The sequence below is a fragment of the Poecilia reticulata genome, chromosome 7 (genome assembly GCF_904066995.2).
Source record: "Poecilia reticulata chromosome 7, P_reticulata-male-v2, whole genome shotgun sequence".
Taxonomy (NCBI): Eukaryota; Metazoa; Chordata; class Actinopteri; order Cyprinodontiformes; family Poeciliidae; genus Poecilia; species Poecilia reticulata.
In genome coordinates this window covers 19,336,790-19,625,147 of record NC_088836.1, presented here as the reverse complement: position 1 = coordinate 19,625,147, position 288,358 = coordinate 19,336,790, and the positions used below count along the sequence as shown (strand labels likewise).

Here is a 288,358-nt window from a genome sequence, read left to right as displayed (position 1 = left end):
GGAAAACAGAATTCTCACCCTGGGCCTCTTTCTGGTTCAGAAACTGAGTGAAGCGTGTTATCACCACCCTCTGTTGGGCTCAAGCAGGCAGTTATGCTGCTCCATGCTGATTCCTATCTGTCCCTTCTGCATGGCAGCAGGTTTCAAAATCAAGCCGTTTCTTCTAAGAAACCCAAATGAACCAGCAATCCATATCCAACGTTGTTGCCTCTTTCCATGACTTAAAAAAAAGGCACCTATCTCACGATAACTGCACTAGTTTCACTTACATAAATAAACAGACGTATCTGTGGTCATGGTCACTTTAGCACAAGATCAGGCAGCCACACTGGAGCACAGCCAAGAGCTCAGGTACACATTTAGCACTGCCAGCTCGAAAACAAAGGAACGCATGTGCAAAATGTATTTAGCACATGTTTAGGGCAATATGTTACTGTTGTGGGCTGATGCTGTTGTTATTTTACACTTAGATAATTGAGGCTACAAAAGGCAAGGTTAGGTGAAAAGGTTCGCATAAACAGCTGTCACTGTGTGCCAAAAACAAAAGCCCTTCACCAAGTTGTAGAAATGTTTTTACATCTGATCTTGAATTAATTATACCTCTTTAACAGTCACAATCCGCATGTATTTGTACAGCTTTCGTATAAATATTGTACATATGTGTGAGCAAACAAATCCTCACGCAAACAAAAACATGAAGGAATGTGGAACATTTTTCCTGATGATGGGAAGGCGGTCGACATTCTCTCAGCTTTTAAAGGATGGCGACTGTCAAAGTCCAGCCCTGATTTTAATTAAGAGTCTTTTGTGAGATTTGAGAATTGATCTTTGTGTTCTTCCAATCTGACTGAGCAAAGAACTGACAGTTTTTGTTTGCAGATGTGCAGAACTGCTAGAGGTATTTCTTTAAGGACTTTCAGCTGTAATTCAAGGGACTGGGAAAAATTGCAGATGCTTTTCTGATTTTTATTCATGATAAAAAAAAACAATGAAATCTCATTTTGCTCCCTCTTCACAATTATGTACTTTTTGAAGTTGTCGATCATTTTCCATCCCACTACATGGAGTGAAACCTGTGCTTGTAATGTGAGAAAATGTGACAAGTGTTTTGGTAAGAAAATCATTGAAAAGTACTGGAACAGCTGTTATTGTTATAGCATCAAAAGTTTACTATTACATTTTTTGATCACAAACTAAATCCTGACATGTCTGCTTCATGTCAAGTAGTACGAGTATTTTTTTTTTCTACTTTAGCCACGGATGTAGTAGCTATGTGCTTCTACAGGATGACAGATACAGTATTCAATGGTTAATATCAGCCTCCTGTCTAGTTTAAAAACAGCAATCATCCCTCCCTACCACCCAACCAAACCAATCAATACCTCTACATTATTTAAATTCCTCCTTACTGAATTAGATATTTAATTGACTACCTGTAGACAGATGACTGACCCGCCTGCTGGCATAAATTAATGCAAATGGCATCCTGCATGACCTCCCCGCGAGGTAGATTTAATGGTCCGGTCTGCTCAGGACAGAGTTCAACGAGGGGCTACGGGGGTCAAGCCGAGTCTCCGATCCCTGTGCGCTGTGGATCAGTGCAGAACATGTTTTCGTTCTCCATTAATTTAAATTCTAGCTTTCAAGATAATAACTGAATAAGAGAAAATTAACCTTTTAAATACTTTGAATGAGAGCAGCATGTGAAGAGAAAGACAAAAGCCACCGGTTGACTCCAGTCAGAGAATCTTGAATGGAACGACTTCCAGCTCTGCTCCGCGGATGAAAGCAGGCAACAGAAATCCCATTGCAGGTGTCTGGGCCCACTGTATGCTAATGGAGAGGATCAGATGCTCTTCTCACATAATGGGGTTTGACAAAGTGAAAATTAACACAACCCCACTCCTGCTGTTACTGTTGGAAGAGGCGGCTGATACGGCTTTGTCTCAGACTCCACGACACACACGCCCATACACACCTTCCGACAGATCCCACACCAGCCGTCGTTCTCATTCTCACCCAGACAGTTATGTTGTAGGCCCCCTCCCACTCACCCCTCCTCCTCCACCATCTCCATACCTCCACATCCCTTCCTCTCACTCCCCCCTCCTCCTGCACCGTTACCCCTATCTAGGTGTTTGTGTCCTCGGCATAAACATCCCTCCATCCCTCCACCTTCTCTCTTCCCTCTTCTTCTCCAGCGACTGTTTGCTTCAATGGACTTTCATGACAACTCATTCCGTAAGGGTCCTTTTTTCTCTCCCTCTCGCTCTCTTTCTCCTTCACTCTCCCCAGGTGAAATATTGATGGATTTTTTATGAATAGCTATGAAAAATTCATTCAAATTCCAAAATGAAAAAGCGTAAACATTCCACATCTGCCTATGCCTCCCGCATTCATTATCCTTCACAACATCCTCGGTCTCTCACTCTCCCGCTTTTTCCCTATTTGTATCCCCCCACCCCATCCCCGCCTTCGCCCACCACCTCACCCCTTGTCTACCTGAAAAAGACATGCTCTTTCTCTTTTTCCACCACTTGGCCTAATTGCTTAATTTGACCTGCTCTCCCATCAATTAAAAGTCTGTCAGTGGTAGACAGATGGAGGATGGATCAGAGGGCTAGTCGATGGACGGATCAATGACAGAACGGCTCAATAGGTAAATGGAGATGGCCACTGATGGAAAAAGGAAATGAGGGAGGGGAAGAAGCAGAAGAAGAAGAGACGGCAAATTGAACGAGCTGTCGTGACATAAAGGTGCAGCGCCTCAGTTTGAATTTTCTGAATCCTTTTTTTTTTCTTTAGCTCTCACTCTCTGGTTCTCATTTTGTTCCTATCTGCAGTCAATTTAGCAACTTGAAACTTTTCTCTATCCAAAAAGCATTCATGGAGAACTAAACCCGATTAATGTAAAAGCAAATAATAATGATATATGAATCATGACTTTTATGCTGAATGCTTGTTTGTCTCTAGAAATAAGAATTCAACTTAATTCTCTTTTGTCATCCAGGTCCATAAACAACTCTAGCAAAAACATGAGCAATTCTTGGACATTTTAGGGAAGATGTTTCAGTGGACATTGTGCAGAGCTCATCTCCATGGATGTTGGCCAAGAGGGACTAAATCACTATGACAGCCACACAAAAGCTTGTTTGTCTTGGTTAAAAATCTCCCTGGACAGATTTTTTCAGTAAAATGAGTTCAAACAAAGTTGCCTGGACACAAGGTTTTGGCGTTCAGTATTAAAAGAAATAACATACCGTATTTTCCGCACTATAAGGCGCACCTAAAAACCTTCAATTTCCTCAAAAGCCTACAGTGCGCCTTATAATCCGGTGCGCCTTATATATGGACCAATATTGAGTCACAACAGGTCTAGCAACTACGGTAAGCGGCCGCCGACTTCATTTTCGCCCGTAAAGGAAGAAGCGCGCGGTGCATGCTGGGATAGTTGTCAGAATGCTGGTTTGTTAATAAAGTTTGACTTACCTATCTACCTACCGACCATCTATAATCAGGTCGTTTGCAGGTCATTTAGCACCACTTTCTCCACAAACATGCTGTGCGCAAACAGAGAAGGGTGACCAGGGGGTGGCGGGGGCGGGGGAAGAGAGACAGAGACTGTCGGTTGGTCTGTGTTACCTAGAAAGCAGTTGGGCACAATATCGCAACACCAACACCGTGAGTGAAACAATGACTGGGGCAGCCTACTATGTAAAGTACTGAGGGACCACTTCTTTATTATTACACATCCACATTTGTAGAGTACGGAACAAATCGCGTCCCCTTCAGGTTCAATACGGGACGGGTGGCAACCCTAACTGTAGCGTCTATTCTATGCCCTTATAGTGCGGTGCACTTTATATATGAAAAAAGTTTTAAAATAGGCCATTCATTGAAGGTGCGCCTTATAGTGCGGAAAATACGGTACCTTAGTGAGTGTGATTATAATTTAAGACTACAGTTTCTTTAGCATGTAAGAGTTACTTTTAGTTTGAGAGAATGGTTGTCAAGACAGGAGTTAAAAGCTGTTCAGGCAAAGAAGTTGAAGCACATTGGTGTTTTTTTTTCATGAGTGATGACATAATATGATGGAGCAAGAGATGGACAGAAAGATCGGGGTCTCATCTTCAGTAATGTGTGTGCGTGTGCGCGTGTGTGTGTGTGCGTGTGCGTGTGTGTGTGTGTGCGTGGTACTAAAAGACCCATTCTGACCCTCACCTCCATACCTATTCAATAAATTAGATTAATAGATTAAATACAAATGGATGTTTGCCTTCATTTATTCTTATGATTTTCTACTTACAGTTAATGAAAACATAGCATTAAAAACCAGAATATTACAGCAGAATAATAAAAAAAAAAAACATTTTGAACAGGAAGTATGTTTGGCGACTGCTTAAAGATTGTTAAAAATTTTTTTTCAAAAAATACTTTTAATCTGACAATGAGCCTCATCTGAATGCATAGTCTGATTTTTTTAATATGGCTGCATAGACATTCACTTGCAAGTTTGCAGCGCTGAGTAAGTCTCTAATTCAGTGGTGAACGTAACAAGACAATTAATAATTTTTCATTTTTTGAATAAAAATGTGTCCCTTTGCATTTTTACAAACTCAAACAATGTTTTGAGGAATTTGGGATCTTTTATTCATCTGTTAAGCAGGGTGTGTATGTCCCTGACAGTTTCCTACTTTAGAAACTGTGAGCATTGTACATTAATTGAGTTTTGGATTGAGCTGCCCATATATTGCAGTTTTCATACTTGCCCAGCTGTAAGCTTATCTTTATCCCAAAAAAGCAGAAAATATTTTACAGTCTGTTTTGACAAAAATGCTTTATGGGTGTTTTAACTGTTGATGTTAAAATTCAGTCCAGAGTCTTTAACAACAATGAAACTGCATTATAACATAATTTAATTCACAATTTTAATTTCATTTGGAAACTTGAATCAGATACCAAGTTCATCACCATTAGCCATGTGGTGTGCCTTCAGAGTTTTTTTTGTTTTGTTGCACACATACACTGTGTACCCATTACACTGTAACTGACTGAAAATACCAATAAGCCATAACAAGCTTTTTTTGGGGTGCATTTTTTTTATCTCCTGTGGTGTTCCCTAATGTTTTGATCCATAGGCAAATAACTATTTCCCCCATATCAGAAACTACTACTGCCTATGTTTATGAAGTACAAATATATAGACTTGTGGACAGAGTACGAAGATCTGTTATTCATGGAAAACTCAAAATACAACCGTTTCTCCCCCACATCGAAATGAGCCAGTTGAGGTGGTTCAAGTATCTGATCCAGATGCTTCAAGGGTGCCTCCCTTTAAATATATACAAGAGACTCTGGGCCAGACCCAGAACTCACTGGCAGGATTATACACCATTTCTGGCATATGAATGAATTGGGGTACATTGTGGAGTGGTAGGCCTAGTTCTGACATGTGGGGTGTGGTTGGTGGTGGTGAGAATGACGCTGAGACTCAGGAAAGATGATGAATATGATGGATTTAATGATAATAAGGCTCGGTAACAGTCCAGGACAGGCAGCACGGCAGGAAACAAGCACACACGCTAAATGTCGGTAGCAACTGACAAAACGAGCTAATGCTGACACAGGACTTCACAGTTCTATTGCGCCGGCAGACAACAACGAAGACGTACGTTTGACAGCAATCGACAAACTTGGACAAGGACCCGACGAGGAACACAGACAACAGGTGAGACTAAATACACATGGGGTAATCAAGGGAATAAGACACACCTGGAAGACAATCAACGGGGAAGACGCGGAGACAGGACTCACAGGGAACAGGATCACACAGAAAAACTCAAAAATAAACACACAGAAACACGGATCATGACAAGTTTATCCTCACAACCCAATCAAATCAGCAGAAAATATTGGGTGGATGGGTGGAACACAAAATAAATATCTCTGCAAAGGAAACACCCGTGTTCACTTTCTTTCAAGACTCTCGTACAGTTTTACAGGGGAAATGTTTCTCAAACAGAGAGACTGTAGATATTGCAAAAAAATAGTGGCAATAGCAACAATCACGGTACAGAAAACTTTTTGTTTTATTTGTGATCAAATCTACATGGAAATCTCTAAAAGCCTTTCATCAGACCTACAAAAAGAGGAACAGAGAACAGAAAGACTGCACTTAATGTAAAATGGAGGAAATGAGATTCAAGGTGTAAATTTGAACAAAACTACATGCTGAGTCACAGAAAATCAGCCAGTCATACTTTTACAACCACAGGGAAAGACATTCATTTAAACAGTAACTATCATGAGTACATACACATAAAATTATACAAGCGCAACCACAATTATTTTGTTGTTTTGCCCTTCAATACTTTGTTTTAATTAGCTTTCTCAGGAGACTGTGCCTCAGACCAATTAAAGAAGATTATCAAAGAGGGTTTGGAGCAAGTTGCATGCCCACTATGACTTCTATCTCCAGGGATGGGAGAGGATGAAAGAGACCTTACAGCGCAAACACACAAACCTAAAGACATGCAGGCACCCCTTTCTGAGACAAAACGAAGAACCCTGGGTAGCATGCGAGATGATGGGGTTTTGCTGTACTTTTTAATACATGCCAAAACAGAGGTACACCACATAAACACTTATGTACACACAGGGATTGTCAATCATTCTGTATTGACCAGTAGTAGATGGATCGCTGAGGGGAAACAAAATGGAGTCCTTCCTCTCTGTCCCTCAAGGGGAACTAAAACCAGTTCAGTGAATGCAATCACTAATGGAGACACCTCCAGAACATCAGAAGAGATTACTGACCCAGAATTAGGCAATAAAAACACACATTAGGTGTTTAGGATCAACACTAGAATGAAGGGAAGAATGTCTGTGGGGGCAACACTTACGCTTGCTTGATCCTAAGACAAATCAATGAAAGCCTTTTTAGATTCAGGTGGAAGAGCTTGATGTACAGTACAGTCAGGAGTTTTCTTCTAAGAAAAGCTTTGTAAGTATAACTCTCTCTCTCATCATCATCTTAATCCAAAACCTGAAAAAAACAACATCTACCCAACTGCAGCAGTAAAAATGTATTCGTAATTTGCTAATACAAGACTGCGTATGAACACAACAAACAAGCGATACTCTGATGGTAAGTTAATAGCACTCAGTGGTATTATGTGTAACCATGATTAGATTGAGAGAGGCTGATGACACAGTTTGGTTTGGTCCCTTGGGGGGACAGCTGGAAGAGTCAGAGATCAGGGGTCAATTGCCACGGGATCAATGTCACTCAAAGAAGTGTGCTGCATTCAAAGACATGCTTTATGGCATGCATTAAACTTATGTTCTGTACAATATATGAGCTTGTATGAAGCTACCGTTCAAGTCCCAATCACCTTTCAGCCCCTCTGATTGGTGGTGGAGCACCCAGGATGTGCTTGGAAAAGAAGGAGAGTTGAGGTGTGGAGCGGAGAGACATGGAAAGGGAAAGTGACTTCCCTGGGACTTCATTAAGCTAATCTGGCTACCGATACTAACAAAGTTTAAAGGAGGAGGTGAGGAGAAAGCTCAAAAATGGAATGAACATTTATTAGATCAGACCGATGCAATTGTCTTTGGTTCCCATAACACAATTCATGCTCAGACACACACCCTCGTCCATCTACGAGAAGCAGAGACAAAGACACACACTGTGGGACCAGCAAAAACTCTATGAACATGCACAATATACATATAATCTACAAATGAAAGGCATTGATAAACACCGAGAAACAGAACCGACAAGTCTCTGAGTAATGGTAACATGTTTTCCTCCGAGACGCGTCCCAACAAAGACGTAGTGCCAAAACTAGAAGACACATTTGAGCTTACTTTACAATGATATCTCATATTTGCTTGGCGGTCACCAGGTATCGTTTTGTCACCACAATCACAGGTTACTGGACTGGATCAGAATCAAGAATATTAAGTGATTGCCTGGGTTTTGTGAAATGTATTCCTCGACAAGTTTTGTTGTGAGACTGGCATAGACTGCGGTGAAATAAAATCCCAGTGAATGTCAAGATGCAAATTTTCTGAGGCGATTGTTTTCTAAAATCTTTCCAAGGTTTCTGAGAACACCACTTCTGGGAAATTTCTCCAAGGTTTCTGAGAAAACCATTTGGTTGTTAGAAAAAAAATAAAAAGAATCTTTATTTTATTATGTAAAATGCAAAAGACTGTAAACATAACATAAAGACATACAGTATGGTGTTATACTGTGAGGTTGGTCCCTGACTGTCTGGCCAAGATATAGATTTACATATATCCTGTATCACACACTATAGGGGAGGATAGAGAAGCAATATGTTATTACCCATAATGCATTTTTTATTATATGGAAGGGAAAATATGACACAACAGCAATTTTCTGTTTGTTATCCTTGGATTTCACCCATCAGCAACCACCAACAGGTGGTACTTCCAGTATCCCAACACAAATGCTGAGCGTGACACACATCCACATATCATACATGCATCATTTTTTCAAAGAAAAGCAGCAAAAAGAGGACGTGTTTTTGAGATGACTGTCTGAACTGTATAATACCTTGCAAAAGTATATATGCCATAAACTTATTTTATGAGTATTTTATGTGATATACCAATACAAAGCAGAGCATAATTGTAATCAAAAAGAAAAAGGTCAAATGGTTTTAGAATCTAACACAGATGAAAATCTGAAAAATGAGGCACAGATTTAAACTCAGGCTCAGAATCAATGCTTTGTAGAAACATGTTTCTCTGCAAGTGCAGCTGCAATTCCTTTGAGTCATTTCGCTACCAGCTTTGCACATCTATAGAGGGAAGTTTTTACCCACTCTTTGCAAAATCGCTGAAGTCTAAGAGTGTGGATTGTCTGTGTACCATCACTTCTGACAAGCTTCATTGTTCCTGTATGGTGTGCTGCAATCTTTCAGGGTGTGGATGGTCTGTTCAGAGTAATGTGCAATTGTCATTGGTTTTGCCACTTGGCACATGTACTAAAAGGTTAAAAATTTTCTGTGGCTCCTACTTGGCTTGTGGCAAACTGCAAATTAGATTTCTTTCAACAGTGGTTTAATTCTCACCATTCATGGAGTTCAAACTGCAGCTCCTCCAGAATTACCATGGGCCTCTTAGCTGCTTTTCTGATCAATAATCTTCCCTGGTCTGTCAGTTTAGGTCGACAAACTAGTCTTGGTAATTTTACAGTTGTGCCATTCATTTTTTTCCATTTTGGGAAGATATATTGAACAGTCCACAATGAGACAATGAGCTTAAGATACCTTCAAACATCTGCTCAAATTTATCTTTGACTACTGTGTTGTGGCTTGGTTGCATTGAATTTTATTTAGGGGTATCATAACAAAAAGGGAGCTGAATGGAAATGCAACTACAAAAACAAAATGTTTCAGATTTTGTATGATTTAGATGTTAGGTGTAACATCTAAAACATACAATGCAGCAATTCCAGAGGATAGAGACAGAGTTGATTTGAGGCCCATTTGTCTTCATGGATGAATTTGAGAGAAAGTTCTACATCTGCTGTCTAGACAACATAATGATGAGTAGAGCATTTGGCTGCAACACTATATTGTCCGAACAAGGGGCGACATTTAAGAAGGCTGCTTCCTGAGAAAATGCTGGTGGTGGCCAGAACTCTCTTTTTAGCTCTAGCTGTGCTTTTATTATATCAACTACCCCAAACAAATACTAGAAATCTGACAGTCTTTCTATTTAAGTCTTTTTATCATGTCATCACTGGGAAAAAAAGTAATGTAATAGTGGCAGTAAAACAAAAGAGAAACACCTGAGCAAGAGACGAGCCACAGATTGTCATAAGAGGGCAAAGTCTTTGAGAAAACTAAGGCAGTACACAAGGGGCATCAGTGGCCAAGAAGAATGAAAAAGGGGGAATAAGGTAGACGCATAGGAGGAGAAGGTAGACGAAGGAAGGCTGGGAGTGCCACGTCGTTCTTAATCTAGTTTGTCTGTCGTAATCGTGTCAATGTCACTCTCAATCAGGCAGCCACAACTAGGGCTATACAACTTCAGCTTGATTGGCCCAAACCTTGTCTTTAAAATGACCTCTAAGGGAAGGATGTGCATGCATCGCAAGAGGCACAAAGAGACTGGGGGGGTGGAGGGGAAGAAAGGAAGAGAGACGGGTGTGTGTTATTAAAGGGAGGACAGTCTTCTAGAGACAATATGAGAAAGAGGGAGAGAGAGGGAGCTCAAATTAACTTTAAACCTGTTACTCCCCCACCAGTCTGTCAATTTCACTTTGGTCGCTTTCTTTGTTCTGAGTTTTCAGTGTGACAGTATTGATTGCCCTCTCTTATTACACAAGAGAATACAGATATATCTGTGTGACTGACTGCTGTACAGGTGCTTTTATAAAGTTCAGCCATATTCCTGCCAACATTCAAGGCAGGCTTTGTCCTCAAGGCACTATGACAGAGACTATTATTTTGCAAAGTTATGAATGTGCTTGGTTGTTTTTAGTGTTATATTAACTTCTACTATGGCTGCAAACACTGTGGTCATAAACAGGATGCAGTAAGCAAAATTTCAACATGTCATCAAATTATGTTCCCTAAAAACATGTAACTGTGCAAACAAACCTCAGAAATCACCAGTTCTGAAATACAATCGTATACCTAATATTATCTTATTCATGTTGCAAATATTGAAGACCACTGATCATTTCTTTTTATTTATAGTGAAAAAAAACTTTTGGTTCAGATAAGATTTTCATTATAAAGCCATTGCTGAGTGACTAATGTGTCTTTCATTGTGTGGGTGCATGTCAATGAATTAGGATATAAATGAAACGGTTTTGAAATTTGGAACTCATTGTGTGGATTCATAACACAATCCCACACAAAGGGATGCATTTCAAGCATTTCTTTCTGTTAGTTTAGACTATTATGGTTGAGGGCTAATTAAAACCAATATTCTTTTTTAATTATTATTTTTTTCCAAATACATTCTCTAACTTTTAGATGATGTTCTGGTTAACTAAGATACACCAGTCTTATTTCTGAATTTGAACAAAACATTCTTTGAAAAAGGTAAATCAGTCATAATATTTGGTCCATTCTTCTTTTTAACGTTCACAGATTTTACGTCTAACACAAGGAATGGAAATAACCGTTCTGGTTTTGAGTATATTTGTTTTATAGGGCTGAAATCAGTATTAAAGCACTTCAGCTCGTTTTATGGCTGTGGACCGACTTTCAAAGAATCTTTAAAATTAAAGGCTGCATTCATGTTTTTTATTGTTTGTGGAGAAACTGGGTTATAATTTGCATTGGTCTGTGAGTGGAAAGATTTAGTATCAGTGCTCGTATACCCTATTATCAGCATGATTCATCCTTATGAAGTTGATCTGCAACTGATGCTCCAGAAAATAAAACCCAAGAAGGTAGTTTAAATTCTCAGCTAGACATTCAATTGTATTTTACTACATTCATGCATGTGGCTTGGTTTTTTTGTCACACGGTGACAAAGGAAAAGGACTTGTGTGAAGCCATCATTGTTTTAGCACATTGGCAGTCAAACATTACTACACTGTCATAAAGGCTATAAGCTATTTGCTGTGCAATAAATAGAAACAACTCACTTGGAAACAAATAAACTTTTACTTCTTGTTTTCTGCTGACATTTTTTTTTTTTTACAAATACTTAACTTCTAATCATCTTAGAGTAAATCTAATCTATCTAGATCAAAATTATTTGATTATTTCCTTTGTAATATCGACTGGAAACATACCTCTGAAAGCAAATTAAAGACAAGTGCTAGAATTAAATTGATTAGCGCGTGCAGAACATTTTACAAAAAAGGCCAAAATTCCATGAATGAATAAATTTTGCACAAATGTTGATAACAATGGATACATTTACTAGCAAAGAGCAGGAGAAAACTGGAGATCCCATTTGTCACACCACTTTTTCTGCCATGCCCAAGAGGTGACTGAGCTTGCTGAGAAATTGTCAGATTTTCTAATTACAAGGCCAGCATTTCCAGTGTTTGTTTTTTAACATTTGTGAAGAAAATTGTTTTTCCTTATATGTTATTTGCCATCAGTAAGAAGCGGGATTTGCTCTTCTAATTGTCCGAAATAAATTCAAACTGGAAAAGATGAAAATAAAACAAATGGGTCGAATTAATGCTAGATTATAAGAATTCAAGCCAATTTATTGCAATACAGACGTGCATTTAAAGTTTGAGTCAATCAAATATCAATATGTGAATAATAAATGATTTGAAGAATGACATTAACACTGTCATTTTAAGGCACACGTATATATAATTTTATTTGCTTACAATGAACTCTTACTAGCAGAAGCACTAATTAAATTAATACATTTATTGGACTCTCTGACAGAGAAGAATGATGTGATGCTGCAGAAATAACACCACCTCTGCCCTGGAGTCCAGTGAAGATATTTAGACCACTGCATTCCATGCAAGTCGCATCATACATTGTGATGTCAGTTTTGTATGCAGCTGCAGCCATAAAAAAAAATCATTTCATTAAGTTCTCTACTGCTCTTTAGCTAGTCTGAAGGCGACAGAAATTTAGGAGGCCTCTGGCTGTTCACTCTCTAGACAGCTACCAACTTGCACATCTCATCTACTGTCTTCCCTCTACTATTTTCCATGGTTTATCACTGCATGACTGTTGTTCCAACCTGTTTTAATTTAACCTGTTTTAACCTCACTTTGTTTTAATACCATTTACAAATGTTTAATACATTAATAAGGATTTCTTACAAACTGAATAATTGCTCCAGAGGGATCCTATGATGGCACTAAGATGTGATTCACTGCTATCTTGACATAACCAATTTGTTTTTCACAAATGGAGAAACAGCCTGGATGACTGAAATTCTTTGGAGATGAAAATGGTGAAATTGTTGAAATCAATGATTTTGGAGGGCAATCCCAAGCTTTCTGTCAATGAAGTGTTTTTATCTACAGTGGTCCAAATCCATGCATGAGCACTTTCAAAAGGAAAATTTTCAAAGGCTACAGCATGATAAGTAGCTATTTTTAACTGGTGGTCAAATGACATTGTGAAATGTTTTGATTGTTTTTGTTTTGTTTTTTTTTCTAGGAGTTTAAAAACAGAACATTTAATAAATGGAATGCCTGTTTCTTAACATTCTGGAAAACCAATACGTGTAATATAGTAGGCTACACAAGGGTACACACTGTGAACATCCCCGTCTTCAAAGAAAAAGCTCTTGATGGATTTAAGCAGATCGCAGGACTGTGTAGGCCAACATACAGTCCTTAGATACTACATAGGCAAAAATAAAAAGCTTAAGGCTTGTGAGAATCAGAAAGGCAAAAAACTTTTCAGGCATGCAGCCAGGCTGGCAAATCACTAATCAGGCAACTGGTCCAAGTAAACCTCCAACTGGCCCTCAGCCACCAGGCAATCCTTATTGTTGAACTCTGCAACTGTTGTCTGTTGTGGCCTACTGCTGCATAACATATGGTCCTTGGCTTTTCATCTCTCCAGGGAGGAAACACCCACACAAACACATGCAAAAAGTCGTTTGCACACTACAGAGAGAGAGAGAGAGAGAGAGAGACATGAAAATGCAGAAAGAGACACCAAAATAGTAACTAAACACACAAAACTCACATGCTAGTTTTCAGAAGAAACATTACAGAGTGACTAAAACAAGTAAACCCCAAGTGGCAGGTCGAATGAATAAAACATGAAAACAGGGCAACCCCTCTTTGTTGAGCACCATCGCTCAGAGAAATTATGCACCAGGATATAATCCCAGGAGGCAGCTGCAGCAAGGTGGAGTTGAACGATGACCAGCTTCGGATTTGGTCAAGCTTTGTGTCTGACGTGAGGCTGTACGGTCTTGACCAGGGTTGAAGGAGAAAGAACAAGAGTGGTTGTGATCTTCCATTCCCCTCTGCTGGTTAAGTTCATCTTCAGATATTTCATGCACTGAATTAATCAGAATGAACATATTTAGATATGGATGCACATTTTAAATATCCCGACAACAAAATTGCATGCAACTTTAAAACAGATCACCAGGACACATGCAGAGAAGCACTAACACGAACAAAATCCTCGCATACGGGCACAGGCAGAGTCATAGCCACGCTCAATTCCACTTTGCCTTAAATCAAGGCTCAGCCAGGCCAATGCACCAATCTATACTGCTCTGGGTGAATTAACGTTAGTAATAAGATATCATGGCTCTGATTGATCCTCTATTTCCATGTCCACACCATAAAATGACCCAAGCACAGCCACAGCACACCATCACTCTAATGCTGCATTGATTCCACTCTGAAGTTGGGCCGCAGATGAGGGTATGTATGAAAGTGGGCATGCAGGTACAGATGAGTGCAGAAAAGGTTCAGATATGGAGCTGTGCTGTCATCATATAGGCATACTTTAGATGGATGTTAATATTAAAAAGAGAATTTCCATGTTTTGTTGGCTTCATTGTGTCTAAATCAGAGCCAGAAAGCTATTTAATTATTTATCAAATTGAAGCACTTTAGCTGTGTTTCACTGAGTTCAGTTTATGATAAGATATTGCATAGCATCATTCATCAATGCTGCTAATATGTATAGCTTTTTCCTGCCACAAAGAGGCTAAACAGAAAAAAGCTAAATAATAATAATAATAATAATAATAATAATAATAATAATTACTTGGAAAAGTATCCATAATCCTTGAAGGTCTTCATGGTATTTTAAGACATTACTATAAACCTAAGTATTTTGGATTGGGATTTTATGTGGAAAAAAAACACACATGTGAAACTGAATAAAAATAGTAGATGGTGTTCACTCTTAAGAATGCTCTTGTTCCATGTGGCTGTTGAAAAACGATTGCATCCTAGAAGCATGCTGTTGAGGTTTTAAGTCTTACCCAATTGCTAACGTATGTAATACTCTAGTGTGACGCCAAGAAGCCTACCAGAAATTGCCTGCACTGTAAACAACCGTTCTACACTGCGAAGAAAGAAGTCCCAAGTGGAACGAGGCGGCTGTTGACGTTAATTCAGTACTTGAAAGAGTGGCCGACATGGACTTTAAGGCTTCGTTCAGTTCCTGCTAAAACTATAGGCAGAATACAATTCTAAAACAATGCAGAAAGTCCATGTCATCGTTCACAACTTCTACTTCCAACCACTGACCGGCCTGGCCAAAAATCAACTCAGCTCCATGTACAGTGCCACATTCCTGCCAAAAACCCAAAATAACTTATTAAGCATTGCATTTATTAACAGAAAGCACATAGCTCTGATCAAAACCTCATTTCTATTTATTCAAAGGGTCAATGAACACAGCAAGGCAGCAAGAGCAAATTGCCCTGACTCTCTGTTTAGTGTGTGCACTTACCAGTCGGAGGCAGTAACTCTTCTGATTTATACAATTTCAGCCAAAAACTGGTGACAGCTTCCTTCTCCTCTTCTACTCTTTGGATCTACATCATGTTTTTCTTCTATTAGACCAAATCCAATGCTGACTGTCATTGGAATTTTGTATATCTTTATTATCACAACTTTCTGATTGGGAAAACATGCACAAAACAAACAACTGGAATAATTTAATGTTTTTATTTTTATACCCTCTGACCATTAATGGGACTTATAATCTTATTGGAAAACAAAACAAGTAGCTCAAAGGAAAAATGAAGACCTTCAAATGACCCATTTTATTTTGTCCAAGCTTTGTTGTGCTGGCAGATTCACCGGATACATTCACACGCCAGCTTAGATGACAAACAAGAATTCATTGAAAACATGTGGGGGTTTCTACAGAGAATCTTATTATTCCAGGAAACTAGAAGTCATAGTCAGAACTTTGGTCAAAATTTGAAATTTAAATTGATTACCTAACCCACCAGAGGGACAGTCAGAGTCGCATGAGTCTCCATGGAACAACGATGCTGTCAAGCTTGTCTGGATACAGCGAAGCTTTAATAATAAAAAAAAAACCCTCTCACACACAGATGTACATGGGGACTCATCCAAACTCAAGCTTGCCTGTCTGAATTAAAAGCTGGACAACATCCCACGGTCATTAAAACCAGATTGCTTTGAAGACACAGACACCACGCAAACACATGGGATCTAACGCGCACACACACACGCACGCACGCAGACAGACACATGTGCGAAACGCACCTACTGCATCAGGGCAAACAGTTTGTTTCCACTGTATAGTCTCGCTGTCTGTTCACAAAGGAACACAGATTATCATACGCCGAACTGGCTGCTGTAAGCGTTCAGGAAAAAACAAACCAATTGGCAGATGTGACAGACAGAGATACATAAAGACAGACACAAACACAGACACAAACACTCGCATGGCAGCAAACATGAAGTGACTAATGTGATATAATATCAAACAGGTGAAAAACTGAATCATGAGTGGTGGGAACAGTGCTGTATAAGCAACTCCATTGGCCAGACAAAGCCTAAGAGAAACTCACAAAAAAAATTCTGCCTATAGCTACAGACAATAGCAGGCAGAACAAAAGCCATCACCATGTTCACATTAGTGAGCCAACAGGACTATTTTTACATTTTACTGAGTCACAAAGAGTCTTCTCACAGCAGCGTGTCACTTTTCTCATATCAAAGCTGCATTTATAGCAGACAAAGCTTTGAAAGTGGGCCATGGCTCATAAAATGCCTTTATGTTCCTCCCCGGTACACTAAAAAAAAACCCAGAAACAATGCATTTTAAGTCTGCAAATGGGCAAGTGTGTGTTTGCGTGTGCATGTGTTGCGTGTGTTGGCGATCAAATTATAATTGTGTAGTGAGTGTGAGCATCATGTGTATTTGTTTACTCTGCGTCTGTGCATCTGTGCATGTGCGGATACACCCCACTTCCCCCCACAGTGTTTAGATTTGAGTAGGTGTTGTTGATTTAATTCTCTCGACTGACATTGTTCTTTTCCGATCTTTTTAATGGCTGACAGAATGTGCAGCCTTAACACTCGGCTAACAACCCTGGCTTCCTGAATCGCGTGTAACCTAATCACCAACACCATCTGTTAATTATGTTAATACAAAAATGCTTTGGCTGTTGTTCACATCCATTCTCTGAATTAGCACCCCACCTCCCCAGTGAGCACCCTTCTCTTTCTCATGTCCAATTCTTTCTGTAATTTTTTTGGGCTTCTGTTTTCCTTTATTTCAAATCTTGTTGTCATTATCCTTTCTAATTTTATATCCCCACTTTCCCGATTTGCGTTTTTTTTTTTTTCCATTCCTGCTAATCCTTAACATCCTTGCTTTGTTCCTTATTCTAGTTACCAACCTCTTTCTGAATGGTTTTGTCTTTTTTCCAACTCTCACATGTACAGAAACTGTCAAAAACCTCAAACTCTTTATTCCTCCTCCTCACAATCCCTTTGCTTACACCCCTCAGCTTGCTATCCCCCGTGGAACTGAGTCAGAGGCTAAGCTGCTTGGAAATCCCTTGAGGGATTGTCTGAATCCAACTTATTTTGAGTGATATCGATCCACTCTTCTTCTTAATTGTTATTCGCAATGCTAATCTGTATTTATAAATCTAAGTTTCTATTGATCTGTTGCAAACATAATAAACTTTGTCTTGCATTCATGCATAAAATAAGCATTATTGTAATGCAGAGAAAACATCATTTAATAGTCATATATAGCACTGGTCATTATATTAACCCAATCGAACAGCAATCCCAGCAAAGCACTTTCCCCAGGGAGGACATGTTCGAGCCGAGGGATGAAGTGGGCACTATGCCCAGAAGAAACAATGCTCACAGAGGCAAAAAGATCAGAGTAAAGAAGAAATGGAAACTACGGAATACAAAGTAAAATAAAGTGGTAGAGGAATGTTTATCACATCCTTATGAGTGGCATGGCTCAAAGGATTTCAAGTGATAGAAATATATATGGGTGTAAACGTTTTTATGCGATTTTTATATGAAAAAGACAAAAGTTTACAGAATTATAAGTTTGTCTGAATGAAGTGCATTGCCTTAAGCTCTTAAAGACATAGAACATTGTTTTTTAAATTAACCTTTTATCAGATGCATTTGACAATATGTCAATAATATATTGACATTGTTGCAATATTAAAGTCATAAATCATTTGACAATTTCCAAAAGTAAAATATCAAACTTGTCACTCCATCTATTCTCTTCAGATTACCCCAGATCACATCAGGAGGCGATGTAATTTTATTTTTGTCCTTTTTGGCTCCGTCTGAGGGATCCCAACACTTGTTGAGGACAAAAACCATATACAGCCCCTGTCCTATAAAAAGGCCTCTTCAGTTGGCTTCTTAGAATCGTCATTTCCTTGATCACAAAGAATTTACACCAGAATACTTGAGGACAAAATACCATAAATACTGGAACGCCTTTGCTTGAAGCAAAGACTGATCCCCAAATCAAAAGAAGCCATTTATCTTCTTTTCACGGTTGACAACCACGACCTCAGCCAACTCTCATCCAGTCTGCTTCTGGAAACCGCTGCAGTCATGGTCTGAAGGTGCCAACAGAAACACATCTTCAGCAAAAGAGCATGCTATCAAAAAAGATTAGGTCTTAATGTTCCCAAATCCAACACCATTCTCTCCCCATACGAGGAAATCCCGTTAATGAACACGATAAGCAGCGTTGGTGACAAGGAGCAGGCATGGCAGGCTCTGTTCGTACAAGCAACAGCAATGACCAGGTCTCCAAAACACACATAGATAATTCTTTTGAATTCCCATGAGACCCTCAGCAATTCTGCAAGGGTGAAGATTTGATCCACAGTTCCACAGCCAGCATGAAATCTACATAACTCCTGAACCTCAGAACTGGTAAGAACTTCTCTTCTATATTCCCTTTGTAATCTTCCTCAGGGAAGGGGAGAATGATTACAAGGCCTTCATTGGGTTATTTTCATCCATTCTTAGTGCACCGCATTTGGGAGCTCTGCCTCTTCCAAGACGACAAGGTGGAAGATTAAGATCCTTCCTGTTCCCATTGCCTAAAACATCCTCAGTCCAAGTCTGAAATCTTTTCCTGCAAACCAACAATAGTCTGAGATGATCCTTGATTCAATTTCCTAAGTTAGCCAGTGCTTTTCCATGGCTTTCTTCAAATTCCTCCCTTACCAGATGTTTTACTTGCGAAACCAAATAGTCCAAAGGCTAATAAACATATTTCATTCAGCATATTCAAAGCCAGAAATAAGTTAGAAAATGTATTGCCAATGTATTCTTAATTGAAGGACAAAGTGATACATGTTCAATACAGTTTTTCCATAAAATATTTAATGATATTTAAGTTATAAATTACTCTGTGACTCTGACAAAGACTCTTTTTTTTTACTTAGTCTAATCATTCAAAAAAAGGACTTTCCACTCTATGAAAAGTTTTCTAAAGGTTTGTACAACAATCTTGGAGTTAAACCTGTTCCTCTCCACCTGCTGTACTTATTCTTAATCAGAATCATAATTTTCAGACCTTGTGAACACCAACAAGGCATTTAACTTTGGTGTCACATGCTCAGTGTACACAAGTTAAACATACTTTAGATGGAAAGGAAAGATAAAATAAACAGAATGTACACATATGTCTATCCAACGTTTCTTTCTAAAAGGACAGATTAGTATAGTGCAAACATAGTCAAGATGGTGCAGGACGAAGCGTAGCCCCAAGCAAAGTGCACCATCTCTTGACCTGTTCAGGAGTGGGACTGTGATGTCCCTCAAATGTTTCAACACCAGTCACTTAAAGGATTTTTTTGACCACAGAGGTCAGGGCAACAGGACCAATCCTTTACTTACACAATTGGGGAAAGGTTTGCCTGTGAAGTGCTGGAAACAGGGGGAACCTTACACAGTTCCAAAGATTTTAAAATCTCATTGAATATAGGGGAAAACTGCCCAACACAAGTTCTCAGGCAGAAGTGATGGCATCAGGTCCATAGAGCTTCCTTGATCTTCTGTCACTGAAAGAGCCTATTTAGATCTCCGTCTGAGAGCTCCAGTGCAGGCAAGGAGTCAGAAAGGAGAGAGTAAGGAGTTCTAAAGCTGCTGGTTGGGGTTCCAGGTAGTCCTTTAGTGTAGGAGGGAAGTGTGAATGGCTGTTTTTCAAGCCTGCAGAAGCAGCTGTTGAGACCATCAGTCAGTCATGGGTCAGCACAGTGTGAGAGGATATTGTCACCTGGCTAAACCAGGGGAAGGAGTATATAGTTCCTATGTTTCTCAGGTCTGGAAGCAAAGCCTAAAATGCCTGAAATCTGCTGAAACTGGTGACCATTTTAAATCAGTAATGAAAATATTCCAGTTTGCTGCAATTTATTCATAAATTGTTCTACAATTTTAACTGTTTTTTTAAGTTTAAGTTTTTTTGCTTAAACTTTAACAGTTATTTTATGTAATTATGTCTCATGTTTTTATGTGATTGTTGTGAGGGATTTGCCCCCTCCCTAACAGGTGCTGTTTTTGTGTTTTTATAAATTCTAATTTATTTGTGTAAATGTATTGTTTTGGGAAGTACTTTGATTTATTTACTTGTTTTAATCCTCTTCTCTCTTTGAGGTCACCTGGTCATGTGTTGCCATGGAAGCGCGCCCATGAGCAGTGCTGACAAGGACCTGGTGATACCAATCAGCCTCATTGGGAAAATCCATTTTCTGAGAGGGAGGAGAGATGCATTTTGAATTTTGTTTGGGCCCAGATGGTTTTTGTTTGAGTTAATTGTAACTGTAGACATTGTTTAGGAATAGTTTAGTGCAAATGTTTGTTTCTGTCTGAAAATGTGAATGTCTCCACCCCTCCAATTAGTCCTGGTGGGAGCCAATCATTTAAAAGCCAGATGGTTCAGGTGAAAAAGAGATTCTTGCTCTTCTTGTTTGTGACTGGAAATGCCACGCTGTATACTGAACTGAACTGAACTGAAGAAAAAAAGAAAAGTATTGAGTACTCTACAACTGCTGGCTCCGGTCTGTTTTTCTCTTGGGTCGCAAACCAACAATTGTTCATCCTGATTTAAAATGGTTCAGAGAACAGCTGTCGTCGCTTGAGACCAAACTTGAGTTATTTGGCAAAACATCAAGTCGTGTTTGCATCATGTTGGCCCAATCTTGGAGGATTGCTAGGTATCTTTTGTCAAAAACCCAGCATTTCTTAAGTGTTTTAATGCAGAACTAATTTGCCAAGGGACATACGCCATTTGTTAAATGGCTCAATTCAGATCAGCTAACACTAGAAACCAAAGGAAGTAACAGTCACAACAAGCCAGTAAAAAAAATATCTCACACCGGTATTCCAGCTGTAATGAAACATTGATACCCCTACTGTCAATATTTGGTTTGAAGTCGCAGATCCAGTCTTGCTAAAAAAAACACACACACACACACCATGAATCATTTCTATTGTTTTCACACACCCACATATACAATCAGTCACCACTCAAATGCACTTGCAAACCGCACATGCAAACACTTACCATGCTGCCCTGTCCTCCCTTAGCTGTGAAGAGAGGCCACAGTTTGGGTGCAGCCCAGAGTTTGTGACACTGAAAAGTGAATGGTATTTATTTAGAGGGCTGTGCAGCGAGAGATTCACAGTGGGGGGTCAGACTATTGATACCGACATGGGAGAAAGTTAAATCTGCATCTTGACTCCGCTTTTGCAGCTCTAGCATTCTCTATGTCCTTTATTATTAACAATAAAGTGCTTCCTCTGCACGGCACAAGCATGTCCTTGTTGCATCACCGTTTAATATGTCCTGGAGGCAATGAAAAGCAGCTCAACACAGGAGTTTGATCCTTGTGCTCCTCTCTCGGGAGCGAGGTGAGAAAGGGTTGGGTTAAGAAAGGGACGGCTCCCAAAAACAGCTGCTGGCCTGCTGGATGCCGCAGTTGGTCCTCTGGGCGTCAAAAGGCAGGTAGGAGATTGGCTGAGAGGGGACCGAGGTTGTGCCCAGACGAAGAGACTCTCGAGGAGGCAGAGTCACCTTCACAACTGGTTCTCCATCTGTCTTCCACTCTTGTCCTGACTTTCTTTACTTACAGGTGAATTTATATGAACTGTGTATAGTAATTATAAGTTGTTACTAGTAGTATTTAACATATAAATATACATTTTAGAGATGATTCCACTAGCGGTAGAGTCTTCATGGTATGGTCTTGAAACCATGGTGTAAAAGTGACCTCTGGCAAGTGCAAACACAGTAGGGTCATGGCTGTTTTCAAAGTGAAGGAAAATTGTATAAGTTATGAAGATCCAAGACCCATAGAGAAGGTTCTGTTTAAAAAATATACATTTAAGCACTAAGATATTCTCATGTATGTATTGTTTTTTTGTTTGTTTGTTTGTTTTTGATTCTGCAAATCCATGTGACAGACACAACTGACAACACTTGGAGATTAGAGACCAACTCATCATACCTGTTGTTGGTGTAAGTGTCTGATTTCATGCAAGCCCACCCTCATTGTGTCTGCTTTATTTATTTATTTATTTATTTATTTATTTATTTATTTATTTATTTATTTATTTATTTATTTATTCCGTTATTTTTGTATGTACAGTTTACTTAAACATGGGTCTTACGTAAAAAATGCCACAAAAGTTAGATTCGAAATCACACAATTCCTTCAGTGTTTGACAAGCTGTTGATGTACAAGAAGATGTTGCTGGAACACTTCTTTTTTCCACTGAGCGGAAATACTGTAGACAGTATGGAGACTTTTATAACAGAAGGATATATGATAACTTGTGGCTCATGCGGCTTTGGAAACAGTAGTTACCCTTGTTAGAGGTGAACATATGTTACAGGTAGTCTGGAAAGCTGAAGAGAGTTGGCAGGAATAGTGTGTGAAATCTGCTGCCAGGGTGAGAGCACTAGTGCCAAGGTGAAACCTGAGTGGGCCATACAGCTGAGCTTTGCAGCTCAACATGTTCAATGTTAGTAAAATTACTATAAAGTGATGGAAAACATCTGCAAATAAATTGAAAAAAAAAAAATCCCTAAGTATGAATGAGACTGATCTGAGTAACTCAACAGCAGAGTTGCTGGAAAAAAAAGGACAAAATAAATAAAAATCAGATTCACTTAAGAGTTTCACAGTAATTCTCTGTTCTGCAACAAAATATCTATTAAGCTATAAATATCCATCAAGCTGTGTTCACAGAGGGGTCTAATGTGGACCATGATGAGTGCGAGTGTGTGTGATGTGGCTAGATGGCAGCTGTAGTTCCTATTTGGGTGTGGGTGGTTGCATGTGGATGTGTGTAGGTTTTCATGTCTGTATGATAAATGGTGGCTAGATATTGGGTTAAGAGGCAGGGCAGCCCAGATGGACTTGTGTTCTGTGCCCATTTAGAAACACATTGCCTTACAGATAAACAGGCCATCTTACTTGGGATTACACCAACAGGACATTCTAAGTGTCACAGTATTCAGTCTCATTTCCACTCACAGCATACCCAGTAAATCCGAGACAAAAATGCTTTTTTTTTTTTTGAAAAACAAACTAACCAATGGAAATTACCTGTCACTGCCTACTTTTCAAATACTTTCTATGTCCTCACCTGCTTCCCCCTCCCCTTAATTTCATTCCATTTCCCCTTTGCGTGTTGCCCTGAATGAGTGGCTTTACTGGAAGGGTAATTTTCTCCATCTTTTTACCTCTTTTGGCTGATTGTGGGGTGAGGTAGTGCGTGGATGTGGGTGGTTGGGGGTGATGGAGATTTTTTTTTAAAAGGCAGAGCTGAGGGGTGTCTTCTGACTACCACATCCTCCTTCCTGATCCAGGAAAACATGCACAATTCCAGGACTCCAACACCCCCACATCCCACCCCATCCCCCAAACTCCCCACACCCACCCAGCCTGCCAGCCTCATCCTCAGCCAGGGACTTTCCAGAACTGCCCAGCCCGTCTACAGAGAGCAATAGTCAGCCCTGGTCAGACCTCTGAGTTGTGTGGCTCAAAGCATCATACTGTGAAACAGTGGGGCTAAAAGTCAGGTGGCCATTTGATCAAATAATTTTACTCTTTAATCATGTTTATCAAAGAAATTCAACTTTACCCACAATTGTGAGTCAACAAATAATCACACAATGCACCACCTAGATAGATCAAAAGTGCTTTTTGAATCTGTTCTCTCATAAAACTCCTTCAAACATTGGATGCAGTTCAGCAGGTATAATCACAGATTTCCAGCGCAGCAGCATGTGAAACCTATTATTCTTGATCATCTTTTTAATAAACATTGTAAATCAAAATAACACGTACGACTTTCTTCACCCTGTATTTTGGGAGGTCTGCTCACACAGCTGAAAAAAAGCAACTTCAGTGGCAAAATACAGAAAGGAGCAAATGAGGTGTGTATTTTTTCAGCATGCAGTGCGACCGGTCAAGTCGAAACGAGTCGATGTAGTTCCCTTGAACTGCAGGAAGGCGAGGATTCTAGGTGGGTTTGCTGGCAAAAGCAACTTTGATAAGCGAACAATGTTAATAAAGTACAAATTTCTAACTCGGAATTTCAAGAGACTGAAACAGGAAAATATGTAAATGAGATCAAGATTTCAGAGAAGTAGGTCCAATCTAAAGTACTGTCCACGCCTTTCTCCTGCTGCAAATTGATGCTGCGCTGAACACGTCAACTTTATTTAATTCATTTGTAAAATGTTAAACAATTGAACTTGCATATCAAAAGTTACAAACTAAAAAACAAAGAAATTGTTTTTTAGTTTTATTCAATTGTATATTCAAATATACAATTGAATATATTTCATATATTTTAAGAGTGAACTCACTGATACAATAAGATACATTTGCTGTTTCTCTGAAAACGTAAAAAAAATTCTGTCAAAAATATAACAAAATAGAAAAAATAAGTTAAAAAAATTGTAAAGAACAAGTAGCCTGGGGATATTTTTTTACAGGAATAAACTGCACCAAAATTTTTTTTTAAAAATCAACAAAAACATCACATTTAAGACTAGCAGTAACTTTTTTAACCTTTAAATTATAACACTTCATTGGACCCACCACACATAAACCACCCTGTTATATATCATCGGACGCTGAAAAAAGCTTCATGGGAAAGTACCTATTTCTTAAGAGAGCTGTGACTAAAATGAAGTTGGCCACAATGTAAACAATTGTCAAAACGATGACTGACCATTTCCTTTTATAACTCTTTGTCCACTCATCCTGGTAGTGCTAATTCTCATTCCTTACATCTCCCTAAAATAAGCGAAATCAGTTCGTCTGAAAATAGCAACGCTTAGCCCAAACAAAACTCCTCTGACCATGGGCTTTCCGCTCAGGAGCAGGTGAAGGGGGTTGGCCTGCATTTCCCAGCCCTGAAAAGGGGGCCTGAGGCTTGGGGAGGATGTGGAGGCAGCCTCCCCTGCAATGCTCCAACCGAACAAGGACATTAGGGAGGACTTGTTTAGAGTAAAAAGTTGAGAACACTCAGCCTCCAGGGAGCAAAAACACATCAAACTTATCTATGAAGTTCCCAACACAGACAGAAAAACACCTGACAACCAGACAAACTAGATGAACATCCAAAACCTGCTGGAGCACAGCAACAACACTGAGTATTTATTAAAGACCAGAGCGATTTCACCACTGTGTGAGGAGATAATGTAGGAGAAAACCGCACACACTGTGTGATCCCAGGACTTCCAGTAGTGTGTGACAGGACAGAGAGGAGGTCAGCATGATAGCAGCATCCAGGAAGAACCCGACCAGAGAAACCACAAAGAAGGACACGATCTGCAAACAACACACACCCAATACTGAATATGAGCTTCGAGTGAGTCAGTAATCTGCACACACACAGACACCTTGCCTCTTTCCCCCACTGTCTCACACACATACACACAAGCCACATTATACAATTGACTATGAAAGGACATCAGGCTCATAACTCTGTTCCCTTGGGGCAGAAGAGACCCAGTCACTGTCAGCCGAAAAACAAAACAAAGAGATGGAAAAATAGAGCAAAATAAAGGCAGAAAAGGAGACAGGCTCTGTGTGATTAGAATAAACGGCAGAGAGATGAGGGGAAGCTGGGACAGAGGCTGCTGCCTCCGCTTTAATATAGTGGGGAAATCTTCCGATTTTCTTGCATGACTGAGAGGTCAACAGGTTTGGGTGATTTTCTAATATTCACCCGCCTGCGGTTATTGTGTTGTGGCGGCTTGTGTATGCGCTTATATGTGCTTTATGTGAGTATGAGCCTTTGTGCTGTCTGGACATGAAGTCTACAGTGCAGGGTGACGGCAAGGGGGTATTGTAACAGGGAGACAGAAGAAGATACAGACTCGGAGGCACTCGTTTGTGTTGAAAAGATGGAAAGAGAAGACAGATAACAGAGAAAGAGAACAAGACTTTGTCTGCTCATGTAACTACAACAACTGCCCCTCTGGAGAGCAAGCTGGCCAGCCACATACTTTCTATAACAAGCCTACATAAATCACTACTAATTTTAGGATTCAATACCTCATCCAATGATTGTTTTGCTCCATGGTTGACCTATAATATATTCAATTAACATATTCAGACAGGCAGGGCTTTCAGAGTTGGAACTGTACTTTTAGTTCCTCTTTTGAACTAAAAGTACAAAAAAGGAATATTTGTCTCACATCCATTCTTATGATCACCATATAAAATATTAAATGCAGTCAAATGAGCATCACAGCCAATGATATTGACCTCTGTCATGTATTGCAGCCACTACCATTCAACTTATGCAGCAGTAAGACAAAGATTTAAAGCCTTCAACTAGATATTATCCCATTTTAAATCAATGTAACAGGTTATGGACAATGGTCCTCTGTGTTGACCCTCTGGGTTTTTGAAAGTTACTTATCAACCACAAAACGCAGAGAGAGTCAGACAGAAAAGAATGGCTTCTACTTACTGGAGATTTTACACCATCACTTAGCGTAAAATTAGACAGAGCAAAAGCCTTAACCAAAGCACTGGTACATTTCAAATTTAAGGATTTTATGACATTATGTGTCATTATGGAGGATGTGGGATTTTAAAATGTTTAAAATAAACCACCTCAACATAAAATATGTTTCTTACCAACAACACTTCAGCAACTCACTCATTTACAGAACCTTACAAATAGACACAAACTGCCCTTGTACCAAACTATGAATAAATAATACAAATTATTTATACTGTGAGATAGTTTTTCTTTTTTTGTTGTTGTTAAAGACAGGTTTGAGGGATGTAGGGAGGGGGGTTAGGTTATTTTGCTAAGTGAATAAAAATATTTTATCATCAACAATTATTCCCCACATCACTACATTATCCTCTGACATGCTATAGGACAGTAAATATGGATTATCTTATGCTCACTGTGGTCTTTATGGATTGGTGAACATTTTTGAAAAGCCAAACTGAAAACCAAGACCTCAAAACTGTAGACCACACCTAGATTATGGATCTTGGGTACTGTTTCACCTCCAGTGCTAATATCAATTAAACTAAACTATAAAACTAAAGAGTCCCAAGGGCTCATTCTTAATTTACAACAGCTCTGATTAAACATTTCAAGTAGACTCTGAAATAGTAGTATTGATTTCTTTCTGCCATAAAAGGATTGGATATAAAGGTGCTATTAAAAGAGTTTATAGTAATTAATATTACTTACAGAACCAACAAAAGATCCTACTTTGGTTAAGCTATATATTAAGTACTTTGGCTAATATATAGCTGGAGTTATTCTTAATATCACATCTCAGCCTTGGCTGGAGGCATCAGGTGCGTCAGAAGCAGGTCTGGATTGCTTACATTTGCAGATGTTCACACAAACATTCAGGTTTCTGGTTTGCAGAAGGCTTCGAGTGTTGAGGTCAAGTCAGTGCATTTACATTTTAAACACATACACATGAAACACAATGTATGTGTGTACTTGTGGGCTGATGAAGACACCACAACAAAAAGAGCAAAGTCTTAGATCTCGGAAAATGAAATGGCTTAACTAGAGTGCGTGATTCAGCGACTTATGTCTGCATGTGTGCATCTGTGTGCCCTTAATGTACTTTTAGGACAGATACACAAACAGTGGGCAGCCATATGTTCCCATTATGAGGATAATGAGAAACATGTCCAAGGGGTTGTGATGGTGGGATCAACAAACCAGAGAGGGAGCATATTACCAAGTTATGCGTAAGTACTGAGGAGGGGGGGAGTTGTTATTACTCAAACACCAAACCAGAACAAACTGAACATATACCTCATAACCCCAGAGAGCATCCAGTTTCACTTACTTCAGCTTGGATTCACATAAAAAAAAGACCTAGAGCTTCTTGTCAGCCTGTGACTTATCTCGGTGTTAGAGACCAAAAAATGATATCAGGATTTAGCATTATTGAACAAAAGACTCATCACAGAATAGTATTTTTAAGGGGAAAAAAAAACAAATGAAAGAAAGCGGTTATAGATCATCTATGAAGTAAATCAAATCTTGCATTGCATTACGTCATCTTTCCTCTGAATAACTTACTCTAAAGTTACGAAAAAGTTCTGCCAAGATGATTAACAAGCTGCAAGAACTCCAAAAGCAACAGTGCAACATCAGATTGAAGTCAATGTTCTTGAAGTTCTGAGACAAAGCACAGACAACTCTGTTCTTGAGGAGAATGTTTAGGCCTTCAGACTTATTACTAGACATTGACTGTGCTATTCTGACAAATGAAACATCTGGAGTCATTACAATGCGGTCGTTGTCCTGCTGGAAGGTAAACTAACATCTCAGTCTTTAACAACTTTTTTTCTTTAGGATTGTCCTGTATCCACCTTCAAAAAACTTCTCATCAACTCTGATGCAGCTTCACTGCCCCTCAACAAGAAAAGCATCAATACAGCTGAACTCACCGTGCTTCACAGTAGACATGGGGCGTTCAGACAGATGTGTAGCTTTAGTTTTCAATTATACATAGAACTTTGCGTATATGCCTAAAATTTAAAGTTGAATGTCAGATTGTTTAACTAATGACTATCCCATCAAGGAATGCTCTATAAATCATGGTGGATGTTTTGTCTACACACTGAAAAATAAAGTTTGTTTATGGAAATGGCCACAGGCAAGGGGAAATTTGGAGTGACGTAATGTGTCCCTACCCACATGTAGTGGTAAATTTAAAAAAAAATCCCATCAATATACACACTCCTCCCCATTTCTCCACCTTTACCAGCTTTGTGCCTGTTTCTTGTCTCTCAATATGTGTCAACACAAACACTCTAACAGCAGTGTTTATGAGAGAGGATTACAACATTACTACCACAGCTCTTGCACTTGTTTACTGGTATGTGCACTCGGAAAGACCCCACAAAAGAGAATAACAAAAGCAACATTTATCTTAGGTTATGTCACTTGGATATAATTAGCTATACACCAGCAGCATGCAAAGCTACAAATGTCTTTTAGGGACAGTGAAAGTAAAATTAAAATGTGCTCGATGAGAGCAGCAAGCGCAGATGTGAAGGTTTCAGCTGCGGTCACATGAAACGGCTCCAGAACTTGTCATGAACCAAGAACGTCAGCTCAGCTACACACTGCAACACTCACCTGTTGACTCACGCCAATGATATCATTGTGTCGTTTTTAGTAGCATTGAACGGGACACTGGTGTTCAAAAGAGTAAAAACAGGAGACAGAGGGACAGGGAGTCATATGAACATTAGGTCATCGCCTGCAGGTCCATGGGGACACGGCACATAGCTGGGTCAGCAGAACTCACACCTGCATGAGGCATAGCGCTGAGTAGGACTGATGATTCCATCACGGTCCCTGAGAAAGAAACTCACTGGCATGGAGAGCCGAGGCTTCGAGGAGTAGGAGCAACATCAAAGACCAGAGAAAAGAGAGGAGAAGAGCGGTGGAGAGTGTGTAACAGTGCGCATGAACGGAGAATACATCTGCATATGAGTAAGCCAGTACAGTATGCTGTGCAACCAAGACAGAATGGAGTGTACGCATGTGTGCAAAGATCATAAGCAGAACTAAGTGCTGCTGAGTCAGATATATCTGTTCATTTCCTCAGCAAACCCTGTGAGCAGCACTGATGTGGTCACACCAAGCTGGTATGGCCCAAACCAAGCCAAACCATACAAAATGAGAGGAGAAAAAAAAAACAACATGCAGCTCACCAGCTGCCTCCCGCCAACTCACACGAGCTTGCATGAGTCTGTCGCTCCAATCAAAGCTCCCACTTAGGGGAAGGCGGCCGTTTTCCAGGCAGAGCCACGGCCCAGTCCAGGAAGCCGCTCTCTGCACCTGGATTAAAATACAAGGGTCAACAAGAATTTATGGTTACAATTACAACTAAATGCTGGCAAGCAGACAGACAGTCTGTATCTACCTTCCCCATCGTGTGCATTCAAATTGAAAAAACACTGCTTTTCAAAAGACAAGGATGAGTCCAAGAGGGATACTGTAAACACAACATGAGTAAATACTTAGTGGTCCCACAAGTGCATGTGACTGTTGTTAATGAATCACCTTTTAGGATTGGATCCTTGTCTTAAACTGATGATTCACATTTGTTTTTGAATCGGGAAGGAGCTGCAAGTTTTGCAATTTAAAGCAAAAACAGCCACATGTTTCTAATTTCAACCAAAGAGTTTCATCCAGCTGCTGTCTTTAAGCTACACCCCCATATTCTCATTTTGCCCAAATAATTAACTCCCACACAGACACTCACACAGGACTTATAAAGCACCTAACACTGCATTATCTAGCACTCTGCACAAAAATGTTTATATTTGTTGTGTTTTCCTATTGCTTTAAAGCATCAGGTGTTTGTCACTGCGTTATACATGAATAGCCAGATATATTCTCACACACAAGTGTTTGACTTTGCATAATTTTGCTTCCAGTCAAAAAGTCACAACCTAATGCAAAAGTCTTGCTACTTGTTAGTTTCCCTGGCAAGCCACAGAAACTCCATAGCAACCAAACAAAACAAAGGGAAAGAGAAGTGGTTCTGCGAGCTGGTTTGTGTTAAAGTGTGTTTAGCTGGATAGGTCTTTCCATGAAAATACACTAAACAAAAAAAAAAACAAAAAAAAGAGAAAAAAACACACTACATTGCCAAAAGTTTTGAAATGCTTGCCTTTACACACATGGACACACTTTAATGACATCTCATTTCTAATACAAAAGCTATAATATGGAGTTGGCACATCCATTGCGGCTATAACAGCTTCAGCTGCACTGGGAAGGCTGCCCACTGGGTTTAGCAGTGTGTTTATGGGGATATTTTACAAATTTTACAGGACTGGTCCAATATTTTTTGTTGGTACTCTAGCAAATAATGTTTGAACAGTGACACTAGTATTCCAACAGGTTCTAGTAGCACAATAGGTGTGTACACTGAAGTGCCAAAGTTGTTTCTACTTATTCTGACCAATTTTCTTTTGTCCATGATGACCATTTGAGTCAAATGTGTGAAACATGGACAAGACTGGGTCTTTAAGCGGTACAATTAACCCAAACTCATTTTAAAATTAGTTTTCTCTCCTCACAGTGGAGGACGGTTGTTTACAGTGCAGGCAATTTTGGGTAAGCGTCATAGCTTCGAACTGGCACTTTACATTAAAGATTGGGTAATATTTAAAACTTCAATAGAGTCCGCGCCTCCAGCAAGCAATCGATTCTAAATAGCCAAGAGCCCAGAGTGTCTGTGTGAAGCTTCTCCAAATTCTTGAACTGATTGTGCTTTGTAATCCTTTCAAGGTTGTGGCTATCCCCATTGTTACTGCAGCTTTTACCTTCCACTTACCTTTCTATGAATTTGCTTATAGACGGCAATTTGGACAAGGATCTTCTTTACCAATGGCCTTTTATGGCTTTCCATCCTTGGGTGGAGAGTCAATTACTGCCTTCTTGACATCTGACAAGTCAACAGTCTTCCCCAAGATTGTGTCTTACTTATCCAGACTGAGAGACCATGTAGAGGCTCAGGAAACCTTTGTCCGTGTTTTGAGTTAATAAGCTAATTAGCATGTGGAATGTAAATAAGCACAGATTCTCTATACTGTCCTCAATTTTGTCTCATCATATTTTCTTTTCCCATCTACTTGTTCGTGATTAAAGACTAAATCCCTACAATTCTCCTCACTATTGTCCCACTCTTCTTTCTCCCCTTCTGTCTCGCTTTCTCTAATTGCCTCTTTTACCCTCAAGGTTTCCCCTGTCCTACACCATTCTGGATCCCACAGCTCTGTACAGATCACTGAAAATTTACGGGCGGAGGATAAGCATCAGATTCTGCACCCATCTACTACGCTTTAAAGCCAGGGGGCCACTTTTCCTTGATGGCAGAGTCCCTGTGGAACAACAGAAACCTCTGAATTGAGTATATTAATCCTAGTGGAAAAGAAAGCTTGAACTAAGACACTCACAGATTTTTATGAAATTCTTTAGGGACCAATGTGACTTACACTGCGACTGAATTTTCAGTTGTGCGTTGAAAACAGTATAGAAGACCAGTAGAAATAATTATCCTAATACAGTTTGCAATATTTAAGACACAAAAGGCTAAAAAAAATGGTGCTGTTTGCCCATTACTGTAAAAAAAAAAAAAAAACTTCAAAAAGTTTGTTTTTTTTGAAAAAACAAACCTTCATCATTTCATCTTATACAAGAAGATGAAATGATGAAGTTTTGCACTATTTACTAATTTGATGATTTCTGAAGAGTCCGTTGGTTGGATCAACGGGCACACTGGACTTTTCAGACGTTTCACTTTGTAAAGATTAAAATTTCCTCAGCACAAACAAAATATTTGAGGATGTGTTTATGGACACAAAAAATTAGGCCATACATTCCCAACTAGAGGGTCTTTAAATGTGCACAGCCACTGACACACCCTCTTTCCATACCTCTCATTTTAGAGGCAACTTATTCCAGCATCAAGCAAAACATCAGTGCTCTGTTTGGTTTAATTACATATGTGCCACTGATGTGAGTTCCTGGGTTTTTATTTTGTCTTTGTGCGTGTTAGAGCGATGGAGCACACCTCAGTGTGATCCTTAATAAGTGCCCTCAGTGTACGATACAAATTCCTACAAGGTGGAGATAAATACACAGCGGTCCCCGCCCTCCCTCCACATCCCGCGTTCGTTCTTTCTTTCTCCTGTCCTCCTACACATACTGGCTCTTTCATGTGCAAAGCAGATGGAGTCAATTGACATGCTAATGAGACAACGGCTGCTTCACAGCAGTTCTGCAGCCACAACACCGTACATACAGATGCATACAGTGGCTTGAATATCCTATGCTCTTTTGACTAGGTCCTCCTCACAAATACACATGCACACACCCTTACTTGCCCTTTATTAAACAAAAAGCACATGGCATGTTTCTTAAAAGCCATATATAGGTCTTTAAAAAATTATGCGATAGCATCCATATATATAGAAAAGTACATAGTGATAAGAGTTTCCCCTATGTGCATGATGTATAAATGCCATTTCTGAATTTTACCTTTCATATTTTCATAAGATATAGCCAGAGTGCTTTCTAAAATGTGGATAGCTGAATTTGATTATTCATTCAAGAATATTATGAAATGGGTTTTATTGTTTGGTTTCCCCCATTTATATGGGTCACGTTCAAAAGCAATAGTCCAAGATTTTAACATCTCATGGAGAACTGTCCAATCCTTCGTTTAGCCTAAGGTCATGCGTGGCTTTTATTTTACCGAGGTAAAAATTTCAGAAAAATCTCAGGCTTCCAGAAATTATTAGAATTTCTCTAAAATTATTTCTAAAAGTAACTTCTGGTTTTAGGATTTTTTTGAAAATAGCGGTCACGCCTTTAACAGAAATGTCCTGTGGGGATGCATTTCTTCAACAGGGATAGAGAAGCTGTTCAGGGTTGATGGAGGGTGAATGGACCTGAGTACTGGGAAACCCTGATATTTCTGTTTTTTGACACTTACAGTACAATCTGAATGAGCTTCAGTCAGGAATGGGCCTAGCTTTACAAAACCTGACAACAATGTTCAGATTTCTAAAAACCTTTGAAAACCAATAACCCCAAAAATAAATTCAAGTTTATAGGTATAATGTGACAAACTAAAGTAAGTTCAAGGGATGTGACTACTTTGCAGAAGATCTGAGAGTTTTAGACAGTGCTGTTTTAATTTCATTTATTCATTCACAAAAATAAATCTGAGATAAACTCATTCCTAACTGTCTGCCTATTTGCTAAAGTGACTGCAGCAGATCAGCGTTTTCTGCATCTCAGCTTTTTATGGAAAAGCACTAAGGTGCTCGTTCAGGCCAACATGTTCAGCTGCCATCAAATTAATGGAAAGAAGTGAACGTCTGAAAGAGGCTTTACAGTTATAGAGCAAGCTGCATCGGTTTGGCAACAGCCAGAGATGCAGCCCTCCGTGATTCTATGTGGCCCTCATATATTTCATCTGTCTTCTCCCACTGCTGCATTCAGTTTAGTCTCACTGTTCCATATTTGTTCTTTTCCTTTATTAATGTTCAGAGCTTTATCTTTTCAGAACAAGTTCAAATGTTTAAACTCGTAACTATGTCAAAGTTTTTTTTTTGTTTTGTCTTTTCATAGCAATGGGTCTGTTATACTAGATCCTTCTGGGAAATGCTTATCACCTCCATGGTGTTCCCTTCATTTTCTGTGGACAGAACTGTGTTATCAGCCAAAAGATGAAGGGAGGATTCCTGATAGTTGAGCTAACCGTGGCTAAGAGCATATGGAATACATATAACTCCTTACCTTCACATAGCGTTTTGGTCTTGTTACTGATAAAAGTCTGGATGGTTCTTTTTATCTTTGCTCTGAAGAAAGAACACAGTGTCCATTTCTTTGAAAAGCATTGTGGGAATGTCCATTCCAAATATCTTTGAACTAATCCATTTAATGCCTCCTTAAACCATGTTTACAAAACACTTCTATTTTTTTTTTAAAGGCATCACTTTAAGAGCCATTTATGAATAAAAGTAAATGTCATAGGGCTTGACACACATTTTAAAACTAATCCTTTGTCAATGTGGTTGTGTCTCCATGAATGTTCAATAGCTAATGACAGTGTAGGCTAGGCTAGCAAGATCCCTAAAATGTTCAGTTTTAGTAATATAATGTACCGTGGATAAAAAAAATACAATACATTCCATTGTTTATGTGAAGACATTTCCGTTTTTCTATATGCATTTTATTCTTCCAAATAAACATCTTGATAAACTCTAGATCTCTTGATTGCTTATATCTGCCACTATTCCACACGTTTTATCGAAAAAAAAAAAAAAGATTCTCAAGTAAATTCCTCATTCAAAACCCAAAATATGGGTTTGACCATAAGAGTGGTGCCATTGTGAAGTTTTTGCAGATTATGTCGTATTTTTCTAGAATGTTGCAAAAATATTGCAAATATACATTTGGAATTCAAAACCTGTTTGCCAATATATTCACGTGTTCACACTTTGCATTCCAGAAGTATTCAACCTTTTGGACAATTTCTTTCTGCAGTGGATATCTTTGCAGAAATGTAGCCCAACATGCAAATGGTCTCATAAAAACATAGAAATGAAGATTGATTAAAATTTTTGTTTTTTTGCAAATGACTTCTCCTTGGCAGTGTAGACCAGCAATATCACCATCATATGATTTTTGAAATATTTAGACCTACCATAGCTAATCTTAATCCTTGATCTTTACAATACTGCCTATATTTATGACATGCCTATATGACAATATACACCACCCTGCCTAACAGGAGTTGTTTCATAGTTTCTTCTGCACCATATAGATCATGAAGTCTACAGCATTGTAAAATAATTGCCCCATGAGATTTTTTGTTCTTTCTTTACTGAAATTACTATTTCAATCAAGTGTTCAAGACTTTATATTACATATATTTCTTTTGCAAACAGACATCATACATTTAAGCACTAAATTATTTATATTGCAGAAATATTTTCTTTAACAGTTTTTTTTCATTCTAGAAGAAATATTTTTAAAATGTCATGCAATTTTATGCAATTTTTTTAAGAATGTCAAAATTATGCAATTTCTTAATAATCTGTAAATACTGCATGACAGCAATTATTGCAGCTGGCAGGATTTTTTTAATGTTTCATTGATATTTTGACAATTTATGTCAGATTATGAGCTTCTTTAAAGTTGGAAGGCTTCATTCTCATTACTCTAATAATTAGCTCCTTCCATAGATTCTCGAATAAATTCACTTCGGGACTTTTACCTCCAGTCGGAAGAAATATTATGGTAAAATTAACGATTACTGTAAACCTAAATCTGCCAGGAGAATGGATAATTTTTGGATCAACTATATTTGAGAAAACTAAATGCAGAGTACAATCAGCATGTTTACATCTTTGTGAGGAGGATGCCGCCGACTAGAGTAAAGATTTCAGAAAAGAAACCCACAGCAGAGTCTGTGTCTTGAGCAGGACATGTTATGGCTACGTTACCGAGTGAGTGAACTGAGGAGCACTTGGGGCCAGATTAACAGGTGACATTTACGAGGGTCTGAGTGTGTGTGTGTGTGATGCTGGCAGGGTGGGGACCTGAGTGATTTAGAGTTCCTATCAGCAGACAGGAGTCAACTACTCCCACTACTCCCCACACGAAAAGGGCAGGCTTTATGGCCTGATCCTGATATATGCCCTTCCACGTAGCAACTTTTATTTAGGAGGCCCCTGTTGAACTGCCATCTTCTCTGGCTCACTATTTATGAACTTATTAAAAGACTGATTTGGTGTTATTCACTGGTTGGGTAAATTTTACTGACAATGTAATGAACCGACTAAACCTGACTTGTTCTTCCTTGGGCTTTTAGTTCAATTTGTTTTGTTGATTTGAAATTTTAACTGCATTCAGAATAACAGGTTTTAATGACTGTTATACATACTGCATCATAGTATACAGAAAACTATCTACAGTTTCTGCTCTGAACCAAATCAGATTAAATAATAAGGGTTATTTGACTAGTTACTCAAAAGTTCTACCAACTGTGCCAGCAGGGGATTGGTAGAATTAAGAAGGTCTAGTTGGTAGCAAGGTCTGAAGCTTGCCTGAGTTCAAACCTTGAATCCAGGCAATGTTGAACATGCAAACTTTCCGCATAAAGTTTGCATGTTCTTCCCATGCAATCTAAAGGTACTCCAGCTTCCACTCACAGTTAGTTGTTAGGGGTTATTCTAAATGATCCTTCAGTATGAATATATGGTTGGTTGTCATACTGGCGACCTGACCTGAGTGTACCCCGTCTCCTGTCTAATGATCAATGAAGATGTTCACCCTCACAAGGATAGGATGGCATCGACAATGAACAGATCTTTACTTATATTTAAAAGCTATTAGATATTTAAGTTTCTGTTTCTCTCACAAAAATTAACCAATCATGAAAACTGTGTCTAAATATAATGTAAAATGCTTTGGAGTCATCTGGACCTAAACACGCAGTTCTTCGGTGATTGTTATTATATGTAACTCTCAAGAATAATAGTTATATATCCTGGCCTCCTCATACCCTATGGCATATAGATATTTACCTTAGGCTGAACATTGTTTTTATATGCTGCACCCAACCCAAAGCAACTGTAAAACCGGATCACAGCACTGTTGTTTTTGCTGAATTTTAAAGTCAGAATGATCTTCCCCAGCCTTAGTCTGATTTTTTTATTTTTTGGATGCATAGAAATTATATGATGGTCACCAGAGATGAGTAGCAACTAGTTGCCTTGACTCAGTTACATTTACTTGAGCAACTTCTTTTTGGAAAAAATACACTTTTAGTAGTTTTACAGCACTGTACTTTTAATATTGCTTGAGTAATATTATGATGAATTATTGCTACTCTTATTTGAGTAACATTTCTGGATATGTACATTATCCAACACAAGTAACTTTTGATGAAGAAAGAGCAAAATATTTAACCAGAAATGTATTGTAAACAGAGACAGACCTACAGTCCATGTTAAAAGTTCATACCAGCTTTGTTGTTTTAATGTTATTTTCTGTTTGCTGAGCTTGTTGGTCCTGTTGGAGACACAGTAAACACTATATATTGTCACTGGAAGTACATTTCCCTGTTCTAGCATTTACACACTACCTACAGTAAGTATTAATTATAGTTTTTTAATATTACAAAATTATTCCAAAATTTACTTTTTCTGCATTTATAGTTTTTTTTTTTTCATTTTAGCCTTTAAAATGCTAGAATTTGCTAATAGCATCTGTTTGATTACATCATTTTAAAATATTGCATCAGACTGTGACTAATTACTAAGAAGCCTTTTTTCCTAAATACTTTTTATTCTTACTGGACGGATTTCTTGGAAAGCTTCTTTTTACTTTTACTTGAGTAAAATATTTTGAGGTAGTGCTCTTTTTGTTTGAGTAAAATTTTTCGGTACTCTAATCACATCTGATGGCCACAACCCCAAAGCTGTGGCTTTGTTTAGCAGCTCTCTCGACGTCATAATCATGACTACCAACATCATCAGTCAGCAAAGTTTTACTGCCAATGCAACAACATCACAGATTAACTACAGGTCATAAACTTTGCGAGAGTACAGCTGAGTGTCTAGATGAGTTTGATGATTCAAACAAGGAAAACATCAGACATAAATTTGCTGAAATTCTTTAAAACTACCTTTAAACTACCTTTAAAAAAAGGCTACTGTGGAAAAATATATGCAAATTGTGCAAACTACTAACACTCTACAAAGCAGACGTGGTTTTAACAAGACAAGCAGAAATTTGGTTTTCCTATCCTTTATAGTGCTAATCAATGTGTGAACACAGTGAGCTCAACATATTGTGCTGGTCAAAAGTCAACAAAGAGCACTTTGAAACTTTCATGTCCAAATTGATCTTATAATGAATTTAATTCATGCCTGTAGCACTTTTTATTAGTATCTGGAGTACAAATGAACACAAATACATATTGAGTGGATAAACAATAAAATGGGCCTGTTGTGTTTCAGCATGCTGTGTTCCTTAACTGCAGGCACTCGTCATGTCTAAATAAAGACATACACCCCTAGTAAAAAAGTTTATTCCACCTCTCCTTCTGTTACACACAGAAGAGCACTACCACATACACACAAAAATACTTAATTATGGTACTTTCAGAAATTGCAGCAGTGTACGGCAATCACATTACAGGTACTCAGAGTTATGGAATATGGTGATAATATTCTAATAGTCCCAGTAAGAATAGTCTTGGGGCTGCCAAAGTGGTTCAGATCATATAAAAGACAGTGTACAGCTGCATGTTTGTTTGTTTTTTCAATTCTATTTATGTGTATAGTATCATTTCACAGCCAAAGTTCTTGGAGAACAGCACAAAAAAAAAAAATCCCACATCCACGCAATCCAATCAGGTTTAATATAATACATCTAAAAGTCTATGTAATTCAATAGAGTCACACCAATTTCTATTAAGTGATTTTATTGCAATGTTACATTATTTTGTGAAATAATATTTGTCCATACTTCAAACTGCCTAGTCTCAGTTTCAGGTGCATGGGAGTTGAGTGGGGAGATAAGTAGTCTTCCAGAATATCTCGGTGTCAACTTCAGGGCGTGTGGCTGTAGCTGACGATGCCTATTACATCACTAAGGATGGCATCCAATGATTCCTAACTGGGCTAAACCACAATTAGTTCATCTAGAAGCAGAATGATTTTATTTGGGAGCATAATTTCAGATCCCACGAAGTTAACTTTTTTTATACAGTCACATTGCATCCAATTTTCAGCTCGTTTTAACTTTAATTTAAAAAAAAACTTTCACCAAAAACGTGCCCTTTTAGGTGACAGGTACAGAGTACAATAGTTTAAACATAGAAATCCAAACAAGCACACAGCAACACTCCAAGTCACATCTCTACACTCCCTTTCACAAAACCTTTTCAAAAAGTGCATTGTACACTTTTTGCCACCTAGATGTGATTTATGTAATGACCAAAGAAGCATGGGGGAGGTCAATGTTGACACACCGCTGTTAGACCTCTGAGCTGCCAACCAAGGGGGTCGTAGAGCCAAAATGGTTCCAGTGTCTAAAGGTAAGCTGGCATGGTGAGACCAGTGAGCCATAAGACTTAAAATTGTAGAAAAAACAGCAAAAAGTGCAGTTTCTAACAGCAAAAGAAGTAACTGTAGATTGTTTTCCAAACTGCAAAAAACTGCCTGTCTTTGAATCATTCAGTGTTTTTGGATGACTAACAAGAATATTGTGACACTAAGTCCTTCCTTTACCAAGGAGGATATGGAGTAAAGGTCAGATAAGCATTTTGTTTAGTGTTGCAGATTAACAGTACAAAGTTACATCTTACTCCTAAGGTGAACAAAATACTGAAAAAAAGAGAGTTCATCTCATGCCATAAAATAGAACAACAAATTCAATAAGCCAACTAACTCGATAGGAATCCATTTTAAAGTTACTGCAAATTATTATAATTGTTTTTGTCTGTAATAGTTTTGGATTCTTTATAACCAAAGAAAACTTGTATCCGCATGATCATCATCAAGTCAAACTTGGTCTTGGTTTGGGCTGGACTCTGTCAGCGTGGCCTCATCACCAGTCCTGTTCTAAAGTGCAGTCCTGCAGAGGATGGTGCCTGGTTTGGGAACCTTAAGTGAATCAGCTTTGCTTTTTGGAGATGAGGTGGTTCTGATTGCATTTTCTGCACCACAATGCAAGAGTGAATATCTTTAAGTCTGAGGCCAAGGATTTTTTAAAATCCTTGGCCTCCTCTTGAATGGCTCAGCCTCTTGAATGGCAGAGCCATTCAAGAGGAGCTTGAAGGATAACTGCTGCTCCTCCATATCAAAAGGAGGCAGCTGAGATATTTGGGGGATCTGCTCAAGATGCCTCTTGGGCAGCTCCTTTTGGAATATTTCCGAACACCTCATTATGAAGAGATGCCAGGGCAGACCCAACACATGATTGAGTGACTGTCTTGGATTGGGATTCTCTAGGGACATAGATGTCAATGGATGGAGGTAGAAGCACAGCTCTTTTCTCCAGTGATAAATATATATTACTGTGATATCACAGTGATACTATAAATATACTATAAAAAATTGTTTTGCAAGTGTAAAAAAAAACAAAAAAAACTCTTCCTACACTACAGTAGCAAAACTTCTCCAGTCTGAGCTGATAAGTTTAGCATTTGCCTGGGAAAATGCCGTTTTCATCTCCCCGGGGCCCTGTGAGAACTCAGAGCCACTCCAAACCATACAAACTGGAGACTGTAAACGCTGGCAGTCATGGTCATGGGTGTGTGTATGGAGGTATTTCTGAATGTTCATGTGATTCTTTGAAGGGTGGAGGTCAGTGTTTTTACAGTATTAGGTGTGCAGACTTTAATCTTGCCTCACTTAAACTCTCAGACTTTTGCCTTCAAATGAAAACAGAAAATAAGAAAGGTAACCTGTGGATTCAATTGAGGCCCATTCCTTAAATCTTTCTCCAGTATGTTATTTCCTAATGTAAACATCAATGTGTACAATTGTACAGTGAGCAGCAAGAGACTCAAGAGACTTACAGTAGAGTACTTGGCAGTAGGGCCACAGGAGAGTAAAAAAAGCCAGAACAAACAGAAAATCTTTTTTGCTGGTGAGAAATGTAAGATTTTGAGATTTGTGCTCATTTGTGCACAGGTTGTGTCTGGTACTGTAAGGCTTGATAAAGATTGGGCTGAGAAGACCAACATTATCTAGCCACCCACACATGGGAGATGGAGTTGATTTTGCAGACTGAGAAACAAAACTTAAAAATGGTAAAATGCCAAATTGTCATGTTAAAATGTTGCTGGGGACCTAAATGCAGATATGAGGAAGGGGAACTCATGATGAACACCGTTTTAATGATGACCACAACTAAAGAAATGCAAATATGATTCCAGTGAGTAAATGAAAAGATGAAGAACAGCTGTGGGATGGTATCAAACAAAAACACAGAGGAAAAGTGCTGAGTAAACCTAGGGACGCAGAAAACCAGAACTCTAGAATGTCAAAGGATGGAACAAATTCACAAAAAAACAAACATTAAAATAAACTCAAAATCCAAAAGACTGGCAAAAGTGTACCTTCTTGACTATCAGAGTTCATAGATAACCATCCATTACTTTCCATCTATTTAAAAATTAGGTGCAACTTTGTGTTGGTTTATTACACAGATTTCAAGTAAAATATATGAATATTTGTGATGTAAAATTATTAAACTTTCTCATCCGTCAAAAAAATTTAAGTGAGTGATGAACATTTATAACTTTGTCACCTGTTTATACATCGTACTACCATTAAGTTAATTCTCAGACATGTTTGCATAGGTACGACTCTCCTAAGTGGAAAACATAAAATCCATCTTAAATCATTAACTTGTGTAACTAGAGTATGATTCACCAGTGGAGGTAAGGGGAAAAACATTGTGACATTTTAAAAAGAAAACAGACTCTGGATCAAACCGGAAAAAATTTACAAAAAACAAACTGAAAAAGACAATTTCCTTATACTTTTTTCTCAGAGTAAATTTGCATTATTTAAAATTTGAAAACATTGAATTTAAAAACATTTTAAATATTTATGGCAGATTAGAATTAAGCAGTCAGTCTTGCTCAGTGGCCACCTCTGACCTGGGGTAAATAATCTCAGTAGATACTTCTACTTTTCTGCAGAATTTTGACTTGTTCTTCCCTTCCAGGTTGCCATTCCCAAGCCTCACCTCCCTTCCTCCTTCCACTACGCAGCCCACCAATAATCCTCGGCAATCAATAGTAACTGTTCTCTCGATAATTCATAACATTAACATACACTCAATGGCCTAGCGGATGGATGGGCAAGACATAGGAGGGCCATCATTCCAGTATCGATCCCCCTTGGAGGGAGTCAATAGGCGGAAAGGTGATGGAGTTATAGCCTCCTGCCTCTGGGAGGCAGAGCCACAGCTGAAGCACGGGCCTCAAATAAACAGACGGCACACATCAAGTGTTACTCTCACATGCCCACAGACATACATACCAACACAAGCTTCCAGAGGATTGGATATATGTCCTTTATACACGGAGTGCTGTGCCAGTATGTCACTAGCAGAGATAAGAAGCAACCCGTTTAATTACCCCCCTGAGCCCGGACCTGCTTTTATCACCACCATGGCTCTGTCGGTGCATTTATCTGACTCCCTTCTTCAGCGGTCTGAACATGTTTCCATCTTTTTTGCCCGTATTCCCTTTACTCCTGTTTGCTGCTCCTCTGGGGTCCTTATCCCCTCAGATTATGTGTCCCCATTGGGTCGTCAGCTCTCTCACGCCACATATGGTCCTGTTTTTAGCTTTGCTACACACCAATCTACAGCTGGCAGCGAGTCTTAAAATCATTTTCTTCAAGATGCAACAAAGTCATTTTAAATTAATTAAAAACGCCACTAAGGGATCAACTTTTTTCCCCTCCCCTCTCCTCTTTGAATCAGTGAACATCACAGATATTGATGTTCACTGTCTGTCTTGGTTTCTGGGTCATAGTTTGGCATGGGGACAGTATGACACCAAACAAACAAAAATAATAATAATAATAATAATAATAATAATAATACCAACTGGTGGACGCCTTCAATAGAAAATGTTTAAATAGAAACAAAAATTTAGTGCGACCTCTTAGGCAGCAGGCCTTGTATGGCTAGACAGGATTGGTCTACTGGTAAATACAACTTTAAAAAAACATAACAGTCCAAATATGAACAAATAACCATTTGTCCCTGCAATGTCCGGCTTCAGATGAAGAATATGGCAGCTTCTACACACAAGAGCTAATTAGTCATTTTCTGAGATGGTCAACAAGAAACACAAAATTGCACGAATAGGTCCTTTTTGATGGAGAATTTGACTTGACTTATTCTTCGTCTTATTCCATATGTAGCAGTAAGGCTGGCACAAACACATGTATCTTTACACTGCTTTTAATTACACAGACTCCTATTAAAAGCATCTTTTCATCTGCTTATTGGTTTCATTAGCGACAACCAGGACATGGAGAAATCCCCATCTGAATGCTGAGCAGTTGAAGCGGACAAGATAAAACACCAGAAGACTACATCAGGACTCACTCCCGTCAGCTCTGAACAAAATTGAGGTTTAAGTTCACACAGGCTCAACAGAATGGGACAACAACAGATTGGAAGAATGGGTGTGCTTTTTAGCCGACATATTCAGATGGAACGGTGAGAATTTTGCAAAAACAACTTGAACTTGAATGTTTGTGGACGGATGGATTTTCATTGCACACTTTTAGCCCCTTAGTACAAAATTAACATTATGTAAATGCCACAATGCAATTCCTAATTTTATAAAAGCTGCAAAGGCGCAATTAGCTGTTTCACAGTTTTCCCTGAAAATTGTTTTCTTTCTTCTGCAAGCTGAGTTCTGCAGACAGGAACATAGTTCACAGTCTCCTACCACACTGACAATGACTACCATAAAGGCTGGAAAAGTGATGCACTTTAAAATTCATTATTATAAATATTAAAAGAAATCTGTACAAGTATTTTAAGGGTGGCCACGTCTCCCTCCAGCGACACTATTGCACAAGTGATATAATTTAGATTTTTATAGATTAAATACATCCCACAATGCCTATTTGTAGTTACTGATTTGAAAATTGCTACAAGTGAAAGAAAACTATCAACAATACTCTTTGTCTGACTGAACGTTTAAGCGCAAAAGTGTGATACAAGCTTGCCCAGAAGACTTGCCACGTCCACCTTTTATTCTTTCTGCCATAAAGGACTCTTCACCCATTTCCTCTGACTCTTCATCCTTGCCTACACAGCTTCAAAAAAGTCCCACAAGGATTTTTCACACAGCTCCCTGAAATATAGACCAGAGTAATGGCGCACTAAATTAACTCCTTGTAAGCATAGTTTAAGAATGGCTGTAATTAGCATATAATAGGTGTCGGAGAGGAGGTAAAGGGCCCAACCTGCCCTGGGGGCCCAAAGGTTGAGCTGAGGCCCTCGCTTCTCTTTTTCTCTAATGGCAGCGGAAAGTTCAGCCTTATAAACATGTCAGTGAGCCACATGATTAAACGGCATTAGATAATAGATACTAGCACTGTAGGCTACCTGTCACTCTTCTGCCAGTCCTGCTCATTGCTACCTTGGTGTAGTCTGTCACACACACACACACACACGCACACACACATCATTTCAAGCTACTCTGTTTTATTGTGCTATCAACTCGCCAAAATACCACTTGCAGGATAGAATAAGTAAGAGTGAGATGAAGGGGGAGAGATAGAGAAAGAGAGCGGCCCCAGTGCAGAGCAGCCTGACTGATGTAGTTCCAATAATTGCAAGGCCCTGCTTCCTCGTCCAAGTGCCTTTTACTTATTTAAACTGTTTGCTTTAAGCGCCACTGAAGCCAATTAGGAAAGGCATAATTCAATAAGGCAGGGAATGAGGTGAGTAGGAGGGCTGGGAGAAAGAGAGGGGGGAGAAGTGGGAGGACACAACACGGCTTTTCAGCAGACCCTTCATCATTTTCCTGCCCTTTTATATCGCCTACTTTTTCACAATGACAACAAGGTTAATAAGAAGGTTTGAATCTCAGCCCTGATCATTCTCTAGATAACTCTGCGCTTCTTTTTTTTTTTTTTCACAAGGTGGAAACCTCAAGTTTTTGTTGTAGAAGTCTTTTATGTAAGTAATAGTGGGTGTCACTCAGTTAATTCAAGAACAGATATAATGTATGTACACATGGAATACAGAGAAAAGTGTTAAATGTGAGATCCTATCTATTTTATGTGAACTTAACAAAATCTTTGAGATTTGTAAGTCAATTAGAGTTGGCATGGGGCATCTAACTACATAGGTATTTTTATTACAAGATATTTGCTATCAGGCCAGAGCGACTCCCTCCTTCAGCTGCCCAGCAAACAGTTAAAATGAGTAAGAGAGAGATTCTAGGGCTAGATAAAATCCTTCAACTTGTAAACTAGTTTCACTATTGCCAGCAGCCAGAAGAGGAATGCCTCCTCAACACGTGGGGAATGCTTCTTACCACTGACATAACTAACAAAAACCAAAACTGTTGCTATTAGAAACGGGTTCGGGTCATTTCACAGTCTCATACATGTGTGTTTGCTTGTATCCAAATGTTTCAGGCACAAAGGAAATCAAGTAAATTCATACCAGACTTGGGAACACATTTTTTTACCCTGTATGATAGAGATTTCAAGTAGTTTTCTATTTTAACTTATAGTTTGCTGTAAGGAAAAGAAGATAAATGACTCCAATAAGTATTATCTGTCAGCAGGAAGGCACTCATTTATTTTTGGCTTGATCAGGAGTCAGTTTGAATAACTTACAATTAAATTATGCTAAAGATTTCAGCATATATTTTAGTATATCCTGATTTGTCAAAATAATAAATAGATAAACATTCCGATGGAATGAACAAAACGTAAGCAGTGGTTTTGTTTACGGGTACAAAATATAAGTAGCAGGGGAGGAAATGGCACAGCATGAAAAAGGTGTAGAAAACTGGGTAAGGGGCGAGTTAACCCATAGCCAAAAAAATAGATGGGCTTTAACCTATTTAGTAAAAAGCCAGTCCTCAATACTGAGCAGAAAGGGAGAGTGAGAAATAACAAATCATTCCACCCTATACATCTTTATGCCTATGCACTTGAGAAATTCACTTATTTTCAAGAGGTTTTAAGCTTAATAACTACTGAAACTGGTAGTGGGACGCGTCCTGGCCCAGACCTTTACTCATTTTAACAGCTGTTTAATAAATGTGATTGCAAATGGAACTTGTCACTTGCACTGGGGAGAGCCGGCCAGTCGATACCTTAGCTGGCAGGTGCCTGGGGTCACATATAAGTCAGGGAGTGATGGATATGTATCCAATAATTGATGTAGGGCAGCAGTTATTGTCAGTTTGGCTCCTGCCTCTATTGCTTATTAAAAGCTGTTGGCCTTAAGTACCAGCCAGCCAATTACTGAGGAAGCACAGTGACTGTTTAGGAGCCTGAACCCTCAGGCTTTCAGCAGGAAAAAAAAAGAAAAAAGAACAGACTTATTCTATTGTTTTAGTGCATGAATGCCTCTTTTTTTTTTATTATGTTAACACGCATGTGTGTGCCTGAAATCCTCGTGTTTATTTTCTTTCGGTGGATTTCCGCTCTGGCTCATTGTTCTTCTCAAGTGTTTTCCTCAAATGTGAAGTTATTGTAATACAGTGAGCATTAATCTGATGTATGAACTACTGCCTAGCATCAGGTCAGAGTAGAGCCAATGTTCCTCTTCTATTGTTGTTGTTGACCTTGCAGGTTATGAGAGAACCTGAGAAAAGTAGAATGAAGCAAACAGATCTGCTCCGTGCCGACCCGCTGGCCTTGCCTTGCACTGTTTAGTTATTAATGAACTGGCAAAATTCGCCACTTCCTCCACCCTTAGTTCAAGGTTAGCTCATCCAAAGAATTTTTTTGTGCTGTTGGCAATATCTCAAAGCGGGGCAGGAATTTCCACTATTATGCGCTGGGGGAGGCGTGAATAGGGAACTACGTCCCGACTACAGCGGCATCAGTGATTCTGGAGCCATTTTACTACAGCAGCCCAATCTCCTTAACAGAATCTCCCCAGTTAAATGCACAGAAGGGAGAAAGCTGAATGAGCTGTAATAACGCTCCCTGCCAAAGGCTATATCCCTAAGACTGTGGGGAGAGAGGAAAGGAGGAAACTTTGGATGTGACCATGGTGTGTAGTAATTGTAAAACTCAGAAAGAGCTGCTGAAGCAGAATTCTGACATGTAGCGCAGCTTTTCAGTTCTGATCAAAGGGTCCACCAGAGCAGCGGCTGATAACCCAATCAATTCACTTCTTTTGTTTTTCGCTGAATGATGCACGTTTAGCGCTAACCTCCAGGCAAAGAATGAAAAAAAAGAGAGAGAGAAAGGTTTGGGGGGAGGGAATAAGAAAAGCAAAAGAAAAAACGGGGGGAGAAGTAAAATCTGGGTTTAAAGCCCAGAAGAAATATCTAAAATTCAAAGACGAAGAGGTTAAGATTAAATAATTTTAGTTTGTTGGTGAATTTCATGGCTCTCTGGGACAATATGACGCGGTGCTACAGGGGATATGACGTATACCCAAGCCGATTTGAATATGAAATGTTTTCGAAAAGAATAGAGAAGAAAAACGAAGCTGGAGATGGAGGGGAGATTAACAGATAACCTGTCTGCTGCTCCTTTCGCTTAGCGCTGTGAATGAGAGCCCAGTCTCTTTAGAGGACAATGAGAGAGAGAAGAGAGCAAAAGTATGTGCCGTGTAGGAAATAAGATGTTTTCTTGTTTAATCTTTTACCAAATGAAAGGTTTTTTTTTAATTATAATTGACTTAAGCAGTAAAAAAAAAAAAAAAAAACATCAGCAAAGTTTCACAATTAAGAGAGGCTTTTACACACCAATCAGTGAACTGGTTAATGAGTCCCTTGTTAGTACTCACCATGACAGAGGGGAGAGTTATACATGTGGTCATTTATGTGTAAGTGTATAACCAGCTTCTCAGAAACTGATCTACTAAGTGGTGGCAGATAAAGAGCACAACGCCTCAAATATAAGCCTGGATGCATGGAGGTGTTAAAAACTATTATAGAAGTATCTCAATCAGGACAAGCTGATTAGTTTCTAAAAGTAATTTTTCAGAACTTTCCCATAGAAAGACATTTTGGGAGGTAGTAAATGTTATCAATTACAATTTTTAAATAATAAAGCAAAGTTTATAATTGTCATTTTTACTATTGGTTAAATTCTAACTAGTTTTTTTTGGTGATAAATCTTTCCAAAAACATGTTGATTAGAATTTAACTGAAGACGTATCAGCTATTGTTAATCTATTTCAGTGGTAAAAGTATAAACGGTAAAATAGATAAAAGTTGTAAAAGGTTTTATGCTTAGAACAAAGATGTGCAGCCTTTGTGTATTAATTTATACTGTATCCCACAATGCAATGCATACCTGAAGACAACCAGGCATTAGTATTAAGCTTACCACAGCTGTTTTAAGAAATCATTGTGATTTGTAATAATTGGCCCATCAAAACCAAGACCTTATCTCTGACTTGTGGGTAGGATTGCATAATGTTGAACATGTTAACCTAAACTTCCAAAGGCTTTAAAGGTCATTAGAAGAATAGAAGTATCTTCCAAAATCTTAAAATTAATCACATTTGGAACTGCTAAACAGATTGCTATGATCTATTGGCTGTCCAGAAATATTGAGTAATTAGAGACAGGAGGTTTTTGTTAATCAAGGGGCCATGAAAAAAAGTGGTCATTATAACTGAGGTTTTAAGTTCATTTGAGGAGAAAGAAAAAGCCCAGAGAAAGAGAACTTATCTGAACAGTCCTCCAGCAATCGGGCCTTCAGGGGAGCAGACAGAACATTCCCCGCTTTGAGACTCGTGACAAGATGCTGGAAATTTTCCAAAAGGCATCTGAGGCAACGCTCAGACTACAGAGCGCAAATTCTACTGATCTGATTACACTGTTTTTTACAAAAACATGTCAGCTTCTGATGCCATTGACATAGTCTGTGCCATCAAACATGACCATACTCATATTGTTTTATGCCATTTATGGGGGAGACACTGGAAAAGATGGATACTATCATGCTGGGGGAAAAAAAACTATTGTTGTAAAGTAGGTTGCTATTAGAGAAACCTACTTTACAAGATTAGAGAAAAGTGAATTTTACATTTGCTCAAAAATATAAAATATGTAAAATTGTAGAAAGCAAAAAATTTATTAAATCACACCCTTACGTGCAACAGGATGCCTTGTAATATCTGCAAAATGTACACAAAAGTAAAAAGATTCAAATTATTTATTACGAATCGCAAAAGTGTGAAGTATTTGTTCAACCTTCTTTCTTCTGATGTCCCAATAATTGTCCTCTATAATCACTTAGAGGGGATGGTATAATGTATTTGACAGGAACATGCTGATATTTTATTGCACAATGAAGTAACATTGTCACTCTCAGCCATTCAAAAATACCGTATATGTCAAACATGACTTTTTGACTTCACAGTTTGGAGCCTTGAAATTGGACCTCTGTCTTTTTAAGAAGCACCTGCTCTTTTTGACACGCTGCAGGTGATACAATGTATTTGACAGGAACATGTGACCAGGAACATGTCATCACAACAATGCTCCTGTATTATGCCATTTATAACCGTTTTTAGGAGCTCAACTGGAGACTCCAGCTCCAAGAAGGAGCTTTGGGGACAAAGGCAGCCCTTAATGTTTAAGCACCCTCAAATGGCTGCCAGGAAAAATTCAAGGATTTCTCAAACATGCATGAAGGAATCCAAGTAAAACTCTGAGTATGTTTTTGATGAGGGAATAAGATTTCAACGTGTTATAAAGCTCAAAATGTCAATATTAGTACATCCCTTTTACCCCTTTTTAAATAAGAACAAGAGGCCACCTGTGTGTGATTTATTGCAAGTATTCACAAAGCTGTTCTTAAAGTCCCCAGATGTTTGTTATGAGCAAACAGCATCATGAAGATCCAGGAAAACAGCAGAAAAGTCAATAATTAATTGTGGAGAAATCTGAAACAGAGTAATATTCTGCAACTTATAAGTAGTTCCTTTCCAGTTTCTACAAGTCATGTAGGGGTCAAAGCAAACAAATGGAAGCTGATGCTGATATTCAACTTCTTGGCTTGTGAAATTGTGAATAATAAATATGGATTCTGATGACCACTACAGATTTGTAATGCAATGGTCCATCCCAGATGCTTCTGAACTCAAACACATCATCACTACCATGCAAAAGGTCAACATAACATTTTTTAAAAGCCTGCAAAAGGTTTAACCGGAACTTCAGGGCGTAACAAAGTGGGAGACATATACTGTTTATGAAATAAAACTGATCCAGATTCCTCAAGTTGGTATGAAAAAAATAATAATAATTCATAGGGATAAATCTTTAACTTTCTTCTGATTTTAAATTGAGAAAAATGCTGGAACTTTGACAGAAAAAGATAGTTAACTTCTATATTTTTTTTCAGTGTGACTACTTCATCACTTCTAATACTTGGGACTTTTAAATTGCAACAAAGCAATATTAAGCATGAGTCCAACAATGACTTCAGGAACACTCTGCAATACCTCCAGCAGCCCATCCTGGAATAAAAATATAGTAAAAGCATAGTATTTACAATCTCAGAAACAGAGGTCCTTTCATCATTACCCACAATTCAGTTTTGAATTTCAAAGGGTGGGATTTGTCCAGTGACTTCTGGGTCAAAACAGTGTCCAGTTGTAAGAAAGAGAAAAAATATATTTTCATCTACTAAAAATAATGAGTAGATTAGCTGTCTCTGGCAGCCATGCCTGTTTAGGGAAGGGGGAACATCTGTGATAAATTTCACCTCAAATCAAATGATGAAATTATGATTTAAATTACTTTAAATTAATCTTTTGGCTTTTGGACAAGATCTTTGTGTGAACAACTGTACAACTGCTGATCAACACTGGAGGTGACATAAACAAGTAAACAAAGACGAAGTGTTGGTACCAACGTCACTTTTCTTGGCAGAACAATGTCACCCATGAACTCCAGTTGCAGCCTACGTGGGGCTGGTCTGCCCTGACGGATGGGGATTAAAGACGCTAATGTGGGAGTGGGGGTGAGTGACCTTCTATGCAGATTGACTTTACACCAGTGGAAATAGAGGCCGGTAAATCAGCAGACTGCCGTGAAGCTCATCGGAAAGCATCACTCCCTCTGACACCGTCAGCCCAGAACATTAATCACAGGTACGGATACTATGCTTTAGGTATAGAAGTGTCTCATCCATTTAACCATTTAGCACCAACTTTATCACAAAGCAAATAAATGAGCTGGACCGCAACTTCACATGTGGAAGTAAATCAAGAGAACGCAATTAACAACATTTTCTGCAATGAAAAGCTTTATTAGATCCTAATTGCATTCCTGAAATTGAGCTTTTCTTTGCAAATTTGTACGGATCAGCTTTTTTATTTTTTTTTTTGGGATCTTGCTCTAACATTTGTTCAGAGACAAGTCTTTTGTTAGCTGTCTCTGGCAGCCAGGTCTGTTTAGGGAAGGGGGAACATCTGTGATAAATTTCACCTCAAATCAAATGAGCTCTGGCACAGCAGTGGGTCCATGACAAACTTCCTGCATGTGCTAATATGAGGATGGATATTGGAGCAAGTCAGTCGCACGCTGGCACACATCTATGCACATGCAGACACCTGACAGACACGCAGCAAAACACCAACACACTCACTGTTATCTTGAGAGAAGTGCGGAGCACTTAATGAAGGTTGTGGAGGAAATTGTAATTAATATAATTCGAGTGAAGTTTATAGAGTTTTGCAGCAGTATTCATATTCTTTTTAATATGCTACAACCATAATTTCAACAAATTGTGTTGGATTTTTACAACGTAAAAAAGCAAGGCACTGTGACATTAACAAAAAGGTACAGGGCTTCAAAATAATCTTATAAGAGCCACTTAATTCCTCCAATCTACGAATCAACTTGTCCACCTCACTGTTTCACCCTGGGGGATGATGAGATCAGACCACAGTGTTGGTTTTCTGTCACAAATACTGTTTTGCATGAAAGCCAAAACATTAAATTAAGGTCTCACCTGAACAGGGGATGTCTTGTGGTGAACTTTAAATCGGACTTCTTAAAACTTTCTTCAATAATGTTTTTTTTTTCTCACCACACTTCCATAAGAAAAGATTTGAGGAGTGTAAGAATCATTTTCATGTCGCCATATTGTCCTACCTAAGCTGCGGATGTCGACATCTCATTTAGAGTAACCAGGGGTGTCTTTGGGTCAGATTTGAAGTTGTACCATAATTTAAATTGGATAGACAGGATGACCTCTGAGCTCTGATGTGCTAAAAAAAACACTGATTATTGTTTTGACTATGAAACTAAATGTGGCTTAAACGAGGTAAGTCACAGCTAGAATGATCAAAGTTTGGGATACTAACTCTAACAAATTTATGGCCTTTCAGGCCTGCGCCTTGATGTTCATGAGGTCCCACAGCAAAGAAAGGCTAATAATAGGATTAAATTATACACCTTATCGCTTTGGAAGTCGACTGGTTCTGATAGCTGCAACGTTTTCTGAAAACCGTGAATCGGTTATTTTTGCTAAATCATTACGCACTACTTTGTGTTGGTCTATCATAAAATTCCAGTAAAATGCATTGAAGTTTGTGGTTGTCCAAGTCCAAGAGGTATGAATATTGTTAAGGTACTTTAAAAAGACGGGGAGAGAAAGGCTATGAAAGCAGTGTTTATCTTTAAAATAAAAATGTCTCTTATAAATACCTACAGGAGAAGTAAAATGTATTTTTTATGATTCTTCAGAGCACAGTGGAGTAATATCAGCACCGAAGCGGTTTCAGTGTGGTATCTGGTAGAGGTCACTCAGTCTTATTGACCAGTAAAAGGCCCCAAAGAGACTTAAATCCCTTTATAGAGTGGCCCCCAGCATTTCAGGAAACACTGACCAGGGGCTGGAGAGGGCCAGGGGGGCATTAACCCTCCCATAGGTCAGGGCTTTAACCCACTGTCTTTCCAAGACCAAGTGTGGCCCACTCCACTCAATACCCTTTTAATTGCACTAGGATGGTTTGCGACCTATCGATTAATACGTGTATTTATGTCACCCAAAGTCTGGGGGCTACGTTGTATTTCTGTGTGGCATATTCATTTATTTACCTATCTGTCCCGCCCCTCATGCATCATCCATATATCTGTCCATCTCTCCTCGGAGAGCACTTCAATTCAAGGGCTCCCATAATTACTGCAGCCCTATAATTGAGTGCTTTGATTTAGGATTTTTCTGTTCCCTCTTCCCCCACCCACCCCCCAACGACCGCAGCCATCATTCGCTTCACGCCTCTTCCAATGAAAAAGACAGAAGGATGAGATATGGAAATAGAAAAATGGGTGATAGAGAGTAGAATATACACCCGCCCTTACAGACACACGCATTCTCTTACTGTCTTATCAGAATCTACTGTTTCAGTCATCTGGGAGGGGGGTAGGGGGCGAGTTGATAATTACTGAGGGAGATTCATGCAAATCGATGCCAAATTAAAGCATTATAAAAGCTTTTATCAGCTTTTCTTTTCCAAATTGAAGGCGATAAAACCCCATTTGAGAGACGGGAGAAATGGCCCTAGTTCCTTAGTTAAAAAAAAAGAGAGAGAGAATGGTAATTATGTTAACACCAATAGAATCCAGAATCCCCTTTTCTTAACTCTCTTACTCATTCATAATTAATTAATTTTTCCAAAAAGTGGGCAAGAAGAACAATGTAGTCCTGTGTCTCCTCTCCCCTTTTGGGGCTTTCAGGAGAATAAGATGGAGCGCAGGAGATATTGTTGGGTTTTGTGACAGAGGGCTCATTTACATACCTACCCCTTACACTAGGATTCAGTTACCGTAGCTTAGCTCTGTGTGCCTCGGGGTGGCAATAAAAGTGGCTCTGCTTTTGAAACAAAGGTGGGCGGACCAAAATAGGACAGCAACTCTGAGGCTAAAAATGATCAAGCCTGAAAGAAAGATGGCAAAGCACAGGCCCTTAAACACAGATATTTCTATTAAAGTAGGTTTAATTTACCACTTGATGGCAACAGACCTAAACTTTAACTCACAGCTAAAGTAAGGAGTTCCCTGCACGTATGTCATGGTTGGTTTATTCTTATAGGGTTTTCTTGTCTGATCCATTAGAAACTCATCGCTGCAGTTACAGTGCGCTTAACGACAAATCCTTGACTCACCCGCGGTGGATCTGAACGCGGCAACAGGAAAGACCAAACACACGTCTGAAGGTGTTAAAGGGGAGAGAGGTGGAGTGTTTCACAGAGAGATAACCTGTCACTCTAACATAACACATGGCTGGCACATTCACAGAAATCAGCCTAATGCCCGTAGTTTGAGACGTTTTATTGTCAAACCCTGTAACACATGCTAAACAGAAAATTTTTATCCTACTGACAGATGAACATTGTTATATTTTAACAATAATCACATATCAATGTCTAGTGTCTCCAGTAGTGGCCTGAAATTATGAAAAAAAGGTTCATGCCAAAAAAGGCAGAATCAGAGATGCCTCCACAGAATTCAGACCTGAACCTGGTTGAGGGTCTTTGGGATGTGGAGAAGTCCACAGTGGTCAGACTCTATGTAATGTTTTTACCTTGCTATGGTAAAAACATTACCATAGCAAATGTGTGCTATAATCAAAGTTAAAATGGTCTATCAAAATATTAGTTTGTGACTGTTTTATTGGAGACAACATTTTTCTGGCCCGACCGTGTAGTTTGGCACAACTACAAACCAGACATGGCCGTCTCCAAAAAATTTAACAAAACTAGAGTTTGGTGAATTTTCTTTCCACCAAAGCCCTAGTTATCCATCAGTGTGCTTCACAAACATACATATTGCCAAATTTAAGTAATCATTTTATATGTTTTACATTGAAATACATTGACTTGGAAACATATTTATTTTGCTTAAGACTTAATTTACAATTATATTATTTGTATTTTTTTGTATTTTATTTAAGTAATTAAAATTACAAGATTTGCAGATAAACTTATGTTCTTTGCTTGTCTGATACCATCATTTCTAAATGTTAAATCAGTTACCATGATCAGTTACTCAGTATTTAAGAATTTGTGTACAATGTCCACCTCTTAAAATAAGCGTCTTTTCACTGTCACAAGCCTTTTTCCTTTATGTATTAAAAATGTACTATATACATACTGTCCCATTTTTCTTTTACTGTCTGTATGTTGTGTTTAAAAACCAAAGTAAAATTGTTTGTTTGTGCCCACAGTCTGTGCCAGCAAAACTGACTGTGATTCTGACTGCAGCAAAATTTGGCGATACAAACTGACTATTGGAATATATACTCATTTAAGCCACACTTTTTCATATTTTTTTTAATGTAAAACACATTATTCCTACTCTTATAAGTCTGCAATGTGTCAAAAAGTAAGAAAAGTAAAGGGGACTGAATACTTTTGCGTGACGCTGTATTTGATGTATATTTGGAGAGGTCAGCACCAGCAGCCAGAAGTCACTTTGCCGCTAATCCAGGCTAATGTGCTGTTGACAACAGCCCAATTACACAGAGCTCCAGCTGAGTGGAGAGAAGTGGAAAAAGGAGGGGTTCACTGCAAGGAGAAGTGAGCAGAAATAGTACACTGGGAAAAAAAACAAAAAACGCAGCAGATGCCTGCAGTGCACGTGAGACCAGGGGTGGACATGAGAAATAAAAAATAAACAACATTTAAGAAGGTTGTTACCAAAGATCACATATGTGTGTGTGCGTGTGTGTGTGTTTGTGTCTGCGTTGCGGCAGCAGAGCACAGTGCTTTGCAAACACAGGCGTGCTGGGTGGAAAGGCCGAGGAAGCCGGGGTGAGACAGTGTGGAGAAGCTGTGGGGAGCCTCATTACACCCAGCGGGAGCCTTACACTGCCTCATCACTTCCGGCTGAATTGGGAACAACCACTGCTTACTACCATACCCTTGCAAACCACGGCACCAGATGCTGCAAGCACAGGCAAGCTGACCTTCCCACGGTTCAGTATCAGTCATCCAAACTGCTTCAGTGACATAAGATGCTCTCTGCAGGAATTATCTCCATCGATTCATTTATTAAATGAAAGCTTTTCATTCATGTCCAGTCCTCGAGGGTTACTAACCTGCAACTTTCAGATGCAAGTATGAATGTGTTTAGCTACACCATACTGTTAATTTACTCTGTCAAACATGAAAGTACAGGTTTCTGTTACTTACATGAACGCAACAACGCAAAAATGGCTCATTCGCTTCCCTCTAATCGTAACACCATAAACCCACCATCATCATTATTTCTTTCAACAACTGATGCATTTTAATAATACTTAGTTTTTATTATGAACCCCGTTGAGGAATCAAGTTGTACAATGCTGGACTGATTTTTCATTTTGAATCAGTTTTACCTGCTCAAAAATGAGAAAGATTAAATTCTTCTTCAGATTTGGGTTTGAACCTTGGTACAGAGGAGGATTTGTCTCTATTTTCTTTTTTTACAAAGTGACTACGGGTTGGAGCTAAACATGGTTGATCATTAGGGAGCTGCACCAATATGTTGCGTTTGAGAAAGGAGGAGAGCCATAAAGGAGAAGCTTCAGGTTCTCTGGTCCATCTGTGTTCAAGCCCTCCCACGATCATGACAAATGGATTGTGGCTGGAAGAGTGAGACCATAAAGAATGATTTTTAATGAGAAGGTAATTGGATCCAATTCTCTAAGGAGAAAGTAAGGAGTTCGGCCTTATAAAAGGCCGCAAAACAAAAAGAGTTGCTGATCCTCTGCCATGAAAGGAATCAGCAGAGGAGGTTTTTCATCGTCTTCTTTGGAGGTTTTTTGTGCAAGACCTGCTATGAGTAGGCTGGTGTAGAAATTAGTGGGGTTACGGCTAGTTAGCAATTTATTTCCTTCTTTGACCTCACAATCCCTTTAAAACCACCTAATTAGGTTATGTTTGCAGTGCAGCCTTTATTTACGTACATCTGGCACAGAAAAGTAAAAATGAACAACTGAGTATAAAATCCAAATCACATATAGTCTCTTGACCGAAACATATCTTCTCAAGATTTTTTTTCCAAGGCAGTTTTATGGTACCCATTACTGAAATTTGAAGAAATCCCACTGCCATATTCAGGCAGTTGAGGGAAACAATGTCTCAGCCAAACACTTTTGTTTGCCTTACCTTGCCCCTGTGTTGGTAAGATGCGAGAGTCTTTCAGTCACACGTGATCTAAAACTCACTGAAACACAAAGTTCAACCCTAAACGACTCTTCCTAAAACCACAAACTCAGAAAGTTAAATCCAAATAGCTTTTAAAAGCTTTTGCAAAATTGGCCGGATAAAAGGGAGAGCAGAGAGAATAGGAAGGCAATACAAAGGAGAGATAACACACAGGAACTCCAAAGAGGAAGTAGGAAAAACATCAGGAAGGAAAAAAAGAAGTGAAAGGATGGAGCAGTGAAACCAGAGTAAGGGCAAGGAGGAGCAAGTGAGCTTCTGAAAGAGAGAAAGAATTAAATAAAAATGCAATAAAGCAGCCAGTGTGAAATCAATCTGCTTAGAGTTTTGTTTAATAAAAATTCATGAAGGGCTGGTGGCCGAGAGCTCATGAGAAATATTGGTGGCAATGCTGGGGGACGCCGTTCTTCCGAGGGGAGGGGAGGAGAGGGTGGTGCATGTCTCTGTTGATAGTGTGTGTGAGTGTGTTTGCTTTTGGCTGTTTATCAGTGTGTTTGTTTTGACATCAGTGTGAGTTACAGGGCTGCAGTGAGTCCATGAGAGAAGGGACAAAGAAGAAAATATTGAAGGTCTTCATAACACAACTGCATTCCTACAGCGCAGAGAAAGAATGGAAGCAAGCTGTAAGTCATGGTGTCTGCCTCCATGTTTGTGTGCGTTTGTTTATCTGCACACATCTTAGTCTTGCTGGCTGTCATAGTCACCCCTCTTCCGTTTTCTCATCAAGGCCTCGGAGTTTGAGCTATAGCAGGGCTTTACCAACTTTGTGTAAATCTCTTTCTTTAACTGCAAACGGGACGGATGGGGCGGGGGGGATCGGTAGTTTCTGTTCTGTCCTGAAGGCTGAGGATGAAACTCAAGCAGCATGCGTTTGGCTGAAGATTGAAAAGACGGCTGACTACCATTTCAATTTCAGTGGCCCGAACTTTAAGTTAAAAATAACATTTTTATAATTTAACTCCTAATTTGGCTAATAAATGTGAATAAACGTTCTCTGTAAATGCCAAAAAAATAACTAGTCATCCGAAATGGCCAGCTTTGATCTACAAAGCAAATACTGTTAATATTGTTTAAGTTATATCTCCATTAAATTTAAAATTTTAGCTAACAGATGTTCCAATTAATCTTTCAAATGCCTTTCTCTGATTTATTTTTGGTTTATTTGTAAAACATTATTGTGTTGTATGAGTTCATTTAAAAACTACTTGAGTGTATTATTCAATTAGTATGTTTTTAATTCCTATTGACTCAATACAATGAGACCTTTATGTCATTGTTCTGACAGTGATATAGCCACTAATGGTCTGCTGAGCTTTAGCCAAATATTACTTAGTCAAAAGTTTTGAAATGTAATCCTTAGCTTCTTAATGCACTTATAAATATTGCCTTTATTTGCCATACATGTTGACAAAATAAATACAATTTATGTTGGCAATGTGAAAAACTTTTTATTTGGATCCAAATGTGAAGAGAGAAAGCCAAAGTTGCAAAACATCCAGTCCTGCTGATATATGGAGTATGTGTATGAATCACCATTTAACTACTGTGTTTGTATTGAGATGAATGATGTAAAATGGAACCACATCAGGCCACAGAATGTTACTTTCTGCCATTATGGTATTACGTTGGTTTTTGGGGGAGGCATCCAGGTTTTGACCATCTTGCGTTGAAAGTTCAATGCTGTATGTATTCAGGCTATAAGTGCACCAAGTCTGCCAGTCATCCATTGTGCTGATGTTTATGTAAAATGATTTTCAAGCACCGTCTTTTCTAAACATCTTCCTAAAGTTCCAGAAACTTGTGCAAATGAAATTATGTAAAAAAAAACTACAATGTAAATATGTTGATAAAACTACTACACTAAAGTTACAAGATGATTAACATAATAGGCATCATTATCAAAGTCAATAAATCTCCATAGCATGCCCTTTAAAATGTTGAGCAAGTTCATTGTTCAGCTATCAAATGGGCAACGTATAGAAAATAATTTAGAAGGAGGACAGAATACTATTTCTGTAAAACTCTTCTGAGATATTGCTGCCACTTTTATCCCTCCATGAAGAGATTTGGGTTTTAATTATGGCTCAAAGGGTGTTTAAATCAGTGCAGAGGAAACTGCAAGACTACAGAACACCCACCCAGCATGACGATATGTTAGATAAGCTCAGCAATTTCAGGACTGCAAACCTCGACATCAGCCAGAAATAATGCATAACTACAAAAAAAATTAACTCACTCATAAATATGTCCTGACGCGATATATTTGTGATCGCCCACCAGTCAAAGTTTTGGCCTCTCTTTAATGGTGGCCCTATTCTGCAACGTAGATGACCCATGCATCGAGTGTTACCTGCAAATGATCAGTTTTTAATTGCACAGACTTGATAAAAAAAAAAAAAAAGAATTATAATGAAAACTCTCACTTCAATGAAGATCCATAAAAAAAAAGAATTAATGTTTGTCTGTTCTTTTCATTTGGAGGATCTGAACTCTGCAGTTCTATTATGAAATACCTCAATATCCCAGCTATCTGTGCCAAAGGTCAGAAGAGAGGATTCTTCTGCAAAGTTAGACAGGATCCAGCTGCAGCGAAGCCCTTGATGGCCTCATCCTTTAAAGGTCGAAAATACAGGCACACAAATATGCAGAGGTTAGGCAATGCTGCACATTCACTCAAATCATTTTTTTTTTAACTAGATGCAACTTTAATGACACCATTTTGAGTAATCGCTTAAAAAATAAGCCCCATACCTGTCAAAGTTTAGACTAATGTGCTCATTTGTCAGAATGCCACGCTTTTTATAAGCAGAGGTTCAGGAGCTTCCAGGTCAGAGGTCATGACGTTGTTTTTGATTTATCATCTGAAGTCGTAGGACATGTAGGTCAGGGCCAAGACAATTTAGATAAGAACTCTATCTGGAGTCCCCTCCTTCCTTTCTTTTCTTTTGCTTTCTCTTTTCAAAGCCAAAGGTTACGGAGTGAAATCTGTTTCCTGAACTTTCCGTTTATAACTATTCCTCCAGGGGCAGGACTTTCAAGAACAGAGCCTTGAAGAACAGCAATAAAATAAACATGTTTGTAAATTGTGATTTTCTTTTAATTTATATGAACATAGAGATGGTGCTCTGTTGCCTTCGGAAGCACAAGCTGTTTGTCCTCAAGGCCAGAACGTGCTGTTGACGCCACCTCTGTGCAGTGAGTCATATTACGGTAAGACATGATGGATCTCAGACACTCAAGATAGCGTCCGCCAGCCTCCAACTTAAGAAAGTAAAAGCATTCGAGTTCATAATGACATCAAGCTGAAGGTTAAAGGAGCTGACTATCCAGAGTCTGCTCTGGAAAAGTGTGCATTCCCGTAGTAGTCTAAAGCAGGAAAGCAGATCAACTTAAAATGAAGAAGAAAAACATCAAAGCACACATCGTCTTTTTACAGTATGCCAAATTTAAAAATAGCTTTGGCAAAAAAAAAGGAAAAAAATAACTTTATGGTACTTTAAAAGGACAGTATCATATAAAATAGATTTTTTTTAGCTTTACACAATGTCATTCCCCCATTAAAAACATACCTAGAGTATTGCTTTGATTCTTTCATGCATGCTATGCTTGAGAAATCCTTTTAATGTACCCTCTCAACTATCTACATTCAGACGCTTGGTTTCACCAGGCGCCACCTTTTCCAATCAATCAATCAATCAATCAAATTTTATTTGTATAGCACATTTCAGCAGCAAGGCATTTCAAAGTGCTTTACATAATTAAAATAAAAACAGAAATAATCAGTGAGAGAGAGATTTTAAAAAAAACAAAATAAAAATAAAAATAAAAACAAAAACAAAAAAAACAAAAAACATTACATCATCAGCAGTTCCTCCTCAGAGCTGCAGCCTCACAGAGCACCCTCCCCCAGCTTTTCCCCACACAACTCCTTCAGACTAGCAGCGGCACCAATTAGCAAACAACTGATGGAACTGTGTATCTACCTAGTTTATAATACAAGCTACTTCTCAGTCGAACACACCTAAGAAAAGTTGTAAACGCCATCGTTGTGATGACGTACTAAAGGTGGAGTATCGGAAAGAGCAGGAGCTTCTTAAAGAGACAGAGGCCCAATTTCAAGACATTACATTGCAAAGTCAATTTCCTTTTAAGTCAGGTTTCATATATACAAAATTAACATTTAAGGGGTAAATTTAACTTCACCAGCATGTACAACTAAGAGAACCTTTTGTGTCTCTATATGTGTGGAATAGTTTAAAGGTTGCAATGAAGCAGTGTGCAAACTTAAGACAGTTTAAAATAAAGTATAAAGGGATGGTTTTTGATCAATATAGGAATGAGGACAATGACTGAATCTTAAATAGAAATATTGAAATATTGTATACAGTTATTTCATTTGAAATATAATTTGTTGGTCGTTTGTTTTAACTCAAATTTTGTATCAATAAAGAAGTAAGTGTTTACTTCTATCCACTCCCGTCAGACAAGAAACTGATGAATAACGGGTAGAGGAGATGTCTTGAAGATTTTTTAATTCATGTTATTTATTTTTGCTGATTCTGCTTCATTGTCTTTCCATCTGATTGTTTTGTTCTTGTGAGGGTCTGAAATAATCTTAGGCCTACTTACTAGCTATACAGAATAGGTAGTACTTACTAGGTAGTATACAGAATACTACCCCTTTAAGAATAACTGGTACATTTTGGTATCATCTGCTTTTCAGGAATAATCTAGCTTTTCCACAGCTCCATGAGAAAGCTTTTCTTGGAGGTGCAGTAAAGTGTCTGTTTTGCTGTGAAGATAGCAAAATTTGCCCCAGAGAACATTTTAAAGTCTGATGATGTTCCTTCCTTCATTTACATCGCCACGCTCTTAAAAAGTGTCCCACACGTAGCTCTGTCCTGTCTTTTTCTACCACCTGGTCATGCAGCCAGCACGCTCTTTCCTTCCTCTCCCATTGTCAAAGACGGGGGGGGAATTCCCTGCACTCGGATGCGAGTGCTTTCAAATCCCTGTGATCTCAATTGTCCTCATCCCTGCTCCTCGCTCTGCCTAACATTTATGTGGTTAAAGAGAAACAGGTGAAGGATAGGACGTGCTTTCTGCACTTTGTGCCATGCAAGAAATAAAAATCAAAAATTAGGAATCCATAACCTTGAGCTTTTAGAGATTTCTAAAAACATTGTATTTTATTGGGATTATTTGTGAAATAATATGAAGAGTTAAATAATAATGACATGGGTGGGAGTGACGCATGGTTTTCAAATTTTTGCAAATGTGCATTTGTACTCATCCCCTTTATCCTGATACACCCCCAAAGTGAAATCCAGAAAAGGCAACTGCTTTAAGGAATCATTTTAATACCTACAGTAAAACATAGTGGTGGCAGCATCGTGCTGTGGGCATTCTTTAGCAAGTTCAGTGAAGACAGTCAGAGTTGATAGGAAAGGTTGCAATGAAGCAGTGTGCATAACTGCACCTGTAGGATGATGCAAAAGACTCTGCAGAATTTGGCCTTCAATCACAACGATGACCTTAGACATGCAGCCAGAGGACAAAGAACTCTGATCAAATGACATTCATTTGACACGATGTAATACAATGGCCCAATCAAAGTCAAAATCTAAAACCATCCAATCTGGTGATGAATGTAGCAAACAAATAAAGGGTTTATCAGATGTTAAAAAAAAACTAAAGCCATAAAGAGAGTAAAATGTGGAAATTGAGATACATAAAGGTCCCTTCACAGCTCTAATAAAAAACAGTCAATACTATCAATTTATACAATTGCTGTTCACTTAAGAACACCACTTTTAGGGCAACATAAGGGCAGAGCTTGGATTTTTACATTTAACTGTGTGCTTTGCTGCACTTTACCGTCCCTCTTTTACCCTTCCTCCCACGGCGTTCCCTAATTTCCCCTCCCTCACCCACTTTAATTCCTGTAAATACGCTTTATCTCCATGTCCCTCTTGTTTCAACCAACCCAAAACTCACACTTTCCCTATCATTAACCAACTTACTGTCCCATCTCCATCTCCATTTCTGAATCCCCACCAGCTGTTCAGGACAAAGTGTCAGCTATTGGCAGCAACACACCAATAACAGGAGGGTAATTGTCTCCAACCGTAACATGTGGTGGTTTTACTCTGAGCTGGACTGCCGGTCTCCCAGCTCCACCTGACACACTATCATTGGTTGTTTTTAAAATCATTCCAGAAAAACGCAACTTGCTTCTCTGCCTGAAATTCATTTTGGCAGGCCCAACTTTAAAAGTGAAGGGGAAAGAAGAAATAACCCCCTCCTTCCACCTGTGCAATTAAAAGGGGAGCCAATTAAAATTAATGTAATAGTCCCTGCCGGGTGAGTTGTTAAACAAGATGGGGGTTATTGTCCTTGGAGGAAATGGGCCAGAACTCAAGACATCTTCTTTTCTTGGTTCAATGCACCTGCCCCTCCCACTTGGTACACCCTGTGTGCAGACTTGCTGGTGTATTAAGGTAGAGTTCCTTAAAGAAAAGTCAAGTGCAAATTAACCTGAGGTGGACACAGAACCATAAAATGTTCCCATTCAGAGAGTTATTTAAACATATCAAAGCAGCCTGGATCTGTACAAGTCCAAGGATGAAATAGCCTGCAAGTACAGACACCCATCTGCAGATTCACATCCTGCCCAGCTACAGTCCTCCAGCAGGATTCTTCTTAATGAACCTTATGTAAGCAGGAATTGAGTGAAACACATGTGCACCGTGAGGCCTGCGTGGCTGCAGAGTGATGAAAGTGACAGAACAGAAGGAGGACATCACGGAGACAAGCAACCAAATGACAGGAACCGCTTTATCTTATGAAGTCAGTGTGTTCTGGCATTCCTGTGGCAGATGACTCTTCCCTTGGTTCAGTGTGACACTGTGCCAACGCGCGCGAGTACATCACTCCCATGCTTTAATGTCTCAATCTCAGGAGATTAAGGGCCTAATCAAGCCAGCGTCTGCAATAATGGGGGAAATGGGAAGACAGATATGGTACTTTACACAGATGATTAACCAGCAGATTGTGTGTATGCGTACATCATTGCAAGAATCTCACACTCTGAGCTCATTAGGTTAAGCAGGTTTGTTCGGCTGTCACACACAAAGCAAAATAACATTGTATTTGTTTGTGCACATTAATCCAGAGATTTACACATATTTGACTTGCAAGCTCATGTGTAGACTTTGAATGTGGGACTTTTAAAAGCATATTTCCTAACATTTTTAAACCTGGAGCCAACTCACTTTGCTGTTATACATTTACTATTAGGAATTTCAATGCTAATCAATTGCCTTCATGTTCAACATAGAGTTCATCTTTTGTGATAAGACTAACACAAAGTAGTGAATAATAGTGAAGTGGAAGGAAAATGATGCATGTGTGAATTTGTAAACAGTCTTCGTCCATACTTTGTGGAATCACATTTTGCTGAAATTACAAGTAGCTTTTACAACCTTTTTTTTTTTCAGGTTTACTCTACAGTTGGCTCCGGTCATCTTTCCGTTATTCACTTTATTCACGTTTTATGTTCTTAGAGCCTTAATTGTATTAATCTCTTTCCTCCAACACACACAAATACTGCATTATGACAATGTAGATGAAAGCTTTAGAGAGTTTTGATCAACTGTTTTCTTTTACTTTGTTGATCTACCTTTGACAGTGATCATAGCCTGAAGTCTTTTTGAATATAATGCCACAAGCATCACCTATCTTTAAGCAGTTTAGCCCATTCCTCTTCACAGTACTTCTCAAGCTCCATCAGGTTGGATGGGAGAAGTCTGTGCAGGCGTTTTCTGATCTCTGCAGAGATGTTCAGTCAGATTGTGGACTCTAGTTTGGCAACACCAACCAGAACATTCCAAAGGGGTTCTGAAGCCAATCCGTTGAGCTCTTGGCCATGTGTTTTGGGTCACTATCCTGATGAAAAATTAACCTTCGCCCCAGTCTGAAATGAAAGAGATTGATACAATTTGAAATAAGACTGTAACTTAACGAAATGTGTAAAAGGTGAAGTTCTGCGAATGCCTTCCAGCTGCACTGTACAACTTTTTCCAACTATTCCTCCATAATGGCTTGTCAAAGTCTTCCAACAATTGGTTGCGTTGGTTTTTACTTGCAGTCGTCAGAGTAAAGAGAGCTGAATACAAATGCATGCCTTAGATTTTTAATTTCTCTTTACCATCATGGGCAACTTCATGTCTGTTGCATGAATTCCCAATGAAATACGCAGAAATTTATAGCAGTAAAGTGGGGAAATATAAAAAGATTAAAGTGGTCTGAGTTGGAAGGCACTGCGTGTGCCTTCTTGTGAAATAGTTAATTTCCACTTCAAAAAACAAAATTCACGGAAGGCTAACTTAGTCGTCACACCCTTCAAAGCCATTGTCCTACTTTGTTGAACTTTTTAGTTTTTGTGTAAAACCAACATTGAGAAGTTGGTTTTTTCACCAACATAACACTAACTTGTTATGTTCATCCAAACTTCATAGGTTCACAGGAATAACAGCTAAAGATAGCATCTACACTAGTTTACACTTCTTGGTAAACTACTGTGGCCTGTAGTGAGACAGCTGCTACGATTTATGTCTGCAGTTCTGAAAGATTTTCTAAAATAAGTGTCTTTATTAATCTGTTCCACATCCTTTGCTTATACCGCTACTTTAGGATCTCAAAACATATCAGCATCTACAGTTTATTCTTCAGACAATTAGTCTCATCCTGCTTAACGCATTTCTTCGAATAAAGCCTTCTCCACCGTGTGTTTCTTTAACTGTGTGAAAATTCTTCTGAGACCAGTTTAGCCTGATCTTCTACTATAACCCAATGTCCTCTCCGTGCCATAAACCTCACATTTACTAAGAGTCCTAAATGTCTGCCAGGTTCTATTGGTGCATTTTGTTCCTAAAACGACACAAAAAAAGACATTAACTCTTAAATCTTTATAGCTCTAATTTATGCACTCGGTGTTTGATTGATGGAAGTGTGCGCTAAGATTATATCTTAATTGATGCAGTAATTGCTGTGTCAATAACAAGTGTTTAATAAATTGCTAATAAGTGCTACTGAGCCTCTAACAAGTGCGTCAGCTGTGTGTGCGAGCGTTTCTCTCTGAGGGGCCCTGTCAACCCATCAACCTTATCAGCTGGGGGAGAGGTCTACACACTGAATATCTCTTCACCTTGCACGTAAACAGTGTTGTCACCATATATCTCCTCACTGCGGAGCTGTGGAGGGTCTCCAGAGGGGGATGCGTACCTCATGAGGCAAAAGAAAAGGAGCATATGGGAAGAGGACAGGTGAGAAAAGCGTGCAAGTGTGCGTGTGTGATGATGTTAGCACGGGGTAATGAGTGCCAGAGTTGCAGATTATACTTATAGGTGTAAGAGGGTGCAAAAAGCAAGTATGTCAATAGGTGCTGAAAAGGTGGTAAACGCAGCGGGACAGCAAGAGGACAAGTGAAAGAAATAAAAAGCAGCTGCATGTGTGTGTGATTGTGTTTGTGTGTGGAAGAGAGAGAGCGGGCAGCGGCCTATGCAGTGTGGTGGAACTTCTCTCATCTCAGCGCATTTGGTTTGCTCCCATTCTTCATTAACTCCATTAACAGATGAGCCGCGGCGATTAGCGGAGCTACCCGCTGATTCAGCTCTCACACCCCCACCCCCAGCTCCCCACAAACTCCTCTATCCTCTCCCCCCGCTGTCGTTCTGTTGCATCCAAGACTGCTCTTCCTCATCTCAAAGCAGTTTCCCTACTAAACAAATTTGGGAACAATTGGGTTAAAATACTGATCACGTTTGATAATTTGCTGCAATAAGTTAAACAACCTGCTGTGCATGGAGGACCATAAAGTCAATCTACCTCTCCGCAGTGGCTCTTTTATTCAGCTAACAATTTTTACTGCTCTGTGCCATCTTAAAGCCCTCTGCTCCTCCAGCAGGCATTGCCAAGGGGGCAGTCTGCCTGCCGCACACTGTGCCATTAGCCACAATTGGCTCTTTAGCTAAGAAAGAGGAGGGAAAACACATATCGACTGCCAAAAGTTCCTTTGCACAAGCAAGAAAGGGACATTAGAAATAAAGAAACAAGCGAAGGAGGTTTTCCTTTAAATCTCCAGCATCTGTTCCATAATAGGCGCGATTAACAGATTAATTAGACTTGCATTCCTTCCTGGCTCATTCGCTTCCTTATTGTTCATTTACTCAAAAACAGATACTGAAGTTTCCAGCATGCAGAATCTTAAGGTTTCCCTTACTTACCTTTCTTGGCCCTCAGGTAGTATGAATCTTCTTAATGACACTCTCGTGTGTCTTGACATACTGAAGCATCACAGTTCAGATCACAAACCCATCTGACAGCAGAAGGACAGAATTTGTCCATCTGTCAAGACCTCAGTTTTGACTTCTGCTAGGTGATGAATCATACAACAAAGCAGCCGCCACTCAGAAACTCTTTTCCAACAACATGTGAGATCTAAGAGGTTGTTATAATGGCTTTGACGCTTTGGGACAACCACAACAACAAAAAGACTTTCAAATGCATAAACACAGGTTTCTTCAGGGGCTTGGTGTATGATTGTTAGGTGCCCATTTTTGTGTTTTGTTTTGTGCATGTGTGACTCCGTCTTCTCCAGCTTTCTGGTTTTGCATCGTGAAATTAATGACCTGCCAGGTGAGTGAAGAGGGGCTCCTTTTTTTCTGCATATTTGTATCAGTTGTGCACAATGGTGAGTATTGTGTGTGTGTGTGTGTGTGTGTGTGCATGTGTGTGTGTGTGCGTGTGTGTGTGTGTGTGCGTGTGCGTGTGTGTGTGTGTGTGTGCGTGTGTGTGCGTGTGTGTGTGTGTGTCTGCAAATGCTCATTTACATATGTCTTCAGTTGTTTACATGCATTCGTAGCTTGAATGTGCAAAGGCTGTGCTCCGAAGATGGCGGAAGCCTCGGGAACCATGTGTAGCGCTCTTTTTGCCCTTCTGACACAAGGCGCTGCCTATAAATTATTGACACTTCCCTATCGTCTCTTTTCCCTCCCATCTATCTCTCTCTCTGCCTCCGACACTCATCTCCACACTTAAAAAGGGGATTTCAACCTGTGTTCTCTTTCACAGAGTCACACACTCAACTGATAAACAGCAGGGAAGAGGCCTTCTGATTGAAGCTTTGCACATTGCTCCAATTTGACTGAGCATCCCAACAGAGAAATTTTACGACATATATGCCACCTGCAAATGAGCCTACCTCCCACTACGATTCCATCTTCATCAACTTATCCCCTTTTCAATCACTCCTCCCATCTTTCCTCATACTGAAGACAGAAACAGTTTTGCCATCTGGCTGCAAGTCAAAATAATATCATTAGACTTCTTTCTATAATTAAATGATTTACAGCACCTTGGGAAAAGTATTCAAATCCACTGAAATTTTTCTAGTTTTGTCACTTTGTAAACATAAGCTTTAGTGTATTTCAATGGGATTCTACTAGTACAAAATAGTGGAGATAAAGGAAAATTATAACTGAATAGCACTGTTATATCATATTGCCAAATATCCTAAGTGGGGTCTAGGGGTGGATGTTGATGGTGTTATTCTAACATATAAAAATGCTTCAATCTAAGTTATTCTGTTGTAGCTCTGGATGTATGTTTAGGGCAGATTGTCTCTTGTCTTTTACAGATTTTCTTCCAGCATCTCTCTGTGTTTAGTTTTATTCTTCTTCTCTGCACTGCTGGCAATATTCCCTATCCCTGCTAAAGAAAGAGCATGGTGCTACCACCATTAAATTTCACAGTGAGGACGGTGTGTTCATCATAATGTGCAACTTTTCAACCAATTAGCGTTTCTTATGCTAAAATGTCCAGTTTTGGTTTTATCTACCCGGATCTACTCCTTCCACATTTTTACTGTGTTCTTTACATGGCGTGTGCAAACTGCAAAGAGGACTTGTAGTGGCTTTCTTCCAACAATAGCTTTCCTCTCCTAACTCTTCAACTAAAATTGACTTGATCTGACAACTAATAGTTGTCTTGTTGCGGCATTCTCCAACATGATCTGTGGATCCATGCAGCTCTTCCAATGTTACCGCGGGTTTCCTGGCTGCTCCTTTAAATTATGCCATCGCTCAAAACGCACAATTCAATTTTCAGATCAAATAATGCTCAGTGAGTAGTTTGAAGCTTGAGATGTTTTAAATGCTGACCCTGCTTTAAAACGTCTCCACAGCTTTACTTGTCTGCTGTGTTCCTCGGTTTTCATGAGGCTGTTTGTTCACTAATGTTCTTGATCAACTCTCATAACTTCAAAGAACAGATGGATTTTTATTAAAACTACACAGGACTTCTGAATGCAGGGGGTTATTATTTAGAAGTATCAAAGGAAGGGGGATGAATAAATGCTGATCACACATTCAGGAGTTTAATTTGTGAAAAATAAAAAGTTCCTTTTACTTTCTCACTACTCAACACATTGTCTTTGAATCACTCAAAATCCCGATAAGATACAATAAAAGCTGTAATTGTAGCCTGGAAAAATGTGAAAAGGTTTAAGAGCCATGAATAATTTCATAATGCACTGTATAATCACAGAGAGCTCTACTAAAATGTGCTCTGTATCATCTACTTGTTTAACATTTAGGCCTGTCTTTTTTTTTTTTACACTGTGCTATGGGTTCCCTTTTGTCTGAAGTGCATGACAATGCAAAAGCGCCGTCTCATCCTCGTCTTCATCTCATTCAGGCCATCTTGTCTCAGGCCAATTCCAGACGCAGGCAGGCTAACCTATTTTATAACAACTTCATACTATTAGGATCCTAAATACAACAAAAGGTTCCAACAATAGAGGAAGAGATGCTCTGGATTGAGGAAGAGAATGGAGCAGGCTTCCATTCTTCCAGCGACTCTTGCCTGTCTCCGACATGAATAAGAGGCATGGCTAAACGTGCTGCATAATTTGTACTTTTAATGGCAGAGCCTTCCATTCCTGTGACATGACTTAATCAATAACCAGGGCCTGTCGGAGTCTCAGCCCAGACTCGGCTGGCGTTTTATTAATTTTGAACAGGCACACTAACTAGGCGTCTGCTAGCAAGAGGCATTTCACACAGGATAATAGGCACGCTGGATTGATAGGTTCATTCCATGTATGCTCAAACTCTCATCCCTCTATTTTTCCCCTCCCTGTCCCTGTACCCCTTTTATCTCTCTCACTCTATCTCCCCTTTCTTTGCCTCCGTCTGTCAAAGAGTGATTTAGGAAGGACTGCTTTTGTGTCATCTGAGGAAGAAGCAGAAGATGAATAAAAAGAATGAAAAGAAGAAATAAATAAAGTGGAATAAAAGAAAGAACAGGAAGAGGTTGTGACAGGTGGAAAAAAGTCAGGTAAAAGAGTGTCATGACCTATGGTTGTCCAATATAAAGCTGCATCTGTCTTTTCCCTTTAAGAAAAGATGGTCATGCAGACATTGTTGGGTTCAAACCTTCTGGTAACGACAAAAATGTTTTAAGAAGTGAAGAGACAGAATACAAAACACAAAAATGCATCTGATAAAAACAAACAAACAGATGAAGCACCTAGTCAGTTTCATAACTTAGTCTTTACATTAGCAGGGCTCCAACTATATAATAGATTTCCCCCATTTTAAAAATATATTTATTTTTCACTGGGTGGCATAATTGCCTATTTTGCCAACACAGAAATAAAAAGGAAAATCATTTTAAGAACAACTTCTTAATTGGACAGGAATTACTATAACTCCTTCAAATATTCAACATCATGGTGATGAAAAACCTCTCAAGATATAAAAAATAATTCTAATTGTGCCTTTTTCTGGTTTCTAGTATCCATACAGTGGCAATTATTGGATGTGTGGTCCCCTTTTACAAAAGATGTGGAAATAAAAATATTTCTGACATAACCGTGTTGGAGTGGTGACAACCGTCAATTTTTGGAGCATTCTTGCCTCTATTTTGTACCTACAAAGTCGGGTATGAAATGATGAAAACTGCAAAAAGAGCAGCCTCTGGACCAGACTTATGAGTTTGAAAAATAAAGTCGAATGACGTTTTGGTCTTTGGATGATCTCGTAGGTGCAGATATGTCTGAAAATCCTAAAAATCAGAGGCAAGTATCCTTACAACTCAATCACAAAATGTGATGATAAAAATCTGAAAATTTGCCAGGTTTCTTTTCAGTCTTTTTACTGACTAGTCTTACATCTGTGACAGCTGATTTTAAAACTAGAGAGCAATTATTTACTCAGTTAGCAGAGGAATTATTTCAGTAATCACTTTATTTGGCAATGTTTTTCCCAACAAGATGATGTAACACCTAAGCTGTTGTCCACCATATTTGACTGGCTTGTCAAATACTTCATCTGAAATTTGATACCAGGCAGGGATTGTCAGGTAGGCCAGAAGCAGCTGCATACGGACAAGTGTGAGGTTAGTTGACTCTTGTGTTTGGGGCTTTTGTTAAAAAATAATCTGGTAACAGCATCTTAAGGCCACTTGCATATTATAACTGCATGTATTTTCTTTGGAAGGAAGAGAGGGGGGAGTACGGCCTGCACGGAAAACAGAAATTTGATCTTTTAAATCATCACGTCGATGGTTACCAGATATCTCCACTCCTCTTTTCTGCAAAACACCGCTTAATTTCTCTTATCTCTTTGTGTGACCTTGAAGATCACCACATTCACAGCAAGCACAAAATGTCTCAGCTGTGTTGTTGACATTATATTTATCTCTGACCAAATATAGCACGAGCTTGCTCGCAATGAGGGTGGAAAGTTTCAGCATCATCACATTTGGCCAGTTTGAGTCCAATATGGTTGTTCAGTTGTGCTTCGAGGGCTAAAAGGAGAGGACCAAACGTTTAGCCCCTGACACAGGCAGTCCTGTGACTCATCTTGTTGATAGGACAAGGGACAGAGGGGGAGGCAGATGGATGGAAAACAACACGGCAGTGGGGGAGTGAGGGAGGCGCAACAGATACAGTAGGTTTTGGTGGGTGGGAGTGGGAGAAAACAAGGATTGTGTGTTTACCAGAGACAACCGAGGAGAGAAGGAATGCATCTCTAAAGATGAGTCACTATTGTCGACAACCTACTCGTTCCTTTTTCAGTCATGACCAAACACGAGGACAAAGAAAGGCGTATTATGATGGCACTTTTCAATGATCACATATAATCCAAACAGTCAATAATTCTGCATTCAGTCGTACGCCTCCTGCCTTGACACAAGCACAGTGGCACACAATGTTCCGAAGCTTTCTGCATAAGACAGGTTGTACTCTAACACTCTGTTTGGGTACTTTAGATTTGAGGAGAAGTTGTTCAAAGCACAACATTACAAAAGAGGATTGGTTCACTTTGAAAGAATTCCTATCATCCCTCAGGCCATGTTAGATGTTTCTGACCTTTGTATCTTGGTATGTACTACTCAAACACCCAAAGGTTTGCAAAAGCATAAGAGTGCATACACAATGATCATTCTGATGAATGTTTTGAGCCTGTTTGCATCACACTTAGTTTGTTCTTAACAGTCTGAACCCTGTTTGAAATAAAATATCTTGGTTTTGACCATCCCCTGCTTGATTTTGGCACTTTTAATAAGGATAAAGTTACAAAATGTGCTGCTCATACAGAACATCCTTATCTGACACAAGTTGTGTTATACAGCTTAATTAAAGAGTTGAATCATCTCAAGTAAAAATACTTCCGCCAGTAGATCTAAACACTTTCAGACAACAGAATACACTTTTACTATAATAAAAAAAATAGGCTTACTTTTTTTAAAGTATGTTAACAATGGGAAATAAAGGCTTGATAAAGTCAAATATGCATAAAGCAGATGAGGTAAAAAATTTTAAAAAAAAACACCTTGGCCATCTTATCCTGACGCACAGCAAATGTTATGAAGTCTTTAGACATCACTGACATAACTTGACACTCTTCTCTCTTTCCTAATATGCTGAGTTTGTGTCTTTAATAAGTCCATACCTTAACTTGTGCTCATACTTGGTGATTCCTACCCTAATTTGCTCAATCTTTTGATCTTTCCTGAACCCAAAGTTTCCTTCTAGCCTCTGCGTCCATCAATCTTTCATGAACATGCAGCGACAAATTTATTTGGATGTGATCCCCGGCAGTAACTTAGAACCGGATGGACAGATTGGGGTGGCGGTAGGCTTGTGAGCGGCAGGGTAGCGAGAAGCTTTAGCGCATACATTAGTCACACGTGCACCGACTGCCAGTGGCAGAGTGTGGGGCCTATGAGAGGTAGTATATTGGGTTTTGTTGGAGATGGGAAGTACTGTGTGTGAAATGCATGCATGTCTATCACAATGTGTTAGTGAGGGAGAGGAAAGAGAGGAGGGGGCACTCTGAGAATTGAAGGAGTAAATTTATCATAGTTATGGCTTTCTCAGGAATCCATTTTCCTACGGTCTGCTGACAGCAAGTCGTATCTGCATACACCCCCCTTCTTCGTCCACACCAAGGGTGATTGACAGCACAGAGCTTCAGCCTAATAGGCCTGGTTACACACTTCAGCACTGGATACACAATCAAACACACCACATTCTTCTCATACTCCTAATATTCTTTCATCAAATCAGCGATGATGGTTCTTACTCAAATTGTCTTCTGATAAATATTCACAGTAACCCATAGCAAAACAATAACTTTCCTGAAAATGTCTCTCTCAGTTTAATGGGCTTGTAATTAAACTCAAATCTCAGAATAATTTGGAAAACAAAACCGTAAAACCTGGTGCTACCAGCATACGGTGAAGTTATTGTGTTTCCGAATACATTTTTAAGTAAGCAGTGTTTACTCTTAAATTCCACTGTGAGTCATTGTATGTTGACAACATTTCACGTCAATACCAGATATATTTAAATAACCAACACCAACTTACGAGTATGACCTTAACATTGTTGGTGAGGGCAGATGGGAATGTTTTTTAAGTTGTTTCAAAGTAGACATGCACAGAGCAATTGTCTGGTCATTGTTATTGTTCTGCATTTCAGCTTGATTGGCCCTGGCTGGGGACTAATCAGCAAGAAATTAAAAAAATTAATAGTTTTCTGATCAGCAAAGGCACCATGGTGCTAGCAGGTGATGCACACTGCACCACTCTTTGGGGAAAAAGTTGTTTCTTCCAACATAAATAGGACTCAAGAATTGGCTATTTCCAGTAGGCCTATGAACCGTTAAGTGTGTTTCCTATGAAATGTCGAGATATGTCTGCTTTGATTTATGTTGTGAGAGAGATTATGATTTTCAGGAGATAACATGAAGGCTAAAGAGAGTGATGTTTCTCTGTGTTACCCTTTATAGCTTTTAAACTCGGTCATAGAACATGTTGAATTTGGAAATCTTGGCAAAATTTAGGAAATCTAGCTTAAGACAATCTACATTTTGTTAGCACACAGAGAGACTGCTGTTTAATAACAAAGATCTCTGCAAATATTTTGAAGTTACTCTAGAATGTGTATTGGAACGACAGGAAACAGCCTGTCACAGACATTTTCAAAGTCTTAAAAGTTTTCTCTCTTTCAAGCTGCTTGTAACCAAGTACAACTTGTGCTTAGTGGTAGAAGATTAAAAACACTGTACCATCTTGTTACACAGATGTACTGATTAGAATTTTGGCAGCCGATTTTCATTATCCATTAAGGTGCAGTTGTACATTGCGAGCCAATTCAATTCAAATTCAAAAATACTTTATTGATCCCAAAAGGACATTAAATGTTGTTGTAATTCATGTTATCCAAGCTTCTCCAGTGTTGTTGTAGATGCTGACGGGCGTGGGCAGAAAGGATCTCCTGTTGTAGTTTGTACAGAGTCTCTGAAGAAACCTTCAACCGAAGACGCTAAAGACGAAATGATTTTGGGGCAAACACTTCAAAACATCTTGACCATTATGTTTTCTATTAGTGCAGTTCGCCTTGTTTAAAACTCTAACTCTTGCCCTCAAAACACTTGCATGTAGGTAAATGTGTCCATGAGAACACTGGTCTCATCATTACAGTTAAGGGGTTAAAATAGCTAAATCTCTGTGAACCCCTAACAATTCCTCAGACCCCTTCAACTAAGTTCATCAGTATTTTAAAAACTGCTGGGGTATCTTTAAGAAGAAAAATGGGCAAAATACATTTTAATGAAGTCATTAAATGAAGTTTAGTGATATGTCTGCATTACTAACCTAAAGCCAGTATTCCATTTCTTTTCAATCGCTTCATATTCTCCCACCTATACTTTCTCAAAAGCTCTAATAAAGTACACATTGTACATAGATATCTAGATATTTAACATTGCAAAGTTAGTAACGCAATGACTTTACGAAACTTTTCTCTTTTAAATACACTTCATTGTTCTGAAGGGTGGAAATATTGTATTTGTTTTTACCTTGTTTTTTTGTTTTCCTAATTATTATCTCCTTATTTCTAAAGTGTAACAGCTTGATTTGTTATTTTAAAAAAGGGAAATGTAGGTTAGTAAGAAGCTCTATGTCGAGCAACTCTGTGTGAATCATGCAATGGGAGAGAAACACCTGGCTGAGAGGATGGATGGGACCTGCACTATTCAGACACGGTGCAGTACGGGTTTCTGTGGGACACTTCATCGCAGCAGACAGAAAATGAAAGCTAATTGTTATAATAATTATCATGACTGCAGGGAGAAGAGAGGAAAGAAACTGATTATACCCACAGAGAGAAGGAAAGAGAAAGAGGGAGACGGATTACCTGTCTGTGAGTAGCCCGTCATTAACCTCACTTTCTCCCACACCCTCTCTCTCTCTCTCTTACACACACGCACGCAATCACACACACTCCACCTTGTGCAGTCTCCAGTCCAGTGGAGTCCCAATCTATATACCATTGTTCCCCTTGTCTCTGCTGGACTGCACTAATTGAAGGCAATCTGAGCACGCTCCTGCCAGACTCTTATCTCACCTCTCTCTCATCCTGAACACGTAACTATTCAGACACACCGGTGCACCTCTGCACACACACACACACGCAGCTTCCGCTAACGCAGCAAATAATCCAAGAAGCTAAGAATTTAACATTTAGATACTTGATTGTTAAACATAATCCAGCTGCCCAATCAGAAATTCATAAATTAAAACAGTACCATTTTAAGATTTAAAAGTATTTACTCATCTTGTATCAGTACTGAGTCAACTTATCAGTTTGATGTATATAATATACAAACACTGATGTCTTCTGTCCCATAAGGGTAGGTTAATACATTACAATACAGGCATAATAAAGGTCCAGCATGGTCAAAATATGGGTTTTTTTTATGAAAGAAACACTGCTTTGCATGCACAATTAAATTCCCAACAGTGGGTAAAGCAGAGATGAAGGAAGGCTGGATAAACCGTCAGAGAGAACGACTACTGCGATGTCACACAAACTCTAGACTGTCACAACACAACATCATGTTGGAGTTCTGGCAACATAAACTCTATAAATATAGCATGTGACACAGAAATATCCACAAACAAAACCTTCCGTTTATGATCAAAGTAAATTTTTCCATTGTCTGCTACATGCAAGAAAGTTTTCGACTATTGATGCAGGAAAGTAAAAATACATAATAACATTTAGTTTGTGTTGGCAAACTAATACATCATAACTCCAAATGATTTACAAAAAAGCAACCACACAATAGAGGTTTTTATTAAGTTATAGGAGTAAGGTAAGGTAAGGTAATTTTATTTATGTAGCACATTTTCAGCAACAAGGCAATTGAAAGTTCTTAGTGCAGTACCAATTACTGTACTTCTGGTACTTTTTGGTTGAATAGGAAAGCATGTAAAATCTCCTTTAAGTTAGTTATTTCAGTTGACGATAACAGATGTAACTATTAAAATAATTCTCAAGTTATTGCACCCGCAACAATTTTTAATATATATAGAAGACAGCATTTCTATCTATACTTGACTACCTTTGATCATATGAGCAAAGTGCCAACAAACTTGAGTAGCCCTGCAGTAGAACTGTGTCAAAAAAGGCTGGAGGTGGACCCACATTTATCTAATCAACTCCCACATTAAAGCATTTCTTTTTTTAAAATGTATATTTTGATCATCATAAGTTCATATGGGTAAAAAGAATATGACTGCTAGCTTAAATATCTTCATATTTATTGTCAGACCAATAAATTCAAGTCTAACAGGATCATAAGGGAGTTAGAAAAAAGTTTTGAAGACTCGCTGTTATTGAAGAATGGTGTAAAATTCTAAATCCTCTTTCTAATCAGATTGTGATTTTAGCGAGTCATTTAACCTGGTTATAAAAGGGGAAAATAATGAAGTAACAGAAAATAACACCGTTTAACATGAAAGTTAAATGCAACTTTCTAAATTAGAAAGTGTAATTAATGAAACAAAACCCTGATTGAAGCAGCAGCGATATTTTGTTGCAAAAGAAAGCCTCTGAAAACTACTTTTGGTTTTGCAATAATAAAGAGTCCTATAGATTCATCTTCCATGCATCTCATACATTCCCAGAGCAAATCAAAAGAAGCAGTTAAATCTAAATGAAAACTACAGCAGATCCAATATGTGTTTATTGTAAGCAAGCCAATAGTGATGTTATAACTAAAGACTGGTATATTTATGAAATATTGTAATTTTATCACCAGTTCAGAAACTAAATCAATTTGAACCATGCACTTCCCCTACATGTTCCTGGTACAGAACAGTATAGGCCAAATACTCCTTTTTAATCTTCAGTACAGATGCAATCTCAGGCAAATTCTTTTAAATTAGTTTTATTGTGACTGCGTAAATTTCAGAGAAGTGGAAGAAGGAGATACAAATTATACAAACACTATAATCAAGTCATCATTCTGGGCTTTTCAGTAAATATATTTTTTTAAAGATACTCAAAGATACGGGGCACTCAGAAGAAAAAGAAGGAATAAATAGGCTGTGCTTTTAATGTAATTAGAGCACATGAAAACCAGCACTGTGCTGAGAAATTAAGTAAACACGTTGGGAAAATGAACACACACACATACATATGCGCACACACACACAATGCACTGCTGAGTATAGATCGCCCTCTACTGACAAACCAGAAAAACTCAGCGGCATTAAATACAAAATGTGAAGCACATTAAATACAGGCATTATTTTGAGTATATGAAAATATATTGGATGCTTCTTTCAAATATAATCAAGTTTTTTTTCCCCCATATTAAAGTAGGCATAATTTCAAAAGCAAAGCCCTTTTTGCTCAAAACACTTTACACAATTATCTCAACTTAACACCCAATTAGCAGAACACAAAAGAGCTTTTGCCAAGTAAAACAAGTTTGTAAAAAATTTACACCAATTTCAAAACAAATTTATTTCAACATTCAATAAAGTTGCATAACAGAGAGATCTACAAGCATTAGATTGTGTGTGTCTGTTTACAAGATGGGCTTAAATTTTTGTTCTGTTTGTGTTAGAACTTGCTTTGTCCTGTTCCTAAATAAAATCTCTTTCAGCTTCCTGGACTCTCAAACCTATGAAGATACAAGTGTGTACAAGTGTTGATATAATAAGCTGCTGATTGTTGTACCAATCAGCAGCTTGGTTCTTGAATAAGTGTTCAGTGTAGTACGGTGTATGTGTATGTGAAATCTCAGTCCAGCTGCCCTCAGTACCGCTCCATGGATTAGGAAACATTGGAAGGTTTTGTACAAAGTGGATCCAATCAAGTTGTTCATCTACCTATTTGTGATCTTTAAATACTATTCCTTCCTAGTGACACCTTCTACAGTATTTTGTGAAAGTCCCTCTTAAAGCAAAAACAACATGACATGATGCTGCCACCCCCATACAATTGAGATGGTTTTCAGACTGGCAAGCTTCTGTATGCAATGATAGTAGTCGTGTCTGAAAATGTGAAACTTGGCTCCATCAGATAATTGCACGTGTCCAAACATGAAGGTCTTTGTCCTGAGTGCGCCTGCGATCTGTAATCTCTCTTTCGATGTTGTTTCATAGCAATGGCTTCTTCCTATCGGAGTGGCTTTCATTCCTATATTGGCACAAGACCCATTTCTCAGTAGAGGAAACTGTCTTACCAGCTTCAATCAACATCTCTAAAAGATCTTTAGCTTTTGTTCTAAACAGGTGGATGTGGCACCTTCAGACAAATGGAAATATTCCTAAGGTATTAAGTTTGTGGAGGTCCACAATTTTCCTCATCTTTCCTGATTTCTTTCAATTTTCCCAAGATGCCACACAAGGTTTGAGGTGCACCTTAAAATTGATCCACAGGTGGATCTCCTTTTTAACTCTGATGAAATAAAAAAAAACATTCCCCTGAAAAATTCTCCCATCATTCTGGCTGCTACCAAGCAGAAATAATTTAGGCATTATAACTGACCTGAAAAAGGAAAGATGTAGTCTGATTCATTGCCAGACAGTCAGAGGAGAAGTGGGGAAAGGGGAAGGGTTGTATCCGTTTATACAGAGCTTGTAAATTTTTGGTTTCAGCTGTAGCGTGGCATCTTCTCAGACTGTAATGTGCAGAAACTGTTTAACAGCTGGAGAACCAGAACATTCAGAAATGACCAGGACTCTAATGTGGCGCAAGACCACTTTGCTTTAAAGTCAGTTTTGTAAAACCTCACATAAAGGACTGAAAGAGAAACATCTGTCTTTAGTGTTGGGCTTTATGCAAGTGTGTAGAGCAAAGAAAACTGCATTTATATATATATATATATATATATATATATATATATATATATATATATATATATGAAATCTTTCCAGCCAAATGGGTATGATGCCGTGACGGGTGAAGTCGCAGATACAATGAGGGTCCCTATGATCCTCATTGCGTGGAAAATGTGTGTGTGAGGACATGCGTGTGTCGTGCGTTTTGCATACACACATCGATAAGAGGCGTCATCGCAGGTTCTCTGCTCATCTGAGAAAGTCACACTTCGTGCTCGTTTCCAACCCCCTGCCAGGGACAAGACCCGCTGACAGCACCCGCATTGTTATTTTTTTCATGTTTGTCAAACGCGGCGTCTCAATGCACATGCTCAACACACAGATGTTGTCAGCATGTTACCATCTTTTCAGACACCTCTCACTCCCGAGTGAGACGGAGTTTGTCAACTCGTTGCCGACAACATCCATGGAAACTGCACACTTAGTTTCACAGTCCCATCTCAAACCCATCGACTTGCTTTCCAATTAAATTCCTAAAACTCTTTCTTCTGTCTGCTGCAGAGCAAGGCCCTGGATCAGCAGCAGCACAGGAGCTATTTTATCACCATATGAGATCATGACGCATATGAAAGAGTTTTATCAGTCCACCTGCTTACAGGAGGAGCACCTCCTGCTTCTTCCGCCCGCAGCAGACTGGCCTGCTGCTTATGTCTCCGTCTGCAAGCAGACCCCCTTTTCCAGCTCAGCAGCTGAGAAAGTGCCAATCCTACAGTTTAAAGGCCCCACTGGCCCTGCCAGCATGATAGATAGTTTAGAAATGAGGACGCGTGTTTAAAAGAGAGGAGGAGAGGGGGGAAGAAGTGGGAGGAAAGGAGAAAAGAGGCACGCAGCAGCAGCTGTCAGACAACACACAATCCAAGCTTCACTGACCAGGCTCCTGACCGACAAGGAAACAGAGAAAAAAATAAATAAAAGCAAAAAAAAAAAGCTTTTCTTTGAAATAAAGATATGGGAAAAAAAACTGAAAGGACTGAGACAAAAGATAAAATATGACATGTTTCATAAATAACCAGTTCTGATAGAAGGAAGTTTTAGTGGTATAAAGTGGGAACTAAATGTTTGCATGAATCCAGCGCAAAGACACCTGAATGCAACAGTTTGAAACTAACTGCGATTCAGTTGTATTTTTTTTTAAAATGCCTTCAGGGAACTACAAAACTTGACTTCAAACACAACAAAACGACTGACATTTTTCTTGAAGATCCCAATGTACCCATCCACATACACAGAACCAAACAAACTTTGATTTCTTAGGTTTTGTTCAGGAAATCTGAAACCAGACGTCACATTAATCTGGTCTGAATGAAACCCAAGTGCTCTGATGAAGGTGTAATTTTCATGTGTGCAGTATGAGAAAATTAGCAGGTTTTTTGAAATGTCACCCCCCCGCCCCAGTTGAGTTATCTGAATTGGCTGTCGAGTTGACTCTTAGTGTTCGCAGCTCTGACACCTTCCGCTCTTTTCAGCTCCACCATGCAAACAACACGTGCATCAATTCAACAGGTGGGACCTCGCTTAAGACTTCAAACATTACAGTTCATGGTGTTGCAGATACTTTTTCCTTGATTACCAATTTATAATTTAGATCGGTTTTAGTGTATGGAATTTAAAAAAATGCAAGAATCTAATGGGTTTTATTTTAATGTTGCATCACTCACAGATGAAACAATTAAAAACTGTAAATTAAAGAGCATAAATTACATTAGAAAGAAAACGATTGTATTTCAGTGTTTAAGCTTTTACACTTTAACCATTTTTATTACTTTAATTTAGACCCTATTCACTCAGAGTCTATCTTTTTCTTGTAAGCATAGAATGTATATTTATATGTGTATGTTTAAACATTGCTTTGTACAAATCTGTTTGCTCTGAATGTTTGCTGAAAATACTGTGTTGGTCTAACAATTACATAAATCAGATTATGTTGACTATTTTATGTCTTTCCAGTTCAGTTGTTTTTATCCCAGAGCTATTCCAAAGCTTTTCATTTGTTCCACATTTTTTGACTATACAACCACAAACTATTAATTTTACTGCCATTTTAAGTGATTAAAAAGTAGTGCATAACTGTGAAATGGAAGAAAAACAAGAAACATTTTTATATATTTTTTTTTACAAACGGTCTAAATACTGCGGAATGCATTTAGATTCAGGTCATTTTATCCTGATAATCCTGAATAAAATACAGTGTAAGTGCAATCATAGATTGGAAAATGGAGAAACTGGTAGGAAAACATGACCAGTCATTCACATAAGCCCAAACAGATTATATCCACCGTTATAAGAGGTGGTGGCAGCATTAAACTGTGGGAATGTTTCCTATTAGAGGGCTGGAAACAGGGAAGTTGGATGGAGATCCACACACTGCACTCCCTGAATAAAACCTGTCAGATTCTGCAAAAGATCATGCGGGTTGGCAGCAAGACAACAATTCTAAATATTCAGTCAGAGCGTCAATGAAATAGATTAGATCAAGGGATATTCATGAGTTATAAAGGCCCAGTCAAACTAAATACCAACATCCAAATAAGAATTTGAGAAAAGACTCTGAGCTTTAATGTTCAAGACACTCTCCACAAACAAAAACACAGGTTACTCTAGAAGTGAAAGCATGGTAGAAACATATCCCAACTTTCTTTAAGTTCACTATCATGCACAACTCTGAGTTGGTTTTTCCGCACGCACAAAAAGAAATAATTCAATGCATTGAACCTTGTGGTTTCAACATGCCAAAATATGAAAAACCAGAAGGGTTGTCAACACTTTTGGCTCAACTTTTTAATCAATTCTTTTTGTGTAGTCTTTGGATTCTCTTTACGCTGTCAGTGCAGTCAAACAGGAAAACCCCACAGAGTTTGCAGATGTATATCCTCAGTCTCCTTTCCCTTTGCTCTCACAGGGACCCTGCCTAAAACTTATTAAACAGATCTTAAGAGCATCTTCATTCATCATTGCCACCTCTCTTATGCATCAGTGCCTCTGTGTGTGCGTGTATTTATGTGTTGCAGGGCTGTGAATCTATGTGTGTTGCCCCAAGAGGCTTACTGTCGGTTCAGAGAAGGGATGATGTAGGAAGATTAATACTGGTGTGACGGCAGAACCATGCCAGGGAGGAAGGGTCACTCATTACCCATCTGACCAGCCATTTTCAACCCCAAAGACGAGGAATAAAAAAACGCTCACACAAACACAAGCACAGATGGCAGCTGTAGAGAGAAAGCTTCTCTAAAACTGTCTTCATCCGCCGTCCCGTTTCCGTGCATTTGTTAACGCTTTCCACAGTCGCCTGTCCCATTTCTTTTTCTTCCCAGTTTTGTCTTTCTTTCATCTGCCTCTCAAATTTTTGTCAGTCCTGCTGAAATACATCACATTAGTCTGGCTCACTTCAACAGGGGGGAAAAAAAACCCTGACGTATAAAATGAATCGACTGCCTCAGACTCATCTTTATGGCTGGACCAGGGAGGATGTATGGACGGAGAGGAGATGGGATGAGCTGCAGACAGGAGGGGTCAAAGACTGCAATTACCACCCAATTGATTTCCATTGGTGTGATGGAGAAAATAAGTGTTACTCCGTCAATGTTCACTCAACCTGGCAGTGAATCCTCCTCTGAGAAACAGGGAGAAAGACAGAATTCTCTCAGTCCATTCATTCAGTCTGTCATTAATTAGTGTGCTCATTTAATTTCTTGCAAATGTTTATTTGTTCACTGAAGCAGCTGATGATCTGCAGCAGTACACTTCCAGACAGACATAAATTTAATTACATAGTGTTTAGAAGTGTTTGTTGTCGAAGCGTTTCTGGAAGTTTCACCAAGTTAAATTTAAGACCTTTTTGGGTTTTTTATTATTTAAAATAATATAAGAGTTAACTTTGTGGCATTATAAATTATATTTAACTTTGTGACATAAGCATGTTAAATATAACCGTCAGCCTACAGGCCATGTAACTCTGGCCTATAGTGTGATGGACAATGTCACAGGATGTTTTCATTGTAATTGTCAAAATATGTAACAAACCAGTTTCAACAGAAAAAGTCAAGACAAGGCCAAATGTAATCTAAGACCCACTCTGGAAAATCTGGACATATTCAGAACTTCTTAAAGGATAAAAATTTATTGAAGATGATTGAATTTGGGAGCGTTTATAACTTTAAAACCCTGCCAGAAATCCAGGTCATATCATCCAGAAATTTCTCTGAGCTACTAACTAAAAGATATTTTGGCAGATAGTTTTATTTCTTTAATAGTGTTTGGCTGGAGAGAGGTAGTCACAAACATTACATCTGCCATTACCAATACTTACTTTTTGTGTGTAAAACTGTACAAATAGACCCTTTTTGTCATAAAAGAGTTTCTGCAGGTTCCACCGAGTTAAATTTAGGAACTTTTAAAGGTCTCTTGTCCAAAGTCATTTTTAGGTGATCCCAAAGATTTTCCTTTAGATTTAGGTTTGGACCTTGCCTGGGCTGCTTGTAAAATCTCATCGTCCTGAAGTCGTTCTTTGTGGATTTGAATGAATGCTTAAACTCAGTGTGATGCTACAGCTTACTGAGAGATCCCTGAAGGTTCTGGGTCAAAACTAACTTTTATCTAGAACTGTTCAAAACTTCTCCCACCTTTACAACACGTTTCATCTCAAGAAAACTAGCCCAAGAACATAATGCTGCCACTACCATGTTTCAATGTGTACGTGGATTTATTTTAATGAAGTTATTTTTCTGAGAGGCACACCAATTCAACAGACTAAAGGAGACCCTATTTTTTTTTTTTTTCTTTAATTACTAGTCTCTGTCTTGTTTGTGTGGCTTGTTATGTACAATGCTGCTGATTTGAAACCTCTCTGCAAACACTGGTATTAACTGGAGGATGAGAATGAGGACAGCACTTTTTTCCAAAGTATTTCAAATACACTGTAATTGATAGCAGATGTAAACCGAAGAACGCTGGACGTTGAAACTAAATTAAAAGCTGTTTCAATAAAGCAATAGTTTGAGGGTCTGCTCAGTGATGGAATTAGATTATGAGAGATTGTTTCTGACATTTTCATATAAACTGTTGTTTTCTACTAGAAGAAGATATATTTCATGTCATATGAAATAGCTTAAGCTATTTTCTCCATCACACAAACCTGGAATCAAGTGTTTTTTTCCAGAGACTCTGGAGATTGATCACAAATAAATGTACTTAATACCATCATAAATTGCATTGAACTTACATAAATAATACAGTGAAGGGTAACTTGAGTTGAAAACCAACATTTTTAAGTCAAAACTTAATAAGCGTATGCCTTCTTAAGTTAATAGTGGATAACCTAACATGAAAGTTCTCGATGTAATTCCCAAACGTCTGATAAACCAATAAATGTGCACATTTCAGATTTATGCAGTTTGGAAATCTGGGCACGTTTAAGACTTTTTAAGCCCTGAATTTGCGATTATTAAATTTAAGGCTTTTTAAAACTGAGCAAAAATCTTGGTCAAACCACCCAGGATATGATCACTAAAATAAATTTTGGAGTGGAATTCTGTCTCGTTATGGTTTCCTTAAAACATTTTTTTATAAGTTGTAAATATAAAGATCTGATAAAGTCATATGCTGGAAATTTAGCAACATGAGCCGATCAAAGGGACAATTAGAGGATTAGATGGAACCTGGTGTGGTTTTGTAGAAACCTCTCTGCAAACACTGCAGATTGGTGTAGATGCTTTAACGTAAACAGAATTAGTATCAGCAGGTTTAACATACTCTACCATTGCCAGGCCTTCCTGTAGAAAAACAAGACAAGAATAACCACAAACTCTTTGGGCTCCGATATTTTCTCTCTTTTTTTTTTATTTGTTTCCCATTTTGTCTTCTTTTTTTATTCCCCTCTTCGTCTCTCTCTGTCCCTCCCACAGCCTCCCCTCCCCTCTCTGAGCCTCCAGGCTTTAGGGCCAGACTGTGGTCTGTCGATAGAATCAGTGGAAAACAGTTTGGAAACCCAAACCTCAGTGAAATTATTTGATTACAACCTCCCATTACTTCTTGGTTTGGAGGCATTAAAAACTCGCTGAAAAGTAATGATTTCCATTTTGCTTTTGAGTTGTTATACAATATTTGCTGTGGGGTTTCTGCTTTTTCATCTAAGGATAGTTTGTAAGAGAGGATTTGCTTATTTTTTTCTGTTTAAATTAGATAATTGATTCTGTGTTTAAAGGGGGGAAAAAGACAAGAAGAGGCACTATTAAACAAAAATGGAAAACTTGTGCAATTTACCACACTCCATAAACTCTCCCACTTACCAAGCCAAGCCGTTTTCTCATCCTGTGGGGAAGGTTTGAGTTAGTCTGCAGTAGTTGACTAATTAGCCAAAAGTCACAGAACAATGACCTTGCAGTACAACAGAAGATAGACAAGGACTAATTAAGGCTACTTTGTCTCTCACTGGCAATTAAAAAACAACAAAGCTCTGCAAATTTTCACCCCAAATCTCTTTGTCTCTTAGTCTCTTCTTAGACTCTCGACCCATTTATCCTTTCCATTTATCTCCTTAAAAACAACAATGTTCCTTTAAAATGACAGCGCCGTGACAGAAGAGTCTGGGACATGAAAGAGTCGTACTAAAAGGACGACAGAGAGGGAGGTTAAAGAGGAGAGGAAGAGGAGTTTGATGACGTAGTTTATCTGTTAGGTGTTTTTATTACACACACACGTTTACAGTAGCTTTAGTGTAGTTGCATGATCGCAAGTGTGTGTGCGAGCATGCGAGCGCACATATAAGTGTGTGTGTGTGATTGGGCTGTTTGGCAGGTAGAAGGCTGTGAGTGCAGCCTGTCACAGCCCAGCCCTGATTACTCTGCACCATTCATCAAAGTGTCACCTCTCTGACAGCTGCTAATAAATATACTGCCACAGACCCCCACTCGCACCTGGCAGCGCACCACATTTACACACCATGGCATACACACCACAGCCCCCTCGAACACACACACGCAGACACGTAAACGCTTTCCCTCTGCCACCCCCAGCAGCCCGACGCAGCACCAAGCAGCTCAAACAGCAACACATCCTGGAGCTCATTTGCTAATTGCTGCATTTCCCATCAATTCTGCTTCTGTCTTGTTCAAATGTCAACAAGAGAAAGAACACTGGAATAGATTAATAATATATAGAAGATGATACATTAACTCATCCATATTAACAAGCTGTGCCATGATCTGTCCGACTGCTAGCTGCGATGGCATAGCCCAAACTTTGTCAAGTTCCAGAACCTTGAAAATGCATCTTTGTGACAACAAACCTCAAGGTATTAAGTGACCTTGCTTATGGTCCATTTCCTGCTTGAAGGAGAACCTCGGTCCCAGTCTTTGATGAGTCGCCTACACGGTTTAGTTGCAAACTAAACAGAAGGTCTTATTGCCTTATTTGAAGATAGGCTTTTTTTTCCCCTGTCACTTTTCCATATGCATCAGATTTGTGAAGGGTAAGAATAATAGATATACTGCAAACAAATTCTCAAACATGAACTGTGAATCACTGCAGTTTCCACAAAGTTACAATGGGCCACCTGGCTGCTTCTCTGATTAATGACCTACTGATCTACAAGTCACTTTTGAGAAATGGCTGTGTCTTGCTATGTCTGAAGAAGCTGAACTAAAATTTTAAGTTTTTTAGTCTTTAGGATATTGTTTTTAACTCTTCTACAACGTTCTTCATAACCAGCCTACTGTCATGATGCTGTTTATTTACTAATATTTTCTGACAAACCTGAGGTCTTGGTGAGTTGGATTTTGTTTCAGATATTTTTTCTGTGAAAAAATGTTTTTGTTTTTTTTAAAACCATGCATAATTCTCCAACTTTGTGTTGGTCTACCACACAGTTTTTTTGTTTGTTTGTTTGTTTGTTTTAAAGGGATAAATGATCAAGAAGTAAGACTGCTTTTGCATGACAATTTCAATGCATCTGAACGCTTCTTACATTTATCCTATAATGAACATACATTAGTTTCTATTTACAGTAAAACTTGTTCAGGCAACTGAAACAACCCTGCAGCATGTGGTAATGTACTGCTGCACTGGGTCACAAAAATACCAAAGACTGCTGCCTCAAAAATGTGCATTTGCATGTAATTGCTGGTTTGCTTTACTTTATTTCAATTCATTTGTAGTCAGTGTGGAACACACACCCATGTGGTGATCTTCCTGTCCGTCTACGATCGGGAACTGTAGGATTGCTGCAGGAATTTGCTCTCTAACTGTAAGTGGAGCCTGCACGACTCCCGTCTCGGTTATGGCAGATGCTCCCCGGCTCCCCCTGTTGGGAGACGGATGAAGCATGTGACTCAACAGGGCTGTGTAAGTGGCTGTGCCTTGTGTAACACAATGAGTGGGACTTCGGTGATCTAGTGGCGGAAGCGTGGATATCGGTGTATCCTGCGCTGGACGGTGTCCTTGCCAAGCTGAGCGTGTGTTCAAGAGAGTCTGTGGGCGAGTGTGTGTGGACACAAGGCTGTGGGCATGCTGCGCTGGCAGATGGTATTGCTGCATTGCCGGGGCCACCCTGGCTAACAGGGGGGAGGACAGGGAGAAGGTGGAAATGGGGGAGGCAATAGGATGTGAGTCAAAGGCGGCAGCGTGGGTGAGGATAGTAGTAAAAATTCAAACAAAGCGGGAGAAAGCAGATGGGAGTAAAGTTTGCATTATTACAAGAAAGGTACGGTTGATGAAGGGACGAAATAATGCGTTAAAAAGGAATGACGGAAGTAAGGAGAACATTGACACTTCCAAACAAGACAAAGTTTGAAAGCAGGGAATTTTCCAGTCCAAGTGCAATTTCTTTTTGTGGTCAGTTGCCAGCTGCAACTCGAGTTCTAACTGTAAGCGTGTACACGTGTGTTGCCATGCATTGCAAGCCTGCTGGACAGCAAGGCTGGGCCAGGTGTAGAGTGGGAGTGCTGGGAAGTCTGGGAACAGTGGGCCTGTTAATTAGAGAGGGGTGATTAATGGGACAGCAGAGGAGGAGCACTGAGTTAGGGAGATGAGATGAGCGATGGTGGAAAGAGTTGAGAGGAGGAGATAATAGGTTTGGGAAAAGGAAATAATTAAAAATAACAATTTTTAATAACCGAAATTAAGTTTCAGCCCGTGTTCGAACTGCGTCCAAAATGTCATTCCTGCACATGATGTGATTGGTGATGACGCCTGAATTGGTAGTATGTGCGTTATTAAGATGTAAGAAGTGCCGTTGTGACAAACGCTCCTCGGGGGATGTGCCGTGTAAACACCAATCATTTGGCAGATGCGCCGTGAGCAAATTGGCAGCCTATTCCCAACGGACAAGACACACACCATTATCAAGAACGAGAATAATCGAGTGCCGTCTCCCATATGAGGAGCAATTAATCCACACCGAATCAAACTTCCAGAGAACAGAGCGTGGGGTCAGAAAAGTGGAGAAAATAAAGGATTGTGAAGAAAAGAGTGGAGGGGAGTGAAGGAGGAAAGAAGAGACGTTATCAGACAGTTTGGCACGTTTCTGTTAGGATCAATTTCTGCTTTTTGATTTATATGCTAAAAAGCATCAAGGAATTTAAACCCTTTTTTTTGCAAAAACTTTGAGAAGAATACATGACAAATGAAGGATATGTGAGAGGAGAGCTAGATCTGTTAGGCAGCTCAAAATTTAAACGTGTTTCATTCTTTGCTAAATTCAAACTCTTCATTTTCCCACTTTTACATCACCATAAACTTCAGTGCATTTTGTGGGGATTTTATAAGACCAACACAAATTTTCACATAATCTTGAAGTGATAGGAAAATGATAAGAGGTTGTTGTTTTTTGGGGGGTTTTATAAGTAAAAATCTGAAAAGTGCAGCGTGCATTTATGTTCAGCCTTCTTTGCTCTCATATCCCTAACAAAAAGGAAAGAAACAAACTCCCTTCAAAACTTACTGCATTCCTAAATAAGTTATATTCCTGTCCATATATTAGTCTCTGTTTTGGAGGAGTGGGTGGGGGGCGCTTTGAAAGGGAGCGCTCATTCTGCCCTGGTTAAGTTGCCCAGATCACACATATCAGAAACTGCCACTGGACCCAGGCCCATTTTTAGCCCTTTGAATGTTTGTGTGTGGCCCCCCAGTAAAGTGACAAAATTTCAGAATTTTGTCTCCAACCAATCTTACTGAGCTTGAACTATTTTGTAGAGAACAGAGAATATTTTCAGTTTCCAAATGTGTAAAGCCAATAGAGACATAAAACCGAAATGACTTGCAAGCTATAAATGAAGTGAATGTTGCTATGGAGTAATAAAACTTTAATTTTATCCAGATGCCCACAATGCTTATTCCATATATGTATTTTTAGGAAGTTTACACAAGTAACCCTTAATGGCTCCATCCTTCAGGTGTCCCACCTCAGTCCAGTCTTAAGTTCTCGAATTACAAAGCTTTCAACAAGTAGAAGCCAAGTCATTTTTTCTGTCCAATTGGACTGTGCCAACACAATTAAGGAGAAGACTAAAAGGAAATGTTTCACTAGGAAGAAAAGTAGAGCTGCTCATGTTTTAATCTTCTGCAGATGAGGGAGTCAGAGAGAAAAAGCAAAAAGAGGCGGGAGGACAATGTGTTTTGGGACATAACACATAATTTACTCATCCAATGTGATGGACATTTTGCAAAAAGCTGTTTTAACAATACATTGGAAACATTTTTACTCAATTGCAGACTAGTTGGCTTCCTGCCGCGAGACTGACAGCAGAGCCAGAGTAAAAGAGATGTTTTCTGAGCCCATGTAATTCATCACTCTGTCATAGGAAAGCCCAGTTTTACACATAATTTTAAGATGTAATCACAGCTTTCAGAGGAGGTGCAGAAGGAGGTAGCACTTCGAACTTCCCGAGAATAGGGAGTTTGTTGAATTCACAAAAAAATTCGTAGTAATTTCATATGTAATAAAAAAAAATCCAACTCAAGTCGTAAATTAAACGTCAGAAACGGCAGAAACAGAAAACTCTGCAGCAGTATAAAATTAAGACAGTCATTTTAATTTAGATTGTAATATGGCTTTAAGTATGGAACTGAAAAAACTACAGATGGATGGATGAACGTAGGGACAAATTGTCGGATGGACAGATGGATGAGTTTTGGGACAGATGGAAGGACAGACGGATGGATACAACTTTATCCTCTTGGTACTGAAAATAAAGTCTGGATAACATGTTTTTCCGTACTCTGTTTTCTTTTTCCAAGGAAGCACTTTCCTACTTTCCCCATCATCGTTCTCATAATCAAAACCTAAAAATTAAAAAAAACAAAACCCTTTATGTAATAAAAGGCCTGACAACGGTCCCCTGTAAATGAGTAAAGACCAATCAGATGAGCTTTTACCGAAAGATACTGTGACTGAGCACGAGGCTTAGCATCGGGATGTGCTCTGCTCAGCATTCTCATTGCTAAATGTGCTTGATATCAACTCTGTTTTGCTAGTACATTAATATTTTCCATCACTAACACCTTTCCTCTCAGTGCTGTCCTGGCAAATTAGCTGGAGAAAGCGGTTTATCAGCTTGTTATGTCAATCTCTCAACCCCCTGCCTTGACATTTTTTACCCTCCATGTGTTCGTGTGTATGCGCGCGTTAGATCAGCAGACTCTTGAATAGAGAGCGTCGGCTCGCCGGCAGCCCCTGCTTCGCTCCCACAGAGTAACTGTGAGTGCGTGTTTCCTGCAGAGCAAACATGTTAGTTCATCTGCTTTCACAGTGGGCAAACAGTGAAGGGGGCTCATGAGCGGTGCTAATGGAGAGAAGAGAGAGGAGCGGCAAAAAAAGCGGGCGGATTGTGGAAGCAGAGCAGGAAGTAAAAGAGCAGACAGGTTTGTAATTTAATGTGCAGCAAGACTTACGTCAGTGCTTTAAGCAAGTGGCAACTGATTTTTATGTGCCTCATATAGAGAAAGTAGCGTGCGTGTGTGCATGCGTGTGTGTGTGTTAGGGGCTGCAGGGGAAACTCAGAAACTCCACTAATTGCAACTTTTGGGTTTTGCATGAGGGTCTTCTCAGGCTAATATCATTAGCTAATCTGCTGTGTGTTGTCCTCCTCACCCTCACCGTCAGCATGCCCATTTCTGGCAGCACAACAAGCACGTCCCCGCCCCCACCCCATCTCCAAACACCCCCACTTACACTCACACCCGGTGCCTTGCTTCCCAGAGACCAGATTGCTGAGTCCAGGCTTGTACTTCTGGAAAGGCCCTACATCTGGGCTACACTGACAAAGAAGATTAATACCTCAGACACTCGCAGGCACACAAGCATGGGCATACTCGCACACATCTCTCGCCCACGCACCAAGGTACCATCGTGGATCATCCTCAAAATACTCATAAACATGCACGATTCAGCCTCAATCAAAACTAGAAAACAGAGGGCATTCCACCTTCCCACCACTCCCTTTCATCCTGTCTGTGTTTCTTTGGGCGGTGGACCAACCTACCTCCCAGTTTTCCCCCTTCTCACCCCCAAACCACCTAAGTCCCCCACCCACACATTCCACTTTACACAGAATCTGCAGGCCACAGAAAAAACAACTTTCTGCTGATGCGACTACTCCTTCATCCTTCCGTCTTCCTCTCGATCGCATCACACACACACACATGCACACGCCAGTTTTTGGGGCTGAATGTGAGCCCTGAGCACTGCTTCAAACGTTACATCTGAGTGGGTTACAGCACGCTCCAGGTGGCCTCCCTCCTAGAGAGCAGAAGTCCACAAGGCAAACATCCTTTTAAAAGTCCGTTTTCAATTAAGACCAGCAGAACTCTCAATGCAGTGCCTTGCAGAATTACCAATAGCACTTGTTATAATTTGGTACATTACGATCACAAACTATGATGTATTTTATTGAGATTGTATGTACAAGAGCAACAAAGTAACTTCAGTAAAATATGTGGCTTTAAAACTTTTTACAAACACAAATTTGAAAAGTTTAACATGTGCATGCTATGTGCTAACCCTAAATAAAATCCAAGGCACAGGATTGGTTTATGGCTCATGACAATCCATGCTGACAATACAGTCATGTGGAAAACGGTGCTCTGTTTGGATGAGACATGCATACAACATATGCAGAGAAACTAAATCTTCTCATTTGTCCCTCATTGAAACACAGTAGTGGCACCATGATGATATGGGATGCTTTTTTTTTTAGTTGGAACAGTAAAGGTGGTCAGATTTGACTACTGGAGCTAAATGCAGGGTTAAAGGGGAAGAAAATCTTAGAGAGGCTGCAGAAGACCTGAGACCCTCCAGTATTACAACGACCCGAGACTTGCGCAGCTCTACAAAGAAATTGTTTTGATCAAGGCATATTTCTCTGTTCTAATGACCTAGTCAAAGTTCAGACAAAAATCCAAATATGAACTTGTGGCAAAACAAGATATTAATGTCCACAGATGTTTTGCATTCAATCACACTGAGCGTTTTTGTAGAGAAAAAAACAGTTAAATTTTCAGGGTTTGTGCGTATAAAGCTTGCTCCTAGACTGACAATACTAGACACAAAGAGATGACTAAAAATAAAAAGCTTTACATTGTGTCTCTTAAAAAAAATTAATAATATCTGGTAAAATGCGATAAAATCTAAGGTTGTGATCTGATTTTTACATGGCACTGTATCAACAAGAGCACAAAAAAACAATTTTCTGAAGTTTACAGATGGTTTTACACATTGCTAAAAATAGCTGAAGGTGAAAACTTAGTAAAAGGAGCCAAAGGAGATGAGCCCTGGACAAAAAAAAAACAGGATTCAAAGGGTTATTTCCAGATGAGGATCATTTCTATCCTCAATCTATGAGTTCAGAGTGGAAACTCCCCGGCATTCCCCATGCGGGCTGCCAAATGTGTAGCTTGGCCCACAAGAGAGTGGAGAGAGTGGTGTCAAAGGAGCAAGAGGTGCTGACATAACCTCCTTCTCCCACATTCACCTGCAACGGCCCACATGACTCAAGCACCACACCTGTCACTGGAGGCTGAATATGTACAGTTGAGCTGAACAGAAACAACATAGAGCAGAATGGAGAGGTGGCTGAGAGAAAGAAAAAAGAAAAAAAAAACATTTAACTGCAATGGGATCAGATAAAGGAGTAATTACTTAGACAGGGACGACTCTGACACACTTCCCCTCATGTCAGCACATTGCTCATCTGAGAAAAGAAAGACAGCAACAGAGGGAGCGAGACAAAAAGGCTGATCGACGGAGGAGTCCATGTCAGGATGGAAACCAAAAGGAGAGGAAGCGAAGGAGGTTCAGCAAGCTGCTGGCTTGGTTAGGTTACAACTCAACCAGAGATTACTGCATGTACAAAACATACTGGAAATCAGTGATTATAAAACACAGATGATCAATGGCAAGCAGCAACACTAGATTTTTGGTTTAATCAACTAAAAATTAAAACTGTACCTAAGCTTTAAGATCAAACAGAAGAAAAACTGTTGGTGATGAATACCTAAACACTGAATGTACAAGAGATTTTACAAAACCTATTTTTATGTTGTTTTGATTTTTCAGAAGGCTTTTTTCCCGCATAAAAAACTTTTTTCTTTATGTCTTTTCACATGCTTTCATGCTTCAATAGGAACAGATAATATCCTCTAATTGAGATAAAAAGTTAATTATGACAATAAGAGTTGGCAATGTGAACCTTATCATTATCATTATGCTTTGCCATTTATTTAGAAAACAAGTCACACTAAAATGTATTTTAAAATTTTACTAAACATTGTTTCTAAAAAAAAAGTAGCTAAAAATGTATTCAAAAAAATTATCAAATGAGATACTCCATGTTAATTGCATTTAACCATTTTTGTTTGACAAACAAAAAACAGCTCACACTAATAATTTTTTTTCCAAGTATAGTTTATCATTATCAAAATAAATGATAGTTTTTTTTCCACAATAACGATACATTTTGCAATAACTTCTCATCTCTACGTGACATTTAAAAAGTTACAGTTCGAGTTCCATTATCTTTCCTCTAAAATATAACTGATGACTCCAAATTGAGGAAAAAGAGAAACAGATTTGTAGCTGGCTTTTACAGCTTCTGTGAAAAATAAATCAAGCCGTCTTCCCAACACTGTGTGTGAGGTGAGAAAAGAGCAGAGAAAATATAAGTTATTTAAACAAAAATAATAAAACACTTTTACCATGTAATTTTGCCAAGAGTCATATTTCAATATCAGAATATAAAGGGGAGCATCCGTGAAGATGATAAAAATGAATAACTACAGTGGAAAGTGTCATGATCCAAGTTGTAATGTTGTTTGGGGTATATTGTAGGTGTATTCTTCCACTCTCTGCACCCTATCGGACCAGCCTTCCGTGTCCTTATAAATAATTCATTTTTTAATCTGATTTCCCAGAGCGGCTCTCAATGCGTTAGTCACATATTCAATAACGGTGCGCCGTGAATAATCTGGTTCTGTGTTTCTGTGATTTCCCCCCACCGCCCCCGTCTTCCACGGAGGAGGTGGGGAGGTCTGTCAGAGTCACCGTGACAGTAAGAGCGGAGGAGAGGAGAGGAGAAAAGAAAAGAGACGAAGAGAGAGGAAAGTGGAGTAGGAAAGTCAGGTGCATCATCTGTCAACTTCCCTACGAGATGACAATGAACAGATGCATGCAGTTCTGCTGCATATCCATGTTTCGGATTACTTGTCTCCCTCATTTGGTGCTGGAGCATCAGCGCTGCCTCTCCTGGCGCGTTCTCACAGCCACGCATCTGGAGAGCTGGGGATGACTTGTTCAATGATTAAACAATTTCTCAACTGACAGGAACAAATAGGAAACTATAAAGATGTAGGGAGGGGGAAAAAATACAACACAGGGTATTCTTTAAGCACTTCTAATTTAAGTATCATGTAGAACAGAACACATGGCAATATTGTGTTTTTGTATTTTGTCTTTTCTGTCCAAGATCAGTGGAACCACAAGAATATGTGGGAAAAACAAAAAAAACAACAACAAAAAACACACTGACATAAAAGGTCTAAATTAGAAACACACATCACGTCTTATTTTCCATAGTTCATTTTTTCTGGTTCTGGGATCAGTTCCAGTATTTTCATACAAAAACCCAAAATGTGAAAAACAAGACAAATGATTTATAGTGGAATACGGCTTATGGAATAATTTGTTTTTAATAAGAATAAGTAAATCTATTTAACAAAAAAAAAATATATATATATATTGCATTTTTTTCCCTCAAAAGCACAAAAAATATGAAAATGTGGCAATACTTCTTTGCAGTATAATGACAATGTCCTTCATCCTATTGTGCCTTGAGTGCTTTTTTTTCCCCAGCCACGCTGTCTGGCCGCAAACAACTGAATGCACTGATTTTATTATGCTGCTTTTTTGCGGCTCGCTTAAAAAATTGTTTCCTTGCACAAGAACCAGTTAGATTTTTTTTTCTTACGTTTGCCAATTACAAATACACTCCAGGATAAAAAGCCATGGGTCCGTGTAAGGATTCATATCACGTCAGTATGAAAGACTGTATATAACTCCACAATATACACTTTAGATACAGTGTAATGCTAAAGAGATATCCACGTATCAAAAGTATTCCACAGCAATAAAATAGTGAATTTCTGCGTGATCTGCATGATTTGACGTGTAAAGTGAGCTCCGTAATCATATCGGCAAATTAGGGTTGTTGTATCCTACATATCCCTTCTTGAATTTTGCGAATGATATATTTGTGTAAAAGTGTCAGTTCAGAAAGTGCCTGCAAAAGGCAAAATTACATGTCGCAAACATCCAATTAGTCACTCTATTTTGTCCTCTCAGCAGGTCTGTTCATATTCAACCACGTTAAGTTACTAAATATGAAGCAATGGACCAAACTCTATGAAAACCTTCATCTATTAACTATTATCCTGCAATACTTTGTTACTAGGAAACTTAACCTCTGACCATTCTGCTAGATAAGCAAGCAGAGAGTTAATCATAAAGATATTTTGTGGGGGAAAAAAGAAGAAATACTAACTCCTAGCTCGAACACTAGACAAAAAGTGGAGATGATGTGCAGCACTTGCCTATCTAGATGTACAGAAATCCACACGAACACCTGGAGAAGAATAAGACTCAGTCCTTGGCTGGACAAACCTGGAGCACCCCCTAGTGTTGCTTTTCTATAATCCACCAGCTTTCACCGCTGTGAGAAGAACTCGCATCCTAAATAAAGAGTGCAAAAACAGTGCATTAGTTCCAGACTGCATTCATCAAAGGGCATGTTATTCTGGGAAGAAAAAAAAAAAAAGGTCTAGAAAGGGACATTTTTTTACAAGATGACTGAAGTAAAGATGTAAAACTAATAATAATAACATTGATAATTATAATAATAATAATAATAATAATACTAAAAAGCAAAGGACAGGATTTTGGGTATCTCATCCAACCTCAATAATTTTAGCTCTATTTTTTTACCTTCCATTTAAGCACTACAAGAGTTTAAGCAGTTACTGGTCTCTAGATTGGAAAGTCTAAAACTACCCAGAAGTCTTTCACTAAGGCCCAAATCTCCCTTCTGAAAGTGATCCAAGGTCCTGCCCTGCATCCAAATCCTCAGTGAAATCCTAATGCACGTTTCCATCCAGGTTCGTGTAAACGTTTGTGTGTTTGTGATTAAAAAAAAAAAAAGAAAGAAAGAAAGGAAAAAAAAAAGAAAAGGGGAGAGATATGAGAGCCGAGGCGTTTCTGCAATCTTTGCACATCCTAATTTGGTACTCGGGGAGTTAACACACCTGCCAGCTTCCTGCTGACGAGGGTGATTTCTTAACTGTTGTTGTTTGTGCGTCAGTTTAAGGAGAGGTGAGGACAGTGAGAAAAGGGAGCGAAGTCTGCGGCGGGCAAGACAGAGCATGCATGCACACACACACACACACACACTCAGATCCCCGGCTGCTGCCAATAAGAGGCAATTTGAACATGTAAAAATGTTGACTGCTTGATGATTGATGGTAGTTATTTGTGGCTTTCTAACCCCCTTCTGTTACCACCACTTCCCCTTCTTCCACTTATTTTCTTACCTCTAATTTCATTCCCATTTTTGGTGCCCGCCTGCACCCCATCGTAGAATGATTAACATTGTGTAATGTTGTGTAAGGGGTCCAATTTCCATCAGTTCCACTTTGTCTGACGTGCGGAGCCTGAATTTGGACTACATATCCATGACCCTTTCTATACTGGAATCAAGTAAAAAAAAAAAAATTTTAATTATAAAATTCACCAATTTTTTAGAGGGGAAATTAAACCTCAGACACAATTTCAGTTTGAAAAATAACCAAGATTTCTTGTGACAAATTTTTGCTCTTATTTAAGGCTGCAATTAGGTAATATAAATTAAGATCTCCAAGTATTGAAATCTGGGTGACTGCCATCGCTGCCACCTCACCATCCATCACCTCCAAACTCTGTTCATCGAAGTCTGTAAAGAAGGAAGAGAAAGATAAGGAGATAGGAAGAGGAGAGGACGCAGGAGGCCTTAGAGCAACTTTCCCATCCATCATTTCTTCAGCCCAAACTTTAGAGGAAAAGGAGAAGCCAAAGGCACACACGAACTGTTTTCACAGAGTGATCCTTTGCTTCCTCCCACGTTTCCTCAAGCAATCAACAGAGCACAAGCGTATCCTTAACTGTACGGCCGCACGGCCAGGAATTCCTCCAATTCTCTTCCTGACCCTTTATGGCCAGAAATCATTTTCCTTTCTGCCAGTTTCTCCGTTTCTTCCTCTGGCCTGGTCCGCAGACAGAGGTGGGGGAGGGTCGGAGAGAAAGCGGGAGGCAGAAGGAGGGGGTACAAGACAGGACAGGGCCTTTAGTCTAGAGATCATTACCTTTACATTATTAATGTATGGCCAAACCACAAAGGACATTCACAGACAATGAGAAAGAGAGTGACTCTGTGTTCTAAACAGGAACTTCTAGAGAGAAGGTAGATTCCTAGATGAAACTATGTTGAATGTTTCCAACCACTAGGCAGGAAATTCAAGAGAAATGATTAAAGGCAATTTAATACATAGATATTATATGCATACAATTTAAAATTCACATTCCGCAACTGATCTTTTTTCCCCACTTTTAAGCATGACAACCTCCAGCTCCAGTGCATTTTACTGGGATTTTACATGACAGTTTAACAGGATTTTTTCTGAATGGGAAAGAAAATCATATGTGACTTTCATTCTTTTATGATTTGAAATCTTATAGCCATGGTAAACACTAAGCACCCCCTTTTATTTCAAGATCACTAAATAAAATGCAGTGCAACCTATTGGCTTCCGACATCAAGTAATTAAAACTCAACGACTCAGCAGTCAATTTATTTTTTTTAAGAATCTTTGGCTCTTTGTCCATGTTTTCATCTAAAACAGCTCTTCCTGAATCCGACCATAGAGAATAAGTTTATCACGCAGACTGTTAAAGGGATTTAGGTCATCCTCATATCTGAGGACCTTCCATAAACAAAACACGAGCCATCTTCAGAGCAGTGCAGAGCAGAGCAGATTGCACTTCTTGAGAGCTCTGATGAAGACCAATCTGCCAATACATGTGCTTCATTCCATCACGCCGTTTCTGTTTCATTGAAAGCATCCTGACCTTGTCTACAGGTGACATAAAGACTTTGCAGACAGTAAAGAAAAAGGGAGAAATGTGCCTAGAAAGGTGCCTGTACCCCCCTGCCCTGTCTCAAGAAAGCCTCAACCACCTTGAATGACTCATTCCACCCTTCAATGCTATCTCTGCAACGTGAATTACAACCAGTAAACAGCTTTTACACAAGGGTTATTACCATGCTGAATGCTGCTATCAGTTCTCGGAAACAGTAATTGTGAATGACAGTTTTAGACACTTCACGACAAATGTGATAGCACTTCAAAATTACTTTGTCTTGTTAGCAAAATTATATCCATTTCAGAGTCTGGTTTATTGGGAATTGTCACACTGTCGAGGAGTTTACTTATTTTATCTACTAATAAAAGGTGCTTTGAACCTGTTGCGATACAATTTTGTTGTAAATTTGTACAATTACAGTAACCCCAGTTCTCAAAACGGCATGCATCTTCCCTCACATGATTAACACTGCAACTCCACAATGTCACTTAGGAGTGTGACACTTTTTTTTTTCAGTTTTCGTTCTGCAAAGCAGCACCAACTTTAATAAAAAACTGTCTTAACGTTGATATCGTACACTTATGTTTTGTTTACCGTTTTGTTTGTTAAAAAAGAAAAACTGCAGCACAGCAGTTTACTCAGAAGTTTAATAATTTTTTTATATACTTAAAAAAAATTTCTCCAAGCAAAAGTGCAAAATAAAATTTGGATTTTGCTTTATGGATGCATCTTGACCTAACGAATAACACAGAGGTTCTTTTTCTGTTCACATTAGAGATTTAGTGATGTGCCAAGCATATGCATGGCTTTGATTTTAATGGAGTGTATTTTGCAACCGTGTCCTGTATAAAAATGCAATCAGATTAAGTGTCTGTATCAGCAAATATTAAACCTTTAGTATGTCTGAACAATCAAAAACAAAATGTCCTGATTGGGACATACTTGTATTGAAAACCTCTAAACATGATTTTTTTTTTTTTTTTGTGAGCATATGTGTGTACAGCATATTTAAAGCATAAAAAAGATTTAACACACACTTTGGGGAAGCCGTAAGCATAATTAAGGAGTGTGCTGTGTGTTTCATTAAATGCTCAATATATCTTGTGTTTTCTGGATCATTTAAGCCCCATTACAGAACAGTAGCACCGCTTTAATTTCTAAAGTGCCTTTCAAAGGCATCACCTCGGGCACTTGTTTCTGCTTCCATATTCACACCTATGCATGCGAATACATTTGAATGTGTGCATCGTATGAGTCAAGCACACTGTCACACACATTTCTGCATAAAAATAAAAGTGGCTCCTACACCTGAGCTTTTTTAACCATGAAATAAAACGTTATATATAAAAACAAAAAAGAGGAAGGTGCATTTTTATTAGATTTCAAAGCTTTTATTTTCTGTGTTTTCATGTCTCCATATCTCCTTTTGTTCATATGTAATTTTCTGTGTAATAGATGAGAGCAGCCTTGCTGTAGCTGCAGCCGCTGTCTTGGCTCCCTGAACCATTTGACTTGCCAGGTTGGCCGGAAGATAAACCCCAGCACTAAGTGGTGCCAAGGTCAGATTCCCTCTTCGGGTGTGTTTGCGTACGCACATTCTTGGACTTGTTCGTTTAGTTTAAGGTGTTTGCACGGATGGCGTGTGTTTGGTTACCATTGTGCAAAATCTAACGGGAACAGTCTCATTTTTATTTTTATTTTTTTTATTTTTTTTACATTTCCAAGTTTGAACTTGAAAGCTCGCATGAGAAAGTACGAGCCGTGTGTCTGCTGAGCCAGCTGCAGGCTGAGGGGAGGTGAAGGTAAACGGAGTGTTGTTCAGAGCAATTGATACATCGCGAAAAGTCTGGGCTTCCTGTCCGGGTTTTGTGGCCAAGATGCTAAACGCTTCAGGAAACCAGATACACTTGCACATGCTCTAAAGAGATGGAGAGACAAGAAAAAGTGGGGGAACAAGAGGGATGAGAGAACAAGTCACTTTGAGGTTCTAGTAACACCTCTAAATAATCTGAGGTAATTCAAGCTGTTTAGAGTCAAATCAGTATTCATTTTTCAGAGAACGCCTTCATCGTTTGTTCTCCTCCTCCTCTGTAATGAGGTGGAATGTGGCTAAATTAGCAGCTGAGAGGCATTTACAAGACAATCAAATGATCCTTTACAAAACACACTCAATATGCATTAGATGTAGGCTTTGTGTATACAGGCTGGACTCCCTATGCACTCAAATGAGGAGGCTGGGTGAAAGGGGCTGGGTTGCGCAGTGGCAAAAACAAAAAAATGCCAAACTGAAATCATCCATCACCGGCGATAAAAAAGGCCTGCAGCAGTCCGAGCGGATGAGAGGAGTGAGATGTTTGCGGTGGCCCACTGGGTTCCCTCCCTCCCCCTTCGAACGATCCCCACGAAGGACGAAACGTGTAAATGAATGCGTAAATGTTAAGAAATGTTCTCTTCTATTAGAGGACTTGCATCATTAAATCACATTATAAAAACAAAAAATGCACCATTAATTTTCTTCCCCAAACAGCCGTAAGTACGCAGTGCTCCTCTGTCCGTGCGCCCATCTCCACCAAGCCCCACGGGGCGTCTATCTCAGAGCCATTTCATTCCATTATACACAGATCATGAGACTGATCTCAGGGGAGAAAAGAGTCAGTCACTAAATAAATAAAATAAATAAATAAAACTAAATAAATTTTCTCTGCTTGTCTCAGACGTGTCAGCAAACAGGTAGTGTCTCCTTTCCCCCTCTTGCCCTCCCTCCATTAGGGCATGAAAGGTAACATGAATAATAGATAACGGAGGTGATGAGATCAATCAGAGGCTATCAGTCTGGGAGATAGGAGTGGACAGCATAGGGTGTATATCTGCAGTGGACTGGACTAGAACAGCAGGCCGGCTGTCAGAGATAGCAGGAAGAGGTGGAGATAAGCCGTGATCTATGGAACATGGGGACGGCTCGACTAGAGCGTCGGCGTATGAATGCAGCGCTTTGCAAAGGTATTTGAGCCCTCGAACCATTTCCACATTTTGTCTCATCACTTTAAAATGATCATCTCAATGTCAAAAACATAATGAAAAGTAATGCATAATTGTGCAATATTTTTGTTCCAAAGAAAAAAAGAATCATCAGAAAACAATCTAATAAAATTCACTTTTTTGTCTTGTGTAGTGCGATTTCCTTTGAAGTTGTGTTTTTTTGGGGGGCCAGGGGGGTTCGCAAGAGGACAATTTGTAAACTTCTTTTTATGACCAAAGCCATTCTGTTTTTTGGTAACACTTTATTTGACGGGGTGTGAATAAGACTGATATAACACTGTCATAAACATGACATAACACCTGTCATGAACATGAATGAGTCTTTATGAACATTGTCACGAAGTGTCATTCGGTAAATAATGACACTTTTAATGCAAAGTTGCTCTAAAAGTTGCATTGAAAGTCCATTAAAAATCCCAGTTAAAAATTAAATTGTCATTATTTGCAAAATCATGCAAAGTTGGCATTTTTAATGGACTTTCAATGCAACTTTTAGAGCAACTTTGCATTAAAAGTGTCATTATTTACCGAATGACACTTCGTGACAACAGTCATAGACATTCATAAGGACTCGTTCATGTTCATGACAGATGTTATGTCATGTTTATGAGAGTGTCAGTCTTATGCACACCACTTCAAATAAAGTGTTACCCGTTTTTCTGCCTCAAAATACAGGAAACTATGAGATACTGGACACACTGACTCAGTGACTGTAGTTAATTATGAGGTGATACACAGACATAAAAGAAATAAAGGACCCAAGAATGTAGCTTTGAGGATCCCCATACGTGCCTTTTGTTGGCTCAGATTTATAATTACCAAATGAAGCAAAGTACTCCCAATTTCCCCAGTAAAATCAACTGACAACTGATTACACAGCAATTAATGATAAATCCTGTTAGAGCCTGCAAAACACTTGAAATGAGAGCATTCCAATTACAGCAGAAAAACTACCTTAGTATTTAACTGCACATTAGACATCAATGTGCTGCAACGGCCCAGTCAAAGTTCAGACCTAAATCCAACTGAAAATATATAGTAAGTTTAGAAACCTGATGCTTAGATGCTCTGAATTTAGTCCGCCTGCGCTTGAGTTGCTTTGCAGCGAAGAATGGGGAGAAGTCGATATCTGCATGTGCAACGTTTTAAAAGGCAGGCACCAAAATACAAGGAGTTGCAACTCCAAGAAAAATGGATTTTATCTCTTCTCAACTTTGGTTTTCTAAACTCTGCTTAAATACAATTGAGAATTAACTGCAAGACTTAAATTAATGTTCACAGATGCTCCAAATCCAACTGGACTAAGCCATTTTATAAAGCTGGAAGAGACATCCACTAAAAGACCTGCACCTGTAATGGCAGCAAACTATTCCACAAAACCCAGAAATACTCATGGGGTCTGAATAGACATGTAATGTGAAAAAATGTAGGAAAGTTCAGGTAGCATGAATACTTTAGCAAGGCACTTTAAAGCGTCGAGCTGAGAGGAACTTCACGCCTACGTGTAACCGACCTCCAGTACTCCTGTGTTCTCACATCTGTGACAATGCCACTGCAGTATGACAAATGCAAACAAAAGGTTCCTCTATTCATCACTGTGCACACACACAAGGGTGAGGGCTAATTATACAACTGAGAAAATCATGACATTTTGTTGTTTTGTTTGTCCTCTAAGAGATTACAATGCTGAGCGTGAGGAAGGAAGGGGGGAAAAAATAGCCTTACAGCCTCTCACTGAAGAGACGCATAAAGGTGGAGAAAAGACCAGAAACACAAAAACAAACAACAAACATAAATGTGTGTACACCACCTATTCCTTGTCTCTGCTTGTGGGCATTATTAATCCAGTGCACAGTGAGAAGATTTTGACCCTAAACAGAAAAGTACTGTTGAGGCTACAGGAGGCATTGATTTATGTGAGTGCAACTCCATCCACATTAATTATCCTCATGCAGGTGCAGGCCCAAATTCCTCTTCCACCAGCTGTAGCCGCATGCTGTATACACCCCGACACACGCATACACACGCACACACACGCACGCACACACACACACACACACACGCACACACACACACACACACACACACACACACACAGAGAGGCTTGGAAATAAATAAATAAGGCAAACACATCCAGCTCGCCCCCATTGTCTTGCCAGGCTGTACCTCTGGTATCTGGGTGGCACAGAGAACAGTGGCCATCAGAGCAGTGAAGGATTGCGCACCCAGATTTAGCAAACACACAAATAACACACAAACAGAAGATGCATGAAAGCTGAACCGATTCTGGGACGTCCTCTTGCAGCCCAGATTTTAAATGCATCCAAGTGTTTTTTTTTTGTTGTTGTTGTTTTTCTTTGTTGTTCTTCTTCTTCTGGAAAACACGTCAGTAAATCTTTTATTGTAGAAAAAGGGAAAAGTGCTGTTCATTGTGTTCATTACCTTTTCCACATTTTGCCATCACACAACCACAAACTTCAGTGTATTTTATACACATTTTGTGTGATACATCAACACAAAGTTGAAGTGTTGTGAAGCAAAAGGAAAAATTGGGAGACATGAGCTTGCTACATTTGCGAGCACAAAATTCCTTCATCAGATTGAAATATATTTGGAAAAAAAAAAAAGAAAAAGCTGAACTTCCATCTGTTAAACATAAAAAGCAAACGCAGTAGTGTGTTCTCACTGTGTCTTCTGAGTGCCCAGAATGAATCCGTTCCAGGTTCCAATAACGGCTGAGGCGTTGCTGCACTCACTAATTGAGCTACAGGCTAAGCAGCACACACTGTCTGTCTTTTACATTACAGGGTGAGAGATCAGGACAAAATAAACGCCCTTCAGAGTTTTGACCATAACCAAGCAGCGTTAGAACAGTTTCTGCTTCCTTGAAAAACCGTCTAGCCACTGAATGCAGACATATCTTGCTAACTTAACATAGGCCACACATGCGCAGTCAGTTTGTCACAATAAAAATAATATGGACTGATGGCGAGAAATTGTGTATGGTAGAGACCAGAATTCATGTTTCCGCCACTATCTGAACTCATCCAGATCCAAAAGAGCAAAGAAGGCCAAGACCATCACACTATCACCACAATGTTAAACTGTTCTCTAAAACTGCTGTTAGTCTTGCAAACCTCCAAAAAGTTCCACTTTCGTCTCATCAGCCTGTAGATTATTCTTCTAAAGGATTTGCGGATCATCAAGTTGCTTTTTGATGTGAAATAAGCCATTCATTAACTTAGATCAGCAGTGGTTTTGGCCTTTGACCTTTAATTGATGCCATTTAACCTTCTTCAATCAAACACTGACCACAATTGATGCAAAGTGCTTAGATGTTCTGGGTTGTTCTGTGACCTCCTGGGTGAGTCATCAATGTGCTCTTGGAGTAATTTGGGTAGAGTGGCCACTCTGGGCTACAGCACTCATTCTCTAATCTTTTTCAGACTTAAAGACTTAACTTTGTCTTCTGTTCTTTAATTTCTTTGGATCATGGACTGATGTGTAGCTTTTTTGAGATGTTTAATCTGACTTCATGCTGCTACATTGTTCCACTTGAGTGATTTCTTAATTCTACAGATCTGGGAGTAATCAAGCATTGGAGATGAAAATGAAATAATATGGTTATACATTGCTGATTCATGATTTAACAATGGAGTAAATGTATATTTTACATACAGTCAGAAGTTGAAAACACGTAGGCTTACAGTAGAATCCCTCAGTGGGCAAGAGTCTCTTAAAGGAGTTTCACCAGCAATCGGTTATGTCTTATTTAAATTCCCAAATTAAAAGGTGAGCCACGGGGTGTGCTGTGGTGGCGCAAGGGTTAAGCACAACCCACATATTGAGGCCCTAGTCCTCGACGCAGCTGTCGCAGGTTCGATTCCCAGCCTTGGCGACCCCTGCTGCATGTCTTCCCCCTCTTTCATTACCCACTTTCCTGTCGGTTAACTAACAAATAAAGGCCACTAGAGCCAATAAAACTTTTAAAAAATAAAAGTGAGCCACAATTATAGTGGTAACCAGACTTGGCGGCCACACTGGAAACCTGGCATCTTCTAAGTCATATTTGTAATCATGGTCTCCTACATTTCCTTCCTCTCTTTTGGTATCTTCATGTTGATATTGTTCCCAGACGCCACCAGGCTGGGACTTACACCTGTGATTGAGTGTCTGTGTGGTACCAGCGGCTCTACCATTGCACTTTCCCTAACAGACCAAGCGGTATGTGATATGTCACTGAGGGCTGCTCTCATTATGGCCTATATTAGCACCCTACCTCGCCCTGATTACTCCCCCACTGAGCCGAAATCTACAGCGCGAGTGTGTTTCTTTGCGTGTGTGTGAAGTGGAGAGAAAAACGGAGACAGAAGTGAAAGCGTAAGGGGGAAAGAGAGGCCTTTTCTACCCTAGGACGAACACCATCTTCATTCCAGTGACAGCCTCCTCATTTCTATGAAACAAATGGCTGCCAGTATCGGTCGGCATGCATCAGAAGCCTCAGAGTGGGCCCCATCACTGCTCCTCTGTCGCTCTCATTTATTACCCAGTTTGTTTGCACTCTTATCCTCGGCCTTGCCCTGCCAGCCCATCCATCAACAGACACACACAGATCCCTACACACACGCACGCACACGCACACATACACACACACATCAGTCTGCCGACTGTCAGCACCTTGCGGTCCTGGACATAAGACACAAATATACTGTTTTGAAATTTGCATCAGTCCTCAATGTACTTATGGTGACACCCCTATACTGTATGTCATAAAAACACAAATTTACACATGCGGATCAAATGATGAGTTTTATTTTCCCTCCATTTTCTGCAACATCAATTCATCACTGTCACCTGTTTTCTGCCTAATGCTGCCTCTAGTTTCAGTTTCATGCCATTGCAACAAATCACATCATTACAAATCTACAAGAGTTTAGCACTGGTCAAATACTCACTCATCAGCTTTATCCAATGTGCACAATCCTTTATTACACAAACCAAAGAAAAACAACATACTCTTATTGAAACCTTAGAACAATTAAAGAACAAGTAGCTGATTTTATGGCAAATTGGAAAAGTGAAACATCATGTAAAGAGGAAGACATGCTTAAAAATGTACAAAGCCTAAAAATGTATCATTCAAAATTTGTATGCAAATAAATTCACTGCTTCAGCAACAAGCCCATGCAAGGCTGTTGTAATCTTTTGGGCTCTTATCATGCGGAATATTGCTATAAACATAGTATGCATCAACATATTTATCAAAATGTCTTGTTTATTGACACAATTAACTACAGTCGCATTGCGTAGCCAATGTTTTTGCTCAGTTTTTAACCCCTGAAATGATCGTTTACTTTTTGTAACAAAAATCCAATTGCATTCGGGGGTGCATGGGAGTGTTAGCGATTGGCAGCAGCACCAATTGTGATCAAGGTCCATAAATTTTTTATCATCCTTTAAGAGTTGTCAAAGTTATCTTCTACTGAATTCCGTACTGCATAACTGCAAACTGGTACATTTGGAGCATGCAATAAAATATCCTCACCTAATGAACAACAGCAAAACATGACATTATATTTATGTGGCTGATGGCAACTGTGGCAGCATATGGAGCTGAAGTTTTCACACTGTTTATATTACAATGACAAGACAAACTGATTTGATTGATCAACAGTATTTACATAGTCAATAAGGTCAGTGTGTGTTGGGTTAAGCTGGTATCTTGGCTTAGGAGTGAAATGTAGTGATGATGTACAGTCTGTGAACGCCAGAAAGGACTTGGCCTCAATTTCAATTGAAAAAATAAGTAAATGTTTAAATTTGTTCACAATGCAATTAATAGTAGTAATTGCAGTAGTAGTAATCTCACTCCAACTCCTGTTAAAACACACTTAATGAAAACTGTCAATTATATGGAGGATCTGTGATGCTGTGGACCTCTTTCTGTTCCAAATGTCCAGTAAACTTTGTTACGAGTGCATGAAATCATGAACTCTGAGTTACCAATAAACCTGTTGCCTTTGGCAGAACAATGAAAACCCAGTTCTGTTTGATCTCTCTGCAAAACTAACATATTCCTAAATAAACATTGAAAATGTTCAACAGACACAAAATCAGCCATCTTCTCCGAATCTAATTCACAGGGAGGAGGCACTGAGCCTCATCCTGGCCGCTTCACACTCGGCCACGAACCGCTCCAGTGAGAGCTGCAGATCACGATCTGATGAAGCCAACAGGACCACATCATCCACAAAAAGCAGAGATGCGATCCTAAGGCCACCAAAACGGATCCCCTCAACACCTCGGCTGCGGCTTGAAATTCTGTCCATGAAGGTAATGAACAGAATCGGTGACAAAGGGCAGCCTTGGCGAAGTCCAACTCTCACCGGAAACGAGCCCGATTTACTGCCGGCAATGCGGACCAGACTGACACCGGTCATACAGGGACCTGACAGCCCGTATGAAAGGGCCCGGTACCTCATACTCCCGGAGAACCCCTCACAAGCCCCCCCTGGGGACACGGTCGAACGCCTTCTCCAAGTCCACAAAACACATGTAGACTGGTTGGGTGAACTCCCATGCACCCTCCTGGACCCTGCTGAGGGTTTAGAGCTGGTCCAGTGTTCCACGACCAGAATGAAAACCACACGGCTCTTCCTGAATCCGAGGTTCGACTATCCGACGGACCCTCCTCTCCAGGACCCCTGAATAGACCTTACCAGGGAGGCTTAAGAGTGTGACCCCCCTGTAATTGGAGCACACCCTCCGGTCCCCCTCTTTAAACAGGGGGACCACCACCCCAGTCTGCCAATCCAGGGGAACTGCCCTCGATGTCCATGCGATATTGCAGAGTCGTGTGAGCCAACACAACCCTACAACATCCAGAGCCTTAAGGAACTCCGGGCGGATCTCATCCACCCCCGGGACCCTGCCACCGAGGAGCTTTTTGACCACCTCGGCGACCTCGTCCCCAGAGACTGGAGAGCCTAACCCAGAGCCCAACCTCGGCTGGCCTGGGAACGCCTTGGGATTCCCCCGGAGGAGCTGGAAGTAGTGGTTGGGGAGAGGGAAGTCTGGGCCTCCCTTCTGAAGCTGCTGCCCCCACGACCCGACCCCGGATAAGCGGCAGAAAATGGATGGATGAAATTAAAAGATTAAACTCACAGCATCAGATTGTTGCTATGGTAACAAAACAATCTAACTATGAATATTGTTATTTGAAGTTTTACAAAGTAAACTTGAAAGTTCCTTAAAATCTTGTATTTAAATGTTAAACAATTTAAAATCATTCAATTTATGTATGCCTAAAGAATTGAATAAAATTTAACAGCATTGATAATCTCAATAAACAAGTGTTACATTGATGTATCTGTGGTCTGTTTTAAAATATTAGTGTTTATGGGGCCCCTGAAGCCCTGGGGGCCTGATGGAGCCGCTGACTTAATTTGGATTAAAGAGAAGAGCAAATGTGTTGTTTTTAGACTAGTTGTGGGTTTAAATAGCATTTCACTGGAGATCTTTTCCTGTAACATATAATTACACAGTAATACTTTTACATTTCCTGTCACCTTAACATCTTTTAATACAAAAACAGTATTTTTTGTACACTGGACCACCGGGCTTAGCAAGTTTTCTGGGGGAAACCCTGAATTCATATAAAAGCTGTGAGGTGAATTGAGGAGAACAGAGCATAAGGGAGGACCCAGGACTCGGATAATCCAGAAAGATTAAAATTAAAGCATTAAACTCTTTTCTTTAGGAGAAAACCAAGTGCAGTTCTGTGGGTTAAAAAAACACTCAAGTTTTATTTTTATATATCTTTTATGATGAAATTTGTAAGACTTTTAAAAATATTTTTTAAGTACCTTTACCAGATATGCTCATAGTTGTGAAGGTGTCTGTAATATTAGATGGCGGCTCCAGATAAATATTTGTTTAATCTTAGAATATAATAAATCTCTTGATAAACTCTTGGTACATTATTGTTAATTTCTACAAATCAAAGACCAATCAGGTTTTTGTACCTGGGTAATTAAACTGAAACCTTCTCAAACAAAATGTACTCCAAAGTCAACATAACTACTTTTAAGAGTAGACCCACTGATAATAACAGCATGTTATTGACAGGTGTTCAGTGCCAACCAGGCACCATGAAGACTGTAATATAGATTTATATGCATGTCCTAAGGACACCTTAAGGAACAAAACCCTTCACCTTTAGGTAAAATATTCCCTCTCGGAAGATATGGCTTTTTCCAGGAACAGGTCAGACTGCCATAATCAATAATGTTAATTACGTTTACCGGAGCTTTGACTTTTAACTACTAGATCAAGTGGGAAATGCTTTAAAAATAAACAATTAAGGTGTGGAGAGGAACAATTCCCTGAGTCAATACTGATGGAAGACAGCAGTACAAGTCCCCCAAGTATGATAATGTTCCATCAGATGCATCAACATGAAAATAAAATTACTGGCACTGTGCAATGAGATATTTTTAAGCCCACACAAAGCACAGTGTGGCCACACACATACACAGGCACACGCAGTGCATATTTTGGGGGCCAGCTGCCAGCAAATGAAGGATCTCCTTCCCAATTCACTTGTTATTGTGCTGTCTGGGTGACAAGTATACCTATAGAGTGAGTATTTATTTCCGGAATGTTTTGTTCCGTTTTCCTGCAATGATGAATGTTTCTTTTATAAATCCATCGCCAGGCCTTTTAAACCATAAACAATATTTCTCAAGCCCAGATTCCTTGTGCAGCAGTCTTGGGGAACCTTGAGATTTCCAGGCTCTGATTTAATGGCTCATAATTCTTGAAAGGCAATCCTTCTTCACCCTCCAACGCTCAGATGCACCCTCGTTCAGGGCAGCCCACCCCACACTCGGCCCCTGCGCCCCCTCCGGATCCCCAGGCCGGTCCAGCGCCAGTTAAAACCGCTCAGCTGGAAACGGCACTGTGGCCCCTTGTGTCAGTAGATTACTGACTGTAAGCTGACAGAACAGGGCTTCCTGGAAAAGTTTTTTCTTTTTGTTTCCTCCCCCATTTTTAGAGGTTATCCTTTTATTCTAGAAGATGCCCCTAAAGACTCATAATATGTTGTGATCTGTTGTAGACTAGAACAATTGAAGTTTTAGATTGCCTAATCCAAACTAAGAAACAAACCAGACTGAAAAAAATAACTGGGCATCACCTGACCAAAACTGACAGCTTAAAAAATGCCTGTAAAGTCATTTTTTGGCACACTACAATAATGGCACACTACATGCCATTATTTCAATAAAGTTATTAAGATGTACTATAAAGGCTAATGGTATTGGTCTACAAAACAATCAGCTCTACAATAACTCCACAATTATAGAAATATTGTTCCACAATCTATTTTTTTTTTTACTTTCAAGATTCCACACCATGTCACAAAGCGGTCTCTGTGCTAGGCTTCTTCCACATTTCAGAAGAATCAAATGACTGCCGTGTCATCCAAGGTGACAGAGTTAAATCATTTTCTGCATATGATACAATTCTGTGTTGTGCTTAAAGTCTAAGGTTCACAAAGTGAAAAGGAATGGTAACAGTACGGTGCCTGGTGGTGCTCTTATGATGCTGACCATCTGGTCAGACACACCACAGATATCATAGTGGCTGACTGAGCTTAACTCCTGATCTGTCATTTTAAAACGCCTTCAATGGGAGCTCCTAGTCAATTCTGTGTCATTCCCTAGCTCCTAAAAGACTAAATCTGTCAGGTTGTTGTAATTTCAAATGTGAAGTTCTGCTTCAGCTTAATGTTAACTTTGTTCTCCATTTGTCTTTCATTGTGGTGGCACATAGAAGAGGTGGAGGTAGTTTCAAGAACCTCCAATAAATGCACATCGGCAAGTCAACAAAGCACCAGGGAAAAACAACAGCAAGTTTAAAAAGCAATCATTAAGCTGGTATCTCTAATTGTGTTCTTTCCTCTCCTCATGTATAATCCCTGGTTCCTCGCTTTGCCTTCATTAACAATGGATGAATTAATTAGAAACCTTTATAGGATTTCTGCACAGTGAACCCCGGAGATAAAACACATCCTATTCCTCAGACCTGTTCCTTTCCTTCTGTTCTTTTTTTTTTTCCCCCTCACCGCTCTCTCCTGCCTCTGCTCTTAATTGTATTGTTTGCTTGTAGTGTCGATAGCAGGATTAATTTCACTATAGATCAGGATTATTGACCTTCTCATCAATGTTATTTCATTTCTATAAAGTGCTAATTATAGGGGACAGGGGAAAGCAAATTGCACTGTAACTTGCCTCACTTGATTTCCAATTAAAACAGAAAGAAAACAACATGAATTTCTTCTTGGTTGTCTTCTATGTAAAGTATTTCATAGACCAGTTAGAAAAATGTTTTGACATCTAGTCAGTACGTCGTAAGTGACTGCTGCACTGGTCTGGTCTGGTTTAAAGCTATGCTCTGACCCACCAAATACCCTTCCTGTCACACTTGCTGCACTCACCGCTCCTTTCTTGGTCGTCTCGCTTCGTTTCAAGGAAGGAGTTGGGCACAGTTCATAAACAATTAACCGGCTGGATAAGTGATACACTCAAGCTCTAACAGACCTGAAAAACATCATGTTATAAATTCTGGTAATTGACTGCAGAGAGGTGAGCATCAGGCCACTGAGACTAAGCAAGCACCTTCTCTGTAGCGCCTGGCCCTTTTTGTATCATTATCATCTCATGTGAGCTGACAAGAGGTGTGTAAGATAATTGCATGACAATGTTTAAGGAAGCAGTTACAACATGTGAATCAAACAATGAATTGAGATCCTTCCAAAGGTCTACCCATGAAAGTAAGCCCCGAAGACCCTTTTCGCCACCTTTTCTCCGCCCCTCCCCTCTCCAGCAGTTCTCTAATGAAATGAAAGGTCAGAGCACTAATAAAACTATTAGCAAAAATGAATCTCTCAGATGTGTTAATGCACTTTTAATTCCTGTTAGCAAATTTCATCCCCCAGCAGTTTGTGGCCCGCTAATGAGAAATAAAACGCCCCGCTCCAGGGATGGGGGTAGGGGGGTGGAGCGGGAATGGGTCGATGCTCTGGCTACTCCATAGCGTTCTTCGTGCACACACACACAAGTAATGTACACTAATGTTAAGAGTTACACACACACACACAGCGTGAATGTGCTGGGTGTTATTCACGGGCCGAGGCCTGTTTTCAGCCCTGTGATTCTGCAGGGTTAATTAAAGAGCACATCTCCATCTGTTCTCATTCAGCCTGAGCTCAGTCTCTTCCCATTGAGCACACCGTACTGTCGTTACACACACACACACGCACACACACCCCCACACGCACACACACACACTAAATCACGTTCACTTTTCCCCACTCTGTCTGCTCTTTTTCATCGGGTGCCATACTTGACATGACGGCCTTCGCGGGGACACGGATAAACATGCCGGGACTTAAAGACGCGATCTGGCCTCTAACCCGACTTGTCTGCTGACCTGACTAATGAAGTACACCCCGAGCTTGACCTTGATGTCTTCAAACCACCGGAGGATATTCAAGCCACTGCAGCCAAGGGGGTCACGGTTTGTGTGTAAGAGCACCGGTCAGCATGCTGTCACGTGTACTTTCAAGGAAATCAGGGTTCAAAGTCTTTTTTATGGGCAAACTTTCTCCACTTAAAAGGAGCAACAGGCTCTCATAATAAATCATTATTCCATTAGAAAGTACTTTTAATAGCAAGAAGCGCAGCCATCCAAAAATGTATATATATTTTTAATAACATCCAAAATAAAAGGAGTTTTTTTTTCCACAAAGAAAAATCTTACTTCTCCTTTATCTGAGATGCAACGAATGAGCTCCTAAAATTTTCTTTTGGGTTATTAAAATGTGCAGTCTCACAGTGTTTTGGTATAAAAACAGATCCAAGGTGACAGAACTATGTCTCTTCACTTATTTTCTACTACATATTTGACTAATCCCTTAAAAAGCCTACCAAAAAGATTTCAAAACCCCGTTTTACTTTCCTATATTTTCATCTTACACACAGCAACATTTTGTGTATTTGGTGGCATTATACAACCAAAGAGAAGTAAATTCCCATCCACCTGAACAGAGTGGAGGGGGGATTTTATGTTTAATTCAGAAGAGCATTAATTAAAGAATCAGCCAAGTGACACATGGAAGCTCTGGAGGAGCTACAGTGACCTACAGATCAGGTGAGAAAATCTGAGAAGGCAATTATTTGTGCAATTAATACTGCTGGCCCTCATGCAAAACTGTTGAGAAGAAAGAAAAAAAAAGTCCTATTTGCCATTTGCCACAAGTTGTGAAGTACATATAACTTACGGAGGAAAATGCTTATTAAGTCAACATGCAAAACTCTGTGATAGAAAACTAACACTGCACTGAATCTGTCAGATTTGAAAACAGATGTTCACAGATGATCTTCGTAAAAAATTGAATGAGCTTGAGGAAGAATGTGCAAAACCGATCAAGACAAACCCCCAAAGCCTTGCAGCTTTAACTGGGGCAATAGGTGTTTCAGCAAAGCTTCAACTCGAGATGTCTGAATACAAATGCATGCTATATTTTTCTGATTTTTTTAATTGAAAAAACAGGAGACCGTTCCCCCCAGCTCCACAATGTTACTCAAGTTCAGTTTATATTAAAGAAAGGAGCTTCACATAATAAACCATCCAACAAAAGGAAAATTACTACAACTACCATTTACTTACTTTTGCTCTATAAATAGGAGTTGTGACACAATATAGATTGAATTAATGCTAAAATTAGACAGTATTAAGAATGAGGGGGAAACGCATTTGTAGAAATATTTCATGCGAGAATAAACTTCTTTAACTGAATACAACTGTATTAATCTCAAATATACAGCAACAGAAATGAGACAGAAAAAAAAGAAACATATAGCATGAGAAGGAAAAAAATGCTCTAAGGGAGGGAGGCAGAGACTTTCTATTACCAAACTAAGCCTTTTAATCAATAAAGAGATAAAAGATATTTTAATCAAAGACATATTTCCTTGTTTGTCTAATGCTTCTGCCGCCACTGTGCACATAATCTTTAAACGGTAAAAACAATGCATAATGCTCTCCCAGAGAGCCACTCATCCATATAAACAGAAAACAGGAGCAGTCAGCAGAAACGCATACCAGCCCAGCCCAGCTCACAGACACTCCATAGACGCCAAATTACATTAGGATGGGCATATTAAGGGGAAATGCATCCTGTAAAATAGGATATTATTCCCACATACAAACACATTGCTGGTGCACACCCACATGTTTTAACATCATATTTTCAGGCCCTGTGCACAGTATTCCATAGTAGCGCCACATTGTTTGTGTATGTACACATATCGTGCACACACGCTCACACACATGTGCAAACCATAAACGCAAAGCATGTTGCTATTAGTGTGAGGGCTTTTTGTCGGACAAGCAGGCATCTGCTGGCCGTGGGTAAAGCATTTCAATGAGATTAGAGAGGTAACTGGAACCTTTGTAGATCTGCTGGACTGAGAAAACAAGTCCAGCAGTAGTGTTCAAACTGGATCAGGTTCCAGGACATAATGAGTCCAAGACTAACTGACACTTAATTGAGCAATAAAGGGTGAACGTTTATGTCTGGGGAGCAGGTAGGGGAGTAAGTAAAAAGCTTCACTCGCCTGTATATTTTTTGTTAACCCTATAAAAACAGAGTACCTCCAGCACATGGAGCTGCACTTCGAGTTAAAAACAGCCTTGGCGCCCATGTGTGTGTGTGTGTGTGTGTGTGTGTGTGTGTGTGTGTGTGTGTGTGTGTGTGTGTGTGTGTGTGTGTGTGTGTTTGTGCATCAGCTAGTGTGAGGTTTGGACTGTCAACAGAGCATCGTAGTTTGCACTTCTGCCGAGCACCGGGGAGCAAACAGCAGGTCCGGTAATAATGATTCATGCTTTCCGTCAGGCCCCCTGACAGGCAGAGTTCGATCCCCTGTTCAGCGCGCTGTAGCGGCGGCAGCCGAGGCCGGCGCAGTACACGGACATCATCATAACAGCCGAGGGAGAACTGGGCTGCTGACATATTGATCGCCCCCTCAGTTAGGAGATTTGATGGATTGACCCCAGACTCTTGACTTTAAACAGTGAAACGCAGAGGGCAAATCAAAAAGTCATGGGGAAAAAAGAAAGAAAAAAAAAAAAACTGAGATCAGCGGGGAAAGGGTGAAAGCAAAACAAGTGACTGAAACAAAAACTCAATAAAGTCATTCATGACAGCTGCTAAAGATTATGTTTGGATTCAGATTAACACAACAATTAGTTTTAGGCGTTTTAACCAATTATGTCAGTTTCTGGGAGCAAAAAGATTTATACAATCAGCATAACTATTGATTTCAGGCGCAATAACACACCAGAAAATGTCCACTTTTTCTGAAACTTACTAAACAAAATGTAAAAAGAAATAAAATAAATAAATAAGTCACCATAATGTGATGTTTTAATTTGTAGTTTTACCAGATGCTTATTTTTTATATATTGCAATTAGAATAATTAATTTGTGTATCTAATTACAATTAATAACAGTTAAATATTTAAAATATATTTTTTAAAGGTTTTTTTGTTGGCTCTAGTGGCCTTTATTTGAAAGTAGTTCGACAGGAAAGAGGTAATGAGAGAGGGGGAAGACATGCGGCAAATGTCACCAGGCCGGGAATCGAACCTGCGACCACCGCCACGAGGACCAAGGCCTCAATACATGGGTTGTGCTTTGCCCCTGCACCACCACAGCACCCCTATGTAAAATATTTTTAATGAAACATTTTTAGATGTAAAATCTATTTAATTAAAAAGCTATAAGATGGAGGTATTGAGGAAGTTGTGATTAGAATAAAAGCGCCGCAAGCATGCCACGAAACTAACATTAGTATTTAAATTAACCATAAACTAACCAAAATGAGCTAATAAATCTTCCATTTGACCCATTTTCTAAATGGAATGTATTTTTTTATTTTTTTGCCATGTTCACATGTATTTCAGAAGAGGGGAAAAAAACATCAACCACTGATCGCAGGCCTCCACTCATTACCTGTGAGTAGATGACCTCACTGTAGTTTAAAGATGAGGTTCGGGGAAGGATTACAGTCCAGGTGAACAATTCTTCACGTTTAGGTCCCGGAACTCTACGGGTGATTTTCTCGAGGTCGCAGTAATTTTTAACAACAGTAATCTGTCTCACACCACAGTGACCTCAACCTTAACGTTACTTTACTGCAATGCTTTTGTCTGTAAATGCTCTGATAAAAACAAACTCATCGTCTTCAACTGCACTTAAATTCAAATCCGAACTCTAATTATATATTTATTACTTACTCATGTTTTCTCTAGAGACTTATTGTGTTTGTGCTTTTAAAATGTCTATGCATCTGGAACATTTCCACTTAATGGTTACAGTCTCAAATATTGAATGATGCAAACAAGCAGTTGGGTACAGTCTCATATAAACAAGGTTTCTCTATGTTTGAATTTCCATCTCTTATATTTTCAACAGACCACTTACTAAAATAGTTTGTATCATTATCCTTGCAAACAAACATCTTTATCCTTAAAACAAGCCTCTTTCAACCTCAGTATTTTGTCACCAAAAAACACACAAACTTCAGTGGTCATGGATTTAACATCATAAAATTTAAAATGTACATAATTTATCATGTTAAATTGGGTGGAAAACAAGTAAAAATCTCAAAAGTGTGGTGTGCATTTGCAGTTTTCAGTATATTTCTCAAATAAAAGGTACCACAATTTCTCAATTAAAGTAAACAGAGTCCATCTAAGTGTAATTTATTAAATACAGTGATTCTATGAAAGCCTTAGAGGTTTGTTAGAGAACATTAGTGAACAAAGTGTATCATGACAATAGAGGAACACAGCAAAAAGGTCAGTAGAAAAGTTAAAAACAACTGTGAACTTTGAACACCTAAACTGACAAAACCAGGCAATGAGGGCATTATTCAGAGAAGCACCAGAAGGACCAGAGTGACTCTGGAGGAGCTGCAAAGACTCACTGAGGTGGGACAATTTGTCAGCATTTATGAAAGTGCTGGAAAAAGAAAGCCAATGAAAAAAAAACACCAGTTTCTCAAGCCACATATGAAATATGGCAAAAGATTGTCTGGTTAAAAACACCACCACAGTGGACCCTCACATATTTGCAGATTTGTCTATGGAACATAGCTCAAAATTAAAAGCTTTTTCAGAGGGGGTTTCATGAATTCATGAATTTTAGCTATTCATGAATAGTTGTGATCCCTAATCGATGCGAATCTTAGAGGTCCAACATAGTTGACCTTTCAGGAAAATTTGGCAAAAAATTTAATCTCTGGCTGGGCAAAGCTGGAAGTGGCATACAGTAAAAGATCTGCAGCTGTAAACACAACAAACATACCACAACAAAACAATACAATATACATTACAATATATATATTGTAATATATATTGAAAGACACTTAACACAAACCTTAGTCCATTTATCACTAATCTTTATAAATGCAACTTGCATTTCTCTAACTGGTGCTTACCAGCAGCACTTTATGGGAAGCATTGGATACTTTATGAATACACCTAAAAATGTGTTTGAGTACAGCCCCATGCAGAGAGCATTGAGCAGCATTCAGTAAGTGACAACCATTATTGAACAAGCAAGTGAGCTTTAAACCCATGCTACTCCATTACTAATTAAACTTACTATTATTGTTATAGCTCTTTTTTTATTGTTTACTTCCTAAATCAAGCAGCAGAACCAAATTGGGCATCGTAAATATGGCTCACGAGATTTCCATTTGTGAGAGCGTCTTCTTCCTCCCGTCCAGGGAAAGAGTTGGTTACAAGAAGTACTTCCCCTATCCCACAGTCAGTGCTCTGCGGATACAGAAAGAACTGTGAAACAAATATTGAGATCTTCTGACAACTGTAGAAATTGTTATTAATCAGATCAGTCTGTATTTCTGCCATGACCTTCTTCATCTTCAATAACTGCCTTTAAATACAACTTTGACTACAAATTTGTAAAATATGAAAAGAAAACAGAGAAAGGGATTGTGTGTGAACAAATGCATCCCTCCCTCCTCTCAAAGCAACTGTCCACAGCAACTCAGACGGTCGCGCCAAGTTGCCTAGTCCCTCGCCTCGTCAGGCCCTGTGGGCTTCAGAGGCCAGGCAGGACCAGAGAGGGTACAAGCTTACACTAACGATAGAGGAAGCCATGTCCAGTGGGCTGGAGCCTGAGATGGAACAGAAGACCCTGCACCATTGTTCTGCCAACCCACTGACAGCGTGTGATTTAGGACCAGTGCTGCCCAGGAGCGTTAGGGGAGAAACAGGAGCAAGGGAGGTCACAGAGTGGCTCCACAGGCGCCCTTCAACAATCCTACCCAAATCCCTCCATCCATGAGACGGCAAAATGAATCATGGCTGACCCAGCGCTAGGCCTGAGCTCGGGCCTGGCCTCTCTCTACCGCCCCATACCACTTCCATCGACCCCCTCCTCTGCCTGGAAAAACATGACAAATCTGGTGTTTATTTACTTAAAAAGACCTGGAGAAAGAGCAAAGGGGGGCAGGTAAAAAACTGCTTAAAATCAATACAGAGTTAGCAGTACCTGCCCTGCTGCTGCTCTTTTTTTGTTTGAACGGCAGAAGAAATATAACCTGGAGCCTAATAAGAATCCCAGGTGGTGACGGGATGCAGGTGTCCTCTGCAACCTGCACATAACCAAAGGGAAACTAGAAAAGGGAAAGCCAGAAGATAGGAGGAGATGAGATCCAAAAGTGCTCTTTTTGTATGGAATTAACCAGCTGACTATTAATGATTTTGGTCACCATTAGGGTCAGACAGTATGCTGGGCCATAAAGAGTTAAAAGAAACACAAGACACAATAGTCAAAGTCCAAACTGTAGATGATGTATGTCCTTAGCCAGAGACATAAGAGACAAAATTGGTCTTCAAAGTTTGACTCCAGACAACGAAGCATTGAATCCACGAAGCCTCCACTCTCACCACATGACAGGGAGAAAACAGATAAGGCTCACTTTCAAGGGAGAGGGAGGGTGGCCATCACGCTGGCCCCCTAAAAAGAAATAGCAGCGGTGAGCTGTCAAGGTTTCTGTCATATCCTACATCACCTCAGCCGCCCATTCCATCCCATCTCTGGCAAGCCATGCAGACGGCTACGGCCAAGGATGAAAGTGCTGGAAAATGGAAGTCATTGTAAACCATTTTCTGCCCTGGAGCCCCCACCCCAGCCGTCCTCTCCATCTCCACCCCTCTTCTTCCCAACTGCTCTTGAAGACAAATGGGCGCAGGGCAATGACAGAGTGCCTGGTCCACAAATCACCAGCGGCTGAGTTGCTCGTCCACTGCTTCCTCTTCCCCCGCTGCCCCCTCCCTGCCCGTAACCTCACAACCCTCCACCCCCCAATTCCCGGCCGCTCCATTAGTCATGTGCACACGGGCAGCAGCCAGCAGCCGTAATTAGACAAGGACAAATCGCCGGCCGCGGACACAGACGAGTCCAGCCGCTAAATAAGGCCCTTCCATCCTGTAGGGTGGGCGGCAAATAAGGGCCAAGAAGGAGACTGGGGTGTCAGACAGAGAAGAGGGAAGAGGATGGTACTGTCCAAAGAACAATATCATGTTGGTTTAGCCTGGAATGGTAACTCATTATTATACTGCAGGCCAGATCTAACCCACTGACCAATAAAGTAAACAGTAAATCCAGCACGGATTAACCTCTGCTGCGCTCCAGAATGATCAAAGCCTGAGGTTCTAAAATACCTAAAATACCTCAGGTGTCTTTGGTAATACTTAGAAGTAGTTTTGGTATCAAATTTTCAAAGCATGAAAGTTAATTTTATGTACAGCTTACTTCAAAAACAAACATTAAAAAGTGCAGTGGAGAATATATGAAGAACATCCAGAATGGACACAAGTGTACAAAGGAACAAATCCTGGTAGGAACTTTACGTATAAAGCTGGAATATGGATCTATACAAAGTTAAACAGATGTAAGACAAGCCTTTCATATTTTGCAACGGTAAAATATGATCAATATGATTTTTACTGTTCTCAAGATGGGGCCAATTTGAGTAAACGTTTGTGTAAAAGGTGATACTTGGATCAGATATTGAGCTTGATCAGTGATCCACCCAACAATCAAGAGACGACCAAGTGTTTTGTTGCTGCAGGTAATATTTTGACTGGCATTCTGGAAGAGTAAGACATCTGACGTGAAAAATGTTGCATACATAAATGATATACACATGGTAATTTAGTAAAATGCTCAAAAAACTTTTTTGATTGGCAGAGATTTGCTCAGTAGAGAGTGCAACTGGTGCAAAGTGTTTACCTTGCTGCCCGGCTTCACCTCCTGCAGAAAATATGTTAAAAATCAGGAAAAACAAAATAAGTGCTTAGACCAGTGGACATTACAGTGAACATTTGACCATGACAGCTTTTTAAAAATACTGATAGACTGTATCAGTATTATTAAGTCCATTTGCTCCCTTTACTTTTTTTAGTACACCTTTAAAACAACTGAAGGGATGAACACAACTTCCAGCAGTGTAGTTGACATTCAATAAAAACTACGCTGATCAGGACCAAAAAAATATCAGCATCAGCATATATTTCAATAAGGATACAAAAATAAACAACAAAACTAAAAAACATATATTTAGATTTCATGTATTTCAACACGAAAACAAGATCCACCGTATGAATTTGTGCAAAAGATGTCATAACCTACAAACCATCACAAGTGCAAGTACACTTTCTGGCAGTCGTATTAGATTTTGAGGTAAAGGTTTGTGAAACATTCTCCATCTCTCCCACTTCGGGGCACTTTTGCATGAAGAAGACTTTATCAAACTCAATTTCAGAGTTATAAAGTAAATGTAAAGTTACATCCCTTGGCCAAACAATAGTAAAGGGCTGGGGGTTTTGTTCTTTGTTTTGTTTTTTGTTACTTTTAAACATATATCTGAAATATTTAGTTCCCATTTTGTTTTAAAATATCAGTAAGGTGGTATTGATTTAAATTACTCTGATACAGCAAATTGACTTTAAAAATACAATGTTACGCATTCTCAAATACTGAATTGTGCTTAAATTATTAAGTTTAACCAGATTTCTAAAAGTAGCCTCACTAAGGAGGAACCAAACCAAGATGACATTACATTCCTTTGAGTGCAACACCACTACGTCATTTGTGTTTTTTTTGATGGCCCAATCAGTTTTAAATATATAAATGAAGTAAATAATGCAAAGTTGAAGTAATAAAGTGCAATAAAGAGGTTTCAGGGTACATTAAGTGCAACATTAGAAGGATAAAATTACCCAAACTGAGAACTTACTGAATCAGATTACACATAGACGAAGAAACCAGGAGTCAACAAAATATAAATTAGAGCCATATGAGGGTAGAACAGCCTGAATCCACAGAGGAGTATCAGTAACAATTGCTTTGGCCAGGTCAGAGCTGCAACACATTCCCTGGGCAACATGAAACTGACCAACAAACACACACGCGCACACACAGCATGCTCCACTGGAGCAAACTTTATTGATCTGCCACCTAATTTCCTAATTAGTTTTTATTGGATTTCATAATCGTCATCAGGGCACATCAAAAGAAACTCAAAACCCCAGCAACATTTTCTGCCCTCCTCAACATAATTTTTTTAACAGTTAAAATGAAGCCATGTATTCAATTGCAAGTCCCCAGCTGTGAGAGCAACTCTTTTTTTTTTTTTTTCCCATTACCCCTCCAGAACTCCTTGGACAGCAAACACTGCACAAACACACCATTTCTCCCATGTGCAGTAACTGATGTTTAGCATTGCACATTTTCTGCATGATCTGCTGCTATTTGTCACAGTGCTCTCTCCGCAGTCGTCTCTTACTTGTAGCACTTGTTAAACACACTGCGGTACGGGGCCTGGAAAAATGTGGAGACGGCGGAAAAAAACACAGTACCCTTCAGACAACAATTTAGTTGTTTAGCCTTTCTACTTCCTTATGTTTTTACATAACTAAGCAATAAAACTTTCCTAAGCAAAAACTTTTAGTCACGCTCCTTTCTCTTCAATGTCACTGCTTATGAGCCACACTAACCTGTCAATGTTTATGCTCAACACACAAAAATTATTTTTAAAAATCTGTGACTAGCAAAAATGCCAGGATGTCAGCTTAATGAATAACTGAATGTCAATCAGCAATCAGAACTATTTAAAACCACAACCACTGGTCAGTGCTTTACACTTTTTCCAGCGAGTAAAGGGTAAAAAACTGCAAATGTTTTAATTCACATTTGGGAATGGTTAAGTTATCAACACAAACATCAAAACCAACAAAGGATCATTTTTTTCTTCAAAGACTACAGGACTGACATCCGCTATTGAATAACATTTTCTATGTTGTGCCATCTGGCTTGTAGAAAATGAAAGGAGAACGTACAGGGATGAGATGGTAGTTTGTACAGAAAGTGTGTATTTGCACCTCTGATCTAATCTCAATACCATAACAACCTAAAAAATAAAGCTGGAACCTTTTGTTTCACTGCTGGATATTCATCAATTGATCCATCTTTCTATCATTTTGTCTACAGTATGGACCTTTAGAATGAGGGGCGGCTTTTATACATCATATGTTTTAAAAAAGCAGAAGGAGGGAAAAACATGGAGAAATGTTACAAGAGTCCTGTTACTGTTAGTGGGCCAAATCCAAAATGATGAATAAAACAAAGTGCAGCGGACCCTTGGTGTCCGCAGGGGTCAAGGACCACAGCCACTCGCAACGATGAATACTTGAGACTCCCTCGTTACTCTTATACCTGCATATTTTAATAATGTGAAACAGCAAATACACCTTAATGTTGTACATTAGCACACAGTAGAAACTGCCTCAGCACTACGTACCCCAGAAACTGATGTTTTCAATGTGCCAATCAGCACCAAGGAAAATGATTAGCGCTCCTGGATATACCCTTTTTCTGCCTAGGAACTTCAACTTCTATAGCTTAATTTTCTGTCAAATATTTCAGATGTGCTCCTCGCAAATATGAATATATGAATAGGTCGGTTTTACACAAATAATTTGGAGTCACTGTCCACAAAAAATATGCGAATACTGAAGGAAGAATAGACGGTGGTCCACTGTAGATCATTCTTTTAAAAAGCAAGCACTGAGGAAGGAACGGACCATCTCTTCTTCTAGATTTGATTTTTTTTTATAAAGGTTCAATGTTTATTTTCAGTCACAACTGTTTCCAAACCAGAAGAAGGGGATTTTGTTTATCAATCAATCAATTAAATTTTATTTGTATAGCACATTTCAGCAGCAAGGCATTTCAAAGTGCTTTACATAATTAAAATAAAAAAGATAAAAACATTAAAACCCGCACCCCTTTTAGGACTTCAGTTAAAAGGGGTTCTTTCATTCTTTGTCCTCTGCTCAGAGATTAGGTTGCAGAGCCGCAGACGTCCCTCTGCCCATTCACACCGTCCAGCTCTTCCTTAGGAATTCCAATGGCATTCCCAGCAGAGAGGGCATAAAATCCCACCAGCAGGTTTTGGGAAACCTCCAACGAGACGCACAGGAGCTTCTGAGGTACATGAAGCATCTGAGATTACATCCTTTTTAATGTGAAGAAGCAGCAGCTCTACATAGACCAGGTCCTTACCTCGTCTCTTTGGCTGAGCACAGGCACTCTGCAGTGGAAGTTCCTTCTCTTTCAATCATAGGTGAGAGTCAGAACATTGACGGATCTATAAATTGAGAGGATCACATTATTGCTCATCTATAATAAATGTTTGGACTGTATGTAGTTGTGCAGCAGCAATAGTATTGTTTTTTTTCTTGTTTTTTTTATGCATCATTTTGCAAAGACACGAAACATCCACTGTCTGAAGTACTATAAAATATCGCTCTTTAGTCCTTTCTTCCCTTTTCTCCTAACGTACAGAAAAAGATCATTTCTACTGATTTACTATTTATTGTAATCCAGAATCTTTTGATTCAATCCAATGTTTTACAATCCAAAAATTTAGACTTACATCCAAACAAAATTCTACCAAGGTATAATTAAATGAAAGATTAATTATTGTGAATACAAAAAAATATTTACATAAGGAGTTTAAAATTATTTATTTCCCAAATAATTTTGTCAACTAACCACTCCATCCACGAGTACATTAGAGTTAGCCTATTAGATATTTTTTTGGACAAGAAAAGTATTTAGATAAAATATTTTTTATGAAACATTTGAATAGAGTAGAAAATAAAGCAGAAATATTTAAACTGCATTAAAGTCATTTTCAATTTGATCAAATTTCACTCCGTTTTTTCACACCAAGAGGACACAACTCCAGCCGTTAAAATCCCTCTAAACGACCCAACCTGTGCTCACACCGGGGTGCCTAACAGGGTCCCAGGAAAGCAGGACAAACTTAAATCCCAGTGAAGATGTTTTTGGCCTTGATCACCACACCCATCGATCCCTGGCTGATTCCCACTCAGATACGTCTTATTTTATTAGTGGCTTCGGCCTTCTGCCGCCCCATTCGGCTGTGATCAATACTAGCATGAGGATGGCCCTTATTTTTCACTTTTAGTGCCTTAACGCTGTTTAACCGTGTCACCTGATAAACGACAGGCCCTCCCCAAACACTGATTTCCTATTGATTTCTCCCTCATTCGGCCATCCCTTCCTTCGTCACTGTTCCATTGTTTTTTATCTCCAGTTATCGCTTCTCTCCTATCTCTGTACCTTGACCCCCACATCCGCAAGAGACCTTGGTCATCCCTCACAGGGGATTGTGAAAAACAGGTATATTCACCTCTTTACATGTACTAAGAAAGGGAGAGATACTTTAGTGTTACGGGAAGGACTCTGTTTTCTACTTTCCATCAACATCATCTACCGACTCGCCTGCACACGAGCTGGAGTGGGGATCAGTGTGCATGAGTGCATCCACTAAGCTGGATGCAGTGAGCACAATGCAACAGATGTTATGACAACCTGGAGGGAGACAGCTCCATCCATCACCCCCTGAAGTCCTGATGATCGAAGCAGGGTTCGGAAGGAGCAGGGTTTTTGTGGAGAAAAAGGCTCTGGGGTAACTTACAATCCACTTACATGACTTCTATCGGGGCTATAATTATATAAACATCTAATGTGTGCGCAATATGGTGGAAACAGATGAACTGTAGAAATAGACGACGGCAATCTGAAGTAAAACTCAATTTAAAAAAGGAATCACAAAGAGAAGGATTGACGTGCTTTTTGACTGCACCGGTTTGAGTTCATCTCTTTTCTCAGACAGTACATTATTTATGCAAAATTAAACCTGCTCCTATTCCTGCTTAGCCTTGCTCATCCACTCAGTTGCCACTTTATTGATCTCTCATCTAAAGCACTTCTGTAAATCCAGTCTGCTACCTTCCAGCCATAGAGCCAGGAGAGACGAGTTCCTTATCACCAAATAGGTTATGATGCCGACTTCAATTTCTAATTCACTAGATGATAACATTTTCTTATCGTTGTGAAGTGCTTGTTTTTATTTTTACTCTGGTAAGTGCACAAACTTTGTAGTTTGAAACTTTTTCATGAGCTTAAACTTCACACAATTTTTGTGATTGTAGTTTGTGTCTGCAAAAGAAGATGTGTGGAAATATTCTTAACCAAATCTTGCAAGAAAACTTTGTTTTGTTTTGTTTTTTAGGAAATACACACACATGTAATATGCTGCAGTGTGTACAGAAAAGGTGCGTTTATGTGCAAAGGTTTGTACTTTAATTTGGCCACACTGCAATCAACTATGGAAACTAAACTTTTAATGAAATAAACATCCCTTAAAGAACAGTTTATCCAATTTTAATTGGTTTTTTTTTTTTATTTAAAAATAATCATTCCAAGTGTTCTCTATAACACACTAGGTCGCAGTTTCAACTATAACATATCCAGAATGTCCTCTATTAGTCCTTCTTTGTTTGTTTGTTCATGTCAATTTTCTTTCAATAGCATCAAGGGGCTGAGCTCAAAATCAAACCAAAATCTCTTTATCTCCAGTCATTACTCTTACACAATGCAATTTGGCAAGTCCTCTTGTTCTACATCCACCAAACCTAGATTCGTTCTTTAAATGCATTAAAACATCTAGGAAAAAGTTGAGTGTATTCGAATGCGCATTGCACAATTAATAATAATAATGAACACTTTTTTGCCTGCAGATTTTAAATGTCCAGATGAAATAATAATAATAATTATTATTATTTTTAGTATTGAAATAAACCATTTTAATGGCATGTCTCATTTGGCTCAGATGTGTGACATTAGACAAATGAATGAATAAATGTTTTAAACACTGGGGCTCTACAACTTTAATTCATTTCATAACCACACTATTATGGATGCCTTCAGACACCAGCACAAACCATCTACCTGAGGCCTACCTTTCTGTATTTGTTGTTTAAGTCTTCTAAACTACACTGAACATCAGAACCGCAGTACAAGAAAAGAAATAAGCAACACAGAATAATTCCCTCTTCAAAATACAATTCAGCTATTAATCAGTTAGAGAGTCTGGCAAGATGTTACCTCTTTGCATGTCATTTAAATAATTAACAATCGTCTTTTATGGAAGCATGACCTAGCATCTTTTATTAGCCTCCGCCGTCCACTCTTTAACGGTGGGTTAAGTGATAAATTGGCATTTACAGTGTGCCCTGCCAAGTTACACTGGGTACAGAGCACACTGAGAAACTGGCCGTGAAGCAATAACTGGGGAACAGGCAAGAGATTTTCTATTAACACAATGGGAGAGGAGTAAAAGAGGTTGGGGGGGAGAGGAGAGGGTACGTGAAGTCCATTTTCTTGAGCAAAACTGCCCCGCTCTTATAGCCACTCCAGCCTGTCTGAAGAGTTCAAGGTACAGGCGTACAGTCTTGGAGGAGCTCTAGCCCCAGCTAGTGGTATTAGAGTCCCACTGCCAAGACAGACCACAGCAAACACATTAATCATGACCAGGGGAGTGTAAAATTCAATCGGCTCCTTCCATCCATTTCATGTGAAGCAGACTGAAGGCCGGCCTTGTAGTGCCGGAAAAAGGGAGGATGGAAAAAAAGGGGAGAAAAAAGAGAAAAAAAAAAAGGAGCTCCCTACACTTCATCAGAACCCCTACTTCATAACAAATGGAGTGTCTCTCTGGCGGAGGAGTGCCATCAGAAATGCGCGGTCTCTCTATCCATTTAATCCCGGCAGCGGAGGAAGGGTCAGGGAGGGAGCAGTGGGCGCGTGTTCTGCTCTCCGCTTGCCGCTTCTCCAGTCACACAGTAAACTACCTTTTAGGAATTGTTTCTCAATAAGAAATGATCAGTCCATTTATCTGCGCCAGGCGGGCCTGTCTCCTCACCCAGACCTCCAATATTTTTCGTTTGACCTGATCAGGGCTATAAACTAGACCGAGACACTTTCAATTTGTCACCCGAGGAGGCCTCTGCAAGTCCCAGGCTACTGATTGCATCCAGCCTCCCAAATATAAAAATTCCTCTGGAGCTTGAAACCTCCTAAGTGTTTTTTTTTTCTTCTCCTTCAAGTACATAGCAGCTCAGAGAAAGGGTCTAAGCAGTGGAAATTGTTCTTGACAATAGAAGACTCTTATAATGTTGTCTTTACAATACACATTTATGCATCAAATACACAGAGAGCCTTCAAGTATTCATATTGTTTTTACATTTTGGCTTATTGCGACCTCACACTTCATTGTGTTTCATCTGGATTTTATGTCCAAGCCACACGCAGTTGTACCCAAACATGACATGAAAAGAATACATTGATTCATTTAATTTTTTACAAATGGGAATCTGAAAAGTGTGGCATGCTTATGTATTCAAGTCCCACCTGATTCAATGGGAGAAGCATCAATTAACTTAACATGCTGAAACAAAAATATTTGCCTTCTTCACAAAATAGTTCGAACTCTAACTGGGTGATTAGCATCTGTGAACAATTTTCAAGTCTCACCATAGGTTCTAAGTGGGATTTATGTCTAGTACTTTGACTGGGCCACTCTAAAATGAGAATATTTTTTGATTAAATCCGGGCAATTTGTAGCCCTTGGAATAATTTTATGCATAACGGTCAAATTTGACAGCAAATAAGGTTGATGTAAATTTTAAATTTTTTGTTGTTCTTATGAGCAAAGTAAAACCTTAAATTGGAAAAATGCTAGGACAACACAAAATCTCTAGTCTTCATCAACCATAATTTCTGCTTTTGTTTTATTTCATAATGACAAAGTACAACAAACATCCATTCACTTTTATTCAGATTTGGGCACACCAATTTTTTTAAGGTTGGCTAATTACAGCCAGTATTTCACAGAAAGAAAGACCCAAATCTTTGTTGTTGAAATTAGACAAAGACAAAATTTCAGACCAAAACAAAATTTGGGATATTCCATGATTTTTGTTTTTTTTTTTTTTTTACTGATGCAAACAATCAAAACTGTTTTGGATTTCGTATCTACAATGATTTGAAGATCCCTCAGACTGCTTTGCACTTTTCATTACAATATCTAATGCTTAGTATATTGTCAAGATGATTAGAAAAGCGAAAGTACTTTGAACTCAATGATGGCACATGGCAAAATAGTTTGGACATCCCTAATCTAAACCTAGCCTAGTGTCACTTTTACGTTACCAGTTATTGTAACACACACCAAGTCTTTTGCAACCTTCAATAGATTTTCTACCAGGATTAGCCTGTACAGCCTTCATTCTTCTCATGATGTCCCTTCAGAACAAAAGCATACACACAGCACCATGCCACCACCACCAGGTTTCAATGTGAGGATGGTGTTTTCAGGGTAATGCAGAATTTTTCTTTCCAGAACACAAAAATTTGCATGTATGCCAAAAGGTAAAATTTTTATATCATCTTTTTGCACCTTTGCTGTGTTCCTTATATGTCTTGTGGCATATAAATTAAACATGTTGTTGCTGTTTTCTGGACAATCCTTCATAAAGGCTAACTTCATGAAGTATTCAACAAATGGAGTGACAGAATTTCCCATTCGAACTGGAATTTATTCACAAGTAATGTAAAAAGGGCTTAATATATATAGTCATCAGGGATTTTTTTATTTAAAAAATATGTTGGGGAAAAAACTTAATCCCTTCCTCTTTACAATTATGAACTACACTGTGGTGGTCTATCACATAAAATCCAAATAAAGAAAACTAAAGTCTGTCAATTCTAACAATATAAAATATGAAAAAGGTAAAGATGTACATTTCACTAAAAAGCTACAGATATCTTTGTATGGCTCAACAAGTACAAGAAAATAATCCAAAAACCAGTAAAAATCATTCATTACTAATTATTCAGGGTTGAAACATATTAACCAACTTGTTTTCTTTCAAAACATGAACAAACTTTGAACTGGGGATAATTACACTTCACACATGACTTCATCTCCCATCAAGCCCTTTTAAAACAGTTAAACATTCCTTGAATTGGATGGAACATGTCAATGATTTTTTGACAGCGCTGAAATATGACGAGAAAACGCTGAAGCACACACTCACAACCTGTTCAAACTGCCGCCTCGTTCCGGTCACATGCATGCTATTAATCACTGATGCCTCCGGCTGTCACATCACATGTACGAGCCTATAGAACACTAATGGGCAACTGAGCGAAGCAGGAAAACATATGTACTAATGTGGCCTTTCTACACTTACTTGTTTTTGTCCTCCGTGCAGATATCAGGTGGATGGAGTCAGGCTTCCCATTGGATAATAATGGGACACATGCAGATTCAGTTCACCCTCAAAAGATTCCTAGAAAAAAAAAAGAGGAAAAGGTGTTCTTAAAGCTTTTCAGGACAAGAAATGTTTTTGTTGCACTGTACGTCAGCAGTTATAATTGCAAAACCTTAATTTAACTTTTCATAGCCCGATTAATAAGCCTTACAACTAATCAGTCAATAAAAGTCTAAAGATACAGTAGTTTGGAATAGTCTTAAGATTATTGCTTTATTGTCGAGTTTTAATACTCGGCTGTGCTTTGCAAAGGTTTTTATAGCCTTTTTACATTTTGTCACATTGGACCCACAAACTTTGATGGATTTCTATTGGGATGTATTGCAATAGAACACAAATGCTGAAATCCATGCCTTTGAAGGTTGGTGTCCTCCAAAGTTTAGATGTCTGCCTGGTTGAACACACCTGAAATAAATGGTTAAATCATCTCTGCAGTGCAGTTAGGTTCTTTTATTAGCAGGACTCTGGAAGTGTGTTGAAGCAGAGACTCATCTAAAAGTTGCAGGACACTAGACCTCAAGGACTGGCTTTTGAGGACCCCTGTGATAGATCAACACAAAGTAGTGCATTATTCTACCTACTCCTAGTTTTTTTGGCACGTAATAGTTGTGGGATGCATAAAGACTTGGATAGATTGTCCTGAAACCTGTGCCACCTCTTTTGCTTTCTTCTTTGCACCACCCTCAAGGTGATCACCTTTTGGTATTTGTCATTGTTGTGCTGACAGCTTTTTGTTTTCTTTTTTAAGGCCTTTGTCACAGCTCCTATGGGATAGACCTCTTCAGTCGGAAGTCTTACTTTTCTTATTTGTAGTGTAAATAGTCACAGATTAATAAATTTATCAGCAAAACTAGTTTTAAAGATTAACCTAGTCTATTAGTAATACTATTAGTACTATTGCCAACTCTCAAACCACGCAGATCTTTTAGCAAAAATTAGGCTTAAAACACAGAAGGTAGATTTTTTTGTTTGTTTGTTTTTGCAGATGCACTAAGCACTCTGTCTTGGAGAAGGTATGGTAAAACTGTTCTGGGAAACAACGACGTTTGGGACTCACTCAAACAAACAAACATAAGTGATTAACTAAATCATGTGCCTTTCAAAGCAGTTAATCAGTACAAGACTTCGATTAAAAATATATCGCAAGCCACATAAAGTGCCTCGTTTAACACAACGGTGTGTTTTGTTTTCTCGGTCAAAACAAACCAAGAGTTCAGCAACAGGCTGTGGGAAATTAGCTAAATGAAAATGTGCACACCTTTACTCACCTGAAAACAAAGTGTTTCAGCTGCCCTTCATTATTTTACCCTACCATGTGGACCCCGTATGAACAAAACATATTGCTTTGCAATATGCAAAATATGCATGAAATTAATGAATACAATGTGGTCCAATTTTGGAAGTGAATGTTTAGGGACGACTTCTTTTAGGACCCTGCCACTTTTGTTAAAGTTTCGGTTTTTCCTCTAAAGGTTTAGTCTTGTTTATTTCTTCAAGATTCACAAATACGCGGGAAATAATATGGTCGAATATCATTATTTAAGTCCATCAGGTTTCTTTGAAAATGCGCGACCATTAAACAACAGGCATTATTTAGGCCACACCTAGCCATATCTGACTGTCACACACAACTTTACATATAAAGACACAAACCAAACACATGAAGATATCTTTAAAATACCTATCAGGGATATGATACAAAAATCAAATTAAATGCTATCAAAATCCTGTTTAACACTAGAAGGTGAATCAGATAATGTTGTTAGAAAATAAAATATCAAGATCACCTTGTAGCAGAAAGAAATTTCTAGGACTTGATGGTTTTAGCATATCTTTTTTGTGAATTGCTGTTTAAGACTTATTTGCTCATGTTTTCTGTTTCTTATATTTATTCTTTTTTGTTGTTTGAAAGGAAAAATAATTAAGGTAATCTTGCTTACAATTATTAATGTGGGTCCATTTTTTTCCCCTCCTGAGTTTTACATTCGTGGTTTCAATACCTTCTTGAATCCCTTTAACTGAACTGGTTCAGGTTATCTATTCTGTATGATTCTACCCCTCTCTTTTGTTCTTTGTACGGCTGTGCCTAATTCTATTGACATTTGCTGGATCATTGTTCTGGTCCAATCTTCAGCTTTCTTACAGATGGCCTCACATTTGTTTCTAGAATACTTTGGAGTTTATGGTCCATTCAATGGCCATGAACAATGACTTCTATGTGAACCACAATCTATTCAGAAGCCAAGTCAAAGTGCTTTGCACGGAAATAAAGAAGTAAGGATAAAGAGATTGATATTAAAATCAAGAATTGCAATGTTATCAAATAAATCAGTAGGAATAGAAATTAACAGGTAAAGCAATACTTTACCATTAATACATTTAATAATCATCCCTGCACATCATTGTGTGATAATTAACACAACGCATTTGTGCAGTCACCAAAGTAGCAGATTAAAATTTCCCTTAAAATCTGCATCTTAATATGCTTTTCTTTTAATGTAAAACTTGCCTTGCCTAAACTGGAGAGCAGTGCAAACATATTTTGTACATACACATATATTTAATAACTCAACATGATGTTGGCAGGACCTCATCTTGTCCATTTAACTTAGGATCTTCTCAGTTAAATGGTCTAAAACTGTTTTAACACATTTCCTTTTATTCCCCTAAATGTCCATGTCCATGCAGTGTTTTTAGATATAGACCAACAGATAACTGCAGCTACAGTCCCACATACTCTCCACACCGCATCATTAAACTGACACGTGTTGACAGTAAAAAGCTGATACAAAAAACACTTTTATCAAAAGAGATTAAATGCACACAGACAGTAATCAAATGCTCTGGCGTTCGCTGATTTTACTTGAAGCTGAAGTTCTAGTTGTATTCGTAGAGCAACCGTGACACCTCCTGGCGAACAGACTGCATGACAAGTAAAGCAAAGCCAACTAAATGCAAAAAGGCAACCATAAGCAATCAGTTATTGTATGACAATAAGGCTTTATTTAAGGATGTGATGAGAAAATGACAGATGATAGTTTTAATCTCAGAGGTAAGCTGCTACACAAGTTTACAGATTGCTCCTTCACAGGCTGTCTGCACCAAGAAGGGTGCTCAGTCAAGTTGGAACGGTTTTCTCCTGAAATACATCTACAAAGTGTATAGGTCTTGGTTAGAATACCATTTAACATGCAAATGTACTTCGTTTCATAATCTAAGAAGTTTGAGTGCATCCTACCAGCTGTAATGTGCCGTTTTTGGGTGATTTTTACAGTTTCACTTAGCTACTCTAACGACATTTTCTACTATAGAAATAAACAAAAGTAGACGAGTCAAATTTTGCCATTCCAGCAGTGGACCAAGTGAAGTAAAGCTTTTAGGGTCCGAGGACAGGTATGGGCAAAAACACAATAAGTTGTTCATGCAGATGACATGGAATCTGATGCATATTAGGAATTACAACCTAGTTTAAATTAAGACCATGTAGAAAACAAACCGTACATTGTGGTATGTAATGGTCAAAATCAGAAAAAAAGAGAAGCGTGTCTAAATGCTTTTTGTTATTACAGCAACAAATGGCACTTCTGTTCTCGTTTTAATTTCACAGCGATACATGTACAATATTTGGGAGTATTAACACATTTCAGCCGAAAGTGAAATGTGAAACAGGCTGTTTTAAACAAACAAACAAAAACAAATTGGCACAGTGTGGTGACAAGGCCACTAAATCTGAGCTATACTGGAGCTAAGAGGGAAATCAGTTTAAAAGAAATGCAGCTTCTTCACAGTATCAATCAGAGAACCAGGTGCTCAATAAAAAATACATAATGAAAAATCTTGAAATAAAATCTGTAGGTAAATATAATACAATTTAACCTGGGTGAAAATAAACTGAGTGGAAGGTAAGTGATTAAAATATAAAGGCACCTAGGACATGAACGGACCAAATAAAAAAAAAAGAAATCCCTCATTGGGAAATAACATCACAGTCTATTGTCATTCAATATTTTTCTGAAACAATAAAAAATAAACAAGTTTTAAAGAAAATAATAATGAAGCCAGGTGTGGATGGGCCTGTGGCACAGGAGCTGAAACCTGGACCTGAGCCTACTGTGAATACGGTTATAATATATATATATATATATATATATATATATATATATGAACTAGAATGGTTCACTCATTCTAGTTGTCTGAGTGAACCAAATGACCATGCTCAAATGGACGCCCGTCAGGCCCAGTCTGGCCCCCTCAAACATTCCTTTCTATGTAAACAAACACAGCCAAGAGAATGACATTACCTCTAAAAATATACAATTGAGATCTATTGTAACACGGCCACTCGGTGTGGGGTAACTTTTCTAGGTGGACATGGACAATAAATACACATCTTCGTATATACAATGAAAAACAATGGGAGCACAGTGGCAAACTTTGTCTTGCTTTCCCTTTGGGATGGTGTATTCAGAGGACTCTGGATCTCTTGCTGGCCAGCGAGCCATGCTACGAGACAAAAGGAACACAACGAGAAGAAACCAGTCAAGATGTGGAGTTGTTATCTAGAGGATGTGGTGTAACTGCTCGAGCCGTACCTTAGCTTGTTTGTAAAAATGAGGGGCCAGCTCGACCAGCCAGGACGACTCCACAGCCGTCACGTCACGCATGTAGTATTTTGATGTCTGCACCACTTCGTTAAAGACAACCCTGAGGGAAACAAAAATGATTAGTAAGAGTTGGACAAAAACCTTTTTTTTTTCCCAAATGACCATGCTCAAAGTACTGGAAAATGTTAGGTGGAAGGAAGGTCAGAATGCATGAAAATTCCTCTCCATAATAAGGATTGCATTAAGAACCAGCTTCTATCAGCATTGCACTTCTAGAGGATGAAATGTTGCCCATTCTTTAAAAACTAGTCAAACTAAGACTGGAAAAATTTAAGCCCAATTTTAACAATCCAAAATTCTTCATTGGATTTAGATTTGGGCTTTTTGACCATGCAATTATTTTTTTTATCTAAACTATTCCCTTGTTGCTCTGGCTGCATGTTTAAGGTCGATCTTCATCATAGCTTCAAGTCTTTTGGCACATCTAAGATTTTCTCCCAGCGTCACCCTGTATTTTTCTCCATCAATTCTCCCATCATTGATCTTCCTAATTCCTGTTGAAGAAAAGCCACCCCACACCATGACGCTGCCATCTCCGTCTTGTACAGCGGATGATGGTTTCTGGATAGTTTTGCACCGTCTCCATCAAAAGGGTGAGATTCAGTTTAATTTAACCCACATCACTTTCACAGCATATTTGCTGTGTCCCTTACATGCTTGGTTCACGGAGAACTCTAAATGGGACGGGTTTTCTTGTCGCCATGCTTCTGTCAAAGCCAGATTTGAGGAATTGAGAGCGATAAAATGTCCTGCCGACAGATTTGTCCCCCAGAGCTGCGGATCCCTGCAGCTTCTCCAGCGTCTGATTAAATCTGTCCTTGTCCAGCCTGTCAGCTGAAGGGGATAGCCAGCACCTTTCCACAGACTATGCTGAGATTAAATCAAACTGAGGTGGTCTCTTATTTACCAATTAGTTGACTTTTGAAGGTTGTTGTATGCTCTATTTCACGGCTGCTTAATATGAAGACATATATTTTAATGACAACATGGATTACGAATAAGACATTTCCTGACTCCCTTCTTTCTTTCTTTTTTCTTGTTAAATATATCATCCTAGTAATCCTTGGTGACTGATATTGCAAACATACTGAAGTAAAAAGATTGACAAATTGATTTATTTAGAGGTACATTACACTTTAATTTTTTTTTTTTTTTTGGGGGGGGAAGGTTAAAAATTTGTATCCGGTTTCTTCCGCTTCACAATTTCTCTCTACATTCTGTGGTCACATAAAATTCTAATATAATATGTTAAGGGTTGTAGTTTCAACATCTACAGGTTTGAATACTTTTACAGGGAACTGTATCTTAAAATATTTTACCAAAAGTATCCACTAATTCATACATTAATACAAAGTAACATATGAGAAACGTTGCACCAAAGATCACATACTGACCACTTTGGAGGTTTCTCTCCATACAGCACAGAGCTGGGGTGGATGTGAAGCTCGAGGTCATCTCGTAAAGTCCTGGCAAGACGACAGAAAAACCGAATCTTCAAAAAAAAAATCCAATTAATAGCTAAAGAAGTCATAAACAACCCCTGACTGAATTGCACTCTCACCGATAGGAACCAGAATGATGAATGCGGGCAGCATTAGCAAAGAACCCAGAAACGATACACTTCAAGATCACGTCTGGGTCGCCTGTGTAAAACACGCAGCAGTAGGAGCTAGTCAAACATTCATGTCTGTGGAAGCCTCGGTTGATTCAACATAACGTTATCGTGTCAAACACATACCCTCACTGGAATTTCGTGCCACTTTGAACTTGTTCATGAGACGCCGAAGCTGCTCTCTCACTGTGATGGCGCGCAGCAGACCCTTGTAATTGAGAAAATGCTCCTGACACCATTGGGAACTTTTCTGATGCTGCAGGAAATAATAAAATAATAATAAGAAAAAGAAATAAGAAAAATAAGAAAAACAGTCCCATCACCATGATTAGAGGCACATTCATCAAGTTCTGGGAGTTCACAACAGCCCGAAGAGTTTTCCACCACAGAACTGAACTGAATGCGTCCACGTGCTGTACCTTAATAAATGCCTCGTACACATTCAGCATGGTGAGGTGGTCTCCCTCGGCGACTGCAAATTTCCTGTGTTCGCGAGCCTGCAGGGGGGCAGATTGCCAAAAAAAAAAAAAACAGGATAACTGTTAAGCTGATGAAGCAGAAAGTACAAAAAGCTCCGAAAACAAAACAAAAAAATCCTTACGGCGTCTTTCTTCTGATTGGGCGGCACAACAAATATATTCTGAATCTGCATCATTGATGCTATGGTAACTATCTCTTTGGAGCAGCCAAAGTTTCCAGACTCTAGGAGCATCTTGGCAAACATGGGGCTGAGAGGAAACTCGGCCATCCGCATACCCATGGGGTCAGTGAGGTGGCCGTAGTGGTCCAGACCTGCCATCAAACACACAGACTGTAAACACTTTCTGTGCCGGCACAGCTTGGCTAGTGTGAAAACAGCAGCTGTTTTCCCCCAGCTATTGATCAAAATGTCTCTTACCTCCAAGAGCATAAAGAAGCTCCAGAGCCTGAACCATAGTTTGAGCTGGAGGAGGCTGAAACCACGAGACAGAATTAATTCACAATCTGCTGTTCTAAAGTTCTTATTAAAATGGGTGATCACACTCCACTGAGTGAGTGCAATGTGAGCGACCTACGGAAAGGAAGCTGAAACGCAGCACATTGTCTATGCCTAGCGCTTTGAGCTGAAGGATCACAGGCGCCAAATTGGAGCGCTGCATCTCTGGAACAGTAGCGGCAGGCAGCTTCTCATAGTCCTCCTCTGATGAAGCACAGAAAGATAAGGCGGCGATTAATTTAAAAAAAAAAGAAAAAAAAGGCCCGGCTTTCTTCAAGTACTTTCTTGTGATTCCGTTACAGCAGTCCGACACAAACCTGTGTACAGCCTGAAGCACTTCCCGGGTCGGTTTCGTCCGGCCCTCCCGGCCCGCTGGCTGGCTGAAGCCTTGGAGATGGGAGTGACCACCAGCGATTCGATGGCGGTGCGAGGATTGTAGGCCCGGAGCTTGACAAACGCACAGTCGATGACGAACATGATCCCAGTTATAGTAATGGAGGTTTCAGCTATGTTTGTGGCCACCACAATCTGGAAATGGAAAGGAAACAGGAAAAGATATTGACACGGACAGAAGTCAGTTCATCGTATCCAAAATGGCTTTTTATAGAAGTCTTAATAAAGGATAACATTTTATAACCACCTGGTGTTTTCTGTTTAAGATCAACTGTCTGATTAAGGATGGGCATCACTGTGTAAGCGACTCCTCAGCTAATAAATGTGTTTTGGTTGCACCCTGTGTCTCACTTTTTAATAAAAAGGGAACAACCTAAGATATTAGACTCGAGATGCGGGTTTTCTATAGAAACACACTGCTGTCTAAAATAACATATATGTAAACTTCAAAAATTAAGGTTTTCAAAGCACATATGATTTTCCCAATAAAAGATTATTGTTAAATTAGTTGGTCACAGTCAGGTTTTATTGCCAAGTGATAATAAAAAAGTTGTAATGACCTGGTTGCAAACATGTGCACACCCTTAAGCTAATTATTTTTTGGATCTTCTGATTTAAATCTAGAATCCAGTCTTCTTGAGGTCACATCTGCTACCAAGCATAGAAAATCTAATTAACCATGAATAAACTTCAGGTAGCATAGTTGAATTTTCTTGCTTAAATCTGTGTTTTCCACCTTCTAGCAGCAGCAGAATCGGGGCTGATTTTCATTTCCTCGAGTTAAAAATAGAAAAGAATGAGTTCAGTGATGTGATCAGAAGAAAATCTAAAAAGGTTTAGAATCTCATCTAATCAGGAGCAGCAGAGTTTTTCACAATCCAATCTCAGCTGAGCTTTGTGAGCTTTAGATGCAGATAAACAGCGGTAATGTAAATAACTGATCTAAGATCCAAGAAAGGTTCAGAGTTCATTTCGGCTCAATAAAAATGGATCAGAAGAGATCAAAGGACTAGTAAAAAGAGCAACAACATTAGTGTTACCTTTTGATTATTGTCTCAACCTTAACAAAGTGGCACAATTTTGTAAAAGAAATGTATAAAAATATAAATATTTTTATATATTTAAAAACGTACTAAAAATATCAATATTTCGACTGAATGAAATCTGTCTGCTATTCCCTTAAACTCATATTTATGAGACCTCTGTTTGAGAATGCAGCTGAATATTTGTAACAACATTTGTGAGACACATTTGACAAAGCTGGCCTAATAGCTTTGTTTAGCTTTGGCTTTGCAGCTTTGGCAAGATAACCCAAAGTAGGCTTCCTGGCTGCCTCCCAAAACCTGATAATTCAGGAACCTCAAATCGATAGATGGATGGGAGGACAGGTAGCAGGGAGGGAACCACAATATTCTTACATCTTCAGTTTGTTCAAGTTAGAATTTTAAGAAAGTTACTTCATTTGGCACCGATTTAGTCAAATAAATCGAGAAACAGAATTGGAAAATACCCAAACAATCACACTTCTCTATAAAAATCCACAGAAAGATAAATATTCACCTTCCGAACAGTAGAGGGAGCCCGTTCGAAGACTTTCATCTGGTCTGCGTAGGGTAGGCCAGAGTACATGGGCAAAATCCTCAGGTGCTTCTTCATCCCACATCGAGAAAGAGCTCTGGCCTGCTCCTGCAGGAGGGACACAACCTTCTCCACTTCCTCCTAAGATGGATTTTAATTTAAGGAAAAAGAAAAATCAATATGTATGTGTCGGTGTTACAAAAGCTCAGCGACTTTGGGGATGATCACCATCTAAATCTAAAAAAACAAACAAAAAAATAGCTAAACATAAAAATAACCACTGACCTGCCCTGTGAGGAAAGCAAGAACGTCCCCGTCGTCCTCCATCTCGTGGATCTTCATCACAGTCTCCACTGTGGCTTTTACGTAATCTGGGACGGGACTAAGGATAAAGCAAAGATCAAAGTCACAAAGGAAGCGTTAAGCGATCACTTCTTCCAGCATGAAGGTCCGGTCTGGACTACCTGACGGTGTAGAAGATGTCCACCGGAAAAGTGCGTCCCTCTACTGTCAGGATTCCACACGTGTCCTTGTTCGGATCCCCAGTTTCATTCAGGTTAAAGAACTCGTGAAATTTCTTTAGGTAGTGAGAATATTGCAGTGTGTGGAGAAAAAAAAATCTTAGTTTTTAAAATTTCAATTATATTTAGATTTATTTTCCTCAATTAAATATGCTAATAAAGAGTTAAAACAGGAAAAAAAAGGAAAGAATTGCAATATAACAACTAAAGCTGCCAAGGACTGTAATTATTATATTGTTTGCAGTTTGCAGTTGCCAGGCATATTTTAGCTGACTCGCTTGATGCCGAGAGTGATTTTGACCCGATCCTGGTTATCTATCCATCAGCAGGTTATCGCAGATGTGAGTGCACATTGTTATTCCCCCCGACGGCTGCGCTCCCCGGGTGCCTGCCTTTGTTGCTCTTTTCAAGTTAGCCTAGCATATCTGTTCATCTTAACGAAGCAGTCACCTTGGCATCAAGAGTGGCAGAGGCCACAATCACCCTCAGGTCTCGCCTCTTCTTCTGAATCTGTCGAGGAAGCAGAGAGAGAAAACAGAGGAAAACGATTTAATAAAAAAAATAGCTAAAAGAAGTTTATTGAATTGAGTTTGATATGACTACAGACGAGTATATAGGCATTGACTGGTTTTCAGAACTTGCCCACTTAACAAGGAATGAACAATCTTTCTTTTTGAAAATTGTAGTTTAAATTTTTTAGAAAAGTTTCCACAAGTTGATCATTTATTTGTGAGGTTTCTGCATGAATATCTCATGGTGCAAAGTCCCTCCTTCTGCCAACATTCAAGCTGAATTAAATCAGATTCTGACTTGGAATAAAATTATTCCAAGCTTTGTTTGTAGCTTAAATAACGTAAACTAGTGTTGCTATTCTCAGCAGACAGTGGGGGATGCCAACGCCCATTTACAATGCCACCCTAATGTGGTAGTCCACATCAAGCCCTGTCACTGTGTGTTAGTGGTGTGTAGATCCAAAATCAATCAATTTATGACAAATACTATGATATCAGTTGATTATGCTTTATGTTTCAGTTTCATTCATTCCAGCCATCGCACCGCCATGTACAAGAGCAGATACACAAGGCTACAAGACCGTCAGCGTTAAGCTTAATGAGAGGGCGACAAATGTTTGGGAAGTTATTTAAAAATGACGTGATGATAAAATGACAATTAGTTAATTAATTAGTTGAGAGGATCAGCCAACAGCAACACAGGAGAAGCTTTTAAGGACCGAAGGCAGATCCAAGTTCAACCACAATCAACACCATCGGTAGCTGGGTCTGCCTTATTGGATTGAATCCTGCAGCCAGCTGTTGCAGCAACAGGCCCATTTTATGATGCCAGTAAACATTTAAATGACTTGGAGACGGCATGAGACAAAGAGTTTTGGTCAGACAAAACTAAACCTTGGTCTCCAGAGTCTTGTTAATCATGTAATTGTTTGATTCAGGTGTGTTGGAGCAGGGACTCAAATAAAAGCCAACAAGCGTAAATAAAGACTTTGCCAGGACAAGTCGGCTCAAATCTATCTTGAGATAGAATAGGTGAGCTATAGCTCTACAATCTACTATTTTTTAATCATACCATTTCTACTGGTTAAAATCCTTTTAATGAAATAACAGATAAAGTGTAGAGGAGACTGACTGCATCACTACCCTCCCCCCCCCACCTGTTGCTATGTTTCTCTCTTACAAGAAAAACAACTGAAAATAAGTTGTTGTATATTAACTCTCTCATTGAGGTAATATAGTTTTAAAACTACGGTTAGCAAGTTAAGAGCAGCAGTCCTGTTGAGTAGTTATCAATAGGCTGGCTGAGCATAGATCAAATTAATTAACCAGATATTGTTTAATTATACTTGTCTTATTGTATGAAGAGTAGAACAGGAAAATGATTTAGTGTTCTGCTTAATTAGAAAGTACTGCTAAAATAAGTAGGTGTGTATCTGTTTTTGCACAGCAAAAAAAAGATAAACAGATGCCATAGAAATTCAAAAATCAATGTGATATTATATAAAACAAAAGCAGAGAGATAATTTGATAGTATTTTTACTCACACGATGAGAATCTAAAACCTACGTATGTCTAGTTCAAACCTGGTGATCAACGACAAGAAAAGTCTTGTTTTGCTTGGAAGTCCATTTTTACTTAATCATATACAAATCAACTTTAAATGTTGCGTCAAGTTTTTCGGAACCTGAACTTTTCTCCCGCGACCCGACCCCGGATAAGCGGAAGAAAATGGATGGATGGATGGATGAACTTTTCTCTTCACGTGAAATCTAAACTATTCAAGTCAGAGACCATTCAGTCTTTTCCTAAGTCAACAAACATTGCATCAGTTGGCATTACCTTTTTCAGTAGACCAATGGCTATGTCTGTGTACAGAGTTCTCTCGTGTGCTTCATCCAACATTAACACACTGAAAAGAACGGAGGAAAAGCATAGAATTAGTAACCAATAGTAATCCTGTGCAATTCATGCTAATACAAAATGCACAAACCCCCCCCACCCCCGACTTAAAACAAAAACTAAATATGCACTCTCTGGTCATTTTGTTAGGCACACATGTTCAAATGCTTATTCACACAAATAGCAAATTAGTAAACCGCAGGCCAGGAACATGACATGGTGTCGATTAAACAAGTGAGCATCAGAATGGGAAAGAAAAAAGAATCAACTGTATGGCTGTTGTTCATTGCTGATCTGCTGGGATTCTCATACTTAGCCATCCCTGTGGTTTCCACAGAATGTTCCAAAAAAAAAAAGAGAATGAAAATGTTTTGCTAGAATTGGCAGACTGGTTTAACATTTTATAAAGGCAAGAGTAGTTCACTTAACCTCCTGCTGGCATCCGGGTATCCTTTCTGAATGCACGAAGCGTTGAATCAGACGAGCTAAAGCAGCACTAGGTAACACTCCTGTTTACTACGAATGGGAAATAAAGAAAACAATTGGCACTCTGTAGTAGAAATCGGACCATAATGAACTGGAAAACATTGCCAGTTCATTATATCTTGATTTCAGCAGCAACATTCAGACGGTAGGGTCAAATTTGCCCTGAACAACACGAAAGCATGGATGGATCGTGGCTTGTATTAAGGGTTTAAATCAGCAACAACTGAATGATGCTGTCACGTCAATATTGACCAATCAACGGCATGAAAAATAAAGAGTTCTGTCCCTCTGGTAATAGGAAAGGTGTGCTTAATAAAATGGCCAATGAGTGCACTTTTTACTTCCAAACATGTACCTGTATTTTTTTAAAAGCGGGTCGGCCATCATTTCTCGCACGAGCATGCCATCTGTCAGAAACTACAACCACAGAGGCATTAGTAAAGACCCGACTGACAGGACGGACTGAAGCCACCTTCCTCCAGCTACCTTAATCCTCGTGGCGTGGGGATCGGAGCAGTCATCGAACCGGATGGTGTACCCCACCTCGTGTCCCAGCAGGGCCCCTCGCTCCTCTGCCACACGGTTAGCCACCTATCAGCAAATGAGAACAAAGCCTGAAATTTGAGGCAGGCAAGTGTCCTACAGTGTGAACCGAATTCGCCTGCAGCCGGATGACATTGGCAAAAAAGTGAGAGGACATAAGCTGAGCTCTTACAGAGATAGCGGCCACACGTCGAGGCTGCGTCACTCCAATCACTTTCCCCTCTGCTGCCCAGCCAGCCTCCAGCAGGTACTGATTGAAGGCAGATGAAAAAGAGGGAACAAAGCATGAATAACAGATTCTGCATAAATTAAGCTATAGCTGATGTGGCCCAAACTCTGTTCTGTATAGGAAAATAGGCTGCTAAGCATCCAGTCAAGGTCATATTGAACCACTGTGGAGGAAACTGCTGAATTTGTGCATCTCTGGGCAAAACACTTCAAATTCATTTGACGGTTTTACAGACACTAACCTGGGGTATCTGTGTGGTCTTCCCGCATCCGGTCTCCCCAACTATTATGACAGTCTGGAAGCTTTCAACCAGGTATAAGATGTTGTTTCTGTGCTGCATTGGGAATAAATAAGAAAATGCACAAACTGACAGGCAGGTGGCCAAATACTAATAGTAAACAATTAGCTATACGTGTGTGGAAGCAGTGTGAAACCTTAAAAACTGGGAGTTTTTGCCGTTGTTTCTCTATAGAGAGGGCCGTGTTTGGGTTGAAGACGAAGGGGGAGCCGGTGGTCTCTGAGCTCAGATCCCGTTCCTCTGAGATCCCCGGAGCCTCGGCGCCTGAAGCAGAGCAGATGGCGAAGGAAAGGAGGAGGAGGAGGAGAAGATGTTTTATTAAAATGTTTTACCGCAAACTGCGGGTTTTCAAAGAATGACAGCCAGGATTTGGTGCACAGCACTGCAATGGGGGGGCCTTTTCACTTGCGACCAATCTATAAATTGTTATTATTATTCCAAACTGGTTTCATCCTGGCAGGTAAACACTTGAATTCAGCGCAGTTGATCCGGAGTTGAAGCGCTCAGGCTGCAGAAAGAACGCAGTAGCAATGGATTCCTCTGCAGACTCGCACATTTATGGCCGATTCACGACAGCAACGGCACATGTACAATTATCAACCTCCAAAACAACAATACATGCCTTCTCCCTTGTTTTCTTTGCACTTACCCGGCTTCCAAAATTTCATCGTGGAGTGGGGAGCCGCCATCTTGGCTTCTACGTCACTTTTTTTTTCTGCACACGAGAATGACGAGCTGGGCTTTCTTCAGAGATTTCTGAATGATGTCAGAGTATGGCATGCCGATTTACCAGTTAATCGGTAAACGCGCTATAAGCAAGAAATTATGGTTTTATTACTCATTGTAAAATAGAATTTTATTATTGTATCATATAACGGTAATTACCGTCCTGGCTGGTATGCTATATAATGATTATCCATGTAGCTTATATGGATTGCCATATAAGCTATATATGGCATACCAGCCACATGTAGCTGGATAAATTGTTGCCACTTCTTTCTTAGATTTTTTTTTTATTGTTTATTTCCTTTTAACACTTATTCCAGTTTCTTTTTAAAGTCTGTTTGGCTGTGAACACAACAGTTTGACCTCAGTCACATGAAATAAGTCTAGATTTTGCTATAATTTTTTTTTTTCTTGGGATTTGGTTTTTCTTAAACTAAATCCCAATATAAAAACTATCGTATTTTATACGATAAAAAATACTTTATTATGTGAAGAAGTAGGCTCAATTCAATTAAAAATACTTTATTTATCCCAGAGGGAAATTAATTGTTGTAATTCATATCATCCAATTTTTTCCCAAGGAGTTTGTCATGAAAAATCTTTGTTTGCGCAACAATCTCCAGAGGTTCCAAAGCAGTGTCCAGAAAAAAAGCCTATATTATTACCAAAATATACTGGAGGCCAAAAAATTAGCATATTGCTGTTACTTAAAATATTCAACACTGAATCAATTTTAGGTATATATACACTATGTAGTTGTTGTAGATGCTGATGGCTTTGGGCAGGAAGGAGCTCCTGTAGTATATCCTCTCCAATTTATCAATTTTCTTCATAACACTGATAATGAAAAAAAAAGGATTTAAAAATGTCCACTATAAAAGCATCTAAAATTATATTGGAATGTTAGGTTCTGGAACCAGAAGTTCTACCTGTGTCTAATATTTCACAACTACGTGAAATGTTATGTTGTACATGAAAATCCTCCATGTAGATATAGCTAATTATAGAATAAATACATGAAAAGAACAAAAAGTTTTGCAATGAGAATACTCAGGTCTTTGAAAATGGAGGCCAAATAAAGCCCATGTTTAATGATTCCCAAAAGATTTGATCAGAAAATACAATCCTTTCAAACACCAGCTGCATATTGAATAACAGTATCATAACATCTTAGCAAGAACTGCTCTCAAATGTTCTTCCCTATAAAATACTGAGAAATGTTACATCAAAAGAGATATAACAAATACAAATAAATCTGTGTAATACAAGATGGGATTTGACAACAAAAAAAGACAGACTATACAAAGTTTAAATTAATTTTCAAACATGATTCATCTAAATGAGTGGTCTCCAATCCAGACCTACTGCCCTGCAACTTCTAGATGGATTCCTAATCCACCACATCTGCATCAAATGATTACAATGACTATTCAGATTACCGTCAGGAGGCCTGGTAACGAGTCATTCATTTGATTCAGGTGTGTTGGAGCGGGATGCATCTATAACCTGAAATGCAGTGCCTCTTGAAGACTAGGATTGGAGACCCCTGACTATTAAAGAAAAAATTAGAATTTATGCATTTCTTTTATCTTTTTTTTTTTTTTTTTACCTCAAGTGTATGAATAATGGCAGACAAAAACCAACAGCAAATCATGGCAGTGCACAGATCAGGTTCAGCTTAAAAACAAGTTTGCATTTGAACATAAAATCCTTTACTCCTCTTTGTAGTTCAAAACTGAATTTGAGCATACGGGAGTCTCTTTCCAAACAGCATCTGCGTTAATATTAGAAGATATTTATCAGCTGTTTTTGGATGCAACGTTCCCCTTTTGTTAGACTCAAACATTCGACAAGCAAAACCAAATAACGGTTCCCATTTCTGGAAGAAACAAAATCTCATTAAATAACAATTCCACCTCTTGTTAAGACAAACTACATAAGCTCCAGAGAGACCCTATAACTGTTAAGCGTGACTCCTCATTTCTCACAAATAATTTAGTTGTAAAATTTCAGAGCAGGTATTAAAAAACTAAAGAAACAGAATTAATTAATGTAGTGTGGCTTTGTTCATCTGAAATGTATTATAAAAAAAATGAAGGTTTCCACACACTCATGTTGAAATGTCTCTGTTTGCTTGAGACCTCACCGAGTCACCGATAAGCAGATTGGTAGCCGTAACTTGTCATCTCTGCAGTATAAAGGCTGGATTCACGTCAGTTATTTGAATTTGAAGAAAGTAGATTGATTGAGCTCCGTTTCACATCTACAATGTATTGTGCTAAAACCAAACAGCCTAAAACATTTTTACTTTCTGCAACTTTAGTGTTTGTTATTGTTATTTTTTAAACGGCAAAAAAAGAAAAAAAGAAAAAGAAAAAATTTGGAAAGCATAAGGAAAGATGTCCTTTAAAAAAAAAAACCGGAAGCCTCAAATGAAAGAGATGTACAGCTTCTGAACGTGTTCATCTTGCCGGATCTTGTTGAGCAAACTTGCATTCCCATAATGCTGTGCACACAAAGACGTCTTCGCGTAGAGCACCGACACCTCCCAAACATGAAGTTCTTCAGTCTTGTCAACTTACTTCAACAAAAATGTTCATATTTATTTCTTCGTGCATTCCTCTCAATCAAAATGTAGAGCTGTGTAAAAGATTATCCACACCACCTGGTAAAGAAAAAAATGTTTCAATTAGATTGTTTTTGTGATTGATTCGGGTCAAATTTAAATCTGAATACATATTTACTTGCAAAGCATTAACTCAGCGTGTGCATTTCAAAGTGGGACAGCACAAATAAGGAAAAAAACATCTAGCACAGAATGAAGATAAACTGAAACTATTTAAGATCTTTTGAACTTAGCAAAAAAAAATAAAAAAATGTTTTTCCTATATTGGTATACTTACCAGGAAAAGGGCAAAAGATGTCATGAAGCCTTCTTTGGTGAGTTCCCACGTGCCTCCATACTCTTCTTCGTCAATCTGCTGAAAGCTGCTGAAGTATACGTAGAGGAGACCTGCATTGATGACGCAGAAACTAAAGAGGCAAACAAGGGAAGATGAGGAATTTTCATGTATTTTCATCTGTACAAACTAATATTGAAACAGGAAAATATTAGATACCGAGCTCAGAATACGTACATGGCTATTCCTAGAAATCCTTTCAACGGTGCAATGCCCCATATCACACCAAGGATAATTGCAATAATTTGTCGAAGCCAGTAAATCACATCCAAAAACTCATCCTGTGGAAAAAGCACATTGACAGGCAATAAATGTTATGGGCCAGATTTAACCATTTAAATTACAACACATCCACAGCTATTAACACTGATCACTTCATTTATCCCAGTTGACACCAAGTGCATTGAAATTCTCACCTTAGAAAGATACACTGAAAAAATAAAAATAAATCAAAGGCCATACCCGTACCTGGCCAAACATAGACCAGTTATATTTGGCCTAATTCAAGGGAAATAGAAACAAGTAATTTTACTGTCAGATTATAAGAACTTCACATGTTTAAAACAAGTGACTAATACAAGCTATTTTTTAAAAACTGACTTTAAAGGGATAATGAATCAGTGATTCAGTTTTCAGTTGCCAAGAATGTAAAAAAAAATTGAGACGTTCTGATTTGATCCCATCTAGTGGATTGGTGTCCCAATCTTTGTTAGGAAACAATCTATGGTTTTACATTAGTCAAGCTGTAATGCAGCTGCCACACAAGCTGTAATGCAGCTGCCACACAAGCTGTGATGGAACACACCAGCATGTATACAAAGTGGAAAGAAAATTACACCAGTTCAATTACTTTCCATGCTGGGAATTTGTGTATTTTTCAAAGTGGTAGAGCTAGATTTATAATCAACTGTAATTGAAAATTAAAATTCAACTTCCCACTTAAATATCTTAAGGTCTCTGGGCTTTTCTATCTTTTATTTTGTTAATAATCATAATAAAAATAAAAACAATTCAAACATTTGACATCAAGCAGAGGATTTACTTGGGGTATGTAATGTGCAGATTTCTCCATAGTTGTCACTGTAGCTGTCTCAGTGGAGTCAACTAAACTTTCTTTGACAGATAACAGTTTACTAGTGGGCATTATATGATCAACTGATTTTTATTTTACTCTATTATAATTAGCATTAAGTTGCTACACATGTAGATAGACCTGAATGCAACTATATGAAAACACTGTAATGCAAAAAAACAAAAACAAAGATTTAAATTTGGACAGAACTAAACTCTATGACAGCATATGAGTTGGAACCATTTAGATGACCTTTGTGAGTTGGTGCAATATATATATACACAACACTGAATTTAATTCCTAATTTAATTTTGGGTTAAAAACCATCTATTTATTGTAGTAAACAGGATTGCAGAAAAAGTCTCATTATAATTCAATGACATACCCGGATCATGGTCATATTATTTTTTCTTATTTTTTGCTAATGATGTAGAATAAAACTGATATACTTGAAGAAGAGCATTTTTTTCATTCAACAGAAAAAGACAAAGTAATATTCCCAATAACAACTGATATGATTCATGAACAACAACCACATTCAGAGAACGAAAACATTGAAGCAATTGGATTACTGGACATAATCCTAACTTCAGAATATTACTTTTATGTTTAATTTGGGGAAAAAATAAAGAGTATGATGCCTTTTTGTTTTTAAGGTGCAATATTCTCTGATGCTGTTTTTGTGGTAAAAATAAAAAGAGTAATTGTCAATTAAATGCCAATTATTCAACAAAAGTTGTTTACCAAAAGTATCCTAATATATAATACCCCAAAATGTCAGATTTAACGATAGACAGATACAGGGGAGAACATCTTTCATTATGCCAGTCAGCTAAAACTAACCAGATTAATCCTTAGCATAAGGGTTAGCTTCGGCTACCTGTCTTTATCCATACCTGTTATTAAAGTCCGGAAACTCACAACTTCTAGTAGAAAATATAAAGGAATTGTTACAAAAATACAACTAAAAGGTGGTTAAATGACCCACCTTCTCTTCCCAAACGGCATTACCGCAGAAGGCTTTGCTCCATGTGGATTGCTTCACAGCCCCATTCAGCAGATGACTTTCCTCTTTCCGTTTAGAACTGCTCGTCATTCTTCTGCTTTTTTCAATCAAGACGCGTTGAAAAGTTGCAAGCCGGATCTAAAAACACCTTGAGTAAGAGTCGGCTCCCCAGCGCTGACCAAAACAAGGCGGTATTCGGAAATATTTGAGGATATTAGACGGACCTTAGCTCCGCTGAGCTGACAGATTTCTGTCGTTAACAGTTAAAGGGAGTTGGAGCATGCGCAACACTGTTTAACCCCATTGTGAGCCAGCCAATCAGATAGTGCGACGTTTCGGCAGTGTTTCGGCAAAGTGACTGAATGAAAACCACAGCGACCTCTGTTGGATCAGACTCATTACAGCAACTGAAGTACCGCAGTGATTCTCAAGTTTTTTGTTTGTTTTTTTGAAGTAGTATCACAAAAACAACAACACGACTGGCCTCTCTGCAGATGAGTGTGATATAATCAGGGGTGAAAGTAGGTGGGTACGGTAGGGTACTGCGTACCCCTAAAAGATTTAGCGGGGGTACGCAGTACCTGCAAGAGTGGGGAGCGGCTGTCTGCTGTAAAAAAAAAAAATAAAAATCATTAGGTGCATTGTGCAGCCGTGAGTGCATCCACTAATCAGCCGTGACTGATTAGTTTTTCAAGAAAAATCTAAAACACAATTTAATCAGTTAATAAATAGCTTGACCTATTTATTAACTGATTAATTAGTTAATTGCTTCATATTGCTTCTGAACTGTTGGTGCTTTGTTAGAGAGCAGCGGTGCAATCAGTGGCGCAGCGCATGCAACGCATAGGGGTGCAGCACCAGAGGGGGCGTCAAAACCCCGTCTGGAGGGGGCGGCGCGCCGATGATGTTTTCCCATACACTAAATGTAGCGAGTTTTACCCTTCACGTATCGTCGCCTGGGCGCCGATTTATGTTTTCGCATCCACCTGAATAATGTGTAGTTGCGCCCCTGGGTGCGATATGTCGACCGCGGAAGGTTTTGAATCGATCTCGGCATTAGGTGACAAACTGAACGCCGCCAGGACGCTGAGAGCAGCACGTCCTCCTCTGATGGGCTTATCAAAACGTTCGTAACTTTATTAAATAACAACATAAAAATAAAAAAAAAATCAAGAAAACGTGTTTAAATTAATGACCCAACAAAAATAATAATTTCAGTCATTGTTTCAACAAGGTGCGCAATTCTGTGCGTTTCGGTTCCATTATCAAAATAACTAGCAGAGCAGGAGTTTAAAATTAACTAATCAACCACCGCTGTGTTCATGAAAGCGCTTATTAATAATCGCAAAATAAATATCAAGCCTGAAAAGCTAATATCGTATTGAATTGTATGTTTTTAAAGTTATCTCTGCTGGGCTTGCGGAGCGCAGTCGGTTGCCACGGCAACGGGTGTGCTTAAACGACAAAGAGAGACGGAGAATAAAAAGGTGCGAATGGTTTTGAGTTGATCACCTGTTAGGGTTATATTAAGTATTTAACGAACAAATGGCTTCTACCGCGATAATTATGTAAAATTAAATTACTTGTCTAATATTTTTAAAAAAATAGTTTGATGCTCTTCGTCATCTCGCTTGGAGCTCAGAGTCTGAGAGGCTTTTCCTCTATCAAACTACAATTATTATTATTATTATTATTATTATTATTATTATTATTATTATTATTTTGCCTCTGATTTAGTGAAAACATTGATGTTGATCAGACTTAATGATAACCTTTTTTCAACCTTTGTAGCTTCACTGTTGAAAATGAGGCTCTAACATTCACAAATGACATTGAAATAAAATCCAGTCCAACATCTGGTTTGAGGTGATTCCTCTGGAACCTATTGGAGGAAAAATATCCCAACTTCAGAAGATGTGCTTTAACTTAACAGAGCTCTGTGGTTCCTCCCATCAGTATGAGATTCAGGGTGAGGAGGAACCAGACATGGAAAACTGGGATGCACTCCATGCCATGATGTTCAGAATTTAGGTCTCATGGCATCTCGCGGTGTGTATTAAAATGCAAGTCAACAGCTCAGTGTGGATACAACCCCTATAACAGCTTTCAGCTGATATCCTGAATTATGTCACAGCGTCATGGCAGCACTGCACTTTCCATACATGGAGGGGGGAAAAAATCACAGCAGTCTCTCAGTCCATTGAACAATACAGAATATAATCAAGCAAAGAGCTTATTGATTATATTTTTATACCATCAAAAGCCACAAATAGTGTTAAAATGTACATTTTCTGTGTGTAACTAATGTCACATATTTTCTACATTATACTATAACAATAATTATGGTTGGGTTTAATTCTCTTTCATGCTCAGTCTTTAGTGTTCAGGACGCCCCCTTGTGGATTTAAATAATCCCTTCACTCCTCTGAGAGCCTGAGATTTACTGCTGGTGTGTTTTTCAGAGGAGAAAACATTTAAAACCCATTACTTTAGAGCAGTAAACCGTCATGTAACAGAAGCATGTTTTCTGATTGCTGGTTCAACACAAACACAAGTTTCAGACAAAATGGGAAGATTTCTGGATTAAAAGCTTCCGTTCCATCACGCAGGTAAATCTGTAAATGTAACCATCAAAAGCCAAATAACAAACTTATATAGTATTTTAAAACTCAAAATGCACATTTCACTTGTCACTGACCCAGAAGAAGAGCTGTTGAATATAGTCAATTCTGACTATGAGTTCTCATTCATTTAGCAAAATTTTTCTGTTGGATAATAAATTAACGGACAAAGAAAAAAAAATATCTGAAGAGCCGCTTTGGAGCCGAAAGAGCCGACTCTTTTTAGTGATTCGAGCTAAAAGAGCCGGCTCCCTAAAAAGAGCCAGAATTATTAGCACGCTGCCGTGAGCCCCTCCCACATCCCTGAGCTCAGACCAGTGGTCAGTTCCACGGTGACCTGATTCAGAAAACCTCACCTGCACTCACAGACCCCACCTTCAGGAATGGAAACTGATTTAAGAGTTTTCTATTCCCAGACGAAACATTGGCTAAAAACACAAACCAAGAACGTGAAGACTGATTTATACTAACCTACATTGTTATATTCTGATATATATTTTTATGTTTTTCTTGTTTATAGTCGCAGAAACATGACAGGAATTTTTAACGTTTGATATTACTGTCTTTAAATAAAAGTACAACCAAGAAATTAATTTTGTGCAGGTTAGAAAACCTATGCACAAAACAACAGTTTCTCAGTTTTTTCCCCACACATAGCATAGTTTCAATTCAAATTTATTTTGATTAAATAAATTTGAATTGAACTGAACTGAACCCCATTATGTGCCCACATTGGAAATGAATCACACATGCGCAAAGCTGCTTCTTGTCAGATTTTCCTACCATAGCATGGATAGATAAGTATTGGTATACCAAGGTATACCAATATACCTCGGTATACTAAGGTATATTGGAAATTAATCCAAATCTGGGTCAAATTAAAACAAACAAACAAACAAAAAAAAAAACATAAAAACTTTGAAGCTCCATCAAGGCAACATACTTAATAAAACCTGTAAACTTCTGTTCTGGCTGATGGTTTTATTGTGTCACCTAAAGATTACAGGGGGCCCTTATTTATATACACTTTATAAAACAAAATAGCAAAATAGTTCTGTACTTCATCCGATTGGATGAGTGACTGGGAACAGTACTTTTCAAGCCTTGTCAAAATTCTCTATAGTATTTAGTGTTCAGTCCAAACCCAATCTAAATCCTTCCACTTTTGGCTGTAAGATAGGGGGCTAATGTCCTGTTGGAAGATAAGTGCCAAGCTCTCAAGTCTTCTGCAGCCTGGAACAAAATTTCCTCCAAAAACTTCACTGTGTTTAGCTGCATCTATCTTCCCATCAACTCTGACTAGCTTCTCTGTCTCTGTTGAAGAAAAGCATTCCACCAGCATGATGCAGCCAGCAACATGTGGGGATGGTGTGATCAGGGTGATATGCAGTGTGTTGTATTCAAACGTAGAGGTATGCATGTAGGCCATAAGGGCCATCTGGATAAACCATCTTATTTCATTTTCTGTATCCCTGTCCTTTTTGAAGGCTGTCTTTGAACAATAGCTTTCTTCCTGCCACTCCATAAATGTTTGGGATTTTATGCCCTAACCCTTTAAGTTTCTCCAAAACCTTTTTGTCTGACCTGTCTGTTGTGTTCCTTGTTCTTCGTGATACTGTATGTTCACCAGTTTTCTCTAACAAACCGCTGGAGCTTTCACTGCACAGCTGCTTACACAGAGATTAAAATACATTTTTATGTCTTTAGGCGATCTTTAAATGCAGTTAGTTGCACTGGATGTTAAATTAGAAGTGTAGAATAAAGAAGCATAAATACAGAAGAACACCACACTTTTCATTTTTTTTATTTGTAAGGATTCATCTTTGTCTCTCAACCTCACAAAAGGATCAGCACCATGCTGGTCTCAAGTATTTTACAACATGTGTTTGGCTCAGATGTTGCTCAACTGTTCAGAGGAGGTAAAATTATCCGGTAAAATGGGACATGTTTGGAGGGCCTCAAAAGCTGTTTTTTAATTTTTTTAAATTAATTTAAGGGAAAAACAAGCTTGAGTTGCTTTCTTCCCCCCCCCTACTTTTCTGTATCCAAGAATTTTGTCTGTTTTCTTTTTTTTAGGTAAGATAACATGAAATTTGGTTTCAGTGATCTGTGCATTTTCTATATCAATGCTATCTTGCATCGATTTTAGTTGACAAAACAAAACATCAGGATTTATCACTTTTGCTTAAGTGAATACCCAAGGACCAACATTGCATTTCTTCTGACTTCTGTCATTTCCTTTTCCAGTCCAACAGTTTCAGAAGAAAGCACATCCCAGCAATGTTTTGTGTTGACCTAAAGAACCTTTCCACTTCCCCTCAACAGCAGAAATTCTTTCTACCATTCCCTGATATTGCTCATTTTTGTTAACATCATTATTTTCTATATAAAAAAATGTTTTAAGCTTTTGTTGTGACACTTAGTAAGAGAATTTCAGTTTCTCTTTTGAATAACTGACTCATTCAGGAAGTGGTGGGCGATGTGTCAGCATTTTCAGTTTGGGCGCAGCGGAACAAATTTAAAACAAAAGCTGCTTAAAGATTTTTTTAAACAAACCAGTATAGTCATCATGTGGGCTTATGCTGCTTATTGTTGGTCATTTCAGATTAGTCCATGTGGAGCACCACTGTCTTGGGTCAGTTTTTTGGGGTTTTCGCAGGACTTTATAATTGTCTTTATACATGCTTAACTGATAAACAAGCCTCCGGTCACTAGGTGGAAGCAGTGTTCAAACTAATCAACAGGCTGCCTGGTCAAGCCAGTAGACGTAGCTGCACAGCACCATAGACACAGTTGTAAACGGAGCAGAGGAAGAAAGAAAAAACAGAGCGAAGGATACAAGCGCGGTTGCTGGGTTTCAGTCACGTGAACCGGATGACGCGCAAAATTCAGATGGAGGGCCGGAAGGGGATTTCTAGTTCAAAACAAAGCAAAATTGATCACAACGAGTACGTTAATGCCGTGAATAGGCTGGAACAGACGAGGCATCTCGAAAAAATATGCATATATGAGCTTGAATTTCCTGGTAAATAATTTATTTAGCTTCTGTAAACCCAAATTCATGCTGGAGTTGTACATCAATGTTGAGTCGCTGTAGGACGCTGGATTCAGATCCAATGTAGGTCAACTATTTGCACGGATCTACAGAAACCCCATGTTCGTGTTTGTTCGTGGCCAGACACGAAGCATGTGGGGGCATAGTAACAGCTCACTGTGACTGTATGGCTGGATAGGTTATATTTAATGTATTTAGCTTTTTTATTTTCATTAGCATGAAAGTCCCACAGAATAAACACATTTTCTGTCCGTGACTCGCCACTGAGGTAGCTGCTAACAACATTAGCACTCTGAGGACAGCCACGCTAGGGCACAAAAATAATAAATCTTACATCTGACTGCTGGTTTGTCTAAGTAACTGTCCAATAAAGTATCTGAAAATACAATTTATACGATACGATTGTTACCTGTTAGAAAGTGGCGCTGCAAGCTCAGGCATTGTTAGTTTCCGCACCTCCTGTTTTTAGCTTTAGATTGTTGATCCACTTTGTCCTCTTTTTTCAGTAAGTTTTTTTTTAAATGAACTCTCTTGTGACCAACTACCTTGGAAAGACGAAAATAGCGTTTATCTTTCTCTCTATTAGAACGGTTGGAACAACCATACAGACATTAGACATTTTGATGCTAGATCAAATGGGCTGAATTTACTTCCGGCCCTCCATTTGTATTAGGTGACGTCGATGCTACGTCATCTGAAACCCAGCAATAGTCATAGAGGCAAGAAGTTTGGCAGTGAAAAGAGAAACGGCAGCAGAGGTCATAAAAGCAAGTATGACGTAGTATTATGGCCAGACTAAGAGATTTTGATTTTCAAAGACAAGAATACCGTCATAATACTACGAGAACCCAGTCAATATTACCGGAAGACAGTCGTTATATTAAAAAGCTCCGATAGAGTGATATGTAATGTTCCCCTCTCAGCAAGTCTGGTTCATTCTTTTAAATAAAAAGTTGTTCGTTTCAAAATCCTGGGGCTGAAAATTTGCTTCTGATGTCCTAAAACATTTAGTATGTACTCATTTGTTAAACCAGTACCAACTATAATCTTACAAGACCCTCCGTATTCCGCAATTTAGTGCAGTATGGTGAAAAGTTATCATAAAATTAGGATTTTTGTCCAACTTACTTAAAACCAATCAAAAACTCAGAGCCTGGCTCTTATACTCCATCATAAGCAAGTAACTGCAGCTCGCAGAATGGCAGAAAATAATTGCGAAGCACTGGTCCAATGCAATGTGAAAATTGCTTTTCAATTCTGCTGGGATAATTCCTTCCTGATGATGTCACAGAGGGCAACTCCTATCTGATTCTGACCAGTCTGAGCTTTAGTTGCTAGATACTGAAGGATTAAATGTGATTCCCATTGTGTTCATTAGTCATGCTTCCTTTTATTTCCTCACTTTTAAGTAATGTATTTAATCTGATAACTAAAGTGTTTAAAAAAGCCCTGTGTTTCTATTTCAGGAGGACAGTCAGACATTGATAGAACTTTATACAGTTGGGCCTTAAATTAGCTGATGGTAATTCACATTTTTTTTTAAGTAGGTACTAATTTCATGTTTGTTTACATTCAACTTTGCTTCTTTCCCTAGCCTTTTATAACCAGACTTTTACACATTTTATAACCAGGGTACCATGTCTCTGCTCCTTTTTCTGAGACGGCTTCAACTTTGAGTATTAGCCAGTTCAGTATTACTGTGTGGTTTTGAAAATGAAAAAGTTTAAAGTTCAAAACAAACAAGCAAAATCGCATGCCAAATCCTGTCTGTACTGATGGGTGGGTAATAGGAGCATTGATTAATCAATAAAATAAATTAGTGTGACTACAAACGGGTGATTTTAGAGTCTATTAACAAATGAGTCCGACGTAATCATTGAATTTCTTATTGAAGTGATTACTCTTTGAAGAAATGAGAGTGAAAACTATAATTAATTTCGTTAATCTTATGAATTGCTTTAAATAAAATTGAAATTAATTGAATTAAACTCACTTGAACTGAAATGAACACTGTTATTCTGAAAAAGGATATATAAATGATGAATAAATGTAATTAATTTTTTCTGTTAGGTATTCAGACATACCTGTGTGCTGTGTGTGAACGGCAGCAGGAGGGGACAAAAAGTCAACAACTAACAAAAAAAATTAGCCTTCAGAAGTGATTACTGATATTTGTGTCACTATAACTATTTTATTCGTGTAGCTGATGATAAATTATCTCTAATTATATCAAAACATATTTTCAGATTTAAAAAAGTAATGCTGAATTTTAAAGTGTAATAACTTTTTAATATCCATCCCATAATCACATGAATTAAAGAAAACACACAGAATGGTGACACTGCCACCATGATTCACAACATATTTACTGTCCATTTATGGCCTATAACAAATCAATGTAACATTGTTCTGAGAGGTCATTGTTTGATTGATAGGAGGATGCTCTTCCCTGATGGAATTGGCCCAGGGAATGAAAATGATGTGCAAAATGTGGCAATCTATCTTAACAGTAAAAGGGGGAATCTGATACACAACTTCAGTGACTCTCTACATCTATATCTACATCATTGCCAATAATTATATATATATATATATATTGTTTATATATTATATATTGTTTAGCCCTCATAAAGAGTCATTTGAAGTTAATGTAAACAGAAGCACTTCATAGAACACTTTTAGTTTGTCTAATTTTAACTTGAATTCATGATTAAAACTGTTGATTATTTTTACACATTTTACTACTCAGGTACAAGAACAAACTTTCTACGAAAAATATTAACTGAGTAAAACTATGCAGCATGCATCTATGGTTTTGGATATAACGATACGCTATAACAAATGCTTTATCTTGATACTCTCATATAATTAGATAAATGAGGGTTGGTTTAGTTATCAGTTATATATGCTTGATACATTTGGTTGGGATTTTCAAAATAATGGTTATGCAACTGAAATAACACATTTATGCATTGATCACTTCATAACCTTCCTTCTTTTGCATTGAATTTGTTGTTTAAATATTGTGAAAATAGTGAGGAAAGAATGATCACTCTTTCTTTTCTTAGGTCATAAAATATTGAGTTAGGTTATAAAATATTACTAAAGTATTATCATCATTGACTCATGAAAAAACTATACGTTTTTGTAAAGTATGCTTTTTAGTAACATGTAAAAAGCACACTGCAAACCGAAGAAGGACTGTGGGGATGCATTTTTTCAGCAGAGGCAAAGAAGTCAGTTATGATGGGTGAATACAGGATAATCCTGGAAGAAAGTCTGTCTGTCTGTACAGTAAACCAAACATACTGCCAGAACGACATTGGAATAGTAAGATCAAAGAGTAGTCATTAGATATGTGCCGATCAGGTTTTTTCCTGCCGATTCCGATCACCCATGATGGCCGATCACCTTTACCAATCACAGATACCGATCACATAATAATTATTATTTTTTATCATAAGCACTACGGTTACATTATGTGGAAAAAGGAACCATGAATTCACCTTAATTTAGATAAAAGCTTTTAAATAGCTTTTTCCGAGAAAAAAACAAAACAGGCATTGTGCAAATTGTACTGCTGTCGGTAATACTATCTTTAACAGACTGAAAACATATGAAGGCTCTGAAGAGGCTGTAAAGAGTCAAAATAAAACCTCCCAACATTGCCAAAAGATTAAAGTATAAAACTTAACATTCAAAGGCAAATACAGGATCCATTACAGTAAACAATCATGACTCCTGAGTTACTGAATGAAAACTTCCTGATAGCATGGCGGCTAGCTGATTACTGCTAGTTCTGATTGGCTGTTTCTGACTGAGCGGAGTAATTATGCAGAGCAGGGAGGAGATCGATTATTTTTCAGAGATTATCTGTCTCATGTTAGGACAGCGACAGTTTTAATACCTATGTAAAATTTATTTTTTTAAGTTAGATGCTGCAGCTTTAAGCAGAGGTTCGGTGTGAGAGTCACTACCAGGTGGAGCAGAAGCGGCGCTCCGTCTGTGAAACATTACTACCTGTAGCGCGTAGCAGCGGTTCAACAGCGAGATCAGAACCAGCGTCTTACATCGCAGCTCGAAGACTTAAATTATTTTGCAGGTTGTTTGTTTAGCTTTCTGACAGTCGTGCTGTGATTGTTTGTAGCTGTGCGCTGCTTTACCTGCTATCTGATCGCTCCATATGTCTTTTTTACTGCAGTGAGCCTCGATGTAGCCAAACTCCGTTAAGTATAGCATTGTTTTTATGCCATATTAGATTCGTCGTGTTGATGCATTTTGATGTGCTTCAATTTTCCGCCGCAACAAGCAAACTTCCCCATTCACTCAGTGCATTAGTTCCACATCGCTTAGGATTTGTTGCTGCGCGCTTGCGCAGTGTGAAGGAAAGAGGAGACCAGCTGCACAGGCAGGCTGCGAAAGGAGATGCAGGTCATCGGTTTGTGTGATCGGCAACAAGAGACCGTGATCGGCGATCACCGATCATACACTTTTTCATGGAAATCGGCTAATTATGATCGGTGGCCGATCGATCGGCACACCTCTAGTAGTCATGTATCAGAATGGCCTAGTCAAAGTCCAGACATAAATTAAAATGAGAAGTTGTGGAAAAACTTAGAAACTGATGTTCACAGATAATCAGTCAGCGCCCACACTGACTGAGGAGAGGCATTTTTTTAAACAAAAAAGAGCAAAAGTTCAAGCTGTATATGCAGAGCCAACAGAAAAACAACAGAAGTCTTTTATGTGCAGCAAAAGGGTATTCTCATCATTGCTATCACAAAATGTCCCAATAACTGACATTAGTTGTTACGATGTCACGCAATGCGAAAAGGTTCATGGGTGCGAATACTTTTGAGACCATTCTGTCAGATATGATTTAAATATTACTAGCATATTTTTGCCATGTCAAAAGAATATGAAGCGTAGAGGGTTTCTTTTTTAAAGCTAAATCTGTTGTTGAACTGGTTTATTAGTTGTAGAATTTACCGCAGTCAGATATAATCAGGATTTTATAGTTCGGGGTGTCTTTTGGGGACTATCCCTTTAAGAGAAGTTACCTGAGAGGAGGGGGACAGGTGTGAGCTGCTTGAACATCACGCTAATCCGCAACTCTGTTAGTTTCTGCTCCTCTTAGAGATACTTCACGATGAGTCCAGAGCACAGGTTCCGCAGGGTCAGGGTCGAGACGGTGAATCTGACTCACTTTCTCTCACTCCGCATCTCCGAGCTCGAGCCCTCACGCCAACTCAACCGTCAGTGACGTCTGCGTCACGTGTGCGTCTCTTCCCTCGGTACGTCCGTCGTATTTTCCTCCCCTCCGCTGTCTGCTCCAACACCGAGACAGAGCAGAGCCGAGCCGAGCCTGGCGAATTAAACACGAACCCAAGACAGAGTGTCGCTGTCCGGACGCCGGGCGTCACGTTTGTCTGCAGCCGATGGACGGAGGGGTCTTACACCTATAAGTTGCCTCAGTGAAGTCCGTTAGTGGCTCCTGTGTGAGCCCGTATCAATGTAAACTTTTTTTATTTTAAAGAACGTTCACTGCGCACAGTGAAATCCAACAAAGCGAGGTGAGTGTGGTTTGTTGATACTCATCTATTTCAGTGTTTCATCTCAACTAAAACTTATCCGAGCTGACGGAAAGCCTCACCTTTGTGGGCTTTGGCTCAGCAGCGCTGGCCAGCTGCATGTCGCCTGCTTAAAATGGCGACAGCCGACGGGGGTGGGAAAAAGAGAGAGACGGTGTAGTTTTTTGGGGGGGTACTCAGGGGGCTCGCCTCTTTTCTCCGATCTGAATTGGCTACACTGCTTGCAACCCTTAATAATGCACATGAGCGAATTAAGTTGGGGATTACTCCGCCTTAAGTTGAGCGGAAGATGCATCATTTTCGGATACGTTTAAAGCTGCTGCGCTCTGGGACTCGTCGAGAGACTTTTTCCACACTAACACTTCTAGAAAATACTATTTGAAAGAAGTAGTAAATACACGTTTTATGTTTACGTTAAATCTCAACCTGTTAGAAAGATATTCCCAAATTTTCCCCAAAATCAGTATTTTATCACGATAGAAATTAGAAATCACAGCCGTCAAAAGCACCCCTCTCTCTGTTTTCCTCTGAACCATACAAGGGTTTTACAGTTTATGAAAAGTTATATTTTGGCTCAGACCGACTTTAGTTTTTAATCAAGACTGACCCAGAGTTTACAAACAATAAGCAGCAATGTTTATTTGTATTATTATTTCATGAAGCGTTCGAGTGATTGTTTATCATTAGAGATTGTAATCGGCCAATTTCCCCCTAATTGGTTCTCATTAGTTGTTTCTGAAATAAACATTGCAGTCCAGGTTTATTTATAACTACTACACAGTACTAAAGTGAGGAACAGAAAAATAAATCGACGTTTTCTTTTGTATTGATTAAATTCATCCCAACTTAGAACTCAAATCCTTTTCAGAGTATGACGTCAACCAACATTTATTTTTATGCACTTAATGGGTTGTATAAAAATTAGATAATGTCATGGAGGCTATGATGCATAAGCAGAGATAAACATTTGCTTTCTGATGGTGAAAACTGCTATTTCTCTTAGTGAAATCTGCAGCACACCTTTCCCTCTACTGTGTTTTAGTCCTTTAGAAATAAAAATGACCAGAACCAGCAGGTCAGATCTCAAAGGAAACCGGATATTGCTGTCGCCCAAGAAAAGCCGGGCCTGTGCATTTCTGTTTATCTTGATAGTGTTGTCATTAGTGTGTGTCACTCCCAGGATTAGACCAAAGCTTTCCCAGGAAGCTAATTTGTGTCTGACGTCCACGTGAGTCTCAGGTTCGACGCACAGCTTAATCCAGCTTTCTGTTTATCGCCAACGGTCCACTCTCAGTAGTGGCCGCTTGCCTCGTTATTGCTGATGAAAATAAGAACTCATGAAAAGCTTGAGGTGGATCAACTCATCAATCATGCGAGAAAATATGTTGAACTCGCAATAACTGTCCAGTGGTGTGCAATTTTAAAAAAAATTAAATTAACATTAGAAACACAGCTGGGTAATGATTTCCACTTTAAAATGTTTTTTTTATGGATAAAAACGAATCAACCGCATTATTCTGTTAAACCTTGTTGTTCTGAAAGTTTTGATCTGTCCAGCAGCTTGAATGAATAACAGACCTGTCTCGATAATAGAAAATACAGTCTCATTCTTAAACAGCTCACATCAGTTATAAAAAAAGAGCACACTTGGAGTACTTTTCACTCAGCAGTAGCTTCCATACTGGGAAGTATTGATGTTCCCAGGAAAACATTACATTTTTGAGTTTTCATCTGACCTCCAGTGGTCAGAGCTGAGGAAGCTAGAAGTTGGGCGACTCCGGTCACCACCTGATGTCTTGCTGCCTCTTTAAAAAGAAATGGGCTGATCATCTGGCGTTAGGAAACACTGTCGGAGACAAATTACTTTTGACAGAAGTTGGCATACAATGTGAAGCGTCCTATTCCAATGTGCCCCGTTTCTCTTCACAAACTGCTTACATTTGTTTTATTGTTGCCAAATCTTTCTTTCAAAGGCAGTGTTGTCAAGTAGAGCTCAAGCACTTTGCTGCAGCTGCACAGAATACAAATAAACACTTTTAAATGAGGAATTGGATTAAAAATAAAGTGACAAATTAACAACAAAAACCCCACAAGCGGTTGCCTTATGTGACGTCACGAGAGGCGTGTGCATTTGGAAGCTGGTTTGTGGGAGGTTAGATTTTATCTAAGTTATGTAACAATTTACAACAACATAGCAAAACAAATGGTGTTGTTGTGGAAGTGACAAACTGTATCTAAACTGAGTTTGATTCTCACAAAAAAAAAAAAGTCTCTGCCATGTAGCTTTGGTGCTGCGTCTCATCTTGGTGTATAACTAGAATTATGTTTCATGTTATTTCTGTAGGAAATGACAATCTCAAGGCATTTTATAAAAAATGCAGGTCCAGTTCATGTCCATAATATATTAATCTGATACGGTCCAATCCTATAGAAAGATTCAGTAACATGCAGTCCAGTTTCACCTTAAGTTTAACACAGATAGAATACAATATGGCTTTCCATATTTGTGCTATTCCCTCGCTGCTGTCTTTGATGCTGTGCTTTAACTTACCAAATCCAGTGGTATATAAAGTAATGTTAAGACTAGGGCTGCAGCTAATGATTATTTTTGTCATTTACTATTCAACCAATTAATCTGATAAAAAAAACAAAAAACAATGGCATATTGTGCAGATTTTTGCTAACCCACTTAAGCCTTTTTTATACATTAGAAATGCACTAAAAGATGCAAATTGATGCAAAAAACAAAAACTTGCCTAAAATTTGATACATCCGAAAAGCTCAGCCCTTTCTGCTTGACTCAACCTCAACACAGCATAGGGCTGATCTGTTGACAGTAGTTTTGAATTAACCAATTAAAAATTCGGTAGTAAAAGGTGCTTAGCAAATTTCCTTTCTTTCTTTTTTATCTTGATTGCAAAATAAAGATATTCTATGGATAATTTTGGCTTATCTACTGCTCTAAGTGTGTTGTTTTTGTCAACAGAGGGCCTTTTTTATGTATGCTCCAGGGAACGATTAATCGATTATTGAAATAATAATTTATTGATAAATGTATCCGATTAATTGCTTCCGCCCTCGCTATGACCACTTTGCTCTACAGGCTGCTTTATTTTTGCCTGAGTAGCTCCAGATTTATTTAGCTAATAACTCTTGTAATGAATCAGTTAACATGAGAAATGTTCTGACTGCATCAGGCGAGTTGAGTCGCTTTGTCTTTCCTGTATCCAACCGTGTGATTCATAATTAACTTCTTACCAGTTATGACCAAGAAAAACCCGACAGGGCATGTAGCCGACTGGTTTGGATCATTGCAATCTCGTCAGTCTGCTGGACTGGTGAACAGCCTGTGATGTCGGCCATTTTAGGTTGGACTACAAAGAGCAACCGCCATGTTTCTCTCCCTCCCCTCTCAGCAGTCCAGTTTAAATCCAGGCAGCGGCAGCAGCCACAGCGGTGCAGCCCACGCAGCCCATCCTCTCCCTGACCCGAGGAGCAGCCCACATTGACACTCAGGGATCCGAGGGAAGGAAGGAAGGACAATGTAGGAACGCTGTAATTGCGGTTTCCCGATTGTTGTGGAAGACACAAGTTGAGATGCACGCAAGATGCGAGCATGATTGACAGCTGGAGGTTAGCTGGAAGGTGCTGGTTTATGGTGGGAGAAAGTAGCTGAAACGAGCACTTTTATTTTGTACTAAGACAAAGAAAAACATGGCGGAAGACATAGAGACGGACACTGGAAGGTGGAACCGGGTGTATGCTGCCGTGTAGGTGCAGTCTTGATAATTTGTTGGAACACACTTGGGGTTTAAGGCCGTTTTTAGGGCCCTCCTCCCCTGAATGAGTAAGATAGCATCTGGCGTAGCTCTGCAGCGTAGAACATTGCAACCCTGTGTGACCGAGGCCCCTGCAGGACCACAGAGTGCTATGGGGGAGAGGGGGGGAACAGGGGCAGGATGGCAGATGTCTGGACACAACCCTAACAGGAAGAGACGCCGTCGGCTCCGGCCAATGGAGACGGCAGCCACACCTATTGGAGAGACGGGAACACTCGGTGCGGGAAACTGCACTGAAATAGGAGCAGGGCAGGGACTCTCCAAATACCACTCTGAGGGGTGTGTGGAACAAACAAGCCCCACTCTGGCCTGGGACTGCATGGCACAGGAGATCTCTCTGTGTGTGAGTGCGTGTGTGTGTGTGGGTGTGCATGTGCGCGTGTGTGTTTACCCACATGCGTGTGCTTTAGAGAAGTGAGCTGGTGAGAGAAGGCGGGGGGGCTAGGAGGTGGTTGCCATGGGGACAGTAACACACCAGTGCCGCTGCCGACCTGTCTCCGAGTGCCAAACTTGTTCGGAGAGGGAGGCGGGGTGAGGGAACAGCAGGAGGGGGAAGAGGGAGGAATAAAATGGGAGCAGCCGAGGAAAGGCCTGTGCAGAACACTCATTAGGGTAAGGTTTGTTTCCCTGCACAGATCCTAGAGCATCATCTGTAATCTCAGGTGATCAGCTGCAGCATTTCTCAGGTGAGCTGATTATTTGGCGTCATACTCTGCTAAAGCGAGCCTTTGGTTTTAAAAAGATCAGACTTTTTCTGGAACCTGGTGACACACAAAGATAAAATAGCTGTTATTTTGTCTTTTGTTTTTGTCAGTGGTAACGCTTAGCAACCCAATAGAAAACAAAGGAAATAATACTTAAACTACTACTGCTTTAAAGTTTAAGTAGTACTTAAACACTACAACTTAAACTGGATCTTTTAATAACATTGAAAAAATGTGCATAAAAGTACATTCTCTTGATGCATTCACAGACATAAAATGATGGCAGATTTTAGCTTTGTTGCATTTTTTGGGCAAAGGAAAGTACTTCACTTATCAAAGATCAGAGCCGATTGAGGGGAAATTTGTGTTTATTCTGCTCTATTGTTGACTTAGTGCATTGGTAGTTTTTGAACTTAGAGTATGGAGGTATTAATGTGTTTTAATGTGTTTTTTTTATTATAGAGAATTTAAAAAAGTGTTTTTTTTCTTCTCTATTTCACTTATTGATTTCCGATCTGATCAAAAAATAGACCCAATCTCATCCTCTCGATGCATCTCTAGTTTCAAACTCAGACATTTAAGACCGTGTGTGTGTGTGTGTGTGTGTGTGTGTGTGTGTGTGTGTGTGTGTGTGTGTGTGTGTGTGTGTGTGTGTGTGTGTGAGGGACTGGGAGACTGTGATCTCTCGCACAGTAAAAAATGGCAGCCTCACCACCTTCGTAAACAGGCTTCACGCAGGCATGCAGACACCCACCCCCGCACGTTACATGCACACACACACCCACCTCCCTGCACTTTACTCTGAACCTCACAGGAAATTCACACATACAATCGTTTACGGTGTCACATAAAACACATCCACATTGCCATCATGGCTAGGATGGTCAGTCTGTGAATGTCAACGCACAGAATTGGTGTTCAAGTCGACCGAAGTTGCCCAAGCAAAAGCTGATGTGAGGTCAGGGGGACTTTGTTTCATCCGTCACCTGAGTTAAACCTGTTTGGTTCTGTTTTAAACTCGTCAGTTCGGTTTCGGAAGACACTGTAAGTTGGTTTTCATGAGCTCCAGGTTGTGTCCATTGGCAGAACATTCCAGGCTTCACAGTGAGGTGGGGAAGGAGGGAGAGAGGGAAACAGTGTGTGACTGAACCTCGGAGCTCGACGGGGGCTCGGAAATGCGGGGGTAGACTGGTTGCAGTGGTGGAGATGGTGGGGCGGGGGGGGTGGGGTATCATGAAGGAAAATTCCTCACTGAAACACCTCAGTGGTTCCTTCACGATAGTTAACAACACCATCACCCCCCCACACACCCAACCCCAAACGGCCTGCCCATCCCCCCACCATCATCAGCATCTACCGCCGTTCGCTCTCCCTCTCTACTCTCGCCTGCCACCCACACCCAGCACAACCACGTGATGGATGACTGCGACTGCCCACCCATAAGCCATTGTGCTGGTCATGTGACCAGCCTGGCTTGGCAGAGCGGTGCCCCCTGATGCAGAACTGAATGGCAGTGGTGGTTGGGGTGGGGGTCTAGGTAGGAGGGGCAGACGGCGGCTCAAACCGAGGGCAGTTGCTGCTCTCAGTGGGGTGGAAGGAGGGGGGAAGAGGGGCATCACGTTCCCTCAGAGGCAAACCTCAATCGCCTGTTAACCCCTCACACACATGCAAGCGTACACACACACTGCCCCCTTATTTACCTTTTAAAAGGGCCAAAGAGTCCTCCTTTAATGCAGATTTATTTCTTTTAAGTTAAATCTGGAGGCTGACTTCGTTCTGGTGCCTGAGTCAAAGTGAACTCTTTGTACGTTGTGTCACACCCCGGTCCTGTGGGGGTTAACAGAGCGCCGAGCTAATGTACCATGACCCATGTGTGGGGCAAACCAAGCATTTACTCATGCCGTTGTAGGTGCAGAGAAAAGCAGCAGGTTTGCAATTGGAGAAAGAGATATGCAACCAGAAAAGGAGGGATCTATTTAATGACCACATGCAATCTGGGTTTCTTTCACACCTTGGTACAAATACTTTGCAGGAAGAGGTTTCAGTTTTTAGCCTCTTCTATTAGGTGAATTTTGTGTTCAGTGTTTAACAGTGTTTAAGGAACTTTTTTGCTCGAAGAAACGCTGTTCTGCATTTCAACTGTGGAGGCTCGGTGAGCTTCTCGTGCTCTGCATGAGATGTCATGTCAGGGCAGAATGGCTGGGAGAGTAATTGCCCTAGAGCCGTCCTTCAATCCTGCATCGTTGCCTCCATGTTAGGTGGAGAGAAAGGGAGGAGCGAACCCCTCCACTCCACAGGAAGCTACGCCATCTCCCCGTAAAGACTCTGGACCTGGGACAATTTTATTTATTTATTTATTGAGATGCAGGTGTGTTGGTCCTGATTGCTCAGGAATGTGTCTTTCCAGGAAATGTGATGAAATTCTGCGTTGCTTCATTGTCAAGTTCCCAGTTGTATTGAGCAGCAAATTTAAAAGAAAAATATATTCGGAGTGCTTGGAAATGTGTTTAGTGCCACTTCAGAGGCTCACAGCTCTCAGTCTCTGTGGGGGTGTGTCTGAAAGAGAGGAAGTGAGACGCAGTAGCATGGGGGAGGGGAGTAAGAGGGGTGGGACAGGGGCTCTCCAAAAAACCCTGTAGTGAGGAGGCAGACTGAGACTGAATAGCATCATAAATGAGATTGAGTTTCAGGGGACATGAAAGTTTACCCTTACTTTTGGCTTTAATACTTTAAAGATGTTTTTTTTACCCTGAAGATCCTGATATTACCTGAAACTTCTGTAAGAAATTTTATTTTTGTTCGCCTATTTTCTTGTCTAAATTCCAGGTGATCTCAGATATTTTCATTTTCTCTCCCTTCTTTTTCAGGATTCTACTAAAACTTCTGCAGAGAAACACTCGGGGACTTATGGACGAGCCCGTCCACTCTCCTTCCCCCATGTCTGGTCGATAGTGAAGGAGGAATCCATCTTCTCTCTCTCAGCCCCTCAGCCATTTGACCCCCCCACCTCCTGTCCCTCTGGTCTCACCATGGCCAGCAAACGGAAGTCCACTACACCCTGCATGATCCCCAGTAAGGTCATCCGCTCTGTGGAGGAGGCGGAGCGGGACTCTCCGGTTCCGCTCCGTCACTCCAGGGTTTCTGGAGGCGACAGACGCAGCCCTTTGGACGTCAGCAGCGACCCAAAACAGGAGGCGGGGGATGCAGATAAGGACGGTGGCATTTACACTTGCAAGCTGTGCAATTTTGAAACTCACGACCTCAACCTGTTCCTAGATCACGTCTACACGGGGCACCCGGACTTTAGGGCGGACCCTGGCTTCGTCTGCATGAGCTGCGGCGTTTCGGCGCCAAAGTTTGAGGGGCTAGCTCTGCACAACGCCAGGGTCCACCCCAGCACTTTGAATACGACCCTGCAGCTGAGGAGGAGGGAGAGGAGGGCGGTGGTGGAGCAGAACCTGCTGATAGGGACAGAGCTGTGCAGGGACAGCGAAATCTCCATCACTAAGACGCCAATCATGAGGATGCTGAAGGGCAAATCTGAACCCAAAAGGATTGTGGTGTCTCACTCTGTGTCAGACGAGCCCGCCTCGGACGTGCATTCTGCCTCCATATCCAGGGAATCTGAAAGAAAGGAATCTTCTGCTGTTACAGTCACCCACGTCTCCACGATCGTCCACAACGGAACGAGCAAGACCACCCTGCCCTCGGCCATCCAGATTGTCAACGGCTCTACGGGGTTACCCCTACTGAAGACGCCCATCACACAGGTGGCCCGGATACTGATGTTTTTTTTATTTGTTTTAAGTGAATTTGCTTTATTAATCGTGTTTTTAAATTCCTTTCAGGTTGTTTCTGTAGCTCAGAACCGAAGTCTTCACCATTCTGCACCCATCACAGCTTCCTCTTCTGCTTCTTCCGCTTCTTTATCCTCATCCTCGCAAAATCTTCCCAAGGTACGAATTGGCTTTTGTGTCAATGTTACGCAATTTACAATTCAAATAAAAGGGTTATATGCAATCATCAGTGAAAGAAAAAGTATATTTTATTCCTTTTTTAATGAGGGGTTTTATAATATAATCAATATTCCAGGATGGTTTCAAGACACAAGAGCTCAGTGAATTAAAAACAACTATTAGGTTGGATAATTTGAAATCTCACATTTTTGTGGGATACTTTGCGCTACTCGTCGTTAGCTATTTTAAAATTGTTGCCTTCCTGCTGTGGATCTGGTTTTGAAGAGTAATCCACACAGTTTTAATGTGATTGAGGTCAGAAGGTTGGGTCGGCCATTCAGGGAGCCCTTTAACATTCATGAGGACAGCGATGTCCTCAATGAACCCATTGACTTGCAAGTAAGTGCTTTTGGAGTGATCGTTAAGGGGTTAATGCAAAACCAGTTTGATGTGTGTTTAAGGTCATCAGAGTTTCTGTGGGCTCTTAAAAAAATTCCAACAGAAATAAGTTGGACAGGAAAGTTTGTTTCAATGAGGTCCAGCTTGAAAAACGTGGCTTAAACCATTTGCGAGTAAACATGATCATATTCACATTCAGTACAAATTATTATTATGTACATTTTTTTCCACAATCATTGTCTTGTTGGAACAGCCAACTGAGCCTATAACAGCATGAAACTTGCAGGAACATCAGGATGAGTAGTTTTCATCCTGTTGTGGATGAAGCAGGAAAAGGTTATACCAGTAGTTTTAGCAATATTTCAGATATTTAAAATAATATCAATAACTATCTATATTGACTGTTATTAAACCCTTATATTTTTATATGTTTTTCATCCATGTCTTCCAGCCCTAAGTGTGATTAAACCTGTACAGTTCAATCCGACTCCGCACTGATTTTCTGTCTCTCCCTGCAGGTGATGATCCCTCTGAGCAGCATCCCCACCTACAGTGCCTCCATGGACTCCTCCTCCTTCCTGAAAACCTCTTTCAGCAAGTTCCCGTACCCCACCAAGGCTGAGCTGTGCTACCTGACTGTCGTCACCAAATTCCCAGAGGAGCAGATCAAGATCTGGTTCACCGCTCAGCGGCTGAAGCAAGGCATCAGCTGGTCCCCGGAGGAGATCGAGGAGGCCAGGAGGAAGATGTTCAACACCATCATCCAGACGGCGCCAGTCAGCTCCCAGAACCAAACCCAGAGTCACCACAGCTCGGCGCCACACACCATCACAGTGCTGCCCGCCTCACTGGGGCCCACCGGGATTCCTCAGTTCCTGCAGGGGTCTCTCGTCAGCCCAGGCGGCGTAATCGTCACGCAGCCTGTTGTGGCAAACGGAATCCAGGTCAGCAGTGCCCCCGTGGCCCTGGCGGTCACGCCGAAGCCCCAGGCGGCGGCTCGGCCCACGATGCAGGCCCGACCCGCCGCCGCTCTGGTGGCGGACAAAAGCCCCAGCATACTGGTGGGAACGGTGGGCAGCAGTAAAGCTGTGGGAGGGGGCACCAACAGCACCAGCAGCACTGAGGGCGGCGTCATCAACCTTAGTCTTGGAAGCAGTAGTCATGGCAACACTAAGGGGAGCAGTGTCATTGGTAAACATGGCAGTGCTAATGCTAACTCCAGCGAGAAAAACAGCAGTGATGTTAGCAGCCGTGCTAGCACCAGAAACACGGATAGTAAACCGGGCAGCGGCGGCGCGGGTCAGATGGACAGTAAGACCCCCATGGAAAACAAAGCTGTCATCAGCAGCTGTGAAAACCTGAAGAGCAAAGATGCTAATGGTAGCAGCAACCATCACAACCTGGCCAGTGCAGGAAGCGAGGATGCAGATCCTTCGGGTTGTGACTCACCAACCATCAAAATGGAGGATGCTTCATCCCCCGCCTCCAAGTCCTCCTCCCCGACTCCTGCAGGTCCGGGAAGCAGCTCCGGCTCCCGGACCCCCTCGAGCGCCTTCCTGGACCCCAGCTTTTACAAAGGCAAGAAGTCCCAGGAGCAGCTCAGTACCCTGAAGGACAGCTTCCTGGTGAGCCAGTGGCCCGACCAGGAGGAGGTTGACCGCCTCATCGGCCTCACCGGCCTCACGGTGCGCGAGGTCCGCAAGTGGTTCAGCGACAGACGCTATCACTTCCGCAACTGCAAGAGCTCCCGCTCCAGCACGGGTGGGCAGAGTAAGTCCAGTGGTGGAGCGGGGAACGGCGGAGGTACGCCTGGTAGCAGCGCCGCCACCGGCTGTAACGCCCCCGTTGATCTGTCGGAAAGTAGCAGCAGCAACTCTGGTGCCAAAACTCCCCAGCACAACTCCAGCAACTCCACCCAGAGCCCACCGCCAACACAGACCCCCACATCGCCCACTGCTCCTTCCAAGAGGCTCTTCAGGTTGCACTCACCTGATTTCACAGCCGTCCGCTACAAGGAGAGAGACCCCCACCAGGTGAGACCCCAACTCTCTCTCACTGCAACTCTGCTGAATTTTGACCAATCCTTTTAGCCCTCTGCTAATTTCACTTCCTGTTTCACAATGTCTCTTGAAAGCCAAATCTGCAAGAAGAAAACATATGTAACGCTAAATGGTAACACTTTCCAAAATCTTCATGTCCTGAAGATTTTGAAAATCCTCAGGACTTCATATGGATTAAAGGTGCTATTTCAAGAAGATACTTAAAATAGTTAAAATTCTGTCATTTGGTAAATTATGTGCAGCAATTAAAATTTTTTTGCAAGACCATGTGAGGCCAAAAATAAGGCAAAATAAGAATTTGCAAATTTGACTACAAGCTTTTGAAAAAGGTGTCAAAAATCAGTCATTTTAGGCCACAACAATCACACACACAAAAAACTTCGTCATCCTGGAGAAACTGAAGCGTGTCTGAAGCAGAGATTCATTTGGTCTTCAACTCCTGCTTTTCTTGTGTTCAGCCATCCTGACCCAGAGATGAGGTCAGAAGCCAACTTGGGAGAAAAAGGCCTTAACTGTGACTCTGTGGTTTTTCAGATAAAAGCACATTTTTCTCTTTATTTAAAAATTGAAATCCAGAGAACCAGTGATGATTTGGGTAGCTGTGTCATCTGTAGGAGTTCTCTTTGCCGCTGATAAGCTTTATGGAGATGCTGATTTCATTTCCTGTTAGACTTTGAACCAAAACCCGACTGCGTTTGATTGGCTGGCTAATCCCTCTGACATAGTCGATGCAGTAAATCACGCAAAATGAGCTCCGACTACTTATTCGGTGCACGAGTACAGTACATGGGAACGCTAAATAACTAAAATAAATCAACCTCCTCATGATTTTGACAGTAATATTCATCTCTTTGCGTGTGCTACGTTCAGGTGATAGCCCTTGAGGCCAGCTTTGCCCAGAACGCCGACCCGTCAGGAGAAGAAGTGGACAGGCTGCGCTCTGAGACCAAGATGACGCGGCGGGAGATACACGGCTGGTTTGCTGAGAAGAGGAAGCGAGTGGCTGCCGAGAAGAAGAAGGAGGAGGCGGAGCGGGAGCCGAAGGAGGACGAGGAGGAGGTGGAGGTGGATGGAGAAGAGAGGCAGAGGGATGACGGTTCAGGGGAACCGAAAGTGAACCCCATCAAAATAAATCTGAAGATGCTGAAGGTGACTGAGGCTAGCAGTAAAGCAGAGGGGGAGGGATCTGGTAGTACGAGCTCTCAGCCCGGCAGCACGCCTGCCTCCACCCAGGGCCCCACCTCTTCCACCACCACTAAACCTTCCCAACCTTCCACCCCAACACAGAAAACCTCCCACTCCCCCAAACCCACAACCGTCCGAGGGAAGAAGACGGCGGAGCAGCTCCACCTGCTAAAGCAAGTCTACGCCCGAACCCAGTGGCCCAGCGCCACTCAGTATGATGAGCTCATCTCAGGAACAGGGCTGCCCCGACCCGAGGTGGTGCGCTGGTTCGGGGACTCCCGCTACGTCCAGAAGAACGGACTGCTGAAGTGGCTGGAGGAGTACCAGAACCTGGCCCTGGAGGAGGAGCTGCAGAGGGACGGCTCCAAGGCCCTGCAGGACCATCTGGACGCCCACGGCAGGCTGGACGACTCCCAGGTACAGGTCATGTCTTCCCCCCTCTCTCATTACTCACATTCCTGTCTGACCACTCAAAAAAAAAGAGGACACTAGAGCCAACAAAACAAAAATTTTTTTAATGAAGTTAATTGCAGGATTTGCAATTATTCAAAATTCATTATACTTCAATCGAAAACAGTATATCAACAAAATAATCATTTTAACTTCATAGCCCCTTTTTGCATACATTTATGAATAAATAGACGCATATAAGCTCAACAACAAAACATTTATTGTTTTTAATTATTCAGGCCATTAAACCATCAGATTGGTGCAAAGTGCCAATAAACGCATTCAGCTTTCAGGAACCCCTGAACCTTCATGTTATTTCTATGAAAAAATAATTACTATAATAACTAGAAACGTGGATGTCGTCGTTGGGAACGTCTGCTCTCCCCCTATTTGCACAGCTTTCACACAACTTCTTCCATCAAATCACTTTTTGAAGCACAAATGAGGAAAAGCCGCTTTGTCGCCTGTCTCCGCTGTTGGCGGATCTAATTTGTGCATCAGATTCCTGACCGAACCAGAAACTCATTTATAAAAAGCTTCTGACTCAGGAGTCCTGTACGTGTAATGTCACTAACTGTATTAAAACATTTTAACATGTTGAAATTAATGTATTTAATTAATCAAAATGAGCATGTGTTAGCAAAAAAGGATGACATAGTGTTTAGTAATAATGTCACAATATTTATTTAAAGAGTTTGAATAATAATGATTGATTTTCAATCAGAAGTTCGAAGGTTAACTACCCAAGTGAACGCATTTGTAACGCTGCTTTGTAAACGGTTGAGCAGCTCAGCTAATCAACCAGCGAGCAGAACTAGGAGGTGAAACATTTTCTAAACGTACAGATGTTAATCCTGTGTTTTTGTTTTTGTCTCTATATAAATATCAACAATAATATGAGTCTAATAAAAATGTAGGCCGTGTCATTTTTGCAGCAGCAGGTGTAGCTGATGCTTTTCTGCTTTTGAGTAACAGCAGTTGGTTCACATTAGGCACCATGAAGCTGTAAAACTGTCGTCGTCATACCATGAAACTCTCATAACACAGTGAGTGATATTTTAGATGGTTTTAAAAAATAATGTATGTATATAAGTGTTTTGTTCGGATACGAGCCGCGCTGCTCTGTTTGCCGAGGGGATTCTCAGGAAGCTCCTTCAGTGCCGAGATCTTTGAAGTTTAAGACGCACCTCAGGTCTTGATTCCTCCTAAATTCACCTGTCGTCTTTTATCTCAAAAGAGATGAGAGTCTTTTGTTCACTGAACTACATGAAGAAGAAAAAAACCTCCTGATGAAAGAGCAAAGTTTTAGATGTTTATTGTGAGTGAAATCATCTCTTTGCTGTTTTCATCCTCCCGCTCCAGAGACTCAAACTTCAAGTAGTAGTTTTGTTTATTTGTATGGAGAGAAAAAAGTTTCTCCTTTTGGTATTTTATTTGGGTTTAATAAACATTCTTTTTCTTCCTCATCTATTATCCATGTCCCCACTGTATGACAGGAATTATTAGATTAAAGCAAAGTAGCAAAACAAACAACTATAGTAAATATTTAATATTTGACATTTCTAATGATTAGAGCTGCACAATATTCTCACATCACCACCATATCGATGTCTGGAAGGACTCTTTGCATGCAGTATTTGTTTTCTGTTGGATTATAAGAAATAATTACAATTAGATCACAATAAGAGATTCAGTTCCACATCGGAGAGAGAGTGGAAAGAAGTCAAGATTTTCTAACCAGAGTGAATAACTGTCTAAACAAGAAACGTCTTGACCCCAGAATTTGAACCAAGGTGAACCAACCTAATGGTTTCCTTGCAGTCTCAAGGTGTTCAGCTTTAACATTTGCCTGCATCTAATTAATGAAACCTTTATTATTCCGTCCTAGTTAAAGGAGCTGGCTGAGAAGACTGGTCTGACGAGCGACTTGGTGCGGCATTGGTTCTCTACCAGGGGAGCGATGCCCGACGCTAAGCAAAGCGCTGGACAGCGGGTGGGAACGGGAGCCGTCGCCGCAGAGGAAGCGGAGGCGGCGCCGACAGGATCCTCGGCTCCGGAGCCACAGCCGGGTGGCGGGACGGAGGAGAAGATGGAGCAGTCGGTGTGCGGGGCGGAGGCGGAGGCCGACGGCTCTGCTGCTGCTACAGGTAGTCCTGGACGCCATGGTCGTTTTTTTGGGGGGTTTTTTTACTACAAGAAAAATGTGTGTGTGTAAAGTAAAATTTGATATTTTCAAGAAGCTACCACTCACACACCTTTTTATAATTAAATGCAACAAAGAAAAGACATTTGAAAGACTGGCATCATTTGTGGGAGAAATTGAGTGCTGCGTCAACAGCTTTGTGTGTGTGTGTGTGTGTGTGTGTGTGTGTGTGTGTGTGTGTGTGTGTGTGTGTGTGTAATGATCAGGTGGCACAGAAATACCAGGGTGGAACCTACAAACACACCAATATTATGATGATGAGTAATGAGGCGTGCTGTGGCAGATATTCACTTCCCGCCTGTCTGGCCCAACTGAACAGCTCAACTATAGATTTATATCTTTTCTGAATCATTTGTTGCTTCCCCCCCCTGTACAGGAAGTGAAGAGGCCTTGGTATGAGGACGGAGTTTACAAGACAGGTGGTCTTTGTTCCGGCAGGACAGCAGATGGTTTGTAACCGGATCAGTGGTTTGAAACTGACCTCTACTAGGGACGGACACCAGAGCCAGCCCTCTGTCCCTCCGTGTGCCATGTGACGCCATCATCCCGGTTTTACTTGATGACCACGTGTTTGGTGGACGGAGGTCTGACAAAGAGTGATGGGAAGTTTATCAAGTCGTCGCCGCTGGGCATTTTTGCCAAGGCCTTAGATGAACTTTTTCTTTTTCCCAGTCTTGCTCTATCTGCTCAGCTAAACGTCCAAACTCTGCTGCTGTCGGTGCGTCTTCGTCGCTCCTTGAATGCGTTCTCTGTGCTCGGATCGGACGGACTTTGGTCTGGGAGACGTTTGGAGCGGAGGCGGGCACCATGCGACGCCCGAAGGAATGGGACGTTGCGCTAAAACCACGTGGAGTTCGGATCTTCTCGTAGCATCGAGTGCTTCTCTACATCTCGTTTGTTTTTATGGAACTTTCTTAGGAACAAATGCAAAAGATCTGAACTTTTACCACAGTTCCATACTTATGCTCGATGTACAATTTTTACCGATGCATTTGGAGAATAAACAGAATGTAATGAATTCAAACCTGTTTCTCATTCACTGGTCCAAGATGAGGGAACCAAACAAAACTATCTGAAACTTTTTACTGTTTGAAGGATAATTTCTTTAGAAGACAAAATACAGAAACTTTAAACTCAATTTTACTGAGATTTAATGTGATATAAACTGCATAGAGGTTGACGTGCTTAAAGAGACACGGGCCAGTTGCAGTCAAATATCTATTAAGTTAGGTTTGATAAATACAGCAGTTAAGTAAAAGTGATCATTTGTGCTATAAAATGGCTATAAAATACATAGGGAGGGTGTTTGTAATTGAGTTTTCTTAATCCACTTCTAAGAGTTGCTGGATGTATGTGGTCCTACTTGGATTAAAGTGAATGCAAAAAGAATGCAAAGCAACCTAAATGTCTTAGGTTGTACCTAGCATTTTCAATTTGAACATTTTGCATTTTTCAAAGGCTTCCTGCACCCTAAAGATTCACTTATTTCTTAAATGAGGGATTCAGGGGAGCACAAAATCATTCCGATGGCTGCAAAAAGCCCAACCTTTGGTCAACCCAGGGTTGGTTTAAAGCAAATATGTGGGAGAGAATGGCTCAGTCAAAGTCCAGACTCAAAAATACATGTTCCTAGTTGCTGTTCTGCAAAGGATAGCTGAAAATGTTTAGTATTTAGATGTGCAAAGATTATCAACATGCCTCAAAACATCTGTAGCTGTAAAAATGTGGATTTACAAAGTAATACATTTGTACACATGCAACAAATTTCATATTTTACTTTGGAACCATTTTTGAAAACAGTTTCCTTCCATCTGCTAGTTGTGCATCATTTTATGTCGGTTCATCACATAAAATTCCAACAAAATTCATTTTTTGCCTTTTACAAAAAAATAAATGAACAGAGCTCAACTTCTATACTTGATTTTTCCCATTTGAAATACCAAATTATTTCAGACACGTTTTAAAAGTTCACGCCCTTTGCTTCCATGCGACTCTTTTGGTTCCGTTTGATTATTCATCCTCATGTTTGTCGGCTGTTCACACGTCTTAAAGTCGTTCATTTCCGTTCAGTTTCCTGGAAGTTTAAAAAAAAAAAACAAGTATCTGCGCCTCAATGAACAATTTGTTGAGGAAAAATAAGGACCAAAAAGGATGTATAAAGCAGTGAGTATTTTATTTACTTCAGGCTTGAATATGTTCCATATGAAAGGCAAAAAAAATTTAAAATTAATACTTCTCGTCATTGAGGTTTAGGCACATTACAGGAAGGCAAATGTAAAATGAGGCCGACACTAGCAGAAAGAAAAATCGATAAAATTACAACAAAAAAAGCTAAACAAATTACAGTTAAAGGCCCCACACAGGCGTCCTTTGTTATTCAGCTTGATTAGATGTCACTATGGAGAACAGTCCGACAACATCAAACAGTTGAGTCGTTCTGAACGTGCTCACAGTGCCGAGCAGCAAACCATCAAAATACGTGACTATGGGCTGTGGGGAATGTGGCTTCAATGTGGTGTGTGTGTGGAGATAGGCCAGAAAGGAGAGCAATGCAATTGCTCCACACACACACGCATATTAAAAAAAAACTAAACACACTGGAGGAAGAGTACATGTAAGACAAAAGGAGCTTTGGGATAACAATCGAGTGCAAATGCAACAAAATACCCCAGCCGTCCAGCATGATGACCACGCCTTCACCTTACATCGTCCTTTATGGCTTAAAATGCGTCTCAAAACAACACCGAGCAAGAATCTGAATATCATCGACCGTTCAGTCAAATCAGGGAAAACACTGTTTGTCCAGCGAGCCTGGACCTTGAGTCCAGCTAAAGGCCAATCCGTTTCCAGGCATGTAACAACGAGACGCAGCGGTGAGCTGAACTCTTTGGACCTTTCATTCATTATCATTTGGTCACTGCCGGTCTTCAATACTCGTTTATCTTAATACTGTGACTCCACCTGCACCAAAAACACACGGGGAAAAGCAGAAAGCTGCATGAGCAGAGCCAAGACTTTTTCAGTGACGCTTCAGAATCGACCTACATCTGAATTCATCAGCAGAAAGCGATCCAGACTGGGATACTGGGCTGCAAAGCTGGGTCACTCTTACAAAGTCTCAACTTTTTTTTTATTTACCCATAATTCCAGCATGAATATCTTGTATTAGGAATGAGCAGAATGAACAGCATCAATGCAGACTCCAGTGTGAATCTTAAGTTTACACACCGCTGTTAAAATTCATGTTATTTTGATTTTAAAAAAGAAGGTTTTTTTAAGGCCTTTACACTTTTAATGTGACGCAGCCTATGATTGAACTTAAACATAAATTTCTTGTATTTCTCCAACTGCCAGGATTAAAAAAAACATTTGCTAGATTAAAAATATCAAGGCTTGGATAAAATCTCTCAAAACATCATAAGAGAATCTGCTATGAACTTATCATAGCTACCATAAGTTAGAATTTGAACAGGAAAAACACAAAGCACCTCTGGCAGAACACAGTGAAACATGATGGTGGCAGCATTATGATCTGGGGTTGTTAAAATTTTGATTTCTGCTGGAAATCAAGTCAATTTAAGAATTCACTGAATCAGGCAAGAGACAAAAGAATTTCTTCACCAGAAATAAAGTTTTGGCTCAACCTGAGGGATGATACGTTTGGAGGCCATTTTGAAAAGTGGAGGCCAAATATGCGTCATACTTTCTCAAAACTGAAAAGCTGAACGGTGCGTTTATGAAACCAGGTTATTCCTGATCTCTGGCGTTCCTCAGATGAATTTTGAACATCTTGAACATGTATCGTTTACCAAGTGCGTGTTTTAAGACACTGATGTGGATAAGAACATGATGGTAGAAACACCAATCAGTCACCATCAGAGTCCAGGCCTGACCTCCATCACCACACGGCCGAGGTGCCAGAAGGGTCAGTGGAGCCGGTTAGCAAAGCAAGACGATGGAATGATGTGCAGCTTTTGTTTTGCTGGAATGTAAGTGAGAAACGCGATGCTCCTTGGAACACAAAAACAGGCCACGGCCTCTTCCTCCCGCCTTTAATAATTACAATAATAACAGAAACGCCTCTGAGATTTCAGTCCAAGTCGTAAGTCAGCGTCAGAGCGGAGGCACGTAAACTGTCACGAAGCAGAGCGAGGTTAAAACGTAGCCGTAGAAAGCCCTCATGGTTCACGCCAACATGAAGTCAAATTATGAATGTTTAAAGGTTTAAATAACTGGAATATTTAAAAACATGGAGACAGGAGCTCTTTTGAGAGCAGGCCGGCTGCCGCTGCCGCTCTCCGGCCGACGGCGCAGCAGGAATAAATATCTGTCCAAACAGCAGAGAAAGGAGGAACCGGAACCAGCTCTATCCCTTTTCTTCCACTTGGTCTCCAAACTCGGCAGCTGTTGTCACGTCGACAACAACAACACAGGAAATCACAGTCCAGGACTCCAGCCTTCCAGTTTCTTCTTCCTGTCTGCCGCCGTCTGCTTCCTGTCAAGCGCCCCTCCACCCCGCAGCGTCCTTTCCCTTCTCCTCAGTGGGGCACAGAGGCGGTGATGTGGGGAGTGGAGGAGGGGGTTTGTAGGAGGAATCGAAGGAGGGAGAGCTGCCTGAAATGTAGGCCAAAGCGGTGGTGGGCGTTTCCATGGAAACAGCAATCACACAGCAGTCAGTGACATCATCAGTACGGGGAGAGGCGACTGGTCCTCCGCAGCATCCTGGAGAGAAGACGGAGAGGAGGGTGAGGTCCTCTTAACACCACCAACAGCAGCTGCCCAGCTGTCCACACGCTCACCTTCGGTTCTGAGGGTCCATCTGGTCCAGCAGCACCTCCTGGGACACCCTGAAGTCGTCGATGGGTGACTGGTAGCGGGATTCGAACGAGCCCTCCCTCCCTCTGTAGGACACGGCCTGAGCCGGCGACTGGGGCAGTGGGGACGTGGTGGACGACGTCGAGGACACGGAGCCCAGCTCTCGTCCCACCTGTGCCGACGCCGGCACCGACGCGCTCCCCGCCATGGAGAACGGGCTCAGGACTTCCCCGTTCTCATCCTGGAAACCATGGAGCAAAACAGGAGAGATGATCCAGGATCAGCACAGCTGCTGGTCCGACAGTAAAAGCTTTTATTTCACAGGGTTCGGGGCCTAAGAAAAGGAAGACGAGAGATTTCCTCAACAGCTAAAGGAAGAGGCGATGAAGCCGAGCGATCATCACGTCTTCTAAGTTAGAGGAGTTATGGTGACTTGTTTAAACAGGATGCAGCTTGTTACAAAGTAAAGACGACTTGGAGCTATTTTCATCATCGGGGAGGTGAGAATGAAGGGACAGGAAGCCTGAAGCTATTTAAAGAGAAACTGTTTGTCGAGACTGGAGTGAGAGAGAGCAAGACGTTCAGCAGAAATCTGAAGCGAACTTCTATTACAAACACGGCTCAAAATTTTAGAATATGAAGAAAAAGTTCAACAATTTTGTCATTAATTTAAGGAAGTGAAACTTTCAAACTATTACGAGCCGACACTCCTTGTAGTTTTAGAGGTAAAACTCAAGGTAAAACTCAAAATTCAGCGCCTCAGGAAAGTAAAATATTGTGAAAAGAGCTAAAGCATAATTCGCAGAAAGCTGGGTGAAAGGAAAAAGCAAAATCCATTCAGTGAACTGAGGCTGGAGTCATCAAGTTCCAGCGCACACATCGACCAAAGTCCAATTGGCTGATCAAGAGACGTCAGAAGCATCTTACCTGGGCTAAGGAGAAAATTAACCGCGCTGTCGTTTAGATGTTCAAAGTCATCCTTTCAAATGAAAGTAAACTTCACATTTCATTTGGAAATGAAGGTCGTAGAATTCAGAGGAAAAGCGAAGAGGCACAGACGCCTCGTTGCTTAAAGTTCAGTGTGACGTTCCCAACACCAAACGCCTCCGTCTACCTGGAAGTTTTACAGCAGCTCACACTTCCTTTCTGTAGACAAGCTGCACGGAGATGCCGGGTTCTTTTTCCAGCAGGACACTGGTGGACACTATTGTTACACTGGTGACCGTCTTCCAGCTGGAACGTTTTTCCACCCCAGCTGATGCAAAGAGTAGCCGCCTCTCGTTTCTTAAACAAGGATGTTAGTCTGTTTAAGAAGAGTCAAATCATTGGCATCAAGCAGACAAATCGTCTAAGGAGACTGGAGAAGCTAATATCAATACATTATTAAAAACGAGAAGGGGAAACCACCATCGTCTATGTGGCTGGATAAAAGAAATTTGCGATTGTGATCAACTGAACGTTTGGCGACACCTAATTAAAGATAAACCAGAGTAGAAATCAGCGATCTTTGGTAGAGAAAGTAAGAGCATTTCGTCATGGGAAACTCAATGAACTGGGACTGAACAGCTGTGTGACCATAAAACCACTAATCAGTGAGGCTAACCGGAGAAAAAAAGGCTTTAATTTGGACGGAGGCATAAAGATGTAATCTGATGAGTCCAGATTTACTCTCTTCCAGAGCGACAGGCGCATCAGGGTAAGAAGAGAGGCAGATGAAGTGAAGCACCCATCATGCCTGTTGGGGCAGTACTATGATCTGGTCAGGTCAAAGTTCAGCAGCATTATGAGGTCAGCTGACCTGAAGGACCAGGTTATTTAATCAACTCATTGGTTCTTCCCCGATGACGTGGAGGAATTTTACAAGGCGACAACGACTCACTGGGCCGAAACGATGTCACAGAAAATGCCGTAATAAAAGCTGAGCGCGTTCTTACAAAACATGAAAACGATTCTCTTTTTGGGCCAGCCAGTATATTCTGTAGTCTGACCTAAAGAATGTGCATAAAGGTTTAACAAACGAGAAACAGAAAGTATTGAACTTTCACAGTATTCACAGTTTTTGATCTATATTTGTAACTCTTTGAACCACAAACAGCTCCAGTTCAAAGTCTGATTAATTCACCGGCTGATGACAGGAGGAGGAAATCCTGCTGTTCATCAGTCGCTACTCTCATCCTTCTACTCCATTTCTACTTGGTGTGAATTTCCAGTCAGCTCCTGCGTCTAGTCTTACTCTGAAGTAAGATTCAAATTACCAGGACAGAACTGGGAAAGAGCGCTTTAAACATTCTGCTCCTCATTACTGGAAGGGATTATAGCAGGATCGAAAGACTGAGGAAACGGTTTCATTGAACCGTTTTAACTTTTATATTTAAAACGTTTCGAAGGTCGAAATTTCGTCTCGTTTTGCTGTGGTGTAGCCCAGGACGCTGGTGAATGAAATTTTTAATCTCGGTGAGTTTTTCCTCTCTCGTTAAGTAAAGGTTACAAGCAAACGTCGGTGAAGGCGGTGTGTTGAAACTATCGTACCCCCCGAAACCCGATCCAATGGTAAAAACCGAAGACTTAAAAGAAAAAAAAACTAAACTGGAACATTTCTCAACAAATTTTATTCAGTTTGTACAATTCTGCCATTTGGTGTCAAGTGCAATTGACTTAAAAATAGTATTTACATTTTAAATAGTGAACACCACCACCGACACCGAAATAAAATCCCCCATTTACAACATAAAGTTTAGGTTTTTGGTGCAAAACTACAGAAGTGGCAGAAGCCGTCTTATGGAGATACCATAATCTCTTCATGGTTTAACATCAATGACGATATTGATTTGAAGATTTTGTCTAAAATAATAAATTAAGGCATTTTAAAACCTAGAATATAACACTTACATACAAAATATCAATGCAAATCTAGTAGGTTGGAATTATATTTAACAATTTGTAAAATATATACACGTTTTCCCCCCATCTCACACTGGTCAGTGACATGTTCTCACACCTAGAGCAGGTGTGAACATGCAGCTCCAGATATGCATCTGTAAATAGACGAGTATCACTTCTTCATAGGTGAGAGAATCGATTCTCCCAGAGTTGTGAGTGTCTGGACACTTTTAACCGTCTTTGCATAAAGCCGAGAAAATAAAATACTCTTGCGGCTTTACTCGACTAAAAACAGCTAAACCTCCTGGTTTAGCATTAAAATCATTTCTTAGTCACAAAACAATAACATCTATATGTAGCAAGTGCATGCTGCCTTATGGCTTTTATAACCCAGCAGGTTTAGAAGGAGCTCGGTTAAAGAGACTAACCCACCCTGCCTCTGGTGATTTCCATGTGGACCAACAGAGAAGCCAACTCCAGATCTTCACTGTAGCTGTTCTTCAGCGGTACCGACCTGTAGCCTGAAAAACACAAACGCACACATTTACAACTGTTTACATCCACGCAGCATCGAGAGTTTCCTCTCAAAGACAAAGATCTGGGGAACACACACACACACGCACACCCACACACACACACCTGTCTTGAGGCTCTGAATGGGGAACGTCGCCTGAGCCAGAAAGTTTTGGTCGTTGAACATGTCGATTTCATAAACCCCGAAGCGCAGGAAAGCAAAGGCGGAGTTGCAGACGGTGAAGGAGAAGGACTTCCTGGGCCAGGTCGGGTTCAGGCCGTTGTCGGCTGGAAGAGACCGCAAACATTGGAGCAACATGAGACGCTCAGAAATCCAGGAATACTGAGCTGAGCTTTTGTTTTGTTTCTTTACTGAATCGTTACATTAGGTTAATTTGATTTAGAATGGATTGATTGATTGTATGAGGGAATAATTTCCAATAATCATTCTATTACTATTCTTCAGAAAACCATTGTTGTATACCAATATCAGCCCTTTTGATAAGTTATGTAATCAGAGCTCTCAAACCAAATCATAGATACGAGGCTGATGAGAAGTTTTCATAAATAATCGCTAAGCAGTCTCATCAACTGATACAAAATAAATGATTAGAGAAACATGAGAACTATACAATATGTATCCACAGATTTAATCAACTTTACATTTTCCTCAAAACAAGATATGCAGAATAATTGCACTAAAACATAACCGGCTGGAAACCTATGAAGAACTGTTTGCATTCATTTATTACTCCCTCCAACAGAAAAATCAGGTCTAAAACATTCAGTTCAGATCAATATTACTAATAACAGCCAAGAGAAGATTTTCTAGTATAATGACTGGAATATACTACATAATATTTGGTCTTTACATCACCAGCCCAGACAGGGGATCTGATTAATAAAATTTTTTTAAAATAAAATCTCTGTGAATGACGCTTACTTTGGAGACACCATCGTGGCTCTGCCACCAGGGGGCAGTGTGGCGCTCCTTTCCCACATTCCACCAACTACAACATTGCCAACCGGCTTTTATTGACATGAAGGAGCCACATGCTATTGGGCATGTGGTCTGATCAGAGCATCACTGCACTAATAGAAGCTCTGATGACTCATTCAACTGGATTCATTTGAAAAACACAAAAACTAAAATCTACAACATGTTTAGAAAAAAACCCCCACAAGTTTCAACGCTAACCGTTCCACCTGACAAATTACGATTATGTCAACGCTGCACAATGTTTTGCTTTTGTATTCCCAGACAAGGCCAAATTGTTTGCACAACTTCCTGTTTTTCTAGGACCACAAAGGAAATTTTACACAAAAGGTAATTGATCCAATAAACAATGAAAAAATAAATTTAAAAATAACTCCTTCCTACGGTTTTGGCGCACAGGCCCATTCCTGGAAGAGAGAGCTGCGGCTACAGTAGAAGCAGCGCTCACCTGCGGATTCCGTTTTCTGTTTGTCGTTGTCGTAGTCCGCCCCACACACCTCGATCTCGATGAGAGGAGAGACGATGCCTCTGCCGTGCTTCGGGAGGTGCCTAGCGCCCAAAACCTTAAGAAAAAAAAAAAAAAAGCAGCGAAATTCATATTCATCATCACACCTCAAACTACAAATACACATGCAATCATTCATTACTTTTTTTTTTAGATCTAGATTTGTTCTGCTGAGCAGGACTTGTATGGCTTGTTTCTAGTTTTTGCATATAATTTCAGTCAGCTTGAAATTTATGATTTCTCACCCTGCTTGATTTACAATTATTGCAAAACTGCTTTTGACTCGTTTTGAGGTATTTAATAAAAAATAAATAAAAAAAAATCACATCTCTGAGATGCGGATGCAGTCTGGGAGTTTGCAAGCATAGAAAACGTGCAGCGCGGTGAAGAGTGCATGCAGAAGAAGAAAAAAAAAAAAAACAGGTTGCTGTGAGCAAAGTTGTTCTGTGGCAAATTACCACAAAGAGCTGAAAGCATGTGAAAGACAGCCCTGGTTAGACTGAGCTGAGGGGGAACAACAATCTCACAGCTCCTCTTAGGAGGTGGTTTCCCATCTTTGCAGCCTTCTTGCCGAGTTGTGCTCCCTACAACAACCAACTGAAGTATACAAACATTGCTGAAAGACGCCTTAATATGTCGCAGCAACACTTACCGTGTCGAAGTCAAACAAAACAAAGACAGTAAAGGGCAAAATTACATTTAAAATAATCTTTTCATTTTACCAACATGTTTCTTCTGATTGAAAGTAGCTGAAGAATTGATGGAAGGAGCTAAAGATGAAAAATAGGATTTCTGACCGTACAGAATCGTTTCTATTGCTCTAATACTTTTTCTACCAAAAGGTAGAAATAATTTTACCTTTAACTTAAAAAGTGTAAAAAAAAAATAAAAGTAAAAAACGCAAAAGCAATCCCCCATGCACCTGGAATAACAAATTTATGGTAAAAAAAAAAAAAGAAAAAAAAAAGAGGGTCTTTTCTGTTTTTAAAGTTATTTAACTTTTATAGCTGAAGTGTATAAAATCACACATGACCGACTCCATTAAGTCCTTACCTCATGAATCAAAATAGAAACGTCTGTGGAAAATTAATCAAACCCTAAATGTACAGAAATAATTAAAAGCCTCAAATTTAAAGTGGGTTTTAATTGATTCTAATTACTCTAAGAATGAATGCACAGTTCAAGAAAAAAATTATCTGCGCACAACCCATTTAAAAAAAATGTATCTAATAATAAAATGTCAAAGTTACATTTTAAATAAAGACTCTTTTTTTCCCCCTTTCGGTTCTATTTCAGTTCGTTTCCGGCTCTTTCTAATTATATTTCACCTCCAGGCTTTTTTACATTTGAATTCAAAAATTTTAACTTCACTACATTCATTTCTGTCATGCAAAACTATAACTAATGCTGTTGTACCTAAACACGTCTCAAGTCTTTTGATTTTATTTCATAAGTAATGAAGCTAAACCGCAATTAATCAACTTTTCCAAGCCGTCTTGAACTCTCCTTATCGTCTCTTACTAGAATTAAACCTTTGACTTTACCTCTATTTTCATTGAGACTTGGTCTATGCCGCGTAGTGTGTTTTTGTCGAAGGGATCAAAGGAGTCGTCTCTCATGATGGGAGGCTGGAGGACGTAGCCGCTCCTTCCATTCAGCATGAACAGCGCCTGGTTCATCTGCATCGGCTTGTCTGTGGGCAGACGGAGAGGAAATAGACAACGAAGGTGAAATGAGTGGGGGGAAAAAACAAACAATAATAATAATAATAATAATAATAAAAAAACAAAAACAAAGATGAATTCTTCTGTCTGCACTACGACTTACCAGCAGTCTGAAAGTTGAGTGCGACAAGCTGGGAGCCGCAGAGCCACATGGGGAACGGGTCGTAGTTGGAGGAGTCGAGCCGCTGGCCTCTGGGGTAGATTCTGGACAGCTGCAGCCGGTTGTACTGCAGGAACTTCTTCCCCTTGGTTTTGTTGACGTACTTCTCCGCTTTGGTCTCGGGAAAGGACGACATGTCCTGGAAACAGGCCCGCTCCGTGCCGATCTCTGAGTGAGGCAGAGAGGGAGGGAACCGCGGCTGATCTCAGAACAGGTTCAACTTCATCACAGATCGCTATCTGGAGGTTGTGTGTAATCCTCACTTTCTTCATCAAACGGGACCGGCCTGCAGTAGATGACCAGGTCTGATAGCTCCAATGCAATCTTCTTCCTCCTCTCCATTATCTTGCCCTCTTCCAGCTGAGCACAGAAACACAAAAATGTAAACATGGCAGCAGTAAGGGTAGCATACAGCTCAGTGTGTGTGAAAACAACATTAGCATTCACTGCACCGCACTGTTGGTGCTTGTTAAGTATTTACAGCTGTTATAAAGAAGACAGACTTCATATTTCTGTGCCTTTCCTGGCACGCATCTCGTATCTGCGTCTTCACCTTGGCCTCAGAAGTCGCAGCAACTTCCTGGATTTTTGTCTTCCAGTCTTGAAGTTCCTCTAAGCTGTTGGCAGCCACGTCCAGCAAAGTGGCCTGCGCCGTGTTATTCTGAACCAGAGAGAAGACGAACGGTCTGCTGCCCTTCCCTTCAGTGCGGGTGACTGAAGAGGAGAAAAGAAAAATGAAAAAAAGAGGGAAAAGAACACATTACCATATCATGTTGGGCTTCCATTAGGCCATGGTTAATAAATAATTAAAAAACACAAATTACATAAGTTACCAAATAATAGATCCAGTTAAATCTAGATTACGTGCAAAACACTAAGAATTGGACTGAAGATGTTTTGCTTCACTTTTTTTTTTAAATGAAAATGATTTATTTTAACGCCACTAGATGGAGATGTTGAGCTGCAAAAAAAAATACAACAAGAGAATCTGCTGGGACAATATTTAACTTCATTTGTTCATACTTCTTTTATTGGCTGAGACAATGGATGTTAGGATAATTATTTCCTCTTGTTTTGGATGCTGTGCAGCTGGACAGATTTTTCTCTTCTTTTTTTTTCCTCTTTTTGTTTTTTAAACTTTTGGCCAGTTGTTGTGATATGTAACCTTAACAAGGTATAGTTTTTACAATCGGGAGCAGCTGATAAGCATCTCAACGGCTCAGATAATATGTAAACTACAATTCCAAATGCTAGAGGAATTGAAAAGGAGACTTCTTGGATTCAGAGCAGAACCAAAGAGCAGAGGGAGAAGGAGGAAGTTCAAACTATCTGTTAAATCGATAATAAAAGGGCAAAGATTGACTCCAACGTTTCTCTGCCCAGCTTTCTAACCACATGGTCAGATAAAGAGCGGTGGCAAAAGCGAAAACACGGTAAGTGATGATGTCATCATCCAGAAAGAGTTACTGTGGAATATCATCTCTGCTGCCTTGAAACTGAACTGGAAGCATGTTCATGACCCGCTCATACAGCAACAGTCTTCAGTCAGAGGCTTCGTTATATTCACTGGGTGTTTGCAGGGGAAGCAAACCTGAAGCGCAGCGATGAGGTTTACACCTGAACCCTTTTTTTCCACACAGGATCCGATTAGTTTGGATTAAATGTTTTCCTTAGTAAATAACTCAGCTTATCTCTGATATTTTTAAAAAATTTGACACTTTGACACTTAAAGACAGATGTTATTCTCCTCACAATGAGAGAATAAAATGAAAACCAGCACAGTAAACTTTATCGTTTTCTTCATGAAACTGTCAAAACTCGGCAGTCTGGTGGCTTAAAGGCAAACTGATAAAACAGGTCTACACAGAAGCTTTACGTTGGTTTCCAAATGAATGCTCAGTGGGTAAAATTTGAACAACCTTATCTTTTAATTCACTGTGGTTTTCATAGTGTGAACATGATCAAACTATGAGATAAAAGCGTGTGAAAAGCTATATAAAAATAATCAAGGCCTATGAGCAATGAATTAAAAAAAAAAGAGGCAGATAAAACGGCAGTCAGGAAAGTAATAACGCAAAAAGCAGGCGCCTCCATTTTTCAGCCTGAAATGGGGCCCGCTGTCAAGGTAGCAGGTTGCTCTGCAGCCCTGCAGCAGAGGCTGACAGGAAGTGGAGGGGCTACTCACTAATCTGGCAGGAAGTTACATCCACACTTCCTCTCAGCAGATCTCCGAGAGGGCTGTTTTCTGTCATCTCCTGCATGACAGAGAAGACAAAAAAAGAAACAGATTACAAAGTGTTTGATCTCTGTTGACATTTTATTCCACATTATGCAGGGATCCAATGAGAGAGATCAGTGATGATCAGCAGAATAAACAACAAGGCAACGATCCTCACAGTTCTGTCCGGCTCCGCTGCCGCTTGGCTGATTTCCTCAACGTAGTTTGCAGGGAACCACATCTGCTTCTTCCCTCCACAGTCACCTTTCCACCTGCGCCAAACACAAAAAGTCAAAGTGCATTTCTAACACAGGGCCACTCTGTTATAATACACTCACTGCTCTTGTTTTCTTCCTAGAAAAAAATGCAATCTCTGCGAATGGAAGAACAATTTCCTGCACTTCTCACTCACCATCCACCTTCCTGTTTGTCTACGTTGGTGATGACGGCGTTCTTGGAGAAGGAGAGCTCGTCGTCTCTCTGAGCTTTATACTCGTACATGGCTTTGACTGTACACTGGAACAACCAGAGAGGGTTATTAGACGGACAAACGCCACCGGTGAGGAAGCGCGAGTGTTCAGAGACGCTGGAAACTCACCTTCAAAGTTGGCATTTGATTGGCCTCCACGTAAAAGCCCGGGTTCCTGCCCTCATACAGCGACCCGTAGTCTGGCTCCTGTTGGTCAACATGCAGTGTTTACAGACTGTGGAGCGTTCCGACTGGTGGAGTTTGTTTATTTATAATTAATGTCTAGTAAACACGCAACGGATAGCACTCACAGCAGTGCCTATCTTCTCCAGTGTGTCGTCGTTGATGGGATAGCGCAGCTTCATTTTCCGATACAGGGGGTGCTTTTCATAATAACTGATGAGATCGACGAGGCTGTCGAACTCTGAGGTGCCCAGCAACACAACCTGACCTTCCTGCAGCACTCGGCAGTGCTTGATTTTACCCTCGGCCCTGAAACCAAACAAAAATCCACACGGTCATAATGAGAACATGAGATATAAAGTTTAGAAGCGTGCAATGCCCGACAAAGTTTTGACATTTTGCAGCCACATTTAAATGTATTTGGACAAACACCATGATAGAAAATTAAGTCTTTTAAACTAAAAATCAAAAATTGTAGTTTACACTTGAATCCAGTTACCATTACTCATTGCTTTGTAGAATCCCCCGTTTCTGCATTATGGGCAGTTTTTAAACCTAGGGATTTCTGTCAGATTTAATCATATCTTAATATCAAAATATAAGATATTACTGTAAGATCTCACAATATCTTAGTGTATGTTCAAAAAAACTTCTTTAACATGCTCAGTGTATCCTGTGGTATTCATAGCAAGATTAACCACACAGGTGGACTCTGGATATTAGGCGACTGCTGCAGGAAATGAGCTGCACAGAAATTTATTAGGGGTATCAGAGCAAAGAGAGCTGAATGCAAACAGACTGCTCACTTTAGTTTAGATGAACAACATGTCATTTCTCTTCCACCTTATTAATAGTAGATTGTGTTTGTCCATCACATAAAACCCCAATAAAACACTGCAGTTAAGAGTGATAAAACAAAACATAGAAAGGATCCAGGGGCATCAATACCGGAGAGCTGCACTAACAGCTAATGGCTAAACCAGGTCTAGTCAATTAAAATAAAAGCTCTTTATAGATTAAAAAGGATAATATAGGCATCAATCAACAGGGCATCAGGATGGAGTTACCTGAACGAAATGGCAAAAGAGTTGGGCTCTGTCCTTTTCCTGACTAGGAAAGCCCCGTCACGAGGAACTCTCATCAGCATGTTCTCTGCCTGGCTCCTGGAAAGGTTGGCATGGTACCATCTACAAACAACCCAAAACACACCATGAATAACTTCATTCTGATTCTATGGTTCCACGTTATCGATTTATCAGAGAAAACAAAGCTAGGTAAAATCTGAGTTTAAATAAGAACACAGTAAATACGTCCGTGAACAACAACACCATCAAAACATTCTCTAGAAATTTAAGAGACTCCTGCAAACTCACTCCTTGCTCTCGTGAGCGTTGGTCTGAGGCACCGGCTCGGTCAGCTTCATCTCAAACTCATTGCAGCGTAGCGCCACATGCTGGTAGTGGGTGATCAGAGCGAAGAGCGAGTCGAACACCAGGTTATCCGTCAGGTAGAACTTGGGGCTGCCAGCTTCCTGGCGAGAGTGGATCCGGCAGTGCTGCACGCGCCCCAACCGCCTAGCGTACCGCAGGGGAGGACAGGAGAGGAAGTCAGAACAACCGGGTGCCGCTTCGTATTTTCACTGTTCGTGCATTGGCAGAAAGTTGCCTCGATTAATCTCAATATGGTAAAATGTTTCCCTGACACTGGACGTTGTAAAAATGCCTGACTGACCCCCAAGACAAAACTAAATAAAATCATATTGCATATCGTTACTAATACACATTTATTTTACAAATTTATCGTAAAAAATTTGGTGCATAATTTGTTCAAAATGAAAAGCAATGCATGTCTGAGCAGCATGCAGGGCCACGTTTATCTGCAAAATTATTGAAGCGTTTCTGTACGACCTCATCAACCTCCATATCTCTGAGGAGAAATGGTGGCTGCTATTTTAGACGTTGCTTCCTTTCATTGATTGTTTTAGACGTTTATTTCTGCACCGGCCTCCTGAGCACAGTGCATTTCAATTCAAGGCTGAACTTTGACTGGTCGATGTAAAATCTTTATTTTTTTGGTTTGTTTTCTGCTCAACTGTGTTACAGATTCAAGATAGAAACACCAGCCGGAACCAGCAGCCCTCCACTAATATGTACAACAGGTGTTATAAAAACTGATGTACGTTTTGTTTCTGACCAACGAGTCGTCGAGCATCATGAACCAAACATGTTTTCATTGCTTCTACTCAAAGGCAATCACAAGAAGAAACCTCGTAGATCAACACTTTCATAATTTGTCAATTTGCTTGTTACTTCCTAATAAACAGATCGATCTCAGTTTATTCTCAGGTTTTTTTTTCTAGTCTCATAGAAAAGTCTTAAAGCATTGTGACTCTAGTATTTACCAGAACGACAGTGTGTAGTCTCCTACAAAGGTTTCGCTCTCCCGGACCAGGAAGGAGCCGTCAGGAGCTCCGGTCTCTTGGCAGTAATCCGACAGGAGCCTCTCTGCGATCTGCCGTCCGTCCCGCCCAGCGCCAAGCTTTCCGTGAAACCATTTCTCCGTCACATGCTGGTCCATAGTATTGAGCACCTTAACAGAAACAAGGACATCAGTAAAACTGCAGCTACTGTGTTTCCATACTCTGCAGAAAACATCAGCTTTAATACAGTTTCCTCATTGGCCACCTTTATCTTCTGGAGTAGCAGGCGTGGTTGTGAAAGTTTCACTAATTTCAATTGGATGCTTTTTAAGACCATCATTATTTCAATTTAAGACCAAAAATACCCTTAGAAATATTTAAGTTCTATGCCTAATAGTCTACTTAAATTAGTTAAAAATAGCTCAAACGTTTTGCAATTAAGTCCTTCCTAATGCACTGTTTGCTTTCAATCTTGTAGTTTTGAATCAGCCAGAATTACAAAACTTGCATGTAATGATGGATTTGAACACGGAAAAAGTCAAAGAGCAGAGAACGGATGAACATAGAAATTTTAAGCACATCTAAATGTAACTAATATGGAAAATCTGGGCCCAACTTTTGAATGTCTAACATTGAAATTATTAAATTTAAGACATTTTAGCACCCAGCAGAAACCCTGCATACAGCATTAAAATAACCTCCATAGAACTGGTCAGCTCAAAAGTAAATGCAGGGCAAAAAAAATTTAAAACTAAAATTTCCAAAAACAGTGATTTTTTTATATTTCATTAACGCAACAATAAACTAAGCATGAGCTATTTTAATTAAACAAATACAGTAATGCAATTTTTGCTTCTAGGAACGGGATCATAGATCCAAAGAAGGGTTTTTTGCACATTTTCCTTGTTTAATGAAAAGCAGCTAGCTTACCGTATTTTCCGCACTATATGGCGCACCGGATTATAAGGCGCACCTTCAATGAATGGTCTATTTTAAAACTTTTTTCATATATAAGGCGCACCGCATTATAAGGCACATAGAATAGATGCTACAGTTTGGGTTGCCAATTTGTTCCGTACTCTATTATTACACATCCACATTTGTAAAGAAGTGGTCCCTGAGTACTTTATATAGTAGGCTGCCCCAGTCATTGTTTCACTCACGGTGTTAGTGTTGCGATATTGTGCCCAACTGCTTTCTGGGTAACACAGACCAACCGACAAGCTGCCGCCGCAGTCTCCATCTTTCTTCCCCCGCCCCTCTGCCTCCCTGGCTTTAAACGTATTATCAAACCTTATTAACAAACCAGCGTTCTGACAACTATCCCAGCATGCACCGCTCACTTCTTCTTCTATGGGGAAAATGAAGTCGGCGGCTGCTTGCCGTAGTTGCTAGACCTGTTGTGGCTCAATATTAGTCCATATATAAGGTGCACCGGATTATAAGGCGCACTGTCGGCTTTTGAAGGTTTTTAGGTGCGCCTTATAGTGCAGAAAATACACTACTTATTATTTTGGGCTCAAGAAAACTGAAAAAATATTGTTTCTTAGCAATAAAACAGGATCTCGGCAACTCTTTACTTGCGAACAGTTCTGTGTTTAGTTGTTTTAATACAGAAACCAAAATCAGATTTGAGGGCACAAAGCTGTACAAGTCAATGAGTATATGATATACTCATATATCATATACGGGGCACACGTAAAATCAATTCAGGGCCACATATAGTTCCTGGGCCCCACTTTGAACAAACAGCCTTGTACTAACCTCTTTGAGCTCCTCATCCTCATCATTACCCAGGTTATTGGTGGTCTCCTCTGAATAGTAGATCTTATTGTGAGTCAGGACAAAGAAATGAGGGTACCACTCCTGTAAAAATAAGGAGATAAAAGATGCAATAGAATAAAAATAAAAAAGTGTATAAAACTTTCAAAACCAACAGATAAGAAAAACTGCAGCACTTTGTGTCTTCATTACATCTACAACATTTAGAACAACTGGAAGACTTGGGGATATGAGCTGCAACTTTCCAGCCACCCATCTGTCGCTAAACAGCCTTTCATGTGGCAGCAGCTCTGCAGTTTCCAAACAGTAACAATGCTTACATGGTTAATGGGATCTTCCAGGTAAAGGATGCCGTTTTTGATGGAGTTGCTGATATCATTCTCAGAATAAGGTGTGGCTGTCGGCACCTCCTCGTAGGCGCTGCCCTCTGCCAGCTTCTTATGCTGAGGCACAAAGAAAGAGAAGGACAGTCAGGAGCAGCAACATTTTAACCTGCGTAGAATGTTATTCCTAAAAGACTAAGAGTGTTAAAGGACAAATATATGTTAGAGCAACACAATATCTAAATATAGAAAAGATTCGACATAAATAAATGGTCAGATAAGTAACTAAAAAAACTAACTCACTGAGCCACAGCACTCAAAGAACCAGGAAGTGAGAACCATATTATGTGGATATTAGTGCAACACCTGGATCCACCCTGTCTGATGAGCCATGATTACAAATAGGATAAGGTTTATTTTCTTGATTAAAAAAAAAAAATTTTCTTTTTAAATGTTAGATTTATTTGGATGGAATCAGCAAGATCCTCTTCCCACCCTCCTAATCAGAGGGAGGACGAAGCTAAGATCCAGAATTGTTGCAAAAAGATATAAAAAATAATATTAGAAGCCCTTAATTGCTTTCTTAAGGCCTGACCTTAATGAGAATCTTCTTTTTGAGCTGGTTGGGTGAAGGCAGGCCGTCCGCAGCCATATCTACTGCTTTGGTCAGCAGCATGTCTCCAAACACTTTCTTGAACTGGGTGGCCATATTCCTCTGCTGAACAATGCTACAGTGATCCTCGATGGACAGGATGATGGGATACCTGAGGGAGATGTATAGATTAAACCGATAAAATATCTGTTAATGCAGACACACGTGTTGATAAAGGATGACGCATCTAGATTCTTTTCTCTGTGCAATCTTCTGATCTTAGTCTTTTCTTAGTCTTCCGTTATCTTATCGAGAATAAAAGTCATAAAGGAGGAAAACAAGCCGGCGAAGACGGGAAGACTCACTCGGATGTGACAAAAGCGTGGTCTTTGATGGTGTTCAGAACATCGTTGAACTTGATTTTTGTCGTGAGGGTGTGTCCGTGATAAATAACTGGCATCGAGTCGGGACCATCCCAGCAATCCACTGAAAGCAAACACACAGCTTTATTCTTAGTACCACGCAGCGAGGAAAACATGATGGTATGTGCATACACCCAAGAAACTGTCACCGTCACAGTTTAGCTAAAAGGCTGAAAGTTATGATAACAGAGCAGGTCGTGTGCTTACGTACATTCGATGCAGCGGCATCCCATTCTCAGACAGCGGGCGTATGCCTCCAACGACGACTCGCTGGCGAACTGGTCTCCCGTCAGGTAGCTAAAAATAACCACGCAATTACACAATGCAAGTTCATACATTAACAGCCAACCAGAAAGAACAGACACACAGTGTCTTTGTTTACGTATTTAAAAAAAAAAAAAATAAAAAAAAAGCACAGCAAAATTACAAGTCCTGTTTCTCTTTTGTCAACAGAAGTTCTTGTTTCATATCCATTCAAACAGACTCAAAGGAACATGGGGAATTTTCACTTCACCCCCTTCAGAAAGTATTGTTTCACTTCCAGGACAAAAGGTTATCATCAGAAGTGCCTTTCTCACACTTTTCAATGCCTGGAAAAATACTACTTCTTCTTACTCAATACCAGCATGAATATTATTCTGGGACATAATGAGGAAATAATACGCTTTTATCTGATAAAAGAAGTCAGTGTAAAAGTCTTGTTTGGGGAAGTGGATGCCAGGCTGCAGCATTCCCAGGACCAGACTACAATTGACAGAAGAAAACATTCTTCATGGGGGCAGCTTTTCTTACGTGTTGTGCGAAGAGGAGATCCAGTAGTGGGACAAGGGGTTGTTCATGTTTTCGGCACACACCATGTCCAGGGAGGAATCCCAGATGGTGTTCTCTTTGGAGAAGAGGTATGTGAGGAACTGCAGAGAGGAGAAAAGAGCAAAAGTTTGTGAATGAAACCATTTCAGAAATCCTGGCTTGGTTTATCCACCGTCAGCCCAGTTCAAAAAGTGAAAATTCTGTATTGAACACGAAGATATATCTTAAACTGGTTACGGCTTGCAGATGAAAACTCAAAACTACACTGCAATAACAGATTATATTTAATCCTTAAATGTCAGGCCACTGAAGAGTATGCATGTAATGCTTGGTCAGGCCTGATTTTGCATAAATTACTGCATTAATGCAGATGTTAAAGAAGCTCAGGATGCTTAACTAGCCACCATTACCCATTACATTGTTGGGTGTGATGTCTCCTCCTTTTCATTTTGACAAGAACGTCAGACAATAGATGACCTTAAGATCAGACAGGTTTTTCCTGTCTGAACTACATGGTGATTAAACCAGGTATTGGTACTTTTGGCAGTATAAGAAGGTATCAAGTTCAGATGGAAAATTTAAACCAGCATCTCCATAAAGCTCATCAGGAGAGACATAACATGGTCTAAAATGTCCTGATAGATGGCACTGACACCCTATTTCATAAAATACAGTGGAGCATCAACAGATGATGTGTGTAAACGTCACACTGGACTTCATGAACCAGACTGTAAGCTGCAGTCCACTCCCTTTTTGAAAGTTTTTACTTCAGTACTCTCCGGGATGCAGTTATTCCTTCTGCTTTGACACTTTTTCCACCACATTTATTTCCATCTGCCCAACTTCCTAATAATAAGCTTGCATTCAGCACCGAAACACATAAAACAATCAAACAGAGGGGTAGACGAGAATGTTTTGCAGTGACTTAAAATGAACAAACAAAAAAAAATGCTACCAACACTAAAGTTCATCTTGTTCATTACGTCCAGGGTGCTTTTAGAATAATTACAGATTGTTTGAAATGCAACTACGGTAATGCTTTTTCAACTTTTAGTCAGTATATGAAAATGGAACAAGAAGTTGTTGGATTTTGTTTTTGGTGGCCTAAAGGAAAGATAGTTGAGGCCCATTTCACCGTTATACGCACCCTGATAATCTCTGGCTTAAAATCTAAAATCCTTTGGGTGGTCCAATCTGGAATGAACAGGATTGCCTCCTGGGTCAGCAGGTTGGTTTAAGATCTTTGAATGTCTGTGGCTCCAATCATCTGCTATCAGTGACAACGCCGTCCCAGGTGGGTGTTTGTCACTATGGTTTCTCAGTTCAGTTTTTTTTTCCTCTTTCTTTCTGAAGGTGTAGTAGCAGACTTCTAGGGTATTTTCTCTTTATCCTTCTGTTTCTCTAGTCTTGTCTCATTTCCTCTTAAACTTTTCATCTCACCTCTCTCCCTTTCTCCTTTATTTAAAGCGACAACGCTCCACTGACAACTAACCTTAGAACCACATTGTTCAACAGGACACACTAAAAATATTTTTAAAACAGAAAAAATAGGCTGATTAAACTACTAATTTAGCACTGGTACCATTTCAGATGGGGTCCTGGTTGAAACAGCAGTACTGGACAAAGTCAATCCTGGAATCAATTATTCTACAGAGTGCTGCAAATGCTTTAAAAAAAAATATTCAGGCAGTAGTGCAGGTTCAACTGTTTCTGTACAGAAAGAAGTTTCTTGAGTCAAACCCAAGTTGAGGCCTTTCTGTGTGGAATGTATGGTTTCCGTGCTACTTTGTTTCTGCAGTGGTTTTTAGATGATTTACTCTGACTTTCTTTACAAGTCAGTGGTGACAAGTGAGATATAATGCAGCATCTTGCAAACTGCTAACAAAGTAAAATGACTTTAATGAACTGAGTTTCTGGTCCAGCTTGTTAGCCAAAGGCATTGTCTAACTTCTGCCAGCGTCTCCAGCAGACTGGTTCTCACCAACTTCCTTTCCTCTTAAGTCATTACATTATTGGTGGCCACAAAAGCATCCTTCACATTCTGCAGAACTGTCATGAAGCAGTTTGGTAAATAACCTTTTATGACTGCGTAGGAGTCAGAAAACAGAGGGGCATTGGAAAACTTTACTTCTGAAAACATCTGAAATGTTTCCATTAACAGGTGAAACCCTTAGAATAGAAGAGGGTAATTTATTTACCTCCTCTGGATGGAAATATGGATCCTCCACTTCCCTTAGGGGGTCTTTCAGGTAGCTGAACATAAACTCTTGAACCTTGTTGTTGTCCGAGGCCCACAGTTCCTTAAATGCCCAAACGATAAATAAAAAATACAGTCAGATTAGAGCACAAACCAAAACAAATTCAGTGACATGTTAAATAGCTGAGGGATTACCTTCTGGAATTCTACGAGGAAGCTCTGGAAATCCTCCAGGGTGATCCTTTCATCAACTACGTTACCCATGAACCTGTTTGAGAAGGAAGCAGGAAATTAACAACTGACATTCAAAAAAAGATTAACTGTTCATATCAGAGTCTCATTTTTAGAACCTACCTTTGCATAAAAGGGATCTCCACCTGAAAAGAGGTAAAAAAAAATAATAGAAAACAGAATATTTTAGTTAATTTCTATCACAGTGCTGTACTAATTCTGTGTGTAGTTCAGCTTATGTAGACAGACACAGACTTCCAGCAGGTTGGGTGAGGCCACTGGGGTCATCCATTTAATGTGACCAGAGTCTGCCTGCTTGCTCATATGTGTGTCCTAATGGCCTCCACTAGAGGGGTTTGGTGGGTTTCAGCCGGTGCATATTGATCTCGCAGCCATTTGAGAACACACAGATGGGGGATGAAGTGGGAATCAGCAGGGGATCGCAGGAGGGGAAGAGCGATGGCAGCACATAAAATGTCTGCACTTACGTTTTTCTGCGCATCGAACATGAGGTTACGATAAAGCTGGGCGAACTGGCTGAAGGTCACGTCTCCATTCCTGGTTTCAGAGTCCTTACAAAGCAAGAGGAGAAGGATGAGTGCGTAAGGAAGAACCGTCACGATAAAAATCATAAATCTTATGGTGGAGCAGGAAGTGGGCAGGGAGAGAGAATGGAAAGGTGGTCTGTGATAAGACGGAGAGAGGTACCGGAAGTTTGTCTTTAATGAACCTCATGTTTGGCACCTTGTAGTTGACCTGGCTCAGCATGTTCTTCAGATCCTTATAGGATATCCTACGCACACACACAGGCACATTTTGTGAGAACAAAGATGATTAAACACTAAAATGCATGAGCACATAAAATCCATCCAAGCCTGGACACCATTGGATCAGATTTATTTTTCTACTGCTTCGCTTCTACTACAGAGCCTGGAATTGTTGGCAGGCGATGAGAATAGCCTTAAAAAATAACAAAGACAGGGATGTTACAGACAAACATCTCTGCACATCTCCTTCGTGCTCTGCGGTCTGTTTCCTGCTGCAGGAAGAGGGGCTAGTGTTTGGCTCTTAGGTCAGTTCCTTCACTACACCTCAACTGAGCACTGACAAAAACACCCAGCATCCAGATGGAACCAGTTCACTTTACTCTTGATTATTAAACAACCACTTGAAAAAGGAAAGTTACTTGCTGCTGATCTAAAAAAAAAAAAAAAGGCATTTCACAAAGCAAACTAAAAGAAAATATCTTGCTCTCTGTAGCAGTGGTAACCAAACTTTTTTTGTTTTGTTTTGCCAAAATCATAAAGTTAAAAGTGCCAAGTGATTTAAAAATAATAATAATGAACTTGAATGTTTGCAGTCAGACTTAAAAGACAATTTTAAAAACTTAAATCCAAAAAGTGAAGATCATATATTATACAAATTCCCTGTACGGAGACACTTAAGGTTTTATTTCTCATAATTTTGATAATTGTGGCTTATAGATGGATTATAGAAATTAAGAACATTGTGTAAAAGTTGCCCATTGAGTGACTCTAATCAGTTAATCAACCACAAGCACCTGCAAAGGTTTTCTGAGCCCGTCTCAGTCTGGGTCAGTAGGACAGTAATAGAGGAAAACTGCTGACTGGACAGAAAAAATACTGGACTGTTGCTCAGTGGCCAAAAGTCCTCATTTCAAAAGAAAGTAAGCTTTTTGTTTTCAAATCAACACTAGAGTCCTTTTGAAAAAAGTGCAACTGACAATTTTTGAGAAATACCTACAGCAGGTAACAATGTGTTGTCATACAGTGTAAAACCTTTGCAAAAAGAGAATAGTTACATTTTCTTTGATGGGATTTGTGAAAACATAAAAAAAGCATCTAGTTTTCAATTTAATGGCAACAAAAAGAGGTCTAAACAAATATAATTTGTACTCTTAGTGTAATTCTGTTGTGGAACTCCGAAGCAATAATTCCATAAAAGAAAATGAAAAACTGCTAAAACTTGCATTTATCATTATATTTTTATTTGAAAACACTTGAGTCTGTATCATTTTTAGACAAAGTATTTGAGAGCAATTTTGGAATGAGCCTGTGCCACAGAGAATCTAGATCCTGTTGTCAAAAGGAAGATAAGGGAAACCAGATCTACTGCTTCCATGCCACAGACTCTGTTCTGTAAGCCATAATAATCAAAATTACAAGAAACACAGGCTTGAAATATTCCACTTTATGTGCATATATAGATTATATACTCAGTATAAATGAAAAATATTTAGTTGTGCTGTCTAGAACTTGCCTGTCCTCTCTGTTGCGATCAGCAGCATAGAACTGCTTGCGTAACCACCTGGAAGATGAGAATGAATGGACTTAACATTTTTAATAAAAAAAAACTAATTTGGATGATAATGACGTGTTTGCTTTAGTGTACCTTTCTATTTGTAATGGTGTTGGCGATTTCAATGTATCGTCCCTGAGCCACTTTAACCCCTTCACCCACATAGACATCTCCTCATCAGATGTTGCTGAGGAAAGTAGTAAGAAACAAGAGTCACAAATATGAAGGCACTACATATAAAAAAAACAGTCATAATTTAAAGAAAATGTCCCATTTTCCACTGACTGAGGTTTGCTACAATGACAGATGAAGAATGTTTGTGCGCATACCTGCCAAGCTGAGGGATTTAAGGCGAAACTCCGTGCCATAGAGAATAACGAAGCAGAAGTTGTCAAGCCGTACTGCAGAGTCCTCGACATAGCGCTCAAAGTCCCGGGACTTCTGACCAGGACGGATCTCTTTGATCTCTCGAATGTCAACTGTAGGAGCAGAAACACAGAAAACAGTGAGCAAAACAAAACAGCTGCCATTTCTTTTCAAGACCGTTTCCAAAGACGAAGGGAAACTAGGCACGGGGCCATTCACTGGAATCCAGATACACCCAAGCTTTTAAAAACTGATAAAAACACTTTTTGCCATACCATTTCCTTAATTACATGCACTTAGTACTCTACTCACTGCTGGGCTATTAAGTAAACATCCCCTGCATGCACTGTGCATTCCTTCATCACATGCCCACATGGTTTCTGCCACTGAACCTGCACTTTGAAGCCCAGAACACAGGACTAAGGAACGCTCAGATGAGTCCGTGAACTTCTTGAAGTCAGCTTTGTTGACATTATAGGGTAAATATATTTTATATATGGTATTGTTTGAGAATATTGCATGAATGCATACGAATTTTAAAAAAGTGTTTATAATTATTTTCTCATGGAAAGTTTACAATTTGTAATATTTCCACAAATTCCCAACCAAAATTCCCATGAAAGGTTTCTGGAAATTTTCCACCCCTTGACATCCTTTCAGGGAATAATGCAGTGTCGCCTCTGCTATTCTGATGCAACGTACTGCCAGACAACTGCCTGCAGGAACATCATTACTCTTTGACCTTCCTAAGAAAAACTATATTCAATGTTTGGGGATATTTCCAAATAGGAAAATCACAGTCATTCAGGGTGTGGAAAGTAAAAGGGTGAGTCCTATCCACTAGTGTTTAGCAGCTGACCACAGGCTAGCTGCTGGAGCAGACAGCCCGACTAGCAAAATGTCAACAACTAGAGATCCACCAATAGAATTTTTTTTTGCCCGATATCAATATCCATATTAATATTGCTGTTATGGCCTATATTTAACAATGTATTTTATATTACATCTAGATTTCGTAAGAGTCAAAAAACGACCACATCGCTGGCATTGCTTCTCTGCTGCAGTTAAAAATCCCACAATCCTGCACTGCATCACTGTCAGAATGAGCAAACAAATAGCACATAGTGACCTCGCTTCCTTCTCCCTCCTGAAACAGAAACGGTAACAAGTTGGAAATAAACACTGGATATTGATTTCAGCACGGTTTTAGTTATGGGACCAACATAGATATAACAAACAAAACAAAAGACCAACATCGTGTTAATGTTGATATTTTTTTGCATCCCAATCAAAAACTTCATATTTTGTGGAATAAGCAGCTGAAAACTACTACTAATATTGGCATCATATTTATTATCTTATTCTACGTTACAGTAAAAAAATAATAAAAAAAATTTTTTTATAGTTAAGAGCATCATAATACATCCATCGTTAAACTTTAGGAACAGATGTTATTGCAAGCAAGAATTGGTAGTTTTTGTTTTAAATAAAATTATTTGGATTATTTTGACTGGATATAAATCTTGTGATGTGAAAATACAATTTTTACTCTGGGTTATTATAGTCAGAAACGCATACCAACATTTGCCTAACAGGGACAAAGAAAAAAACAACATTAGTAAAGCTTAACAACCTTTTCCATTCTGGGCCTGTAAATAACATTTTTTAAGACATAATTCTGTGGTAATGTTAAATACCTACTGAAATAGCTTCAAGCTTCCTAAGAAATGTTTTTCTTTTTTTTCCATTTAAGTCTTATGTATAGAAATGTTAAAAATAACAGTTGAGCTAACAGAGTAACACGTTTCATGCGCCCTCTAATGACACGAAGCACAGGCTGAGAGCATCAGCCAAACCACAAATGATCACTTTACGTGCCATACAGTACAAAGATAACGATCAACACGAATGAGACAAATATGAAGCTTGCAACCAATAAATTCACTTCAAATTGCATCATAGACACTACAATCCGTATTCTAACAGAAAACTGAGCCAACTATGGTGCAAAGAGACACAGCAAATAGATTCTGTCATCTCCAAGGTGTGTCTTGGTGTGTGTGATTATCAAGTAGTCAAGAGTAAAAGGCTTGAAGAAATACGTTGGGTCCCTGTCGGTACTACTTTAGTAGCTTTTGAAAACCCAAAACTCTCCTGCTAAAAACACACATTTCTTTCAGCTCCTGCTCCTCTTCCTGCCCCCGTACCACACATCCTGTGCTTTTGTCGCCTACACACCACATCTGTGCTTGTGCATAGGTGACAGTGTGCATGCTCTTTTGTCGTGTAGTTTAAAACTAGGTCTTCTCGTAGCTTGCCAGTCATACCTCCTGTCTCAGTTTACTTCACCCACTGCACAGCCAGCAGACATCCGTTGACTGCAGGGGAGCTGGAGTTAATGTTAGTCGTTTTGAGTCAAAATGTTTGGAGGCTTGTGTCGGGAAGTAAAGGCGATAGCCAGAGGTGTGACCTAACCCGGGAGTTGACAGAAGGTATTCCTGCAACACACCCTCTTCAGTTCCTCCTTCCATATTGGGCAAACCCCAGTTCCACAACAAAGTCCTCATATTTGTTTCTTTTAACTAAAAATGCTCACGAACGAGCAACTAATACGGCTTCAGGTTTTTATTTAAATATTTAAGACTACTGCCGTATTATTTGTTTAAGTGGATCCTTCAAGAAACACTATAGCTCACAATATGACACTACACAATCCCCATTAGTAAGTTTAGTGGCTCAAGTTAAACTGGAGACTCCTCTTTTCTCAAACAGCTGCCCACAACAACATAACTCAACCTTCTCCAAAACACTTAAACTGGATCGATTCTGCTCCAGACCTGAGCTCGTTTTCCAATGTGAAAAAAAAAGGACTAAATTGGCAACATTTTTATTGGAGCTCATTTCATTCAGAAGCCGTTTCTGCTTGCGTGCTTGTGTTCCACTAATTTGTTGATACAGATCTCATAAAAAACTCTGAAATGAGTGTCGAGTGTAAAAAACCCAAAAACAGTGCGTCACCTAGAAAAGAGACGAGAGGTCTGAGCTGAGTGCATGTGCCCTTCTTTTGCAGGAGGGCTGGAAAAAGCAGGTCACAGCGACAAAAAAAAAAACTTTCCACACATGAATACAAGTAACTCACTGCATTTCTACAAATCAGCTACACAGATCCTAATGAATGACTTGCTACTTAAAAAGAAAATAGGACATATTTTATGATTTTTTTTTTTTTAACAGATTGCCCTTACGTTCATTTCCATGTTTAAAGTCTTGAAATAGTTAAGGGGATAACAAGAGGCAGAAACTTGTGACAGAATAGCACATTAGCTCTGTTCCATTCTCAGCAAAGTAAGACAAGAGTTTTTTTAAAAGGTAAATTTGAGCTAAATGCTGCCGAAAATCCTGATAAATAAACTTTTTTATTGTAAACGGTAAACAGCTGTTTATGGGGTCAGACTGTCAGATTACTGAAAATATGATCGTTGTGAGAAAACACACACATAAGGTGCGAGAGTAAACAGCTGCAATTGAAACAACACTACACATTCACCTGGCTTCACTGAAACCACTTTCTGGTCTCTGAGCGAATCGTAATGGTGCATAATGACATGACACACAAATTTATCACATATTCCTGTTAGAGTAAAGTGCAAAAGTACTCTGAAGGCACTTCCACACGGTACGCCATCACTCCGTATGTTGAACAGATCGCTGCATGATAGGAGAAATGACGCTGGAATGATTAATCATGATTAATTAATTAATGAAATAATTGATAATCAGTTTAAAAAATTAGTTAAGTAGAGCACATACTCGAAAAAGGCCAGTGCAGAAACTATGCCAAAACTGTCAAAAAAATAAATAAAATAAAAATACATTTTGCATTAAAGACACAAAAATTGTTTGTCTGCAAATGTGTTCAACTCAGATTACCTCAAGTGGTGTTTAAAGTTTCAGTTTAAACTGGTACAAATACTGTAAAAAATAATTTCATATTAGGCACCTTTTGCTATCCAATTAATAATCGGTTAATCCAAAAATGTATCAAGAGATTATCTCCACACTATTCATAAGACAAGGAGAAAGGGCCGAGCTTTTCACATGTTGATGCAGGACCTTGGATCTGAAGTGCAGATGAGAGTTCATCCAGCAGATTGAATAGCCTACTGCAATGCAAAATATGTATTCATTGGCATCGTTAGCCAGTGGCTATTGCATTCCAAGTAGTTTTTTTTTTTTTTTTGCAGTATCGCTAGCAGTAACAACTGTTACTTTTAAAATCATTCACTTTAGAAGTTACACCTAGGAAGAAATCTACTCTTTTAAGCCCTTTGCAAACAACAGATAACAGCTGGTGAGCTCATGTTTGCGCTCAATAGAGATGCACCTAAAATTGAGCTGTTGACAGAAAAAGCACAATTTTCAGCCTAATCAGCCTTGATTAATAATAGCTTAACAATAATAAACTCAAATGTTTATTTTTCCAATTGGTGAATGCACAATACAGAAGACTTCTTGCTGCGGACAATGTTAAGAGAAAACTTGACGTTAGCCATTTTTAGTTTCATAATGAAAATAAAGAAAGAAACATGAACAGACGCAAGAAGTTATTTAAAATGAAACTCTACTTGCTGCAGCACGCCAAGTCATGTCAGTGGGTTATTCGGGCTGTGAGACAGTGAGAGAGAGCAACACTTGCACAAAATTGTTGTTGCTAATGAAGACAGCCTTTATAGAAGTCTCACAATACTTTTGGAGAAAGCCGTTTTAGTAATGCACACACTGCTAACTGTGCTAATTTCAAAGATGCTACAATTTTAAAATTAAACTAAATTATTTCACCTTTGCAGCAAAACAGTACTTGGCATTCAGCATACTGATGTTGCTGCTCCCTATTTAAATAATCAACTACCATTCCGGAAGGCCAGAAAAACCTTGTTTGATTATAGAACCTGGTTTCTATTTCTCCGAGAAACCTGAAGTTATTTAAAATGAAACTCTTTGCTACATGCTAAGACATGTCAGTGGGTTATTCAGGCTGTGAGACAGTGAGAGACCAACACAAAGTTTATAGAAACCAGCCAGAATAGGCTAAGCTTCACATCACAATTTCAAAAAGGTCCACAATACAACTATTTTTTGAAAGAAAGAATGTCAATTGCAAAAAATATATATGAAAAGTAAAAAGGCTGTGACTGAAAATGAATCCACAGAATAATTTAACAAATGATTAGTTTCTATTGCTCACGAGTCATAGAAACTTGACTTTGTTAGTTAAGCCCAATAAAGTGAAACCTTTCTACAATTGTCCTTTTCTTTCATCACATTCTGTAACTTACATAGAAACAGTCTTTAATCATTAGATTTTGCTTTAAACTTAAGTGTCACAATGTATAGTTGTCACTTTTCTGCAGCTGACAGACTTTTGTAACCTCATTATTTGGGTAAATGTGTACATAAAACATATCACCTGTGTTTGTGATCGTTTATGCTTTAAAAATCCAATCAACACTCGTATTTTGGAGCATTTTGTAATCACATTGTAAATATTTGGGACTACTATGAGACTCTTTTGAACCTTGTCATGCAGCTCTGACCCCACTGACCTTCTACATCCAGAGATAAAAGACCACTGCTGGCACAGCAAAGACAAATTAATCTCAAGAGGCGTCTGTCCCAGTGGTAAAAATGTACAGAAATTCAAGAAAAGTGCAGCTTTTACTAGTAAAAGTCACCCTGATAGGTGATCCAATGGCCTAATAGTAAAAGTCGATCCTTTTATCCTTTACCCAAATATATCATTAAGACTGTCACGATTACAAAAAAAATCTACTGGATAATAAATTGGATAATAAAGAAATTATTGTGATAAACAATAATATTTTTGATTCGAGATGAATTTTAAATAATATAATGATATTGTCATAATAATCCAAGAATTACATTATTTATTGGTCTCTCAAACATCAATGAGATTGAATTTTTAAGAACAATTAATATGCAATTTAATTATTTTAAATATCCAAAATAAAATAAAAAACTCTGAACAAAAAATAAAATGGAAATAAAATCAAAACACAACCAAAACCATAAAGAATTATAAAGTCTCTGTAAACTTTCAATAATTAACCTCAGACAGGTAAACAACAAAACTACCAGTTTTAATTTATTATACGATTAATTGATTTATTGCAACAGGCTTACATATCATACTACTAAGCACCATCATGTCATACTGACAAACTTTTATGTGGTTGTTGAATCTGAGGGAAGAGGACTAAGTTAACCATGTTCGGAATCAGTGAAGAGCTTAAAAATTACATTAGGGAAACTACGAAAGGTGTAAAAAGTTTCTTTAAAAAGGAAACCATTTTTTACTGAGGCATGTTGACTGCTTCTTCAAGTTACTGGATGTCAGATTTTAGATGACAACAGGGAGCCGAAAGCATTACAGCAAAGGTTTTCAGTTCAAAAATATTTGACCACCTGTAGACATGAGACATTTCTGTTGATGTTGCTCAGTCAGCTGCATGCCTTAACATGAATGAAAGTAATTATGCAAGTTTAATATTATTTTACACAGTTAGCAAGGGAAATGTTCAATATACACACTAAAGTCTACTATAGAAGACCAAGCAAAATCGTTGCCTTTAGCTTTAAAAATAAAGACAGTGCCACTTTCGCTTTACATCTCAGAAGTTAAAAGTGGCAGATGGCTTTGATGCATGCTCATGTCACTTGTTATCTGGACCATGCCCAACCAGAATGACTACAGATCATCTGTGAGATATACACTAGAGCTGCTGAGCATGATGTTGCAACAAATCTATTTTTGTCTCAGACTTTAGGCACAAGTACAGAGGGAAGTGAGAAGTGAGACCCTCACCTCTTAAAAAGACTGAAATCCGACACTTTTTAATTTGAAATTCAGTGCATATTTAACAACCCCCAATTTTCTGTAAATAATCACATCCTGCTTTACCAAGCCACAGGCAAATCTTAAAGCATCATATCATGTGTAAACCACATTTTAGGTTTGAAAAATATGCTAGAAGAAAAAAAAAAAACCAGATGAAAGCCAATTCACAGAATTTTCATGCAGAAAATTCACGTGAAAAACAGTCTTCAGTTATTATAGCAGTTTCCTTCTACGATTGGTGTGCATCATTCCTTAACACCACTGATATGATAAGCGGTAAATAGTCCAGGCCAGACTGATCCTGATTGATGACATACTTCCAGCAAATCCCAAAGACTCTATTTCTGTACATTAATGAACAGCCTAAGCTAATTTCACCTCTTCATAAGTATCGAATAACAGCTATGAGCTCATAGCACATGGGTGTATGAAACCCTTCACTGTTAAAAAAGGCAACTAAGCTCCCCATCATTTCATTTTATTTCTTTTTTTTTAGCATGCTCTCTCTCTCGTTGCATCCGGAGCAAACCGCAGCTGTGCTCGAGTCGACAGACAGGAGACTTAACGACTCACCGAAGGCCTGCGTGTCTTCAGCTCGACACCCATTACTGTAAAATTCTTGTTAATGGAGCAGATAGAGAAAATTAAATGCTAAGTCTTCTCGTCAATGACCCAGGATTTGTTTTTATGTAATGTATACGTTATAAATGTAATTTCGTCAAATACTCGCGTCTAAACTTGGGGGTGCGGGGAAAAGCAAAAAGTTGGAGTGGCCTGGAGAGGCTGTGTGAAATCGCATTGATCCAGTAAAAGACAACATGTTCATGTCGTTAATTTCAGAAAAAACTGTCTTCATTGTAAACACGATTTTGCTTGAAAAACTAAAGCACAAACCTCTAAATCAAGGGATCTGAGTTAGGAAACAAACAAACAATAAGCAAAGGGAAGTGATGGGAAACAGTCCAGCTCTCCAGTACTTTGGCTGCATAAAAACACTCAGTTCTGTGGAAAAAGAAAATCCGTGCACTGACTGAAAAAATGTAACACCTGCTTCTTAAGAGAAAAGCAGGTGTTGTATGCAGCTGAAATACAGAAGTTCAATGCTACGTGGCACGTGATTGGCTGAAACTTGCAAAGGAGCAGTAGTGCTAAGGAAGCATCCACTTGGTATTAAGGTATATTTAGCAGGCTTTTCAAAGTTAACTTGTTAATCATAACGCCAATTCCTTTTAGCGCCATTACTTTTTTTAACATAGGATTAACAGACAGGCTTTCTAACTTGAAGGAGCTTGATTTTTTTCACAGATTGTCTCGTATTGAACCGCCCTTAGTAGTCAGACAAAAAGGTGAAAAACCCTTATTTTTTTTAACAAAAATTATCTACTGCCGTTTTAAAATGTCATTTCTTTCTTTATGGGGCTAATTCCCAGTTTCCTAAAACGTCGTTTTCACTCTCTGTCCCACCCTCCTGTTCTACTGGGCGCTAATTGTGCGCTACACTAAGAACAGCTCTGAGTGCCGCTCAGTAGCAACGGGATAAACCTCTGGAATTATGTTACTGTTGCAGACAAAATAAAAAAAAAACAGCAAGGCGTCATTTTACATCCCATTATTCATTACTGAAGCAACACTAGATATCTTGAAACAAATGAAAAACATTAAAAAAAAGAAAGGATAAATACGAAAGCAAAAGACATGAGAAAGGAGCCAATGTTACAAATGTCCTGCTTCAAAAATGACTTGCTTTGAACAGCACTATTAAAAGTCCATTTTAATAAGCTCCTACTAAAGAACCTCTCAGGAAAACACTTGTCATGATTATATTAGTCAGTTTCCTAGAAGTCAGACCTCAAACAAAAACATGTGAAAACCTCCCAAAAACAAGTCTTAATCTAACAGCACTTTATAAAAAAAAAAAAAAAAAAAAAGAGTCCTAGTTCTGTATTTTACTCCCCACTGTCGCATTTAATTCACTGTACTTTCTTTGTTTCCTTGCTATAATCCCACTTAAAATTTGTTGTCTTGGTTAATATTCCTACACGATGGAAAAACGCATTTATCTGTGGAAGTATATGCATAAGAGCATTTCTGGCAAGAGAATAAGTTACCTTTATGGATTTTCTTTTTGCAAAATATTCTTAATATTTTTGTCATGTTTGGTATTGATGAAATTATAACATAAATTTGCATAAAATAAGTATATTTTTTACCAAATTTTACAAGCATAAAAAAATACTAAGTCAAAGTATATGAAAAACAACTATAAAAACCTGATTAATTTGTGATTAGTGATGAGTTAATAAGGGACAACGTACAGTTAATTATGATTAAGTATTTTAATCAATTGACAGCCCTGATATTAAGGTATATTTGGTGTATTAACTATTAAAAATTAGGACTGTGTTATATCAATTTTGCGATATATATTGATATTTTCTTAGCTAGAAAAAAATCGATATTAATCCACAAATATCGTAACATCCAACTGTCACCTTGCTCACTCATTGCTCGCTTCGCCAGGAGAGTGATTCGGTCATCAGGCTTAGAGTGATTCCTTCAGATGTTAAATGTCAAGGTTAAAAAGATATCAAACTATTCAGAGCAGGGTAGTTGGTGCACTTTATTACTTTACAAATGCATGTAAGCTACAGATTGTACCAATGGTGATTTCTCGACTAAATCTGTGTCCATGTCCAGCCAGAGCCAGGTATTGTGTAGTTGGTGCTTTTAATCAGTTTTCAGTTAAATTAATTCAGTCCAACTCTATAAACAGTCACAAAATGTCACCAAAATTACTCTGTCCCTCTAAAATCTTTCAGAAAATCGCAAAAGCATATTGAATTGTATCGTTTGCTGAATATCGCAATATATATCGTATCGTGAGCAGAATATCGCGTATTGTGAGATTATCGTATCACTACAGCCCTATCAAAAATTTAGTTACAAGCACTTTTTAGTAGGGGGTCTAAAGTATTCACAGGTGGTTGAGGTCCCTGAAACCCGCAAATACTTGGGACCCACTGTAACAGACTCACATTCACTGCCTCATTATTCCCACTTTGTAATATTTTATATTGTATTGCATCTAAAAGTTTATATTTTCGATATAAATGCTACAAAAAGTTGAGTAGACCTGAAATTAATTTGGAATAATACAGTGCTGCTCACTGCCCAACACCTCGTGAACAGAAGGCTCCTGAATTATTCATTCGTTTCCAAATAATTTTAATCAGTTTTTTGGAAATATTTCTAGTTGTGAAAAACACGAGACGGTCATGTTGTGGTAACAAAGGGTCATCTTCCACTAGATAGCAATCCCTGAGAGCCATACCCATGAATCCCAACAATATGGACAAAAGCATAGAGAATCCCATCATCGCTTAAAAGAGGTTAAATTGGAAACATTTGCACCACTTTCTTAAAACGTAGCAGTTTCACACCCACTGAACCACCAGCCAGCACCCTAAATAATATGGTGAAGCCGTTTGCACACATCGAGTTTATTCTGAGCTTCATCTGCTCAAGTTGTTGGCTGCAAACCAAGTGATGCGATTCTAAAATTAAATCACTTCCAGAGTAGTGGGGATTTCAAAATATTCATGACGACTGAGAAATTCCTGAAAATGATGTCATGTGTTGTGTCACTGTTTTTGTTTTGTTTACTAGGGATGTGATTGGTTGCTTAAAAACATGGAGAAAAATAAATAAAAGTCATTTTATCGTGCTCTTTTCAAGAAAACTCCTGCTCATTTCACTGAGATAATCCCAAACCACAACAAGCACGTACTACTTAAGAACAACTTGTTGACAATGACGCCTGGAAGCAAAAACCGGAAGAAATGCTGGTCAGACCTGTCAACCCAGAAAATAGTCTGATGCATTAAGAAAACAAATTAGGAGGCTTTGGGAACCACTATTGTATTTTCAAATTAACACGGTTCGTTTTCCGCCGTGCCTACTTTCGTGCACACAAACCAGTTCTGGCACAAATGGCATTCCATCCCAACATTGTTCAAAAGGAAAATCACTAACATTTCAGTGTGTGAGCGTGTCTCTGCAAGCTACTCACTCTCTCCTTCAATTTTGTCAGTGCTTCGCGTCCAGACAATAGTCCGCGTCTCCAGTTTTACTTGAAAAGTCCGTCTCTCCGGCCTCTGGGACTTCTTAGAGTAAAACAGAGTCATTACCGTGCCCAGCTCCAGGTCTCGGTACAGGTTGTTCATCTCCGTGTCGTCCATCCACGGAACAGGTCCGTTGGACAAGAAGCCAGAGGTCCCAGCCATGTTCACTTCCCCCGTTTGTTATCAGTTTCCTCTCAGAACAATCTGCTCGGTCCAGGCCTAGACAGGGTTACCTACAGGAGAAGGGGGGGGGGCGGTGGAAACGTATGAAACAACAGTTCCCCAGAGTATTGCAATCCTGTATGTACATTAAACTAGGGCAAAGACTTGGAAGTTAAAACCTGGAAAAAATAATACTGGAACCAGAGCGGCACAATATACTGGATCCCAATGAGCAACGCAGCTTCAATATGTCCAACATCGTCATTCTCTGTCTGTGCGAAATATTCGATTAGCTACAATATTTCAGCTGCTAAGCATTGGAGGAACTTAATGCTTAAATGTCTACATCTGATTTAGATCCTAGAGACTAAAACGCCAAAGCAAGATCACTCTGATATTGCGCAGCATTGTTTTAATGTATCAGTTGAACTTCGGCTATTGTTTGTGCTCAACTCTCTTATGCTACTGGTTGAACCCATCTCCTAAAAACAAACAAGAGGAAAAAGTTTTTTGTTTGCATTATGAGGTGCTAATTTTCATTGATAATGTAAAACAGACATGCCCATGTTATTATATATGCATTTTCTCCCCATTCGTTCATTCTTATTGATTGCATTACTTATTATTGTTGACGTTTTAGCATGGCAAAAATCATATGTATAATCTAAAAATGTATAACATGATTAGCTTGCCTGGCAGCTTATCCAGCAGGAAGAAAAAAAAAAACACTTACAATCCAATTTCAGGATTTAACTGTATTGGGTTTCATTGGAAACAAAATACAAGCTGAACAGTTTTTGTTCAGGTTACAATAACCACTGCTGCTGTTAATGGTGAAAATGTTATTTTCTATAGTGATGAATGTGATGTTTAGGTTGAATAAAAGGATAACATGCTTATACTTGCTCTAACTACTATATAAAATCTGGGCATTCATACAAAGTCCTTTGCTGAGTCTTTTATTGAATTATCTAAAGAGTTTTCAATGCAAATAACCCATGAATGAAGTTTTAATTGTCTTCCATTTTAAACCTACACCATATTCTTGAGATCACTTAAATGTTCATCTAGTACACCTATTAAATAAATCATCTTTTTCAGCATGCAACTCCTGTAAAAATGCTTTACATATTTATTTAAAAATAGAAATGCTCTCAAATGTTGAGCACTCAAAGCCTAAAAATAGACATCTTAAGATGAACTTATTACCTCCATTTATATTAAACAGACTTTAAAAAAAAATCCTTCCAGACAGTAAATAAATGCAATGTAAACATAATTTCTGCTTACTACTTTGACACATAGGCTAAAGAAAAACAAAAAAACAAGAAAAACTTAATAAAATTGGGATTTCTGGATCTTGATGAATTACATATTTTTGACTTCTTGCGCCTTTTTCCAAATTTCTCAGCACAATACCCTCAATAAGTCAGTACAGGGTATACATCTGTATCACATTAGAATATAGATTAGAAAAGAAAAATATAGATTTATAAGGCAAAACATACATTTTTAGTCATTTCATATATGCTGCTGACTTTTTTTACACAACTTCACAGAGAGGAGAAGAATTCTTTAATTATCATTAGCAGTAGACAAATGACAGCTCATTACCTCCACAAGACTGTTTTCCTATCATTAGACGTTTTAAATTAATAACACTACATAACTTTTAAATAAGCATTTCTTTTCTCTTCAATTTAATCCGGAGGCTGTCAGGTTAATTTTAATCTAGAATGATGTAAAAGAAGACAACAGGCCCGTGCCCTGCAGGAAAACAAAGCCCCCCTCTGAATACAGCAAGTTTAAGAAACGACAGTGTTAAAGCAGCAAAGGGGGACAGCGGTCTAACAAGGAGCTTTTCACTATTTTACCAGCGTGGAAATGGGGCCGGTGGCTGCTAGCATTTTGCCTGGGCCGACAGGAGAATATGGCTGGATTTTTCCGAGAAAAAAAAAAAAAAAAAACAGGTAGCAGCAGCTACCCTGCCTTTTTCTCATCCTTCTTTATTACTCTTAACTCCCAGGGAGAAATTAACAAGGAGCAGGAAACAACACGTAGCAGGAGCTGGGGAGCTCCGTAACTACCTACCGCAGCAATCTCGGCCCGACCGCACATCTCTAACGGCTGCTCCTCCTTTCTCCTCTAGCCCGACTCCCCTCGTCCTTCTTTCTCCTGCTCCTTTTCCACTCCGCGGACCCGGGCTTTCCGTTAATTAAATCATCACCAGGCCCTCTGAAGGCACCACGAAGCCGACGACAACAGCTACAATCCCAGCAATTCCCCCCTCTCCCCTCCAGCCGTTCATAGACAGAGGCAGGCAGCGGTGAGCCAAGACTACGTAAGTTTGTCTGTTCTCGGATCCAACCAGCGGAGGCCCTTCCCCCCTCTCAGTCCACGGGCAGCAGCATCATCCCAAGCAGTCAAAAAGCAAGCTTCCGCTGTGGATTTTCAAAATAAAATATAATGTCCGTTTGTTTTAACTAGCTGCTATTTCACCTAGAATGCAATTAATATAATTGATCAGATATTAGCAATAAACTAATTGTGCCAGAACAATTTAAATAGGTAAATAAAACTGTAAAACTATCACAGTTTTTTTTATATAAACCCTAAATTCCACTTTCAATGTCTAAGGTTAAAATGATCTACTTTGGCACAGTTAAAGTGTGGGCTGAGAGTACTTGTTTCTTGGCTGATTGCATAGTTATTTAAATAAATTTTTTTAGTCAGTTTTAGTTGCTGATAGGCCATTACAAAACTTTAAATTTCCTCCCAGATTTAGCTGTATGGACTCACAGTGATGCTGAAAAAATTAAGTCACTCTTTATCTTCAGCTTTATAGCTCACATCCTCTACTTTTTGGATCAAAAATTAGACATTGGAGTTGTTCAAAAAGAAAGCCTAGAGCAGGGATGGGCAATCCTGGTCCTCGAGGGCCGGTGTCCTGCAACTCTTAGATTTCTCTCTGGTCCAACACACCTGCATCCAACAGCTGAATCATCTCCTCAGTGCAGTCAGGTTCTCCAGAGTCCTGCTAACGACCTCATTATTTGACTCAGGTGTGTTGAGTCAAGTAGAGACACATCTACAAGTCGCAGGAGACTGGCCCTCAAGGCCTGGAGTTGCCCACCACTGGCCTAGAGCATGATGCTTGCATCCTTCCATTTCACTTACGGCATGATACTTGTTTGATTATGCTCAGTGTTGACTTTGTGTCAAACAATTATTTAAAACCTTTGGTGTCAGTCTCTTTGCAAACTGCCTGACCAGATTTCGTATTGCTTTTTTTAAAAACTAACTTTAGTAAAATATCCCGTTTTCATAATATCACTGCTGTTCTATATTTTCTCAAATTATTAATTCCTACATTGTGTCTTGGTTCCTGTGAAACTTTTTGTACAATTCCTCTAATTTAGTAATCTGTCAGCAAGCTGTAGTTTTAACTGAAGGAATACAAATGGACAAATCCAACTAGGACAGTATTTTTTTCTTGGTTTCATTCAATGCAATGTGAACCCTAAAAGAACGAATGCTGAAACTGAATCAAATAGTGCTTTAGCAAGGCATGTGTGGAAAAGGACTACATGCTTTTTTATCTTTACAATCTTGTTTGTTTTTTTAAATCATAACTGAGGTGTATAGACTTCTGACAACCGTTGTAAGCTTTGATTTTCCTCAAAAATTTAGTTTGAAACAGACTACGAATGTAAATCTTTTATTTTGAAAGTATTAACCTTATTTCCGGAAGCTCTTTTGAAGTGTCACTGTAAACTTCAGGTAACTTTTTTTTCAGCAGAAGCGCCTATTTCAGTCTCTTTCTCCTAAAACCTTTCGTTGTTACAGTAAAAAAACCGGCCACTGTTTATTGTTTTCATTCAGCTGTTCCACAACATGTCATTGAAAACAAAAGACAGTAGAAAGACAAATTCATATGGAAGAAAGTGATAATAATATTGAGTATTATTTGCCTGACTCTATCTGATGAACACTAAACAGCTAGTTTTTAATTTTACTGTGTAAAAGATTAGGATAGCAGACAAATAGAACAAGGTTGATGTTTTATTCTGAAAACTACAAAGCTCTAAACATCAAGCTTTCAAATCAGCGTGGGATTGTGTGATAAATGATCAAATAACAAGAAATATTCATGACAAAAGTTATTCATTCACATTAGATTTCTCAAAGACATGTCTTGCTCTATTACAGCGTTACAAAAACAGCACACCTACAAGGACAGATGATGCGATCATTTTTGGCAAAAATCCACACCCGTCATTCGGAGGGAGCAGTCTCTTTGAGCTCTGGCACACAAAAACATGACGCTTCAGGCATTTTAAGTAACCGAAATCACCGTTAGGCCTTGTTCACTGTAAGACTGAGGAAACACACACTCACTAAAGATTTGCGATAGCGCAATAAGGGCTTTTTGTTGAGGATGCATACGGCACACTCTTCAAAACAAAACAAAAGAATGACAATATGTACATCCCTGAAATAAACAGCATGGATAAAACTTGACATTCTGTGTGCTAATGTGTGTTAGCATAGTGCTAGAGTTTAGTTCCTCGCCGTCGCCGCTTTGTCCAGCTTAATTTAAAAAACACCACCTTGGGTGCCGACTCCTGGCTTCGTTCCACATCCGTCGCACAGTGGAATCGTTTGACATCGGCGACAAACCGTCTGTACAATCAAAGGCTTGAGTAGAAATGTTAAAATAGAAATACTAAGTGCAGTTAAAATTCATAATCCTTTTCGGCCATGTCGATCGCCCAGGCAAACTTTTCCCTCTGGGTCTTGTTGTAGATCTTCTCAGTTGGAATGCTCCACTTCTTGCACCTGGACAGAAGGGAAGATGAACCAATTGGGGACAAAAGCATGAGCAGCAGTTTGTGCTTCTAATTCTAACTCTTCTTCACTGAAGCAATACTGGACTAAAGTTGTTGTATTTCAACGCGGCTGCCGGTTTTGTAACAATTTGTGTACATTTCTGGAGTTCTTTTAGCTGAATAAAAGATATGATCTCTCTCTAAGAACTTTCAAACTTTTTGGTCAGTTTTGATGCAGAGGAAGTAACATTATCATGTTAACGGTGCTGACGAAGGAATGGGATAAACAGATGTATTCTTATTTCTTAGGAAACAATGGCTACCTTAAAAGGCCTCTCACAAGGCCTTTAGATAGTGTCTTCCACAGCTTAAAGTTTTTTAAATGTAAAAATAACAAAAAAAACAAAAAGAGGTTGCCAAAAGCTGAGTTGGACCCATGTGCAGAAAGATGGCAATATCATATTGAAGATGATTTATTGAAAAGAGGAGAACATGTACAGGTACTAAAAGTAAATATATTAGAATATAAAGGTGACAGGCAGGTAATTGGAATTAGAAATGAGAGAAACTGGCAGGCTGATAAATGTGGGGGGGTGGGAGGGGTGATTAGTGGAAACAGGACTGGGTGAGTCTAATCAACTGCATAAATGGCAGTTGATTAGATTAGATTAGATTTCCCTGTGAGGGAAACTGGACTATGGTAAATATGTAAGAATTAAGGCTGCACAGTGGCGCAGTTGGTAGAGCTGTTGCCTTGCAGCAAGAAGGTTTTGGGTTCGATTCCCGGCCCAGGTCTTTCTGCATGGAGTTTGCATGTTCTCCCTGCGCATGCGTGGGTTTTCTCTGGGTACTCCGGTTTCCTCCCACGGTCCAAAAACATGACTGTCAAGTTAACTGGCCTCTCCAAATTGCCCCTACGTGTGAGTGTGTGTGTGCATGGTTGTTTGTCCTGTGTGTCTCTGTGTTGCCCTGCGACAGACTGGCGACCTGTCCAGGGTGTACCCTGCCTCTCGCCCGAAACGTCAGCTGGAGATCGGCACCAGCAACCCTCCTGACCCCACTAAGGGACAAGGGTGTAAGAAAATGGATGGATGTATGAATTAATCCAAGAAGACTTAACTGATACAAAGCCAATAACCAGAACTAAAACAAAACACAAAAAGACACCATGAAAACAGAGCAGAGTATCAACAACACAACAGAACTCTTATCAAAACCAAACTCAACCAGACCGAGGCACATGTCTATCAGAAAAGAACTTCATGAAAAAATATTACTTGCTCAACATATGTATTTTAATTTTATCATTATTAAAACTATTATCAAATTCCACAAATCCACAATACAGTAATTTAGCGGGATCTAGTGAACTGGCAGGATCCTGTAGAAACAGACTGCTCAACCAACTAACCTTTTTCCCCTTATTGTCACAGGTCCTACACTTTAAGCCATGTTTCCAGGTACCACCCCATTACTGGGACCCCCCATCCCTTACACTAAAGCAGGGAGCATTCCTTCGTCCATTGTGACTGAGGACATGTTTCTCCATAAATAGCAGTGGAGCATCGTTTAGGGAGGGCGGGCCTCTGTCCCCCCTTTTCTCTGAGGCATTCTGCCACAGACAGTTCCTCATGGACTTCCCACATGGAGGAAGGAGAGCTGTTTGGGGACGCTCCCTAGCTTTCAGAAACAAACCCCATTGTTCCTGGCGCTCACACGCTTTTTCTTCCTCTCATTTTCATTCTGCAGCCACTAGCTTTTTTACCTCAGCTGCTTCTTTTCCTACAATGCAAGGCCGTTTCCTGCCTTTTTTTGTCACCGAGGTAGATTTGAGGTCCACACGGCCAGCCACACACAAACAAATGGCCGGCGTGCGCATCAGTCGCTTTTCTACCCCAACGTTCCAGCTTTTCACCCATAGAATTCCCAGCGTCGGAAGAAGGAAAGTGCGTAAAATACCAGGCAACAGAGATGCGTGGATCCAGGTAGTTGAGCTTGGATGTGCCCAGAGCAATCTGCTTGTTCTCCTCTCTGTCCGTGGCTTGCACCTGGAGTTTCATGAGCTGCTCCTCTATCCTCTGCACGGCTTTGCGCTTCACCTCAACAGTCCTGAGAGCGAGAGAATACAGAAACAAGGACGCTTAAAAAAAGCTTTCAAAAGTCATTTTGGAATCACTTTTGTTAGTATTTCTTCTTTTGATGAAGAAATAAAAACACGCATCATGCGCACGTTCAGCTGTGGAGGTTTAAAAAAATGTATTTCCTTTCTACTCCAAAATGGACAGAGAGTGTTAGGAAAACACTTTACTGACAGCTAACAGCTCTCAGGCGTTCTTACTTTCTACTCTTTTCATCATGTGAGGCCTTGTGATCGGCCTTGGCGGCCTTCAGCTGCTTCCTGGCTGCAGATAGCTGCTTTTGTTTCTCATCAATCTGCATCACAAACACACGGTGGATGAGGAAATTAGAGTAGATGATGCATCTCTTTTTGTTTTTTTTTGTTGTTGTTTTTTTTTGCTTCCTAAATTAACTTTTACTACGGGACGGTTACCTTGGTCTGAAGATTCTGCATGGACTTCTCAAATGTTTTGGGCGGAGCTCTCTGGTGGTTACACAGGATGGCTACGGCTCGGTTAGCTCGGTTGTATGACAGGATCTTAGCTGGGATGCTGTCCTCAGCTGTGAACCCAACAAACAACAACAGAAACGAATAAAAGGAGAATGTTTCAAAGAACCACTGATGGTTGGAGTGAATGGAAGTAAAGCTGCTCACGGCAGGTAAGTTCCTTGAGCTGCTGCTGCAGGGTGATGGAGGCATTGTAGGTACGGAAAACTTTGGCTGTCAGTCCATCCATCAGCTCCTGTAAGTGCTTGTTGAGGATGGAAGTCTACAGGAAATTCAGAAAAAAGACAGATAGTGTGTAGGCAAGGAAAAGTACCGCAGACCTAAATGTAGACCGGTCACACTCTGAAAGCAGATTTTTGCCGCTTTTCTTACATTCAATCTGTCAAAGAGGTCGTCCTCTGGCTGCTTGTTCTCCAGAAACAACTGAAGGTTTTTAAAGACCTGAAGAAACATAAACAAAGGATGAGAAAAACTGTACAAGTCGCAACCCTCGTTCTTTAACTGCATTCACTGTTGCACCATAACATTGCTATTGAAAAGGGGAAAATGACATCTGAACTTTAGACCACTGTACCAATATTCAAGCACACCAGCAGTATCATGTTGAAGGTCTGTTTTGTTGTAATTCTGCAGCTCACCCGCTTCTCCACCGGGATCTTATTGTAGTAGCGGATGGAGTCTTTTCCCAAAAAGTCAAACTCCACCACATACTCCTGCTCGTCCAACTTGGGATACAGCTTGATGTGCTCCACCCTCAGCGAGCAGCAGCCGACCGTGTCTGCCGTCTCACCTTCCTCCTTCTCGTTCCCTGCCCTCAGAGCCAGCTATGCAGGGGGAAACGCAACGTCTAAGTTTGCTGTTTCAACTTAATTTAAGAGAGCAATTACGGAGGTTTACTCACCTTGTCAATAAAATACAGTGCAACGGCCCTCTGCCGGATCCTCATCTCTTTTGACTTCCAGTCGTCTCTGTACTGAGTACGAATCCGATCCACGCACTTCTTTAAACGCCTGGCGGTCTCATACTTCTGCCAGTCCTTCTCCCCCTGCACAAACAAACACACACAAATATTTTTTTTTAGCTGAGGTAAAAATAAAAAAAAAAGGCTAATGAATGCATGGGAGGTTTGAGAAAAAACAGACACCTTGATTCTGGAGCTCGGGTTCAACATGATGTACTTGATGGAGCCCTGGATGTTCTCTGTCCAGGATACTAACCACGTCACCTTGTTGTCATGGCGAACCTCCTTCCACTTTGTCCCCGGTGGAGGTTTGGGTTGCTTGGAGTCCCTGTGGGAGCAAACAGCTGGTTTAATATAAATGTTGGTGTATGGTGGACTAATTCCATCAAAACTACTATTTTACAGCCCATCAGTAACAACAAAGTCTCATCTAAGACAGAAAGAATGAGGTACTTTTCATAATAAACACTGTGTGCAAGCTTTTGCAGCACAGAGATTATTTCCAGCATGTGAGGATCAACACGTCCTCCCTGGGTTGCGCAACTGTTGGCTTTCTTTTACAGGAAGAATACCTTTGACACACTGCCAGTGGTGTATCTGAGTATGTGCTCTCATACTATTGCCACTTGAATAATAAAAATATTCTTGCCACTGAATAATATTCATTTCCCCGTCTTTCTGATGGCAACTCATTGCTGCAAATTAATTATAGAAAGAAAGACCAAGGCAAGGTTTCATGACAATAAACTGAACCAAAGTCTATAAAAAGCTGCCGCAACAAGTCGGTAAGAAGAAGAAGAAGAAAGATAAAGAATGAAGAGTGTGAACACAGAGTTGAGGATGATAAACAAATGTGAGTTATAGTTCTAAAGAGGAACTCCTGCAAACTGACTCAATCTCATCTGACCCTGCAAGATTCCCATGATGTGATTTCACGTAACTTGATTCAGGTTGGTGTGACGGGGCCACCTTGTGGTATACTGCAGAACTAGGTACTATTTTTCTCCTAGGCTTAAAAATAAATAAAATATGACTGCCATGCAAACAAAATACAGATGAAAATCAAACACAGAAGAGATGACTCTGTCTTCAATTTAAACAATTTGAAAATGCTTTGCAGAGTGGAGTTAATTAAGCAAAAGATGGTCCTATTCTCATAAAAGTGCACTTTAATTGAAGACAATCTTCCCAATGCCATTAAAAATAGAAACCTTACCTGAGACTAAAAGTGGTGGTCTCCTTTTAAAATGTTAAGATAATGTAAATATGTGGTTAAAAGAGAAAAGAAAAATAGATGTCTAAATAAAGATAATGTCTCAATATTACTGAAAAAAAAGAAAAAGTAAAGATAGCTTCAATGGGCTAACAACGCCTGACTTTTAATGTCTTTTTTGACACATGTAAGTGCCTCTGCCTTTTCTTTGGTTCCCCCGGTAGAGCTCTCTGGTTTCAGCAACATTAGGATCGAAGAAACTGTTGTTGAACCAGGACACAAGAGTCATAACATACTGGCAGGAGGAGGGCCATATCCTCAGGACATGCATTCATGCATAAATCGCTGAATTTGCATTGTTATTTGTGTATATAGATATAGAAAAAAAGTCATTTGAATCCTTACTTGCTACAGTTGATGATGATGTCTTCGGGTCTAATGCGCCGCTTCAGCATCCCCATCTTTGGATGGTCGCCTCGTCCTCGGAATAAACCCGGTGGCTCGATGCGAAAGTTTCCAATCCTTTCCTTGTGATTGTCCATGATGCAAAAACCGTACTCCTGAAGGATCCGCTCATTTTCCTCTTTGATTTTCTAAAAAAAAACAGTTTCGAAAACACATCAACTCGTTCCGCCGTGTTCTAAAGACTGATAGTATCCACACAAAAGAGCACCAACCTGTTTCTCCTCCTTGGACATCTGTTTGCGAGCCTCTGATTGGGCTTTGAAGTACTCACTCATTTCTCTGAAGTCACATTTGTTCAGATCTGTGATTATTGACTTCTCTTCTGATGTCATTTCCTAAAACACAAGGAAAATCAATGAGGTATTCTCTGCTTCTTTTTCCTGAACTCATCATACATATTGCCTGGGGGGATTCTCCCCACCTTCCTCCAGTCTTTATAGAAGTTCTTCCTAAAGATGTCTTTAGTGGTGTACTCGTGATCTAACATCTTGGCAAAGAAGGTGGCCACTTCCTCAGCGGGACCACTAAGCTTCATTGGCTTACCTAAAAAAAACAACATTACAATCTTGAAGAATTAAATCTCTGTGACTTGCAGCCTGATTTTCAAGGTGATACTCACCATCATAGTAGAATTTGACTTTGTTGGGCAAAGGCTCATAAGGTGGAGCGAAGACTGGACCCTTGTGTTCAAGAAAGCGCCATTTAGAGCCGTCAGTGTACCTCTCCTCCTCCCACCTAAAAACACAATCAGGGAAGAGAAAGATCAGCCACCCGGTAGCCTATCGGTACTTTGATTGTCATTTCCTGAGGAAAAGAACAATTTGAGCTGAACTTTATCTTACCACTTCCATTTCTCCTCTTCCTCCTTTTTGGCTTTCTTTCCCTCTGTTGCTTTCTTGTCTTTCGTCTTCTTTTTGTGCTTAGTATCCTAAAAGACGCAATTTACATGACTTAACATGAGGTTTCGCCAACACAACTCAACAACGCACGCTAAGGTGGTATACCTCCTCCTCTTCGTCATCTTCGTACTCATGTTTCCTCTTCTTGGCCTTCTTGTCGTGTTCTACCTTGACTTTCTTAGGCTTGTATTCAAACCTGTAAACAACTCCTGCTTTAATAAAGGTTCAATTACAAAATAGCATAAAATACATTTTTAATCGCAGCTAATTGCAGAAATTTCAATAGATCTGAATGAAACGTACTCCTCATCATCTTTCTCACGTTTGGTGGCCTTGTTGTGTTTGGGAGACGGGTAGAAGCCATTGTCATCTTCCGGCTCGCTCTTAATGGCAGCAGGACTTCTCTCTCTGAATCGCACATTAAATATCATTATTTATCATTTAAGTGAAGCAATCAAACACATACATTTGGAGATACGATGGTAGGTCAAGCTGCTGTCTAATTGTACTTGATAATTTGTATATTATACATGTAATAATAAAGCAATACTGCGAACCTCACATATCCATTTTCCTTCTCCTTTTTAGGCTTGTCAGGATGGGATGATAAACTCTGTAATAAAAAATAAAAACTCCTTTAGTCAAAGTTAATAAGCAGCTGGTCAGGCTAATTTATGTCAAGCTGTTGCGTTTTCTAATCTCTGGAAAATACAAGGAATTCTGGAATAGCGCTGCACACCGTGGCAGCTTGTTGCAGCAGCTAAACAGTAAATAAAACTCTCTTTTGCTCTGGTACTTTGACCATAAGCATAACAGTAACAGAAGGGCTGATTAACAAAACCCCGGTATCTCTTGATGAGATAAAGACACATTATGGAGCAGGACCAAAGTGGAGGGAGTGAAAGAGGAAGTTTAAACATTCTTTGTCCTAAGTCTTAAAAAGGGCAACATAATCTCTTGCAAATAAGATGGATGAGCTGCTGAGGACCCAACCAGAGCATCGGGTATGAAGCATTACGTGTTTCGCAAAGACGTGGCTGAAGGGTCACATCCCTGACTCCAAACTGTACTCTGCCCCAGATGGTGTGAGACGTGGCAGAGACGGTGTAATCCACGGCATTCTGCAGTGGAATATTGTGCCTGCAGACTCGATGTTGAGACATTACCTCTGAGATTTGAGGATGTTCACCAGTGATACCTAATTTCTCTTTTAAATTAATGAATTATTTTTTTAGATTAAGCTGAAATAGTTAAATAAGCAATTGTTTTAAGAACAAAACCAAACCATTATGTAAAACTAAAACAATAGTCTGAAAACACTTTTCAAGCCAATTCTTAAAGTAGAAAAGCAAGAGAGAAAACATGGATGGTCCAGTAAATAAGGGATAGAATAACAAACAGATGGTTGAATGCAGCCCCTGCTCTGCTTTGTTTTTCCATACTTGTCCAGACCTGTAAAATGCTTAGATCATAAGCACCCAGTAAGCACAAAAGTCACCCAGCTCACTTAGTGACAGACACTAAGAAGGAATCAACAAACCTTATCCTCTTTCCTCTTCTCTTTGTCCTTGTCTTTGTGTTTTTCTCTGTGCCTGTCTGCGCTGCCGTCACTGTGCCTCAGCTTCTCTTTGTCTTTGTGTTTTTTCTCAGCGTACTCCTTATGTTCGCTGAAAGCCACAGAGGTCACAGAGTTCCAATCCAAGAGGTCAGACAGAGCATGCCAGTGACATAAACGTCTTCTTTAACACAAAGTTAAAGTCGTCGTCTTTGCTGTTATACCTCAGGCCGCCACTATTTCTCCGAGAACAAACCACAACACATGTTCTGCAGATGTCATTAATGTGTCTGGCTTACGTCAACTTTACTGGTTTAAGAGTTTTCTTAACAGTAATGCCTGTAATATTTGTGAGCATATTCCTTACATAACATTGTAAAGCAAGATATATAGAAATCAGTCATGAGGCAAATGAAAAACAGATTCATGTTCTGTTCTTAACTTAAGAGAGAGAAAGAAAAGTGTACCTGTTGCTGTGCTTTATTTTCTGTCTATCCTTGTCTTTCTTGTGATCTTTGTGTTTGTGCTCCTTTTCTTTGTGCTTGTCTTTATGCTTGTGAGAGTCTGCGACACAATGAAAAGATCCAACTGGAGTCACTCATAAAAAGACAACGTTAAGTTAGTTTGGTGAAAAAAAAAAAAAACTTTAAGGATAAGCTCTGAAAGTATAAACTCTTCCCGGGGCGCCATAATTCAGACAGAGCCTGGATATTTATTGCCACTTCTGATACAGATGTGTAAAGCAAACTAAAATTAACTCTTCTTTCACTAAAGGAGCATAATTTCACACAATTTTTCTTTTTGTAAGTAATTTTAATAGATCGTATTTGATTAGCGGAGGAGGTTTAAATCCATTATTAAACGTTAACTGTTATCAACAAAGTTCTCTGTGCAACATTTAGTTGCACTCCTAACAATTCCTATGTAACTTTTGTTTGTAATTTATAAGAGGGTGTCTAGGAGTCTTTATTAATAATCATGCATATTAATAAACAAAGGAAAAACATCAAATGGGCAGATTAATTTGTAGGCCAACACAAATCAAAGATAAAGCCGTGATGTCTGAGGGAAAAATTATCCATGTCATTTAAACTGTCTTCTTTTTTAAATATGAAGAGTGTGGTGTGGATTTGTATTCAGTCTCTTTTACTCTAATAACCCTAAATAAATGCAACCATTGCTTCAGATGTCACATAATTAGTCAAATATAAGTTATCATCTCAGTTTCCACTTTCCGCTTTACATTGTTGTAAAGTTTGTAGAATTGCAAATAAAAAATAGATCCATATTCATAATGTGATAAAAAATGTGACAACGTTTCAAAGACATAAATACTTTTAGTCACTAAGAAAAAGTACCACTAATATCATAGCTCAAAACAAGTACGGCTTTTTGTTGAATCTGGGCGGAAAAAAGAAACTATTACTGATATATAAAGGTTTATATGCAAAGGGAAGAATTTTCATGTTTTATGATATCAAATAATACCAGTTGGGAGTTAAAGCTGTTCTCACTTTTTTTTTCTCTCTCTAAGATCAGTACAAATGTAACCGAACAGAGAGATAAGAAACTCTCAACTTCTTTTAAAGTGTCACATAAGGGGCTTATAATTAGATTAAAATAGCATATGCTTTCAGTAATTGTGGGCAAATTCCCCCAGTTTGGATCAAAGTTTCTGAACCTATATCTATTTTCTTTTGGCGGTGCAGATAAACGGCTCTCTGACAGGGATGGAGGCAGAGAGCAGCCGGTGCTGAGATGCGATAAGCGCCCGGCTCTCGCCTCCATATCACGGCGGACAGCTGGCTCGCTCAGCGGCGCCCTGGATATGCTACACACAGAAAAGAAAATGGCGCAGAGACTAAGTCCTCAACCCCAATTCCATCACTTTCGGCTCCAAAATTCATCCCAATTGCATCCGTATATCATCACACCAAGGCATGCAAAATTTACCAGAGATCAGCCTCTTTCAGAATATCCCTTTAGTTTTGAAATCCGAGGATGGCAAATGCACATTTTAGACCCTCTTTTTGAACAATAGCCGCAAGAGAGTGGAGGAGAAGGGACTTAGTCTCTGGGACGCCATTTCTGTCCTTTAAAAACTAACAGTAGACAGGTACCAGCGGCTAGGGTTAGAAACTAGTCAGGATGAATAAAGAAAATCGTCAGAAAAGGACCTACCACTTCCTTTAGATCCAGAGTTGACCTGAAAATTGTGAGAAAAATATTTTTATTATTTCAATTTTAAAAACGCCGGTAGGTTGGCTGTTCAAGTTACAACTGCAACCTAGAAATACGTTCCTGTATAAAAACACAAAATAAAAAGAGCACAAACAACCTGGATACCTGGAGGGCTATCTCTGCGAATAGTTGCTTCAGTTTTCAGAGTTAATTAACATTTATTTCATAACGTGACGGTTATTACTCATATTATGTCAGTTGTGGTTGGAAATCTTGATTTAAAACTAGCGAGAAAAAACCTCGACTATGAAGCGAGAGCTACCTGAGAGTCTCCGCGTCCATGATCCCCACTCATGGTCAAGTTGTTTGTGTTTGGAGAGCAGATAAAGTTAGTACTGAGAGAACGACAGTTCAGGATGCGAGGTTCAGGGAACCCTCACTGACAGCCTGGAATGGAGTCCCAATGTTTGTCAACTGCGCATGCTCACTCTATCAGAGAACTCTCTCCTTTCCTTGTATAAACAATTATGAAGGCTGGCATTTATTACTACAGTACACCAATCATTTTAGTTGTAAACACGTAGGGGTCAGTCTTGGCATTACTGAAATTCCCCCAAACTCTTCATCAGGTTTGCCCTCACCTACTCTAGTGGCATCCAAAGCTGGAACCCCACCATAGACTTATTTACATTCACAAATTAGCGTCAAACTAATGGAAGCTATGTTTATCAAAGCAAGAGAAAAACAAAGGTTGAAACGGATAAAATAATTTGTAAGTGAATTAAAAAAATACTACTTAAAAAATATATATTTTACTTTATATACACACACATTCCAATACATTTAGTTTTTTCAGCTACAGATTTTGTTTTCAGATTGAGATATTTTTCCAAGATTTTTTTCTCCCTCCATTTGAGTTTTTATTTTATTTATGTTTCCAGTATTTTAGCAAAACTACTGATGGAAGGAGAAGGGCTTGAAGCCAATTGCATACCTTATAATTTACAGGTCTATCCACAACCTATGATTACAAGACAGACGCCAAACTTAAGAATGCGATCCTGGGAACAAGGATGAGGAAATAATGTCTGTAGTGTGGCCTGTCTTAAGTCTTAAAGTGGGTAAGAAGCTCCCATATTCTTGGAAAGTTTGGAGTAGATTTTCGCCAGATTTTCTATGCAAATCCTACAGGCAAACGCAGAACTCTCTAAAAGGACTTCTTCTGGCCAAAGAGCATCTTGGAATGAGCTGGAGAATGTCACTGGAGACTCATTACTTTAGCGACCCTATCTCGGACAAGCATAAACCATCAAATGGGCGGAAAGGACACAGTTGTAAGCACAAGCAATTCTGGTCACAAAAAATCCGAAATCAAATTCAACATAATTGACAAAAAGAACCACCATGTCATTTCACAGAACAAAAGCAGTAGAAAATTTAATTTGATTTTACAACTTAATCATACAGTAAATGGTGAGTTTCATTATCAATCTTCATGATTAATCCAGCATTTTATAGGAAAAAAAGCACATTCACACAAACTGTATACACACATTCTAGCTACAATCACACATATAAGCATCAACAAAACAATAGCTTTATTTTTTTTTCATAAAACAATCTGTACATAGTATCTTCCTCTAGTTTAAGTTTTATACTGAGCCAGAGAAACTAAGGTCAACTGATTCACAGCAGAAAACAAAAACATTTACAGTACAGTTCACAGGTAAACGACCACCGTTGTGCCTATTTAGACTTCCTTCGTTTGGCTTGGGTGGGGCTCGCTGCGGTTTCTGTAAAACCAAATACGTCGGTTAGAGAAAACTTTAGAATGTCTTATGTGAAAGATACCGACTTCGAAACGTCCCTTCGGTGATTATTGTACCTTTAACTGCAGCACTGGTTCCAGGCCTGGCTGACCTCTTCCTGATGCCGCTGTCTACCGCCGGCTCCTCCTCCGCCTCCTTCTCGGCTCGGGAGCTCCGTCTGCTTGGCCCCTTGGGCTTCTCCACAGCAGCTCTGGGAGAACCACAAAGACAAACAACAAACAAGGAGAGAAAAAACAGGACGTGGATCTGTTACTAACGAGCAACCATTTCTGCTTTACTCAACATTGTAATACCAAAGAGGACTCTGCTGTTTTTCCTCATCTACCACAGATACTGTCCATCTTCATCCCAACAGCATCCACCGACTACGTCGACATGATCACTGCTTCTGTCTTTGCAGCACAACCATGTCAAAATACATACCTTGGGACTATGTTGATGGGCGTCTTTCTTTTCTTTGCCCATCTGTGATAGAAGTGGAAAAACAGCGGTAAACTATCAACTGTGCTGAACAAACACTTTTACCACCTCACCATATCATGACAATCCCAATGTGGAGATACAGCCGTGTGGTAATGATCTGCCTTTGATTTGACATGCTTTAAATATCATATAATCTCATGCTAATCATACATACCAAGTTCGAAGGCCTTCGCTCATCACGTACCCCAATGGTCAACCAAAAATACCTCCAAATTGTTTCAATGGAGACAGAAATCCCCAAGAATCTCCCAAGATTGGTTTTGCTCTCCGTGAAATTAACGTTAAAAAAAGCGGGCAGCTTAGAAGCCCCGCCACCCAAAACAAGCAGAGAGGACAGCAACGATAATTTTGTAGCCTTACCCCTGCTCTGAACCTGTTGAGGTGTCTTCGCCTGAAAAACACAGGAGCAAGTGATCTATTAGGACTCTAAAGTTTCCAAAAATGTTAACGCTTGTTTTTTTCTTCTGAAAGGAAAAAAATCAGTTACCCGTCTTCTCAGTCGAGGGAGGCTCCTGTGAGGTTTCTGGCTGCAGAGGTGCTGAAACATGAGGAGAAACATCTACAGTGATGGAAAACATCTACATGCACAACTGTTTAAAAAGCTACAAGAAGCTGTGTGTGTGTGAAAGTAAAGCAACATCATGTGCATAGTAGCAGATAAATTTGTTGGCACCCTGATAAAATGTTTAAATAGTTTTTAAATACATTTGCATAAAATCAATTTTTTAATTAAACATACTGAAAATTTCAAAAATGTAGAAAAAAAACCAAACTAAATAAAAAACAACTGTTCCTTATCAATTTCTTTAAAATAAAAGTAGCTCAATAATTTTTCAAACTGTATGAGTTAATCAGCTTTTCTAGAAACATAATTAAATCTTAAGTAATTTGTGACAATTTTCATTCATCCCCCAATTATTTACCGTTAGGTGATTTTTTTTTTTATTCTGCAGTTATCTTTATGTCAATTAGTACATAAAGATAGATAATGTACTAATTATCTATTAGTAGTAGATAGTAGAAACAACTATCCCACTGTAAAATAAAAGAAGAAAAAATCTCTACCCAGTTTTTCCCCCCGTCAATTCAATTAATGTACTGAAATTAAATGAAAATGATTAGATATTAGAATTTCCACATATTGGGAAATAATGGTGCTGCAATATACTTTTTCTTTTTATAAATCTTTGCTATGGCTGCCAATAAATTTGTATGCATATGCAGACAATAGCCCTAAATTTCCCCATTTAGGGCCAAAATCCAAAAATCAATGAACACAGGGGTGACAATACGTACACTAACAAGATGAATATTTTTCATGACTTGCTAGGCATGTACCTGGGGTGGCCTGGGTGGATTCAGCTGCTGCTGCTGGCGGCGGCACAGAAGGTTCTGCAGCTGGGACATCTGTCTGGCTTGCTGGAACTGCACTGGGAATACCAGTAGGTGAGGAGGTGATGTGGGAAGCCTCACCGGGTCCGCTTGCAGCAACAATCGGAAGAACAGATGTTACAGAAGATTGTATGGGAGGGACTGTAGAAACCCCGGAGCCAACTACAGTCGCAACGGGAGCTTGAGAATTTACAGGTGGTGGCTGATTTGAGACCGAGACTGGTGCAGGAGCCTGTCCAACAATCTGAGTAGGAATTGTAACTTGACTGGGGATTTCATTAGAAACCACAGGTGGATTATTATTTGAACTAACAACAGTAGTATGAGGAGCTTGTGTTTCAGTCTGATTAGCAGGATGTAGAAAGACCTGCTGTGGGATACCCCCTGTATGACCCTGCAGGGGCCTTTCTACAGTAGTTTGTTGGGAGTCGCCTTTGCCAGAAACGGATCCAGAGGCTGATGTGGGCATTACTTTCATTTGGGAAGTAGGGGACGGAGGCACAGGACTCTTTCGAACAGCCATGGGGCTGGAGCAAGGAGGTGGAGAAGCCAAAGGTGGCTGAAAGGAAGCCGATACAGACGGGCCTGGGTGGGGAGAAGGCTGATGCGCCGCGACAGCAGATTTCTGAGAGGAACTCACCTCACTTGGAGTTTCTGGTTTGATGCTTCCTTGGTTAAACTGCTGAGGAGCTACAAGAGTACTAATTGGCCCTGTTGGCGACATACTAGTGGTTATGTGGACCTGTCCAAGACCACTCCTGTTAGACTGAGTGCTTGTCATTGTAGCCCCTGTTGTTTGAGAGGAGCTAGGGGCATGAGAAAGATGGATGTTTGCAGCTGAGACCTGTAAGGACCCCACCATGGTAACAGACTGTGATACGACTCCTGAATTAGGAGCCACAGAGGAAGCTGGGACCTGGAAAATTGGGTTAATAAATACAGGTGTAGTGGTGATAAATTGTGCAGGTCGAGGGCCAGAGTTCTGATGCCGGATGTCTTGAGGTCTTATATTCTTGTTAGGGACGGCCACCATGGTGGACACCATTGATGCTGGCACCTGTGAAGTGGGGGCAGATGTAATGGGGTTTGATGTAACAAACACTGTTATCTGGTTGGGGGAAATGTTACTAGATGACGCGGGGATCTGTATGACTGACTGAACACTGGTCACAGGTTTTGGACCGGGGCTTGGTTTGACCACTGAACTAGCAGTGTTTACTGCAGAACTGGCACTAACAGAGGAGGCGAAAGTGTTCTGACCAGAAGTAGGCATACTGGTGCTTAGACCTGGATTGGCATTAGTGTTAGTGCAGACTGAGCTGGTAAGAGTAGCTGCTGGATTTACATTTGAATTTACAAAGCTAGGTAATGGGTTGTGTTTAAGACTAAGGGTACTACTGGAGTTTACAGCAGTGGATGGGTGCGAGCTTGGAATTGAAGTAGGTGGCAAGGCAGAAGCACTGGTAGGAACTAGAGCAGATCTAGGTACAACTGGAGTTTCATTTGCGGCAGTAGCAGGAGCAGCGGCTGTAGTAACGACAGACGTTGACTTATCTGCGTTCTGAGAACTGCTGGATACAGGTTTGTCTGGATCCAAAGCAGACTTGTTGTTGTCATTCCCTGTTTGCGAGGGCCGAAGTGACATGTTTGGAATATTTGCGTTATCCAGTAACTGGTTAAGGGATGTTGGAGCTGCTCTAAGAGCAGGTGAGACCTCTGAGTCCTGTCCAGTTGCTAGGTGTGTTGGAGGTCTGTCAACTGTGTTAGCCTGCGTTTCAACATCAGGTTTGAGAACCTGATGTGCTGGCATACGAGGGCTTATTCTTGGCGATGATAAATCTCTAAATTGCTGTGTCTGGGCTGGAGGTTGAGCAATTGGTCGCTGCTCTGGTGGCATTATTCCCTGATTTTCCCTAAATCCATCAACAGGGTTGCCATGAATACCATGGAGGGAGCTCTGGCTCTGCTGTGTCTCTATGGCCCCGCCAGCTTGAGAAGGCATTGATACTGGACTCTGTGGTACAGAGGAAGGACTTAGCATCATGGTTTGTCCTTGCGGGTTAACCATCTGCTGCTGGTGAGGAGGGCAATTCATGGTATTTTTTGTCGCCTTCTGCCTTCCTGGACTTGGAGTGGCAGACTTTCGACTGGAAGCCGGACTCGACCTACGACTGTTGCTAGGACTTGCCCTTTTATTCTGACCCCCAGACTGTTTGTCTTGCTTGGCACCTAAAACCCCTACACCGGTTCCAGCAGACTGTTGATTGTTAGAGTTATTTCCTCCTAAATTGCCGTTATTGTTGTTGCCTGGCAGAGTTAGGCTAGGGGGAGCCTGGCCTATGGCTTTCAGAGTTGTTGGGTTCAAACCTTGTTGGTCAAATCCCCTGTTAAGGTTTGGCTGTCTTGGAGGAAGAGGAATGTTAATTTTGGGAGGGAACAACCCTGCAATGGAGGCATTTAGTCTCTCAGGCGAAAGGTTAATTTCTGAGGGCTCAGTGCTTGGTGGTCGATTAGTCGGCGTGAGGGGATGGTGGTAAGGCCTAGGGCTTGCTCTGTTTGGGGTTTTGGGTCTTGAGCTCTGTGAGGATGTTGGGACACTGGGAAAATGAAGGCCAGGCATGTGACCTCCTTGCTGGGGCTGAGTGGTTAACTGCTGCTGAGGACTGGCCCCTGTATGTTGAGGCATCGATGTTTGACCAGGACCTTGCTTCATCATTTGAGGGTTGACAGTCTGGCTGGAAACCATCTGCTGTGTCCCATTTCCAGGTTGAACTCCAATTTCTGAGCCAGCAGGCCTGTCTTGCTTTGTGTGGGGACCAGTGGAGACCTCCTCAGACCCACTGCCTTGGGGTCCTTGCCCTACATCTGGATGAGACATTCTTCGTGCAGCACCTGAAAGCTGGAAAAGATTTTAGAAAGCATTTTAAAAAATTCTGATTTTTTAAAATCAGAATTTTAAAAAGATGCTGCACTTTTAATCAAAAGTTATCTTTTGATTATTAGATATAAATGTTTGTATTAAATCCATTAACATTAAGCCTTACTTGTGGGTTCACCATTAGGGGCATCCCCCTGGCTTTGTCTGGTGAGGGTGGGACACCACCGTGGCCTTGAAGGTTAATCATTACAGGCATGTTTCCCTGCTGCGAAACGGGGTGCCTCTGCACGTCTGTTGGATTGCCTAAACTTCTAGGAGGGAGTTGCCCTCCTGGGGGCATGGGCATGCGATTCTTGGATTCCTGTTGCATCTTTATCATCATCATCATCTGCTGCTGCTGTTGCTGTTGGAATGTAGAGACAAACTTTAGGAACGAGATACAGCTTTTGATGCTGACAAGAAACAATACCATCAAGTCACACAATACGTGTACCTGTTGTTGTAGGCTGGGCTGTTGCAGATGTTGCTGTTGTGACTGTTGTTGCTGCTGCTGTTGTTGTTGCTGCTGCAGCTGATGCATCTGTGGTTGACTTTGTCCTGGTGTTTGTGACCCTGGCATCCCTTGCTGTGCTTGAGCATTCTGAAGATTCTGCATTTGTATCATCTGCTGCTGCTGCTGCATTTGTTGCAATTGTTGTTGTTGTTGTTGTTGCTGCTGCTGTTGTTGTTGCATTTGCTGCTGTTGCATTTGATGTTGCATTTGCTGCTGCATTTGCTGTTGCTGTATATGCTGCTGTTGCATTTGCTGCATTTGATGATGTTGCTGCTGCTGCTGCTGATGTTGCTGCTGCTGCTGTTGATGTTGCTGCTGCTGCTGCTGTTGTTGTTGCTGCTGCTGCTGTTGTTGTTGCTGTATGTATTGCATCGGTACCTGTTGCAGAACTCTCTGTTCTCCAGTCTGACTTTGAAAGCCTATTCAAAACAAGGAGGGTCATAGTCATAACTTAATAACAAATATAATACAATTTTATAAATTATAAGAGTATGCAGCTGTAATAATTGTTTGACTAATTACTGAAAATTTGTACTGAATGTTTTCTTTTTTTTTATTAAAATGTACCTGTAGGCCTATTGGGAAAATCGGGGAGTTTTTGGCCAGAGCTTTCCAAACCCAAACCCTGCTCCCCACTTAGATTAGGCAAATCTGCATCTTCCATGCCAACAGTCCCATCAAGGCCACTGCGAAGAGAAACAAAAATGAGCCATCTGACAAAATAACCAGTTTAAGCATTCAACATAACTGTAACAAATAATTGTTATTACCCAAGTCCCTCTACTTGCTGCTGTCCATCACTCTCTTTGGGCTTCTTCTTTCGGGGTGGTTTCTTCTTTTTGGGTTTAGCTGGATTATCCCCACCAGCTCCCTGCTTCCCCCCTGGTCCAAACTGGCTTGCTGAGATATCACTCTGCAGTAGGTTGACCAGCAGTGGGCTGGTCAGTGTAACATCTTTGCTAACAGGAAAGCCACCTGGCTGTCCACACGGTCCTCCAACTGGCATTTGACCAGCAAACTGTGGGTTGAAGTTCATGCCATGACCTGGAAAGTGACCATTACCCATCTGCATATGCTGGGGGCCTCCCATCATGCCTTGCTGCTGCTGAGCTTGCATATCAGGGACCATCTGCTGCACACCCAACTCCCCTGTCCCACTATTTGGATCTCCAATGACATGTGGATGCTGCTGAGCGGCCTGTTGTTGCTGCTGCTGCAACATAGCTTGTTGTTTTTGTTGCTGAAACTGTTGTTGCTGGTGTTGAATGAGATGATGGCCAGCAGGGAGTCTCATCTGTGGCCCATGCATTCCCATAGTTTGATTAGGATTGCCAGCTATTGGGATTTGCTGAGGCTGTTGTTGGTTCATTTGTTGGTGCTGCTGCTGCTGCTGCAGCTGTTGCAGCTGATGCTGTTGCTGTAACTGCTGCTGCTGCTGAATCTGAGCCATTTGCTGCTGCTGCTGTGGAGTCATCTGTTGTGGGCCAACCTGGCCCTGGAACTGAGGCATGTTACCAGGAACATTGGGGGAAGGGCCACGCATCATCTGGCCGGGCATAACCCCAGGTGGAATCTTTCCTCCAAATGCCTGTTTGTTTCCTTGCATCTGGTTGGCAACCATCTGCTCCATTATCGAGTTTTGTTGTTGCTGCTGCTGCTGTTGCAGGAGCATGGCCTGATGCCCTTGGCCTCCAACCATCTGACCCTGCCCATGCATCACCCCCTGGCCTTGCTGTGGCATCATTTGCTTGGGTGGGGTCATCCCTCCTCTCTGCCCTTGACCAATGGGCCTTGAAAGGACAGTCTGACCTCCACCCTGGCCTTGAACCATCTGGCTGGGGGAGGAGGACACAGGCTGGGCCTGATGCTGGAGGCCCATCATTTGGGTCTGGAGGCCAGGCTGCTGCTGGCCCATACTAGCCCCAGCTGTGGTGCCAGGGGGTGGACCCGGCATACTACTCTGACCAGCCATTATATTGGGTTGAATGTGGGGTGGTCCCTGCATCGAGTTTGGAGTAGATGCTGCTGGCTGGGCTCCTAAATTGAAACAGAAAAAATGTATATAAAAGATTGTAGAAATTACTTTAATATCTTTTTATGACACAAACATATTCATATTTTACATCTCAAATTATACAACCCAAACCTTTGTGCAAATTTGGCAAATCATTTTGTGACATTCCGCAAATTAAAAATAAATGATAAAAAAAATGTCCACTATTACTCTGATATTTAGGAAATTTGGTTAATGCTAACTAACCTAAAACAAAAAGTTTGGTCTGACGTAATTATGGTGAATGAGGTTATGTCTCTTTATGCAGTGCATGCAAATAAATAGTTTGAACACTGTTATAGCAATGCATATTTTTAAAAATGTCGCCAGTCGTCTTTCTCTGATTATTTTCTTCTTGCTCAAACACAAATCTAATAAAACATAAGAAAAAGGACAAATCCAAAAGAAATTGTGAATATTGAGTGAAGAATAATGAAATATAGTTTACATTACACCAATATGATCAATTTCCCCCAATCATACAGCCATCCTTCTGTAGTGTCATTTGAGTTTATCTTATATTATTATGTTTTACCTGTGTGAGTCATTTGTTGGTTCTGCAGCTGCTGAGTTGCTACAGGGGCTCCTGGAGTGCCGCCAGTCACCTGACCTTGAACAAAGTTCATGTTTGGAAAGCCCATAGGACGCTTTGCCATGCCTGCAATCAGTAATTATTCAAGAAATCATCATTACATTAGAAATGATAACTTTAAAGCGATTGTTCTATAAAAACAAAATTGCAGCCTTTAACATGCATGGAAACCAAAAAGAAAAAGAAGCCATTACCAACAATTACTCACCAGGGTGGACTTGGGCTCCCGGCTGCCCATGTTGGGGCATTCCCATGAATCCTTGCTGCATGTTGCCCTGCTGACTGAGAGCCGCTCTGCCTGGTGAGCCGACACCCTGAGGGAACCCCTGAGGAGTCGTAGGTCTCTGAGCCATCATAGGAGGCGTCCCAGGAGAACCTTGCTGAAACGGAGATGAGGACGATCCAGGTGACTTGGCCGTGATGTTGCTCTGTGGTCCAGACGTTGACGGTAGGGGAAGCGGGGGTCTGGGCGGTCCACCGACACCACCTGGAACTGCCTGTTGGCTTTTAGGCTGCGGCGTAGCAAACTGCCCCATCCCTGCAGGCTGTTGCTGCTGTAACTGGCCCTGTCCCATTGCATTAAATAACTGCCCCGCCTGCTGACTACCAAACGGATACGGGGGTGGGGGGTGGTTGGGGGTCTGAACTGTAGCCAGTGATGGTGGGCGTTGAACCATTTGGTTTTGAGGGGGGAGTTTTCTCCAGGCAGGGCCTCCTTGGGCTGCTGGTGGCTGTAGTACGCCAGAGGGCAACTGATTCCAGCCAGGAGGCACACCCATTGGGCCCGCGGGGTTGAATGGAGGTCGAGGTCCGAGCTGGGAGAGCTGAGCCTGCTGCTGAGCTTGCTGCTGGGCCTGCTGCTGTTGCAGTGCGGCAGGGTTGATTGGTCTGCCTGCCTGCAGAGCCTGCATGTGATGAGCAGCCTGAGCAGACATGGGGGCTGAAGCATGAGCAGCGCCCTGTTGGTGTTGAAGCTGCTGCTGCTGCTGGATCATCATTGGGTCCATCACATCTGTGACAACATAGGAATTCTGTTATGCAAGTGCTGTAATGTATTCGCAATTCCAACATCAATCAGTAGATGAAGCGAAAATAAAGACCTAAACCTGTCTGTAAAGGTGGTCTCTGTGCACGAGCGTGCATCTGTCCGCTGCTGCCTGGCAACATAGGCTGACCCACCATGCCAGGCCCACGTGGAACCATCGACGGATTGGGCATCCTTACCCCGCCTTGGAGGATGAAAAAAAAACAAAAAACAATCATAATGCCACCAACTGTAAAAACATACAAACATATTTCCCCCCATGTCATAGTCATACACTATTTTGTGCAAGTTCATGACATAAAACCCAAAAAAGCACTTTGAGGTTTGTGGCTGTAATGTGACATAATGTAAATAAGCTCAAGGGGTATGAAGAGTTTGCGAAGAATTGTAAGCAAATCAATCAAAATCAATATTCTAAAGTAACCACAACAATAGCTAAGAAGAAAAAAAGTTAATGCTGAATAAAACTAAAGAAAAAAAAAACATTTATATTGTTTTTATAACTTGCTCAGACTCGGATGTCTTCTGTGATGTATAGTTTCTCATTCACTGGATAATCTGTTGCTATAAATTGAAACAATCCCATACCTGGACCAGGCTGACCTGGAAAGCCACCATCCATTCTCATCTGACCAGGTGCACCAATTGGTCCATTCACCCTTACTTCTTGTCCTCTGTTTGGTCCAACAGCCACATTGATTGCTCCCTCGCCTGAATAATAAAATGTAAAAGAAAAGCAGTAAATATGGATTTGCATGTTCATTAAATTTCCAAAGAAACCCATGTTTGAGTTATGCTTCTGTCACCTTCTATTTGCACAGAGAGAATACCCAGGTCTCTGAGCTGCTGCTGGTTGTTCTGGGCCAACAGTCTGAGACGCTCTGCTGCGTCTCGGGGAATGTTGAAGGTAACACGGACGCTGTTCCAAGGCTCTACACACTGTGGCTGCAGCTTATCAGTGCCTAAAAGATGATAATTAAATATTATATATTTAATTAGTTATTAATAAAGTTATTACATTTCATCTAATCGTAATGTAGTTTTTTTTCTCACATGTGTTATAGAAAGACAAGATGGAAGGATAAAAAAGTCTAGAACATACAAGAGCTCACAGAAACAAATTGTGCGACTTGTCAAAGTTTTTAGGGCTTGTATATCTTGTGCAACGCACTGTAAATATTTTTAATACAAAATCTTATACATGTTATATTTTGACACTTATCAAGAATATGAAAGCCCTTAAAATTTAAGAAAGTTAAAACCACCTAGTTAGAAGGAAACATAATAAAAACTGTGGGAAAACAAAGCCATTTTTCCATTATAAGCCACTATAAACAGAGGAAAATTGATTCTGAATAATACATTTATTTTGTAAAAAAAAAAAGAAGAAAAAAACTAACCCATATTAAGCATGTTGGGTATCCCACTGAGAACCGAGTCAAGTTTCTGAGCCAAGTCCTCATCGTTCATGTTGCCTTGAAAGGCAACAAATACTGTGGAGTCCTCGTTCTTTACACCGTGTTCTTCCATCCCGTCTGCCTTCTTAACTTCGTCTACTTCAGTTGTGTTGCATTCATGGCAACTATCAGCTTCTTCGACTGCATCGTCCCCAACACCTGAGTCTCTGTCTGAATCGTTATCAGACTCCAGGTGCTCAGCCTTCTGGGACACGTCAGGCGGGGTCTGTTGGTGAGCCATCCTCCGCCTGTACTAGGAGTGGCGTCTGAACCGCTTTAAGCTGCAGTCACATGTAATAAAGACTCAGGTTAGAACATCTTACAAAAAAAAAAGGCAACAAAAATGTAAAAAAAACTAGGTTGTAGTACACAAAATTTAAGTAAGACCAAGTCAAACATATTATTTATTCCCAAAAAAACAAACAAAAAAAAAACAAGCCAACACTGAGAGAAACTGGAGCTGTTCACTGCTCAGCTTTTTTTTTTTTTAAATCAAAATAAGTTAATAGCAATCAGAAATGACTTGTTGACATAAACAATTTTTAAAGCAACATTAATATTTACAAAACCAAAATCGCAAAGAAAATATGCAAAAACACTTATACTGCACTTTGGATAGGTAAAAAACAAAAAGTGCTTCACAAAAACTAAAAATGCATCAAACGACCTAATTTAGGGGAGGTGGGCTAAAAACAAAAAGTTTATAACAAAGTCAGGGACTGACTGAATGAATGACATACTTGGTAGGCTACAATTTCTCAGTGGCCACAGATTCTGATATTATATTTGACCAGCAGGATGGACTTTTTCCACCCTGGACCTTTGGAGAAGATGTCGATTTTATTGACCAAGAATAAAGATATGAAGGACGAGCAGTTTCATGACAGAAGGAAAAATAACAGCAGTAGAATTGTGCCTTCACTGCAATTAGTATCAATGCAATATTCAACAATCTCACTCACTTTTTCCAATATCGAGCTCCGCAACAGCTCAGATGAAAAACCTTCTGCGCAGTTCTGAGGACTCAACACTTCTCAAGTAGTTGGAATACAATTGGCACGTACTTGTAAAATGTTGTACGTGCATCCCACATATTTCTGACACGGATTACAGCATTAACACTGGCTCATTCACAGTGGTTTAATCCTAAACCTGAACTTGATATATGCTGTACTCAACAGGGTATATTATTTCAGTTCCAGGTTGGCAGTACAACAACCAACGTCCTCTAAAGTCAGAACATGGCTGCCACATCAAAGCAGCAATACAGACTTAGAAGCTTATAACAATATGGAAGGAAATGTTTTCTTTTTGTGCTTAAATGATTACAAAAGGAAAGATGAATATCTATTGTTAATGGACTACTGTATATTGCTTTAAGTAATTAGCAAGCTAAAAAGATAAAATCACACTGTTTGTCTGACATCCTACTAGGGAATCCTTGACATGGTTGGGTTATTATGCTAGATTTTACAGAATTTGCACGTTTCCTTTCACTGTTTTCAATCAACCAAAAAGCTAAAAGACTAGAAATCAATTGACCAGATTTTATTTCTGTGCCCGAACCCAATGTGTCTTTTTTATTACCTGATGTTTTTTTTTTTTCCTATTTAGTAAATATATTTTTCTTCGTCAATTTTTTGGATATCAAACAAATGTGTACCGGTAGACTTAAGTGTGCTGGCTGAAGCCGTAGATCTGCTCACTTTCTGTTCCTCAAGAGATTTGCTGATGAAGTTTCAGATGACCCACATGCATTGTGTTAACAGATCTGCTCTGCCTTACACACAGCCTCTGAAGGGAAGCAGTTTTCTGGTGCACAATCACACCAGAACTATTTGTCCTGAGACCCTCTGTAGATCAGAACTCAGCTATATCTGAATTATTGCTGATTGAAGGGGCTGTCATTAATCAAGCAGCATCCCCTTCAACATTCACTGGAGTCTGTCTATCTAAACCAAGTATTATCAGGCATTTTACATTTAATGTCCACACAGTAATAACTTGAAAGGAGGAATGAACAGGCAACAGATTCTCTGGATTCGACACTGAGTAAAAAATACCAGCATTTCACTACAAATAAGGTGCTTACTCGTGTAAAACAAAAATAAATAACATAATCTATTGTTCTAAACTCTAAAACACAATTATTCAAATTGTTGCAAAAGTCAAATGTTGATAAAGACAGTTTATGCATAAAGTTTGATCGTCATTATTTCGATTTTAAAACAAAGACTTAAAATTTAATAGCCACAAGCTAAGAAGTAGTTTTATTGGACAAGACATTACCCATTTGTTGTGTTGCTCTTTAGAGTAACGCAAGCACAACATGTTGACATTAGTAGGTCGATTGGTTGGGTTGCATGCCCAGGTAGCCAGGCAGCATTAAAGGAGCCACAATGCTTAAAAAGGGAATGCAATACTCCTGGATTAGTAACTAAATCTCTCCCGTTTTTCTGTAGTAAAACTAATGGGTGTTGCTACTTCCGTTTCCACATTATTCCCTTTAGCAACAAAAAAGTGTTGAATCCCTCTTCTGCCATCTCACACACAGTTATGGCTGCACATTACATCGTAAATATATTGTAATGGTCATATCAGTGTGTGTGGTACTGATGTGGCAAAGGACTGAGAAGCACTAAGAAACGCCTGTTATATACCAGGTGTCAGGAATTTTCACGTTTAATGCCAAAATGTATTCAATTTTTGGACTGTGGATGATACTGGTAAAAATAACAAATATTGGACTAAATTATGGGCCAAAATCGACACTGAATGTGCGTATGAACTTAAACATAATTGCGCATTTAAACGAGCATTGTTGACACTCAAAGGTTGGAAATATTTGACTAAATTACCCCTAAACTTGGATAAGTCTGTTACATATAAAGACATATAAAGTTTCAAGCAGCGTATAGTACTGTATCTACAGTAAGTGAGGAGCTGTGCTTTGCTTTTCTTCTTCTTTTTTTTTTTTTTTTTTACAATGATCGCAATTTCCAAAGAGGGGCCACATAGGGAAAATCAAGAGCCAGTGGAAAATTTTGCACATTTAAAACGAATAGACATGTGTTTATTAATGTACATCGACCGTTCTTAATAATGAAAGCAAGAAGAAAAACATAAAATCACATTATGACAGAAGCAGCACACACTAAACACACCTGTAGGTCACATCAATTTGACCGGTGACGTTCTGTCTGTCAAAGCAGATATATCTCAATTTTAGAAGCGTCTTTTGTCGATGTACAGTGCAGTGTGGTTTCTACCCCCAGTCAGTTAATATGACACTGTTTAAATGGAGCACTTTAAACGAGGTCCAGCTTGATTGAATGATGATGATGGGGCCCAGCAGTAGTATGGGCCTTAACGCAAATATAAGGTAACGAAATTTCCGACGCAAACGCTCATATGCAGTTTCATTTGTGGTTGTGCACATTTGACCAATAGTAGACAATGTCTACACCCCACATCTTTAGGTTTGAGGTGATGCAGCTTAAAGATATACAAATTGGAAGTCAAAACTGTTCATCCTAGCGTCTCCGTCAACTACAGCTAATTCCAGCTAGCAACCGCTAGCCAGCTAACAGAGAAGGTAACTCAACACGAATGCATTCAAGCGCCTACGCTTAGCTGAAAAATTCACTCATTTTAAATTTCCACACCTTATAATTAGTTAGAGCGAAACACCTTACCACACATAATCGTGAGGAAATATGGTTAACCAGTTGAAATCTGCTTGCTAGGAAGGCTAACAAAACATGATTCTCGTTAGCAGGTTAACAGAATGACTTCCGATGTTGCTTTCCAAAATAAAACTCCAGTTGTGGTAAAAGCTTGAACAACGTCGTTAAAAAAACAAACATACAATTTGCTTTATTTAACCCTCGTGTGTGTCTGGATATTTTATGTTTTCAAATTTTATTTTCGCCATATCGATGTCTTGTATGTGTGTTAAATACGCCTTTCCTTTGCTGTCGTTGCAATCCCTTCAAATGTTTATTCATAAGCTGTGAATCCAATTTTCATGGGGTTGAGCAAAAAACTTTTTGATGGCTTTTTAAAGACAAAAAATAAAAATGGATCATAATTAATGTTGATGGCAATTCTTGACAATCCCCTTTTCAGAAAGTCTGCGGCCAAAAATATGAAATATGAGCCTACAATGGGCTCTGGGGGGGATAACATGAGATGAGCAGAGGTTGAAATGCTGAAAAATCAAAATTATTCAATCAAAAATGATGTAATTATTTTTGCTGCCCGGTTTTTCACAATCACATCCTTATGTTGCAACTCAGTGTGTTAAAATCTGCAGTCATCATTTTAAAATCTTGTTTAAATGAAAAACAGAAAGAAAGAACTAGTGAAACATTCTTTATTGTTTGGACGGATGGCTGCAAACTGTTTGCCCAGACATCAGTTGTGCAAATGTGTGCCTACCGCACTGCACCCAGAAAAGATGAAAGACTAAAACTGATCTAATTGAGATTGGCATTTACATTTCAGTGATAAAGTATGCAAAAACATTTTCCTCATACCTTAAATACAATCTAATACAATTACACCGGTACACAAATAATTAGCATTGATTGGTATGTGTTAATAAAACTAAATAAACGATAATAATGTATACAGTCAAATAAACATTACCTTAAAAACAGAAACCATATTAAATTATTTAGAAAGAATCCAGCCACATAACCTTCAAATTAAGAAAATGCAAATATTCAGTTTCTACAGGATTAGTTTAATTGCACTCATCAAACACTTAACTGATATCTAAGACCTGTGGAACTTAATAAAAATATCTTGGTAAAGAGAAGAGAAAAGAACAGAATTTAGTCTAAAATTGGATGTAACAACTTTTCAGTGTCATAGTGCATCCGTGCAGTATTCACAGCACTTCCCTTTTCCCACATTTTATTGTGTTAGAGCCTTATTCCAAATTGTTTTAAATATACTTCTTTCCTCAAAATTCTACACACAAATACTCCATTAAGACAATGTACAAAAACGTTTTTGAGTTTTGCATTTAAAAAAAAAGAAAACCAAAAAAATAATAATTGTCTGAGTCCAGACTTGAATAAGACCGAACATCTCTCCAGAGATCTGACAATAACTGCAGACATCTCCCCTCCCACATGATGGAGCTTGAGAAGAACTGCAAAAAATGAGCTCAACTGCCTAAAGATAGGCAGACACTGATTTTAGGCTGTAATCGTTGCCAAAAGCGAATCGACAAAGTATTAAACAAATGCTGTGAATACTTCTGTAAATGTGACACTACCATAATGGGGTGTGTGTAGGATTTTGAGGAAAGAGATTAAATCGACACAATTTTGGAATAAGGGTGTAACATAACAAGAAGTAGAAAAAGTGAAGTTATCTGAATACTTTCCGGATGCACTCTAGTCTGAAGCATGGTCCCAAAAAGCCAACGCAACAGTTCCAGTTCCAGCAGCTTTACTAAGTAACATTGAATCACAGTTACATGCCACAGAAAGAGCAGGGGAGCTTGTTAGTTTAGTCTGAGATGCTCCTTCTCAGGTGAGATGCAGCAAGGATTTGTAACAGGTGTAAACGTTTCCACTAAGCTTTTGGTGCCTATGTGAAATGCAATCACAAAGTAAGCAAAGGTGATTCAAATATGTTATAAATGATGACTTTTTGGTCTGGCATACCCCTTCATTTTTCAAACGAGTGCTTGCAAGACTGATTATTTTCCAAAGGAATTTCACTCATAATTCCTGAAAGCCATTTCTAGTGCAAAACTCGGGAACTTAAGTAGTAAAAAAAAAATAGTTCCCATAACTTCACCAACCGCTCATGCTTCTGTTTCACTTTGATTCAATAATAAACTTTACATTACTGTGTATAATACAAGCAGCTGACTTTTAAACCATTTCTGGGATGGGTGTGTTCTTTTACAAGTGGGTACACTGTGGTAGGACGGTCCTTGAGGTTGAGAAAGTAGGTGCACTATGATCAACATTAAAGTGGATCTACTTTAAAATTTAATATTCTAAAAGAGGGTCAGATTTGTACCAGATTAGTTCTGGGAAACCTGCATGTGTTTCTCCTGTTAGATGATTGGAGAGTGGATTAGCTTGTCGTTTTATTTATTAAGCAGCCTCCTTTCTTCCTCATTAAAAACCACTTGCTCTTACTGTTGCAGTAAGGAGGAAGTAATGCACTAAGGCATGTTGGACATAGTGAGGGCGGAGGCATCGGCGCTGCGGGGATCTTTCACCCCGATGATGAGATCATTGGTTCTCCGTGTTCCCTCCACCAACGAAAGAACGTCCCTCCATTCGACATTGTGCCCTTTTGCCTCCAGCAGCTCCACATCGTCCTTTAAAAACTCAGCTGTAGTAGATAAAGTAAAAGAAAAAAAAAAAAAAACACGACAAGAAGGTTAAGATATTTTTTCTTATGTGGTTCAAATATAACGCTCACAAAGAGTGTAGCAATCACAACTTGCTTGGATTGTTTGTACTGCATGTCTCTATGAGGTATTTTACACTGTTGGACACTTTTATGGCAACCCTGCCTTCAAATAAGTTAATCTTTTAGTGCGGGAGCATAATCTGAAACGGAGCTTTTAAGAAAAGGCATACTTTTTTGTTACATTTCTGAGCTTATATGGCCATGTGTTAAGAATAAAAATTTTTACCAGAAGACCATATGATGACCCATTTTATATTTTCTGGCACAATATCCTACCTTTTCATTTGAAAGTTCCTGGTATTTTAAATAATCCATGTTGTGCAGTCAAACAAGGCTTCCACAGCTTTCAGAAGAGAAACGGGCCCACACCATAACAGATCCCCCACCATAACAGATCCCCCACCATACTAAATAGCGGTCTGTGGTACTATTCTACATACAAATTCCTTGTTTCAAGCCAGATAAACCTAGAATGTCTGAGTGCTAAAAAAGCTGATGTTTGTTCTCAGCTGACCACAGTGCATTCTTCTTACAGTCCCAGTAATAGTATAGTAAACCGGTGTGTTTGCATGTGATAGGACAGGAAAGACCCGCATATGGAAAGCAGCTAATAGCTATATACAGGTGCTGCAGTTTTATAACAGTGATGTTTGTTGATATTTTCCTATCTATGATACCATCCTGCTCTCTGTGCGTATGGTGGAAAGAAGAATATGGGTTATTGTCCATCTTACAGAACAGATACATGGGTCTCAGTCTCATGTCATGTTTATACTTCAGTAAAACAAAAATGTATGAGTTACTGCAAGATCCCAGAAAGTCTAAATGTCTGAAAAAGTTAATAAAAGCCTTTAAAATCGTTTCAACATGTTTGCTTAGCTCTGGTAACTGCTGGTATAGACACAGACACTTGGTGTTTTTGTTTGCCAGAGGCAAGCTTCTACTTTATATAGAGTGCATAATAAATTATGCAGTAACAATGTGTAGCAGTACATGCTTAGAGCAGGAGAGGTTAATGTTTGTGGAGACAAATGAATCATTCTGAACACGTTAAATTGAACTTGACACTTGATCGAAAAGACTCAACTTATTTCTAAATATACATTCTAACTTTTCTAACTTATGTAGCTTATCCCAATATGATACCTTAACACTGGCCTAAAGAGGAAGTATCACTATGTTTGTGCCCAACCTGACAGAAGAGGAAAAACTCACCGTCCACCAGGAGTATGTTGTCCTCCAGCTGTGGGTGGAGTCTGCCATACGCTAAACTGTCACTCATATTTTTGCGCAAAGAGAGAACATTCATAAGTACCTGTGGAGGAATTACATGAACTGTAATAAATATACATTTTAAGAGAGAGCTGTACGTGTAACAGGACTAAAAGGTGAATATTTAACCTGTGTGATGCCGCTGAGGGCCTTCTCTCCGTTGGAGGATCCAACGGCCACATATGTGCCGCATAATCCCACAGCCGGCCTCACCGCTGTGGGCATCAGGAAGGACATGGGTCTTTTTCTAGCCTCAATGAGGTTGTGCTGCAACAACAAGGAAAACGTAAAGATAAGAGCAGTAAGATGGTGCAACAAATGATTTAATGAAGAAGTAGGTCAAGCTGAAAGTTATACATACAGGGTTAGGTGATGAGCTCAGTGTTTCATTAGGCCACGAAAAGTCCAGGATCTGGCTATTTAGAAGAATACCTGACAAAGTCACTATCCTGCTGCCGAATGGTTTATTTAGCGAGCTAAAAGAAAATAAAAATACAATGTGTTGCAACTTTAATAATTTGTTTTTTTGGGGGGTTTTTTAGTTATCAAACTGACAATAAGACGTACCTGACGACTGAAACAATGTGGTCATCTGGGCCCATAACCATGACCTGTGCGGCTGCTGCACCGTCCTTCATTGGAAATGATGAAGAGTAATGGTTGACCGAGAAAGCTTGGGAGTCGTTGATCATCTTTCGGAGCTGGGAAGCCTCTGGTTTACTGGAAGACCAAAGGGAAGAGGTTCTGTACTGATGTTTTACTAAGAGAGAGAGAATAATTTGGCTTCTTACAAGGTGGATTCATTTATACCTCAGCATCTTATCAACAATCTCTGAGACCGAATCGTTAAACATAGGGTCTCCCAGCCCACTAGAAAGGGCCAATGCTATCTTCACAGCCTGGGGAGGTTATTGTCAAATAAAACAGAAGAAAACACAAATCAGTCCAGCATACAAAGTGGTTATACTCTATAATCAAAATTTAAATATATATATATTATTATTTACCTCTGCAATCCAGTGGTAGGTGCTACTTCTGGGCACTTGGCTGGTAATGTTGTAGCCTTCAAGAATATTGAGTGCAGTGATCAATCCAACACCTGCATGTGGGGCTGGGGCGGCCATGATATGATGTCCTTCAAAAACACCAACAGATCACAATATTAAAGACATGATGATATCAAACACGAACAAATCAAATAATAAAAGGGGCTAAAATATGTAGTTACTAAATACGATCGGTGTTTGCATTTAATTTGGATTCCTAGACTAAAAACAGGTCACTTCAGGTAAAAAAGAGCATCAATGATACTTCTGCCAAAGTCAAGGATGGACTCATTCTAGAATCATCCAGGAAACACAGAGGACCGGTAGAAACAAGTGTCTATACCAGGTCAAGTGAATATTGTAGTTGAAAGTGTCTCTCCAACTGCTCAGATGGGTAATAAGGAACATTTACCTTGATAGGTGATTTCCACTGGCTGTTGTATGACAGTGCTGTAGTTTCCAAAGTCTTCCTCCGTCAGCACGCCGTCTTTTGCTTTCACCTATTACAAAGCTAGAATTAGGTTAAATATGCTTATATTGCTTGCTTTTCCAAAACATATTGCACCAGTTAGAGTTAAATATGTTCTTTCTGTCAAGTTGCGGTAAGAGACAAACCTTTCAAGATGTCGATGAGGAACAAGATTTTCCAGTGTTTGCAACTGACTGCAGTATGTTATCTATCATCGAGCTAAAGTCTTCTTCCAGTGTGTTTGTGCCTCGCTAATCAAACACACAGCTTAACACCAGGTAGAGTACTTTTAAAGGTCATGTCAGGGTCACTGAATCAACTGGGTGACAATATCAACTGATCAGTGGTTTGCTTGTTTCTTATACGCTGATATTTATTCAGCTCTGTGTAGGTCATTTTATTGAAAAGTCGGTTATCAAATCCCACTGTTCAGCAGGGGTTTTTATGTGACAGACCAATAGGCCAGAGATCAACAAAGAGAAAGGAAAATGATACATGGTTGTACAACAGCTTTTTTGTATCAAAAATATGTATTCAGCCACCCTTCCATTGATGTAACTTAATTAAGCCTACTGCAACCGATTGCCTTCAGAAGCAATAAGATTACAGAGCTGGGATGCAGAGATCAGCAGTTCAAGTGGGACAATTTGTTTACAACACAACTGTGAGTTAAGCACTCCACAAATCTGGTGTTTATGGGGTAAGAAGAAAGTTATTGTCAGAATAAAGCAACAAGAAGTCCTGTTTGGAGTTTGTCATAAGCCATGAAGAGGACACAGCAAACGTGGAAAAAAAAGTGCTCTGGTCAGATGAGACCAAAATGAAACTTTCTGGAGTGTTAATGCAGAAAAGTTGTTCTCAAATCATGTGTACAAGGTTAATCTGCATCTTATTCATCAAAGCTACACAATCAGTAGTTATCATTGAATGCCACCAAAATCTTTAACTTTCTTTAGAGCATGGTGCAACACAACAGTGTATTATAAATGTGTTAAACTGCAGGCTATACAGAAAATGTTATAGCATTTTTGTTTATAATATTCCTGTGCAACCAGTAATAACCATATTATTAACAATAATTCCCATTTTGACATTAGTGTTCAATAAAATCAATAAAATGATACAATAAAATGAAGGTGCAACTAGACTTTTGATATCTGCAGAACAAAACTCATCTTGTATGGACACTATGCAAAATTCATGACTGTTAATATAATCAGACAGAAATCAGTCTTCCTTACTGCAGCCACCATTTCCTGTGCCAGCTTCCCATTGTAGAACTCTGATATTCCTTTGTCTGCAACCGCGTCCAAAATGTCTGCTAAATCAAGGCGTCGGGTGAACTGTCCAGAGAGTGGAGCCTGACCGTTGGGGAGGAACAAATCCCGAAATGCATCGGACACGTTCTTATTCTTCACTTTATTCACAGCTTCCGCTGCAAAACAATAAACAAATGAAAGGGAGAGAGAGAGATGAGATTACAGCTAAAGTTTGTGTGCCTTCACTTTATGTTGTTTGAGAGAAACATGGTGCTTTGCTTCTGTCTGCAAAAAAGGAGCAACTGTAATGACAGTTAGTTGCACCCGGTGTCTGGCATGATAATAATCTATAATTACCCAGATCGTGAGTAACGTTGAATCCATTTCTGGCTACATCTGCTGCCATGGAAACAACATCCTTCCATGGTATCCTAGCAAAATAAAATGTTAAGTCAACAAACAACTTAATGGTCACGCCAACAATCCTTAGTTAATCATTTTAAGTTGATAAAGCAAGATAGAATAAAATACTGTTCAACAGCAGAGGCAGCTGGCACGTGATAACACAGCAGGCAACAATTTCACTGCAAAAGCAACAAGTTTGCTCCGAAATCACAGCCAGATCTTGTTTTTTTACGTCTGAACATCACAGCTTAAAAACATATTGTTACAGTTAACTTAACACATAAAAAAAACATAGAATAAAAGCAAAATATTTGGTTTTATTAAAATAATTTCAACAGAAAAAATGAGATTAATGGAGAAAGCAAAGTATAATGGCTTGTAACAGATTTAATAAATAATTTAAACTGTATAAGGACCTGCCGTAGAGCTGGTGAGCCTGATGCATCCCACTGAGCATCCCTGGAACTCCCACTAGCAACCCTGACTGAAAAAAAAGAAAACCACACGTTAGAGGCAGCAGAAAGCAGCTTCTGACCTTCATCTCTCACTTCTAGCAGGCTGACATGAAGAAGAAAGACGTACTTTAAGGTCGAGGTTTGCGAGCAGCATGTTCTCCTGAATGGCAGATGGTGCCGTCTCTCTGAAGTCAATCACTCTTGTCTCATTCTTACGAATGTTGTGCACCAACATAACGCCACCGCTACACATCAAAAGAGCACAACGCAGACGTTCAAGCAAGACAGAGGCAAATATAAAGCATGTGATGAACAGATAAAAAGTAGTGCTGATTGTATAATTATTGCTTTTAAACATTACATTTTGGCCTCATACATGCTATGTCCACTACATGCCTTGTGGCGAAGTAGTACAAACAAGGTTTCTTATGTTGTTCTTTCAACAGTGGCTTTATTTTTGCCATTCTTCAATGATGAAGGCCAGATCTGTGGAGTGCTTGACTAACAACTGTCCAATCGACAAATTCTCTCACCTGAGCCGTAAATCTCTGCAGCTTAGCTCAGCTTTACCATTGGCCTCTTGGCAGCTTCTCTGATTAATGCTTTTCTACCCTGACAGTCAATTTAGGCTGGACGGTACGTTTTCAGTCTCTTCCTATACTCAAATGATGGACTGCATGTCCCTCAGTTAGATATAAAAAGCTTTTTTATAATGTTTTATAGCCTGAATGTTCTTCAAACCTCGCCAAAACTTTGTTTTTGGTCTTTCTGTGTTGTTCCTTAATCTTCATGTTGCTGTTTTTTAACTAAAGTTTAAGTAACTCACCCTCCAATGCCAGAGGTGTGAGGGTGTACAATTCCCAAACAGAGAGCGGCAGCGATGGCAGCATCCACACTGGACCCCTGCTTCCCCAAAACCTCAAACCCCAGAGACGTACACTGAGCTACATCTGTCACCACCGCTCCCTGGTTAAAGACCTGAAAACATAAAAAGACAACAAAAGGAGGCATATTCATCACACCTTTATTATGAAATGGCTTATACGGGTGTAGACAAGCAGATACGCAATCCGTAATCTCTTAATTATTAACTTGAGAGAAACAGAAGTGATGCAACGCTGTTGTTCATTGAATGAGCAGGAAGCAGCAAAAGGTCAGCACCTGTGGATCGCCAAAGTAGATCTGCATGATGAGGGCAACAGTGACCCCGGTAGCGAAGGTGAGACAGGCCGTGATTATGACCGTCAGCCCGTCCCGCTGGCAGGCGCAGTCCTCTGTGAAAGGGTCGACGGTGGTCTCCCGCAGCGAGGCGACATCGTGGCTGGCCAAGTCTGAGGCCGAGGACGGGAGACGCTGCAGGCGAGCCGACTTCAGAAACAGATCTGGGTCTGAGTAAAGCGTAAATGAAAAGCAGCCATAAGTGAGAAAAGAAGAGGACGCAGTGTTTCACAAAAAAAAAAAAAAAAAAAAACTGGTGTTAGATTTCACTTCTAAATTACGACTCTATGTAGTGAAACTAGAACTAACTGAACCTGTGTGAGTGATTTATTACAATGGTACCAAAAATAGATTTAAATTAACAAGCACCATACGCTCAGCTAGGAAGTATTTTGCATAATGATTCCTGACGTGACTTCCTGTGCCCTACCTGTGTCTTGCTCGCTCAGGACGTTGTCATCATCTTTGCGGGATTTCAGGGTGTTTTCTCCAGACGTCACATCATCCTCAGGCAGCCGGGGAAAGCTGGTGATGCTCATGTAGTCCACTGGAGAGTAGGCGCTCCCCAAGGTTGTCTCCTGGTTGGCATCCTTGTCCACCCCACTTCCACCAGGATAGGCTGCCACAGCTTCTGGAGCAGGGTTGTGCATGACTTGCAGTGGATCTTGTGCTGACTTGGTTTTCTAAATTCTTGAATTAGGCCAAGAAATACATGTTTGTAAAAAAAAAGAAAGAAAAGAAAAAAAAGAAAAAGGTAATGAGAAATGTATGGATTTCCTCTTTTGAGGGACTGCAAATCCGGAACCTGAAGCTTCTTTAAATTCTCATGATATCCCAATCCTGCAGGGATTTGTAGTTGTAAGTGTGATTGTGGTACATCTAAGATCACTGCAGCCGGGTATAATTGGGAAACGTTTCATTAGGCCAAAGCATCCGTCTGTAGCTCCAATGATGGTGATTTTCCTACCACCTGGAGATAAAAAAAAACAAACAGGCAGATTGACTGACTAGTTTTAGATAAGCAGTTTCCTTGATACAACTACGATGAGCTTGCGTCTTGTAGGATTTAATAAAACACATTAACGCCTAAAGCTAATGTTTGCACATAGGACAACGTGTTTCCTGGAAGAGTCAAGTAAAAAAAACGAGTTTGTTATTAATAGAAACAACAGCAATATTACCTGTTAAAACTCCGAGGTTAAATTCGTGCGCTGTTTATTTACCGCGCTGCTACAAGCTAACTCATCTTTCACTGCTTCTAAGAGGATCGGTGTGAAGCAATAATACTTACCCTTGTCGTAAAATACATGTTGTTCAATATAGCCATTCCTTGGCGGTGTTTTTTTTTTTAAGGTTTTTATGCGAAGCAGGTGAGGAGGAAGGACGGAGTCATCCCAGCGACCGAATCCCTCCCCGCAGACAGACAGCAGCCGCAGCTCGACGCTGAAGTTCACTTCCTATTGAGTGTCGGACAACCGGTAGGACTTGTTAGAGGATAATTATCGGAATTTGAACACCCAGTTTTAAATATACATTTGAGTGTAAAAAAAAAAAAAAAGACGGTAAAATTGGATACCTTTAATATTTGTCAGGCAAAAAAATAGCCAAAGGGCTCTGGTCGTCTTCTTTATACCAACGTCAGACTTACTTCAGTGGAAAAGAGCTCGAGGCCTTGAAGGTTCACTGAAATCTGTTTCTGAAAGACATAAATCCCCCGCCTTTTCGCCTATCTACATCATTGCAATAAGAGAGGGAACTCTCTTTGCCCGATTCCTGGACTTGCTGCCTCGGAGTATGGGTTAACCTGCTGGAGTGGATAAGCACGTCATAGCAGGTGCATAAACCTGCTCAGCCTTAAACCCTCCCTTTATTTATTGTCTTCTTCTCCCACACCTGAGGAAAGAATGAAAAGGTCTCAGATGTCGGTCTACTGCTACTTTTTCTCTCTCTTTTTATTATTTGTTCCCCAAGGGGAAAACAAGATGAGAAGAAAAAAAAACAGGTAGCAGCTATATTAATAGTTGGTTTTTGACATGGACAACATCTAGGTTGGGATGTTGTCCTGGGCTTTTTGCCCAGGACAACTCCTCTGGAACCCGACGTACAAATAAATAAACTCCAAAATACAAGCTTATATTTCAGTTTTGATCTTCATTGGGAGACACAGATGTCATTCAATGTATCAACGCAGGGCTTAAATCATTTAAATACAAAAAAAACAGACATCTGTTTTTATGTATGGTGCAGAAATTTCTGAAAGCTTATGTGAAGATACCATGTCTGCATAATATAATCACTTTTCTCCATACATTATGGCAATATTATTTGCAGTAATATACTCTTTTGCACTCCCATCTAAATAATTTTTTATCCAAATTTCAAAAATGTCTATCTAGCTCTTGGTTTTCCTCTAAACATGTTAAATTTTAAAAGCACAGTTGTGACAGAGTGCCTCTCCCTCAATTTCCCTTCATGTTTTATTTCACTTTTAATTTGCTTTATTAGCTTTGTGCAGGGAAGCAGAAGGAGGAACTCCTCTATGGCGCTGTTAATGTAACTGCCCCTGGCCACATTATAACATTAAACCTGAGACTGACAAAAAATATCACCCTTACCGCCAAAAAGAAATCATGGAGACTTGTGCCGTTCCTTTTGGGTGTTTATTTTCAGCATAATTGTGTGTGTTTTCATGATTTCTGTATTGAGTTTCTTGTGCACACTATTTTAAGTCAGTGTTACACACAAGAACACAACGCCCAGATCTACAGACAATATTTACACTTGATCGCCACACCCATCTGTTCACATAATGTGGCTTCATTCCTGAACCGTTTCTTAACTACATTCACCTTGTTGTCTCCAACAATATAAGCAGAACCAGCCCTCGATTGTTAGGGTGTGTAAAATAAAGTTTGAAATGTTATCTAATAAGTTAAAACATATAAATGAAGATACCCGTTTTATTTAACAATATTTTTTTAATGCCAAATTGTTTGTTCATTATTAGAACAACTAATGTATCGCTTCCTGCATTTGGTGATGTTTAATTACATTCAGAAATTAATGTCAGAGTCAGACTTAAAATAATGACACAGAATTCAGGTCTTAACCTGAGTATTTATTCTTGTTACTGTTATTGTTCAGTTTCTTTTTTTATATATGTATATATATATGTATATATATATTTTTATTGGAGAGTGTCTGAATGAATGCTGAAAAATCCCCATTTGTTGATTTTTTTTTTTTTTTTTGCATAGATCTCGTCTGTCAGAGGACGACTTGTCCAAGGATGGGGAATCAGTACATCACAAAAACCATGCAGAAACAGTGAAAAGGCACAATCACCATAAATATCGGATACACCAAATTTCAAATGTTATAGGTTTATCTTTTCTTTTTAATGAATGAGGGAGAGGTTGTACCAACTCAGGTGTAATATGGACAAATCCTCCCGAGTATTTTTAAGCTGCCATTATTTTCAGGGCACAACATAATACAGGAAATCACCTCCCAGACATTCAATGCCTTTTGTTTGAAACACCCATATTGTTAAACAACTTCTAATAGCTATGTGGGAAAATACGAGCATGTCCATGTTTTTTTTTTCTTTAATGCAGTACATTTCTTTTCATATATAGAAACTATTTGTCTTTTGCCTCTTTTTGTCCACGTCCCTCACATCCGTCCACAACCAATTTTTGAGAACTTTCACGCAAAGCATAACACCTTAATGATAATCAGACACAACATACAGAAAACATGTTTCATTTTTGAGTGAGGAAGGGGGGTGGGGGGGAGGGAAGAAAAAGATTCAAAACAGAAAACATTTTCCAGCTGCAGAGTCATCTGTGGTGGTTTTGCACACTTACACACACTTGTGATCTTTCACTTTTTTTATTTGCAACAGATGAACATTACCTACCTCTCAGGCACAGACTAGTGCTGGAATACTGTGGATGTCATTAAAGACAGCACTATATGTTGTGTGTGTGTGTGTGTGTGTGTGTGATGAGCTCAACACCTCATATGCTCTGCATTATTGAGGATATAAATGATTACATAATATTTATCTTCAAAGCAAATAAAAAAACAAGGTAGTATTAATTTTTTTATATTTTGAGTGCAAAGACTTTTTCATTCATAGGATCACGGCCACAAGAGAAAACAAAAAAAGATACATCAGAAAAAAAAAATCATATAATGTCACTCATTCAAGCAAAACATTAAAATAACAATCAGAAATGAATCCACAGACAATCTTTCTGTTGAACTTGAACTCCTGCAGAGATGTATCCAATCTATAATCGTTGCTGTGTGACATCGTTACCATTCATACAGCAGGTGCTGTGCAACACTGCCCTCTAGAGGCCAGGGTTTGCCTATGGCACATAAACTGAGTTTAGTGATGTTTTCAGTGTTATTCTGAGACTATTTGCAGCCTCATCGAACCTCAGTTATGTCCAGAGGCTTCGACACCTATAACGGAGAGTTGTAAGTTGTTTTCTAATATTTACAAGAAAAATAAATGACCAACACTTTTATATATATATATATAATTAGTATTTTCCCCCATATAGGAAAGGTTCTAGCATTTAGCGTGCCAGTACACCTTCTCACACATCAGGATCCGAAACAAAAAAAAGTTTCACAAAAGTAAAAACAGAAAGAAAGAAAAAAAATAAAAACAAGCACACAGCACACTGCTAAAACTTTTACCCACACAATATCTGACAGTGCAAACTTACATCCATGTCTTAAAATAATTTACAAACATTAGTATACACTTCAGCACCATTGTTTAATATTGTTGAATACATATTAGTAAGCGAGATCGTAAAAGTGGACGATGTTAGAGCTGGATGTGCAAGCAACAAAAAGGGCTGGACATTTATGGAGTTGTTGATGAACCGATGCAAGGTTTTTGCTGTCCGGCATTAAGAAAGGTGTTGTTTCTTTTTCTCCTAATACAGTGCCTTGCAGGATTATTCATGCACCTTGAACTTTTTCACATTTTGTCACATGACCACCACAAACTTCAATATATTCAACTGGGATTTTTCTGGGACCAACCAAATTAGAATACGATTGTGAAGACTAATCTTTATGGAAAAATGGTTACAATGTTGAATTGTTAAAAGAAAACCATAACAGATCTTGTTTGTATAGGTTGCCAAAGCTGTATAAAAGACACAGCAAGTGTGTGTAAAAGTGTGCTGGTCAGATGAGACTAAAGTGTAAATTTTTTGGCTTACATACAAAATCTTGTAGGTGGCAGGAAATGAACAAGAACACAGCATTCCCACTGTGAAACATGGCGGTGGCAACATCATGCTGTGGAGTTGCTTTTCTTTAGCAGAACAAGGAAACTGGACAGAGGTCATTGGTAGATGGATGCAGCTAAATAGGACAATCATAACGTTTAAGATTCTGCAATGGACTTGAAATAGAGGCAGGGATTCACCTTCCAGCAGAACAATGACTCTAAATACACACCTACCAGGAAATGGTTTAGAGTGAAGCTGTTTCATGTGTTGGAATGGCCCAGTTAAAGCTCAGACCTTACTACAACAGAGAAAATGTGACAACGCTTGAAAACTGATGTTCATAGACCCTCTGCATCCAGGTTTACTCGGCATGAGATATTTTGCAAAGACAAATGGGCAGAAATGTATGTTGTTTACATGTCCAAAGCTGGTAGAAATGACTTGCAGCTGTAACTGCTACAAAAGGTGGTTCTATCATTGGCTCAAAAGGAGCACGTGCAAGCCACAGATGTCAGGTTTTCTACTTGTACAAGTTTTCTTCTTCTTCAAAATTATTCTCCATTTGTTGTTGGTTTTTCACATAAGCTTGTAGTGGTAATGTGACAAATTGTGAAAAGAAAATCAGAGGTTATAAGCCTTTTTGCAAGGCACTGTAGACCTCTTTCAATAGGTTATTGTAAAAAAAACAAACTACAATAGTTAATTTAAGTTCACAGCACATATTGTTGTTAAACATGGCTGGGCAAATGACATACCTCCAAGGAGAATTAATTTGTTAACTTTAAAAGCCAAATCTTTCCGTCTGACTGCAGGAACAGTTTTATTTTCTCTCTTGGTGGAAATTTGCAAAAGAGACTTCAGATAAAATAAGATTAAATCCATGTCATGAAAACAAAATAAAGAGTTGCCTTCGATACCGCTCTTCACCTACCATGTCTTGCTATAACCTTGTAACCCAAAAGTGAGCCCCAAATCTTTGAATTTTCACTGGCTGCTCTGAGGTTACACCACATTTAAAAAAAAACAACCATATACTGAGGGATTCATTTTACTCTTTAGTCTGTTTTGCACATACTCTCACCATCTCCTACATGCTGTGGCCTTCTTCACGAGGCAGAGAAGAGAATCAATTGTTTCCTCTGGCAACACACTTGTTTTTAGTAAAGCAACTTTGCAGAGAAACCAACTTGTGTTGATTTTTCTCTCCTTCTCGCAGACGGTATTTTCTTTTGACGTTTTGTAAGTAAAACTAACCAAATAAAAATCATGATCATGTTTTTTATAGAATTGCTATGAAGAGTGTTCCTCCAGTCAGAGTAATGAAAGAAGGGGCTGTTTCAGTCTTATTTTATTTTCTATGATGGTTACACAGTATTATGGTTTTAAATGAAGAAAAATAAAACTCATATGTCTTTAGAAAGACATATAAATCAATAAAACTCAACTATTGCCATTTTGAGAAATTATAACTGGATAAAGCTTGAAAACGTACTTATTTTTTGTTGTTTATTCTGGAGGACAACTAAGGGGTGATCATAACGTCTACAAAGATTTACATTTAGCAACTGCTTTCTAACTGCAGATTGGATGAAAAATGACCAAGATGATTCAGTCTGTGACTCATCCTGATGTAATGTATGGAAATGGAAGCTAAAAATGCTGTGGGTGGACATGTGTTGACTATGTTGGATTCTGCACAACGAATACCCCCAGACGTAAACGAAGCCCCCCTTTTTGATGGTAACCTTAGTGACAGAAGTTGCGCTTGCTGGGCTGGTGAAGGAAGGTGTTTCTGGCGTGCGAAGCGTGACGAGGGACCTGCTCCCTCACACGGTTTTGGCGTTGGATGTGGCTGCGGCTCAGATGGCGGCGCTCCATGCGAGCCTTGTAACGCTGGACCCTGGCCACTTGGGTGACCTTGGCCAAAGCCCCGGCCTGGGAAGCCGCTCCACGGCTCACCCTGGTAGGCATAGTGCTGCGGGTGGCTGGGGGAGCTGCTGGTTCAGTCACTCTGCTGCAAATAGGAGAAAAAAAACAAACAAACAAGCAAAAAAAAAAAAAACAGTACAACTCTTATTAGTTACAAAAGAAGGTGAAGATGAGATATAGTGTGAATAAAAATTTCTCACCTCGCACTGCTCGCCAGGCTGACAATGCTCTCCTCCCCCACCACAGACAGGTTGCTGCTGGAGAGCATGGACAGGTTGTTGGGGGAGACATACACAGACATGCTGGGGTGCTCTATGAGCAGGTCCTCCATGGGGCTGGTCTCTGCCGTGGCTCCCTCTGCAGTGAAACAGGGGGGAGGGGTGACAAACCAGCTCTCATCCATGCAGCCTCTCTCTGATCCTGACCTACTGGCACCCCCACTGCCCCCGCACTCACTCCCAGAGCCTGGAGACATTGACGGGGTGGAGGAGGGCGTGGACAGTCTGGCCCGTCTCGGGAGGCTCACGGGTGTGGCAGCACCTAAGTGTGGTGGACTAGCACTGGGACAAGACAGGGGCTCCGAAGGTGCTGTTGGACCCCGTGTCTGACCTTTATGCGGCCTGCGACGCTTATGAGGCGGACGGGGCGTGGAGGCTGGGCATTCAGTCCTTGTTTGCGTGTTTTGGTGATCTGCTAGTTTACTGTCGGGTGATGCTTGTGCAGTCAGTGGGGTTCCCACATCATCCTCCACCTGCATCATGCAGTCAGAGTCTTTTAAGGACATGGCACAGATGAGATCGGGAACGGGAGGCCAATGAAGGCAGGAGGATGATTTTGCAAAAATGTTTTTTTTTGCAAATGTGGCAAAAAAAAAGTTTTTTTTTGTGTTTTTTTTGTCAAAAGGCCATGCGGGACGTGGAGGATCATTTTAGAGGGACCACATACGCACGCGCACACATACCGATGTGAGATATATAAGGGTGTTTAAACAAAATTTAGAAGAGGGGGAAAAAGAAGGGGTAAGGAAACACAAAACATAAAGGAGTCACATTGTTAGTTGTGTTGACCCTCTGAGGTTGTAATGATGTCAGTGACATAATGTTTTGATTCTGCTGAGAGGTACTTCTGATGAGCTCTGGGTCAGGTAGCCCCTTCTCCATTTTGTACCCACATGTTGCCATTTCATATCTTTAAACAAACTGATTGTTTCCCACACATTATTACATCAAAATTTATTTTCCTCCCATGTTACGTATCTTAAGTATGGAAAAAGATATTTGGCTAATACCTCGTCTATACATCATTTAAAACTCAGTAACAGTCCATTTTTGTTATTTATTATTTATTAGTATTGACTCATCACACTATTTCAACTGTGAAATAGTGTGATGAAAACATTACTCCTGATTTCCATGGATTGCTGTCCTAATACTCAGTTTGAGTGAACTGTCTAATGAAATATGTCATATTTGCATCCCAGATCAAATCAAAATAACTGAGTGATCTCATGATTATTTATAAACTATTTATCACAGACACATAATTGCATCTTCTTACTGTAATCTAAGAGCAGAAGATAGACAATTACTTAGAAGCAGGTATGATGCTTTGCCTAGGTTGGCAGGCACTGATGCATGACTGGTATGACACGTCATGTTTCTAATGGTTAATTTTTCACCCCCAAACGTCAGGCAGAAATTGGCCAAAACTACAAAGGCATAAAATGGCAAAGGGACAAAATGATCAGCACGACTTTTGGAGTGTTGGTATGTGCTTGGATCCATTAAAAGCACCAAATCAAGCTTTCTTTTTGCAGTCGCTATGTCTGTCAAGATCCCACCATGAACAAAAAAGTGGACGAAGCTGAATGTTCCTGTGCTTTCATCTGCAGAGTGACAGCGCTGGTGTCATGGCAGCCATGTAGAGGTACGCCATGCCCAGACTGATTCTACACCGTACTCCATCGTCCCCATTTACCTTTCAGATTTTAACAGCATTATGCAATGGCAAAGAAGAGGTGAATATTTCTTACTTCATAACACACAAATTAATTGCACCATCAGACATAACATTTTGACCACCGCCCAATCGTGAGTTGGATCCCTGAAAGGTTCCTGTACATCTGGCACTGAATGTTAGCAGGTCCATAAGCTGCGAGGCAGGGCCTCCAGGGACTGGACTTTAATGTCCAGTACATCCCACGGATTCACCATTGGATCTAGATCAGGGGGAATTCTCTTCAAACGATTCCTGGCCTATTTCTGCTTTCTGGCAGGGAGTATTATCTTGCTGAAAGACAACCCCACCATAAGGAAATATTGTTTCCACCCTAACTGGTCTGCAGCTATGCAGCTCCCTAAATACCAATTTGAGATGCGACTGAAGCTACAGTGTGACTGATTTGAGTCTTAGCTCCCCACGTTCTGCTTCACCACTACAGTACTTCTTCCTTTAACCTTTATGACTGATCTGCAGACTGAGGGACACCAATTAGGTGCAGGAGATTCTCTGACACAGCTGTCTATTACAAACTTCTCCTTGTCAAAAAGTCCCTACATCCCTTAACACGCACTTCTATAAGATGACAATCTGTGTTATTCACTTTGAGTGGTCATAATTTTATGCCTGACCGGTGTATTTTCTACTGTGATGTTTAAATAAAATGACAGATTCCCCCCACCACTCCATCCCTGGACTCTTGGACTCACCGGCCAGGTTGACGAGCATCCATCCCTCTTCGTCGGCCTCAGTCACACATGGATTGGGTCCCTTCAGATCAGCTGCCACCTCTTCCACATCGCCGAACAACAGGTTGCTAAGACGCTGAAACATTTCTGCTTGTGTTGTCAAGTTTTGATGCCTGTGATGTGCTATATGCTCTCCCACAGAGAAAATTTATGCAGTAGCTGCCTTTTCGTTTTTGTAGTTGTTGTGTAATGCTGTTTGTCTGCCTGATGTTCTTGTTTCCACTTAAAGCCCTGTGCTTGATCTTGAAGTTGACAATTCAAGGCAGGAAGGACTTTTATAGTGCAAATGTAAGGTTTCACTTGGTTTGGAACAAAGGCCTGTGGAGAAGGAGAGAGATAAATTAAAAAAATATTGTTAGTTTGATAAAAACCAGTGAGTTTTCAAAATATGGTTGTAGCAAAAAAAAAAAAAAAAGGTGCTTAATGTTTCATTAAGTTCGTGAGCTGGAAGTTAATTTTATATCCAGAATCATTATAGGTTCACACACAGGCAGAAAGCCCTGCAATTTGAATAAAATAAAACATATTTGAAAGTGTATTTGTAAAGTTAAGTATCATCATTGTAACTGTGATTTAGCAAAATGGCCTTTAAAAAGTTAGCTAAATATAGATTAAAAGCATTTTTAAATGTCCTGGGAAATTCAAATCTTCCCCTTTGCCTTCACAACAGAATAAACATCCATCCATCATCTAACACTGGTCTAATAGGGGATAGTGCATTTAAACAGCAGTCAACAAGTGAGAGGTCAGGTACACACTGGACATGCTGCCGGTCCATCACAGGACAAACAGCTATGCACACACACACCTTACAACAATCTAGGGAGACTGATTAAACTAACATTTACAAAAAATAGAGAACCTACACATCCACAGGGAGACCATGGAAACTCCAAACAGAAAGACCCAGACCCATTTGAACTCATAAACTTCTTGCTGCAAAGCAATAGTGCTACCAACTGTGCCACTGTGCAGCCCCAATAATAAACACATTTACACTATATCAGTTGACACAGTCAATTTTAAAAATAAGCTTTTCATAACAAAATGCCCCAGGATGATTTACTGGACTCGATTCCCTACAACGGTTATCTGATGATTCTATTCGTATGCAACTATTAACTATATTAAGTTTGATTTAAAATGGAAATGTATTGATTGTTGTATGGCAACAATCAATACATTGTTGCTATCAAGTACATTAACATATCTGTGAAGAAAAAATATAAGAAAAGTGATTTATGAACATAGAAATGATTCATTAAGAAAAGAGCAGAATGACAATGACTAAACCTCCCTCCCCCAATAGATCTAGACAACCAGTCAGCAGTTTCAGAACAGATGGACAAGCCAGAGAAAAGGAGGGTGAAGGAAGGTGACACAAAAGAGACTCGTGCGACAACAAACACAATGACTGTACAAATACATGTAAATAAAACCAGAAATGCAGCAACAACAGCTGAGGCGAAGGACAAGTGCCTCACCTGCATGTGAACATGATGATGTAATATAGAGCAATGTTTAAACAGTTTGCCCTGTCAACCTTTACAAGTTCAAAGGGCATATTTTATGTACTTAAACCGAGTGACTGTAGGTGAAACAAATACCACACATGGTCTTCATGCAGAACACTGACACACTTTAAATAAGTTTTAGATTTGGGGTTATTTGACAACATGCAAGTTAACTCAGCTTTGACATTCTTTACTAATGTATTGTAATTAAGATATACAATTCAATGATAGCTGCTTTTGGTTACCTATTATTAGTAATATTGTCTGTGTCCCAAATAATGAAATAATAAAGTTTGCTGTCAATAGATACACATATGTGCATGCTTGCCACTTGTTACAAAGCATACACTGATATAAGTTTGTTTAATTACGAAAAAAAAAAAAACCCACACACACATGACTGTCAATAGCTATAGTTACACAACCTTTCAAAGTGAGAAGACTCTGGTCTGCTTTACCTGAGGTTAAAACACAATCTGCATGTTGTACATGGTGCAGTGATAAAAACTTTTTTTTTATTTACCTGTTTTGGCAGTGCATCCTTTTTCAGTCTTTTAGGAGTTTCTAAATGTGAACTTACTGGTATCTCATTAGTTTAAACACAGTTATTGATATATCATATATATATACATACATCTCTAAAAGTGAGACTGTGTTTTCATAAGGATCGTGAGAGGAAAAAAAAAGTAAGGATTGCTTTAAAATCAGTGGCAGAAAATCTTGATTTTGATGTGTATCTAACGGGAATTATGAACATCGCCCATACCCAACTTCCAATGTATTGCAAAATGCATATAACAGAAACTTGTGTGAGAAGGGCAGCAAAACTAGCTTTAGCTCAGGGACCCACAAGCTCCTAAATGCGGCCCTGGCTTTGCCCTCAGGTCGATAGGGAGAAACAAAATCTGGTGATAAAAGCAGTATAGTTATACAAGAGGTTTACAAACTTACAATGTCTTTATCTTATGTATTAAATGCATAAGTATCTCTAATTGAGACTTCCTCTAAGGAGGGAGGAGGTAAAGGAACGCGATGGGCGGCGATCTAGAGAATGAAAACAAGAACCCTCTGACGTCACGTTGCGTCACGGACGCTGACGCTGAAGCTCCAGCCCATTTTGCGACCAAAGGCGAAAAAAAGGTCTTAACAGCAAACATGCAAGATCATGTATTATGAAACATATTCCGCTGTCCGTGTCTAGCCCGCATTTTGAAACGGCAAAGCCATTTCCTGCCCGTCGATGGGTCCCGTGAGACTTATGTAAATATTAGTGCTGCCGGCAGCACTAATATTTACACGGGAAATGACAAAGACACCCGCGATGTTTATAAGGTAAATAAAACATCTTCAGCTTCGTTACGTGAAGCTCCCTCGGTGTGTGTTGGTGGTATTCAGGTTAAACATGAATTATCCGTATAAGCTCTACAGCTGAAGGGTCACAGCAATGACAGCTGTGCCTCAGTGCACTCACTGCTCGCAAGACATCAACTGGATCAGGCTGCGGTAGCACAAAAGACAGGCGTCTACATTGAATAACTTAGGGTTTTATGCAAAATAAATGAACCCTGAAGGTGTTCCTTGACAAAAAAAAAAAAAAAAAAAAGAGGCTGAAAAGACGTCAACATCCGCCATCGACCCACATCAGGATTTTGGTGCAGTTTGCAAAACAACGGCAGTTGGCTGAGCATATATAGGCTATATTCAGTCAGGCAGGAGTCATTTTTCTTTCATAGTAACATATGGGGACAAATCGGCCTTCTTACGCATCTTATTCTGCACCTCCATACTGCCTTCGCATTTATTCGTGTCCTAATAATAGATCATCACAGATAGAATACACTGCGGACAGAAATAGCCCACAGTATGGGTCACAAAGACAAATACGTTATAACTGAATGTCACATTATTCAATAACCAGGAAATGGGCTTAATAAATGCCCCCAAAATCAGGATAACAAGAGGCTGGCCGGCAAATTTGTTATCCAAGATCTACAGGCAAGACACAAAAGACTAAACTGAAAATAAACAAAAATGAAAACGTACATACCTGCCTTTGAGTTCAAGTTGTAAACGAGATGTCAAAACACAGTAGAAACGACAACTCTTAAAGCATAGCTTTAGATATAGCCTTTACGTGAGGTAGTAGGGGCACTAATATACAAAAATAAAAGGCTTTCTTCTTAGAAGAAGGGCTTCGTGTAAAAAAAAATTACACTGATGTTTTCAGATCATAACATCTGCAGCTGCTTCCTCCTCCTCTATTTTTTATTTTTTTTGTTTCCTTCGCTGCAGATTTTCCTGTTTATTGCTGCCTTCCAGCTGATCCTCGGATCAGAATGTAGAAACGTACAAAACAGCTGATTGTGAGATCACAATGTGTCGGCCACGCCTTTAGCACGCCTCCCAGAAGGCGAGGCAGCCAATCAGAATATTACACCCGATAGGAGCCGAGTCCTCTAAGCAACAGGGAGAGGTGGGGGCTGGGCAGGATGGAGCTGTCAGCCTGAACCCAGATGGAAATGGAGACTGATCCCTGATCAGCTTCTGCTTTCCAGCAGCTCTGTTGTTGCGAAGCGGGGCTGGGGGAGGGTAAACTGATCCAGGGCCTGCCTGCTCAGGGAGCAGATGAAGATGTGCAAAGTAAAGTTGTGATATTTTAGTCAAACAAATTCCCCTGAAGTAATCATAGTAGTCATAGTTTATATAAAAAAAACACTTCACTCTATATTCATGCTATTCGTATTTATTTCTTTAATTTTTTGCAAATTCATAGCCAACGCTGGGTTACCTAATCCTATTTGCATGTTCTCATCTGACACCACACTGATCAAGCTGATCATTAACTGAAATAAGCCTCAAATATTCAAATGAGTAAACAGCCACAGTGCAGACAGCACCCAGGTTCTCCTTTTTTTCGGTGATGCTGCTGGAATTATATTTATGTAAATAGTCATCTCTGCCTCCCCACAGCATCACTCAGTTCATTCTACCTTAATGGGGAGAATCCAAATGTGCCTTTCATCACACTGTATACCACCCACTCCTACTTTTTATGAATGCAGCATCTGGGGTCCAATGGTATTTCTGGATTTTTGGTTTAAACCCCTGGTGGTGTTTTGTCCTTCCTGCAGTCTCCAATTTCCTTCTTTTGTTTTCACTTTATACAAAGGTGTGAAGGCTCACATAATGGTACACATCTATACACACTGCTGTTGCCCACACTGGTGTAGCTTTATGTTTTAAAAATATTACTCCATAAAGAATTGCACACCTGATCGATCTCCAAACAGCTTTGCTGCTCTTCAAATATATTCACTTCCACATATTAGTGTATATTGCAGAGTGCTGGGAATGCACTCAGATTCTCCTTCTGCATGCATGGATTCTCTCAAGTGCAAGTGCAATTAAGTTTAGTCACTATAAGTTACCTTTAAGTTCCATGGTGTACCGCCACATTCCTGTATAGCAGAAGAGAATTTGCTCTCTCCTTGGATAAAAGTATATAAAAAAAGGACGGCTAGTTGGATAATGTTTAGTAGTAAAAAGTCTTACCAGGCCAACGGAAACTAGAATAAACCATTGACATGTCAAAAAATTTAACTGGAATCAAAGTTAGAGTTCCAGTCTAAATGGGACAGCTTAGCGATATATATTTTTTATAATACATCTTGTTTTGGTAAGTGTACAGTATGTATTACATTTGGTCCTTTCATGTGCTTTTGTGGAACTGGACAAAAACATAAGCAAGAGGCAGGCAGAACCCTTCTCATGAGAGAGTTGATGGTAAATTGAAGCTATACTAGAATAGAAAAACTATCACTGAACAGAACATTACTAAACAGTGCAATCTAATAATACATACCCCACATGACAAAACTGAATAAACAGAAGTTCATAAATTATCATGGACTTTTCTGCTATAAAATACAGTAAAACCTTTATATAACTGATCAGATTTGATATAACACGTACCGTGAAGTTTTGAGCCCTAAGGATATTTCTATTTCTGTTTAATTCCCAATCGTTTATTCTTTGCTTCTTAGAAAAACCTTCATTTTTAAAAAGTCTTTCACCTCTTCTGGATCCACTGCTGCTGTTTAAGCTCACATCTTCACTCCTACAAATGTTTTGCTTAAGCCACATCACGCTGTCCCATGAATCATTCAGGCTTAAAAGGCTCCTGGACTTCAAAGCCTGATCCTGTATTGTGTCTTTGCATAGCAGAAAACATAACAGGAAACCTGCGTGAAGTTGGGATCTTTGGCACCTTTCTGTTAACAACCACTGACATTCAGCGACAGACATGAAATTGTGTATTAAAAGCTGAAATCATTAATGATTAACTAGACGGAGAATTTGTGAAGGCCTCACTTTTTTTTTTTTTGTCTGCACACTTTTACAGAGTTCTCAGTTTTTTGACAACATACAATGAAATGTGCAAAATCATGTCAAGTACAAAGTATAGTATAAAAAGGTTGCAAAACAGTCAGTGTTTTGGTGCTGCACTGTAAGGAAGCAACAATAACAGAAACTCAGCTGGAAACTATGAACAAAAAACACCACACCTGTCTCAAGATTCCTGCTGAGTGTGTCACAGATTTCTCATGCAGATGTCAGGTTTTTAAATAAAAGCAGTCCACAAAGCTTTCCTAAGTCTGGGTGGCGAGGCCGATACAGTTACCAGGTGCTGGGTAACTGAAGCACGCAGGCACACCGAGAGACAGAAACACACTGAACACACTGCAGTGATAATGGCATCCAAACTCAAGTGACACGCTGAGCATTCGGTGAATGTTTGAACACATTCAAACATTCACCGAATGTTTGAATGTGAATGTTGTGTCTAATGTGCACATGCTGTGCACATTAGACACAGCATGTGCATCTGTGTCTAATGTTTGTGCTCTCAAGTTAATCGGGACAAGTCACAGCCCTGGTAGCGCTTGTTTTGTCATGCCCTTACAGTGTTTTTATAGGGTTTTCGGTAGAAAACATGCAAAACATGAAACGGGTACGTGTCAAGACGTTTGCGTTTGCTATTATGCGCTAGAAATGATTATAGCGCACAAATAATTGCAGCTCAAGCTTACTAATTAAATATCCAAAAGGCAGTCGTGATTATTGTTTTTTTCCCCTTTTCCTTAATTCATTTCAGCTAAGTTCCCTAAGAGTCCTGCAGTTTTCTATGCTCGTCAGGAAACCAGGTCAAAAGCCACAACTTTGTCGCCCTTATCTCTCTCTCTCTCATTTAAACAGCTTTAATTTATTTATCAGATGGTGGTAAAAGACATTTTGTCAAATCAGACAGAAAAAAAGGTGTGATCCTTCACATCCTCTGATTTTACTTAGCTCATTTTAATTCTTTAGTTTAGATGCTTAATGTATTTACATTCATCGTGCATGTAGGGTAGGCTTTATTTTTAGTGTCTCTCTTGTCTTAGGTCTCCTACCGTCTGGCTGACGATAAGACAGCAGCCCCCAGTGATAAGAAGTGTTACCACCAAACAACTGGCACTAATTTTAAGAGATATGTAAAACCTCTTCCTCTTCAGCACATAAGGATATTTTTTTTACAATAATGAACATATAAAATGTAGTCCCTAAATGTGATACAAGGGTCCTATTATAAAAGAATAAGAACAACAACAATGTGTATTCATTTGTATTCAGCTAATATTTTGTATAAATGCCTTTTGTTGCTATTACAGCTGCAAGTTTTTGGTGTGATGTCTCTAATTGCTTTGCTTATCTTAAGATTGATGCTTTTTCCCCTTCTGCTTTGTAAAATAGCTCAAATTCTGACTTGCAAGACAGCAGCTTTCGATTACAACTCTGCCTATATGTTTGGGGTTGTTTGTCATTTTAAAAGGTAAAGCTATAGGCTCAAGACTTTTGCAACATTTTAAAAAATGTTTTTCTCCAGCTCTGTTCATCTCTAACTTTCAGATTGCTGAGAAAAAGCCACCTCAAAGCATGATGCTGATGCCACAATGTTTCACTTTGGTAGTGGAGTATTCAGAGTGATGTGCTCTGTTAGATTTCTTGCCACTGCACCTTCTTCTACATACCGTGTCCCACATAGAGATTAAATTGTGCCACACTGAAAACTGGACTTCTTACACCAGCTTTCCTTTTGCTGCTTTTCTATGCAGGCCAAGTTTGTGATGTGCATAACTGCTGGCTGTTATAGTGGCTCAGAAAGGTCAACAAAATGCAAAAGCCACAACACAAGAGGAAAAACCACACTAGGTTATGCTTAAACTGAAATTATGCTAATATAATAAAACTTTGAGAGCGAAAGAGGAAAAGGGGTTTCATTATGAACAGACAGACAAATATTTCTGGCACATTTGGAACTACATAGTATAGTATAGCATGACTTCCATTGTGACTTTTGGTGTGGCTTTTGCGTTTTGTTGACCCTGGGCCACCATACCTTGTCATAACATATTCCTCTCCACTGACTGGGTCTTCATTTGATTTAATAACTTATGTTAAAAACACATCAGCATTGTTTGGCTGTATGACAGTCAGTGGCCTGAATAGACATCCTCGGAGACATAAAAGGCTATTTTAAAATAATTTAAGTAAAAACATTTAAGCTCCACCACATGCCAAACCCCAAATCATTTCTCCTGACACCGTCCACTAGTGTTAGTCGGTCTGTGGCCTTAGATGACTAACTCCTCTGCTTGTCTCATATTGCATGCAGCCTGTCTGTACTTGAAACTCTTCACACAGTCCCCAGATAACCTCTCGTCAACAGCACTATGTTGATATTGCTTACTCGGCACCATGGCCTGATTGCACTCTTTAAAACCAAATTTACATGACAGGATGCAGCAAAATTGACAGATCTTCTTTTTCCTGGGAGGTCCCTGGTCTACAAAGACAACTCTCCTGCAGAATCTGCATCCAATGGATCTAGCCCTACAAGGCCAGAGCAAGCAGGGTCTGGAGACAGTGTCCTTGCCAAAGACTACATACACACCGATAAACATGGGTGAGAACAGTCTGTGCTCAACAGACGGAAGGGGGCAATGCTCCCCCCTGTAGAGTATTACGAAACGTAACCTGGAGAGCTATTTTAAATTCTCTAAAGGATTATGCTGTCACGGATGACAAGAAATGAGTTTCAGGCGCCATTCATTTAAGAAAATATAGACGGCGACCTTGTCTGGCTGTCCTTCAGCACTGTCAGTTAATTATTTGCTCTTCACTCAGTGTGGGATCATCAGGAGCTCCTTGGTCAGATAGACGCAGATGTGTCGGCCGCCTAAAAGCAAGGTTAAAAATAGCACAAAGCATCAGAAAACATAATAACTAACTAAAATAATAACTTAAATTAGAGCAAACATCTTTATTTTTCATTACTTGTACTCGCATCAGTTAGTCGTCACATAAAAAAAAACGCCACTTCAACGAATTGTAAAAATATGCTTAAATAAAAATTTACATTATTCGGAACACGGAGGGGAAACTTGGTGAAAATGTGGAAATTGAAACGGCAAAATAATGACTGGAAGTAGGTCGCAAATAAGCTTTAGTACATAAAGTACTTTTCAGTAGACGGTAACTCAACTGACGGTTATGTTTAAAACTACTTCCTGGTGGCCTGAGAATCCAGTAGGGGATGTAGCTCAGTGGTAGAGCGCATGCTTTGCATGTATGAGGCCCCGGGTTCAATCCCCGGCATCTCCACTCTTTTTCGAGATTTTTTTTTTAACGTCTTTGATTCACAACTTTCGTGAAGAAACCGCCGATCGCATTTTAATAAATAAATCTTTGCAGAGTAGCCTTAGTAAGAAAAATAATGAAGAAACGGGTGAAAACATATCGTGGTGGAGGTAAGAAGGAACTGTATGTAAATTTCCAGATCATGTTTATGGAGCAAATTAGGTGTCGTGGTACGTTTTACTTTAGAAATTTATTGTTTTACAAAAATGAAATGAATGTTGTTTCAACTAAATTAAATTAGTACAATTGCTTTTGAAAATGAACGTTTCCCTCCAATAGATTTTAATTGCGAAAAATTAAATGTTAAAGTTTATTTAAAACTTCAGGACAAACTTGCGGGAGGTTTTCTAAACGTCGCCCTTGCAGAGAACCTTTCAAAAGAGTTGAGATAAATTAATTTCAGTAATTTATATTGGGCCAGTTCATAAGAAGTGTTCTTTCAAGGCACTTTAAAACATAAACAGATGCAATTTGAATACTGAAATAGTGAAATAAATCAACCTTTTTGATGTATGTCTACTATACACCTAAACTGATGGCAGGAGAGCTCAGTGGAACCTGCGCTATATTTATGAGGTGCCACCATTTTTTTCAGGTAGTTTTGAACACAGAGGCATGTAAGAGTTGGAGAACCCATTTTCAGAGGACTGAGGTTTGTCGCACCTGAAATTGACTCTTTCTGTCAATTTCAGACAGAAATTGACAGAAAGAGTCAATTTGGCCCATCTGCCTGCTTTGTTTTCCTCCTCAGTTCTCATCTCTCCAATCAAACTCATTTGGTTCACCTGCATGCTGCTGCCCTGCAGTGCCATCAGGCTCATGTCATCCATCTATCCTTCAGCAGTTACATTCAGCACTCAGGTAGGCAGACGAAGCCAGATTTTTGAAAGTCCTTTGGTAAGGAGGTATCCAGCGTTACCTCCAAAAGCTGTTACTAATTGTGGTATGTAAATGATGGCATTTAATTAGAAGAAAACAAACCAAGTAGAACTTGTTTGTAAGAGTTTCCTGGAAAAAGGCTCTACCTCTTCAAAGAATGCAGAGCCTCAGATTTGTAAAGACCTACACAGCTTCTGAAATATCGCACAAAGTAGAAGTGCTTTGGAAGATAATGGTCTCCAACATTTTCCAGACCAATAAAATGGGGAAAAAGATGTATCCCCAAAGTTAGAAAGTTACATCCTTTCCTTTTAATAAGAAAGTTCAGGTTGCATTGTTTAAACCAGTTATGTTCATTATTGAGCAAGTAAGAATAAAAAATTCTTACAATAAAATTATTTCTGAGCTTTTTATTTTTATTTTTGTTTTAACATCAACAATGTTGAGGCACAGTTTCCTTAAAACAATTTTTTTTTAATCAAAAATAAATTTTTTGATGGAATCGTTTTAAATTAAACTATTTCAAACGGTTTATCTTTTTGATAATTTTTCAAAACTTTTGTTCAGTAAAATGTTCCTGACTTCTCATACTTTTTGTAGTTCTGTAAAGGATAAAAAAAAGTACAATGTGATCAGAAACATTAATAGTTTGAGAACAAATAATTCTTTGTCGCCATCTTGTGGCAAATTAGAGTATTTTCAAGAGCTGGTTGACGTCTCTAACAGCAGGTGGCGCTAATTTAGTATGTAGGTCGTGTGAAATTTGAATTTGCTGAGTAAATATAAATAACCCATGATCAACAACAACAGCAATAATATCAAAACCACGATGTAGCGCAAAAATTAAAACCCTTTAAGTTCTACAGAAATGCAGATTTTTTTGTACAGAGCAAATTGAAAAAGCATGTTGTATGAGAGCTATAAAGGCAAGGAAACAAAACATGACAATATTAGGCAAAGAGGAATGAACTGCATACCTTACATGTTTGCATACCTTAACTGCATTTTTGAAAAAGAAATTTTCATTTGTAGAAAAAATTTCACATGATTTCACATGACAAAATATCTTAGGTTTTTGAATAATGCATGAAAGGACAGGTCCACCTGTTCAGAAAGTACTGAAATATAAAAACACAAGCTCACATCAGGATAACATCCAAATACAAGGTGCTCAATCTAAGAATTTGTAGGTCAAGTTAAAGGGAAATAAATCTTGAACATGCTCTAACAAACCCCATTCCCCATCATTTTCTCTCTGGGTTTTGAGCTAACATTTAATTTCACCACCTCACATAAAAATAGACAATGTTTCCACCTGTGTGTGAGATGTAGATGAGATGTTTGCTTGTAATTCAGTCTCGTTTGTTCTCGCTCGCATGCAACAATACAACTGTGGACAAATCTAATAATGACTGGCATGATTACCATTTGCCGATGGATGTGTAAAACCTCACTTGGTCTGTAAATTGACGCGCTCTGCAAACAAGCGGCGTGAGCACAAAGAAATGAAAATGTGAATATAAATCTGCCCCGTTATTAAGCAGTTGAAGTCTGAATGAAAGAGTCAGACTTGATAATAGCAGTAGATAGGAGTGTATAAATATATATATATAGAGAGAGGTAAATCTCACTGAGAAATAAGGTCTCGTTTTCAAAAGTGACCTGCTTTATGCTTACACAATGAAAATATGTCAAAATGGATCATGCTGAGTAGAAATGATAGACGAGACTTTCAGTGGTCATGTTGTAAATTTCTCATCACGTCATGCTCGGACACAGAGCACGTCTTGCTCAAAGAGCTAAACGCACAATGTTTTGTGTGAACTTCTTCAGATCACATGAAGGAGTTGGTGTCCACATGAACTGCTGCGCATTCCTGTGGGATAATCTTATCTTCCTCCTTGTGGACCTCTGAACTGCAGGGCAACACTTACACATGCGCCCTAGTTTGCGTGTTACAAGCAAACAAAGACGCAGCCGTGAAAACGAATGGAGCATTTAGAGTACGTCGGGAATAAATGAACGGGGGTCGTTCATCACAGATTTATCCCATGGCTTTCAGAATAAATCTGATGGACTTTAAGAGGCGCACTACAGATTCAATCAAAAGAGAGCAGATTCCTCTGTCTCCGCTGAACAACCTCCATTGACTCAATGTAAATGTAATCAAGTGGTCGTTACCTGTCTCTTCAACTGACTGAATGGTTACAATGCACCTGATTGGTCTGAGATAGTAGATGGGGGGGGTTTTGAAATGTAAACGTGCACTTGATGCATGCATACAGTGACAATAGATGCTTGGGTGTTGCTTCTATTCAAATTCATGATGAAGTCAGCACCGTTAGGCTCTGAAAAGCAGTTAGAACAGAAAATTGAGAGCTGGAATGATCAAAAACGATTTTGTTGTGAAAGAAAATCCTTGAGATTTTAGTTTGGGTTTTTTTTCAGTTTCACCTAAAGTTTGATGTAGCATCTGCATGTGGGAACTATGATGTTTTTTTGTTGCTGTTGTTGTGCTTGAGTTTGAACTATTGATTAAAAACAGAAAATTCAGCATCTTGCAAAAGTATTCACACCAACTCCTTGTCACCTTATAACCAAAAACCTCAACGTATTTCATGCTGAGTAACACTGAGTAGTGTATGAAGGTGAAGAAATGGGAAATGATGCATTTAAAAATTCTTTACAAGCAAAATAAGAAAGTTTGAACACACGTCCAGTTGTAAGACTTTTGGGATGTGCCTTTGCTAAGCTTGCACATTTAGAACATTTATGTCCCTTTATTTATTTTTTTGCAAAACAACTGAAGTTTAGTCAAATTAAACTCACAGCGACTGCAGAACAGATAAATTTCAAGCCTCGCTAAGGATGTAGACCTGTACTTTTTCTGGGTCATTTAACTCTGACCAGAACAAAAATCCCACAACAAAATGCTGCCACGCCACCACCACATTTCACAGCACGCTTACAGAGATGTTTATTGTTGGTTTTAAGGCCAAGATTCCAAATCTGTCTAAATCAACTTTTTTGCAACCTGCGCAGGAAAGTAAGGAACTGATTTATCAGCAGAATATTTTTGCATCTTTGCCAATTATTGCGACTTATTATATTGAAAAAGGGGGGGGAATCACGAGGCCAACTTTCTCATTCTTGAAAGCTGCATTCCTTTCTGCTGCGGTGATTTCAGAGAAGAACCGCGCAATCTGTGAAAGCTTCTGTGTTTGGTTCATGCCTGGAGCCACAGATGAGTGGAACATCTGTTCCCTGCAGAAAACTGTCCATGTCGCAGGGTCACTCTAACACAAATTGTCCGCAGTCTTCCCTACAGACAAATTGCCCCCCAACCACCCCCCCCCCCCCGCCGCTCCACGAATTGAATCGTCACCACAGTTTAATCACCTGTTTTCACTCGCACAGCGATGAATGCAGGAGCCGAGAAACGCACAAGGTGATACGGGCAGAAGAACTCGTATCAAGTTGTCTCTTCAAGCTCAAAGAATCATCAGCGTGAAGGAAGATTGCTTTCTCACGTGTCTCTTGGCTTTTCGCCGTTTTGTTTTGACTGCAGCCCTGCCCTGCTGACCCGCAGCCTACGTGGCGTCAGGATCAACAAGCGCCGTAACGACGTGTGAACTTTTGGGCATTCGGTGACAAAAGCGCCTTTTGGACAGGTGCACCAACCCGCCCCATCAGCCGGCATCTGACTCCCTTTGCGATGCTAAATAGCTCCAGTTAAAGGCTGAGACATTCCTGTCTGATGACTGGCAGCCACCCGGTGCGCGTTTTCAAACACTTTGCGCACCAGCAGTCTCAACACAAGCGAAATATGCAATCATTTCAAATGAAACGTATAACTAAAAGGAGGAAAAATATAAAATTCTGGCCCAATTAAAACTTTTTTTTTTTTTTTTTTTAGCGGAACGTGCAGATTGAATTTACTGCTCATTTCCTCCCAGAATTTCACACCACCCCAAGGCAGGCGCTCAAATAGCTCCCACTTTACATCATCATTTGGTTCCTGTCTGCTCGCTTAAATTTTTTATTTTTTTTTTTTTTTGACCTCGATTCCCGCAGCGAGGAAGCAGGAGAACAGTGCCGCTCCTATTCACTCTGAATGATCTCCTACTGAGAGCGGAGAGGAGAACAGATCAGGATGAACTGAGCTTTTTGTGTTGAGGAGTGGTTAAAGAGGACAGGTCGTTTGTCTCTCCTTTTTTTTTTATGAACAAAATGCCTTTTTCCTCATCTCTGTGTCCGTGTAGAGTGATAGAGGCTCGATTGTCTCTGCGGGACCGTTGGAAACATGTATCCCTTTTTCAGCCTGATATTAAAACATTTTTTTCTGGAAATATGAGAAATAAATTCAGACTTCTCAGCCGGCACGGGGACGCCCCACCGGATTTTTGACCCAGCTAAACTAAACTGTAAATTAAACAAAGATCAACTCTTGTTTTAGTGGTGTCTTTATTTCCTTTTTTTCTCACCCCGTCCTGGTCCTGAGACAGTACTTAGACTTGTTCCCTTAACTTGCTCAGAACCCACAGAGACTAAGGGATCATCAACAAATTATTGACTAAATGACGCAAGAAATTTTATTTTCTTGTTTTTTTCTTCTTCTTTTAAATCAACAGTTTGCGCTGTGATACAAGTGGCTTATCTGGAGTGCATGCTTAACTTAGTTTTAGAAATATGATACTTTGTTTGTTTAAGTCATTTCTTGTAGCTCTCACTGAACATAGCGAGTTAATTTAAATTAATTCGTGGCTAATGAGGTATTTAAGGTTTTACATCATGTGACCACAGTGAATCACGCTACTGTATAAAATAATTCGTACTTTGCATGAATATTTTTATGGAAAACATATATTTTCAAATGACCGCTAACTTGTTTTCCTTGATTGTACTTTTTGCATCTTGTTTTGTATTTTTATATGACATAAGTAGATTATATTTGAATTTATGTATCGTTTTCACTAGTTAGGGGGAAAATACGCAAGTTGAAATTAGATTTTAATTTTCTCATGAAATGAATACCCATTTTTAAAAAATCAATAACTTTAATTTTGACATTAATTGTTAATCACTTTCAGAAAAACAGTGCAGGATAAATTTGCTATCGTTTGAATGTGTGATTTATCTGGTAATTTGATGACAGTCCCTATGAGAACCCGAACTGCAGCAGGTCGCACTGTGTCATGAAGTAAAAAAGAACATTTAAGCTTTAACTCCTGAACACCCAAAATTCCAATCTGGTCATTTATTTAATTTGATTTAATTAGATTTATTTTTTTACCTAATTCAAAATCCATATTTCAGTAAAAGCCTACGGTGTAGAGCCGTGGTGATATGCACAGTCGCCGACACTCTCAGCGCAGATTTTGGGCACTTTGGGTACCTGTGATCTGAGGGGACGGTGGCGCCCCGCAGTGCAGGGGTGTGTCTTTGGGCGGGGACGTTCCCACCCCGCGGCTTTCTCCCCCTCAATATAAAGAGGCGAACTTTAACAGAGAGGTACACGCAACTTCGCAGGTTGTCTGTGAGTTTTCAACTCCGTCCGTCTGGAAATAGCCATCAAGCCAGGAGCACGGGGGGACGCAGGCGGCGTTTGGTTGTGGAGAGATAGTCTTATTTGTTCCGGCTGAGGACAAAACCGAGCTCAAAATGCCTCGATCTTTTCTCGTCAAGAAGTATTTCTCCAACAAGAAGCTTTACTACAGAGAGAGCCATCTGGAAAGTCAAACAGGTGAGTTTTTAAAGGAAATACTACAACAAATCCACTGTTAAAACGCTACATCTAAGTACCTGCAGCCAGGAAAGAGTTGTGAATGTAGCCTGCAGGTGAAAAGACTGATCTATTCGCCTGGAAAATGTGTTGATGAGAAAGGTTGATGCTGTGTAGAGTGCAACCCGAGAGCGAGAATGATAACGAGCTTAGATCATCTGTTTAACCCCACCTGACTGAACTTCCTCTTTTGTTTTCAGCTTTTGTCCCAGAAAGCTTTCCACTGGCCGAACTTCCAACACAAAACAACGCGTCTGCGCTCACTTGCCATCCCAGCAGCCCCTTCTTCACCAGCTCCGATGCCCTGCCTGCCCCTCTCTCCCCAATCACCCCGGCGTCCCTGCCTCCCTCTCCGCTGGGCCCTCTGAACCTCACCAGCTCTCCCTCCAGCAGCAGCGGAGAGGAAGAAGAGGACGGCGGCCGCACCTCGGATCCCCCCAGCCCGGAGGTCATCCAGAACATCTTCCACTGTCTACACTGCAGCAAGAGCTACGGCAGCCTCTCTGCACTCTCGCATCATCAGCTGTCCAGCCACCAGCTCCCCCCAAGCGGTCCGTTACTGCAGACTGCTTCCGTTCCCTCAGAGGGATCCCCGCGCCCAGCTTTCCACTGCAAACACTGCTCCAAGGAGTACACCAGCCTGGGGGCCCTGAAGATGCACATCCGCTCACACACTCTTCCCTGCGTGTGCCCGACTTGCGGCAAAGCCTTCTCCAGGCCCTGGCTGCTCAGAGGACACATCCGCACGCACACAGGTAAAGATTTTAAGTCACCCCCCCAACCCCCAACCCCATTGATTCACACTGTTTTGACTTTGTTGATGCAATTGGCTGCACCTTGTGCTCATTGATATTTATTGACCGATGAGCAAATGTAATTGCTTAGCAGGACACAATCTAATCTCAGCCCCACCAGTGGGTCTGCATGAGAAACAACAGCATTAACTTCTTTTCTGCGGAGGATCATTTAAAAACAATGACTTTAATGAGTGCAAAGCGTTGCTCTGGTGCTGACCGTGTCCTCTGTTCCTCTGTTCCAGGTGAGCGCCCCTTCGCTTGTCAGCACTGCAGCCGGGCCTTCGCCGACCGCTCCAACCTGCGCGCCCACCTGCAGACCCACTCAGAGGTGAAGAAGTACCAGTGCGGCTCTTGCTCCCGGACCTTCAGCCGCATGTCCCTGCTGCATAAACACAGCTCCTCTGGGTCTTGCCCCTCATCGTAGACCGCCTTAAAGAAGACACAGCTGGAGCTCCCCTTTGGGTCGTGCTAGGAGCCAGCGCCCACATCGATTCCTGTTTTTCTTTTTTTAATAAGTGCCTTAACTTCATGATTGCCAAATATGAAACCACACTATTGTTTTTGGAACTCTGTGGCAGCTGAAGGCGTAGTTAATTCCCAGGAAACTTCGCTGGTGCCGGCCGGTCCGGGACCGCGGCCATGTTGCAGCTGCCTCGGGGTGTGTTTGTGCGTACGCGAGGATGTCATTCCTCACCATGCTATACATGCATGATGTGTGGGTGTTGAGACAGCTGTCTGTGCATGGTGCACCGTGGAGGCAGGGCGCTGAGAGACGCGCTAGCTGCAACCTCAACGACAGGTGACACACGCAAGACAACATGTGCCCCCTCCTCGCTGCACAACCACACCAGGATATAAAAGCTCAGTTGAGCCTGACCAAAAACTGTTTTTAAAACTATTTGGATGTGCGGCTTCCCCCCCCCCCTCTTTTTTTTCTTTTTTTTTTTTAAACATTTGGTTGAAGATGACTTTCAATAGATGAACTTTGCAAAGTTGCGTATTTGCAAAGTGGTGACATGCGGCACATGATCTATGGTTTTTGTAAATAAAAGGATTTCTAACAAACTCAGCTGGTTTTCTGTGTGTTCCTTTTTTTAATGTAATAGTGTTTCAGATGACTTTGTATTGACACAAGAGTTCATTAGGACATGCATGACAGTTTGTGAATGGGATGATGGAGCATGCACACAGTTTTATGGGTTGGTGTGTGCTACGGGGAGCGGGGAGAGGTTTATATGATGTTGAGTGATGGGTAGAACACCTGCACACACCTGCCCGTCGGTCGGGAAACACTGGGCACACACACCGTGCAAGCAGGGTTGGCGGGCAGACTGTGCAGAAAGACGTGGGGTCGGAGGGGAATGGGCAAATAAGCAAGGGTGCAAATCCTTGTTCACTCACTTCTTGTCAAAGAAGTGGCATCTAAAAGAAAGCGGGTAAATTAGACAGGGCAGTCCAGATCAGCTGGTAATGGGTCCGCCTGAAGCTTTGTGTTTAGATTGCAGCAGCAATGTAAACACACAGAAACATACACTGACGCCAGCATGTCTTGGTGAGGTAACAGAATTTACTCCCGATTGGTCTTGGTGCAGAAAGGTGCATGCGTGCACCAGTGTGTCTGAGGACGCCGTTCAAACCTTGAGATCAGATTGCATGACTTGGCTTGCTCAATGTAAACAGCACCCTAAAGGCTGTGCGCATGCAAACACACAACCCCTGAATACAGAAGCTTACTTTGATCAGGGGGGGATTTTTCATTTGACTGCTACCTTTTTTTCCCCCCTCCCTCCCTCTCTCTCTCTGAGCTCATGTGAATGTGAGAGTCGTTTTAACAGCTGCACACCTACGCACTCGCAGCGAATCAAAGAGGGCCTGAGCCCCGCTTGAAGGGCCGACCGTGACACGTGCGGTGGGCGAGCACTTTGGAGAAAAATGCGCAGAATTTAAAAGATGTGTGTAATTTCAATTTCTCCTAGCGATTTCTTCATTCTGCCTCCACAAACTCTACACTTGATTCTCTGCTTGCTTTTGAAATTAAATGGACATCTTGCTAAGGAGACAATTTTTTTTTTTTGGTTTGTGGTGTGTAGGAGTCAGTCTGACTCTTTAGCTGCGAGGCGATGAGATCACTGGAGCTGTCATCTTTCCTTTTAAATGATGCTTGGTATCATATTGGCCCCCTTAAAGTATTTCGATGTTCACAGCCTGACGCGTGTGTCCCCTGACTAATTTGGCATTCCTGAACCATTAGCGACAGACATATAATACCACCGCCTTGCAGAGCGATGGCGTCTCTTTCTGCTGTCTTTTCACTTAGATTTTCCCCTAACAAGAAAAATGTGGCTCCATCTGCCTGGATTTACCTGCAAAATACTTTGAGTCTCTAGGAGCTGGTCTTGCTAAACACTTTTAAAGAACTTGGGTAAAAGAACGTCTTACTGTAAATGTATTTAGGATTTTGCGCCTACTGCATTTATGCGTTTAAATGTTTATGTGTCTAAAATGGTTTTTATGCAGCTCTCCTGGCCAGGGATGTTTGTAAAAGGCATTTTCAATCTCAATGAGTGTTTCCTGGCTTAAAAAAAAAAAAAAGATAATGAAATGGAAAATAAGTTTTTTTTGACAATACCGAAAGGACAAACTTCACACAGATTTGTCTCAGGCAAGCAACATCTTTAATTTCAGCCCATTGATGCATTAAAGTGCCAAATGTCTCATTAGTTTCGCTTAATTCTGTTTTATTCTTGAAAAAGATCATTGTTAAGATAATATTTGACTTGTATTCGTCATTTTGTGTGACTTAACTGCTCTTTATATTTTTTTTAAACAACTCATTTGACATGTTAAGTTAACTGCATCATAGCTTGTCCCAGAGCCATAAGGAGTTGCCTTTGGGGATGCGATTTGTGTTTTCTCTTATCTCACACTCAGAATGTATTACTTTGAGGACTAAGAAACAAAACATCTTATGGTTTTGAATCAAAATATGCATCACTTTGTAGAGCAGGGTTTTGTCAGGATCAAATGGTAAACTTAAACTTCGGTGTATTTATTGTGCTGTTGATGATGATGTGATGTTATTTGTAAAGTTCTAAGTTACTTCATTTAACTTGTGTCCAATTTATCCTCTGAAAATCCTCCTCAGATTTTAAAGGTGTATTCTGTTTCCATCTTTGTTTGATACACATTAATGTATCAAACAATGTATTTGTAATGTGAAGCTGACTTTTGTCCCCTCTCTGTCATGACTCAATGGATTTTGTTCCGTTGAGAATAGATTTACAGACTTTTTAACCTGAAAAGATTAAATCTTTTAGATCTTAGCTCTTTTATCAACAGATGTCTTTTTTCTCCCCCCAACATAATTGTGAAATGAGTCCAAAAGTTTTCTCTCCATGCTGATGCAAATGCCCGTGTAGTGCTCTCCAAGAATATTTATAACCTGAATTATCTCACATTTGGTTCTGTTACAAACTATAAACTCCTATGCAGCCGTAGGATTTTATGTAGGAGACATATTGCATGAATATGAAATTGGTTCAGCTGAATGTGAATCCATAGAGCACTTGTATGATCGTATTTGTTTCCTTAGGACAGAAATTATTCTACCAGCACAGTAAAAACAGGTCCTTTCCTCAAGTGTTTGATTCAAAGCATCTGTCTTACAGTATTTACAGGGCTTGATTGGATGAGTGTCTGTTGATTTTATATTAAGGTTGCCGGGGTTTACAGTGGCCCATGCTGAGTGGGAGAGAGCGAGTGTGTTGAGGAAATCAGAACGTCAGGCTTTGCAGAGCTGATTCACTGGAGGATCAGGTTGAAGCCAAGAGGGTTAAGTCACTGGGCTAAAGTTTCCAACCCTCTTACAAGCTGCAGAGCTCTTACACAACTGCCCAAAGCCTCAGCGCCAACATTCTCCGCTGGAGCAATCTCAGAAGACTCTCCTCCAGCCCTTTGTCCTTTCAAAAGATATTAAAAAGTCTCAAATGTACCTAAGCCTCATCTGCCTCCAAGTAGAAAATTAAGCAACACGTATGGGAAAAATAAATGGCATTAGGCTAGGAATAAAAGGGTGATGTAAGGATAATAGGAGGAGGTAAGCAACAGGAGAGGAGAGACTGGACGTTGGAGGGAGGAGGAGGAGGTGGGTGTCTGAAGAAGAATGGGTGTATCTGTTTGCAGGCCATTAATCAAATCAGTGGGGAGTTGAATTTACTGAGGAATGCCACATGTTGCAATGCAGACTTGATCAATGACATGTGCTGTGAGAGCAGAGAGATATGCTGACTTAAGACGCTGCCGCTGCAACCGGCGATCAGCATGTAAAACACATCAGCATCTGGCTTATCTGAGAGTCAAAATAAGGAGGAATTCGTCTTTATCGTCAAAAACATTTGGAGTGTGTGCCGCTCTGCGACAGATCCACATGGTGAACTCAGATCTCTGAGCACCATAGAGCAGTTTTACCCAAGGACAGGATGCGGCCTCGGGGAGGGGGCACCATTTCCTGCCCACCTCCAAAACCCCCTGCCCTCCCCTTCACCAAAACGTGTCTGTGTGCATTACGAGGCTTTAGCTTTGCTCCTCAACAGCAAGGCTCTGTCCCACAGGGTCAAAGGTTAGAGGATGAGCCACAGAGAGACAGGAGGACAAACAAACGTGACACACTTTGTCTGTGGCAGAAATGTCCAACTTTGTGTTGCAGAGAGCGGTCAACGGGCGTGTTTCCTTTGGCGCTCTATACTGGAGAGCGCACAAACTCTGCTGCAGAGCTCCTGCGTACCAGGAACATCCAGAGGACAATGTTCACTCATTGGGATTTTACTGGATAAACCAGAACAAAGCTGTGAACAATTGTGAAGTGACAGGGAAATGATTCTAAAAATCTTGGTCCACATTTTTATTTAACCTCTAAACTGCCCTGTCTCTGATGAAGAAAGCAGCCCACAGCATGATGCAGCCACACCTATGTCTGAGTGTGTTTGTAGTGTTATACAGTGTTAGTTTTTATGTATACAATTAAAAATCCTGTCAACACATTGTCCCACCTGAGACGTGGATCATTGCAGATCCCCAAGAGTGCCAGTTCTGGCTGCCTTTTGAATTAATGTTCTCATTTAGTTAATAATCTGATTAAACTGTTAAAAATTCAATTGGTCATCATGCTTGTGGTCAATATATCTTTTTGAAATCGTTATCATTTCAGCAGAAGCATGGACAACACAGCACAGAAACACGGCTCAGTGGAGACCATGTATTGATTGGGAAACACAAGCAGTGAATTATGAAACAATATGACAAACGAGGTCCTGCTGGGTAAACTGCCGAGTGGCTGAAATCTTAGAATAGGAAACTATTTCACTTTCAGAAGCGAGCAACAGCTTTCTTTGGTTCTCAAACACTCTGAGCATCATTACAAAATGACATAATGCGTGATGAGTGATTCATATGCTTCTAAATATTTAAACTTTTTGATGCCACAAAGTAATTACATTAATTTATTTTGAAATACAGAATGTCGTCTTGGCTCAACGTAAATGAAACACAAGCTTTCTTTCATTTTGAATGAGCAGCGTTCTGGTTTGTCCTGATCTGCCACTCAGTGATCTGTTTAGAGGCGTCATCAAAACTGCACAGATACACCGGCTCTCGATGTCACAGTGGCCTCTGTGTGGATCTGAGTCTGCTGCTGCTGAGAGAGTCCCACCATCTGCCAGAGTTACACTTTATCCACCCAACATGCTGTAATACAAACGGAGAAAATCTGGTTTGCAGTAGGTGGAACATGGCATGGGGGAAGACTGGAAGAATAGAAGAGAATAGAATCGGTCTAACACTGGAAAAATTTAGGAGTTATAGCAGCAAAATAAGAAGGTAAGTGGGAGTTTGCATGTTTACTGGATTGAGGTTTAAGTCATTTTATCAGCACGGAGAAATAACAGAATTTTTTTATTATGTTTTTCTCAGTCAGTAGATTTTTACTTTGGAGGAAAATTTTAGGAAAGTAAAGTTTCATCCAGTTCCTTGTTGATGTTTACTTACAGTGCTTTATGAAATTAGTGCAAAATTAAAAGAAAACTAAAACTTATCAACCAAAACCTAAAGTTCACAATCAAAAGACTGATTCAACAGCTGTTTTTCTACAATGACTCTCTTCTTACCACTTTTTCTGAAGGTTAGATTTGACCACTGTCCTATCAAAGGTTCTCCCACCTGAGCTGTGGATCTTTGCAGCTCCTCCAAAATTACCACAGGTCTTTTTCCTGCTTTTCTTCACCTGTAGGTTTAGGTGAAACTTTACGTTGAGATGTTGTCCTGGATTTTCCATTTAAGTGCAGGAGGCTGAATGTGTTCATTAAAATCATGGTTACACATTTATCAAAACCATGTTTCTCTTTTCTTCCACTTTGCAGCAATGAACTATGTTGTGTTGATTTATCACACGACAATGTGTCTGTAGCATGACACAATTTAAAAACAACTTTTGTAAGTACACAAAAACAGGATAGGATCAATTTAGAGTTCAATTAGAATGACTTTAACAAAAAAATGTGTTTTCAGTCTTCAAATAAACTCCTAATTTTAACTGTTAACCAGATTGGAAGGAGGAACAAAATGTGCCTGGAAGATGACCTGCAAAAATTTCATTTTGGTAATAAAAGATGTCTAAATGTTCTCTTGCAAATGCAATTATTTAAAAAATAAATAAATTCCAGTGGAACTGCTATTCATTTCAGCGATGAGCCAACCCAGGACTAAATGTGGTGCAAGAAAGGGAGTGTGTAAGAAAGTTTTAAACCACACACACACGCAGGGAAAACTGGGCAAAGGCCAACATGTCATGACACGAGAAAACAGAGAAAATACATGGAGCTGACTTACTGAGGAGGAGGTTATCGTCAGAGCAGATAAAAATGGGTGACAAGCTAATCAAGGTAGGAAGATTGAAAAGTATTAGTTTTTTTTGGAGCCGGATGAGCCTGTTAGAGCTGGCAGCAGCTGAAATTCTCCTGTTCTGACTGTTTTTCTCTCTTTATTCATGCTAGTCTCTTTTCTCACCTCACACTGTTGTGTGATTCTGCTTTTTTTTAACCACAGGTATTCAGGTATTTGCCTCCAGGGTGCTGCTGGTAGTGCTAGGAGTTGCAAGGTGCACTCTTGTCCTCGTGTCAGGGCCTGTGTGGACCTAAGGGGCCACCAGC

At 39.8% G+C, this 288,358-nt stretch overlaps 9 protein-coding genes and 1 non-coding gene across 23 annotated transcripts; 3 read left to right on the top strand and 7 right to left on the bottom strand.

Annotated features, from left to right (window-relative positions):
• Nucleotides 1–135,243: 135,243 nt before the first annotated feature.
• Nucleotides 135,244–146,885, bottom strand: dhx35 (DEAH-box helicase 35). The gene is made up of 21 exons (XM_008413893.3): nucleotides 146,624–146,885; nucleotides 146,111–146,238; nucleotides 145,918–146,010; nucleotides 145,620–145,697; nucleotides 145,391–145,495; nucleotides 145,260–145,321; nucleotides 144,359–144,428; nucleotides 142,458–142,517; nucleotides 141,951–142,063; nucleotides 141,772–141,868; nucleotides 141,469–141,627; nucleotides 139,833–140,043; nucleotides 139,595–139,719; nucleotides 139,438–139,492; nucleotides 139,141–139,331; nucleotides 138,959–139,036; nucleotides 138,666–138,795; nucleotides 138,489–138,570; nucleotides 138,322–138,393; nucleotides 136,856–136,967; nucleotides 135,244–136,766 (listed from the first exon to the last, which is right to left on the bottom strand). Exons 1-21 carry the CDS (start codon nucleotides 146,661–146,663, stop codon nucleotides 136,728–136,730), a joined length of 2,100 nt encoding a protein of 699 aa, XP_008412115.1. The 5' UTR covers nucleotides 146,664–146,885; the 3' UTR covers nucleotides 135,244–136,727.
• An 870-nt stretch (nucleotides 146,886–147,755) lies between these two features.
• On the bottom strand, nucleotides 147,756–152,138 carry rab5if (RAB5 interacting factor). Its single transcript, XM_008413892.3, has 4 exons — nucleotides 151,721–152,138; nucleotides 149,838–149,941; nucleotides 149,604–149,733; nucleotides 147,756–149,365 (listed from the first exon to the last, which is right to left on the bottom strand). The coding sequence occupies exons 1-4, from the start codon at nucleotides 151,826–151,828 to the stop codon at nucleotides 149,324–149,326; spliced, it is 384 nt and encodes a 127-aa protein (XP_008412114.1). The 5' UTR covers nucleotides 151,829–152,138; the 3' UTR covers nucleotides 147,756–149,323.
• Nucleotides 152,139–162,560: 10,422 nt separating this feature from the next.
• zhx3b (zinc fingers and homeoboxes 3b) lies at nucleotides 162,561–178,825 on the top strand. 4 transcript variants are annotated; one of them, XM_008413891.3, is made up of 8 exons: nucleotides 162,717–162,987; nucleotides 170,416–171,318; nucleotides 171,397–171,504; nucleotides 172,422–173,936; nucleotides 174,834–175,112; nucleotides 175,251–175,565; nucleotides 177,487–177,745; nucleotides 178,178–178,825. In XM_008413891.3, the coding sequence occupies exons 2-8, from the start codon at nucleotides 170,578–170,580 to the stop codon at nucleotides 178,198–178,200; spliced, it is 3,240 nt and encodes a 1,079-aa protein (XP_008412113.1). In that variant the 5' UTR covers nucleotides 162,717–162,987; nucleotides 170,416–170,577; the 3' UTR covers nucleotides 178,201–178,825. The 4 variants fall into 4 exon arrangements, with proteins under 4 accessions (XP_008412111.1, XP_008412113.1, XP_008412110.1 ...); XM_008413889.3 differs by lacking the exon at nucleotides 162,717–162,987 and adding an exon at nucleotides 162,561–162,708 and having other exon boundaries at nucleotides 174,834–175,565; XM_008413888.3 differs by having other exon boundaries at nucleotides 174,834–175,565.
• Nucleotides 178,826–179,955: 1,130 nt separating this feature from the next.
• plcg1 (phospholipase C, gamma 1) lies at nucleotides 179,956–217,879 on the bottom strand. 3 transcript variants are annotated; one of them, XM_081609074.1, is made up of 33 exons: nucleotides 217,725–217,879; nucleotides 214,712–214,996; nucleotides 203,690–203,839; nucleotides 203,454–203,547; nucleotides 203,322–203,369; nucleotides 201,750–201,834; nucleotides 201,530–201,613; nucleotides 201,165–201,187; nucleotides 201,006–201,078; nucleotides 200,812–200,913; nucleotides 198,596–198,714; nucleotides 198,015–198,100; nucleotides 197,747–197,867; nucleotides 197,385–197,553; nucleotides 196,787–196,909; nucleotides 196,449–196,550; nucleotides 194,667–194,854; nucleotides 193,639–193,839; nucleotides 193,333–193,452; nucleotides 192,394–192,574; nucleotides 192,212–192,289; nucleotides 192,026–192,129; nucleotides 191,792–191,885; nucleotides 191,581–191,650; nucleotides 189,949–190,109; nucleotides 189,659–189,755; nucleotides 189,339–189,563; nucleotides 189,056–189,204; nucleotides 187,455–187,569; nucleotides 186,136–186,297; nucleotides 185,929–186,017; nucleotides 182,601–182,857; nucleotides 179,956–182,523 (listed from the first exon to the last, which is right to left on the bottom strand). In XM_081609074.1, the coding sequence occupies exons 2-33, from the start codon at nucleotides 214,923–214,925 to the stop codon at nucleotides 182,487–182,489; spliced, it is 3,921 nt and encodes a 1,306-aa protein (XP_081465200.1). In that variant the 5' UTR covers nucleotides 214,926–214,996; nucleotides 217,725–217,879; the 3' UTR covers nucleotides 179,956–182,486. The 3 variants fall into 3 exon arrangements, with proteins under 3 accessions (XP_081465200.1, XP_008412106.1, XP_008412109.1); XM_008413884.3 differs by lacking the exon at nucleotides 217,725–217,879 and adding an exon at nucleotides 217,017–217,329; XM_008413887.3 differs by lacking the exons at nucleotides 201,530–201,613; nucleotides 201,750–201,834; nucleotides 203,322–203,369; ... (2 more) ...; nucleotides 214,712–214,996; nucleotides 217,725–217,879 and adding an exon at nucleotides 201,297–201,500.
• Nucleotides 217,880–218,974: 1,095 nt separating this feature from the next.
• On the bottom strand, nucleotides 218,975–230,130 carry top1b (DNA topoisomerase Ib). The gene is made up of 21 exons (XM_008413883.3): nucleotides 229,977–230,130; nucleotides 229,655–229,679; nucleotides 227,941–228,037; nucleotides 227,459–227,585; nucleotides 226,476–226,531; nucleotides 226,222–226,326; nucleotides 226,024–226,114; nucleotides 225,862–225,947; nucleotides 225,639–225,754; nucleotides 225,441–225,562; nucleotides 225,232–225,354; nucleotides 224,960–225,147; nucleotides 223,525–223,669; nucleotides 223,282–223,425; nucleotides 223,019–223,204; nucleotides 222,753–222,821; nucleotides 222,528–222,642; nucleotides 222,306–222,433; nucleotides 222,093–222,187; nucleotides 221,714–221,863; nucleotides 218,975–219,764 (listed from the first exon to the last, which is right to left on the bottom strand). Exons 1-21 carry the CDS (start codon nucleotides 230,007–230,009, stop codon nucleotides 219,662–219,664), a joined length of 2,304 nt encoding a protein of 767 aa, XP_008412105.2. The 5' UTR covers nucleotides 230,010–230,130; the 3' UTR covers nucleotides 218,975–219,661.
• A 934-nt stretch (nucleotides 230,131–231,064) lies between these two features.
• On the bottom strand, nucleotides 231,065–245,759 carry ncoa6 (nuclear receptor coactivator 6). Of its 4 annotated transcripts, none has more exons than XM_008413880.3 (17): nucleotides 245,632–245,759; nucleotides 241,880–242,217; nucleotides 241,286–241,441; nucleotides 241,068–241,190; nucleotides 240,535–240,663; nucleotides 239,643–240,446; nucleotides 239,378–239,500; nucleotides 237,560–238,826; nucleotides 237,357–237,475; nucleotides 236,730–237,208; nucleotides 236,403–236,639; nucleotides 233,305–236,257; nucleotides 232,454–232,504; nucleotides 232,327–232,357; nucleotides 231,907–231,948; nucleotides 231,540–231,673; nucleotides 231,065–231,447 (listed from the first exon to the last, which is right to left on the bottom strand). In XM_008413880.3, the coding sequence occupies exons 2-17, from the start codon at nucleotides 242,175–242,177 to the stop codon at nucleotides 231,401–231,403; spliced, it is 6,993 nt and encodes a 2,330-aa protein (XP_008412102.2). In that variant the 5' UTR covers nucleotides 242,178–242,217; nucleotides 245,632–245,759; the 3' UTR covers nucleotides 231,065–231,400. The 4 variants fall into 4 exon arrangements, with proteins under 4 accessions (XP_008412102.2, XP_081465196.1, XP_008412103.2 ...); XM_081609070.1 differs by having other exon boundaries at nucleotides 236,403–236,633; XM_008413881.3 differs by having other exon boundaries at nucleotides 240,541–240,663.
• Nucleotides 245,760–246,297: 538 nt separating this feature from the next.
• ggt7 (gamma-glutamyltransferase 7) lies at nucleotides 246,298–256,381 on the bottom strand. 2 transcript variants are annotated; one of them, XM_008413879.3, is made up of 18 exons: nucleotides 256,084–256,381; nucleotides 255,799–255,964; nucleotides 255,313–255,477; nucleotides 254,938–255,197; nucleotides 254,451–254,677; nucleotides 254,116–254,267; nucleotides 253,417–253,534; nucleotides 253,251–253,318; nucleotides 252,787–252,860; nucleotides 252,412–252,605; nucleotides 251,114–251,201; nucleotides 250,663–250,790; nucleotides 250,466–250,554; nucleotides 250,223–250,375; nucleotides 250,017–250,131; nucleotides 249,785–249,922; nucleotides 249,599–249,698; nucleotides 246,298–248,302 (listed from the first exon to the last, which is right to left on the bottom strand). In XM_008413879.3, exons 4-18 carry the CDS (start codon nucleotides 255,155–255,157, stop codon nucleotides 248,130–248,132), a joined length of 2,037 nt encoding a protein of 678 aa, XP_008412101.1. In that variant the 5' UTR covers nucleotides 255,158–255,197; nucleotides 255,313–255,477; nucleotides 255,799–255,964; nucleotides 256,084–256,381; the 3' UTR covers nucleotides 246,298–248,129. The 2 variants fall into 2 exon arrangements, with proteins under 2 accessions (XP_008412101.1, XP_081465197.1); XM_081609071.1 differs by lacking the exon at nucleotides 256,084–256,381 and having other exon boundaries at nucleotides 254,938–255,477; nucleotides 255,799–256,001.
• A 1,352-nt stretch (nucleotides 256,382–257,733) lies between these two features.
• On the bottom strand, nucleotides 257,734–268,322 carry tp53inp2b (tumor protein p53 inducible nuclear protein 2b). Of its 4 annotated transcripts, XM_017305703.2 has the most exons (5): nucleotides 268,009–268,321; nucleotides 264,409–264,765; nucleotides 262,157–262,471; nucleotides 261,901–262,057; nucleotides 257,734–261,785 (listed from the first exon to the last, which is right to left on the bottom strand). In XM_017305703.2, exons 2-5 carry the CDS (start codon nucleotides 264,530–264,532, stop codon nucleotides 261,518–261,520), a joined length of 864 nt encoding a protein of 287 aa, XP_017161192.1. In that variant the 5' UTR covers nucleotides 264,533–264,765; nucleotides 268,009–268,321; the 3' UTR covers nucleotides 257,734–261,517. The 4 variants fall into 4 exon arrangements, with proteins under 4 accessions (XP_017161192.1, XP_008412097.1, XP_081465199.1 ...); XM_008413875.3 differs by having other exon boundaries at nucleotides 261,901–262,471; nucleotides 268,009–268,322; XM_081609073.1 differs by having other exon boundaries at nucleotides 261,901–262,471; nucleotides 268,013–268,322.
• Nucleotides 268,323–272,174: 3,852 nt separating this feature from the next.
• snai1b (snail family zinc finger 1b) lies at nucleotides 272,175–282,225 on the top strand. Of its 2 annotated transcripts, none has more exons than XM_081609069.1 (4): nucleotides 272,175–272,964; nucleotides 278,146–280,320; nucleotides 280,560–281,114; nucleotides 281,399–282,225. In XM_081609069.1, the coding sequence occupies exons 2-4, from the start codon at nucleotides 280,239–280,241 to the stop codon at nucleotides 281,578–281,580; spliced, it is 819 nt and encodes a 272-aa protein (XP_081465195.1). In that variant the 5' UTR covers nucleotides 272,175–272,964; nucleotides 278,146–280,238; the 3' UTR covers nucleotides 281,581–282,225. The 2 variants fall into 2 exon arrangements, with proteins under 2 accessions (XP_081465195.1, XP_008412096.1); XM_008413874.3 differs by lacking the exon at nucleotides 272,175–272,964 and adding an exon at nucleotides 274,218–274,559.
• Nucleotides 273,591–273,662, top strand: trnaa-ugc (transfer RNA alanine (anticodon UGC)). Its single transcript has one exon. It is a non-coding gene; the product is annotated as a tRNA-Ala (tRNA).
• Nucleotides 282,226–288,358: the final 6,133 nt, after the last annotated feature.

Bases quoted from the DNA above. Each gene is read 5' to 3' on its own strand.
- dhx35 (XM_008413893.3), bottom strand. From the start codon at position 146,663: ATGGCGGCTCCCCACTCCACGATGAAATTTTGGAAGCCGG. The intron at 141,628-141,771 runs GTCAGTGGTTAT...AATCCATCTTAG, and splicing joins TTGCTTTCCTCACAGGGCAG to GAGGAAGTGGAGAAGGTTGT. The intron at 136,968-138,321 runs GTCAGTATGTGA...TGTTTCCCTCAG, and splicing joins GGAGAGAAACCTCCAAAGTG to GGTTGTCTTTAACGAAGTGG.
- rab5if (XM_008413892.3), bottom strand. From the start codon at position 151,828: ATGACGAGCAGTTCTAAACGGAAAGAGGAAAGTCATCTGCTGAATGGG. The intron at 149,734-149,837 runs GTACGTATTCTG...TTGCCTCTTTAG, and splicing joins GGATTTCTAGGAATAGCCAT to TTTCTGCGTCATCAATGCAG. The intron at 149,366-149,603 runs GTAAGTATACCA...TTTCTTTACCAG, and splicing joins CATCTTTTGCCCTTTTCCTG to GTGGTGTGGATAATCTTTTA.
- zhx3b (XM_008413889.3), top strand. From the start codon at position 170,578: ATGGCCAGCAAACGGAAGTCCACTACACCCTGCATGATCCCCAGTAAG. The intron at 171,319-171,396 runs GTGGCCCGGATA...AATTCCTTTCAG, and splicing joins TGAAGACGCCCATCACACAG to GTTGTTTCTGTAGCTCAGAA. The intron at 173,937-174,833 runs GTGAGACCCCAA...TGCTACGTTCAG, and splicing joins AGGAGAGAGACCCCCACCAG to GTGATAGCCCTTGAGGCCAG.
- plcg1 (XM_081609074.1), bottom strand. From the start codon at position 214,925: ATGGCTGGGACCTCTGGCTTCTTGTCCAACGGACCTGTTCCGTGGATG. The intron at 201,079-201,164 runs GTAGGTTCTAAA...CTTCTCAAACAG, and splicing joins GAGATCCCTTTTATGCAAAG to GTTCATGGGTAACGTAGTTG. The intron at 186,298-187,454 runs GTGAGCGCTGCT...GGTCTCTTCCAG, and splicing joins ACAGAAAACGGAATCCGCAG to CCGACAACGGCCTGAACCCG.
- top1b (XM_008413883.3), bottom strand. From the start codon at position 230,009: ATGAGTGGGGATCATGGACGCGGAGACTCTCAG. The intron at 223,205-223,281 runs GTGAGTAAACCT...CCCCCTGCATAG, and splicing joins CACTGTATTTTATTGACAAG to CTGGCTCTGAGGGCAGGGAA. The intron at 222,643-222,752 runs GTAAGAAAAGCG...AATTTCCTGTAG, and splicing joins ACCTCTTTGACAGATTGAAT to ACTTCCATCCTCAACAAGCA.
- ncoa6 (XM_008413880.3), bottom strand. From the start codon at position 242,177: ATGGCTCACCAACAGACCCCGCCTGACGTGTCCCAGAAGGCTGAGCAC. The intron at 240,664-241,067 runs GTATGGGATTGT...TCATCCTCCAAG, and splicing joins TCCAGGTCAGCCTGGTCCAG to GCGGGGTAAGGATGCCCAAT. The intron at 236,258-236,402 runs GTAAGGCTTAAT...AATCTTTTCCAG, and splicing joins CCCTAATGGTGAACCCACAA to CTTTCAGGTGCTGCACGAAG.
- ggt7 (XM_008413879.3), bottom strand. From the start codon at position 255,157: ATGCACAACCCTGCTCCAGAAGCTGTGGCAGCCTATCCTGGTGGAAGT. The intron at 254,678-254,937 runs GTAGGGCACAGG...CGCTTTACTCAG, and splicing joins CCTGAGCGAGCAAGACACAG to ACCCAGATCTGTTTCTGAAG. The intron at 251,202-252,411 runs GTAAGGAAGACT...GCTTTGTAATAG, and splicing joins CACAGGAAATGGTGGCTGCA to GTGAAAGCAAAAGACGGCGT.
- tp53inp2b (XM_008413875.3), bottom strand. From the start codon at position 264,532: ATGTTTCAGCGTCTTAGCAACCTGTTGTTCGGCGATGTGGAAGAGGTG. The intron at 262,472-264,408 runs GTGAGTCCAAGA...TGTCCTTAAAAG, and splicing joins GATGCTCGTCAACCTGGCCG to ACTCTGACTGCATGATGCAG. The intron at 261,786-261,900 runs GTGAGAAATTTT...TCCTATTTGCAG, and splicing joins AGCCTGGCGAGCAGTGCGAG to CAGAGTGACTGAACCAGCAG.
- snai1b (XM_081609069.1), top strand. From the start codon at position 280,239: ATGCCTCGATCTTTTCTCGTCAAGAAGTATTTCTCCAACAAGAAGCTT. The intron at 280,321-280,559 runs GTGAGTTTTTAA...TTTTGTTTTCAG, and splicing joins CCATCTGGAAAGTCAAACAG to CTTTTGTCCCAGAAAGCTTT. The intron at 281,115-281,398 runs GTAAAGATTTTA...CCTCTGTTCCAG, and splicing joins ACACATCCGCACGCACACAG to GTGAGCGCCCCTTCGCTTGT.